The sequence below is a fragment of the Bombus fervidus genome, chromosome 7 (assembly GCF_041682495.2).
Source record: "Bombus fervidus isolate BK054 chromosome 7, iyBomFerv1, whole genome shotgun sequence".
Classification (NCBI taxonomy): Eukaryota; Metazoa; Arthropoda; class Insecta; order Hymenoptera; family Apidae; genus Bombus; species Bombus fervidus.
In genome coordinates, this window is record NC_091523.1 from 8,516,968 (window position 1) to 8,790,484 (window position 273,517).

The window sequence follows — 273,517 nt, forward strand, 5'->3', positions numbered from 1 at the left end:
TGTCGCGTTGAAACGCCGCGCGTCCTACATTTTCGTGTTCGTACAAGCCGAAGAGATGCATGCATACCCGGACACGATACATAGGTACACGGGGTAGGGGGTGGCCGGTTGTTAAGCTTTAATATGCATTTCCGCCAGGTGAATATCGTGAAAATCCGTGACAGCGTTTATTTTTAATAGGCAGCTTTGATGTTCGCCGGGTTCCTTTTAGGAAATTCATCGTCCGGCTATCGAGCACACTGACGACCACCTATACATACGATACATGGATATCAAATAACACTTGATTTGCAAAGAATTGCGTTTCATTGTCCTTTAAAAGGCTGTCTCGTTTCGGATTTTAGAAATATCGCTGCTATAGGTACGTATTGTTCCGTGTTTACAGGCAGAGTATCCTCTTAATCCTCTATAACCAGAATTTTAATTACTTACGAGAAAAAGAGATCGAAGCTAATTGCAGATTTTTGAATTTTAATCCGAGATCCAGGATTTTAGGAATTATTTTATAAATAAAATATTCTAACTCGCGGCTCCACGCGGGTATAACAACGTATCAATGAAGCGTGATATCGCAACAATCGATAGTTAAAATAAAAATATCAATATGTAATTTTGTACGTTACGTTACGGTTATAAATAAATCGTTTAACGTTGGCATGATATATCGATGAAATATTGGAACGTTCGAAAAGCTCGTTCCGATTTTACATTTCGATTCAATATATATTTATCACATTATACAAATTCCATTTTCGTCCACAGATTTCCTCTATCTGTCACGCAACTTGAATATGCCGTTCTTTTAAACCCTCTCAGGTTTTTCGACGAAAAACTTTTCAATATGACTTTTTATGTCGATCATATTCCTTAAAAATCGGGATCTCGAAAAATTGAGTCCTCCAGGCAACCCAATATAACGTTGCAATAATAAATAGATAAAATAACACATCGATAAATAATTTCTAAGTTTACTCTTTACAGGAGACCATTCTTCATACATTCACCCGTTTATACGTTTCAAGAATTACCTTGTATCATTCTCACCTCGCTACATGTTTCTTTCTATCCTTGTAATATCGATATTTTGTTAAATAATCCATTGATGACAATCGACGATTCTTAGTTCTTTCTTGTAAGAACGAAAAACTGTAATTAACAGCATCCTTTTTCTCGAAAGAAAAATTCGGTTATGGAAGGTCAAGGCAGATCGGTAGTCTTGATTTTTCGTTTCGTCGTTTTGCATCGAACACGAGAATTCAACGAAGCAATGTAAAAGGAAATACAAAGTACGAGCGAAGCGCGCGAGCAACGAAAACGTATCGTCCGTATCTGGTTCTTTTTTTCCTCCGCGGGTTTTTTTCACGAGAAGAGGAATCTTCGAGCACGCCTTCCAGACAATCGGAACACACCCTCGTTTGCCTTGAGTTAAAGCCTCGACCTTGGAACGGTCCGCGCTTATATCCCGGCCGTGTATACGTTATAAGCCTAAAGCCATCGCTTAAAACTCATTGGCGTCGGGACGCGTTGCATGAGTAGTAAGAAAGCAATTAAAACAAGAAAGACAAAAAAAAGAAGAGGAGGGAAAAAATAAAGGAAAGAAGAAGAGAAAACAACGTACGAAGAAGAACCTAGAGAGACCTAATCGCTTATCGTTATCGTATATCTATATAGGTATATCTCTCTCTTTCTTTCCAAAACAAAATAAAAATAAGAAGAAAAAAAAAAGAAGAAAAGCAGGATGTTCAACGAATTTCTCTGCGCAATCTTCTTCGAGATCAGTCAATAATGTAATGTATACACATGATTAATTTGAGCCGAAGTTTGCACCGACAACGAATATGGACAACGTTCTGATCACAGTAAAGCATAGTGAGTGATCGATTAAATTAAATTGTAGGTAAAAACTCGAGCGACCTACATCTCTGGTTAATATTATAAAACAAAACTTGAGTAAATGGTAAACGTTTCACCTGCGTCTATACAGTTGTCTTTTTCTTATCTTTTCTTTTTTTTTTTTTTTTTATACGAACTTTTTTCTTATACGAACCAGTGTGAAAATGCTAACTATTATTTATAATAATGACACACACGGCCCATAAGCATGTCCAGCGCGTTCATTACGATAATCCTTGTGCGAACACGACGACGACGAGGACACGCTATTGAAATTTTCACTGCAGGAGACTAGGATCGTAAATAATACATGCGATCACTTTTCTGTGTATCTACGAAAAAACGAGAGCCCGAACTTATGTAGGAAGGTATTGGCAGTGGTATTAACGATCGATCGTTGGATCACGCGCGGACGTTGCTTGCTAACGTAACGCGAAAAATCCAGGTGAAACTAAAATCCGACGCGACCACGAAAGATCGATTGGCGGATGCTTGTGTTTCCTCCGCGTTCCTCGACCGGCGGATGAACGAGCCTTTACATGCTATACACGCGTTACGAAAGAAAAAAGGATAAAAAAAAAAAGAAGAAAAAAGAGACAGGAGAGAAGAAAAGACGAGTGGACGTTCTCTCTCGGACAAAATTAATCGGCAACGGTACCGCGAACGCGGTGTACGTTCTACGAGAAGAAGGAAATAAAAAAAAAAGAGGGGGCTAACGAAGATTCGTAATCACAAAAGAAATTAGAAATAAAAAGGAAAAAAGGAATCTTGAAAGATGTCATTACATACGTACACATATAATAATCGTGCAACGTTCCACGAAACCGTTTTTTTCCTTTTTCTTTTTGTTCATTCTCACTCCTTGTAACGCGTTTCATTTTATTTTTTTTTTTTTTTAGCTGACTACTTCTCACTACGCGCGTATTTCTTTAATAATCGTAGCGATATTTTTTCCTTTTTTTCCTCTCTGAATCAGCGTTACAACGTATTATAATATATAATATATAGACGCATTTTATATATATATATATGTATATATATATATCTATATTTATCTATGTTCATCAACGTGAACCCCAGTACACCTAAATTCCATATCACAAGATATCTTGTTCAATATCACGATTTAATGACCTCCGTGTCTCGCTGATTATATCCCCCCACCCATCCCACCCTTCCCACAATTCGTTTCTTTTATCAAACACGCTTCTCGATTGACGTCTCTATCTTTTCGTAACTCGTCTCATCGTTGGCTAATTTATTGCCATCTTCTCTCTCGTCTCGTTCACCATCCCGATAACTCTCTCTCTCTCTCTCTCACACACACTCTCACTCTCTCTCTCCTTATCGTTTTCTATATGTTATCGTCGCGCTGTCTCCTCATTCCTTTTGATCGTCGTTCGTCCACATCTCGTGCACGTCCTTCCATTTAGGATGTTTTCGCCGATATCGTGAAACGCATCAAGCGTTCACCGAGCAAACTAAAATTACCACGAATTCGCTTTGTGCCAGGGTCGCGACCGATTTATACGAGCGGAATCTCCTTCGGCAGATTCGCGCACGTCGGTGCCCGCCATCGTTTCTCGTACCAATTTTCTTTGAAAATCTGCCGTTAGAACGAATCGGGCTATCTGCCGCTACGATATCGAATTGCAAAGCGCGTCTTTTCCACGAAAAGACGAGGGAAGAAAACCTCGAGCGGCGAGCTCGAAGCTCGCGAATCCGTTTCCGCATCCGCGTCCGAATCCTCGTTCGACGCGATTCCCCGCGATAAATGCATTTTCACGGTTTACGCTACGAAATGCAGGATTAAATGAACAGCTCTCGTTGCCACGAGCTACTGTTTTCGAGCCTTTCTTTGTTCGCTTTCGAGAAGAATTGGAATATAAATGCTGATAAACGACGAGAGAATAATGAATACGTAATGCGAGATTCGGGGCAGTTGTCGCGTATGGTGCGGGGAAAGTCGATCGCAAGAGTATTTCGCGGGAGTGAGGATTTGGTAGAAATTGAAAGAGACCGGTTTTAATGAGGAGAGCTGGAAAAGTTCGTCTTCGAATTGGAAGTTCACGCTTGCAGACAAAGGAGACGAAAGTTCAAAGGTGAAGCGCGGATGCGATTCTAAAATCCGTCTTCAAGGTATTATCATCAAAATACTGGTCTATTTCAAGCTCATTTTTCGTTCACGCGCAGTCTATTAATTTTTTTTTTTTTTTTTTTTTAGTAAGAAAAAGATAAAGGAACTTGCGATCAAGCTTGGCATTTTCGCTCAAAATAATTTAACGCGGCTAAAATGCTTACTTTGAATGTTACATTAAAAAGAAAGAAGAAAGAAAAAAAAAAGACGAAATTGAAATTACATTGAAAAAGGCAGAGGAAGAAAAACAAACGCGTAGCGAATGCTAATGCTTTTGTATCTTATGAATTTTTTTTGTCGATATCAACGACGGTTCCTTCATGTTCTTGGAAAAATAGCATCCATCATTTTCACGATCGTCGTGTCCCGTTTGATCGATGCTTCGGCTCGAGCCGAAGGAGACAAGCTTGATCTCCTTTAATCAACAATTACGCTGGCACACCCGAGGGAAAATCAACCTTCCTTTCTGCTCGATACCGATAGTATTACAGAGGAATTTTCTGACCTAAAAAGCTTCTCGGATCGATCTATTCAGCGAGGCACATGCCCTTTGATTATTAGATTTCTTAGTTGAACGTGAAAAGGTCCTCGTATTGCGGCGCCTTGGTAATGTCTAGATATCCACGTCCTAAATATCCACGAACGAACTTCGCCGAGCGACCCTCCTCCTCGGTATCATAGAGAACGGTCGCGCGTCAACTGAATAAACCTCTCGACTACCGTTTCTCACCTTCGGAGAATCGATTCATCGACGTAGCGCAAATCTTTGGTTCCTCTGCTTCCCTTGGCACAATAACCTCGGTGGTCGTCCTCCCTATTTTCACGATAATAGGACGCGAACGCGACGCAGAAGATACGAACGAACGAATACACGTAACGTGTTAACGCACACACAGCGGCAGATATCTTTGCGAATCGTATCGAGTGGTCGACCACAAAAGTGAACATCAAAAGCAATCGTCCTCGATTAAACGCGACCAGATCGTGCAACGCCACCTTTTCTCGAGCAAACGGCGACGAGAAATGGATCCTGGACAAGCAAATTGGAGAGCAACGCCAAGCTAGGTGAGGTACATGATTCGAGGTATCGCGATCGATTTTTCAGTTCCTTCACCCCTTTTCACCAGTTCTTTCGTTTCTTTCTTTTTTTTTCTTATTTTTCTTTTTTTTTTCTTTTTTTGCAGTAACATATCGCGTAGATCACAGTAGTATCCGGAGGTCGAAGACGAGGCCACTTTCTCTATTTCTCTCTCTTTCTCTCTCTCCTTTGACTCCGAGGAATCTTGTCTCGTCGAGCGAATATATTACCACAGGCAGGAACACCATTAGTACATTCCGGTATCGTTCGACAACGAGTTGTGACAACGCGTCGAAAGACGACCGTCGAGACAGACGATTATCCGACGAGTCAACGAGACACGAGGCCAATGATCACGGTATCGATCACACGGTAAACGTGTTAGAAAAAGGTAGTAAGGCTGACCTCGTATTTCTTATGAATCGTCTCGGTTCCTCGAGAATGTCCTTGCTAATCATTGTCCACCGTTTCCAGCCACTCGAGGAACGATATGCTCCATCCGTTGGATCCGTGCGATCCATGAGAACCATGGGATCCTTGAGAACCATGAGATCCGTGCGAGCCGTGCGAACCATTGTTATGCTGTTGTTTTCCTTGCAATTGGTGACTATGCTGCTGCTGTTGTTGTTGTTGCTGCTGCTGCTGCTGCTGTGGCTGTGCTTGCTGCTGTTGCTGCGGCTGTGGCTGTTGTTGTTGACCACCACTAGTACTACTGCTGCTACCGTCACCACCACCACCGCCACTACTACTAGCGTCACCACTAATAGAGTTCAAAGATGGATGACTGCTGACAGTTGCCGCCTGATGATTCGTTGCTGCCGGTTGGCCTTTTCCTCTTACTCTTCCACCGTCGTTACGTTGCAGCGCCGAATAAATGGTAGACATTGTGTGGAAGATGTCGTTCAACTGTTTCACCTTGTTCGTGTTCTCCGTATTGTTGGTCTGCAGGGTGTTCGACTTGGTCGAGCTCTTCCTACCGGACGCGGAAGTACGAAGGCCGGAAGCGGAGGTAGGCGGCGCAGAGGCTGCCGGCAACGCTGGCAGAGCGTCGTTCGTTTTCTCTGGAAGCTCTGGTAACCTGCGACGCAGCCATATGTGTTTCAACGCTTTGCCAGGTGTCAGTCGTTGTTCCGGGTCCCATTTAAGACAACGATGAATGAAATCCAGGAAATACGGGTCATCGCAATTTTTCAACACCTGTCTCAGATTCCTGGAACCCGGTGGGCCACGGTCTTTGCCTTTCCTGGAGAAACCGCCGTTCAATACGATCGATCCGTCGGACATCGTTATAACGGTGCAATAGCGCGGATAACCCTTCGAGCTGATGAACTGTCTGCGCCGTTTCGCCGATTCTAACAGCTGAGGCGGTGGCATGCCTAGCAACTCGATGATACAGGCTAGTTGGTCCGCCTCGTCTTCGCCTGGTAGCAATGGGAAACCGGTAACCAGCTCCACCAGGATACAACCGAGGCTCCACATGTCGATCGGCATACCGTACTTAGCGCCAAGGATCACCTCCGGAGCGCGATAGAAGCGACTTTGAATGTACGTGTAGACGCGTTGGTTCTCGTAGCAGCTCGAACCAAAGTCTATCACCTGGAACATAAAGAGAAACAGGTTTTAACCATCAACTAAGCGAGAGTATATTTTATACAATAATGCGTTTCGATTATGAGACTGGTTGTCAATGATCCGGTGATTATTACAGTTTACCGTTTTGAAGAGTACTACCGTTTCAAACATCAGCGTATCGGTTTAACTACTTCGAATAATTTGCTTTTTAATAACTGGTAATTGAACAACTGATTTTATTAAACGTCTTTTACAGAGTGTAACGTATCGCGTGTCAAATAATTACACGGAGTTGGGAGGAAAAGAGTGGTTAAATTATTACTTGTAAACGTTTGCAAACTTATAATAAAATTCTCTAGATAAGTACAGATATTACGTGTAGTTTTCTGTACACATTTCGTTTATAAAAAAACATACGTCTCTACTATTATTTCACTGAGCTCCCATTATTCCTGATGTTCTCAGAAGACTTATATTCTTATCGTATATTCTTTGAACGAGAACGATTAATCTCAATAATAGGCATTAGACGCGGATCGATAAATACTGTCATTGATAATACCAGGCAATCCCGTTTTAATGGTTCTAGAAGATCTTAAATAGTCAGTCACGCTGACGGAATACTATATCATTCGCAAACTCCAAGACGATATACGCTCCGAAATCCAACAGCCGTCTGAAGTGTATCATGAATACTCTACGTGGTCTGCATGAAATCAGAGCGGAGTATCGTTTACGGCACATTTGGCAACGGAACGTGACAAAATAACACGGTTCTCTAACGAAAGGACCAACCTTTGATAAAGGTCCGTCATTTTTCCTGCTGCCTAGATTGCATGCTTACGTAAATTCTTATTTTTATGAATAGAACGAATAGGAGGAACTCATATACGTATCAACATTTGATACCTATCCTAATCCAAATATTAGAACAAGTGCTCTACTTTGGACATTTTGTATATTTTTGCCTATTATACGTAGTAAATATTAATACAGTTGGTGTATATAGTCGATAAGTAAATATAATACCTGCGATATAGTAACGATATACGCTGATTAATCTTGCCTAATGAAATATGTTTTTCCAAATTTCATAGCCAAACTTGGTTTCTTACGTTCCATCTTAACTTCTCTGTTATTTTAGACTCCCAAGATATCTAGAAAACTTATGAGATACTTGTCGCTATACAACAACTTTTTACATCAAAAATTCAAATTTTCTTCATCTTTCTCGATAAAAGTTTGTAGGAAAGAAACGTAATAGCGAAGAAGTTTTGCTTGGATTGTTAACGAGCTATTTTGACTGAAAAGAACGAACATTCGCCTGATATTATTACAAACTATTAAGACATCGGCGAAGAATAAAGGCGTGGCTAAAGAAAATTGACCAAGGCAGCGGATAATTTTGTGCGATCATATCTGTTTTTGCTACCGGCCTACTTTAATATTTCGGGCAACATCGAGTGCTCACGTGTGCGGCCAACAGGAACGCCACGTTGGAATTTATCCAGGATTATAGCGGTACGCTCGGTTTATTGGCGAACCAGGCCCTATGCAAATTTCAATAAGCTGTAATATCGTTGTTCGATACCTAAACGATCATTCTACGAGCGTTCATCCCTGATTATAGCCACGAACACCGGATCTATTCTGTTGGATAAGCGTTAGATCATCCGAGTAAGAAAATGTCCAAGAATACAAGCTTTTGCGATCAGAGGAATTAAAAGTATCATATTTTGTTAACTGAACGCGCTTCTAACAATTCGGAAGCTTGCAAAGCTCTCGCTACCTTATTATAATTATAATTTAGAACTTTGGACGATTATAGTTCATCGACGTTTACGTAAATTTTTATGATCTTATCGATATTCATCTACGATTCAGTAGTTGCTTAAAGATTAATATGCGATCGTACAATTTATTTTATCATATTTATCGAAAAGAAACGTCAGTATCCGTTTAAATGAATTTCTACGAATTGGGTTCATGTATTTGAACACGTTCGGACGAGATTCCAAAGGTTGTAGTAGGACGAACTAATGAATTTCTATTATATAAACGCCAGTTGTATGCACGAACTGTTTGTCTCGCGATATATTCAGATAAATGGAGTTGTATAGTCGAAAGTCTGAGCTATTCTTAGGACCTTTGGTTCGAACTCAACGCACTCCAATGTACTACCGAGGAGCATAAAGATAGAAGATACGTGGGATCAGTGGGTAGAGCGAGTAAAATGTCTTTGTATGCTTGTACCGAGCTTCTCATTTGAATCTTTCGTAACTATCTCTTGCGCTACCTTGAACTATTCGAATCATTAGAAAGATATATCTTAGAGATACGCGATTTAATTTAAAACCGCTTCTACGATAATTTCAGTTACGTTTGCCACCCGCGCGATGATCATTTAATTATTCTCCCTTTCCAAATTGATATACGTACACTTTAAAAGATTTTAGACGCGTAACAACAATCTCACGCCTCACTATGCATTCCAACAACGTCTATGCATTTCCAATTACGTTCTTAGAAAACGCGTCTCAATCGCAACCAACATAAACGTTCGATGATATCTTCTTTCTCCACTCGGTCCTCTCAATCTTCTCTCGTCTACGCTGCACTCGCAAATCACCCACTCGACGCGATCTATGACTCAATCAGATCCACGCTTACCACATACCTACCATACGTATCGACTTATCCGCTTTGAAAACATACTTCCCATGAACGTGCCAGTTTTTTTCAACGAGAAACCGGCGTGTTGCCTTATTAAAGCGAAGCAGTACTGCCTGGGAGAAAGATATTGATTTTTCACGTGAAAACTATCATCCACTCGTTCCCCCTACGAAGACATATACGTCAATGTTCGCGTACAATGTGTAGCCGAAAGCAAAGCAAAACGATCCCAACGATCGGGTTCCCGCGCGTACAACGCGTCAACGTAAATAGAAAGTGACACACTTGATCGATTTCGATGGTTGCCGCGCCGGAAGCCCGCTGAAGGGTACGTTCTTTGACGGAAGTCGTCCCAGAGGGACGGACGTCGTCCTGGCCGCTCCCTAGAAAACATGCTCGTACGTGTGAGTCTGTCATCTAGTTTAATGATCGTACGTCGAACCCGTCCAAGCTTTTATCGTGAAATTACTTTACTTTAAGTTCGTATATACAGCTAACTCAAAACTCGTGAAATTCCACACATGAGACAGAGACTCCTAGGTATCGTTTTTGGTTCATAGAAATAGACATAGGTCATAGCTACAAAATTATATTAGATTTAGCGTGAACTTTGGATTTTATTTACGTTCATTTGTCCTAAGAGTATCAATGGGACCTATGGGACATATGGGAACCATCGTGATCCTCGAGTTTGTATCTCGGGAATTTATCTGACCTTTCAAACCCTCGATTCATCCAAGTCTAAGTCTTTAACCCTTTGAGGTTCACGGAGAGCGGTCGAATCTCTGAATTTTGAACATCGATACACGCTATGGTGTATCATCCATTCAAAACTGTTCCAGATCATCAAGTTTCTGTCTCAATAAAATTCAACGCTAACTTTGTCAAGAATGTCTACATATTATTTGGAGTCTCGCGAAGATACGACATCTGAAACCGATCATTTCGACTGGTTCGGTAGTTCTGGTGTTAAGGACGATTTGCAAGGTCTTCTCAGATATAGTCTGCATCGATCATAAGGGAATATATGGGTCTGTTGTCTCATTCAGTGATCGTACGTCGCACTCGCGCTTCTATCACGAAATTACTTTATGAAACAATGTAAACAAGCGCGAGCATCCGGCTACGCGCACATTTCACTAAACAGTCAACTACATTGCTAATTTATCGCGAGCACGGTGTTACCCGCAACTATACGTTACGGATTTACGACGTCTCTCCTATCCTTCTTCGTTCAATGAAATTTCCTCGCGGTTGAAAGCGTGCCACTGGATTGCAAAATATGTACGTTGTTCCCGGATGCCGTCGCTGAAAATCGATCTGCATCCATATCTTTTCTCTTCTTTTTTTCCTTACTGCGGAACAAACTGCACGAGTTAAAGAAGACCGCATATTTGTGGCAGAATATTTTACAGCGCTGAAACGTACATACAATGTATGCGCGATGTATGCGATCTTGCGCCGTTTGTTCGCAGCGACGCGAGAAATTTCCGCGAAGACTACGAATTCGTTGCGTTTTTCACCTGGCAGATTTATTTATTTTTCTAGGCTGCTTTAAATTAGAAAAACATACGCGGGTCGCACATGTTTATGCACGTTCATCTTTGTACAGAAAGTGAGCTTTACATTTTTGCTTATCCTTGTATCTATTCGAATATTTGCGATATAAATACCTATAGTTTAAACATGATAAACGTAGAGATGTTAATAAAAATTGTTAGAAATTATTCGACTTCTAATCACGTGGAAACTGGAGAATTTTGAAGGAGAACGACGCGTAGCTTAGAAAAGAATTGAAAAGTTCCAAATTACCTGACTTTTACTGTCGTTAGCTAATCTTGCAAGTTTATATTGCTTGATCCAACACCTGTTCATCTTGTTACCTCCTCTAAATCATTCTACCTAACTGTATTCTTTTAAACAGATTTTAAAAGATCTCTTAAATTCGAGAACATCTATTATCCGTGATTTTAATTTCATGATGAAAAACGTATAAAATAAAGTAATTTGGGAGATCGGAATATTCTTCGTTATTAATCGTGGCTTTTTTCAACACGAAGGATCACTGCTGCAGTCGTTCTCCTGTGGCCTGTAATTAGCAGGTCCGTTTCGCGAGTAATTAACAAAACTCAGCAGAATACACTGGATGTGTTTTCAAGAAAGGGGTCAGCAATTGTCCAACACTAAGAGACGCTTTATCGTAGACCCGTGAAACGAGATACGACGAGAAAAATGTTTATTCGCGGTTTCCCTTTCATTCCGTTGCGGGAACAGCGATAAAAAGAAGCTCGTTCCCCTAATTGGAGCGGCTGTTTAGCTTTCGAGGTAACAGGTGGTACCTGTGCGCGCTACTTATTCACGCGAAGCTACCAACCAGCCTCGGAAAAATCTGTCGCTCAACATCTACCGCTCTTGTCCTCTTCCTTCTGGCCAACGTCTATGCAACCGATGGAAAAGGAATTCATCGATCCAACGAACCAAACTTATTTCCAATATCTTTTACAACGTCTGCTCGATGCGTTTCTTCATCCAACTCGACGGAATTCTTTTCACGTGCGCGAGCAATGTTTTATAAGACAGATGTTACGGTAATTTTCAATTATTCATCATATTATCGTTGGACGACTTTTTAAATTTGTTGGATCAATGGTAAGTCGTGTAACAAATTCTTTTAAATCGACTAATTTTGTTGGATCATAAGCGACTATAACAATTTAAATTCAAAGATTCCATTAAGAATAGGTTGCTTCAACTTTGTCCAAACTTAAGATATCTTCTTAACTTTAATTCTGTGTCTTCTACATTTTCCGTGACAGATAATATTGACGTTCTTTATCGTGTGAAATTCAGATCTAGGATGAAGCGCTTTAAAATTAAATAATTGAACCTATAATCTATAACCTATGGCCTACAAAGATAACGCTGTCCCAAAATAATGTAACGGAGCCTAATCGTAGTGATAAATGCATTCTTGTTCGATGTCAATTACTTGACCCGTTATACGTGTCTATTTCCATTCGTACAGCGAAATATCAGGCTTAGTGTATACGAGAATTTGTCTGTGCATAAGTTGCAAGATTATTGTTCTATGTTGTAATATAAATGGAAATCAGCGCGAAGCCAGAGAGCAGGCGGAAATAAAGACTTCTATATGTAATGAAACATCATCGTGACAATAATTTATATTTTATCACGAGGCCGTTTGATAAATCGAATCTTTAAAAGGAAATGGAACTTTTATTGTTTCATGCTTATTTTTTTTCTTATTTCTCTCTTCTCGTCCAATGAATGAAGCAGAACTGTACCCAGAGGCAACGTGTCTCTCTGCCGAAGAAGGCGCAAAATGTTGGCACAGCGGTACACGTATTACCCCCGTGAACGTCGCCCCTTAAGGCGAGACAAAGAAAAATAAAAAGAAATAACGAGGAAACGGAAAGAAATAACGAAGAAATAAAAATTGAAGAAGCACAGGAATTGAAGTCTAATATTGTCTTCGAATCTAGAAATCTTTCTCAAGAGAACATCGTACTTCTCTACTTTCTTGTAACCTGGCTGAAAAGATTATTTGATAGAACGATAGAAAAAGGATGTCGTCCAGGGATACGCGCACGGTAAGAGTGTTTTTAAGGTACTTTAAAGAGACTTAAATTAAAGCACGTTGCGCCTTTGACATATCCGTAATCAACGATGTGTATGGTAACGCGACTACTATATCTTTGCCAGACGATTGATTTTTTTCATCGACCGATACCGAAGGTCTCCGATGAACCTTGAACTTTAAGTCTACTCGAAATTCTATTTCACCGTGGTCTTCATATTGTAACTACAGATTTACATTACAATTATTCTTATAGCATTCGCGATTATATTTGACGAATTATATCCAGAAATAGCTAAAAGATTTTAATTTATAACTCCTAACACTGATATATCGCGTGTATTCTAAAGTAGGAGCGCGCTAAAATTATAGATACAGGTGGCTCACGAAAGCACTTAAACACTCCTCACAGAACTATCACGATGCGTGATCATCTCCATAAAACTTAAATATACAGGATATAAAAATACAAGTACAAAAGCTACAAAACGTTTACCCTGAACGTACATATATTGAACTCGTTAGAAAAAGATAATCAACAACACTTTTCGGCAATTTTTTATTTCAGCGTACGAATAACGTGACTAGCGTTCACACTTGATTCACACATTCAAACGGTTACCATGCTATTAATTTATTTATTGCAAGAAGATGACATAAACAGTTATAAATTCTAAGGTAAATTTCAAAAACGTGTGTTCGTAATATCATCAGCTTTTTATACTTTTCAATTTACGGAATTAATGACTGGCTTCTGTACAGCTCGCGCGATAGATATCAAAAATGGTCCGACTGAATATCTAAATTTATCGATACCGTTTAAATCTCGTGATTTTTTTAATATATAATTCTACTAAATATCGCGTAATTCTCTTTACGTATTTTCAGATCTGTTTCAAACTTTACCAAAAATCTTGCTGACAATCGTGCTTCACCATAGCGCTAATGAAATAAAATAAACAAAATATTTCGTATAATGCACATAATATATTCGTACGAGGTTTCTACAAGTGTTCGAACACTTTCGCGAGCCACTGTAGCTAGCTATCAGTTGTAGCTTATTAATTTCTGCCATGGAGATGCACTTGACGTGCGAACCCGAGTGCAATGTCGAACGTTCGAAAACATAGATGTTAGATCGTCGAGAAAATCTCGAAAACAATCTGCAACGCCACAGAGTGCACGAAAAAAGGTCAAGGTTCAAGACGTCTCATTCTACGATGACAATTAAGGAATTCGACGCACACGGATATAGAAACAGAAAACGTTATAATAACTGCGTTAACCGCATCTACTTGATCTGCCTTGACATAGATAACGCGGAAAAACGTCGTACCAACGAAAACACATTGCGTAATTTCGATGGACGTTGAATCCGTGATTCGCACGTTAGTGCAATGTTACAATGGTACAACGTAACAGAAGATGTAAACTAGAATGTTGCTCGTAATGAGTCGTAACAGGAAGAGCAGGCAGATTGAATGTTTCCACAATGAACAAGCTCGTAGCACGAGCGTGTAGTTAATACGCATTGATCAAATGCATGCTAAGATGCACTTTTCTCGTTCCGATGGGAATTATCGATTTTGAACGATACATGTGTCCGTTGTTATTGGACAATGCAAACGTCGAGTCTTCTATTTATTCTGTATTTTTCCACTTTTCTTTTTATATAATCGAAAGCACGATTCCGTAACGATAGATTGTATTGAACCATTCAAGATGATACACGCGTATCTTTTTCACACGTAACTAGAAATTATTTAATTAGAATTGTTCGTCGAATCTAAGCTTGGGGATATTAATAGTCGGCAACTCATAGACACAGATGTGTTCTGTTATAGACTGATGGAAATCGAAATAGAGTAGCCCCGAACCAACGGAAGTTGATGCTCCCACGTACTTACAACACATTCAGATCGACATAGTTTGTCTGAAAACTATAGAAGTCTATATGGCTAATTCGAAAAGCATACAGGTCCACGCATGATAGTTCTTAAACATAGAACAAATCCTGGATTCGTAGATATTGACAGAGGTCGCACCGCAGTAATATGAACTCTGAATTATCTACCTTTAAGTTCGCTGGCTTAAAAGCTTACACAGAGGCTTTGAGTCTATCAGACCCATAGAAACCATCGATTCGGTATTCGACTTCACAGAGAGCAGACAAACCTCTGAACATCAAAAGACACGATTAGTATCACTCAAAGCTACGCAGCTTCGTGTATAGCCATGTAGTTTTATCCACGTATCCTCGACATTTGCAATATTGCTAGCTCATTGGTGTCCAAATTACGAGTTTATATATTTCTTCTATAAATTTCCAGACTATTTCTATCGTTCATTGCAAACAGTAAACGTATGGGTGATCCGTATAAAGCTTTAAGGAACTTGAATAATCCGTGCATGGTCTATTAATTTCGGATAATTTCTGCAAATTTTCGGCATGATTTGTATCGGCTCTAAGGGAAGCAGGGTGATCTAAATTAAGTCCCACTTAGTGTGTACGGTCTTCAATGACCCACATGTGTCCAAATCAAAGCCAATGAATCCGATATGACTTATATTGAGTGTAATGAACCCAGAGTTTCGCATTGAGTTCGACGAACCAACGGTCGCCTATATTGAATCTAATGCGTTCATATCGAGTCTAATAATCCTAATGCTATCCGCGTCATCTAATGCTTCCAAAATTATATGCATTGATTCTGATCTAATCTCGTCCACATTTATCTCAAAATACGATAATCGTTTGCGGATCGCGTTGTATACGTTTTCCTCAATATTCGGTGATTTTTCAACAATCATTCCGACGATTTATTATCAAATAGTTCTACGATTCCGCCTTTTGAAACTGTATACAGAAGTTGCAAAATATTTATTGGAAATATACCTACGTTTTGCAAATCTCATCAAGATATTTAAACAATTATTTATTCTTTTTATTTGCTATATCAATAGGTTACAATATAAAAGACTAATCTTGAACACCAGTTGCGCTTTTGACGCTACTATCCATACTGTAACATCAATTTTTCATTGAACGTATGTTTGCAATAAATATTTCGCAACATTTTCGAGTTGCTTGCAAATGTTCTATAATTATAACTTATAAGTTACAAGCAATATATCAATATGATAAGTAATTATATAGTTATAATTACAAAAAGTTTCATACGATGCACACGTAATATACTTATAAGAAAAATTCTTTGGTAAATGTGCGAATACTTCCGTGAGTTGCTCTGTAACAATTCCATAAAGTCATTTACGTAGAAATCATGGTGAAAATGAGATAACATCGCGAGCCACATTGTAACGAACGTTAGGATACCACGCAGTCGGGCGATCCACTTTATTGTTGAATCGTTGTCCCTCGAGACGATAACCACAGGGAGCTGTGAGTCACCGTTGACGACTGCAGGGAAAGCCAATGTGGCCAGCTCGTTACGTTTCTGGTTACTACTGCTTTTGAGTTCACGATCGATAGACGTGCTCCCACTACTCCGTACAAAAGAATACTATAACGATAAAATCGAGGATTTTTGCGTATCCCTGTTACCTCGTTAGACCACCGTGTTTCAATTCCGGAAATTGAACGAAAATGCTAACGACAATAGATGTTCTAAGCGCATTACCGCTTAATGCTTAGCACAGCGTAACCGTGGAATTAAGAAATTAGACTAATTGCTGGAAATAATTATAGCGCAATCTATTCCGCTAATTTTATCGTTCTATAATACATTTTGCTGTTGCAGAATGTTGGACATACTACGGTAGATATTCGATAGAAATACTAACTTTATTTTCACGTGTCGACTAGCCAAATGCGTTTTAAAACCGTGTTTTAGTTGGCATGCGTTTGTGCGTATGTGATGTACGTGTTTCTACAGACGATGAGCGCGTGATATCGCACATATGACAACATATTCCACGTACAAAATTTTATATACAAAAATATGGAAGCAGTGCTGGAAGTTTAGATGCTTGAAAGTCATACAAACGGAGCTACAAGTTCTTTTTATAACTGTTAATTAATTTCGTTGGATCATAGAACAGATCGTTGACATTTTGCTTAATCGGTAGCAAGGAAATTGTGCATTTCTGCAAATGTGTAAAAAATTCTGCAGACTATTGGATATCCGCATATTTTAAGCTATAAAAACACGTTAAAAATCGAAATGTAATAGTCGAAAGTTAAGTAATTCGATCTACAAGTATCTAAAATCCATCAGGATCTACCAATAACGATATACGTCGTAATATATTACATTTTTTCCTGGCAATTAAAATTACAAAATTGCTCGATTCCTTCCCAATACCTAATTATAATATTCTCTTTATTATAATATAATTTTATTATACAATAATATACACTTGATCAAAGTCTCCACAAAATTCTAAACATCGATTTTCTCTCAACGAAACTACCTTGTAACATTTCGTATTTTTACTCTCGTCCCTTGCCATAAAATGTAACGATACAGTAGAGTAAATATTCTGTAAACAAATTATACGCTAGCGTATAACAGAGATAATAAAAATCCGATCAACGATTGAACGGGTTAAATCGTACTGTTGTACGGCCGCATCGTTCTCATTGAAAAAGAAAATCGATGCCGCGATGCATGTTATGCGCAACCAGGTCGCGCGACGTTTGTTGTAACTCGCGTCCTTTAACGTTTATGAATAATAATTCAACGGTAACTTTGAGCCTGCTTGGCCATAAAAAAAAAAAAAAAATCGTACGATGCATCAGGTTGGTCGCGGTTGAAATAACAGAAAGTTATTGTCAAGGTCAGCCATTGCATTTGACCGGAAATGCTTTGGCTGCCTCGGTTCCTATGGTTCGCTGCTGTTGCATCTTCGAGGAACAATCGACACGCATATACGGTATATCATATTTACGCACCGTGCGTATTGTGGCATTTTAATTTACCCCCACCCCGCCTCCCTTTATTATATTCATATTAGATGTGTACGGTGTACGCGATTCAATTACGTGGAATTTGAATAAACAAAGGCTGCGCGGACGTAACTCGTAAATAAAACGATAACGTTTAATTAACACGAAACACGAAGCAAAAAAATACGTACGGAATAACGAGGTAGAGTCGGAAAATTGTTAGAAAATTATTTGAACAGTTAAGAATTTTTATTTCGTTTTATAATAGTATTATAACAATATAATAAATATAAAAATATATCATCTATATAGAAACTTACTGATCTCTTAACCAATTACTTGAACGATGTTTTCATTCGCTGATTTAATCAATTTTAACATTCGCGTTATTAAATTTTCAACCGTATTTGTTATCTTATATATATTGCGAATGATTCGACAAACAATAATTTTGAAAACCTTTCGAAGTTCTCGATCGAGTATATTCTCAATTTTTATTAATGGAGTGTAAGCAGAAACTGTGATATATAAATAAGAAATATAATCGCTAATTTATGATTTGTAATGAGGAAAAATTTTACAAATATTTATTCTACAAAAGCGTTCATTAACCTCTTATGATTTAATACAATTACCACATCCTCTGCGAAACCAGCCGATACTCTGATAATTACGAACAAACATATTTATACTCTATACATTTTGAGAAAATAATACAGTAGCACGTTCGAAACGCAATCAGAATTTTCGACTGCCCGCCGCAACCGGAAGAGCATTCTTCCGGTAACGAAAAGTTGGAAAAAAGCTCGTTACATTAACGAAGATAAATGTCGGGAGGTAAGTAGAACTCGCCGTTTCATTTGGTCTAACTATTATTTCCCCAACCTACTCCGTGGAAAACGATTGTATCGTTGGAGAACCGGACCCTTGAGAAACCAGGTCAATCGAACCTCTATTACTCGTTTCGCATTAAAATTATTAATTAAAACCGTTTACGCCGCTAGAACCTGTAACGAGTTACGTGAATCGTTGGAAACAAAGCGGAGAACAACAAGTATCCTTCCCCTAGTCTCGATATCGCAGTAGCCAGGAGATGAAAAACGGTGGAAATCGATGGAATATATCGGCGAAACGAACACGGTACGCGAGCGCAATAATAGACACAAAAATATGAACGATAAACGCGGAAACGATCGGGATACTGCGCTGTGCCGTATTGTTCTGTTTTTGAAATATTTTGCGTAACACGCCTCCACCATCGTAATAACGACGAAACGAAAACTACGTACGAAAAATACGTATTCGATATTTGCGTAAATATAAAATTGAAGTATCAATATTTAACGAACCATGACGGTGTTTCGAACGCCGTGTACGAATGCTCTTGACGTTACGTCGGCCAGCCGGATATTGTAGGATACACACGGCTTGTTTCCGTTGTCAGTTTGTACTATTCTTTCCTTTCCGGATTTGCCCGACGTTTCTCACAAAGCTCTCTTTTCCCGTCATCCGTCCCTTACCCTCTCAACGTTCGCTCGTAATCGATGCTTTAATATACGCGCAAATATGTTGGAACAACGGTTACGAGGAAATTGTGTTTTCAAAGAACAGCGGTGAACGGAAAAGAGAAGAAAACCGGAGGCAGGTCGTTCGATCGTAAAACGTCAATTGAAACGATACGACGAATATCAATTACAACGATATCGTTCATACTTAATTATTTAACCACGTTCACGCATCGTCTATTGGTTAATTAATGATCTGGCGAATAATCGACGACCTAAAAACACCGGAGCGAGAAATATTCAATCGCAGAAATGAGAGTCTCTCGTGGATTGTGTGCTCTGCGACAAATTGACGATAATGGAGCGTGATTCTGGCGTTGCGGTTCGTGCGGATTTGTCGCTTCCGCTGGCGCCTCGCACGTGATTATTAGAGGAGTTATAATTAATTGTTAAATAACATATGACGTAGGAAATCTACTTATTCTTTTATTTATTTAGTTTTCTTTTTGTTCGACAATTATATAGTTACCAAAACTTTTGAGATTTTGATTTGAACGTATCCAATACTATCGGATCTTGACATTTTATAAAAAAAAAATAGTGTAAGAATTTATTTCACTGCAACAAACTTATGTATATTGTATCGAGAGAAGGTAGCTTTAGACGTTCTTGAAATACATGAATATTAATGCACTTGCTGCAAACATGTGCATAATCAACACATGCTCGACTCTCACCTTAGCTGTTGCTTTTCACGCATTTAAACTGTGATATTTTGTACTAAAATATATATTATAAAAAATATATTCAATATGTGCAACGTATCGTGATAACGATAATGATTTCTTAATAGCAATCGCACTCCAATTTCACTAGCGCTTTCAAAGGACCGATATTCTTAGAAAATGTGAATCTTCGCGGAATTTCTTCAGCCCTGATATCTCATTTCCCCTCAATTACTACGATTCCTACGAGCGGCCGTGGAATAAGACGTCGGATTTTTCCTGGATTTCGCGATAAATCCCACCAGTTCGCTATGGCCTACTTCGCCGATTCAATCAAGGACCCGCGATTAGTTTAAAAATTCATCGCCCCGACCGGAAAAAAGGGATTCAGCGTTCGAACGAGGACACGACAAACCACCACGAATAGGGTTGCCGTGTGGAATTTATGTATCGACAAAGAGGCAGAGAATTAGCCGGGTCGATGAAATTGTCCTCGTTGTCGGCGAGGTGGTCACCGTCTTCGTGGTTCTTCTTCAACGCGTCCAGACGATAGGGCCGCTTCTTATTTTCTCATCTCGCGGAAAACACAAGCTGCAAGCCCCAATTAATTTTCAATTATACCCTCGACGTGATCTAGCCCTTCTATTTCCGTTAGTCACGCGACGTTGCACTTGACGCACGATCAACTTTTACATCATCGCAAGGGGGAGAGAGCCCATCGTGTAAGAAGAGATAGCGTGCAACATACATCTCTCTTATACTCCTCTCTCTCTCTCTCTCTTTCTCCCTCGTTTTGTTCTTCTTTACTTTGTCGGCCGCCCTGTCCTTCTATTTATCACGATAGAGGAATCTCGTTGCATAAATCGTTAACGATATTGCGTTTGTAGAGTAAACAGACCTCTCTGTACTGATTTACAGTATGGATCTTGCGTTTCGTTTCCTGTATTTGTATCAGTTTTGGAAAAATGTGCATTTGTATCCCCTGTAGGAATATTGAGATTCTCGACGTGAAGAGATACATCATAGATATTGTTAGCTCTTTTATCACTAAGAGTCAACTTCTAACGAAACACAGCATTATTACACGCTACGACGTAGCAATTTGAAGGTAACCGGTCAACAAACCAAGATGTTAGTTGGAATTGGACCTTTGTCCTCTTACAGAATCACGCCTCCAGCAAATTCCCTTGGAAACCGATCACGATAACTCGTCCGTACCTCGAGTGACACAAATCGGTTTAAACTTGTAAGTTTCTCATCAAGGTAACTACAATACCGACGATAGTCTAGAATTACTTCGAATCTCGAGTGAGATCCGGAACAGAACTAGAACGTTTCTAACAGTTTGTCAATGGAAAATTCGAAAGCTGATATTTGCAGTGCTAACGTGTGTATACAGGAAATAACAAGGAAGGAAAGATGAAATATCGAGCAAGCGAGTGTAAATGAACGCTTTGTTCGTAAAACAAAATTCTAGCTTGGCGTGAGAGCGCTATGTATATGTATATATTCTGCAGCTCTATGGTGCACAGTGCAGCAAAAGGACGAGCCAGTAATTCGTATCCAGCATGGAAAACCGGTCCAGTCCTCCGTGTCGCGGAAGTGCCACAGGCTGGTCTGCGGTAACGTTCTTAGTCTAACGTCCGTATACTCGATTAAAGTGAAACAATGAGAAAGCTCGATTCATTCACCGATTGACGCTGCATCCGTTAACGTGTAACGCCAACCATGCAGATAAGGCAAAAAGGAATGAAAAATTTCGAGATCGTTGATAAAAATCGTCATTGTGTCTTTTCCAGACGTTTGCGATGGCGAGATTACGCGATGGAATTTCCAAAGACAAAACAACGTGATTGAGTTATGATTCCTTACAGGAAGACAACTTTTAAATTTGATATTTTGAATATTTATATCATATACATTTGAATATCTAAGACATATGGATCGTTGTAGCGTTTGTTACCCATATACAGAATTGATTAACGTTTGAAGTAGTTAACAAATATACATAGTTGGTTCAATCCGTTAGAATTTAGCGCGCATTCATAGTTCAAAATTTGTAAAAATTTAGACAAAATATAGACGCTGTTTGTGATTGAGAGTTAGATCATTCGCGCTGGAATACTAAAACCAACAGATACGTACAAAGGTAGATTCATACTCCTAGTAGCTTTATTTAGCCTTACTCTCCTTCCTCTTCTTTTCTCCTTAATCTTTCTTTCATTCCTTGTGTTCTTCTTGTTCCTCTACCATCGTCTTTCTTTTCCGTTTTTTTTTTTTTTCTCTACCTTCCCACCACTTAGTGCACTTACAGCGTTTTTCCTGTGTGGTCTTCATTTAGCTACATGCCTCGAAAATGCTGATTACTCGAAAATAAAATACGCGCGATCGATCGAGGAATAAATTACACGTAAAAGATTTATGGGAGGAAGCGGCAGGAATCGAGTCGATTGCAAAACGACTCGACTTTATACAGCGTACGAAACACGACGAACGAGAAACGGTTGTGTACATTAATCGAGCAACGTGGTTCTCGTAAGTATGTACGAGACAAGCTGTTATACCGGTGTATTCCAATAATCTTCATTCTCCAACGAGAAAGTCCAACTCGAATAAAACAACCACTTTGCTCGATCACGGTTCACGAAAACAAACTTCCAGCTAATAAATTCCTTGAAACACACAGTAGGGAGATACGCGCGGTATATCTAGCAATCTTCAAACGAATAAGAAAAAAGAAATACGTTCGTGCGAAAGTGAGCATAATCGCGTGAACGACGAATAATACAGAAACGAGAGAATAAACGTTTACGCTAGTGTAACAATAGCGAATGATTGAAGATTTAATGTGCGAATTACGTACGAGATATGTGAAAATCCGACTACACGCTTGTGAGAATCATAAAAATGTGATATGATTATGAAACGAGAACTTTATGAGTCATAGGAGAGTTGAGAGTGAAAAAATCCAGGATTCGATAGAGTGAGAATCATTGCGGTGACCCACGAAAGTAATATTTGTTCCAACACTTACCACAGAAGACTCCTATCTGCGTGTTTCGTTATATAAAACATTTTGAAATTTTGTTAGCACCGTAATGAGACGCAACTGCCATGATTACGTTGGTAAAATTTAAATGCAAATCCGAAAATGTACCTTGACGTTACGACATGTTTACCGTAGATGTGCATATTTAATACAAAAATTAATTTATTTCGAATTTTATCAATACGATCGTGATAATCAACGCAATAATGAAATTTCAGAATGTTTCGTGTATCATATTCACGAAAGATCTGTACGAGTGTTCGAATAGCTCGGCGAACCACGGTATTTCGAGAAATTCCTCTGGCAGTATTTTTCATACGTAGGATCAAACGCTATTGTTCATAGGTCGGCAAAAAAACGGCGACCGTTTAACTGTAAAAATGAGTGTAAAACCTGAAACCGCATGGAACACCGTTTACGCGCGACCACTTTACGTTCTGATTTAAGTACCACGGAAGTGCTATCGCTCGTGTAACGACACTTCAAGTGGGCGCAGCTCAATTAGCCTTGGAACAATGAAGAGAGCCGGGTAGTTCATTCAGCGATGGAAACGCTAAACATGTGATACACGTGTGCGCTTATTGAATCTCAAGTCACATCTTATTTACAAGCCAGACATCTTAATAGCCTTTAAATTACATGTTGCACGAAACAATTAGGGGATCAGGTTCCTGATCGATCTTCAAATTCCTAACGCCAAGTATAGGAAAATTAAACGTTCAATTTAACCAATCTAGGGACAATCAGTTTGTATAGGAGATTTCTATAGCATTTTATCTGCTATCGAGCTTTGCTTCAAGTAATGGGAGTTCATGTTTAGATGCGGTAGAATCCTGTCTATTGGAAGAAAATTTTAATTACTACACGACTGAGTGAACTTACATAGATTGTGTCCATTTATCCGAACGTGAACTCCTATTAACCCTTAGCATACCAAGATGCGATTACTTAGAAACTCCAGTAAAATACATACAATAATACTGGGACATACATATATGCTATACGAATAACATTTATGACAAATAAAACTCACGATTGCCAATAGATAATACTTTTATCGGATTCAATGGGAACATTGTTATTCGATAAAATGAACTGATATAATGGCGAAAATTTCCTTTTAAGGAGAGAATTCTTTAAACTTCTTTCTAAAGGTTCAAACAAATAAAATTCTATTACAATAAGAATTCACCGATTATTCTTTGTTCAAATAATTCAATAAGTTTATCTAACATCAGAAACTAATTTAATCGAAGCTACTAAAAAATTTTCGCTCAAAAATGCGAATATTTCTGCAAAAATTAAGTCTGTATTTTATTTTATATTTATTGAAATAGAAACACGATTTTACATATCCAGTTATTTGTATCATAATACTGTAATAACAGTAAATAGTAATAGACTGATAATTACAGAGTTCCGTTTCAATAAATGAGATCAAACAAACATTTGCAATGCAGTTCTACCATGTTGAAAAGTAAAAAGGAAGTGTGTGGAAATGTGACACAAGTGTACAACTTCAACGAGTGTAACGTATCATGTATATGCCTGTTTTATCAAACGTTTAAGGCACTCGAGAAAAACTTCAAGAAACACCTTGAGTATCGATAAACCGATTCGAGCCTGGCGAGTCACTAATTATTTTGAGCGATGCATTAAAACGAGGCCGGTGAACTATTTTTACTGCAATTCCGTAAGTGCGCAACCCGTACGAACACACAGGTGAAATTCCCGATCCGAGGTAAAAAGAAAGAAAGAAAAGCCGAATGGTAATTAAGAAGTTTTTAATACGGGAAAAATTTCAACGAACCGGTTCTCGCCCGCTTGGCGCGTTAACGAATTTGTTCTTTTTCTTTCTTTCGCCGGAAGAAAAAAATATGTATACGTTGGAAACCGAGCCTGCCACGAGCCGAACCCAAGCTGTACTCTGCACGCGCTGCAATTTCATGTTCACGCTTTCGCCCATTTTTCCATTAACGACGCGAGTAAATATCCAGGCTGCTTCCGTGCCGGTCGTCACTCGAATAGAACGCTTTTTAACAAAACGCGAAACATATAGTAAAACTTGCTACATGTATAATGACTCATGAAAGTATTTGAATGCTTGTACGGATATTTTAATGGCTATATATTGTGTGTGTCATAGAAATTTGTTCATATTTCACTAGTGCTACAACGAGACACGACTATCACGGGTATCGAATATAAGTTACATTAGTAAAATTAAAAACAATCAGGAAGATTATCTAGATTATCTATATGAAGGTTGCAAGACGTTTGCTGGAAATATAAACTTATTAAAAAATTAACATATACAGTACGAGGGATTGTGTCGAACATAAATATGTTAAAAATTAAATATCTTGTGGTTCCTATATATATTTTTAGTTTCATTTCGAACTTGGCCAGTGTAATCAAGATTGTCGTATCTCGTTACAATATATGTACTCATAAAAATTTTCTCCGATAAGTCTTTAAATATTTCATCCAATACGTATATTCGAGCGCAACGGGAATTCGTTGAACATCAAGATAAAAGGAATGACACGTCCCGAAAAATCACCGAGTTGATTCCCCTTGCTTTCTTCCGCTATTTTTATCTATTAGAGTCCACTGACCTGCTCTCTGTGTACGCACGTGTTCGCATAGACTGTAACAAAACCGTAAGACAAAGTACCGGTATATGTGGTTGTTGTGGAAAACTCATTAACCCTTAACTACGGTCCTTCATATCTTTGCCATTACCACAAACTATATGGAGTCTCTTAAATTACTTGGTGATTGCATTTGTTAAATTACCGTGGCATACAGATTAATGTATGTAACTATTTTGTTTAGCGATATGTATACTCATCTGTTAAGGCTTTTTCTACTATTTTTCATTAAATTACACTTAAATTCTAGAGTTTCTAAATTTCTTTATCAAATCCCTAATGAAGTAAATTTTAAGATTGTGTAATTAAAATTCAGTTTAGTTTGTACGATATTTAAGAGTGAATATTGGTTTATGCAATTTATTGAGACAAACGTACTTGTTGTTTATATTATCAGTTATACTACCAGTCAATAGCTATTGTTTGATAATGTCTTCACATTTTTCTTTAAACGAACTATATTTCTGAAATAACGTTATTACTAGACGATAATAGGAAAAGGAAACTTCGTTATACTGTTCACAAACAGAAAAATTCTCGTAAAAGGTAGTAAATTCTGTTTGAGGAGCTAATGAATGAGAACAAGGTTTCTTAGTTCTTTCGATAAAAATAAGAAATTCTATTATAAAATAAATTTCAAATCCTGATTACGGATTAACAGGACATTGTTTGGACAGGCGTGTTTGTTCAAACATGTCCACATAACTTTGTTTTATCTTTATGATATTAGATGTTTTGACGTTGCCTGTATTATTTTCAATAATAAATGATTTTATAAATCTCATCTCTTCAAACAAACGAAACATTAATTTCAGAAAGTTTTACTACCAAAATATGTTGACATTGCCAGTCAAAAGTATCGTAAAATTTTCTGAATGAATAAAATTTTCACAATATCTGGATATATCAAACACACATCACGTACAAACAGTCACATTTAATTTTATGTCACAATGTTTCTTCGTCCGAATAAAATCGCGTTCCTATCGCTTCGCGTCTGAACATGATTATAAATCGATCTTTGAATATCCATTAATAAAACCTATAAATAAAATAATTCACGTTAAAATACACTTGTTCGAATTCGAGGAATAACGGTAAACATTTATTCAACTTAAGTATCTTTAAACTTCTCCAAGTATACTTGTATAGATGTAGAGAGGTAAGAGCAAATAAATAAGCAAACAATCGAGAAAAAGGAAGAATGATATGCAACTGTTATTCTAGAGACTGCAGCACGTCTAGGCGGTGACGTAAATTTCTGATAAACCAGAGTTCGTGGATTAAAGTCGTCGAGTATCGACGCACCACACTATTAATAGTGAACAGAGGAAACCTATTCGTTCCCTATTTTTATAACCGAGCCGCCGCTAGTTCGTGCATCTTCCTCATGCCTTTGAGCCACCTTCCTGTGCCTCCTCGCCAATTACATTTAGGCCGTCGTGCCTCGTTTAAGTATATTTATCCTGTTTTCCGCATAATTGCGGCCATCGCTATTTAAAACGTTTCGGAATAAAATGTAGAAACGCGACGCACGGGAAATCGACGGGACCGATTCCTTCCTTCCACTTTCACGTGATTTAACGCATGCTAACGTCACGATCGTGCAGCAAGATTATTTTCACATTTCGAGCCGACGAGTAAAAAGAACAACGTAGACGCTCGTCGATACTTTAAAAAAGAAATGGATTTTTTAAAAATAACTAATGCTCGTGCAGGCTATTTAGAACAATAGGAGGAAAATATTAAAAATATAAAACGAGACCTAAATGAAAAACAATACATTCGACTTTATAAAGCTGGAAACTCTACTTTAACAATTATCTTCCTTACGTGACGCGTTCATCATTCAGCGGAAAAAAGGCCAAAGTCAATTTCAATGAATTGCGTGTTTAACATTTCCTTATGTACGCTACGGTATATGCTCTTTATCACTGGCTATGTCGCATCGTGACTACAAATTTCTCGAGTTTCACAGTGGTTATTAAAGAAATTGAGGTGCACAGCGGAAAAAATGGTTTTCATGTTTCTAGAGTTTAACGCGTTATATATTACTTAAAATTACAAGTAAAAGTTGAGAGTGATGCAGAATAAAATGAAGAATGAAACGATGCCTTATTTTGATTTATATGAGAAAATATAAACTTGTGACATATATTGAAAAATATATTTTCGTCCTCTTAGAAATCCTAAAACACATTCCCCTTTTCTTTTCAATGGTAGACCTATCGTCACACATATCTTTCGACGATTATGTTCGAGTACCGTGTGAACCAATTGTCGTATCGAAAAGGCTATTGCAAAGATCATACACACGAAGATTATCCAGATATCGAATTAATCGTTATCTTGGAATAATATTTATTTGAATCTTCTATACGTGGATTAAGCTACATCTTGGTTGTTCCCATGGTGGCAACTTAAAGGCTCTCTACTTTCTGTTTAAGCATTACTCCCACATTGTACATCTTCACTTCCCAGCCTAAATATAAGTTACACGTTCGCTCCCCAACATCTATTTTTGAATTCGTTTCTACGACGGCCTTTCCCTTCTTCCGATAAACAGGACGAACGATCATCCTCTTTTCTACTGTTTTTTCGTTTCGCCTTTTTTGCCTCTCGACAGGGCCTTGCCGCTTTTTGTATTTCGTTGCGAAACTTTTCTCGACTCCCAACGCTCGTTCAACGAGAAGCTCATTCGCCGTGACAATGGAGAATGAAATAAAGGGTCGAAGGATGTTTTAAGCGACGTCAGGTACTCTTCGGAAACTCATTTCCGAACTTGAAGAAACGCCAGACAAACTACTGGGATAATGCTGTTCTCTGTCTGAGTTCGTTTTCGCTCCATAATTTATTCGTATTCTCTTCGTTCTTCATTAGTACTTAGTTTGTAGTAATTAATTTAATTCGCTCTTCTTCATTCTTGTTTTATAGCTTTCGTAAAATATATTTTATTTTTTCCATTGCTTCTTTTCGTATTTTGTATTTTTAGAAGGTTGAGTGATAAGTAATTCCTCTAATTTTATGAATATTGATATCCTTTAAAAATACAAAATATAATGAAATTAATGAGAGAGTTCGCTTATTTTTTGAAATCCCTAGTGTACATCTTTAATAAACAAGAGGCAATTGTAGAAGAGACTGTGTAGCTACGTGCAGTTCAGGAAACGAAAATGTACGACTACTATTCGTTGACTTGCATTTTGATCTTACTGCATGCCTCAGACATGATCCTAATATCTTTCCAATGAAAGAATCGACCACAACATGTTCAAATTCTTTCTTAAAGTTCCCTAAAACTTGCGTCTACGTTTAAACAGTCTTTGAAAAATGAGCATCATACGTCTTCGAAATGCCCATTCGATAATTCGCACGATGTACTAATGTCTTTACCTATCTAAGTAATCTTCGTGAACATGCAAATAGTCCCTTCGATAGGCAGCGTGCAAGCTGTTCCTCAATTACGGTTGTAACGTCCTAGTTGCTATTTAGGAAGGAAAAAGTTGCTTTCATATTTGCACAATCATTAATACATTGTACGTTTCCGGAATAAAAAATTCTCATTTTTCAGTTATTCTGGTTTGACCACCGCTCTCAAGCTTATTAGTCTAATTCCTTGCTTAACGAGTGTTTGATTAGGTTCTTAAAATTTGTAACACGCGCTTCTTCGCGCGGATTTACCGTTTTATATTCCCTCATAAAAACATAGGGAGAAAAAGTAACAACCAAAAATGTGCATCTAACGTGCACATTTAAGGATTCCTTTTACTCAAAGAACATCTGCTTCCTTTCCAAGCAACAGACGCCACCGCGTAACGACGGTTTGCGTCGTCCTGTTTTTACTTTTACCAGCCAGACGTCTAGTGATTACAGCCTGTATATTTGGGTGCGAGATAAGCCCGTGTACATACATTTAAACAACGATTGCTCTGACCTAATTGCGTGTTATCGTTCAACAAGTAAGTGTAGCGTAGTAATCATCGTTTAGTAGCGCGTTGCAACTCAAAGGAAAATGACAAATGGATCGAAGAGCATCGCCACTGTCGAAGGTTGTTGTTCCATCGAAATGTAATCACTAGAGTTTCATCGTGTAACACGAAAGCCAAAATTGAGTCGTCCAAACACGTGCGTGCGTCTCTATCGTCGTTTAATACGCCTATCATGTGCATCGACTACCAGCGAATAAACGTGGGTATATAAGGTGTTACAGAAAAAATGGGCTCTGAGATTTTGTGTGAATTTTTCTTTTGTTTTATCGCCACATTACTTTGTAGTCATTTCATCATTACCATATTCTACTACGCGTGACTGACACGATTTAATGAACTATTAATAAAAACATACAGTATGTTCGTTTTAGGTATATACACGCGATTATTGGTGTAACTATAGAGAATACGAAAAAACGTTTGAGACAAAAAGTTGCATGGTATCAAAGGGGATATAATCCGATGCATTTAATTTGTTTTTGTAGTTGGCCAAATAGACATCATATGAAGGTAACATACCTTCATATTCTTATAAACAAAATATTTTTATATACGTATTTTACATACATATTTTTATAAATAAAATATCTTCTAAACTAATGGTTTTTTGACATAAATAGGTTAATGACCGATTTTTGTAAAAAATTCCAGAGATGGGTGGGTTACTGCATTTGAAACTATGCGTTTTTTCACTTAGAAAAAAGGTACGACACTTTCATATCGCCTCTAATTAGCTATCTACAAAATAAGCTAATTACACCAGATTATGCCCCATTTATCGTCATACAACTTTTGTTTCAAACCATTTCTCATATCTTTGATAGAAATAATCGCGTATATATATTTAAAACGGACATGTGTATATACGTATATGCATATTGTTCCATTTTAAAATTATTTGAAAACAAAGCGGTGACCCTTCTCTTATCCCACATGCCCTGCGTTTATACTTTAGTAAGAGGAATGAAAAATGTGGAGAGAAGTACGTTCATTCTAAACGTAGAAGGAGAGCAAATAGTAAAAAATAAATTTCAAATAATAAATAAAATTCAGCGATCGAAGAGACTATTTGTTTGGTCCTCCTCGTGCTACGTTCATCTTTCACTGGAGTATTCCATTTAAATGTAACAATAGATAGATAAATGCAAAACTTGATATAACGTCCAAACAATTGATTTTAAATCCTATGTTCGTTGAACTTTTTTCACTTCTCTTGACAAATATCACATCTCACGAAGTTGTATTGAGAACGATGGAAAGAATGGAAAAGAAAGAAGAGGATAGAGCGAAAGTAGGAGAGTGTAACGCAGAGTAACAAGATACGAAGTGAATAGTACAATTAGATGTAGATATAGTTTGTGGTTGTTTAGTTTAAGCAGAGTCCTAATCCTAATTAATATATCCTAAAAAGGTAAACGTTATTGTAAATAAAAAAGAAAAAATCTCACCAAGTCTCGAGACTCCTTTTTTGCATCAACCTGTACACGTGTTGGTCGCGACGATAAACGCGTGGATTCGAGCATGTGTTGTACCCCACCGATATCGCAATATCCGTTGAGTAACTACGAGTAATGGGTACTTAAGGATTATATCGAATTCACGAACCCTTACCAAAAGTCGATTTAACAATATTACGATTAATTGGCCGTCAACTCGACACAAATTCTGCGCTCTTAATCTAATCGTGAGTACCGTTTTAATTATGTCTCGCGTACACCGATGCACCTTCTGTATTACATTTTTCTCTCCTTTTCACCAGACGCTAAACCCAAATTCAAGCAACCACGTTTTATATCCACCCTATATTCACATCACGATTTATAACTCCTATGTGGGCAAACAAAATGTTGCGGTTACCCAACAAGTGTATAAGATCGAAGCTTTAGTATTTTATCTTGCATAACATTTTAATATTTTATCTTGCATAACATTTTCATATTTTATCTTACACAACGTTTTAACATTTTATCGTACATAAACTTCGATGCTAAAATTTTCACCACGGCTCTCTTGCACACCGATTTACCAACTAGTAATATTAGTAAATCGGTTAATTACCAAACTTGTTGGTTACCAAACTATCATGTAAGAGCGTTTATTGATATTCATCGGTTGTAACTTATGCCTTATAAAATGTCGATAATATTAGTTTAATCGTACAAGGCAGACTAGAGAGTAAAACAATTGTTCAAAGAAATACAACAGTTGGTATCTGAGTACCTGGTTGTCTACACTAAGGTTAAACCATCTTTCGTTTCAAAATAACCGGTGAGCAACAAGAGTAACACAGCTGATAATTCGTTCGAGTGTCAGACAGCCGTTGTAGCATCAGAAAGCGGAGAAAAAGAGAAAAAAAAAAGAAGGAAAAGAGAGAAACGAGGGACCACTGAGAGGCTGAAAATACCTACTTTCGACGAGACTTCGACACCGCTGGTGCAATACCTGCCAATTCGTCGATGTGCGAACTACTCACGCGGCAATATCACGTTGATTTCGTTAATTACGAATAATAGACACCCGAACGAGTCTCGTGGATTTTATGTCGTCTCTAATATCACTTATCGAGCATTGTATCTAGAATGACATTCAGATTATTAATTGGCTTTCTCCAGTTCTATTAGAAAGGATCGGATCTACAGAAATTAATGTCGTCCCTGTGAAGGGTCAAACAGTCGTTACGAGTTTTTTTAGTCTTGATTTCTTGTCACTTTTCGAGATAAAACGTACGTCGAACAGATGTTAAGGTTAAAATCTCGGGAATCATTTTATATAAGATCTAAGGTCCCGTTAATGAACTCAGAAAATGATGGAAATGGCCTTAATAACAATCGTTTGGGGATAATATACTTTTTAGTATGTAATACCCTTGATAATAATCATGTTTTGGCCCGAGTATAGATATTATATAAACGAGCGTTATTGTTAAATGTTGTTTCATATTCAATAATATTTCTCATCCGTTTGGGAATCGGCTAACTGATTTTTTTTTTAATTTTTTATTTTATTGGAGCATCGAATATTCGATAAAAATATACAGACGGAATACGGAATGAAAAATCAAATCGTTTTATAGGTGTATAATTTTCAATGGTTGAAATAATAAAAGCGCTTTACTTCAAACGTTTTGCATATTAGACGAGCGATGAATTACCGATAATAATGATTTTAAACAGACATACAGAAAATATCCATCGAATAAAACTATAAATGTTCCATCAACTCTATAATTCATCGTATTTTATAGTTTTGCATGGCAAGTGGAAAGATTATGATTCGTGCGCTATGCATTAATTATAATTCATATCGCGCATGCAGTTCGAAAATGGAATAATTCAAAATGATTTAAACCAAGATGGGAAATTACAAAAATATTATTTCACCATTCACTGTTTCCTAAAATCTATTCTTTTCGGCAACACTACGCGTTTAGCAAATAATTTTATTCTAAGCTTGCAAGTTATTTTCCGCTTTGCCTGCAAAACTTGCTTCAAATATGTCGGTTTTCTAATACCTACATACACGTGCTACACCTTACGTTATTATTACAACTCATCGTATATCATTATTTCTTAAGACGTTAATTATATTAAATATATATTACAACAATAATACAAGAAAACCATTATATACGTAAGTCGTATACCAAAGTCCTAAGACTAAGAATACGAAAATAAGGAAGAAACGCGAAAAAACGGTCGTCATAATGACCACCTTCGAAGCTCTAGTAATAAATATTAAATTTCGTCAATGGATAGCGACAGTCGGACTGACGTCGAACCAGATCCATTTGCCCGTGATTACTATAGTAATGGATACCTCGGAGGTCTTTCTTTGTATCGATCTGACGGATATTCCAAAAGTACATTACGTACAGCGACCACTTCGAGTATATATCGGGGCCACCTTCCAGGAAAATCCACGACGGAAGGAAAGGAAAGGAAAGGAACGCTAGTAATATACGTATATAGGAGAGTGCGATTCTTCCTACGCTTTTATCGAATAGAAACGAATCGCGCGGAAAACTCTGGCCCGATCTTGTTACCGTCACGGGTTATGCGATCTGGAAAGTGAGATCATTCGTATTTCTCGCGCGAGGCGAATAACAGAGAGTCTCTCCTACACGCCGCGACAAGATATTCTCGTCTGAATGAGCGTAACGCGTAGGAAACCGTCTCTCGTTGCTGTTCGATCCACTGATTCGCGTTCAGCTCCAACAATGTTAAAAGAGGCGTTGTAAATCGTAACGTCTGAAGGTTTATGATACCATTGACATCGATGATTCGCACGAGCTACCGGAAGCCAGAGGACAGGCACGTGGCTAATGGAGCATATCAAATAAACAAGATATTTTACGTCAAATCGAATCGATAGAAATTTTGTCCGTTTCTGTTCTCTTCTTTTGTCTTCCTAAGACTACAAGGGAAGAAAGAATCAAATTTTGTAGCTTTTATGAGGGAGCAAGTATAATAGAATTCGATACGCTGTCAGTCGATCAAAAACCTGTCTTTTTATTTGATTTTCGAACTGAATATGTGTCTATCTTGTTGGTAATTTAAAAAATATTATCTGCCTGTTATAGTATTAAAATATCGGACAGCAGCTTTGGTTTTTACGCAACCTCGTTAACTTATGGGCGAGCTACTTTTAAGAGGCTTATATCTTTGAACCTAACGGTTCGGTCTAATCCAAAACAAATTATTTCCTTTCCAACTACCTTAGCCACTAACTGATATTAAAATCAAGAAATCAACGAATGGCCTATAAAATAAACTTATTAACTTACCGGTTCTCCTTCGTTTATTTCAATTTCTATATCATCGATATTTTCGTTCATTCATATCCAGATAATCATATCGCAAAAACCTATAACAGTTTACTTTTCACTGTTTACGATTCACTTACGTTTATATGTTACGATTAAGTTTTATAGTTTACTATAATACGTTTAGAGGAACAAAGTACCTACTTATTTTTGAATCACGATCGCTGAGTGAATGAGAAATAAAGAATTTAGTTAGCGAGGAGTTCGAAGCTTCGATGTCAAGCGTATAATTATTCAATATTAAGATAGATATACCATCGAACGAAATAAAACGATTCACCTGATCGGAATAATTATGACGTGATGTATAATATAAGAAAATGATCGTAATAAACCTGATTCATAGTACCCACATCATCATCGTGCGAGTACGCAACAAATTGCTTAGGATACTAGTTCTTAAATCGTGACCCTTTCCAGTAAATTGCTATAAACTTCAGCTTCCTGTTAACCACGAAGTATGTACATAAATCGTGTCGTCAGGTTTTCTTCTTTGGTTATAGATAGACTACGGATGTTTATGGAAATTCAGATGTTTATAAAAATAACCGAAGGAACTGACGCTCAATCAAAATTCGTCTCGTCCCCTGAATATTATAACGAGTATTTTACTTTGAATATTTTATACATTGGTGCAGATTGTATGAAGAAGAGGATGACCAGCACGAGTCGTTTTTATGACTAAAAAAAAACATAGTATCTTGGAACAATTAATAAAAAACAACTTGTTACGTTCAGAGATACAAAAAGCTCTTAAAAGTGGCTAGACAATTATTAAAAAATTATCGTAAAAACCGAAAGTATTGTCATTGAGACAAGAAACAGTTTAATGTTTTTCGATATTTTTAAAATGATGAAGAGAATTGAACAGTATGTATTGCTCTCCAGTAAAAAATAAAAAATGAAAAAAACACTTGTCATGTCGTTCCTCTGCAGCCTTCGTACGAACTCTATATATTTTTGTAGATTCTAATTTCTCATAAATTAGCAAACATCCGCAGTCTAGTTATGGCTTCCTTTGCCAAACATCGTGCGCCGTCTAATTTACGAGTTCGTCGCGACGCGTCCGACCGATTGCTCCTCCGTGTAACTTTATGAAAAGGGGAATAAATTCCTTTCAATCTGCCTCGCGTCTGCGGGGCAAGGCTCTAAAGAAAAAAGGAAAAGGAACGAGATAACGAACCATCGTATATACGGTCAAGAACAATGGAACATGGAAGAAGAAGGAATATAATTAAGCAAAATGTGATATTGTACGTGTCCTCGGGGAATTTTTTTCTTTGTGCTAGCTGAAATATCGATGAATATTCAAGCGCGATGAAACGATACTCCGAAACTCGACGCGTTAAATATTAGGACTTAAATATTAGAAAAGTCAAATTGAGAAAACAGAATTATCATCGAATAATACGTTATAAATTATTCATGGTTGTAATAACGTAGACTTGGCACGATGTTTGATAAAGGTACCTCGACGCACAACACTCTAAATTTAGTTTCGAAAGAATTCATTGTATACGAGAAAGAAACGAATTTATGAAAGAGAATTAATTTTAACCCTCTATAATCGTAATTCTGTTTCTGAGAAAAAATTGCAATCGAGCTTTAAAAAAAGCTCAACCTTGAATGTTAAGGTTCGAAACTTCCAACGCTCGTATATTATTTATTATTCGAGAATCGATAATATTTCTTAACTTGATACTATTAAATCTTAATATCGAATCACTGTGTGATATTTCTACGAAATTTTAAAAAAAATCTTGCTACTCGTTTTCGCTTTTATACCTAAGAAAAAGAACGAGGGAGCCTGATGCAAAGAATTCTCTCTCCTATAAGATGAATTCTTTTCTCTTATTTTTCTACTATCGAAAGCAGCAGAGAAACGAAGGATAGCAACAAGTTCAGCGCGAATACTCTATCTGCTAGAAATTTGACTTATTTTCTCCTATTCAGATACGATTCACACTCGGTTGATCGCGCCTGATACATCGCCACGCGCCATTCTTCGAAACCTTATTCAAAATATCCGATAATGCATCGAGATTTGTAATCCACGCGCTCGAGTGACTATACATCGCTCAACGACTGACGAATATCATTACCGGCAGGTAATGAAACTTAATCGCGATTTCGCGCCGATTCGACGCGCAACCACTTTCCCCAGTTCATTAGGCCGATTTAAGACCGATAATGACACGCATCAAGGAGAATGGAAAATAAAATTTTCAATTTACCAACAACGCGATGTTACGACGTTACGCTCGACAAATTCCACAGTTTAAGTAAAGTTTATAGTTTATCGAACGAAACCGAGCTTGGCTAATTATATTCGTAGCAACGGTTCTTTTCCAACTCCTCGAACAAATTATTCCAACGCTGTGAGCCATTCTTTCCAGGCACACTACTTCTGTTTCTCGGTAACTAAGATGCTACGCTCGTTCCTTATAGTACAGCCTATACCCGGAAGCTTCGGCGTATACAGCATTATCGTGCAAAAGCCTCAGAGATCATCTGTTAGAGGATCTTGTAGTTGCAAGTAAACGCATATTGGGTATAGTCTTAGAATGGCTACTAAACGTACGTACTTTTAAGGAATGTTTCCACATACTGTTACGTGGAAACGAATTTGAAACTAGTTCTTTAAAATAGTTCTCTGGAAGCAGCTTCTTATAGTAATTCTCGTTTATAGTTTCGATCGACTTACAAAATGACAATATGAAACGAATACAAGGACATAAATTTCGATAAACGATACGATTGTATACGTGTGTATGCATAGATAAAATATCGATTTAATTCTTGAACTTAATTCTTTTTGTATGATACAATGACACGGTTAAAGCAATGCCAAATATCTTTTTATTCGTCGGTGAAAACGAAACATTTCTGCTTAGTAACGAAGCTAAGATTTTTGCACCGTATAACAGCTACGTATGTCTATCTGTTTCGTGAATCTTTCGAACATTCTAAATCGACCTACGTAAAGTACGTCTTCTGCTGCGAATCATACGAGATAAGGACCGATCTTCTGTTCATTTCATTGGCAAAAGAATTCTCGACACGATTTTTATATCTGTCTATTGCTACCTATCACTCAGTCTTATAGCAGGGTCATCGCGTAGTTAATAATTCGAGAAAACTGCAGCGAAGTTCGTCGAGGAAAACGTCGATGCGAAAGCAAAGCATGTACACTTTTAACGTGCTCGGCCTAGCAAGGTCGGCGAAGAAAGCGACCAAGCAGTCGGAAAGTTCACGATATTGCGTGCGAATTCTATAGACCGTCACAGCGAGATAATAGCGACGCTACCTGGACGTGTACATGTTTCTCAAAGCTTATTACAGGAGACAAGGACACCTCGTCTGTCGTCCCTATACGTGGTATGTCTCTGCATACGCGTGCGTGATTGCATTTGTCAATACGATAATCTTTGCGTATTGTTGTGTAATCCCGTAGTTTACCATCTGTGTGCACGAAATCCATGTTTTCACGTGGTGTATAGGAATGTACTGACTGTAGAAGAAATACCGCATGTGGTAAAGCTGAGTAAGTAAGCTGAGTAGTAGGTATTAATTGAAAATTAATTTTGTGCGATCAATTAGTAAGAATTATATTATACGCAAGTAAAGGCAGCCTGGAAAAAGTGTTGTACGGGAGATACCGCGAAGGAACAGTGAATAGAAAAGAAAAAGGAAGATGGACAAGACGGTAATAAAGCAGAAATAGAGTAGAATAATCCATATTTCTAGATATTGTTGAAATTAAACAAATAATAACAATAATAATATTATGTGCAATTTTACTGCAAATTTATTACAATTTACAAGTGGTTGAGCGCTACAAATCTGAGAAAATGGTTTGAGATTAGGTGCTGAAAGAAGGATGCATGATCACCCAATGGTTCTAGGTGAACGTGATTAACGATGAATACACCCTACTTGATTAAGCGAAGATTAAAATTATAAAATAAAGAAACGGAGAATTTTTAAATGATCTTTGCGTTTGGTTCCAACTGCTTTGCATTATGCCGGATTGTGATTTATTTTTTGTTTTAAAGCTATTCATAATACATCTAATTGTAATCTTATTTGGAGTTAGCTGCTTTACACGCTATTTTTCACTCCTCCGAAAATAACAACATGAATCTTCGCAAAAATTAAATTAATTATAGTATTTTATTATATAGTACATTATATAGCTAAATATAAGATCGGCGATCAATTTAGAAATCAATCTAAAATAGAAACATCTTGAACGTCGAGTTGCAATCGTCATTTATAAATCAACATTTAAAACTTTTGTTTACAACCTTTCATTATAATCATACAATAGTAAACTCTTTGTTACCTTCCTATTCTTGTAATAATCATTATATACGAAGAACCGTTTTAATACCAAATTGATTTATGCTTCTAACGCTATTCGAGCACTATTTTCCCTCAGAACTTTTCGAATTTCAGTTTCGTTCAGGAAACACGTGTACCTTCAAGTCTGACTAATTTTACGATCACGCTATATCTCTTCCAACAACAGTACGTACTTGCGTACCTACGTATAGAGTATGGTATGTATAAAGCATATCTGAGCACGCGAGCCAGCTTGTCGCGCTTATTCCGCTTGTGCCTGCCGGTATTCACGCTAACGACGAGCTTGTGTTCCCTGTCTGTTGAGAGGAGACGCGCCGTTTAATCTCGGCGAACGAAGAGCGTAAAAATCCAACACGAAACGAACAATGTATTAGATACTGACACGAGAGGTAGCTGTTTATCCTGCCCGAATCGAAGCGTTTGGGCAAAAAATTGAAAAAAAGCCAGGGTGAAGACCAGATTTCTCACGAATACGAATTCTGTGAACTTTCACGAGGTTTTACCAATCTTGAGTAATATATGCATTCCTCGTTCGTTCAAAAGTCGAAATGGATTTACTGCGATTGAAGATTGTATCATATAATATGACCAAAAATTATGTAGAATATAATATGATTAAAAATGATCATTATAATATATATATATAATTTAGAAACTTTTCTTCTATCTATCAAGCATAAAAAAAACAATTTTGGACTGTGCTATTTCCTGTATATTTTTAGTACATTATCTGAAATATATATAAAAGTTTAAATGAATGTATAGGGAGAAAAAAAGAGCAGCATGCGCTTACCTTGATACCACTGCGTCCCTGCTGTTTCAAAAGAACATTCTCCGGCTTCATGTCGCAATGAATGATCCTGTTCTTGTAAAGAGCGTCGAGGCACTGTAGCAGCGAGTGCGCGAACTTCTTCACGAGCTGCATACTGAAGCCCAGGAACTTGTTCTTCTTGATCAGCTCGTACAGGTTAATACTGAGCAATTCGAAGGTGATGCACATGTGGTTACGGAACGTAAACGAATCGAACATGTGAATGATATTCATCGTGTCGTCCTTATCTTGTTCACGTAGCTTCCTCAATATCTTCACTTCTTCCTGTGCCTGACGATGGAACCTTTTCTCGTTCCTGACCATCTTCAAGGCAACATGTTCCTGTTTCTTGTGATCGTACGCTTTCACAACCTGACCGAACGACCCTTTACCGATCACCTTCAGCACCTCGTACCTGTAGGCCACGTGATCGTGAGTCACGTGGATATAGGAACCATGTTCGTTGTCGTAGCCGTTGTTATGAGGCCGACCGATTATCCCCGGCCTCTTCTTCGCGTTCGCCCCGATAAAGTATATATGCCGATAATTAAAGATCTCATGGTGCTCGTAAGGCGTCAGCTTATCCACGTAAATCTTCAGCACGACATCGGGCGTGGCGGTAATCGTCTTCGGCTTACGTATACCACTGCCGCAGGAACTTCCGTTCGAACATCCATTCTTCACCACCAACGCGGTGCTCGATTGACTGTTTGACTGCGTATGCTGAGACTCGTGAGCTGTAGTAGTGGTGGTGGTGGTGGTGGTGTGACTGAAATTATGACTGGAATTATGAGTGAAGTTATGACTGGAATTATTGTGACTCGAATTATGACTCGAATTGTGACTCGAATTGTGGCTCGAGTTGTGGCTTGTATGCGAGCTCAGGCTCAAGTTTAAATTTTCCGAGTTCCCGGTCAGGCTGAGCAGGCTGTTGTTAGCGCTGGAACTTAAGCTCGGCAGATGAGTACCAGCCATGTGATTGGCGCGGGTCAAGTAACTAGGCGACGATTCACTGGCAGACTGCTTCAAAGCTAACGTGTTACTCTTCAGGGGTGGTAGATGATTGCTTTCGCTCGTCGGAGCGGTGAAAGTCTGCGTGGAGATCGCGTTCGCGGGTACGAACAGTTTTGGTCTAGACCGGGGCATCTCGAACGTGCTCGAAGATAACGTTAAGCTAGTCATTTGTGTCCATTTGACGATGATGTTCGAGCGTGTGTTTCGTCCCGGGCAGACCAACGGGTCGTTTATCGAAGGAAATGAAACAAGCAATCATTGGATGATTACTCGTACCCCGATACGGATCGATAAGGTGTCTTCTTTCTCTAAGGTCTTCTTTCTCTCGTGATTTCGGCTATTATTATTTCTTCTAACGTGTCACGATGTATTGTCGTTTGGATAAAAAACATATTGGTTCGTTGAGATTGATACACTAGTTAAACGCGATTGTTATTGCTCACCTTACTTCGATCTTTCTTCCCGTTTTGCAAAGTTCGCAGATCTAAGTCAGTTTATTTTATATTTGTATACAATATATATGTATAATATAGGAGTAAATCTAGTCAATCTGCCGATCTCGTTAACTAGCTTTTTCGTGTAAGTTAATTCGCCTCGAATAAATTAATCGACTAAAGGATTTAATGCGATTTGAATTTCAGTCTCGTTCTCGGTGTCTGCTGAATTGCAACGTGCAAAATGCTTCTCCTTTTCTTTCTATACTTTGTCTCTTCGACGACTATTTAGTGAACCTTGAAATTATTAATTAACTCTCCTAAGACTTTACGAAGCATATTACGAACAAACTGCGATGCGTGCTCGATAAATGCGCATTAATTCTTTAGAAGAGCGTGTCGAATAAGATTCGATCCCTGATGCCGATGAAGCGGTCGCACGTGCGGCTTGAAATACAATCGATCGTCTAAAAATATTTCGTCGAGAAAGGAAAGAAGAAAAAAAAAAGACTTCTCGATGTAAATGCAGCGGACTAGAAATTGTGATGAATCTTCTTGTTGTAGCGAGCGCGAACGACGATCGTCGATCGTTAAAAAAGCTCGACGTGGTCGTCGACGGGTATATTCTTTCTTTCTTTCTTTATTTATTTATTTCGCGTGTTCGCCACTTTCGTTGTCACCCCTTCGTGCACGGCCTGTGTGCGCGGCTTCGAACGATGAAAATAAGAGGAACTATGAACCCAACACGACTGACGTCACTTCTGACTACCATGCACAGCTGTCTACCCCCCTCAGAATTATTCATCCGACTTGTATTAATTCCCTTCGTCGCTTGACCCTTCGCTCGTTATCACCAGCCAGTGTCTCCACCTTCTTTACCGCATTGGAACGACGCGATGCTCCTTTTACCTTCGTACGAAGTTTCGAACGTCTAATTTTATAATCTATCAAGCACGAGGGCAAACGCATCGTGCGAAAACTGTCTACCACCTCTCTGACTGGAGGTTATTGGCACCAGGCCGGCCAACACGAACGACTTCGCTCCATTGAATATTTTCTTTTTTCCTTTTCCTCTTTCTCCTTTTTTTTTTTCAAGTTTCTTCAACAGACAAACTTTCGAATAGAATGTACGTCAAGCTCTGTCAAAGTAACAACATTGTCGTTTTTCGTACAATGGATGTTCACTCTCGACGAGATTCACCTTTCTTGAAGCGTAATAACCGTTAATCAGAACAGCCATATACGATTCGATTCGAACGATTTGTCGCGAAGAGGATTCTAAGAGTAAATCGTCCTCGTCGAATGATCGTTGATAATCGATGGAAAGTCATTCGATGGTTATGAACGTCGTATACGATGAATATCTTTTCTAGCAGTAGAATTTTATTAACAGATTTTAATTAATAAAGTACAGCTTCTCAAGTCTTCTCGGGCAGTTAATTATTCGTATAATCACGGACGAACGTGTTCTATTTACATGCGTCGACATTCCCTGTGGTTCGTAGCTAAATCGTTCACATTATATCAATTCGAACGAAGATTCCTCGCGATAGCAATCCGGCGAACGTTCGTCGTCATCAAATCGTGCCGAATTTTTTCGATTGCAACATATCATATTATCACACCTACGACGACACTGCAAAATCGAAATCGAGCCGCACCGCGTTGCCAGACAATATGCTGAATTTCTCACACGCTCGGTCGTGGACCCCGTGCACGCATGAAAATCGAAGCAAACACCGCGAATACGATGAACGTGGCCGCACCTTGATAACTGTTTACAAGCGAAACGTCCTCTCTCAGCGTTAATCGTGAGAAACTTGTTACTTTCGTCTCTTTGTTCTCGTTTGTTAAGACGATAATAAATGAATAAATGCAAAAGTTGGGTGGATGTTCAGGAACGACAGATTATTTTTCATCGAAACAAAGGCAAGCACGAAACGAAGTTCGTCGCTTCTGGCACACTGACTGGCTGGCTGGCTAGCTAGCTGGCTGACTTCTCTTTCTTTCTCTCTCTCTCTCCCACCCTTCCTCTTTCTCCGTCCTTCTCCTTTCTCGCGATTCTCCTTATCTATCTCTCTCACGCCGCCACCATGTTTATTCTTTTTATACCCCCGTTAAACGTTGTGTCAGGACGGTTCAGAAGGGGTAGACGACCAGGCAAAAGGATGAACGGCCAGACTAACTGGCTGATGCACGATCTCTCGCGTATTTAGCTATCGGTTTTGAAAGAAGAATAAAAGCGATATCTCGCGGGAGAGATTTTTGCGAATCTTCGGCGGTTAGACGACGTAGCATGACGCTTCCCGTGGTAAAGATCCCTCTATCGTGATTTCTACGATTATCGAGATGCGATTGTCTATCATTTCTATGGTGGATTCTGTGTACCTTCTCTATCTATATATTTCGAATACAGATGTTTTTGTTATCCCTTTCCCTTGTACTGAACGTTCGGCGTGTACCAAGCAAGTTGTACAGTCAATTCCGAAGAACGATAGGTACGCTGCTGAGGCTGCATTTAATAGCACTAAATTCTTTTACTTAATTCCGGCACAACTTTTCACTGAGAAATCCACACTTGCTGATTCGCGAACCACTCAAAGCGGGAGCACCATTACTCTATTCATAAAGAAACGCCTGCTGTGACACCCACGCATGCACTCTCACGTATACAGACAGTTGGTGCTTGCCGCACGCACAGGTGTCCACAGTCCATACGTATTCCTATATCAAAGACAGAGGGAGGACATAGACTAGACTGTTACTTTAGATGATTCGGTATCTCTTCCACGTTTTAGTTCCCATTTCCTCCGTGAAGTGGCTCGCGATATTATTTCATTTAAGTTCGTCCAATGAGTCGAGTTAGAAGAAGTAAATAAAACCACGTATTCAAAATATAGGGGAAACAAAATCATAATCATCAAATATTAAAATAAAAAGATTCTAGCTATTAATCATATCGTTTCACTACGTGTATCAAGTTCAGCAGCTCAATTTAAACATTTTCTATAATGATACAAAAGTAACCCTAAAGATTATAATTTCAGAGTAACTACTAGCCAATAGCTGGGGCGCTACGTGCATTATATAAACGGAATTATTAATCTTTTCTGACTCAATCTGTTGAACAAATCAATTCCATTATTTGATTTTCTATTCAAATAAAGAGTCTTTTTACCATAGAAAGTTTTATATACTATAAATCCGTTATACATATTACAGTATTAAATTTCACTTGATGTATATCTTTGTATTGTGCAATTCATGACGGAAATTTGTTTTCAAAGGATAGGAAGAGAGAGAAGAAGTGGTCGAATACAAAAACCACTGAGAAGTAGCAAGAGGGCAGCATATACCAATGTGGACGTATATTAGCATTGTCTTCTTCAACCTAGCTTAAACTGAAAACAGTCTGAGATTGGCATCATTTTGGTCCGTTGAGAATACCTTTTTATGCTTACAGCTGATATCATTTTAAACGTCGTAATAACACATAGTGAATTCAAGATGAATTTAAATCCTAAATCATTTAAAGAAAAACGTTCGTTCGGTAAGCATACGTTTTCTTATATTAATTATAATATCTTTATAATTAAAATTACCAGACAAATCTAAATCTAAACAAACGGCACAGTATATCTGCGATGTTTTTGCTTACTTTATAGCTCGATATACTTTTATTTTATTGATAATATTGAATCATGTACCCTTCATAACAAATGAATAATATCTTGTACAGAGTAACATTCGTTTAAAGTTGCGTGTAAATATATCTTTAAATTAATTTTAATAAATTAAATAATATTAAAAATTACATCCAGAAATATTATATTATCTTTTGTGAAACATTAATAATCTTTAAGAATTCGTTCATAAAATTTAGCACAAAGGTCTGCTGATGTGGAATTAATTAGACGACAACATCCAAATAAGATACCCATTATTGTCGAAAGATACTATGGAGAGAAACAGTTACCTATATTGGACAGATCCAAATTTTTAGTACCCGATTTTTTGACAGTGGCGGAATTCGTTAAAATTATTAGGTATATTTTTAAATATTTTCTAAACTATTTACAGAACTAATATATAATTTATAAGTAGTAATATTTATTGACAATAACTAATAGACGCAGACTACAGCTACATCCGACACAGGCATTTTTCCTATTAGTAAACCAAAGAAGTATGGCAAGTGGTAGTATGACTATGGCACAACTTTATCAGAGAGAACAAGATGCGGATGGCTTCCTTTATGTAGTATTTGCCAGCCAAGAAGTATTTGGGCATTAAATTCCATCATTTTAGTTTACAAGTAAGTTTAAATTATTTAGTGTTAAAAATATTTAAGATTACTTTAATATCTTATAATTTTTAATTATAGGTAAAAATAATCTTTTTGTGGGATATGCTACATTCTAAATACTTTTAAGAACACTTAGGAAAAATTTTAGATCTATCCTGACTTATGTCTGCCATCAACTGGATATGCAGAATATATGTGTGATCAACTTGCAGTACCTGCTGTAATAATTAACGAAACAATCAAGATTGACATTTTTGTGTAAAACTATCATGGTGCTTTGATCTTTCAACATATATATTAGTTATATTTCACATAAGTTACAGTATAAGATTAAGTTTATTGCTAATAACAGGACACACTTTTAAAATTCTTTAATAGTTCCAGACAACAACTATAACAACCATCAGTCTTAATAGGTAAGAAGGTTACCTATATAATATTTGTATCTAGTATCATTAATCTGAATTTGTTTACTTCTATATTTGTCTTATGTATCTAATAGATTATAATGTATAAGGAGGGAGTAGTACTATATAAACAATATAGTAACAAGTAGTGGCCAGTTTATATATAACAAATTGTAAAGTATATTTACAAACAAAACTGGAATCAAATTATTCTATATATGTTTGACTTTTGCTACTATGCGAATTATGTAATAACTATTACTTATATTCATCATATGCCTGTTTATAGTTTACGTATGTATCAGACAAATTGTTAATAGGTATCTGAAATCCCTGAGAGTAAACAAAAAAATGATTTAAATTACTTAAGGTATCTATAAATGAAAATATCTTCTCCAGTTCATGTATTCTGTTCACGAAATATTGAAACAGTAAAGAAAGTGTTCATACATATGACTACACAATATACCATGTGTATTGATATGTGATAATGTTATTACACTCGTATCAGTTTTACTAAACATATTTGCATTATGAAATTCAATTGGATTATAATGGATTCTAACTGAAATATATATATGTATAAAATTATGCACTTAATAATACGATTATTATCTTCTACTGTTTGATACTAGTAACTTATGACAATTGTCTTGAATTATGTCTTAAATTTGAAAAGTTATAAGCGCACTTATCTTTGATCTTCAGAGAAGTAAATTAAATAAGAAACAAAAGTACCTGGCATCGTAACTAAGAGTGAAAATAACAATCATTGTATCAATGAGACAATTCTATAAGACTTAACAATTCAATACCATTTTCAGTTTTACTATTGTTATTACTATCAACATTTTACTACGAATCTTATTTACCAATACGAATAATAATTAAGATCTGATATCATGAATTGTAAGAAAAAAACCTGCTAACCTTACGTAATTATATAATATTATTTTTAGGCAATAAGACGTGATTAATATTAATTTGATACAAATTGAGTTGAAACTTACTTTGATTACATTAAATTTTTCATGTGTAATTAATTAAAAATGTGGCTTTCTACAAACATTTTTCAGTATCTATAAAAAATATAATAATGGTAAAAACAATAAAAATGAGCCCTTAATTCACAGATAGATGGATATTTCAATAAAGATGAAATTTTAGTAGTATATTAGTGATATTATTATAAATATTAGTGATATTAATGATACGCTTTATTAATACTTATATATATATATATATATATATATATATAAGTGTTAATACTTATATATAATGAATTTATGTATAACATGTATTACATGGAAAATTGTTTGCAATAAATAACGTTTTGCAATATATTGAATGCTTTCTTACCAAATTTGTATTAGATATTTTCAATCTGTTAACGCTAAAGGTTACGTTAGGAGCTTATATATGTATTCTGAAATTTAATCCTTTTATACGAGATAGGATAATAAAGAAATTTAAATATAAATTATGGTTATATGGCAACTTCCTTTACCATCATGGCGATACTTCCTGAAAACAGTTCTTAAACTTACCGAGGATATGGCGCGACGTACAAATTCTTCAACAAAGGTTCGAAATCGTGAATCTGTATACAACCGCGTATCGATGGCAGCAGATGTATTGTCGAGTGGCTATAAAGGTGAGCGGTGGGGTTAGGCACGGGGGGGAAGGAGGCAAAGGAAAGGTAAAGGTTAGAAGAGGTTATGAACTCTAACCCACGGATGGTTGACGAAGTCTAGCTGTTGCTATGAACTGTCCAAATGACACATAGTCAAATCTATCGTCGTTATTAATAACAAAGGTAAGTCCGTACAAAAATTACGTACTTTTTAGTATTTAGCTTTGTGTTATCCTTTCGTCGATAACGATGCATGAAATCCGAAACGTTGACTCGCCCACATCGAATCAATCTGTGCACGTTCCTTCATAAAATTAAATACTGTAAAATACATATTTGCAGGTTTCTCCGTAATTAGATTGTTAGTAAATAAAATACTATTCTTCCTTAAGGATAAAATAGTGATTGTATATTTTGACAATGTCATTATGAAATCTTGTAACTCTGTTGATAATAACATTACTTTTTCCGTTATGTTTTTTACATTCAAAAATTTTCAATTTAATATTTTACTTTTATTGTACAACTAATTCGAACGTTGAAATGTAAAATATTTTTTTATAAGGGAAATAATTTTTAAATTCTTTTCTCATATGCTCGTATATTGCGAAACTGAAAAATAATGAAAATACCTAAAAATTATAAGAGAATAATAAGTTTGCCTATCTTTTAAAAGTCAAGAATTTACGTCATTATAAATTCGCAGATAATAATACAAAAATTGATTATGATAAACAAAAGAGGAAAGAATAATGCGCGATTAGTAGTGCAATTTTAACGCAGCAAGTGGGATTACAAGATAAATCTGTGTCGATACGGTGATCAAGTAGGTAGGAGGTAACCTTCGGACCCACAAGCGACCTTTACCTGTGAAGTCCGGTCGTATAGATAGAAATAATTACTCTCCAATGACTATTCTTCTTCGCTGATGCTCTTCCAAGAAATCTTTAGCTAACTTGAAATGACCAATCGAAAGGTTATAAGTCAACATAATATATTTAAAAGATGCTAATTTAACCGACAAAAATAGAATCCATATTTTTAATAAATTAATATATCGTATTGCTCTGATTAAAATTATATAAGATTATTGCTATAATTATTTACAGTTCATCCAAAATTTGAGTCTATTTTTATTTTGAAATATAAGCTGTATACATTCGAAATAAAAATACATTCAAGATAATTTGTTCAGGTAAAGTCGTACATTTTTTCCTATGTTTCAGCTTCAAAATTTTCACATATTTAGAACGAAAAGATTTTTAAATATCGAAAATTTGAATTCAGTACCTGTCTTCTAGTCTCCAATTTATTTATAATGTACACAATATGTTTCTATAAGAAAGTTTCACACCGTTAATAGATATCAGATTGTAGTTTCGTTAGTTAAAAGAACATTATGTTGTACGTACACGTTAACGTAAATGATTCCCCTAATATTCATATCTGAAAGTAATGGTGCATAGGAATATTTGCTGGGTCATGATATGCATTTTTAATAGAAATTTTTGCCACTAACTGTTCGTGTTTGACCTATTCTCGTTCGACGTTGCGACCTCGAGCCTCAACCGATAAGTCATCGCGGGCGTGTATTACGTGACATAACCTGTAACGTTCGTCGAGAAGCCACTATGCGGTCCTTTACAGCGAATGCTCTCGCTCAGGTAGAAAAGCAGGCAAGCGGGGCGAGAATGCACCTGGCCGGTGTGTCTTGGCGGTATACAAGAGAGTGACCTGCCAACCTGCCAGTACAGCGAACGGCCTGGCTGCGTTCACCTGTGCAAGGTTGCCTTTAAACTTCAGACGTGGTGTTTTTGTGCCCGAGAGCGCTCATACCGAGTAAAAAGATTCCGCATATATACTGCGAATGTGTTAGTTTATCGTGTTCTCTCGTCGTTTGATTTATTAAAAATTTTGTTTTTTGAATATATATTCGAATAACGAATATATATATATATATATTTATTCCGCGCGTATTACCGCGTGGCTAGCTACGTTATATTTTCAGAACCGTGCGTGACCTGTGAGAGCGCCACCGCCGACACACGCAAATGCGGTGATACAGGTCGACCCAACAGGTAGTGTATTGTGCGTACCGTCCTCGAACTTTAATGTAAGACACGTCGCGTGTTTTCTAAGGTCGGTCAGGAAAACGCAATTCGTTTCATAAAATGTTTTAAAATGATATATTCATGTCTATATAAGATAAATAAAATTATAAGGAATTAATTTATTTTAAAAAATTATAGTTCTGGATTCTGGCTATACTTCTTGTACTTTCAATTAAGATTCACCTTTTATCCATTAATAATATATTTCCAATTGTTGTTTGGCGGACTGTTCATCATAGTGCATGAAATACTATCGAAGATAGGATCGTCGAAATGTAAACGATAAAGGCGGCCGCGATAAAATTTGTTAATAGTTTATAATGACACGTGTCTAAACGGGTCAATGGCTCAAGTTTGAAAAATAGAAAAGACGACAGGTGTCATATTACTATCGTGAAATTCTTGATCGCAAAATGGAATGACGTTGAATCTCACGCATGACACTTCCGTGAAATCAGATACATGTGTTATTATTAATCATAAAGATAAAGTAAGTATTGTGTGTATACAAGTTGATTGTTTGTATGAAAGAAATTTGATTCTAAATGTAAAAAATTTCTAAAAAGCACAAACGTATTTTCGTACGTTCGAAAGTAGCTGTGGTTATTCGGTTGAAAGCTTTATCGTGATTAGAAAGGTTGTGAGAGTACGCTTACAGAGAGAGTACGATGCATAACGAAACGTAAGGTCCAAGAATGTTAAGTATTTTGGAGCAACGGTACAGGCATCGTTTTCTCATGTTACTGCACTGACAGTGGTGACGAAGTCGGATCACGAGTGTATGGAAATGGACCATTCGCTCTATGACAGCCAGTGTAGCATGGCTATGGTATCGGCATGCGCTTAACCACGTAGCAACCTACGAACCGAACAACTCGGGACCATCTCTTTCACTTCTTAAAATGGTAGGGGGAAAGGGTTGCGGCAGGTAGGGGCGGACGGCAAATGCTCCAGTTTTCATTTTTATACCGCGTCGATGCTTAGGCCTTTAAACGATACCTTCTATCTGCCTAGATCAAATCGGATTGTACATGATCACGATTTATCCGATCCTACTCGATGTAATGCTACCAATATCTGTGGAGCATTTTGCAATCTTCATAGAAAAGATTTTTTTTATGTATTTTTTCAGTCACATTAAAGCTAGATCTTTCTTGTACAATTGAATAATGTTATTAGTAAATTATTTTATGTTACAAGCTTACAGGTTATATCGACACTAGTAAATTTTCTTGCATAACAGTAACAAGTTTGAAAATAAAACGAGCAAATTTCTATAAGTGAATTTCACAAGCAAACCAGCTGTTTGTGCTATTTACCGTAAAATTATAAAAATTGTTTAAAGTTTATAAGCTGCAATTTACCTCTGATAATTTGATATTATTTGTTGATAAATTATTTTGTAAGAGGGTCCTGATTATTGTGAAAGGAATAGTTAATTAATTGTCTATTTATTTGAATATAAATGTAAAATTATCATTGTTCTTTTAAAGATATGTATCAACAAAGCGGAAAGATATTAATTTATGAATTCTATACGCAATTTCTTTAAACAACAAGTGGTTTGCGAGTATTTGCGGTTGTTTAAGATATACGTAATATATATATATGTGTATAGTGACGTCACCATAGGAATATTTTATGTTTTACGAATCGTACAATTATGTAAGTATCTTTATTTGTTATTGTTGCAGAAAGAAATGGACAGGGATCATAGAGAACCACATGATCACGATAATTTAAATGAAAACGAGGAAGAACGAAAATTAGGAATGGACTTCCGTAATTTATCTCGTCACCATGGTATGGATCATGTAGCTGATGTTGAAACAGAGGTGCTTATTTCATTTTTTAATGATTTAAAAATTATTATCCTAACTTAAATGTTCAAATTACTTTCTTGAGATTATTTAATAACAACTTTTTATTTTTATTACAGCGTGATATGGAAATTGATCAAAACGATCGGGGTGAAAATTTACAAGACGATAAACTAGATCAAAATGTAGGAAGAAATTTTCACAGTTTAGCGCATCATCCCGCTGTGGTATAATTTCGGTGTATTAATTTTTGCAGAAATTAGAAACAGAACTTTTAAGATACTTTTTATTAATTGTATAATGAACTATATATTTTTAGAGAGATATGGAAAGGGATCGAAATAATCATGTAGACAATGTACATGATGATAAAGTTGATCACAAAATGGGACGAGATTTTCGTAATTTGAGTTCTCATGCAGGCATTGTTCATTTACACTCTGGAATTGAACATTTAAATAATGTTGATGTAGAGGTAGGATTTTCGTCTATTTGTTTTTTAATTTTTATATTGTTCGAATATGTGCTTCACATTTTATTACTTTTTAGGTAAAATTAGCAAGAGATGTCCGTGGTTCTTTAGGTTTGGGACTGTCATTAGAATTATGTGTGGTTTGTGGGGATAGGGCTAGTGGAAGACATTATGGGGCAATAAGTTGCGAAGGTTGTAAAGGGTTTTTTAAACGTAGCATTAGAAAACAATTGGGTTATCAATGTAGAGGAAGCAAAAGTTGTGAAGTTACCAAACACCATAGAAATCGGTGTCAGTATTGTAGGCTTCAAAAATGTCTTGCAATGGGAATGAGAAGTGATTGTAAGTTTATTTAAGATACAGAATGAAACATTCAGTTTTTTAATTTAATTTTAAACAGTTTTGTAATTGTTAACATATTGTACTATAATGTTACAGCTGTTCAGCATGAAAGAAAACCAGTGCTAGGCGAATCAGCAGGAACAAAAGTAGGAAATAGAAGTCCTAGGGTTAAACCAGAACCGCAGCAATCAGTATCTGAGACTCCTCCAACTTGGGAACAACCTGAAAGCCCCAGTATGGAAGACCAAAGCAGTGATAGTGATCTGAGTGATGCATTAACATTAGCAAGAGAACGTTTACTTATTTCGCATGCATTAGATAGCATGGCTAAACTTATTGGAGATGTATGTTTCATTTATATCAGGAAAATCTTTGCAAAATATCTTTAAATATTTTTGCGACTTTTATATAATTTTATTATAGAGTGTTAATGGTTCAAGTGAGCCAGAAGAAGAATGGACTGGCCAATTAATTTCCGAAAGACATACGTTATTCGAACTAAGGGCCCCAAGCCCAGCTCCTGCGTACTTATCAATACATTATATTTGCGAGAGTGCCGCTAGATTACTTTTTTTGTCAGTTCATTGGGCCCGAGGAATTCCAGCATTTCAAGCATTACCGTGCGTAAATAAAGAGCATGATATTAATCAAAATGTTACCTGTAAAGATTGGACATTGGACAAACTTATTAATTTTTACAGATCTGAAGTCCAAACAACGTTAGTGCGTAGTTCCTGGGGACAGCTTTTTACTTTAGGACTTGCACAATGTGCATATACTTTATCCCTTCCCAGTATTCTAACATCAATAATAAATCATTTACAAGCTAGTATTGCACAGGAAAAAATTACAGCTAGTAAAGTGAAGTCTGTCACAGAACATATATGTAGACTACAAGATTGTGTTAGTTCACTTCATAAATTACAAGTGGATTCCGTTGAATACGCGTACCTTAAAGCGTTGACTCTTTTCAGTGCCGGTAAGTAAAGAATACTCCATTTGTACAAAAGTTGTCTATTTTTAAATTGAAATTTTTATAGACAATGTCTTAGCCGGCGTGTGGCGTAAAAAGGTTGAAGTTTTACAAGAAGCTGCATGGACAGAACTACAACAACGCGTAGGATCCAACAGGTTACCTCGCCTTCTTTTAAGGCTTGCACCACTTCGTTCAATTAACCCTAGGGTCTTGGAAGATTTATTCTTTGCAGGTCTTATCGGTAGGGTAAGCGTAGCTAGTGTCGTGCCTTATATTCTTACTATGCAAGATTACAAAGCTGAACCTGAAAGTCATATGGGGTGACAATTACTAATTGTGCAATGTAAATCGTGACCTAAAAAAGTGATATCTATAAATACATACATATGTTATATATATATATATACACATATACGCGTTAGCGCTAAATGACTTGAATATTTTTATACATTGAGAAAGAAAAATGTAACGAGGCAATGTTGATTTTTATTTTTCATAAAAGAACTATAATTCTCTTTCTCCTTATATATATATATATACACACACACACACACATGTTTAAAAACATATATATATATATATATTTCTCACATGCCTCTTTTTAAAGTTGTTAAAACTCAGGGTAGATGTGTTTTAACTTGTTAATCAGATGTAATATTTAGCTTAAAATATTTCAACGTTTAACATTTTTTTATTTATTATAAATTGACTGCCTGTTGTACAAAACTTTCCGTCTTGCACAAAACGTTGTATTTGTAAAAAATGTTAATAGTAACATATTTATTATCGAAAATATTATTATCATTGCTATCAGTATAAACTCATCCTTTCATTAAAATTACAAACAATGTTACAATATCATACGTGACCAATTATCACTTGATCAAATATCAGAAAGAAGCTTTAATTTCGTGTTTTTTTAATAAAAATATATTCCTGGAAAGTTTTGTATTGGCATATATTATAAAAAAACATGTGGTTCAATATTATTATACTTATAATTTATTAGCAGTGAAGAAAGATAGCCCTTTGCTCGAATTAATAATCTTTTACTTCATCAATTCAACAGTTTTTTTATTATATATATATAATATTCTAACTATTTTTACGTAAAAATATTGAAAAATTGTAAAAATTTTCAGAAAAAATTTTTTTCTGTTACATATACATTAAAATCTTCACAGAAGTTTAAAACGGTAACTAAATTATTTCTTTATGATCACTGCATTTTTCCGTCCAAAAAATCACTAATGTCTTAGTTTTGATAAAAGAGAAGATAATTCAATATAACTATCAGTACAAACAAATCACATATTTCGTTGTAATTTTAATGACATAGTAATTTTGTTAGATATGAGTTGGCATATGCACACTTTTTACTTATTTTTCTAGAAAATAGTCATTGCAAATATGATATATTTCTAGACTGTGTTTTATTGTAGATTAAGTAAAAAAGATGCATCATATTTAAAATGCCCATAAAAAAAGAATACATTGTGCAATAATACTAATTTGTGCTACATTCAAGAAAAAAAAGTCAGGAATTTTCTTAAATATTAAGTTTATTCTGCATCAAGTATTATTTACTTCAAAACGGACAATAATAGTATATTTTTTATCAAAAACAAAAACACTTAGCAAGTTAAAAGAAATAAAGAAATAAATATGTATGCGTTTACTTAATAAATTGTACATTTTATATCTTACTGTTAATTATTGTAATTATATTCATATAATAGAATATAAATGTAAGCGCATATATTATTTGTATGTACTTGAAAATTAAGAAATATTAAATTAGCATTAGTAAGTTAGGATAAAAGTAATGCTATGTATTTAATGTTATTAATAATATTTAGAATATGGATATTTTTCCGAGTTATACTGTAACGAATGTACGAATCGTTAAATATTTTTAAACTGTTCTCAATTGTTAATGTTCATAAAAACGTTTTGCTGGTTGAGATTTCCATAAACATTTTTCTGATTAATAGGTATAAGTACTAAGTACAATATTTCTAGCAATGTTTAATATTTAGTTAAACATAAGTATTTTCTCTAATTCGATAATCCAAAGATTAAACCACAATACGTTTTCTTTTCAAGATGTTCTGTACATTATATCTGTTGATTAAAATCTGATGTAATTTTTAGTAACTATTAACAGTACATACTATGTACTTTAATAAAAGTACTAACGAATTTTTCATGAAACGATACTGTGGTACACTGTACCAATAATGATAATACTGATAGTAATTTAATTTTACAGTATCATAAGTGATATTGACTGTAATACATAGAAATTGTTACTTGTGTATCATGAAAGAACGTATTCATTGCATCACATGTCACGTACAATCTTCCAATGACAAATTGTATCGATGGAAATTATCTTTTAGGCTTTCGTATACTTTGTATGATACAGTTTTTATTTAATGAAATACTTAATGGACAATATGATTAGAAATGATAAGATGAAAGAGAAACCTATATGTAAATATAAAATGTGCCTGTACGAAAAGATATATTTATATTAAATGTAATAATTTTGTAATTATCTAAGTGATAAAAATGCAAGAGACCTGAAGATTGTTGCCCCCTTCAGTTTTATTACATCGAAAAATTGTGTATATACATGCATACATGTCTAATTGTAATGTAACATAAAATAACCCTATAATAATAATTGAAAAAAAAATTATTAGCTTGTAAAGCCGTATTTCATTTAATCACTCCGTCATCACTTTAATTTAATAGATTTTTTAAAAACTAAATTTCATAGAAGAAATTATAGAAGGGGCCCAAAATACTGACGTATGGACCTAAAAAATTATAGCGTAGAGTCGTCCCTGTGTAGTGAGTCACATCCTAAGATTGCTTGTAGGGGCGCTTCGCTTTGCCGCCATAGCCGTTTTATCTACTAGTGTTTGTGAATTGGCTTTTGGTATGAAAGTCCGAGTCGTTGAGTGGACTTGAGTTCAGTAGTCAGTAGTGGTCGGTCGAATGCACGGAAAGTATGGTTATGGAAAAAGTTGCGTTTGGTTAACTTTTTTCTTATTAGGTTTTTCACAGCGAGAAAAATCGGTTTCCAACGGCGTCATCGAATAATTTCATATTCGTGTTAAAACCGGCTATTTTACGACAGGTCAGGTAGACAAATATTCTGATCTTTTTGACCGTTTGGTATTCGCGTGACACACCTCTGAGAAATTTTTTCTTTTTTTCGTGTGAAACAAACGTATAGAAACATAGTTACATTCTGAATATTCGTGAACATTATTTTTTATACCTTCGTATCGAATTGTGATTCAGTGTTATGACGTATCGTGACAAGAATAATTCTTAAGAAATACTAATCGAGTGTTCTCATGACAGTGTGAAATATAAAATGTTGTAACAGTGGTATTCTTTCTTTCAAATATATCATTTTATGGCGGGAAATTGAACTTTGAAGAAGCGGACGTCACCAAGTACGTTAAATAACCAGCATAATTATCTTTTATAATCATGCCAGAGTTTTTCTTTTTTTTTTTTTTTTTGGTTTTTTTCCCCTGATTTTCAGTTTGCCTTATCTTTAATGCATTTTATTTTGTTTGCATACGTCATACGCTACCGCTATTTTAAGTAAATCACTCAGTGAATCTTGATAAGGTATAGATGGCGAATTTGGCGGTGGATATACGTTTATGCAAATAGATCTTCGACAAGTCATTTTGTGTTCTATTCCTCCCATTGTGTTTATATTGCCAAGTTCATGAATCTTTTGACTGTGTAATTTGCGTAACAGAAATGCGATTCATCTCATTAGAAGTGTTGAGATAGACACACTGCATCCCGTGTAATCCCTCTACACATATGTACATACGCACATGTAAAAACTTGCTTTCTGATAATTGCTTTTTTGCACGCTTCTTTCCATCGTCAATCACCAGTTTCATTATTGAGGATGAGTTATATTAGTTTTTTTATCTTCGGTTTTCAGCTGGCCTCTTCCCTCTCTGTGCGATTATTCTTTGGATATCGAGTTTTGAGTTACGATTAGAGACACATTCTTATTTTATTCGACGACGCGGAGCTCACACAGTTAATCCATAACTCACCGCTACCTGACTGTGTTACCTCTGAGAATTCTTTGGAATTTCGGCCCTCCCGGAAGGCGATGCTTTCTATCTTCGTTCAACGATTCGATTAGAAAGATTTCGAAACGTTAAAAAAAAGCTACACAAATGCCGAAATCGGCAGCCAAGTGGACATTCTGGAGGTCTCTGTCATATTATTAGACTGCAGATGTTCATGCATATTCATACTTTCATAAATGATTAACTAAAAAGAATGAAACTTAAATAAACACTTATATTATCCATTACATAATATAACATATAATTCACTTTGGATATCTTATGCAGTTTTGCATATTACGCGCGTTTTATATAATTTCCGCTTTTAAATTTCCCACACATAAATGCATAAACATCTGTAGAACGTATTATATTTTATTTCCTCGAAATCAATATATCAGATTGTTTTAAATACGATAACGTCAACTCGTCCTTTTGAATAATACGACGATAAACACTATTCCTCATCATTCTTTGTAGATTTTTGTTCGTTGCAATCATAACAATTGCACATTATTACTTAATCTCGTGCTGATTAAAACTTGCGACTGATTTTTTAACCCTGTTTTACGACGTTTTTGTCCTTTGTTTTTTGTTTCTTTGATCTATCGATCGATCATTTCTGTTGCTGTTTTATTGCGTGTATCGATCATCATTAAAGCAACACATAATCGACGCACCCGATTGGGATAGTCTTGATAATTTGAAAATGTTCCATTCACGTGCGTTGAGCTATGTAGTATAATTTTACTGCAATCGATTGAACTTAGTTGTGTAATACATAAAGGTGTGCGCGTATTTGAGTAAGTATATCGTGCTATATCGTGTATGTGTACTTACAATGTGATTATACAAACAAATATACAGTTTACCAAAATATTTCCTGTAAGTTACAAAGTAAATTAATTTGATCAATTAACTAATTACCATACGTGATACATTTAAGTGTAACCTTTTTATCAATTTTATTTCCTATAATTGGTTTAATAGCTTTTATAAATTTAAAGATTTACTAATTACGTAAAGATGTCAATTATATAAATTACATATGCATAATCAGATATTGATATTTTCTATCGCAATGTCAATTTGATAACAACACGCGAGTAACTGCTTGGCGTACCACGTCGCGATTAATCAGATGATAATGGACTTATCAGTTTAAGGTAATAAGAAATACTTGAAATCTGTAATGAGTAACTTCTTCATACTCGTGGCGAATAACAGGAAATACGATTTACTTTCAAATAGGATATAAATCGCGTTCCGTTGGTAACTCTTAAAGATAAAATAGGCGCCGATGCGAGTGATAAAATAGCTTTTCGTTGGCAAATAATTTTTTTATAGCTATACTACTGTCAGTACTGTCATTCGCGGTGGCGCGCTCACAAGTATCAGCACGAAATATGCTATCGTTCTAAGGTTTTTCTTATCAACGGTGCCAGTCAAATCGTCGTACTTCTTCGCATTTCTCATGAAGTGTCTCAATTTTCTTCGAATATTTATGGTGTCGGTACATTTGCGTTATTTTTATATATATATATATACACGTAGTACACACGTAGAAAAAGGAGAAAAATAAGAGTCGAGTCTCTTCTCCCCCATGGGATGAGAACGTGATTGACGATCGATTACCATTTTAGAAAGTGCAAGAGGCCCGTCGGCGAGGAGAACGAGGAGAATAAGAAAGGAAAACGGAAACGAGCAGCGGAAATAGAGATCGAGGTGTCGACGAAAGAGAAAGAGGTTTCGACCGTGGAAACCAAACGGAAAACCATGGAACACACGGTCACAAGATGCGACATCCGTTTACCAAAAGTCACACCGATCACCGATGACTATGAAATCAGTAATCACGTGCTTGGTCTTGGAATAAACGGAAAAGTTGTTCAGTGTTATGACAAAAATACCAGGGAAAAATATGCGCTCAAGGTGAGATAACGATCAATGATTTCTTCCGTGGAATCGGTCATTCTTTGTAATTAGTCTTCGTTGGTTATTCTGTGGAATCGGCCATTTTTGTTTTTAATCAGTCTCCGTTAGTTACCCTGTGAAAAATTACATATGTGTTTGTCTTTTGTATATACGTATACGAGAAAGTGGATTTAACCCTCCGCATGCAATGTGAGACATTTTAGCCTCCCAACGATTCTTGAGTCGTCAAATAATTTTGTTTAAATTTCGAATTTTTAACAACAAATTGTTTAATATTTCATCTTGACATCTATTAGGATATCGTAGTAGGTTAAAAGTAGCCATAAATTTTTCTAAATTTTTCAAAGCCTCGAACACGCTAGAAACATGATCTTAGATGCCTGCCCTACCGTGGTACGCTATGTTAGTAAAAAGTAGCTTGCACCCGGAAGGCTAATTTTGTGTTAATGGACTTAATTTTAATGGAACACAAATACGAAATGGACAAATATGAAAGCTTCAAAATACCAAAATAATCGGATTATTTCGTTCTTCCTTTGTTCAGAGATATGACGCTGTGTGCGTATTACGGTGCAAGCAAACCTGATCGAATTCTTTGGTTTCTTTATATTCTATTTTACTGTGCGAAACTACCCGGGAGCTGGGAGACTTGATTAAAATTTCACGCACGAGCAATAAAACGTTGTGTACAGGCATGTAATTACAAAAGCGGCATGTATGACGACACGTGTAGGTTGGAAACGTCAGACATATTATTTTTCATATTGCTACTCGATTATACCGACCGAGATAAACGTAACAAGATTTACGAACGTTTCGATTGTTATCAGTAGATATAAAAGCAATATATGTTTCATACATATAAGTGTAATATGACACATCTGGCCTTAGTTATTTTTGGAACATGCGGAACGATGCTCCAAGGATGAACCGGATACCTTATTTGATGCGTGTACATTTTTACGCATATGTAGATCTATCAGAGATGTACAATAATGTCACGTTAATAGTTCGCCATTTCACTTCTCTAGCTGGCTATCGCTATCCCCACCAACTCTTGATACTGATTTCGTGGTGTACCTCTGGCATTATGTTTCTAAAGTAAACAAAGGTATCATGTACTTGTATCTCACTCGCACTCGACATGGAAAAGAAATGTTTGAAATTTCCTAGAAATATACCTACCTCGATAACTGGCCAGATAAGGTTCCGGATCGTGGCCAGTTAACGAAGTACTGTTGTATCGATACCCACTTAGCGATGCTAAAGTATGATCATCGACTGACGGTGTCCAAGCGAGTCCAGACCGCGAGTCATCTTCTATTTATACTCGGTGATTTCCCATTCGACGATTCCGACCATGCGGTGTATCGCTCGAAGTCTGCTCATCTCTCTTATTTTCTCTATATCGCCTTGGAAAAATTTTGGGAATCCTTGCGTTTTCGCCTTTTCACGGTCGGTTTGTTGTTCTTGCAACTTTTCGCGCCGTCGTTCCCGCGCAGAATTCCACGGACAACTGAACAAACGCCAAATGTGAAATGTCATTGCAATCGTAAATATTATATGAATCATGAAATGAATCGCGTGTCGATAGTAAAAGTACCGGCGAAGGTAATAACGAATTCAGAGTCGTAATAACTTTGTCGTGATTTATTAAATATTTTAACACTGACATGTATGCAACTGTTAAGGATAGTTTTATCAGTTTTGAAATTTGAAAAATATTTTAGAATAGGTTTTAATAGAAGTATTGATTAAAGGTATACATACATACATAGAATGTCAACGACCGATTACGTGAATCATACGATGCCACACGCGCGACATACGCTTTGCTAATTTAGGAGCTGTTTCTTGATAGATTTTTCTCGTTATAAACGATATTTTAAAGAATTAAATTTGAAAAAAAAAAAAAAAGAAAAAAGATGAGTTTCGATATCTTTTCGTAGATCATACTTTGAATACATAAATCAGTTACAAATTATAATATATACGTATATGTACCATATATAGTAAATAACATATCTCCTATCACGCTTTAACATATCAAAGTATAATATATTTATATGCTATTGTCTACTTTTTGTTTTTATTTTTCTTTTATCAATTTAATACACCCTTTTCTAATAATAATCTAGTTTCTCTCTCTGTAAACAAGAAAGTAAACACGCAATGAGGATATGCAAGCATCTGATATGTATGCTGTATAATTGTGATTGTATAGACAAGAATAGCTTGATAAGTTTCGACGGTAATATGTCATTATTTATACTTATATATGTAGTATCGATGATCTCATGTTTGCTTATATAAAAATTATTAATGCTATCAAAGTTATCGACCCGTCAACTAATCCAACATCGAAGGATTAAAATACATTTCTTGTCATAAACCAACTATCAATAGATATTTTCTTTTTTTACGTAACATGGTAGCTTCGTAGCAACGTGTAAAAGTATAGGTTACTACGATTGTATGTGTTACAGATATTAGTCGATACCCTATCGACTGAGCGTGTATATCTTTTATCGATAAAGACGATATCTTAATGAAAGGAAAAAAGCAAAACTAAAAGAAGAGACGAAGAAAAAATTCAGCAAAGAAAAGAGAGAATTTAATTTGTATAAAGCAATTCGTTTCAAATTAACGGTTAGCAAGCAGAGCGGAATTTAAGGATAATTTATCACGTTGAATTATCGGGACCGAATGATTGGAAACGAGTCATATAAATCAGCAAAACAGTTTAAATTACGCAGCATGACCATGAAGAGATCCAACAGTAGTGGCGATAATTCTATTATTCCGACAGTCGCAAACTCTTAATTATCTCTTTAATTAACCTTCGAATACTTCCGATTCAATGCTAAATTGATTCGACGCCTTTGCTTCACAATAATTATAATTGTCATCAATATGAATCCATAATACGAATTTATTAATGCGAAATGTTTTTATGCGTGTCATTGAAATAATGATTTTTGTAGGACGTGGTGGTCGCTATACGGTGTAAGCTGATACCAATGTATAGATTCTGGTAATACAAGAAACAAGCACCTTGAGGCATACCCGAGGAGAAAGTCAGAGAATCATATTTCCATGCGTATCTTCATGTAGCTACAAAAAAAGATCAATATTTGCGGACTATGGCAGAGACCAATGTTGCAAGCAAGTGTTTCTGTTACGAATTTGGTTTCGTTGATTGATTACTTCTTGCCTCGGATACGATCAGTCGGACTGTTGTCACCATTGTTTCAGATTTCTTTACCTTGACTGTAGCATTCCGAGAATACTTGAATTTTTATTCGTTTCTTCGTTCTTGTACGAACGAACGGTTTCTGTATTTCTGCGATCCGTCAGTAGAATCTCAATAACAGGAAATCAGTGACGAAAATATCGTTGCGATTTCTTTTTATAAAAAGATTCTTTTCTCCTTTACACGTAAGCTTGATGAAAATATCGAAACGTTTTATACGTTTATTACGTTATTTATGAAATTGATTATATAAAAACGTTATATAATTTGTATAATTAAGGTGAGAAAAGGGGGAAAAAAAAAGAAGAACAAATGATCAGCTGTATTGCGCGTTTCTTTTTCTGCGTAAAATACGCTAGTGTAGGCTGCTGAGCATAATCTGATCGCAGTGCCTATTAATAATAATCCTACGAGTTCAGTTATGCGTCTGTTAGTCGTCGTAACAATGGACATGTCACTTTGTACTAACGCTAATTACATTACCGCGGAATAATGCAAAACGGTCGAATGCTCGTGAACACGTAACCAATGTATTTTCATTTATAAGGGGAGCATAACAATCGTGGAAAATCCTGCAAATCGAAGCACCTTGACGATTATACATTGTTCAGCAATATCGGAGAAATCCACTTGCTTAGGAAACAGTCGATTTTTCGTACTTCAAGGACAAAAGTTTGATTTTGAATTCAACGTTCTGTAAATTGAAAAATTTAAGAATTTAATGATTAAATTTCAGTGATCTTTTATTACAGTCTCACTTAACGTAAGGCAAGTTTTATGTGCAAATGAACGTATCTTCTTATGTAACGAGTTTTTCGCAGAGGTTTCATTTATATGTGAGAGTTGTCTATTTCATTATCACCATCAATACAGCAACTTCAAGTTGAAACCGGTTTCGACCTTTTCAAGCGCGTTCCGCAAGTTTTAATTGTATTTGAACATTTTTAGAACGTCCAATGTATTCGATGCTCTAAAAATACTGCTCAACCGTGAGACACTTTTTTCGCCCTTCTTTTATCTCGCAACTTTATATCAGCGCCATATTTTGCACGACGTGTATTTTTACGAACCGATGCATAAAATTACACACCACAGATATTGTAATCTTTGAGTTTATAAACATTCTATAGCTATTGAACGTGAAATAACAATATTTTAATTAAAAATAACGCTTACTTTATATTATAAAATATATAAAAGCAAAAGGAAGGAACAAACTAAGTGGAAACGAAATGAAGTATTATACTAGTCAAGAATTCGAGTTTAACATGGGTCTTGATCGATGTTACTTAAATAAAGGACATTTATACTGTGCCAATAGCGACTTTGTAGCGTTAGATAAAACCTTTGTTTGCTCTGCCAAGTAATTCTTTGAGCTGAACGTTACAAGCTGGTTATACATTACGACATGTTTCTAACAGTAATATTTTTTATTATTTTACGTATTCACAAACAAAGTGTTTTTTTATCGGTTGTACCATAAAGATGGAAGATATTTAAATTTTAAATAAATTATGCGTAATATATATACGCATAATATATTTTAATCCAACAGTATAAATTAAAAACAGTGTTAGTAAATTAGAATATTACAGTATTTTAAAACTACGTTGTACTCATCGATGCGGACTATCGTACATTAATTCAAGAATGTTAGGTCGCGAACCACTACATAATGCAATAAGTTTTATCGATTTAACGATGGAGTCAGCTGTTTTTAGGTCATTCACCAGCGGTTTTTAAAGCAAATATACGAGTATCATATGTGTGTATAAAATTCATACGCGTTCCATTGCGTATTCTTTTACCTATTAAATATTGTACAATGTTATACGATACTGCCAGTCATTACATTATCACTTCTAATGTCTATTCGTTTTTATCTTAGCAGATTACGTCACTTCATTTATTCAAGGTTTCGTGTAAATCCCCTATAGCCTCGAAATTTTTATAAACTGTATACAATTGCTATATTTTGGAATTGTTGAATTTAATATTGATTTTTGTTCAATTTTGTGCTTATAGGTACTGTACGATTGTGTAAAAGCACGAAGGGAAGTTGAATTGCATTGGAGAGCATCAAACTGCAGGCACATAGTGCAAGTCAAAGATGTATATGAAAATACATATAGTGGAAATAAATGTTTATTAGTTATTATGGAATGGTAAGCTTGTAAATATTTGGATTAAGTGATTTTATCGTATAAATGATATTAATGAGCAATATTAAATAATAAATTTCATCAACTTTTAGTATGGAAGGAGGAGAACTGTTTGAGAGAATACAAGATAGGCAAGATGGTGCTTTCACAGAGAGAGGTAAACTAAGTTAATGTATTATATTTTGATGATGCATTTAATGTAAATATAAGAAACATTTTCTGATTATCTTATGTTATTTTTGTATAGAAGCTGCACAAATAATGTATGAAATTTGTGTTGCTGTAAAGCACCTGCATGATATGAATATTGCGCACAGAGACCTTAAGCCGGAGAATCTTTTGTACTCTAAGCCTGGTATGTAAATAAGTATATTAAAGCTGAATGAATCATAGAAATGTTTAACATTCGTTGAATTGTACTGAATTGAACTTATAGATAGATTATGTATTCCGTTTTTAGATAGTACTGGAATATTGAAACTTACTGATTTCGGTTTTGCGAAAGAGACTCATATGAAAGATACACTACAAACCCCGTGTTATACGCCATACTATGTTGGTAAGTTGTTTTTCAAAATTCTAATTTTATTTTTAACCAACTTAATTGCATAGCTTAAAAAGCATATGGAAATAATAAAGCAGATATTTTTTCTGGTTTGCATAGCTCCTGAAGTTTTGGGACCAGAGAAATATGACAAAAGCTGTGATATTTGGTCACTTGGAGTTATAATGTATATACTGTATGTAACTATTATTTACGAATAAATATTTTAAATTTATGTATATATTCTAAAATATATTAATATTTTATAATATTTTAGATTGTGTGGTTTCCCACCTTTCTACAGTAATCATGGTTTAGCAATTTCACCAGGAATGAAAAAAAGAATTCGGTTAGGTCAATACGACTTTCCATCCCCTGAATGGTCTAATGTAAGCACAGAGGCAAAGAATCTCATCAAGGGTATGTTGTGTACAGATCCAGCTCAAAGACTTCAAATCGACGAAGTTATGCGCAACAAATGGATTGCTGTAAGAATTCTGTTTCATTATTGTCAATTCATGCGTTGTACGGTCGTAAATATAGATCATTGTCTGTTTTATATATAGCAATACACGGAAGTACCCCCCACGCCTTTACATACTGGTCGCGTACTCCGAGAAGGCGAAGAACTTTGGCCAGAAGTTCAAGAAGAAATGACACGGTCATTAGCTACCATGCGCGTAGACTACGATACGGCCAATTTGAAACAATTAGATCACACAAATAACGCGTTATTAAACAAACGTAGACGAGCGAAACAAAAAAACGCTGTACCACCGACTGCTAATCCTACGCCAGCATCCTAGGGAGACGTAATAAGAGCCAGTCAACACTGGCGTGTCTTTTTACGAAGATGTATAAGGTATAGTGTAATGATCATGAGAATTGTTTTTTGACAGTTACATAATGTAAAATATAAAAATTTCGTGCAGAATAGTCTTGAAAAGATCCTGCCTACGTCGAGATATTAGGCACATGAAATTGAATTTAACTATGCAATTACGACAATTTACGACATTTTAAATATTTTTAAAATACTATCGATCGTAATTGCTAAATTTGAATGACAGGAACACAGTTGACATAATAAGCAAAGGATATTTTACCAGTTATGGTGCATTTTTCGCTACTTAAAAGATTTAATAATACAGAAAGAAGTACCAGGATTAAAAACCAATCTGATACGACTAAATAATGTATATTACAATTTATATTTATTGATGAAACGTTGATAAGAAAAACGTTTTCTCATCAGTAACTGCATATGTAATAAATTCATATTGAAAAGAAATATAAAAATTATTTTTCAATTTTAAATGGAATGTTGGACTTCATAATGAAGGTCTGTTATTTAATATAAAAGAATGCGCCACCTAATTAGCAGCTTCTCATTGATTTACTTAAAATTTAAGTCTTAAATCATAAATTATAATGCTTGGCAATTTTTATGTGTATAGTGGTATTTCCTATATTATCTTTAAATTATTAAACTACTATTATTTATCGCAATTGACGTATAAGACAAAAATACATCATGCCAATTTTTATTAGTACGTTTTTTCAGTTGTTATCTGTGTACAGTTACAATTCATTCAAATTATGAAAATAACGTTTAATTAAAAAATAATGCAAACATGTGTAATGTACTTTTAAGTGATATTTTGACTGAGGCTGAATACATGTAAGAATCCTTATAATTGTTGCAAGGTGCTAACATATGTTGCTCTAATTATTTCGTAGGCATTAAAACAATACTACAGTTCCCTAATTTTTTAAATAAATAAAATTTATAGTAAAAGATGAAACTTAGGAACAAAGATGTACACATTACAATATAAATGTAGTAATTATATTTTTTTAGATGTATTATAAGACAAAAATTGAAATTTAGACTAAAGAAATGCCTTAACCAACATCAGATCAATTTTTAGTTTAATGTTTAATTATCATAATTAAATATTTCAAGTAGGTACAGATCCAATAACGTGTAAGGTGAGAGGTGATGAAATCTCATGAATGTATCATTGTTTCTTCTGAGGCAACGTCTATGTTATGAATGTAAATATTATATGTATGAAGTATTTTTAATAAGATACTTGTAGTTGAAGCTATGATTATTCATATTACCAATAGCTCTCCATGATAAGTATTAGAAATGTTTAATAGATGAAAATAGATCTTGTGACTGATAAATAATGAGAAAATTAGGCCCTAATTGTTTTCACAGTTCTATATCATTGATTTGTTTTCAGAATAATAGAATTCTAAACTAAGTACTATATTTAGTAATATACTTATTATTAAATAATAGATTATTTTAGAATCGTGGAAACAAGACTTCCTCAAAATAAACATTATGTAATGGTTTAGCTTCTAAACCTCATTAAAAATAATCAAACTGAAGGTCAACTAGTTGTATACGAAAACTGACGCAAACTTAAAGAAAGGACAACTCTACACTACATTTGTAAATTAAAATAATACGTTTAGTTTCAAATATCATATAAACGACTGTCGCATTATTGTACTTGATAATACTGAAATAGTACAAGTGTTGTTTACGATTTTATAGATTAACATTATTAGAAAACGAAAATAAGTATGAGTGCTTTGAGTTGGACTATACTATCGAAATATTTTTGTAATGGATTCAAGTATATTGATTTGCACTGCATTTATAAAACTTGACAATAAATGTAAAAAGTATCTTTAATTAATGCAATGTCAGTAAATCTATGTTTGGTACAGCCTTTGTTCACTGTATAAGTGTCACTTCATTGCTACAAGTAAGCGTAGCGCGAGATACCTTCATATAACACGTGTTTTATAATGAAGTATTATCAACGTGTATAATTTGCTTTCTATAAATAAAAGGAATAATTTTGAAAGTTCAATAAAAAGGTAAAAAATTGTATTATTGATATAACTGTGATAAATATATAAATAAACATGAACAAGTGAAAAATTAAATTTTCGGCATACCTTCGCGTTGTTTTCTTACTGTTCCGCATGAGTTTATAGTACAATTGTGCAAAAACTTGAATAGTGCGGGGCTTGAGAACCAATTATCAACAAACAATTGATGACCCTTTCCTAAATACTGTTGTAGCAAGTTTACCACAATATTGCCTGATCTACCGAATTTTACAGAAAATGTATCAACGTCAGAAATAGCGTCGGTATAAACAATAAAATCTAAAACATATCCTGTCTTACAATCGCACAACACAAACGTTTTTATTCCAAACTTACTCCTCTTAGGTTTGTATTGTTTAAATGACAATCGTCTTTTGTAAAGCATATGGTTCTCATCAATGCATAAATCCCTGAAGGGAAGAAATGATTTCTTGAATGTTTCGCGCAGTTTGTTGTAAGGTTCACGAATTTTTGTTAGTAGGTTTTTAGACGTTTCTAATCTTTTGTCGCTAAAATGAATCACCTTTTGTAATGCGAGGTATCTATCCCGCGTCATATGTTTACCAAAGACATCTTTTCTAATAATTTCATTGGTACTCCAATATTCATTGCATGATAATTTTTTTAAGCGCGACATTGTCAGCGTCAAAGCAATGAAACGATATAACTCGTTTATCGTAGCATCATGCCACTTTTTCAGTGAGGAAGGAATGTTTTCCAATTGTTCAACTGTATATCGATAAAAATTGTTAGTTGTGTTCGTTATATGTGTCATCAAATCCTCGGAAAAAAATATTCGGAAATAATCTATGATTTGAAATGAATAGGTAATATTCTCTGTTATAATTCCAGAATTTCTATCGTCGAACGTATGTATATAAGGTTTTAAATTCGCATGCAACCACTTTATATTTGAACTATGGCTCTTTTCTTTGGTTATTTCTGCTTCTGAATCAGACGAAATAAGAACTCCTCCCCGTTCGACATTTCCACTGTTGCGCTAGAAAACGATGTCGTTTTCGCTTGATGAATCAGAATACATTATGTACATTGTCTACAAATTATTTATAATTTGAAGTAGTCTGAACAATTAAACTTGCAAGCAATAACAACAAGTAGTTATATCATGTAGCGATCATATTCCGCCCAACTGTAATAGTTACTCATCTAAACCGAGAATTTGTACAATAATTAACTAAAGATGACAGTAGGTTGTACATATGTATGTTTTTGGTGATTATTGACTTTAGCCGACGGTCGACCGTGGGAATATATTCGGTGATTGTTGACTATAGTCGACGTTCGTACCAAAGAGGTTAATTATTCAATTGTACTCTGTATTTTAATTACTAATTTACTAATAGAATTATTATAAAAATTCGTTAAACTGTAGTTACAAAAAAATAAAAGAATATTAAAATCACTAATATTATTTCTTTCGTCTCTATCTCTAAAATAGATATAAGAATTTAAACTAATTTTTAGAGAATATATCAAACCTTGTTTTACAGTGCCTATTCTAATTAGATTTGCTCAATGTATAATTAATGCATTTATATTTTTTTTTTCTACATTATATTTTTAAATCTACTTAAAACTTTCCATGCAAGTAATTCTAAAAAAAAAAATGACATTGGTATTATTTATAGAATTTACTACCATATTAAATGTCAAGACTAATGTTCAAAATATATAAATATATATTTACATGTACAATATAAATAACTTACTTAAGCTACCTATGAGTAAAGTAAATCTTATACAATCATTCTATTACAACTCATTATTTGAATTATGCTACCATATTTCATACATTATTCAGTAAACATGGACATGTCATAACACAAGTATATTTTATTGCAGCAATAAAGATACTTTTTAATCCATGCTTAACTTTACAAAAATAGGAGCTAAAAGAGAATCCGAATATTATAGAAGACATGTAAATATTTCTTGTCTCATATTTCAACTTTATGATTAATTATAAACAATTTGTAAATAAATATTTTACAAATTTTTATGATAATATATCTCTTACAAGTTATGAAAAATATGTATAAAGAAAATTTCATCTCTCTACTAATAGATCATCACTTCATGTCAAATTTGGGGGATAAATTCATCTAAATATGATCAGTAGTAATTTTTGTTCCAATGTTATAAATAAAAATGAGTCACATATGTATAAAAAAATTTGTACGATTATATTTTTTTGTAACAGGAATACCATATACTTATAGTATTATGTACTTATTATATACTTATAGTATGAAACGACATACTTGTTAAAATGTATCAAATACAAGTAGTATTTGTAGTTTTTATGCTTTATAACATTTAAAAATTTATATACTAGATTTACTTGAATTTATTTTTTATTTAAAAGCATTTATTTTTTTTATGTAACTTACAAAACCAAACACTGTATATTTATCATTTATATGTTCGTTTCTTGTATACACTGTATACTTACACATTTAAAAGAACAATTACACACAATTGGCTTTGCACACCAAATTATAATTGTTCCTACACAAACTACACTTCATCTCTATAACATTAAATGCTACATCATACATGATCTTTATCATTAATTTCCAACATCTTCGCGATTTAAGTATAAACTTTTATTAGCAAGGCATAAAATAAAATTATACTAAATTATAACATCTTATGAGAAACAACATCCTTTTTATAAATTTGCTAAGAATTATTGGAATGCAAAGGAATGACAAATTTTGGTCCAAAAGGAGACCTATATGTTATACCAACGTCCGCATATACTTCGTTTGGCAATGCAAGATTACATAAATATAATTTGCCATTGTCAACACTATGAGATAATGGTAATCCACCAAGCAGGCTACATTTACTAAGAATACCAGGTGTTCCTGTAGCTGGTGGTTCAATGGCTAAAATAGGCGCCCTATTATTATTTGCCCATTTTGCTATAGGTGTAATTATCCTTGGTGAGTTCTCGTCGCAAAGTGCTACAAGTATCAAATCCACCACTGATGGCAAGTTCTTAAATTTAGTTTCTACCTTGTTCCCCGTTAACTTGTACAAAGACAATTCTTGTAGGAGGAAAACATCCTCAGAATTTTCTACAAACACTATTGTCTTAATGCCATGACTAGATAACTGTCTAGCACAATTAACACCTGCCGCACCAGAACGATGAGGTCCACAAAGTGCAATAATCGTTGGCCACTGGTGTGCATTATTTGGATTAAGTCGATGGCTCCCTCCTAACAGTTGCAATATAATTTCTGTACCAGCACGACCAAGAAGTTCCACCTAATTTTAAAATTAATTTCATTATACAAAAATATTGTAAATCTATTTTCTTATATTAATTAATTTGTACATACTCTACGCTCCCAACTAATACCCAATCTATCTGCTGCTCCTATTAATTGACGATGAAGGTTAAGTGTTATACTAGGAATTATTAAACCATTGTCTGTTACATATTCTATTTCACCAGCACTAGGTACCAGTATCTGTCTAATATCTGCACGTTCAGAAACAATAATATTTTCATCGTGCCTATAGTTTACTTGCTTTTGTTTCTTAGATTTCAAAGAATTTATTTTTTGCCACACAGCCTGTAAAAAGTGTTTTAATACTATGTTAATAATGTGCTATGTAATGAAATTATAAAAAGTAAGAAGCATACCTCTTTGTCAAATAGGGCTAAATTCTTTTCAAAATCAAAGTCTTGATTCAAGGATTGATCAATTGGAGTACCAAATGTGTGCTCATTTCTTTGTTTACTACTTAATTTTTTTTGTACTGGTTTATCAATAGATTCAGCTGAAAAAGCAAATTATCAAAAATGCTTTACATTTACTTATTATAAGAAAAGTTAAAATTCTTCACTATTATACCTAATGAAATTTTCCCATTTGCAGGTTGTTCTATTGTGGATTGAGAATTATTATTTGGCTTCTTAAAATTGGTTTGTGTTTGTGATGATGTGGATTGAACAGAAGATGAAACACTTTCGGAAAATGATCTACCAGCTCTTTTGGCAATAGGTCTCTTTACAGTTATATTATTCTGTGTTTGATTACTATCACTTGTATCACTACTATCGAATCCTATATTATTAATTGATATGAACTCTACATTCAGTATATCCTTTGCACTAAAAATTAAAAAACAATCTGTGCTTAATTCTATGTGCTTTATTTAATGTTCTTACTTATAAGGAAATTGATCAAATTCTCATCACTAAATGATACCATAATACAACTATAGGTGAGCTATGAGGAACTCCGTTACAAAAAGCTTTTGAAAGTATAATACAATCCTTATTTAAATCCACTATTTGTCCTTGATAAGTTCCAACTTCTTCGATACACTTTACAGAAACTGTACAACCCACAAATTGTTCTGACATCCTGATTATCAATCTAGCTGCACATAACAGACTTATAAAAATTATATATCCTCTACGAGGCCTTACTTGAATGAAACTAATTGTTTTATGTGAGTAATGATTATAGAAATATCTTAAAATTAGTAACAACAGTAAATATTTTATGAATTAGACGATCAAAAATTCAAGAAAATCGGAATTTTTACAAAAACAATTATGAAAACAAAAATTATACAAACCTAATATAGATGATTAAATCTAAATATATTTTTATTATTTGGCTAACAATGATTACGGTTAATTTAAAATTCTATTATTATTTTGATGTTTAAAAGTATTAAACATATGACGATACATTCATTAACGTGGAATACCGGACATAATTTCCGTATATTTTCATACCACTCTTAATCTAACCCCCACACCATTTGTAAGAATCTACAACGCGCTATATGAAAACGAAACATACCTCGATACTATTGGTTCGTTCCTCTTGTGATCGATTTTTCACTAAAAAAAATACTAGAGATTTTCAAATATTTAAACTACTGTTTACGCTACTACATAGCAAATATTTTATTAAAAAATAAGCATGAATTTTATTCAAATATAAAAAAGTTCACAGAAGATAATGTATGAAATAAAATGAAAAATTATTACTGAAAAATTTAAGTGTTACATTAAAGTTATTGGTTGTTGTTCTTTGACATTCTTTAACATCCAATAAAGATATTCGTAACATGCATTCTGATGTTCTTCATTATTTATTATGTAGATAATTACATACTAATATAACTTTGCATTTTTGTGATAGCATCAATCAAATTGTGATTGACACATTCTATCTTTGGTCTTTGTATCTTCATTTAAAATGTAGCACATATTCAACAGATAATTAAATTATTAAAAAGTGCGTAATGTTCATTTTATTATACATATAAATTAATATTTAATTCAAGATTAAATAAAAGTTTACAATACTAAACTTATCTATAATTATCAATACAAATACAGCATGTTTTATTTTTTATTTTATTATATTGTTTCATTTTAATATATTATAGTATAATATTTGCAGAATATAAATAAAGATTATGTTATATATGTATATAACACAATATTTAAAAAATGTTTTATTTTTTATCTTCCAAATATTTTATTTTGTTTTTAAAATAACTATGCATCGTTATATATGGTTTTTGCCTAAACATTTTATTTATATTTCTTGTGGTTAAAAATAATAAAAATTATTATTTTAGAGAAAAATCTCTAATATATAAGAGATACCAATATTTAATAATTTTACCACAATTATTTAATGAAATAAAAAATTATAATAGCACACTTTACTTTGTTCTGTTATATTCAATGGAACGTGGAATGATGTTGGTATAAATCTTTGTTAAGTGCCGAAGCGAGTATCTTTACTATAAAGTGCCACGGAATGTTTTAAGAGGAGAAGCGTTACGCTTTAGCGTACTTTAAAGTCTTTTCTACACGAATACATAGGGACTGAATATACGACTACCGGCAGGAAGGAAGAAGCTACGTTAAAACCGGGAATGCCAGTTTATACACGAACATGTAAGAATAAAAACCCACAGTGAACACAAAAAAGATTCCTGTCTCATAGTGCGTCATGACAGTCATGGCCATCGTGGGACTCTCATTGCTTATGTGAAACAAGCCTAACTGTGGGTTATTGGTTGGTATAGCATATTCCTTCTTCGTATGCTTAAGAAGGAGGGAGCCATTACCGTGTAAAGTGTAAGGCTATAAGGTGTAGGGTATAGGGTGTAGGTGTAAGTGACCTTACGCTGGAAGTGAAACGAATCAACGGCAGATTAATGAAACGGTGCACCTATAATTATTAAATTTTTCTGAATTTCTAATTATCTTGTATATTTTTGTTAACTGAAATTATTACGATATTGCACAAAATATTATGAAGAAAAGTTATATTTTTTATATTGCGACTTGCTAATTTTAAGTTATGCTTTATTCATTTATGACGTCTATTTTTTTTATCTAATTATGCTAATTCTTATTATATTATGTCTCCGTTATGTTCTGTATTCTCTTAGCTGCTAACAGATAATTCGAAATTTGTATCTTAGATTAAACGTAATAAATATATCAAATGAAAGTAATGTATGAAAGGTAAATACCTGTATTGTTCCAATACAAAAGAATCCAACATTTTTGGTAGATGTTTGTTCAAGTGCTGTGAATTCTTAATTTTATTACAGGACTAATTTTTTGATCCTCCTTCTTACAAACATTTTTATGTAATGGTATGATAGCTATATAATTAATTTAAAAAGTTATAAGTCTATTTATTTATAAAAATATTTTAAAAAGTACAAAATATACAAATATAAAATTTATAAAATATCAGTTTATCTACTTAAATATTATTTACATGATTTTGTTCTACATGAAACATCTAGGACAAATAATTAATTTTTATATTGTTACCATTACTTCAATTCACAAAGTACTTAAATTAAATTCTTTGCATTTAAGATTATCTACTGTGTTGTATTTTGTTTTTGTTGTAATTTGTGTTGTATTAAACAGACTTGCAGAAAATTGTTTATAATCTTCCAATAACTGATACATATTTTCATCTACGTCGGAGGATGTCAGATTTTCTACTACATTACACATCTTATTTACACTTTCTTCAGAAATTGGAAATTGGTCTAAAATCTGTAGCTCTTCTTCCAATATAGTATTCAAAATAGTAGCCTATAACGTTCATAGGAAGTTGGACTTTACTTATTATCTCTATAATAGCATAAAATTTATATTATATTAAAAAAATATTCGATACATACATTTTTTGCTCTTTGCTGTAAATCTTCTAATCTTTGATTTATATTTTCAAATTCTGTGTCACTATACTGTATCCTTTGGTACTTGTCCTCTTCCAATAAAACATTACTTGGAACAGCAACATATTTATTTACAATATTCTAAACAAAAGAATTATATGTGATTTATACATACTTTTTTACATGTACTAGAAATATTTTGTTGATATACCTCTGGTCAATGTAATTACCTCAATATTTTCTAAATATGGCATTGCTCCTTTAAAATATGCTGTCTCTAAATTCTTTTGATTTGTCTTAAGTACTGTTAGATTCTCAGAATTTAATTTGTATGTTTTTTCAATTGTTTGACACATCTTCTCAATTGTGCTAAGAATCCTTTCACTTACAATACTTTTCACTATAAAAAAAAAAGCAATTGAAAATACTTCTACATTTATACTCTATCAATCTTCTTATTGCATTACTAAATAATACTAGAAATCTATGAACAAACTTTAAAAATTACTTTTATCAGAAATAAATTAAAATATTTGTTAAATATATAATATAATTATTTGTATTAAATCATTTATTACATATATTTTTTACACTTTATTCAGACATTTGAATGAAATAAAATTAATACAAAGCAAAATTTAAAAAATGCAACTGGAATTTGATACGTATATCGGCTCAAGGTCAATTTTTATTTCTTTGCTCTCTGATTTTGAAGCGTGAGAGATGAGAAGGAGAAAGAAGCGAAAAGAACAAGAGAAGAAACGAGAGAAAAGAAAAAAGTGAAGCGTTAGTCGTCTTTATGATTAACTTCGTCCGTAGGGGCCGGTGAAAGTATTCCAAGCAATGGACGAGTGTGACTCTAGTCATGATCAAATCTACATGATACCAGAGTGCACCCGTCCAACGATTGGAACATGTGGTTGTACACAATCAGAATGCTGTAAAATCTGAAAAACATTCAAGAGAAACTGAAAACGGCGGCGCCTTACAAGTAGCGTATACGGCTCTTGAATGAAAGCTAAACAGCTGCATTTCGTATTCTTCCAGCTTGCGTTTTTGTAATTCCGAGGACGCCATATCGTTCTAAATACACGTTAACTTGTAATAATTATTCAGTGAAACCACTATTATACTATCTTGATACTTTTTCCTGAAGTAACTGTGCTTCTTTCCGATGATCACACCTTGACGTCCGTTGACAAATGAACATGGCGTCTATCTGCCTGCGTACGACAGCGTCCTTTGTCCCTTCGCGTTCGGCAACGCATCCGGATTTTTTAGCGGGACTTCAGTCCGTTTCAAAATCAACCAATCAGACACCATCCTTTGCCAATGAAAATCCACGGTTCCGGTTACACCGGAAAATGCTTATGATTACTCTTTTATATGTATTTTTCTATTTGCATTAACGTATCCACAACCACGACAAAAATATTTCCTTATTACGAGATGTTAAATTTGTTTTTTTTGTACACTTGACAACTCGTATCGTGGGTCATTATATAAATCTTCTATGTTCCAGCTTCGCAATACCATCGCGAGATGGCTACACTGGGAACTTGAGAAAACTAAAATATTGTTGTGGGATACCTTGTAGTTCGCATGAAGTAAACCAATATCTTTGATCACATGAATTTTGAAAGTTAGACAAATAAATGCTCTGTATAAATAACATTAGAAATAAAACTTAGGTATCAAAGTTATGATATAAGTTTACAGGTACGCTTCCATGAGGTATGTACCCAGAGAGATAGTTGTACGTGTGAGGTAAAATAAGGGCTTTGTTTATTATCACGGGAAAGGGAAATGAAACGTGTTAGGCGTCTAGTCAAGGGTAGTGGATATAAAGTTCAAATATTTCCTTTTTTTACAGTGTTATCAACAATTTAAAATTCAAATGTTTCTTCCCGTTGCCGAAGATCTCTTTAGAGTTCTACGTAAAATATATATGACTAAATCATGAAAATGAATATAGTCATGTGTAAAAATTATTATAATATTTACACTTTTGTTTTTAGGAATATCATTAATCCTTTAATAATTTCACGAAAAAAATATTAATCATTTCAAATTGTTCACTAATTTGTATTTAAAGGTAATTTGTATTTAAGCTTAAATCATACATATGTGTATGTAAATATATCTTACAAATGACATCATCGTAATTTTTTGCACAGGTATGAGTCATTTGGTTAATAATTCATGCAACATTATTCGGAATTATTTTTACGTTCTCTCTGGTAACCGCAATGACTACGGTCTTTCTACGAATCTACATGCAAGTTAGTTTCATTTCTATAAAGGGATTACTAAATTAGGTATAACGATACTTTTCTTTAAACTAGGTGAATCAACGTATAGAAGTAACTATATACACTGATATTATTTGATTAATGTATCGATCGATATAATATAATATTATAATTCGTTTAGAGATAAAAAAGGAATGCGAAGAAGTGAATGCTCTTTGCCATTCGTCTTATGCACAATGACAAAGTGAATGGATGAATCGAAAGAGGTAAGCGCTCGACGAAAGTAACGTGCAAATACATGCTTCTCACGCGCGTACATATACGTGCGTGTGAGCCGATACTTTATGCGTTCGGAACTCCGTACACAGATAAATTCGATATTCGATACGTATTCTTGCTTTTATCTGTCTGTGCACATTGATTTATGCTCAGTCGCGATTTCCTATAAAATATAGATGCGCTTCCTGTTCTCTCATCCTATATAACTTTTGGCATTTAAAATTCAAATTTAAATTTCAAATTGAAACATATCTGTGTTTCTTATCAACTGGTACGAAACCTTACACGCAATGTGACTTGAAATTCTTCTGAAAAATATCAGCAACGAGGAAGGAAGATAAAGAACGTACGTATACACGTATACACCTGGCGCCTTTTTAGTATTTTTAGATCGAGACAATTTCATCTTTCAATTTTCTTTGGGGAAATCATTCCTATCTGCTGTATATTCTATAGGTCGGTGGTGATATGCTGGTCAATTTCTTGATCGTACGCGTTATCGTTTGTTATAATAAAATAAAAAAAAAATTTACGCGCTGTTCACTCGACATTGCGCCATTGAATACATACTCAGTTTTGTATACGCGCGCGCTTCCACAAAGCCATCGGTACACGTACACAGATAAACATCGTAGGCGTGTAAGTTTATTCCTACAGGAGTTGAGGCGCGTGTCGAGTTTGTACGGCGGTGAGTGCGCAACCGGTCGGCGCAGGTCCCTGTAAAAAGCCGGGGGCCCGGTTCCGTCGCCGCTCTTCGGATACCACGCGCGCTCGTTCTCTCAGTTTGTATTCGGTATCCACCTCGTATCGGTGGATACGTTCGGTTCTTTATTCAGTTAAACGATCATCCTTGCGAAAATACCGTCCACTCGTATACGTACGTTTCTCAAGTCGAAAATTAAGTTTCAAGCCAAACGACGACTGTAGTGCCAATTGTGTCGTTTGTTGATAGTGTTTTTGAAACAAAGACGGGAAACATGTTACCACTGCGATTTGTTGGTCTATTGGTGATACTCTTTGCCGCGCAGGGTGAGTTTTCCTCTTCCTTTTTTATTTTTATTTCAGAAGAGCATCATTAACGAATGCGACCAACTTTTTAAGGATAAATTCATCCTGGTTGTTCCAATCATCGGGACGAATATTTAAATTTGATCAATGGCATACATTATGTACATATTCATAAAAAAGTTTTTTTACTTTAAAACTCGAGTGAAGTCATGCTCGTCCTTGTTGTTTCATGCGGCGAACACGCGTCCTCTGCGTCTATTCAAGGATGCCATTAAGTTAATTAAATCTAGATTTAACGCCTGGCGAACAGAGTGTGCGCGTTGGCGTGGGTGCTGAGTAGATCGTGCTAGGAGACCTTAAAGTTCTAGGGTTGAGACGACGCGCATGATAATTTCGCATGCATCACGGCTAACTAACAGTTACCTCACCGTCCGCTCCGTATAAGCAATTGCAACAATAGTTACCATTGCGGGGCAGCATGGACGAGCATCGGTCGAGTGATCGTTCGTTGCGGAAGGAACAATTACTGTATCTTAAAAAAGCTTAATTACTCTTCCTTGTGCGCCAATTTAGCCAGAAGCACGCCCGTTGCTCGATAAACCGGTAATTGCGTACGCTTTCAATTTGCGATGTTGACGATGTCGAGTACTTTGATACTCTGCGTCAGCCTGTTTGCTGTTTCATAATTCTATAATTCGATGGTCGAATGTATGAAACACGCGATAAGCAGACCTTTGCAATCTAATTTCGTCCATACGTTGCTCACCACGTGGTTCAATTTAATTCACTACCTACAACCAGCTGTCCAATATTGAAATAAATTGCCACGTGAGAAGAAATATCAACTGGAGACGTTTATATACTTAAGATACTTATGGCAGAATAATGATACGATTGGGTGTTTTGTAAAAAATGCATGTAATGTATGGTTATCGTAACAGACAATCTGCGATGATAATTGGTAGCCACTATTAAGCATACATTCTATGTGATAAGTTTAATTGTAAAGGTATATCATTTATTTCGTTCTAGGAGATAGAATATTAATTGAATATTATTATATAATATTAATGGAATATTGATAAAATGCACATTGTCACATAAGATGCCCAATCTTTCAACATTCAAACCAATTTGAAATATTTATCAATTGATAATTATTTTATACAAATAATTTAATTCAATAATATTAAACGCCAATTAAATTGAATTATATGTTATTGGAATACTAAATTTTCGAAAGGGCTTTCAATAACAAGTATCTTATTATAGATCACGTGTTACGGTACTGGTTAAAACGTCTCTTCAGATTAGACGCTCTCTCTTTTCTATTAAAATATACACGACCATTGCTATACAATGGTATAGTTGGCCACACGAGATGTTAGATTGTAAATGTTTTATATATTAACAACATCACGTATTCTATTCTATCGACGGGATGCAGCACGTTTGAAATAAGTTTCCTGAGTAGATAGAGCGTCTGACGAGTTCGAGTTTTTTCACTTAACGAATAGGCTCTTTATAGCGTTGGCAACCAAATGTCTATACGTATTCGGATTCTAAGGAACTAACGTTCAGAAGAGTAATAAATCTTCGTACGATAAATAGTCACAACGTGTTTTACTCTTTCAAACATCTGGGATTCGTAATGTTGAAATTATCCCTCGATTCCAGGGCCAAGCTTGCCAGCAAACGTTAGTTAATTGTTTCATTAACATTCTGCGTAAACTACATTCCTGTGCATATTCGAGCGTGTACATTTAACGCTCGATTGGCATGCATTTATTTACATGGCGAACGCGCGAGAAATAGAGTTTACTATAGGAACAGCATAGTTCACTTTGCGATGCCCGAGTATTGAATGCCATTAAAACAAGTAATGAACTTGTTAAAACGAACGATCTCGATTAATCGAGAAATAGTGGTACAAGCGACAGAATCAATAATTTTACAAAGTTATAATTAAAATTAAATTTCAATTAAAAAGACCATTTCAAACATTAAAATATATTGCTACCCAAACTGATAAAGTAAAAGCGCTTTTAGCGACAAAATTTCTCATTTGGGAAAGTTATACGTAAAATAAAATTTTTGTGGAAAAACTATAGCTGATACTTGATGCAGAGCGAATGCTTTCCGCTGCTTTTTATTTTCTGCTTATTTTACTGTAAATTCGCATCGCATGTTTCTTTCAATGTGGAATACCAAATAAAGTAAAATTTATTAGTTTCTTCGGTATATGTAACGAGTACGTGTTTTAATATTTACTTTATTATTTAATATTTATTAGTCAGTAGAGTGTCTCATTTTTAGATCTCAAAATTTACCATTTTTACATCGGTGCTCCAGATTATTTCACACAGTATATGTTTCTTACAGCGTTTTATATACATCTAGCGAACATCGAACTAGAGAAACCATTCAGATAAGAGTATCGCTGTGGTAACTTGTAATTAGGGATCGTTTCGCATAAGTCCACAAAGATCGACGAGCGTGGAGGTCTGTTTCTTGCGTGGAAGTGTCCAGCTGTTGGCAAATTCCATTGAGGAAAATATGCGGGAGAGGCTCCGGTATCATGCGAAGGCAGTAGCCTCTTTTGATCCCCAAAGAACCGGTGGTAGTAGTTGGCAGAGAGGTTGCTGAATGGTCCGAAAAATAAGATAAACGAAAGTATCACGGGGGGTAGGTGGGAGGGATGCCAGGTGAACACAAGTTTCAGGTAGGAGAATGACCGGAGGCAGATGGTCAGGATAGTGGGATGGCGGAGAGACGGTTGCCGGTTGCCCCGTGTCCAGCGTGGCATTCACAGATTTCTGGTAACTCGCTCACGGTCGAAAAGATGGTCTACCAATCTCCCGAAGGATGTTCCATTTATTCCTTAATAATAGGAGCGGCTTCTTCTTATCCCCAATAAGAAGAAGTTCTCAAACCAACTCGTTTTGTACGTGACGTAGATTTCAAACAGAAGGATAAGATACGGAGGTTCTACATGGAATGTCCGGTCAAGACATTGATATCAAATAATATAGGGTAATCCCGGGAGAAATGGAGTCTCCATTTTAATAACTTGAATATTTAAGTAATGAATTTAATTCATCATGAATCAAATAATCGTGTAGTGAGAAAATTTAAATGTATGATATCATAACGATAAATCTAATTTAAATATTTTAACAGATCGAATGTTATAGGTATTTGCACATTTGTACAGTCAATTATCTCTTTGAAAATGTGTAATTATTATAGTATAATATTCGTATAAATAACTACGAATGTACCTCTCAGTCTTATTATTGTAGGTAAGATGGATCACTTTAAAGAACATCATCGCGAGTTAGAATTGCAGTTATCTGCTATTCAAGCTTATTTTACGAAAACAGTCTGACGACAGGTTCTCAAACAATATTACTAAATTAAATACCACTAAACTGTTATAAAGAAAATACTTATATTCCATCAATGATGTTCTACTTTTTCTTTTCTTTCCTATCTTTTTTCTTTTTCTTCTTTTTTTCTATTACTCGTCGAAGCGAACGTAACACGTAGAAATCCTTTCTTGATAAAATCAGAGTTCAATGGTCTTCAAGATAAGCGTCGATAATGTTTGTTACAGTATTTTAAAATACCGTCCGGACATTGTCTGTATACACGACTGTGGAGAAATCTGACGATGGCGTTTGAGGTTTTCCCTTTTATCGTGTATCCACGAACCGAGCCAACAACAGCTAGAAATTGAAGAAACGCGTGTTTCTTCGCACGTGTACCATCAGCGATCGTGGTTAGATAACGATAGAAATTATCGTGGAAAATCGTGTACCAGTTGGTAGCTTGTGTCACGGTGAAATTACTCATTGTCAGTTATACTTCAGCAGTTTGCCATTATACGTGACCGTGTTAGTAATGCGTTGATTATAATGCAGCCGTTCTATATGTTTCTTGTTCGTTCCTACTGTATTATTTCAAGTTCTTAGTTTTTCTCTTCCGTTTTTTTTTATACCTAAGGAAAACATTTGTTTTCGTTGTGTAATTTCCGCATACTACGGAATACGATTTGCAATGCACAACCTACGAGATGCTGCAAGGATCATCGTTTCCTCGTATTTCCTTTTTTCTTAGCATGTGATAGAACTGAAAGCGTAGAATTAATACAAATCGTATAAGAGACGTGATAAGGTTGCTTGACGAAGTCCATCTCTTCTTCCTGATGCTAACGATCGTGTTTTGTAATTCTCGAATTCCAGACTGCGTATACCTCACGAAAGGTGTAATTTCGTAATTCAGCGAGAGAAAACCGTTGAGAATGGTTTGTAGTAGTCGGAGTTTATTTGCTTAGAACTGTAATAACCTATACGCAACGAAGGGGAAAAAACATTGACCAGCTACGTTCGTGTACATGGGTCAAGATATGCGTATGTACGTGTTATATCGGTCACTCGTGTGTAGTTTTCTTAAATCTTGTATACTACGCCGATTTAAATACGCGATCATTGGAAACTAACAGAGTCAGTGATGTTCGTGTAAGTGGCACATGAACTCTTATCAAAGATTGCGTCACGTTCATCCGGGTTTATCCGAGTAATTAACTAATTGAGCTTCATTGGACCGACGATGGGAGAGGTGCGATGCAAGAAAGGTCAACCCGCATGAGAAAACGCTTTTGGCCGACAAGTTTTTTGAGAAAAGACCTTCCAAGTTTCTCAGCAGTTTCTCAGAAGTTTCTCAGTAGTTTGTTAGGATTTTCCAAGATCTAACAAGAGAGGAAGCGAAAAAGACCAACACGTATTAATCGGTATACCTGCATCGCCCACTCACATAACCGAGAGGAACGCGATACCTTGACGCCAGATTGTCGTGCCTTTTTTCACGGAAAAGAAGGTTTCGTGATTTCAGCTGGTAGACCAAGGCGCAGACACGTTTCGAGCGAGGAATTTTTTACCTAGAAAACGCTCCCAATGTTATACGTTCTCACCTCTATCTTTCCATCTGCTTTCAATATTTTCTTTAACGTTTCACTAAGCTGGCGTATACGTACGTATTGGTAGAGACACCGATAGGCCTTACAAGTCGCTATAAAACCGAACGTTGGAATTATGCATTCAAGGTTTCGTTGTTTTCGTTTAAAATTAGATCGATTCCGTTTCGTGTTGCGCAACGAGAAATCGTCGGAAACGAGGCATCCGCCATGCTTTTTTCCCAGCTCTTGAATAAAGAGACACGATAACACTGTTCTTGCGCTACATATTTACATAAGAATCTTATCTTTCCGCTCGTTAAACGCGCTCTTAAGTACGACGTGGTTCAGCGGCAAAATTAGCGAATGATTAATCGTTGACTATAACCTCGTCGAGACAGATTTACCGGAACGAGGGAAAGCACATGGACAAATCGTTAAGGGAACATCCTGTTGCGACATCAGATAACCAGAATCTTGTCCCGTAATTGTCCTTGACTTCTTAACCAACCACAAGATAATCGAAATTTTACGAAATTTTCGTTATTGTTGTGCAACGTATCTTTCCTTCTACAAATTCAAACGTAGTCACGATATGATTTTATATTATTTCTGCGAAAATGTTTTCGTCTATTTCGAGCACGGATCGTTTAATTATTCCGAGTAACCACAGATTGTTCAGTTATTCTTGGTAATTATTGCAATGAAGCATCGACGATAAATCATCGGATATGTGAATTCCAAAGAAATATGATTATTTTAATACCTCTACGTCGTCGGATGTCGATGATCTCGCATTTATTTCAGAGCAGAAACGTAGTATAGTTCGAGGCACGATTTCGGCGTTCCCAATTCGTATTTAGAGCGAGCGACGGTGGATCTGTGCCTCGTAATTCTTCGGCTCGATCCGAGATCTAGAAGCCGGGCTCTTTTCAATCCTTCCGTTTTATTTATCGTCGAATGCCTCGCCTATGTTCCTACCTGCTACGGGAATTTAAACAGCTACAGTCAGAATTTTCGCAGACACGCCGGCTGTTTCGTCTACTTTTTGATCTATCAGGTCGATCGGAATGTTAGATGTTAAATTTTACTTTTTACTATATTCGCAACCTATAAATTACAATTTTTTTTGACAATTTTTACAAACTGCAGATTATAATATATATATATATATGTCTGTATTATAATTATATACAATATAATTCAATGATATATAATATAATTATTTTATAACTCTTTTATTTGAAATTGAAATTAAAAGTTTTGTAATTTATATTAACGTCTGAAAGTTTCGAATTAAAACCGGCAACTTTAAAACAATGTTCGCCTACAAATCTTGGCAAGTTTTCTCTTAAAAATTATTTATTAAGAATTATTAATGCAGTTAACAGGTGGTGATACAACCTTTTTTTCCATCGTGTTATTTCAATTATCGTGAATTGTTTTCGACCACACGTAAAATCTCACGAGAATAAGAACCGGGGGATGTTCCAAAGGGTTCTGAGTACGGGTCTCTGTTGGCCGGCTCACAAGCGACTGTATTTATTATCATTCTAAGTAGATTCGTTGAAACTGTAAAAGGGGATGAAACCGAGGTCCATTAACATCCTCTATTCAGCTGTTGTCCTGGAATTTTAATAGGCCGGGCCCGTTGAAGAGTAGTCCGTCTCGACAGAGGATTTACGAGCATCGGTTTATTTGCAAGCACTAAAGAGAGAAAGGTTGAATGATAAACGAGATCAAGATCGTTCAAATAAACTACGTTGCGAATATCGGAAAAACGTACGCCGTTGACGTTGCAAAATTACGTAAGAATAGATTTCGGATATACGATGACGTATTCCTGTTTTAATATCGCAAAGATATGTCTTTTTTATTTCTTTTTATCTACATTTTCTTGATAAAGTTTGCATGGCTTATTGATCGAGAAATTATGCAACGTACAAATGTTAAGGATCATTAAAAAGTGCAGAAATCTCATTGAAAAATGGTGCGATTATGGTTTCTTTTTATTTATAATGCTAAATATTGTATCTGCAGTTTTGTTGGCTAAGGATGAAATTAAGAATATCGTTGACTGGCAAGTTTCGTATACCTCACGAGGACTCTGAAAGGAAGAATAATATTTTAAGAAGACTCGAACCTCGTTAAGATACGTCATAAGTAGTTTAAGAAGTATAAGTGGTACTTTCAAGTACAATCAAACTCTGATTAAGTAGATTTGAATATTTTATAAGTACCTTAAGCAGAAGTTTCTTGTTCTGTGAATAGAAAAAAAATTTTTTCTTTTCAAGAGAATATTATCCTCTTTACAATTTACAAAGTTTTTGTATCATCGACACATGTAAAAGTAAAGGTTCCAATAAGAGCAACGCGATACGCTACAACAGAATGCGAATTTATCGGATGGAATTCAATCGCATATCTTACAATTAGCCTGATGCGAGCAGGCGTCGTCATGATGCATCTCGTTCGAACGTTTAATTATCGAATACTTTTGATTATCTATCATACGAATCATAATATATATATCCGTATCCATAAATTATTAATTTTGAAATTAGACGTTAACACAAAAAAACCTACAATTTTTGTCCTAACCGTGACAAAGTCACCAAATCCTTTGATCTACGATTTTGGTGATCAACCGCGTACACCCGCACAGGGCTTACGCCTACGGTAATTTTGATTTCTAGTAATCCGACTCCATTAATAAACCGCCCACCAGACGCCATCGGTTTTAGGACTTGGAACTTATCTCGACCGTTTCGGGTATTTTTAGTCGCTATACTTTCGTTCATGCGTTCCGTTTTAACCATCGACGTATGCTTTACGCGTGCTACGCATATGTGAACAACTATCTCTCTCTCTTTTTCTCTCTCTCTCTTCCTTCTTCATCATCTCTTTCATTCTAGCCTAGTTCATGATATACACACGTGTACATACTTGAGTGAACATAATATTTTATAAATAGGGATTAGCTAATGGTATGCGAAACAGTGATGCAGGTTTTATTTTGGTTTACCGGTCCCAGCTGCGATAACGTTCCTCTGTACTTTATCTTGCTTAGTCTACATTCTGCTTGTCTCATGTGAATATAACGCTAAAGAAGGATAATCATACGCGAGAATATAAAAAAAAAAAAAAACCGTTCTGCGTACTTCTCTAATCTATCAATGTTAAGTGGCAGTTTGTTAGTTTTTGATAATAACTGGTTGATCGTAACGTTGGAGGATGCGAACACGCCTCGATTTAAGAGGACTGGTTCTGCGCGAGTACAGGATTATTGCTTGAGCGAAAGTTGTTCAAATATTTTTCTCTATTGGTTTATGTAGCCGACTGTGATCGCTTATAATGAGTCACCAGACACTTTTAGCGTAGCAACTCGAACAAGAAGGATGATTTGTCGCGTTCGATGAATCGTAGAGCCTTCTTTATTTGATAATGTTTTAACACGCTTCGGCAGTAGAATTCGATTAAAACTCGGTGAGTAAAAAGAAAGAAAAAAAATACTCCGCAAGATATTGTACTACCTATTTTTTTTTTTTTTACAAAAGTTTTAAAATTTATAGTACGTCGTCAAAGATAAAGAGATATTCTGAGTTCGTCGTCATTTTATTACACAATCAAAGAGTTAAAATAACAAGAGATAATAGTTTGAAATAAGGTTGGGCAGGCAGTTGCTTTGGATAGTACAGATATAGTGATTCTAGTACCGTTATTCCGAGGCAAAGGTGAAACTTTTACCATCTGTGGATAGTCCAGTTGGATTCAGTAAATGTTTGCTCTACATGGTGAACTAGGCTCGAATGTATTCTTTTCGTGTATTGTTCGTTTAAGTGCAAGAAAGTAATGGACGAAAGGATTATTTGAAAGTAGTAGATCAAGTTCGATAGAGGGACTTATATAGACGAATGGATGGTCGAGACTTTGCAATTGATTGCAAGGAATTACGTACGAGTGCCTAAGGCGAAACAAAGGTTAAATCAGTTGTTCGTGATAATATTATATTTCTGGTTCTCCTATGCTTCGCACAATTTTGCAATACAATATGATATCGCGCCTTTTATGCAATTAATTGCAAATATTTCCTTCTGAATAATTCAAGGCTAACGACGAATGGGTGGCTGTGGCTTTGGATCAAAAAGATTTGGGACTGCGTGGGTCGATCATCCGATGCTAGCAATCTATATGATTAACGTAACTACGAAATAGATTTCGAAACTTGGGCTTTCTAAATTGAAAATTAAGAAACTTAAAATATTCGGATTTAGATATTCAAGTTTCGCAGTTTTTAAACTTCGATAAACAAGTGTCGAAACATTACAAGTTTGATAGGACTTAAATGGTAAATTAAACGCCAGAACAGTTTCTCCAGAAACTGCTGAAAAGCATGACAGGAAACACGATTTTAGATATTAATCGCTGTTAGAACTTCGTAAATTATATTAACGTTCACCGCTATCGGTCCGGAGCGTTACGTGAAAGCTTTACACGCTCGATAATCATCGAGATCAAGAATTCGATTGCACAATCTCGCGTTCTTGACACGCGCACCAAAAGCTATTACTCTTTATCACCGGAACCACCTAGAGCTTTCCATTTTCCTGCGCGTTATATTCCTTTGTCGGCCGAGAGTCTATTTGCATCAAAGGATTTCAAGGAAACGGACGTTGACAAATTCATTCTTCGACCGCTACAAAAGCTTCGTCGCGCTCAGACGTCGCGTCAGTTCGGATACCCTTCGAATCATCTATCTCCTTTTCTACACCCGAGACCAGTTCGATGGAGAGAGTGAGTTACTCGATCCCACTGTATAGCCTTTTTATCTTTTCCCTTTTGCTCTCGTGTAAACGAAAGAATGGCTCATTCGGGACTATAATCCGGTTCGAGACACACATAAGAATAAAGAAGAAGAAAAGGAGAAATAAAAATAAGAATAAAGGATAAATAAAAAGGAGCAGTAAACGCATCATAGGTCGTTCAGTTCTCCAGCATGATTTTCACTGGCGAGGAAAAGGTATGCCAGTCACCAGTGAAGTCGTTAGACTACTAATGATACGTCTCTCTGTCTCTTCCTCTTCTATTTCTGTCCCGTTTCTTCTTTCGCCAGAATACAAATGCCGTGTTTTTATTTTAATTACGAGACAGCTTGCGTTTAAGCCTCCCCATCGATATCGACCTTCCTCATCGCTGTTCCTTCTCTTCCTCGCTTTATATGCGCGTGTGGAGGCTGGGTCTTCGTTTGGCCGTTTGTTACCCAAGCGAACCTATGATTCAAACGCGTGTCTCTTTGAATGCAACGGATCCATTCAGAGTTAAACTCGGCTGGTTAGTTATCGAAGAAATCCACTGCCGTAGCCAGCGTTCGCGAGAACTCGCGTTCGCGGAACGCTCGTAATGATTTGTCCCGGTTCTGTCGTGTTCGTTACGAACGTCTGTTAACGATAAGACGGCGCGCGGCGTTATTACCAAGATATCGGTCGAACGGTTCGTGTAATTAGCGATATGTATATTACTCTGGCCGATAACCGGATTTATGCGTCATTTGAAATATTGAAAAGAAAAAGAAGAAAAATGAAAAAGAACAGGGATAATGACGATGAGTATATTTATATACAACGTTGACACGGATATTTTATCATTTTCGATAGGCTATTGGAGAAAAAAAGCGTGCAGGGAAAGTAATTACTCGTTCTTTCTGGCAACGTTAAAAATATCGCAGCGCGTGGACAGTTGTTATCGAGAGACGCGAAGATCGATGAAGGGAACACAATTACAATTAATTGGAGTGTCTTATTCGCCGGTCGGTCCTTTCTCGTTCTAACTATTTTGTCTCTTGTTCCACGTTTGTGACGGCAGATGAAAATAAATGAACCGATCTAACGGGGTTAACGGATGAAATTATCTGTGAATACCGTGTTTGCCTTATCGCTCGAGAGTCGCATGAACTCGTGTCAGCACCTAATACGTTGAAATCGTTTCAATCATATTTTATCCTGAATCTCGAAACGTAATACTTCCCGACCATTGTCGGGAAACGATATTTTCTTTTATCATTGTCCGTTAATCAGGATTTATAGTTATATCTGAATACACGTGTTTCGCATGATATAACTCTCGAGAGCAATCATATTTTATTCTTTTTTAATCTACTCCCGAAACGAGGTTGTAACGTTATTTTCGAACGAGATAAATTAATTCCAACAGTTTTAGACTACTCGTGCTCGAGACACTTCAACGAGTGCTTGGTATAGACAAGTGGTTCGAAATCGTCGTGCAACAACGAACTAACCATAAAGTTTCCTAACCATAGAACAGTATTCGTATATTGTCATGCACGAAATAACCTTTCACGTCCTTGACATTAACGTAACATTCGAGTAGCCTTATTCATACGTTAATTATTTCTGCATAAAGATTCGCATGCATATTAAAGAGCCGATTCGAATTCAATTCCCAGCTGCTATATTCAAAGTAAAATACATATATATATGTCAGTCTGTCTGTGTTGTAATTATACTTTCAAGCAACGTAGTATAATAACTCTCAAATAGCTTCGTTCGATTCGTATTAAAGATTACTATTATCGCAGGCGCCACCACGTTGAAATCCGATGATTCGAATTAAATTCCCACACACTACATTCAAAAGAAAATATTCGTCGTTTAACAATGTTAAAATTCCGGTTCCATTGCTTTTCGACAAGCTATAATAACTCTCGGGTATTTTCATTAAATTCTCTCTGAAAATGATTTCGATGGTTGGCGCCACTAGTTTGAAGTTATTAGTCACGAAGCTCAAAGTCATTTCCTCTAGAATCTCAAACGTTCCGCGAAAACTTTCATACTTACTATATCGTCGACCATAAAGATTCATTATCTCATCGGCGTAAATTAAAAAGTCATGCTCCAAATGTTAAAACACAAGCGGTCGAGCCGCTCTTGAGGCCACTGTGGTCTTAATTACATCGGATTAGAGTGGAGGGAACGCCGCCTCGACTGTTTCTCTTTCTTTGTAAAAAGTTTTCCTAGATGCTCATCTAGTCGGTGGACTTCTAACACCAGCCAAAGGATCTCGCATACATCAGGTTGGAAAGTGCAACGCTTGTCAGCTTTTATCCCATATGTTATTGGTTCATTGTGTCTGCCGGCGACCGTCCACGTCCCCAGGTATTAGAAGTTATCCACCGAGTTTACTTTGAATCAAGCGGTGGAATTTCAATCGTTTATCGTAAAACGAATACAGTGTATACACGCATTAAGTAAATGGTGGCAAGGAGGAGACCATCGCGTCGCGATGTCCATTGTTTTCTGGTTAGATCGGCAACGTTTAGAGGTTTATACGACGATTCCTGTGTTATACATATTCCTCGTTATCTCGACTAATGCGCTTGGTTACGACTCGGGACCTTGGGTTCGTTTACATAAAACGTTCCACTTTTTCCATGATGACAATGTCGGTGTCCTCGATTAAGCGCACTTGTTGAAGGCCGTATCTCTTAGGGACTTGCGAGCTTTCTAACTCGTTTCCTGGTAATTTCCCTTTCAAATCTTCAGTAGATACACGTCCGTCTACAAATATTACGATGGAATAAAAGCTATATCTGAAGAATTTTCAAGAACTGTTTACGAATAATTATTTGGTTCGGCATTTTGGATCGTGAAAAGTCTATACTATTATAGATATTATAGTAAAGTCTTTCTATTTTTTCGATACATTTGTTACATGCATTTAGCTATTTCTATTATTAAATTTTCTTCCGCATCTCTTCTTGTTATTCAATTCTATATCTGTCGCAAATCATTCTACGTGTCATATTTGAATTTCGAGTAGCTTCTTCGAGATTCGTTGCACATTTGTTCGACGATTTTAAATCGTCAGATTGTAGACATCGACGCATCACTTTCTGTTCGTAATTTCACGTCAAATAAATTTTAAAAATTTTTACATTGTACCTTGAATTATCTTACATAAATACAAATCTTGATCGACTTATAATCTATATCAATTATCACGTTTCATACAATATTATCGTATATTCTTTCATGTCGAAACATTGCACACACCAGAATTGTACGTCGATATCTTCTGGTAAAATTTTAGCGAGTGGCGAAATTGTATAGTCTGCTGCGTCTAAAAGGACTCGAGGGGCGTAGCTGGTTGCTCCGAAAATACGTGTGATTTCGTGGAAGCAGCGTGGTGTGGGTGCCGTTTAGAATTCGGCGTTGCCATCTAATAGAGAGTTGAATAGGTCAACTGGTAGAAACGTACGCGCAATTGCTGCACCGCAGTACCCTTTCATCTCGCCGTCTTCTCTCCCCTGTGCTCCCTCGACGCAGGCTTTCACGATTGCTACGCCACCAGGGTCTGTGCCTGCCTGTGCAGCCTTTGAAATCACGAAGCAACGCTAGACGCTGCTTTGACGCTAGAACCGTTATTAGGCGAGACGATGATACGGTTTTCTTGCTCGTCGGGTTGAGAGAGAGTAGTCTGGCTCTCGACCCGCGACTGGCTCTCTTCTCGGTGACGTCTAACAAACCGAACGCTACAACATGCACGCTTTCCAATATTCTTCGATCATCGTTTTTTATTTCACCCTACGACTTGATCGATACGATCGTTGTTATAGTCGTTCTTTTTTGGTTTTAAACGATGAATTACTCGACCAAGAGTGAATGAATCGAGCAATTAATTTCCAAACATTAACGGAACCATGTTTCGGTTTTCTGTAATTAATCACATCTCGAAAGATTGTTTGTATGGTTAAACGCGTGTAATCTCGAGACTGTCACGTTTTTGTTTGCAGCACGATTAATCATCGATCATGTGCGAGGCGATTGTTTCTCACGGAAGTAACCTCGAGCACGTTCGTGTCTTCGCGAGCAGAATAAAGACATATTTTCGTAGTCAACAGTCGCAGAAAAGAGATACGCGTTTCTTGTTCCGCGCCCACGTGGGTGGTTAAAAAATTCCATAGAAAATAGAGAGGGGTTTACTGGTGTTGTATTATCTCATGGCGTGGCAATTGAGAAAGGTTAGGTAGGGTCAAGTATGCTCGTCTCTCATCACGTTCCGAAATAATGAGGTACGCTAGAAGCGGTCGTTCGTTCACTCTTGTTTCGCGACCTGTTATATTCGTAATTGATATTAGACACTCGTTTGTAAAATTGTTTTTTTCCTTATGGGAAACCATGAGGCGTACGTACTGTGCTTTCTTTTTCTCGTACCATCTGTTCGTGACAAGTTAATTAACAAGAACGTTACAGCACCCGCTTCGACCTTTCCTATGATCTCTTTTTGTACGATTATTACTGCAAAACGGGCAAACTGTACGTACGGAAGATAGGAAAGAGAGAGCCAGGGAGGGTTTCGTAATTGAATCGATCGTGGTAAAAAGTTAGTGGCACGGTCGAACGTGAAGGCATGAGAACACGGGATAAAACCGGACGGGGATCGGCGAACACACGAGGCGAAACGGCGGAGAGAGAACGCGCCGAGCAGGATTTCGGGCAAAAAGAAGCGCAAGACGCAACGAAATACAGTGCCCTACAGATGGTGGGTAAATGACGTCATGTTATAAACTTGACGAGCCAGCCGTTTTCACGAGGGAATGTTATTTTCACCCGTGGACTGCTGCAATCGAGATCAACCCTGTGACGAAAATTTACAATTTCCGCTTAAACCATCATCGAAACGGTCACTACCATCATCGCTACCGTCATTCACCACCATCAGCTTCTTACCATCGTCTTCTACCCTGTCCTTGGTAGCATGTAGGTCGATTGTATTGTCGTAAACTACTAATACGAAACGGTTGGCTTCACTTCCGCTCTTTCGTACCGCGTCCCCGCACGTATTTATACGATATGTACCTTGGTTTTCACGTAACGATTCATCGCGATAAAAATGTCATCATCGAGTCGTCAAGCGTTACCATTGAGAATCAAGCGAGTGCCAAGACTACGATGCACCTATATACAGAAAATACCCGATTGCGTGGAGATAGCTGTTTTTTTCTCTAAACTTAGAAACACGGTCTATTGTCTTGCATGCAAACCGTGATTGGCGAACATTTGCCTGAATTATCAGATTTACCGACGGGCTTAAGTGTGAACATCCTCGTTCCGATGCTAAGCGTGAACATCCTCATTCACTTGTAACACTCGATCAAGTGGGTCAAGTATACTAGAATACGTACATAGGTATGACGCCGTTCAATGTTAAAAACATCATCGCTACGACAACAATCGAATCGCAGAGGAACAAGATTAAATTGTTTTCGGAGCAAGTCCTACTTTTCGAAACGTTTTGAACGGAGATGATTTCATCGATCGTTCAGCTACCTACGCTTTATGAAGACAATATTTATCGGTGTCGTGTTACCATCTTGCTGCGTCTAGAAAAGACGAATCTATTTTCGAAGGACATTTGCAATCATCGTTCAAACGGGGCCACACGAACCCTTCGCAGGCGATGATGTCACTGGAGCTCTTTCGTCCATGCGTCTCTCTGTATGTACACGTATGGATACATATACATGCATATACGTACGTAGAGTCGGAGCAGCGTAGCAAGTAATAACGAGTATCGGAATGATGATGTCACAAAGCATGGACAATGTGCCCTAAAATTACGAGCTGGTTTCGGTTCACTACCGCTCCGAGTGGCTAATTTTAAGTTCGTGTCCTTGGTTAATTAGACAGACCAAAGGCGTGTACGTGCAGCCTGTTATAGAGTAGATATCTCTGTAACTGTCATTGTCTCTATAATTGCCGTTTAACGTACTTTATTTAATGGTAAGGTAATGTAACGAGAGACGCGTACAGGAAAATTTCATTAGGAAATCAGGATTGCGAGTTAACATAAAGACGACGAAGCGGCATAGATCTGTTTGTCTTTGGTATCTAAAAGTTAATTTTTGAAAATGAAAGTGTAGCTGTGAACACCAAAAAAATTTATTATTATTAATAAAAAGCTTTAACGGTCACTTGGTTACGATTAACGAGACCGAGTGACAGACATAGAGACATTGGAATTTTTTGCAGACTTGAATTGATTAATAATTAACTTTTTTACATTGAAGGCATAAAAACATACTTGTCTCATAAAAAAGATGTCGAGTAATATTATAATTCAAAGTAAGACGATTTTTCGTCGAAACGACATCCAAGATGACGAAAGATGACGAAAGATAATGCTGTAGGTTACAAGTTTACAATGACATGTATAGGGACATTTACTCTATATCGAGTTATATAAGTGAAAGTTAGCATATAGTTGGAAACTAATAAATTTGTCCTTTTAATAGCGTGGCTGGTAATCGTTGCCAGAGTCGCAACGATCGAAATATCCTTGCACGAGAAGTAATTTCTCGATAGGCTGTTAATTATATTGGTTGAAAAGCGAACTCACCGTACGAAAGAATTCGATAAAAAGCAGAAATTGTGTTGCAGCCTTCATTCATACGCGTGCAAGACCGGTAATTGGATTCATTCCTTGGTAGCACGTAATCTTATATAGCCTTTGGAATAATTTTACGCCTGCTGTGATATAATTTTCTCGAAGCTTTATGAATCTTACGCTCTCTAATGGGAGGAAAATTCGATTTAGAATCTTCAGTTTAATAACGCGCTAGAAAGCGCGTCTTTTCACGGATGACGATAATCTGCCAAGTAAAGAAAGTATATTCTGTATATTAAGATGGAAAGCGGTGGTTATCTTTAGCGTCCATGAGCTAATCGGTCACTCGTAACCCGTTGTCACTAACAAATCAATATCGTTATAGACATAGGAATTATCCGAGGAGACAGGAGCAGTCAACCGTTCAATGCCCTGTGTAAAGCGTATGATGCAGTTTAATTAATATATAACGGTCAATAAATGTACGTTTGCATCTCGTTCCGAGCTGTTATCAGTCTCGATTGCGTTACGCTATTTCCACTTCTGCACGATAATATCCCATAATTAATCGTTTCTTTCCCTCTTTTCTCCTTTATTTCGTCGTGTCCCTCATAATCGAGGTGGACACTAGCTTTTCACGCGACAACGATGGAATCTGGGTCAAGTAGAAGATTCCTTGCAATAGAAACGTTTGATTGTCGAAAACTAGTAAATAGGAATTCGTATCCTAAATATTTTCAATGTTATTAATATGATTGTACGAAAGCAGGGAGAAGATGATAAAAATGACAAAATCTTTTCAATCAGAAAAAAAAAGAATATAGCTAGCTTATAACTCTAATAAGGTACAGAACTAATAAGGTATATCTAGGTTTTCGATTGGAATTGTAAATTTTTTTTATTCCCATATTAGAAAATCTTTTTAATTGCCGCCTGATGCATTTAAATTTAGATGATACGGTAGATTACAAGCTGTTCGGTTCGCAGGAGTCTAGCAACTGCGTTTAACCGCATCGAGGGTGGAACAACTGCTTAGGTATAGTTATATCTTTGAGGGTCGCAGCCTGGAAACCTTTGGGTTAGATAGATAAGTGAATAGGTTGTGAGTCACACATTATTAGAGACAAGCTTTTAGGTCGTTTTTTGTATGCTTCTCGGTCAACGATGTTAACAAAGTCGCTGGCTTTGAGCTAGTGCTAAGTGATTAAGTAAGCGTACAAAGCTAAACGTCAATGCGAAAATACTAATCTTGCTACCATATTAAACTACACGTATACACAACATATAGTATGTTTGAAAAATAGCAGGATTGGCAATACGTTGATTCAAATTAGCATCAGTTAAGTCATCAGTCGCACGAATAAAAATGACTCATTTCGTTCTTTTCATACTAATATTAGATAATCTATAGCAAGTAATGCAATTTTCTCATATATCTATAACTCACTATCTGCTATGTTTTTCTGTCATATTTTTACTAAGATTCCTATTCTTCTTTCATAAAACTTGTTTTTATTGCGATATTGTTTTAAATTTGGTTCACGGAAAAATTTGCTTATAGAATGATAATACCAAGACTTATGATACAATGTATAGATAGATTTTTGAAAATCGAAATAATCTCAAGTGTCCTTGTCACGGCTGCTTGTAAGCTTTTCGTTACTTTCTAGCGAGTTGCTATTCTTGAAACTTTTAGTCTTAGAAATAGGAAGGAATTACAAGGAGCCAAGTAGGGGAACATGGCGATTGCGCAAGCGCTCCTTTATTTTTGGCAAAAAATATACGCTTGTGCTATGAAAGGAACCAGATGTGCTATGATGATACTGTTGCTTCAATCGCTAGAACTCATACGATGATATATATTGTGCTAGATGTCCATGAAAAATTTACTATCAGCACATCCAAACATAACTTTTGAAAACGTCATTACGTTACGTACAAATTTAATATACTATACGTACACTAAACAAGATAATTACTAAACAATCTCATTATTTTTCAGATATATTGTACATTGTATATGACATTAATTTTATTTTATCGTTAATTTTCTAGCAGGATAGATTTGTTACCGAGTATCCTCTTTAATCGATTCGAAAATAAGCTTATCGTTCGACGTACCACTCAGATGAATCGTATGATCTAAAGAAAGTGCAATGTCGAACGATGAAGGTTACATGGCTGCAATGTCAATCCGTCTATCAAACTGTCGACGAGTCGAACGCGTCACTTTTCAAGATCTGCTGGGTGTGACGATAAAAACCGGATATCGAGCTATCGTCTGGCACGGCCTAATTGGACAATGTTCTCATCGTTCAGTAAATAGTAGGCCGTTCCAGAACGATGTCGCGAAGAATCATCTAAATTCGACGGAACGTTTGTGCAAACGGCATGTATCGTGCTTTACATGGAAACCGGCTTAACCATCTTACTCCAAGCTAAACTAACTCGTACGAATCGTATCTCAGCTGATCGTACTCGTATTTCAGCAAAGTCTAACCTGTTCTTGTTAGTAACTGTTTCACAGTATGAGGTACAACTCTGTTCATTGAGACAAAATTTTAATTAGTGGCAGATTAACTGGATTTCTAGTGGTTAAATCATCTTATCTGAATGCAAACTTCTATTATTTGAACGAGGAATCATAGATAATAGAGACAATTAGTCTTATTGGGGTACTACTGTTCTACTGTTATTACAGTAGAGTTCCATTTATCATCTAAAACCATCGGAGAACAAACACTTTATATAGCAAGAGTTCATCGATTCTTTCAATTTCAAATAATGGAAGTTAAGAGGAAGAATGGGAACAGATAAAGAGATTTAATTGGTAGAATTCATTCTAATAGATCAAGTTCTCTTGAATATAACAGTTACTATTATATGCAATTATTATATAATAGGATTATTTGTTCTACCTGGCTTTACAGTTCTATTATATTTACTATGAAATACCCTAATTTAGATTTTTACTAGAAAAGGAGGATTTCTATATCGTAATATAAAAGTTCTTCTCATCTCATCTATGACGTTATTGAAGTCAAAGAATTCAACGAATATGCCCTGAATAAATTAAAATACATAAGATGGAGTTCACGCAAGTAGCGAAGCTTTACTTTACCTAAATACGAAGTTGTATTATTTGAATAGGAGATTATCGATAAAGCGAAGAATCAATAAGTTCCAGTTGCATGAACTGTACCTGTCGACAGGTTCAGATAAACATAATTCGACCGTGAAAGAGATGCATCGCTCTTTAACTCTTGTAGCTTGAAGATCGTGAGATTCTAAGCAGCGAAACGTGTGTTTCTAAGAACGCCAAGATAGTTCGCCATCGTTGAATTTTTCCTCGGCCACGCAGTCGACGCGTTTCTGACTTGGCATACCGCAAAGGTCAAGGTTGTCAAGTTCAAGGCCGCTTTGACCATCGAAAAAGACGAATTCCCTTTATCAGTCTGTTGAGACACGTTGTTTGCAAAGAAAGGAAAAAAGAAGAAAGAAAAAACGAAGAAGGGACAAGAACGGGGGAGAGAAGTCTTTATCTTGGTTGTTACTCCATGTTTACCGATCCATTTGTTTGTTGCTAGTTCAAGGACCAATAAGCTCCAACAACTCTTTTGCATTCACGTGTTCGTTCACCTCGTGGCAACGCTGCGTCGTACCATCGTTGCCATGGTTGCCAAGCCCATCAAGGTCCATGGCTCTCTGCAGCACCCGCACATGGTGCCTACGATGCCGAAGAAAAAAAGCTTCAACCACGTCTCGCCATCAAGCTGACTGCATCGTCCAGATTTTTCTCTGTGGTTTCACGCGTCAGGATATGGACAGAAACAAACGACACCATGCAATCGTTCCAAGGGTCTTATCGGGGACCCAGGTGGCACGGTCGAACCGATCGTGGGACATTTTTTTTATTCCCATTCCATTAAAAGGAAACTCGACCGTCCCAATTTCGATGGCGATTTAAAGCGGCGTTAAAAAATTCCCAGTAGGTTTTCACAGTCGATATAACGCGTTCAAATCGCGTGGAACGGGAGTCAGATGGTTGATCCGATTCTAGCGGCAAAGTTTCAGTTTCAACGAGTTGCCTCTGCTTTTTGCTCCACATTTACGAGTTCTCCTTATTAATAGCATCTCACAAAGAGTCTGATTATTTTCGACTCGTCGACCTAACCGGGCTAAAGAAACGGATCAAAGAAAACAATGAATGAAGCAATCTCTAAACGAGTCACTGATCGTGCAGCTTCTCGTAGCGTGTATCTATCGACGCGTGTCCTTGACAGATTTGTAGAATGAAGAAGCTGCGGTGTATCCACCGACGATTATCAGCGCGTCGTCTCGCTTTCATTGGTTCCTCGACAGTTATTAATTCAGTCGAGTACGGGGAACACGGACCCTCTCTTCTCTCTGAGCCATTTTCTGTCTGACCGTCTATAAATACTGTTGAACGCTGGCTTCGCGTATACTCGGCGAAAATTGTGCACCACGGTTTCCCCTTGTTCCTATGTCTCGCCGTCGTGTTTCCAACTTGGACAAGCGCGTCGCCGCGTACAATTTCGCGTAATTGCGTTCATAGACACGTCCATTATTCCAATAGCGGAAGCCGTGGCTGCCTCGTAAAATATCGAGGCTGTGTTTTCCTCATTCGGCTAGGTTAACATTCCCATTTTCCACGCTCACGAGACGCACCGAGCTTTTAACCGTCGAGTTCACGTTTATGATGTTGTCGAACTCTCTTGCAGCGCCATGGGAGGTTCACCAGAGGCTTTTTGTTAACGAGGGTTAGCTGGAAAAACGTCGAGGTACGGGCAAAGGATAGAAGGGAGCATAGATGTTCGTGGAATTCATCGATCTAACGATGCTCGCTAGCTTTGATTAGAGAGATGCAAGTCGAGAGGCTCGGTCGAACCACGAGGATACGACAATGACGACGAAGCCGACGAGGATGGTGATGATGATGATGATGATGATGATGATGATGTGCATTCCTCGAAACGAAACGCAGGGTGGGGTAGCGAGGGAAAAGAAATATTATGGTGTCGAAACTAGTTGTGAGATATTTCATCGGTGTCTCGGATGGGGCGATTGATAAAATCAAGATCATCAGATAAAAACATGGCGTCTCGTACTGGGTTGCGTCACTGCTTCTCGTCTACGAATGCATCTGGCAGTAGCTTTTCACGGTAATACGTGAATCATTTAACATTGAAAGCGGCTTCATGAATGAAGTTTCGACCGTGGTTGATATCAGTATAAAATTCTATTTACGAGTGTACGCATTGTGAATCGATGTTACTTTTCGTCCTCCATTGTTCTTTATCGACGATACTGCGTTCGTAGTATTACGACACAGGAATGATTCATGCGTATATCAGAATGTCAATCGATGAGAGACAATAAGGCCAAGAGGTTACATGCTTGATGGTGTTAAATGGAATCGTTCGAGAAGTTTTCTTACGATTATCGCTTCTATTGCGTATTACTGAGATACTTCACGGTTCGATTATAATACGATTCTCTTTGCGTCCCAATTTCCTTGAAATGCAGCTTCTTAAAAAAACAAACGCTGTTATAACGGTTCTTTCATTGAATGGTGATTAACGTGCAAACACTTTCACGTAAGCTCCAACATTTGAAGCCAGATGTTCCGGTTTTTTCTTGGCTGCGGCATGGTCTCCGACACCTCCATCGAGAAAACATGTCTCATTCATGAACCGGTTGAGTAAAAGGATTCCACGGCTGGCACTTAATCAGACTGTGCCTTAACATGTGATTTGGCGCACATCACGCTTCGTGGTCGCTTCTGCGGCTCTGTTCTCCGAGCCTCGACGCGACCAACAACTGTGTAGCCACTGTGTGTGCCCTTATTGCCACTCTTGCTAATTAACTATAAATTGCTTCTTGCGGCTTCCTTACGGAGGGAAGAATATGCCGCTATAGTTATTATAGTTAAATCCGTGCATCTATACAGAGAAAATCCATCTTCTGCCATCTGCCATCGTCTACGATTCGTGCCACCTTCCCTTTTCTCTTAAACACGCGAACGGAGTTTCACTTTTTTCAGAATCGATACACGAGAATTGATTTCTACCGTGATTCACTTTAAACTCGTCGAGATGAATGATTGGACAGATATATTTAATGGCTGTGGGTGGTCGAAAGCTACCAGCACCAACGCAACGTTCTACAACCTTAATCTAGGTATTAAGAATCCGAGTTAGGAGTAGATGAGGGCAGTCACGGATGCAGTGAAGAATGAAGAACGAAGAGAGGGGGAGAGAGAGAGAGAGAGAGACAGAGAGAGAGAGACAGAGAGACAGAGAGAAGGAAAGTCGAGACCATTATGCATTCGCTGCATTTATTAACCTTCTTTCCTTTCTGTCAGTATGATTCTGCGCTGTAACATCATCAACGATGACTTTCACAAAGGCGTATACTGTTTCGAAAGTATTTCGTAAGATTCGAACAGAACACGGAGGAACTGGCGAGCGACGTTATCCAATGTTCGTGTGGACCAACACGTAACAGACCACCATTATAGGCCTATCATAGAATTTATTATCAAGGACAAGTGGCTCGCGAATAATTCATAAAAGTTAACAGGCAAATAACGTAAAATTGAGCTGCTAACGTGGACCGAGGTCGAGCGATCTTCGCCGTTCTAACCGGTGAATTCTTTCGTAATAAACGCGCGTCTTCATTCAACCTCAGCAGCGCTTGAAATTGAAACGATAAAACTTAAATTATCGAAGGATTGTCGTGGCCTTCTAGTTATTTAATGTATTGTTACGCGTTCGATGGTCCTCTTGTTGCATGGTTACTCATTTGCTATTATTACTTTACAGTAATTTTTTCAAGTATATACAACGTACAATACAAGGATACTCGTTTCGGTATACGCATTTACGACACGAGATTGCAGGATCGTTTGACCGTTCTGTTCTGCTTAATCGATATTCCCAATATCCGCAAAGATCGTATTTTTAATTCTCTGTTGCGATATTTCTTGCCTTTGACATTCCAAATACTATAGCTATCTAAGTGATATAGTATATAAGTAGATATAGCTATAGCTGCTAAACGAACCATTTAGTATTTGTTAAACAAGCTTAAGCAAGTAAGTTATTTGTTTCTCGAGAACTGAGGATATAACTTACGTAATGAAATTTAACAAGATGCTTCTAAGAGATACAAATTGTTTTAGCTGTCGATTATTCGAAAAAACAGTATCGTTAAGAGCGTATCTAGCGAATTTAGCAGACTCTACTTATATTCTTTCGAGGTGAACGCGACGACGGAAGGATCTCTCCTCTGTGTTCTCCTCGGTGTGGTCGCGAGCATCTCGCGGCCCGATCTCAAGGCGTATCTTACCGCTAAATTTACGACCGCGTAAAAAGTGCAACGTGCACCTTGAAAACACAGACAAGTGGCCACAGACGCCTGGCTGTAGGTTGGTCGAGGGAGGCGACGGTGTCGGAAAGGGCGAAGGGAGAGGTTTAGATATCACGAGATTTCACCTCGTCGCGCCGTTGTTTACCTTGATTATCATGAATCCAGGAAATGTCGAGTGTGTGATATTTACACAGTCAAGGCTCGGCTGGACGATAACACACCCTTGTGCACAACGGTGCATCGCATGCAACAAACGGAAGATTATATGCACCGTGAAATTTTATATATGCACCAAGGAGATTAATCGCGGTTGCTTAACGTTATCGAGCTTAGATTCCTGGAGAACGAGTCGTGGTTATAGAATTCCTCTGTTAATTTTCTTCTTACCCGTACGGATCGAGTTTGCGAGTTATCTTCTCTGTGGCGTGTTGTCTAACAGTTGCAGAGGTTTCTCTGTTGAAATTTAACTGAGCACGCTGATTAATTGCTACTATTTGTCCTGGACACCTGAGGAGGAAGCTGGTAAACCTTTCGGGTCATCCTCGTTACGATCTTCTCGCGATGAGATCGGAATCAAGATTAAAGCTCACCTTCGAGGGAAACGAGTGTACACGGCGTTTCAAAGGGTTAGGGATAAACTTCGGTAGCATGTAGTATTTGTCGGAAGAAGCAAAAATGTTTTGAGAAACACGGATGCAGGTATCGTTTCAGTTTTAAAGTTATAAAACATTTTCATCGCTGAAGTATTATCTACGATACTTAGGAGTGTTATACATACGATAAAAAAACAGTTTCTCAACTATTTGCAAAACTATCTTGTTGAAGTTGAAGGCGTGAAATGCTTTCGATCTTTTACGATTTTGAAAGTTACTCTTCGATGTGCCAGTCTCTCTCACCTGGTAATGTGTGACACAGAACGCGTTACTGGTCGAATGTTTGCAGCTTGGGAAAGCTTCTTCAGTAAGTATAATGCAAGATGACGAATACTTTTGCAGTAAAGCCTCCTAAACTGTTACAGACTCATAGTTCGAAACACTTTATAGCTCTGAAACTAGTGATATCTGGCTCTATGTCTATTAAGACTTTTGACTTCTTTTCGCAAGTATTTAGATTTAGCTCCAACTTTTTGAAACAATCTGTATAATGGCGTTTGCTGGAAAATCATTAGGGTGCATTACTTTACTCTTGGTGAACGATTACGTTTGATTGCAGGTAACTTAATAACTTTATTAGGATAATTGATCGTTGGTACGATGTTCGCAACGCGATATGGTTGGTCGTTTTGCCAGTGAGATATCTGCCAATATCCACGGTACGTACTATCTCCAGTCTCGTGGGAACTGAAAGTCGAGAGAATTCCACTTTGTAACTTTCTTCCATTTCTCGTGCAGGACGTGGATGTTACGTAATCGTGCTGAAACGGTGACTCGTGACAGTGGATGTTGGTATTCATGTCATAGAATCGCGAGCCAACCTCTGGTCACATGTTGCGAGCCACCAACAACAGAAATCGTTCCTTTGTCTTTTTCGTTATCCACCCGACAGCTATCGATAATGCTTCTGTCGACTGTCGAGACAATTTCGTAAACGTCGAATATTAAATCTGTTCGGTCATAGAGGTGGGTCAAGCAGAGGCAACGTTGACCCACATTTCGAAGAATCGTCCAATAGTAAGCCGATCTTTCATTGGTATTTCTGGCTCACGTGATTCATACACGGGAATACGTGGTATCGTGTACGCAACCTAGTAAAATTTCAAATATCCGACCCAACACAGTTTGGTAATTAGGCGACTTCCTAGCCAGCGAATGTTCGTGAGGTCACGCTAGGTTTCGTTGAACTTTGCCTCCAGTTAATAACACAGTTCAGGTTTCCAGATCGATGTTCTATCGAATTGATCGAGATAACGAGTACTCTGTGTGACTAATGCCATGATTACGTATAGCGCCGAGGGTACAAATAAGAGAATAGTTGTCCGGAAATTCAACGAATCGTAATATAAAAAATGTTATTCTATTTTTCTCTGTAATATAGAATTTGAAAATACATTTCTTATTTTTTGAAGTATTATAATTTACAACTCACAAACGTAGAAATTAAATAAAATTTGGTATAAAAATTTTCTCTATCTATACGGTCTTTGCTGTATGTGTAATGTTTGACGAAAAAATGGTCACAGAGTCGAATTATTTTTAAGTTATACATGCGTTATTATCATCGATTAATAGGAATAATTAAACGAATGACTCATGAGTTTCTTTCCTGTATTCAAATCATTATCTTCGTTGAAGCAGCTGTCAGCAATTTTCTTCGTAGAAAGTAAATGCTTAGTGTCCGATTAATAACACGCCTATAATATAAATAACACGTTATTATTAAAGAACGTGGATCTAACACTTCGTCAGACGAATTGTAGATATTGCGAAGAGTAAATAACATTTTAATTAATACGAGAGCTGCGATCATATTTTTCGGAGTCGAGTGCAGCGTAAATAACTCTTTGATCAATATATTAAATGAAAATGGAGTGACTGATTTGGAAATACTCTAAAATATGAAAGAAAATACATGTTGCAAAAAGATGCAAAATTATATTTTCCTTCAAAATTATCAATTTTGGGAATTATGTACATCGATTGACCATTGTTCTTTTCTCCTGGTGACTATTATAGTCCTCTATCTTTAGATTATCTCTAAACCTCTGTATAAGAAAATGCAATGGTTCTTGACAATTACAAATATTAAATTACAATAAAAATTACAAATATTAATAATTAAAATAATTACAAAATCAAACCTGCCTATTAATCAACAACTCTTTGACAAATATTCCCATGTTTAAATCATTGTATAAAGTCTTTCTTCCTTGTCTTCTTCCGTCTCGATGATATTTCCCGCTTTTCCTTTTTTCTCGATGCACCGACTGCGATGGCAGCAACGTTACGTCGCGTTAGTCGGTTGCATGTGCCGATTGCATGTGCAACGATCCAAAGATTCCACGGTCGGCGTGGCGTTAAAAAGTCAGAGAACGACAGGGCTAACCAGTCGACACCAGGAAATTACTATGATTACATGCGGGCGAGCTTCGACTTCTTGGTTGCCGCGCGGATACTTACTCAACCGAGCAATCGATTTAATTAATTTGTCCTCACTCGATCGCTTATCAGAGGAGATATAAAGAACCGATTAAAGTACGTTGGATTTTCTAATTGTTTATGAGTTAAACGACAGGACACTAATGCTAGAATAAATATAGAAAAAATTTATGGAAAGGAATTCCAAGAATGTTCAATGGTTTTGTCGTTATTATTTCTCCTTCTATTCAAATCCTACGATTTTATCAACTTCGAAGAAATTGAAGTATCTTGTACCGCGCTATGGTCGCTGCCAAGCTGTTTATTTTGATTGCTTGCAGTGTGTTTCCATAATACATTTCTCGATAAAACTTTTTTTCTAGTGATACCGCGTTTATGCAACTTCTACGCAAGTATACCGATGCTCTTTTGTGATTAAACTGTCACCAGCAGGTCAAAAGAAATTTGAACTGTGTTTGACGAGTTGAACTTTGACGATATATCGTCGCATGCTAGCGCTACAGCGAACGATCCGTTCCTTTTGAATTTCGTGGAAATCGAGTTTTTCCCAGTTTGCGAGCTCTATAGACCAATATCGCAAGCTGCACAGCGGTTGTTCGATCGATCGATTACAAACCGGGTGCATTACGGTGCAAATAAGTTAACCATCGAGGCGTTTAAAACGAGTCTGCGAGGAATTATTTCAGTGGTTATCGCGATACATTATTTTCTTAAGCCGACCACTCGAGCTGGTTCGTTTCTGCTCTGCGTGACGCTTGTAAGCCAGTTTGCAACGAAAGTGTTAGTATCCGGCTAGATCCTTTTCCGCGAACGTATCATTAAAATCAGGTTTAGTAACATAGAGTGATGCTAGATAAATAGGAAGAAAATAAATTTCCGCCGTTGTGTTTCTTAACCTTTATCTGTTTCTTATCCAATTCGTTTTAGATGACTAATTTAAACTTGAGGTATTGAAATATATCCAGTATCGTTTTATTGGGCTGTAACGTGTTAAACATTTGCTTTTTCGATTGAAAAGAATAATCGTTATCGATCAATCCTTCTGCTTTTTATTAAAACAAGTAGAGAAATTTCATGCGTTTATATCGCAAAAAAATACAAAAAGAATTTCCAATACAATTTCGCAGAAAAAAAAAGCAAAAAAAAAAAAGAGGAAAATATAAATCTCTAAATTCTATATAAATCATTCTCCAAGCATCTGATATATTTTTCAAATAGACACCGCGTGTTACCAATATATTTCTACACTGACAGAAAAACCTCTATGCATTTAAATGTACGTCAAACTGTTCGTACGAAACATGCCTGCACAAGTTAAATATCAGGTGTTTCATTTCCACGTTTTTCACTTGGCTAGCGGCAAAGGTTAAAACCTGACCCTGTACAAATGTACCTGTCGAAAAAGCGATAACTAACCAACACGGCGCGAAAGGTTTCACAATCCATGCGCCATCAACGGTCGGTCGTTCAGACAAAAACATTGTTAAAGGCTTGGCCGTAATCGTCGAAGAAGAGAAGAAGCCGCAGACAAACGAGGACTCCAACGTATTCGTACCGAATATCTTCCCAGACGTTTTTCTCTTTGTTCCATCGTTATTCTTCAACGTGTGCATTACATGCTCGTGTATTACAGGCCTTCTTCTGAAATGCTTTTACCGTCACGTGCTCTCGAGGATGAGGCATTATGAATATGCAGCCGTTTCAATCCTATTGGCGTCTCGAGATTACCGACACGAGGCGCGAGTCATGCATATGCGAGAGACGCGCACCTTCCAGACTTATCCAAACTTTTCCTGCATCGCAAACCGGCTGTCGTGTCGGAAATAGGAGCGATCTCTTTCACTTTCTCTTGGTCTCTTTCTCTCGTTGAGTCGTCGATGGCGATAAGCCGTTAAAGCACGAGCATCGACGCCACGGATCGATGGCTCGCGGATCCACGCGGATACAACGAAACCGCATTCTCGCGAGCGGGAATTTAAAAAGCGTGAATCTAAGAGACCTTCGGCCGGTGGAAAGGAATGCACGATTAAGGTTACTTTATTCAGACACCAAGTGATAGAGCAACACGGTTCCTTTCAAACCAACGTTATCGTACACAATTAATTCTAGTACGTTCTTTGCATCGTATTTGATGGAATTTTGATTTTCTATCGTTAACGGAATTCTCTAAGTCCGAGAAAGACAATAATACACAAAGGTCTATTTTCAGATATAAAAGGTGTTTTTGTTTGTTAAAACGAGAAAAAGACTGAGATATAAAAATTGTATTACTTCTATATACAATGTAACTACTGTCGCATATAAGCTGATACGTAGTATCTCAAATAATAAACATCTCGCTATCGTCCCACACTTCAACAGATAACATAAATCAGACTGAATCCTTTCGTATGATTATCTGTTAAATACAGTATTATAAATCCCATGTTTTAAATATTACCACAAGTAACACACTTATTGAAAAGTACTCGCCGGAAACAAAATATCTTTAGAAGAAATAAAGAAAGATAATCGTATATAAATCTCTCTCCTCTAAATCGTTCGTTTTAGATTTCTTATTTATTTTATCATACTGTGAAGGGATTAAAGTATATCGAGGGCGGCGGCATCGTACGTATGTACGTACATATGTATATACTTTCACTGGTCGAAACTCAAGACACGCACATAATACAACCATAATATATACAACCGTAGCTGTTCTCAACGGAATATATCGTTATCTAGATAACGATGTGAGATCGTAAGCGGACCAGAGGTTCTTTCGTGCCGCCCCCTCTGTGTCGTTATTCGCTGTTCCTTCCTCTGCCACATTGTAACGTTTAACAAATGACGCGACGCGACGCAACAATAGATGGACGGAATGCGACGGCTGATCTTATCGAATACGTGGCTGCAAGTGAAACGTTTCCAACGCTTTCGCGTCCTAAGTGCTCCTTTCCAATTTACCAAACTCTCTTTATATTTAGCATCATTTTTCGAATATCTCTCCTGGTATTCCAAGTGAAACGGACTTTCGCCGTCTGTATTTTCCCCTTATCGAGTCCCACTACCCTTTACCACCATTCGTTATCCTTACGAATTTTTATTTTTATTTTTTTTAAAGGAAAGTATACAGGCTGACAAAGTGCAGGAGAAGAGAATGCAAATAGATGGGACATCCTATCGACAAGCACATTAGTCAGAATCCATTCTTCCTCTTCTGAGATTCCTCGCTTGGGACCGTGCATCTTTTACATTTGATCTATCGGCCACATTTTCTATCTTCGGGTCATACCTCGCCACCTTCGTTTTATCTTTATGGCGAGAACAGTAGACAGTCGCCGGAAACTTTTGTAAACTAGCACTTTCAATTCGTGTCTGGGAATAGAACGTTCCATGAGACTCTCGCGGCGGCGAACCCTCTCTCTAAACCCGCGGCCAGGTCTGTTTGTGGACTTTTCACAGAGCACTGCCGTCTATGGGTGTTTTCGGTGCGGCCTGTAATCGTTAAAACAGACCCAAGCAAATGCCTACATCACCTACGTCCGTTGACAACCGAGTCTTTCGTTTACTCACATGCCATGGGATTTATTATCAGTGTCAGGGCGCCGGATAGGAAGAAGGAAAGGAGACTAATTATCTTTCGAGGGATGAATGCCAGCAGAGAGAAACGATTCTACCCGTTTACTAGACTATGCGATAGTTTCCTGCGTCTCGTGGCGGCGGAATCTTCTTTGTAGGGTTATAGGTCCATTTGAGTCGGTTACGCTTCGACGTCTTAAATTTTGATCCCGAACTTTTTGTAAGATAATCAAACACGTCGTACATTGTGAAGACACTGTTGGTATTTAACGAGAGAATAAAAAAAAAACTTTTTTTTCGAGTTCAGTGAATCGAAAAGTATATGAAAAATGACGAAATAAATCAGATAATCTATTTATTTGAGCTATTTGAGTCGGCTATTTGAGTCAGCGAGGTTGTACTTTAACGAAGAACGCGCGAGAAAAACATGACAAATCCATTCTTGCTAATTTCTTGATTTCAAACCTGTTAGTTCTACAAATTATAGGTTTTTTGAAGATAATCGCTCTTGCCCTGAGTTCCATAAGCGATGGCACGTGATTGGAATTCGATCAAGGCTACAACATTCGCTGGATTTTTGCAATAAACAATTTTAATTGCGTTACGATTTTAATATAAATGAGACCGCGACAACGGTAAAAGTACGTCTGTCATTTAGAGCAAAGTCGATCGTGCTCACTGTTGTCTCGTACTTGGCTTTTATTGTAATTACCATTACGCATTTTTTGTCAGTTAATTGCTTACGTGTATATATAATTTGTCCTATATCATCAGTTTTTTTTAGAAGAGTGATAAATCTAAAGCCCTGTTAATTTTTAATTGATTGTAGAAATTAAGTCTGCAAGTGAGCTATTTGCTTGGATGAAAGTATCATGATTAAACTGCCTAGAAAAATCTTTCTATTGCCTAGATGATTGAGTAATTGACAATCTTTTATTCTAAACCTTTTATTTTAATTTTCTTCTATTCTCTATTTTCTTTATTTTCTTCTATTTTCAATTTTACTTTCCTTACAATTAATCGTGTCCTATATAGGGCATGCATGTATATTCGAATAGCAAACATTCTGTACGATAAAAATATATCCTGAATAGAGATCTTGATGTTAGTGAATTCTCGATACGTCTCATATGTCCGTGGTAAGGCAAAAGTTATTCGAAAACTGCACCAGTTTCTCGTTCAAGATTTTCTAGAATTCGTTGATAAAGCAGTCGCGTGAGATTCTGGGTTAAACTCCCCGGATGACCGTTCTTCATTACGCGATAAACTCATAAGGGATTACAGTTTAATTTCTAGGGAATAGGGACTCTAAATTCTAGAATCTCAAGTTGCAGCTTATTAAAACGTCGTTTGATATTTACCATTCAAATAATCTGGAGTTTATCACGAAACATTCTCAATCTTCTGTGGCGTCACGTACGGGAAAGTTAGATAAGATTTTCTAAATCTTGATTCATTTTGCTTTTTATGGCTTTATTAGAAAAATAGATTCTTTTTACAGAAGTGCAACAAAATTTGATTTAAAATATTCCTCAATTTCTTCAAATTTCCCTAATACCAGGTAGAAAAGAAACAAATTATTACAAAGAAATATAATGGAGACAAAAACAACATTTAGCAAAGTAAATTGACCGAAAAAAAACTGACGAATAAAATAGTAGAATTTTAATACAACATTGGTTTGTTGCGTACAACGTTTAATATATTAAACTAACATCATATTCTCTTCCTTAAAACAAATTTTTACTGTAGAACCTTAATTGCTCGACGTTGAATAGTCATCGAATTTTCATCGTCAGTAAGTAGCGCCGACAGTGGTTTTAACCGAAAATCGTAGATAAGATTTATGTCATTTCGACCGAGAGATTTGTCGTGTCGTGTAATATCATAGAACACCAGGAGCATCGAAAGTGTTGTGATCGGTGAACAGCAATTAATTAGTCCAGGGGGTCTAACGGACCATTCTCTCGTTGGATACAGGTTCAGGTACGTTTAACCTGCTGGGACACCTGCTCGAAAGAATGCACGCTCGCTTGGGATTTTTAAAGCACCTGGCCACATTGTGTCATCAGACAGCACAGACGTATCTCACCTCGCCGTCTCGAGTTTACACTTTCGTAGCGGCATTCAATAATTCATCATCCTTCCCTCTTTTGTGGCTTTTAACAAGCCTCGGTATTAAATTTTTCTCAAATTGTACCTGGCCACGTAGATCGTAAACGCGATAAAGTTGAAAGACAGCTCACTCGTTGGTGTAAAGAATCTCTTTGTCCGGAAAATGTCTAGTTTCCGGATTTTACTTTAGCCTTCTGTGCTTGGGTCTATTTTTGGCCCATATTGTCACTGATCAAATTTTTGAATGTACAAATGTATATTGTAAATAAATGTACGTTGTAAAATATTTAGTACCTTTCGTTAGAATCGATTTTGTTGCGAAAATTAAATCGATTAGATGATTTATCGGAAGATTTATCGCAGCAGGTTTAACATTAAGATCTTATTTTTATGGATTGATTTTGTTAGTGGTTTGATATTGTATTACGACTCATAGAGCACACTGACTGATTTATAGCGACAATTGTTTATGTCAGTGCTCCATCGCGTTTCCCTTATACATTACGACGAAAAAACACATTTCTTAATATAAAAAATAACATAACAGTATTACACATCTGTTTATTATACGAACGTTTTCGTACAAATTAAATATTATTCCTCGTGCTTCGTCATTTGCCAGATAAAAATTACCAATCCGACTGGGAAAAATACAGGAAGATACGTACCTATACACGTGTCTATAGTGATTTACGTAATTGCTAGGGTTAACAAGCGTCAAGGTATACTTATCAGCGCGAAAGATCGAACAGGGATCGTTGTGAAGATCATTTCTAAAGTGTCATCATCATTTGAATTTCGTTATGTGCAAGCACGACATTGAATTGTAAATTCATGTGTTGGTATTGAAATTAGCACATCATAATCCGTCGCGAGACTGCGTCGCTTATTGTATAAGGACAACAACGTGCACATAGTTCCAACGAATTTATTGTTGATAATTATTCAAATTTTTACATCAGTATTCTTCGTCTCTCTCAAGCTTCGCGGTTCCGTTATATTTCACGGGTTTCGTATACGTGAGCACAAAATCGGTATTGAACTGCGCCGACGACCGTGAATAATTATTATGATGTACGCGCGCTTCTAACGGGCTATCGAATTGTCTCGTGAACAACGCTCTCGATTCATTAAACTTCGTCACGAATCGTAACAGGCGCCATTCCAAATCGGCATTGCCATTTCCAGGCACATTCGTTGTCTCGACTCGGAAGAAAAAGGCGTTCGTTCTTAGTCATCTAGAAATACATCGTTACCCGTGGAAAAAGGAAATTCAATTTTCCCTTCGTCCTTTAATAACGCGGTTGCCCTACGCGAGTTTCTGTTATATACGGTACAACTTCGTTTATTCGGATTCATGGAAGATAAAAAGTTTATGTAACTGAATTGTTCGTACAATAGGAGTTCACTGATTCTCGGCTCTATCTATTATGGTTTCTCGTTCAAATGAGAGTTCACAGTCAAATAAGTGGATTCAATTGGCAGGAGTTTGGGTTAGGTTTGGTTAATTGAGCGGTAACTAGTAAAATTTCGCTCCAATAAATGGACCTCTTTGTGTTTCTAAATCCTCGATGAGTTTTAACCCTTATATTATTATTAATCGTGATGTCTCGAGGGGACTTGGGAAAATTACTGAATTATAATTTTTTTTTAACACCATCGAGCCTTATTGGAACATAAGATCCCGCTATGAATGGAACTACATATGTATATCCAATTTGAAAAATTATGATTAATTGCGTTCATTGTTGAAAGAAAAATTCTCCTCGAAAGGGTTAATTCTTCGTTGTAAGTTGTCAAAAAACCTCAAGAAATTCTATTCTATCTATCGATGTATACGTTACACAATACTCGGATTTATCTTTCAATCAAAATAAACATAAGAGGGGAAAGATTCAGAGTGACAAAATTCCTAGAAAAATCCTAGATAATCAACGACATCAATTTTCCTGCGACAGATTAATCAAAAATTGATATCGTGTCACGAGAGTTCCGAATGAAAATTCATCAGGGAGCAACAATGGACTCGATAGGGTGTCAGCGCCGAGATACAGCTCCATAAATCATCAACGAGCACGCTCGCACTTGATATCGTTGTCCGCCTACTTGTTCCTTTCCATGTAGCTGGAGACTCGATGGCCCTGGCTGCTCGGGTTTGGCGACAGTACGGCCATTATTTCCAAGACGATGGTGTACTGCAACGGCAGAAGGATGCGGTGTATTGGGATCACGGGAAGACGAAGACACCCAGGGCGTTGAACTGGCCGCGGCATTCCGTCGTCGTATTGCTTCTTCTTCTTCTTCTTCTTCTTCGCCTTCCTTTGCTTTACCCCTCTCTTCTGACCTCGAGAACGCATAGATGAATTTTTAGGCGTAGACGATGGATCACCGAACGAATACAGAGCAGCCGTCTCTCTTCGTACGCGTGCACGTACATCGCGTGAAAGCACGTGTTGCTCATTGACCACGTGATACTAGGAAATGCTTCGAGATGTGCGTGTAAGTTTGGCACAAGCTCCGTCCAGGCTTTATAATTCGTGAGACGGCTGGTTGCAAGTGTGACTGCACGAGTAACGAGACCGTAAGATCTCGGGGATTTCTTTGATGTTCCTTGACATCGTGTTTTATCGGCTTGCTTTTATCTGACAGTTTTTCGACTGGTCGTAACGGGTCACTGATTTCTTTTTTTTTCTTCTTCTCTTTCAATCGTGAGATATATGCATGCAGGATTTTATCGCTGGAAGGGATTAACCGCGTGTTTAAAAAACGGGGGAGAGAAAAAAAAAGAACGACGGGGAGATTTATACGTCAACTGCAATTAAATATTTCAAGCATGCCTCGGAAAGGAACGCTTGGAAAATGGTGACATAGAGGCACGAAGAGGGTCGCCGACACATTGAATATTTTAGCTGTTTCTGGGTCAGGGAAAATTATGTCAGCGGTGAATTAAAGCCGCTTTCGTTGTCGTATACTCAATCGTGTCGAAGTTAAACAGTAAACACGCAACTGGCGTCGCCGAGTATTACTACAGATGCTTACGTGTATGTGCAAGACCATCTTTCCCCGTTGATTAATCTTACTAAAGATTAAAGCGCGAAAACGTTTGGTAGAAAATATCCTTTCATTTCTCGCGGAATATTGGCATTTATGGAAAATCGTTTCGTAAAGTGTTTCTACAGTTATTACAACAACTTTCACATTTCTTTTAACGTCGGAAAAATATATGCTATAGAGCGAAGTTATAACTTGGCTAACCATGAAACTAAATTATGCTATCTTAACGTTATTTATTACTCTCAAGAAAACAGATAATTATCTTCTTTCGACCTTAATAAAAATTCGTCTCCAAATAGGTTAATGTAGCTCTCCAAATTAATACCTTTTTAACACACAGATTGCTACTAACACGAGCCATAATAATCACGGTACTTCGTGTAGAACTCCAATCTCCCCGACAGTAATCACGCTAAACCCGTAGTCCGTAATTCAATTTAATCCTTCGCCACGAAATACGGAAATTAACTGTCGCTCGTGGGAGCCGTTATATCGAGTCAATTAGTTTCTCGATGGACACTCTTAACGAAGGACAAAAAGCCAAATAGAAAAAAAGTAACTACACGAAAGAAGAAAAAAGATAGTTGTCAAATCACTAGCTGGCTAATACGAAGATTGATCGATCCTTGGTACGTTCAGATTTGCTGATAAAATTTATCACGGACCAACGTTATCGCGATAACGCGGTTTCGTGGCCATCCTAAAAGAGTTCGGATGAAAATTGAAGCTCGCGTGTCACGTCGTCGATATAATAATTTACGCGTTAACAGCGTGTGCCTGTTATATACGTCCATGTTCTACATTCTACGTTCTAGAGACCATAGCGATCACGAATCAGGCCACAGCTGGACAAGGGCGATCTTTTCAAAGGAAGTATGGGTTCTAACCCGCTTTTCCGGGCACCTGCCCACATCACACACATCTCTACTTTAACGTCCTTTTCTTACCTGGAACATTTTTTCTGGTCGTTAAACTTCGAGTTAGGCGTGTACGCGTGCTTAAAATTTCAGGGCTCGTCCGTGTATTGTTGCACGAAACTTTTGTTAGGATTGCCAACGCGGATTCCCCGTTATACGATCTTTGACGGGTGTCTGCGTGCCTGTTCGAATAGTAGGAGCTCGTATAATGGAGATTCCGTGGTGGGTTTCATAAATATCATTGCGCGTTGCGTGCTGACAAGAGTACGGAGGTTAAATAGTAGCGCCTCTTTATCGAACGGTCATTCGTTGGTGAAAGGAATGTTGTAACGATAGCATGGTGAAAAGTATTTTATATGTTTTAAGATTAGCGTGATCAATATGATTGATAGATTGCGCCAAACGTGATAAAATACGCAGGTGTGGTAATTACAGTAGTCGTAGATGAGAGGGTAATTTTCTAGTAACATTTCCAGTAACGAAATAAAAAGTCCAACGGAAATGGGTTAACGTTATATCGTTACGTGTATCCAATACGGTAATGCTATGATCAAGAAATGTACGTAGATACAGGATCTGACTCAGGGATCGGCATGGATTTAGCCTCGAGGATGCATTCGAGATAATACGTGGAACTATTGCCGCTACTGAATTCCGGCATTGGCAGGGCAACGATGCTCTCATTTGCATTATCGCCAGAGGTCTAAGTGCGCGCATAATTTACATAGACGCACACGCAATAGCGAGCTACTTTTGCGGAGGAAAGTTCTTCTTCTTCTTGAGTGCCGCCTATGGAAAGAACGATTCTCAATTAAGAGGATATTGTCGATTTCAGCAAGCTAATTAACGATCTCGCCCAACCATTCCATACACAGTGGATTGTCAATCGCGAATTCCGATCGTGGGCGTTCTTCGTGAAAGCGCGCATCGGGTGGGCAAAAGTCATAAAAGATATACGAATATTCGAAAAAAAGAAGAAGGGAAAGCAATAAAGACAGTAAGATAAACTTAAAACGATGGAGAAGAATTTCCTCGTTGAGGAATTTCGAAGTAACATCGAACCGTGCGAACCTAATTAACGACCTCGACGTTCGGTACTTACCGTCTGTGCTCATCAATTTCGATCGGACTCCGTCGTGCGAATGATTCGCAAGAATTAATTGCAAACTCGACGCCACACAGACTATTCATGCAAGAAGCTTTAACGATTCGATACTGTCACTTGTTTTTATCACCGATTTCTTTTTTCTCTTTTATGTTATTATACGCTAAGCGAGTAAACTTCCCATTTGACGGAGGAGGAAACATTTACACGAACATAAACGAGTTCCCAGTTGTTTCACAGGAAATTTTCCCCAAACGAAATAACATCGAGCGCCGGAGGGGGTGGCTCCGCTTCCTTTGTTGTGAATTCTCTGCCGCTTCTAATAATAGGGCCTATTTCCACGAGTATACTCGCGTGGTGGCTGTTAAAAATGCAGCGAGTCTTCGACGATACACGGTTACACGCGTATATGCGTATACGCGTACGATATACGTGCAACGTAGAAAGAGATAGGAAATGAAAAAAGCGTAGCAGGGCGTCACGCACGACGAGTTTTTCGGTGTACGATAGACCTCGTGGGTGGAACACAGCCGCCACGTGAAAACAAGGAAATCAACGATGAAAGGGCCTCTTGTTCGAATCGTCCCATATCCGATTGTTGCGTCGGCATCGGTTTCATACTGGTGTGCACGGTCGTGTTTAACGGTTTTCTCCATGTGTGCTTCTATGTGGATCAATTAAGGCTACCGTGCGCTTCTATTGTACCCTTTGTTGTCCGAGGACGAGTTAGGTTTCGTCAAATTAATCGGGATCAGTCTGTTATATCGGCTTTTAATGTTGCTTTTAACGTCGTCTTTAAACGCGAACGCGCCGCAGTGACTCACTGATTGTCACTTAATTTTTATTTCGTTCGTTCATTTAAAATTTAATCTGTCTTAATCGTTCAAGGATATTTCTGCATTTATGGAAGAATTCTAATGTCGAAGAATGCAAATAATATGTAAAAATATAGAAAATGTATGAAGTAGATAGGTAGATAAATATTGTAATTTATTTCAGGCAAAGAATAAATGCTTCGTTATAAGTTGTTCTAAATATTTTACATTCCATTTGCATTATTTCAGTTTTCTTTACTCGTATTCATTTTCTTCCTCGTTCTTCCTCGTTTCCTTTCACTTCCTCTTTCTTTGTTCTTGCGTTCCCTCCTTTCTATTCCTACAACCTATTCTTCTCCTTTCACTACAAGATATTAATATGTACAGAATGAAATAAATCTCTATTCTGTTTTCATTTCTTTTCGGTCTCTAATGATCCGTAATTTAGTAATGGCTATGCTAAATTCCCGCGTTATAGAAAGTTTACAGGAATTTCATCTACATCTATATGACTTGCTTAGTTTAGCCACTTGTTTACGAGACATGTAAATTTAGTATTATCAAAATACACACGCGGCGCATCTGTTCTGTAAGTCTGGTTTACTCGTTTAAAACTCTGCATTTTATAGAGAAAGGGAAGGTAAATACGATATCGCGCGCTCCATGTTTCTTTTTTTCTAATTTTGCAGTAAAATTTTAAGTTTATTCGTGGACATTGTCAAAACAAAATTTTCGTTATTTTCCTTTTAAGTCCGGTTTACTTTTGTATGGAATACTGGGCTTCAAAAATTGTTGTAAAATTTAAATTAGAATCAAGTTGATTAAAAAGATTAAAAATCAGGTGGAACCAAGTTCGGAAAATACATGCGTGTAATGGAATTTTGCAACTAGGATTAAAAGTTACGCGTTCCGTAATCATCACGGCGAGATCACACGTTGTTCTAAAACAAACTCACCCCTTTTCGTTCCATCGCTTTTGTTCCAAACTCATCCCTTAAAGTACAAAGTTACTGTTACATTACACGCTTTACGAACAAAACCAAAATTTTAGTTACAAACGCACCGATTTAATTTACACAGCCAATAATTAGATCGATCGAGCCACGATACTGTTTAACTTCCTCCATTCGTATTTACTCAACAAGTTCGTACGAATTTGCCGACAACGAGGCTCGTTGATGAAAACGCTGAGACAGCGAACAAACTTGTTTAACAATCGGCGCAAAGTTCGGCGTTATTAAGAGAATAAACGAGGCTCGTTCGTTAGTTGCTCGGTTTTCGGGTCGATGGCCTGCGGAACAACGGGCCGGGCGCACTTACTATCGAAAATAACGTGCAAGCCCCCATATACCAGATATAGCCGGCGTTATTATGCGAGTCCTTTTACTCTCCAGTAAACGTGTTTCGTACGGTGCGCCATTTTATGCCGTGTGTTAGACGGAAGGAAGGACACACCGACAGTGGAAGACGCGTCAATTTGTGCCACGTTCTTTTGCTCCTCCATTTTCCTCCGCGTGCTGGTAGAACGGGGAAAGTTTCAGCACGTGTCGAGAGAGAAGTCACGGTGTATATAAGCGCGAAAGAGGGAACGCGTCATGAAAGTTGTCGGTGAACCACTCGAAAAGCTCACGCAGAACGACTTCCTCGAGCGCTGACAGGTTTAATTGGTGACTCATGCATTTGGTTAAGTAGTTTTGTCATAAATTCTTAGCGCCTCTGTGTCAATTAAACGATAGACGCGCTACCGAAGAGTAATCGTCGCAGGAACCAAAGAGTAACGAGACACGAGGGAACGTGAATCACAGAATAACCGCCAGATGAATATTTATAACGCGTTTGACAGGCCACGTTGTTCCATATCATGATTTGTATATCGATAACCCGTTGTCGCGTTTCATAAACCATCCGCAAGCTACGCTGTCGTGCAATGTCACTGACAAACATTGTCCGGGTGACATTCTCCTTGACATTCTTTCACACTGGCTAACTTAACCTCTCGCCTTCTAATATCGAGTCAAAAATCGTCGTATAGGATTATAATCGCTATTTCAATTTCTATTAATTTTAATATTTCTATTAAAGTATTCTAACCGTACTTTGAATTTGTCATTAAGGAATAAAACAAATTATTAAAAGAAATGTAAAATTGCGATATCTGGTTGTGTCCTCGCTGAAAATAACGACGAAGAAAACCGCGAAGCAAAGGATTATCGATTCTTTCATTATTTGATCTTACTGGCGAAAGAAAAATAATATTTTGTAGCGATATCGACGTAGCTCTATAAATATTTCGAGATTACGTATCATCAAGACGAAAGCGTATCATTTTCTAACTGTCGGCAGTGCAAGACGTAACTCCTGTTCTATATATCAAGTCTTCGCGGTTTTTACGTTCGTGAGCTTTATTGCCGGAGAGGCGTAGACGGTTTATCAATGGCTAACACAGGACCAATTAATCCCAACCTAAATCGGAGTAACAGGACGTAGTATGTATGTACTGCGGATGTCGTTTTTGCGGTATCGGATATCAGTATGACGCGACCCTCTATTCCAAGAGCGCATAACTTTCTCCCTGTGGTTTATGGATACCATACCAATGCTTACCAGCTATATATGTGTCTGTCGTCGTGTGTATGCCGGCATGGCATGCACGTTTCGCGCAGCTTTACGAGATGTCGTGCGTGGGATCGAAATAATTACGTCACCATTATAAACGGTGATCACGAAGCTGACGCGGTGCCTCGTCACAGGACGAAGAAAATGTTCATTTCAATGGGAAAAGTCGAAGGGTTTGCCTTTCTTCGGGAAGGCAAAACAATACTCTAGCAATTTTAACTAACCGAGAGAGCGAAAGAATATTCTAACGCCAAAAATATCGGCTTCTAATCGTGTATTTCAATTTTTTCAGACAAAATATTCATCGTATTACACGGTTCTTATAAATGGATAATTATAATGCAAATCAACTATATCTAATTTAATCATAAAGTTACGGACCTCGAGATAAGGGTTTTATAAAACCGATTAATATTCATTCGATAACGTGAATCAAGTTATAGGTCATTTTTTTGTAATACTTGACAAGGGTCGTCTTTGTTACGAGTCCCTCGATCTTTTCGAAATGATCGTTCTCGACGAATGACAATATTCGAGATTCTAAATAAGGTTCGAGCAAACGAAAGGCTCAACATCGTTGCGATCGTGCAATGGTGACACTACGATTCAGCAATTTTGAGCTTGTTGCAGAGGGGCGGTTCGATGTTGTGATTTTGCAGCGCTGACGCTGCGCGATTCAGCGATCGTGTTTCTAATACGACGATGTACATAGAAAGTGAAATGCTGCTATCGGAAATGTAAAGTTGCCGATTCGTACAATGTCAATATTCAAAAAATTGCATCGGGATTGCATCGTTCGTTAACAGAAAACTTTTCCAATAACGAGATCGTATGTTCGCATGCATTATAAATATAAATCGGCAAAATTGCACACTCTGAACGTTGCATGATAACGACAATGTTGTTACGTCGTATGCATCATATATTGGAAATATAAAACTATCAAGTCGCAACTATGTTTGTCTGCACTAGGTTTTAAAAATACGAAACTGCGAAATCGTGTGAAGTCGCTAATGCAAAATCGCTACGATGTCACAGCATCACTCGACTCCATCCTATTCTGAAACGATTCAAAATCATAAAGCTATAGGAAGACAAATGTCGCATTTCAAATTTCAGTGGACAGTTCGCCTTATACACCAAAGTTTCTTGATTTAACCGCGAGTTGTACAGCCAGCTCCGATCCAATGATGAATAACCAGAAGTGGCAAGAGCCATCGAGAATGTCTGTTTAACTTCGTGACTAGCTCCTTAGAATTCTGAAATCATTTCTTATTTACCCGTTCCTCTACCTGAACGGGTCAGGATGTTACGAGATACGACGATGAAGAGCACTTAAGGACGGCTGGCAAATATTTGCCCGCTTTTAATGGCAAACCTTATTCATCGGTCAACCAAATTTTCGAGAAGAGGCCAACCGAATATCAACGTTTCACATAGTGAAATTTCGAACGGTCTTGCGAGCAAAAACGGTCCTGAATCCTCGACGCGTTCAAAAATTATTTACAGACTGCTTCTCGCTCTCGGGAGGCTTTAGCTCAAAGAGAAACTTAAGAGACCTAACTACTATCAAGCTGCTGGTATATAAAAGACCATCAGAGCTTTCAAGCGGATGAATTAAAGGAGCTCGTTGAACGAATTATTTAAATGGAAGCGCGAGCGACTCGTACAAGATTTATCTCGTGTACACGATACAATAGGATAGAGTAGTTCTTTCATTTACAGATCGTGTCTTTCTTTCTCCAGTTCATTATACATTTCGATAAGTTTATCGAACCTGATATCTGGTAAATATTTATAGAATACTTTGAGATGTACAGGGGTAAGCAAATTGTTAAACTTGATATCACTTTTCCTCGTATTTGTCAATTTTCTGTAAAAATCCGACGGAATTATTTAATTATTCCCATTTTGGATCTATGTTAATTATAGTAGGTACAATAGAAATGCCTTTCTTCCATCGATTGTTTGATCTATTAATTATTATCGTTTACAATTCAAGACATATTTCCTTTTCCTGCTTCAACGTGATTTTTTCACCGTACATTTATACAATATTACATGAGTAGATCATCTTTGAATCTCATAGATTATTTTCCTTAATTTCAATCGAGATAATCTCAGTAATCAATTTCATTGAATTACGTAAGATTAGTATCTCTGAAAAGTTTGTTATCCATAAGAATTTTGATCAAGTGCCCTAAAACATGGAATTCGTTTAAAAATTATTTATTATTAAGTACCTACAGTGGTTGCAAAACGTATTTGCGCGTCATTGTATGTATTTATTACAACATTTACACACTAAATTAATTCAGTCCAATTACGTTAAATTTCTTATCATTTAGTAGTACTTTCATATGTCTACAATTTGATGCTGATAAAAGAATGCTTCATTGATGAACAAGAATATATGCAGATACTTTTTGTAATCATTGTATAATATCCTGTACACCTTTTTAAGATTCTCATTAAAAAGTTCGTATACGTAACTCGAATGGCAAATAGAATAAGTCTCGATTAACGGTGAACGAACTAACGCCGGACTCGTCATATTCGTTCCATAATTCAAGGACAGCATTACGTAAGTCGCGAGCATATTAGGAAAGTTCGATCCATGAATGCTGGTCGTTTTTGTCGTTGTGAATGAGCCAAAGAGTGCAGGACGAATTCTCAAGATGTAAATGTAAAAGACGGCACAATGGATCCGGCGCGTAAGCGCAACTGGTTGCATAAGCGGAAGCGCATTTGGCTGTTGCCGGATAATATATGCACTGGAGTACATCGGAGGTGATTTATAGCGGCGAGCTGAGTATCCCGGGGGAACAAAAGATGCTGCGGACCTTTTCGTTTCAAGGGTGGATGAAAAACTGAACAAGCCCCGCCGAGATTAAGATTTAAAGGAAGAAGAAAACAAAACAGCGTCCGCATTGAACCTGGCGCCTTCTTTCCTTTCGCGCAGCGAGCAGAGAATGGAAAGTGGTTGATACGTTACATGCCACGTGTACTGTTTTAGATAAGCCCCGAATTTTGCATTAAAATCTCATTAAAATATTATTTGAAAACAAGGAATATGATACAAAAGAAAGCGAAGATAAAAACTGGGGTCAAAACAGTGTTTCAACTTTGTGTTGTTAAAAGGATCTAACGTTGAAAGTAGCTAAAAAATGTCAATGAGAACGTGTTTGCGTTAGACTGACTCACTAAACTTCACTAAAAATTGCAGATTATTATTTTTGTTGGTTCGTACCGTACTTACTACTTTATCAGCCATCTGTCCTTGAAAAGATACGCCGCGGTGGTATTTATCATTGCAGTTATACTGTTTATGAAGTATAACTGTTTGAAACGTGCTATCAGTCTCGATAGACCTAGTCGAGTATAAGCATACCAACACTTTTTATCGCGAAAACTAACATGAAGATATATATCCCAGACAATCGCTATCTTCTGATGCAAAATTACGCATCGATGGCAATTTTCCAATCTTATGACTACTTTGTGCTGTTAACGAAACTAATATACATAGAATCGTCGTTTGGAAGTTACTCGAGCGCTGAAAATATTACAGTATGAGTAAGACATACCGAAAAACGTAAATATATAAAACGCAGATAGATAAAAAATGACACAGCTCAATAACTTTACTCATCGTATGGCATGAATAATACAGCAATGACATTTCAAAAGTATTACCCGATGTGTTTTCGTTGATTATTTGTCTTACGTCTGTGTAAAACCTTGTTCAAATTAGTCAAGTTACTTAAATTCAAGCCGCTTTATCGTTCAATTAAACTTATTAATCTAGGCTTTATTAATTCAACGTTTCTTTGATTAATCAATGCCCTCGACGTATTTCAAACTATAATTATTTAATATGCGATACTGTCGTTAACATATGAATATATGATATACATATCTAGACCAGAAAAATATTAATCAAAGAATGAAATACTTTAAGGTGTACAGACGATGCACGGGAAATAGCAATGAACGGATCAATAAAACCATCTCGATTCAACTACCCTAGAGACCCACGAGAAGATTCTTAGCGACGACGATGGCATAAAGGTCAATGTCGATGCGCGATCATAAATCGATAGAGACGCTGGCATTTCTTCGGGGACTGCTCGCTTGTACGATCTATAGAGAAACTTGTGCCATTTATGTAACCCGACTGACTAGTCAATTAATGTGGCCCGTACCCAGAACAAGTCGAACGGTTTGGCGCCGTAAAGAGTTAAATGGATCAATAAGATTCGCAAGTTATTCACAGTTGTTCGATAACAGGCGTTCCTCGTAGGAGCAAGTTCAATTCATTGTCCTGTGTGTTGGTTTGCACGGATCGGGAAAGGTCAATGAAACTCTTTGCGTTCACGGGCACGATCGGTATCAGGACATCTCTTTATTCTTCCTCTGAGGGAGCCCGGACTTCTCTCCAATAAGGCTTGCCTCTCCATATACGAAACTCGACAAACTGGTCGATTGAGTCTTTGTGGAGAAGTGTTCGTGTAACAGGCCAGCTACCTGAATTAAAAAAAGAATCTGTCACGCGGCTTTCGATAAGAATCCATCGAGATTTATGGAAACGGTAAAAGCTCGCATTCGCCGTTCTTCTTTATGTCGGAAACAGACGATTTGTTTAATGTCGGCATCCTGATCTTTAGTATTTTATTCGATCCAGAATATCATTGGTGACTGTTTTGACGGTATGTAATTTTCTTGACTTTATCCGTGTTTTTAGGAATCATTACTGTCAAATGTGACGTACTTGATCATGTTTTTCTCTAGTTTCTTAATCGATTAATCATTTCCGTTGAAACGTCGGATGCATCATGGAAATATAATGAACAATCAATCATTTTATACGTAATTCCCAAAGAATGAAATAACGTGTTTATACTGTACGCAGTATTGAATTAAGTGGAAATAATGATCTCAAATGACTATAAAGAGAATCCATCTTAATAAAACTGTGTATTGTATCATACGTCAAACAGTTTTGAATTTTTACAGATTCATTAAAACATCAAGAATTAGAATTAATGAAAAGGAGAAGCTCAAGAGAACCTTCCTTCAAGTATATAATTTTTTCATTATTTAATGATTTCAATTTAATTGCACCCAAGACGCATCAAAATATGAACTTTCGACGAGATCGTGAATAAACGGGAAAAGTCACGTAAAGAACAGGCAACCGAACAATTAATATAGTCCACGATCATCGATACGCCTAAGTGGCATGGAACAACATACGTCGATTCCACAGTGTCAAGGAACCGCAGCTGCTTATCTACACCAGTCACGGCTCGTCGGCTTCATTGAGGATTCACGGAAATCCACCGTGTTCTCCGTGGCGTGTGTTGTCTTGCTCATGATTTACCGAAGACACTCGTAAGTAGGTCAACCGTGACTAACTGTAGGTTTATTGAGTCGTGGTCGCCGCTTTTTTCCACGATTTACATCTCGTTTCTGTCACCATAAGTGAAAAGTCCGCGTCACACGGTATTACAAACGTATGTTGCTCTGCCATACTGGGTACCACTGGGTCATGGCATTTCCTTCTTTCTTGGAAATGCGATACGTACTCCAATATTCGTCTTTGAATTTATTAAAGGTGTTATCACTGATAACATCATTGATAGATATCGATATTGTTACAATTTTATTCATTCGATATTGACAAGCTGAATTTACTCTTAACTCTTTTGTTCAAATATTCTTAAAAATCTATGGATGAAAAACATTTTCGTAAAGAGAATTTAATTCGGAAAAAATATACGCATCAACTGTTAATTTTTATATAATTCTTACAAATGTAAGATTAGATTTGAATAGGAGGACTGTAAGCTTACTATCGCAGTACGGATCGTGTACTTCTCTCTCTTCTCCATAATGTTTGTGTAATTTTGTGTATTTCGTGTATAATAATTGTATATTTGTGTATTTTTGTAGTATACAAATAACTTCAAATCTGACTGATAAATTCATTCAGTTGTTTTTTTTTTTCAAAATCTTTAGAGAGTTGTATTTTTCTGTTTTATTCGTTGCGTCGATACATTGATAATGTTATCGACGTATTAATAAGTATCAGAAAATTATCGATAACTTATCGACAATTAATAGCTCTTTGAACGACACTGGCGCACCACAGAGTAACCTATTTCTTAGCTTAAATCGCTTATCTCGAGATTACTCTGTGAATTAAAACGAAGTGCTTTGGACGAAAAACATTTCTGATAACGTTATATCTTTAATTAGCAACGGAACGAGCTGCGATTAACTCTGTGAAGAAGCAACGTAAATCATGAATGAAGGATGGATAAAAAAGATGTACGAAGAAACGGTAGACTGCGGTACGCCTGCTGCCCTAATTGAGAGTAATTACGCGTTCGTTATACTTAAATGGGAATAGCTAAGCAGAGAAACGATGATTTCACGATGGCCATAATACAGCGTGTGGCACGTGGTCAAGATTCAGTGAGGTAGCGCAAATGAGTCTACCGCCGACTTGTCAATATTACGTAGGGGAAAGCACACTGACAACTATTATCGTTTACCGCCACTAATTTCTAGAGTAAAGGAATCTGCCCGCCCGTGTTTGTCTATAACGCAATTGTCAGATCGCTGTACCATAATGGTGGCATAATATCTCCATATTTACATATCACAAATATATGCTTTAAATCCTATTAATTTAAATACGATTTTCATATTTCCAAAAGGATTATTACATGATAATTCTATTAATTATTAAATATTCTCTAAAATTGCATACAACAACGATACAAAAACCTAACGAACATTAAAAATAGTTTTATATTGAAAAAAAATAATTCAAAAAATTTGAAAATATCCGGATCAAGTAATCTTGATAGATAGCAATGATAAATTTTATAAAAAACTGCACTACGTTTTTCGTCAAAATCACAAGGATATTGTAATATTGAAAATATTTACTAGTGTATGACTAAAGTAGAAAACTGGTACCGATAAAAATACACCGTCGTAAATGTATAAAATTTCTATACAAAATTACCGACTAATCTCGTTTTGACTACTCTCTTAAATGTAGCATAAAGTAGAGAGAAAAATTCTGACAGTAAGATTTGCAACGTTGTTAGCAAACAAGATTGCATAAATTCGTCTAATGCAAACTATTGAAAATTGGTTTGCAGAGTAGGTATAATTTTATCCTCACCTACGTGGTAGGTAGAAAGCAAGTACAGATACGCTTCACGGTAACCCGACATTCATACTACTTAAGGCTTTATCAATAGTAATGAACGAGATATAATGCCATTACACGGAACGTTAGACGTGTCAGCGGTGTACACACCATCCATCTATCCAGAACACTATCTGATACTTCATCTTCCCAACATACATTTACAGAAATATGTATGAAAGAACGCCCATATTTGACGATCGATTAATCGTATTTACGATTACGATACTCTAAAACTTTCTCTGTCCATCAGACACATTCGACTTTTCCTACAAACTTTGCATAACGCGATCACCTTCTAGCTTAGGATCGTGACTCACCGTTTAACGACTGTTTAACCGTGTCCACAGAGGAAGGATCCTCTGGTGCCCGAGAGACGTCTCGCACAATGCGTTGTCGGATGATCCACGACACGAAGATCGAGAATGGGGAACGCACAATGGCCCCTGTGGCTTCGTCCTCGTGTAATTGTCGGTATAAATCAAACGAACGGCGATTTTTATAGGTTCAGCCGATGCTTCGATGCTTCGCTACAAGAGATATTCTCTTTTTCTTAGTCTTTTTTTAAGATGCACGCGTGGGTTTCTCTCGAGGCGAAGACGATTCCCAGAAATATCGTTTCCAAACAAGGGAAAGTATTAGATCCTGCAACGAGGGAACGTGCGTAGGGTTAAATGTCTACGTGACCGGATTACACGATCGATTCCGTGGTTCAAGTTCGTCGTTCCGCGAGGGCGAATATCAGCGTTGAAAACCCTTGATTGGTTTCCCTCTCGTGTTTATACGTATCACGTTACCAAATCTCGCATCCATGACTTTTCCAAGTAAAAGGGTGAAGGGGGATCCTTCTCGAGTCGTGTTCCACGATGTTTATTTAATTCCATTGGTACGATACGAAGAATCATCGAAGAGTTGACGTGCTTGGTGATGTTGGTGGTGTCAGAGGTGAGGACTTTTAGCGTGAACGAAGAACCCGTGTTTGTTAATTTCGTTACGTGCATCGTGCGAGTTTAGCGCTAGCCTGGGATCGTTCTAAAGGGTAAAACAAATTATTTTGTCGCTTACAGTATAAGATTTATATCCTTCTATAGCGAAGAACTAATTCTTTGTTTGTTGCTTTCTTTCTATTTTATTTTTTAACTCCATGATTAAACTATCAATGCAACTATCTATTTAGACAGTTTGTATACAATTTTTATCTTACTACGATTGGTTATCTTTTATGTTTAATGTTAAAGTAGAGAAACTTGGAGGATATATATGGTACAAAAGATAAAATCTTTAATTTGATACAACTATTAAAATAAAATTAATAAAATCAAAAGCTATTAAATAATACTAAATACAATTAAAAGCTTCAACAGAAAAATCTCTATGATTTCAAGCTGTTAAAAATTTGTTATTATACAATTTCACGCAAGAAATATTGAGAAATATCGAGTAAATGCATTATATTTTAATTCCATTCTATCTGCATACGTTAAAACGCTAGCACTCGATCTCGCAAATATTTTTCAGCTACACGTCTTTAAATGTAAATTCCGCTCCAAGTTCGCTCATTCTCATTACGTTGTATGAGCAAAGGTAGTAGTCGTTTACACAATGAACGATAAACTGTTGACATTCGCCTACTAACGCAAGATGAGTACGCGGTCAACAAATAATAATTACCACATCCTGCTTGCCGCCATACTGAAGGTCTTGAGAACCGTGACCGTTTTAAGCTATTAAGAAACTTTTTACGTTTGATATTGCCGATTAACAGAGCTTCGCGCAAAATCTTCTTTTTTCGATCCGTGTCACATCTTTTTCTCATAATTTCTACGATCTGTGACTTTCGTACTCTAAAATAAAACATATATATTGAATGTAAAGATGGATGAAACTGAAATTTTTTAATATTTTGGTCATCGTTATTACATATTTATATCTGCTCAACATTTACAGACATTATATTATATTGAAAAACAATAAATGTATATTACATTGCGAAAATAGTAAATGTAAAATTACGCGAATGATTCTTGACTTATAGCGAAGTATAAACGCAAAATTACGTGAGAGCTATAACGACGTATAAACATACAAATACATAAATGGTCATGAAATAAATTTTTCGTAAATCCTTTACAGATACATATTATAATCGTAAAATATAGAAAGAGTTACGATGTGCAACTAATTAGAATTTATTAGCCTGTGTAATAACAAAGAAAACTGCAAGGTTATTACTCAGAATGATCACCATTCGTTTCAATGAAAGTTTGCCTGGCTATGACGGTGCGCGTGGTTTCTAAAAACATTCTCCTAGCTACTTTTGTAGAAAAGCTCTCTTTAAATTATTTAAAAGGGAAATATCTACTGTAGGCTATATCTTCTAATTATTTTCTATTCCTAAGATAGTTCACCGTGACTAGATCGTGGATGTTTAAGCAAATTTATATCTTTACGAACACAACTAAAGAAGCGGAAATTAAAGAAACATTTGTTACACCTACTAAATATTATATAAGGAGTACTTTCGATATTTTTAAAACATCAAAAATCTGACCTATCGTTCTAACGAATGGAACATTTGAAAAACGATGTCTCGCAAGAATTTAAATATTTGATTGTTCCGACGTATTTGTTAGTTAATATATCCACTGCAATAATAACATAAGCGTATAAACGAACATAAGAAAATATCCATCGAATCTCTATACAACCCAATTTACGCTAGACTGCTTCTCTCTCTACTGGATATCCACCCCGTGGAAATTATCTTTAGACGCTCGGTATAAATTATTTCCTATGCTATGCTATCCCCCAAAACTCCTTCTCTTCCTGTATCGTATAGAGGCGCGAGGCGAAATCGGAGCAGAGGAGGCTAAGCAACGCTGCGGAGGTTTCTGGAGAGAGTGAGAGACGCTTTCGTTCCTCCGTCAACGGAGCTGCGTCTAAATCAGGCGGCTTTGGGACTTGGTAAAAAATCCGGGCGTAGTCACGGTATCTTCTTCGTGGTTTCATTTTGCTGCGCTCCGTTCACGCTCTCCTCTCTTTCTCTCTTTCTCTCTTTCTCTCTGGTCACAGCAGTTTAGCTCGGTTCTTAGATCCCGAGCCAGGGGAAAGAGGGAGCATCTGCGATCCTATGTTATCTTCCCGTTTGGCAGCTCGCCATCCACACGATGTCTCGTCCTCCCTTTTGCCATTTCACCGCACGCGGGACGTTATATTCCTTGCAGCCGCACACGGTTATTTTCGCGTGGTGAGAACCAGCTGCAATCTACGGATTATTTCGAATCGCGTTCTCCGTTTCTCCACGCAGCGATGGCTCTTCTTCGTCGGCCAGGTTGCGCAATACATAGCTGGTTCCTCTAGAGTGGAAAAGATGACATCGTTGAGGGGCAAGTCAGTAGCGAGTCTTCTTCTCTGTTTCATTCGAAAAACCGTGACGCAATTCATTAGTCCGGAGAAAAGAGAAGAAGCGACGTTGCATTAGTTGAAATACGACGCTGTGAGAATTAGACCATTAGTCGTTAGTTCGAGCGAATTAAAACGTCGCCCTTTAGAACCTTCCAAGCTATTGTTAGACGGAATTGTATTAATTACCAAGGTGTCTTTATTTCCGGTTATGAAATTGTCACTAGCACGCTACTGGGAAAATTGTTCTACAGAAGTAATAAGTTGTATTTTATCAGAACTGACGAATTGGATTGAGTCATAAGTAGATATGCAATTAAATGCGCAGAAAAGTATAGTGAATGAATATAATATGCAAGAATTTACAAAGTATCTAAAATAAAGTACCGTGGTTATAATAATGTTTGGAACAAAATGAATCTATATTTGAATTTCGTTTCTTTTGTTACATTTACGCAAATCTGAATTTACATGAATATTTTACTAGGCACAAGTAATGTCATGTTTTGAGCAAATCCTAGAAGATATTTTTAAGTATTGTCTTTTATTAATTCTAATATACATACATTGTCGTGCATTGAATACAACACGTTTTCATCAAAGTCTCTTTTACATCAAGAAATAAGAGACTTCTATTCGAGATGTATAGATACCTATATATTCTAGGATAGCTTACATCAAGCAGAGCACGCAAAAAGGATCGAAATAACCTAACCTAACCTGTTAAAGTTACGTACTACTCGAAAATACCTCAATGCCATTGTTATCAACATGCTATATCAATTTTTCAAGTATAATACTTTACAAAAGCAAATTGCAAATAGCATTTGAAAGATTAAAAAAAAATGAGAGGAACAAATAACTTATGACTCAATCTAACGTCTTATCAAAGCTAACATGATACGGACGATTAATCATGAATCCATCCCCTTCGAAGAATCTTCGGAAAGCGTTGTTCTCGCCGCGTGCCAACGTTAATCGATGGCGACTGCAAACTTGTCGAACCGCTTTCGAATCGTTACGCCGTAATGTTTCGCTCAGATCCTCCATAGTTAACTCGTAGGAGAAGAGATTCGCATTCACCATATACGGCGATGCACGGAGAAGAAGAAGAAGAAGAAGAAGGAGGAGGAGACGAAGAAAGAGTAGGATGAAACTCTTCACCTCGAAAACATCGTCCTCGATATTTACGAAACGAACGATATCGTTGATTCTTTAGGAGACCAAAGACTTTTTCGGAGGTTCGGGCTATACGCCAGCGTTGTGTGCTAACATGGGTCAATTCGGCCAAATGGCACTCCCAGTTTTATTATCCATGTTCCAACACCAGTGTACAATGCACATCGTGTTGCACATTCCATGACACACGTACATTGTTGGTGTATACATACGTGGACACGCAACGACCCCTACCTCCTTTCGTGGTATTTTACGCGCACCCACGAATGCGAGGGCCGATGTTTACAGGCGCACACGTGTTTAACGCGGCATACGTGAAACGAGAGGTTCCCTCTTGGAATAAGAGTGCGTGCCTCTTAGCAATAATAACCATTAAGGCGTGAGGGAATGCGAGAGGTGACGTCAGCCCATTCAACATTCGTGATCCATCGAATACTGTCAACTTCAGCCTTCGCACGATAAATTCTGAATGTTAATATCTCGTCGATATTTTCGATCGTTTCCCAACACGGCATTCTCCATGGTAATTCTCTTGAGAATTTCTGCAAACCCGGACTTCCTCTTGGTTCCTCGTTAACCATGATATAAGACAGTAGTTGCGCAATAAATCAGAAAATTAACGGTCATACTTGAGATTTCCACGTTCAATCGTCATTACATTTGCGGTCGGTTTTAACATAAAATATATAGTATGTAAGTTGAATGTTGCTGCGAGTTTTCAAGGAAAACACGACTGGATGATTCAGACATCATGATGCATTATGATAATTGAAGAGGGCGATCATGTTTGCCTTACGAAGAAGCCAACCATCGATAACTGGGGAAAGCTATGGTGGCTTTTCTACCCTATGAGGCGACGACACTTCCGCGAGGAAAGGAAGGCTCGCCGAGGCAAACAGACGGAAGTTTCATGGGGGAGGAAAACGATCGATGAGGGAAAAACTCGAGATGGTTATACCGTCTCGTCTTCGTATTTCTTAACGAAATTTTGCGTTGGGTTAAGAATTTTTCATTTTCGCAATTGTTAATATTCAAGTCTTATACGAATTAAGTATTTACTTATCTTTAATGGATCTAGACTCTTAATGGATTCTTCGAGACTCAATCATACATTCTATCTTTTGATAATTCCAGAAGCTAAAAAAGATTATTATACCGCTCCTAACATTTTTTAACGCATGTCACATAGAATTTATATCGTTCTTACTAAAAAGGTAGCTTTTTACATTCTTTGACAATTTGTGATCCAAGCAGAATTTGGCATTTAATTCCAACTAATTTATAGCCAATAAGTTACTTGGAAAAGTTGTTTAAAATTCTACTACACTTTTATACTTTCGTAACTGATAATATATCGACATATTTCTGTAAAATTAATATACAATACGAAAGATAATTTCATAATTAAAACCTGAAAGAAAACCACAAAGGCTTAACATTTCAACTCCACGCTTAGTTTTACAACAGAGAGGAAAGATACGATTAAAGGGCAGCTCGTTGAAACGGATATATCATAGATCCGATGACCTTTCTTTTGTAAGTGAGGAGTAGTATCGATGAGAAATGGCCGATTGAGATTTATCGATGCAACTGGCATTCCTTGCACCTTGTAACTGCCGATGTACAAAGCGGAGAACAGTTGTAATTGCATTACGGTTTCTCGTCCATCATCGTTTTCTTCTCTCAAAATGTTTTCATCGGAATTAGCTACTGGTCTCTTCTTGTATCCACTATTACTATTATCCACTGTGTGTGACGCGTATGTGAGTTAGTTGAAGGGATATGGGTAGAGAAAGAAGAATACAGAGTGTAATTGCAAAAACGGCTCCGTTACGTTTCTGCAGATGGGAACAGTGTAATCGAGAATACTTTTGCTTCTACGAAAAAAAGCTGTAGGTCTGTGTATAGGAGGAACATGACGTCGATCTAAATTGGTAGTATGACCACCGAGAAATATTCGAAATGTCAATGCGTGGTCGGTCTTTATCCTCTGGTAATATTTCGTTTCTACAAAACCATGTTTTGTTGGCATAAATTAAGAATCAATGAATAATCGCGGAAAATCCGGCTGAATGCCTATGTTGTAAGAAACTTATATGCGGTTTAGTCATACATTTATATATGCGCAAAATCACGGACATTTTGCATTTCTGTCCATACGTGATGAGAGAAACGAAACGAATGAGATATAAAATCTTAGTTATTACTATTAATGCAAGCTACATTCAATAGGAAATATATCTCGAACGTAATATCCTTATTAATCTGACATCTATGCGTCATTTACGAGAGTTTGGATTTTGATCCTGATTACTTCCATAATGTTAGTCAGTATTACTCACACAGTCGTCACTTTGAAAAATTCTGCAAAATAGTATTCGATAATCTAATTTTATAAAGTTCTCAACTATTTGTTACTTCTTCTTCAGATCCACATTGATCATTCTAAGTGTTGAAAATATCACCTTCTCTTAAAACTATATCTCATAGATTTTAAAATCACAATGGAGTAAGAGACGTTGTGCTTTCAGATTCAATGGTAATGGAAAAGTGACCGATCATTTTATACGCTCGAAACATCATCGTTCTTTAAAAGAGTGTTCAGACGATCGATATTATTCGATGTATTCAGGGTTCTCCACATTGTACTGACGATATATATTGGTCATCTAAAGGTTCTCTTACGTACGATAGTACTGAGAATCCTGAGTACTGACAATAATATTGATCGTCTGTACGCTCCTTGACACTAATAACAATTATAAAATGGGGCATAAAAGGCGGGATGTTACGTTTACAAGTTGAATAAATTTCCTTCCAGTATGTGTCGGTAGGGCCGTGAACGTAATTGCAGCCTGCAACAACACCCTGACATTTCGCAGGCCGCATCGACCACTCGATGCAGTCCTAGCCGATCTCACCTGGTCGATTTACAGTTTCTATCCTTTTGATTTGTGGGGGTGGCGGCCGGCCACACAATACGGCGTAGACACGTAAGAAAACGTGATCACGTAAGGGCAAACGCATAAACAGGATGACGTGTACTGTTAGGATGAATCGCGAGCATGAGGCAGGTCCTTTTTTTGGACATGTCGCTGGAATGACATCATCGTTTGTTACGCGTGCGCCTAATGCAAAACGATTTTGCGGTTTTCAAGCACGTCCGTTATTCTTTCGTGTTTGTATCGAGTCACCGTTCGAATTCCAATAGAAAACAGAGAACAAAGGAAGGCGGTCGACGAAGAGGAAGAAACAAGGGGGAATTGGATTTCGTTGGATTTCTTTTCGATTTCGCAAGATCTCCGCGATGAACCAATGCATCGAGTTGTGCTTGCGTCTTACATTGCGTTTGCTCGAATGCCTGGTTTATGATGCATTGCGTATTGCAGTCTCTTTCACCTTGGACGCCGGATGTCCAGATCGTCGCCGAGATGTCCTTACCTTTGTCCCTGTCATTCTGCTGAAATTCGAGGGAGAAGATTTAGAATTCAATATAATCGTCAAGGACAGTCGTAAATTTTGCGAGAAAAGATTTAAAGTCGTCGCTTTATCGGATTTCTTGTAGTGACGTTTAATCGCAACACGTCGAGATAGAACAAATTTCCCTTTGTTCTTGCCAAATTCTCGACAGATACGAGTGACAAAATACTTAATTTCAGGGAACTACGAAAATACGCAGAAATCTAACGAATACTTTGACAATTTTATTATTTTTACGTATTATTTTTACCCAGTACATTGTTGCATATTCAATATTCTCATAAATATATAAGAAAATAGACTATTTATACAATTAATTGATAAAAGAATTTATAGAACTTTATGATATAAAACAATTATAAGAATTAAACGATGTTACTATTGATAAAACCTGAATTTCGATTTTCAAGGATGTCTGTTAAGCGAAACATATGTATTCGCTTCGATTGGTTATCGAAGGTCGACAAAAAGGGAAGAGTACATTAAACACCCCATGGTGAGTATAAATTAAGCAATGGGACACCGTGGCGACTTTTCTAGGCCGTTACCAAGGGATACCGACGCTGAGTCGGTAGCAAGGGGTTACAGGCTAAGTGGAAACAGAACTGGCTACCGTGGTGGTCAGTCATTAACCTAGATTTATAGGTCGTTCTTGATATAATCGCAGTTATTATTCCAAATAATTCAATCCTTTCATGTAATAATACTCGTATAAACGTTTTGCACCTCTTTCAACTTTCTTGCAGCAAATTACACGTAACATTCGTAAGAATTGCAAATTCCTATTTCAACCTCGAACATCTTTTATTAATATCACATCTTAATATCTTTAATCGTCCAAAAGTAATCAAGTTTCATCAGAATACAAAGACTTTAAAGGTTCTTTTGAAACTCGCAATGTAATCAAAGCTTATCAAAGAGGCGTTCACGGTGTCCTAAATCTGAAAGCTTTTCAGATCTAGACTAACTAGCTATTCTCGAATCAAGCATAAATTCACGAAGGCTGAAGTAAAGGATACCGCGAGATCTCGAGCGTATCGACAATGCGAAGCTCACGCGAGCGTAGTGGACCTTAAGTGGGGACCGGAAGTGGGTCAGTCGTCGACGCTTTTACCTGCTTCTCGAGTGTCCAATAACGAAATCAAAAGGTCTACAGGACATAGATCAATTATTCAAAATTCATCAAAATTATTTTCATTTTTATTTTATCCAGTAACCCATCTCGGCTATATCGTAATTCATCTTTCCATCGACAATGATGTGCTGTTTCTGGTCCAAAGAATCTAGTCTAAAATTATTCAACATTTATTAAAATTTAGTAGCATATTTTACTTTTATTTCATCTCAAATTTTCGCTATTATCTTCGTCTACCCATGGACAGAGGTGTGGTAGTTTTAGTTGACATCGAAAGCGATCGTAATTTGGATACGTAAACGATGACCATAAAACGAACGTGGCTGAAAATAGGGCAAAGTGAGCATAGACACGCAGCCAACGAGGGTGTGGACCTCTTATTTCATTCGTTCTACTGTTCACCCTGAAATTTTTTATCCTGTAAAACCGTGGCCTACCGATAGCCGCCGCCACACGCAAGTCACACGCAAACAAGCAGAAAAGAGCATTGTTGAGAAAGACAGACGAATATAGGGCCGTGTATTATTAGAAAACAGTGTGCTTACATACGCTGCCCTGAAATTAAGCGCATGTCGTGCACTAGAAATCTAATTCCAACTGGCGTGTCCTTCTTTTCGATCGTTGTTCGAGGCCTCTCCTGGATATAAATCTTAGGTGTTTCCTTTGAGAAAGAACTAGGTAACAGCTGTTAGCGATCGGTTTATAACAATAGATTCGTTCTTCTTTGTGTGGTACGCGAGGTCGGTGCCCAGATTTCGGATGATTAATCGTTCGAGCGAGAATTAAATTTTGAAGCAGTTACACATATGTAATTAATTTTTAATATTATTACGAATATCAGTTCGTATACTGTCGCTATTTCCAACGTCTCATTCTTCATTAATTACTTTTACTATACCGTCAGTTGCAAGAATTCGAACGATTAACCTTCCGAACAATGGATAATTTTGAAAAATTCGCATGATCGAGGCAATTCATTTTTAATATCGATATTGTTATCTTTATTGACGTCATTATCATAACGAGTCTAAATACTAACTATGTATGAACTATGTACTAACAAGAAGGTACTAAACCGAAAGTTTTAAGTATACAAATGGATTTCGCTCGGTAAATCATAAATAACATTTACATTACATCTACTATCGACCGATCGTGAACGCGAGATCACGATTTTTGCATTCGTGTTTGAATGATAAAAATTCTCTCCACTTCGTTAGCATTTTCTTTGCCATGTTAAATAAAGCTTACAAGAGTCACGGGAAGCGAAGAAAAAGATGTGAATTCAAAGAATTTTAAAACGAAATTCAGAAAGAAAATGCGTGTTACAGTAACGTATTCTTTTTGATTACAGCTTGGTGCAAACCAGCTAAAAGTTCCGAGAGTGTTGATTACATCGAAGACGATCCACCGTCTGATTACAACGACGATGATACCATCGATGACGAAGATGATACTGGAGCTCTTGAGGAACCACCACAAATCATATCTAAGCCACAGAGTATACACGTGAGAAATGGAAGCACCATATATCTACATTGTCTATTGAAAAATGCAGGTTGGTACGAAATCAGGATGTATAATTTTCTACATTTTTAATGTTTTTCTTAACCCCTTGCATCCGGAATACTGGCATCAGAATACAATGCATCAGAAAACCGTTCTGATACGATCATTTTAATGTATTTTATCGGTTCGTAAAATTGCTAAGCGTGAATATTTTGTTAAAAAGTATCTTCTTTTTTCATCAAAGATGTTCTTCGTAATCCATTATTACATACATATATATAATATAAATTTGTTTGCCTGCATTTAGAAATTAGAAATTAGAAATTAAATATAAAAATAGTAAACAATCAAATAATATTAATCAGTTATCTTGATTTTCTTAATAAGAAATTCACGAAATGCTTCATTTTATCAATTTTAATGATACTATAGTAAGATTCAGAGGATGATTTTTCCGGTTCTTTCGAGTAATTATCTGAACAGAAAATGTCACAGTTTAAAATATAAAATAATTATTTTATAACAAGATAAGTAATTGAACATTTTATCTCGTGATTTCAATTTTTAATTATCGAATTGATAGACGAAAATGTTAAAATGCTTCTCCAGTGCAAGGAGTTAAATCTAAATGTGTACAGAGATTTAATCAAATTGAAATATCTTAGAAAAATTCGCTGTCACATGGAAGAAAGACGATGAATTTCTCTACTACGACTCGAATCCAATGAACGCAGACAAGAAGAGGACAGTTCGACTATGGAATAATACATTAGTAATCTACAATGCAACGCTCAATGATACTTCCAACGATTACGAGTGCAGTATTCTGTACAAGCCGCCCATTACGATTAAGCATAGAGTGATAGTTTCTGACCAAGCACCGGCTCCATCACCATCGCCGCCAACGCAGCAGCATAAACCACCTCTGATACACGTCATCCCTGCGAAAAGGGTAGAAGTCAACGTCGGTCAAAACATTACCCTCGGTTGTGAAACAAGGATAGAACCGATAAGTGAGATAAAGTGGTATCACGAGGTAAGATAATATTTTTACTCGTATTCTGTACGCGAAGGAACATAAACTCTGGCAAAAATGTATTTATTTCATTTGCAATCTTTCTCTGAAGTCAGGACATCTTAACATTCTGATTATAAAAAAGACTCCAAAGAATTGTATCTTCTAAAGAAATATTTTTAAAATATTTTCCAGAATAATTGGATTTTCCCTTTATTTAGGATACAAATTAAATATTGCTCGATACTTTTCAAAAAGTAAGTTGTTAAAGAACTGGCTAAGAAATGGCTTGGTGAAAGATGTTGAGGAACTTGAATAATGTCCAAGATCAAAAAATAAAATGATGTATCTTAGATTATCCTTTTAGAAGAATGATATGATATATTTAGATTAATGCTTCTACCTAGAATGTAGTCTCTCATGAAGATTGGAAAAATTAACGCGATCATCTTCTTACTTTTTACTTTCCCTGATTTGTATAGTGGATTTTTATAAAGTATTCACTATTTCAATACGTTTGTTCTACTTCCAGAAAACAGCACATAAATTACTTTATTTTCATTTCCAATAATATTGCGTTTACATAACTTTTACGTATCATTTCATTGCTTAGTCTTTAATGGGTTAAAGATACATGAAAAAGTTTCATTGGAATGTTTAATTAAGGAAAAGTAATGATTGCAAGAAGTCGCGATTCTTATTTATAGAACGTATTAAAGATATTTAATACGATTAAAGTATAGAAAACATGATTCATACATTTCTCATTTTTTTCTTTATTTTTTATTACAGAACGAAAGAGTCCATAATAACGTAATCGTCACTGGCAACCGTATAACTATTATAAATATTAACAAACACGATGGTGGACGTTATCAGTGTTTGATCGAGAACGGAATGGAGAATCCACCTGTAGAAGCCATTAACGTCGTTGTTAACTGTAAGAATTTGTGGTACACGGTCTCGTTGTTACAGTGACCTACTATTCTATATTTAAATGTTGCCTCAATGGAATAAATCAAACATAAAAGAACGTGTACAATTTGTTTTCGTAGACGCTCCCGAAATAGAGACAAAGGGGAAATGGGTGCATACCGGTCTCGGTGTTGAATCACAGTTGATGTGCAACGTGCACGCTCATCCGCATGCTAAAGTGACGTGGATGAAAGATGAAAAGGAAGTGATGCCGAAAAAAGGAAGCATAGAGATCAAGGGGAACAAAACACGGCATATCCTCGAGATTCTGCATACCGAAAAGGAACACTTGGGAAATTATACGTGCATCGCGCAAAATAAATTAGGACGAGCAGAGAAAACTATTTCCCTTACCGGTATGAGTTTCTTCTTTTTTTTTTTTCAATTAGAAGGAAAAATTTGAAAAATAAAATAAAACGCGTTACAGAGTGACTAAAATGTATCGAAGTTTGGAAATTTTTAACGTACAAAAGTTTGAAAATGATAAAGATTCTAAAATTTGAATATTCGAAAATTTGATAGCTCGAGGATTTAAGAGTCACAAAGTTTGGAAATTTAAAGATCTGAAAATTCGAAAATTTGTAAAGCCAAAATTTCGAGAATTTGGATATTTTATACTGGAAAATAATGTACTACAGTGAAATCCCCATTAATTCGCTTTACAGGTCTTCCCTCTCAAGCGATGATTTTCGGTGGTGAGATGACAAAGACCGATTCGGGATTGATTTTAAAATGGCAATTGGAGAGTTATTCACCAATTACCGAATACAAGGTAATTAAATACATATTACCATACTCTACTATCTTCGTATCTATTAATATCTTTTTTCATATGATAATATAAATGTATTAATTGCATAATATAGCTACAATATCGTTGCAAAGGAGACGATAATTGGACAGTTCTGAAGCCGACAGTAACGAATGGTAAAGGAAATCAATTTACTGTCGAATATAAATTCGAAGGGCTTGAGCCTGGATCGTATGAAGCGATCCTCATGGCCAGAAACGATTTCGGATGGTCCCCGCCATCAAAACCACATATGTTTGTAGGAGGTAAGAAGATGGAAAGATGACTTTTGTAATCGTTCGTTGTATAATGAAGTTGTTGGTTTACTGAAGTTTCTTTTCCATTGCTTTACAGTATACGCGGATGAGCAAGCTGAGAATGGTAAATATCGCAATATATACATTGAGTAATAGCATCTCTTTGTAAATGAACATGATTCTTATGAATATTTAATGCGTTTTCAGTTAAAGGATCGTCATCAAGCGCATATCGATTCGCGTTAGACATTACAACCTTATTCCTAGTCGTTTCGTCCTATGCTCTAAGTCTGTAATTTACTGAACTCCTTAAACTATAATAGGTACGTATGCAATTCACAAACAGAAATATTATTTTACAAAAATATATGTATCTCTCACGAACATAAAATAATGGATCCAAGAATTTCAAAACTGACAATTTTGGAAATGTTTTCTTTAAAAATCTATAGAAATATTTATTATTCTTTTACTAAAGAAAATACATATTTTGTCTCACTGTGTAATAATCTTCCGTATAAATATTTACAATCTGATCTTTCTACGTTAAAAGATATTTATAGACTTTAATTAAAAATTCATTTCATAAAAAATTTTGTATGTACAGGTAATTTGCTGCAGCCAAAGCGTACACCAGCAAATGCAATGGTGGGTTTAGTGAAACAAGAATGTCTAGGAGAACTGTAAATTGCTGGTGTAATATATTTTTTAAAATAATGTATTAATTAATGTTTTAAGCAAGCGCTAAACGATCGATGTGTTCCCTGTAGGAAAATGGTATTTGCGATAGCACGTTATCTACGATTTCTATCCCTGCTTATTGCTGGAGTAAAATTTCACGATGGTACAAAGAAAAGAATTATATCGTCATTTCTATGCAAGTACAACGAACACGGATACTTGTTTTATATCAGTATGCCGCATTCTTTCTTTTTTTTTTTTTTTTTTTTTTACAAAAATTTATCAAAATTTAATTGTGGGCATTCCTTGTGTATAAAAAAGTAGTTTCCGATTATTTGACATGCATTAGGTAATTCTCCTAGATGTTCTGGTACGTATTATTAAAAAAAAAGAGCATTTTCGTTGTATTCTAAATCAAGAATAATTATAAGGGATACTGTACTTTAAAATATATTTATATATCTATATATATTATATATATACGTACACATAATATAGTATTCATTGTACATGTATAAGTTCAAAGATACATGATTATTATTATAATTTATTTTTGTATGCTTAAGATTACTAGATCCGTGTTCTACAATGTTGTTTAGTGCCATGTACGCAAGTTTATTTTAACTATCGATCGTGTACAGAAACTGGCACTGATAAGCCATCCTTCTATCGCGAACGAAGGACATGTAGGTACCTAATGTGTAATAGCAAAGAAATAATGTTATTAAGGAACGCCGTAGTTAGTTGACGAAAACACGCGAGTTGGAAGCACATATACCGCACTGGCACCTTTTAAAAATCTATAATATTAAAAATTTTCTATATGTGCTTTCAATTCAAACTTCAATGTATAATGTTATGAGTGGAAATGAATGCCTGATGGAGAATGCAAGAAGTGATGTATCGTTTTCCAAAATAGCTTCGTAGCTTCTAGTACAGAGACATGTCGTTGCATTGATTTATAACAACCGTTACAATTAATAGATTAACAAATAAATATTGTACAAAAATACAGTCGGTTCCAACAAATGGTGCACATTATGTAAACGTTTACGTGTAGGAATTTCAGTCACGCTTAACTTGACGCTCTGTATATGACAACTACATGTTACTTTTGTATAGCGTTCGTTGCATTTATTCATTTGATAATAAATTCGTTGCGTAATTTTAAACACATTATACGGATACTTCTTCGACATTTTTAAAAGAAATTCATTACTACCTTTGGATGATCTAAATAAATTTATTAGTTCCGATTTTGATAACTCGATTTTATGTCCTTATCATGTTTTATTTGCATAAGATTTTATTATCACAGATGAATTACAGAATAGACTTAATATGTAACTACTTTTTTTATTCCATATGATTTGGACAGTTGCCTAATTCTTTTATCGAACTTATTGTAAAGCAAGGTTGTTAAATATGATAGAAGATATTTTGACCAATAAAATCATTTAATTAAAATGAACCATTACTGTGTTACACTCTATACCCAAAAACTTCCTATGGGATCTGATAACCGATTAAGTGAATGCTACACGATAAATGGAAGAAAGCTACAATAGCTACGAAAAGGATTTGAACATATCCTTATCTTCCAATGAAGCGTTTTTTTCTATCTGGTCCTACATATTTTATTTGCATAGTATCAAATTTTTTTAGTCATATAGAGATACTAATAAATAAAATGAAACTTAATATACTTGGACCTAATAATTAGTAATACTTTATAAGGTGCTAATTCATTGAAAATATATTAAAACTATATGTTTCTGTTTCTCCTTCCATAATTTCGTCATTTATATCGTATTCAATTTTTTAACAGTATCTAATTAACGATGAAACATCTCTTCTTTTCACCAGCCGGTATTTCAGAACATGTGACATGAGATCCCCAAGCTATTAGTAGTGATTAAATACAAGATACCGACAGTGTATGGGATTTTGTGTCTGATGTCCTGAAATACCGACTTCCAAAAATCAGAGTGTTTCTTACGCCCTCTACGATTTGCTACGGCATAAATAAGAATTATATTCAATTTAAATCTAACGCGGTAACGCAGGAGCCGTTATCTAATTTTGAATTGATGAACTTTTAATCGTCCATAGAAGAAAATTACAACACTAGTCATGGTTTGAGATAAAATTAATTTTACTATGAAATTATAAACGATATACAGGGAATGATATCTTAAAATTGCAATATGAATGTCACCACGATACTTATTCGTCCTAACACAAAATTAAATATAGAATCTAATATATTGTAAACTAAACCTAAAACTAAAGTAACTAAAACTTAAAAAAAATCTTTACTCATATAGAAAGCAATGAAACTATTTAATAGAGCTAATTACAATCGCGAGCAAAGCCAATCAGTTCGTATTATTTCTTATATAATTAATAATTGTATCACGTATCGTAATGCGATTAGTAATTATATATGAAATAATGATTGCCCGGGTCTCACCGGCATGGAGATCCTCCCTATCCACGATCCTATTCACCCTCCTTTTACGCACGACAGTTTATTCATTCAAAATATCTATTTGTAAAAAAAAACTTCTCCTCTTAATGTGCGTTTGCAAAACGATCAATTCCTTGGTTGATATACAAAAGAAACAACAAAAGGAGTTTTAAGGAAATCTGAAGCGAAAAGCTAATCCTGAAAATAGAAGTAAATTAAATCTTAAACCAGCTATGTAATTCGATATGAGACGCTATTTCGTGATTATATTAATATTATACATTTTTATGATAATGAAAATTTCATTGACTCTCATTGTCATGAAAATATAGAATAATTAATAATTAAAATAAAAAATAAAATATATCGCATGAAGAATTACATCATTTATATATTAATTACCCATCTATCTTTCTACCTATTCACCTTACTACCTTTAATCCTCAATTGGTATCGTTGAGTTAGAAATGACTCAGAATAGGTTAGAATAAAATTGTTTGATTTCAGAAAATTTTATTTCAACTTATATTGTACATTTTACGTGATAAGGATGTTTCATAATGTAAAATATGCAATACAAATGAATGGTCAATATGTTAAATCATTAGCAGTTAAATATGATTTTCACCAATTGAGGATTAATAATATATGCATTAAATACTAAAACACGCTTACATAAGCAAGCACTAACAATATTAGGAAACAGTACTTTCTACTATTAGTTTTCTACTGACTTCCTACTATCTATAATCATAAACCTGGCTTGACTGAATAGCCTAAGTTTCTAATCATCGTAATCATAAATCTTTTTCAATTTAAAGACATGTGTTGCCTGATTGTAAATTTAAGTTAATCTGTCTATATAAGAATTTAAAGATTTATGGATTCTACCTAAATAAAAATCTAACAATTTGTTTATGGATCCTAACTATCTGAAGATTTAATTAGTATAATAAAGGAAAAGGAATGGAACATTAAATGGAATATAAGTCTTCTTTTGGATGTTTCATGATGATTTCATAATGATTTTGAAACAAACTCAAAATATAAAAGATGTAATAAAATTCTTGATATAAACAATCCCAGTAAACAAGGCTCAAAATGCAGATAAATATTTCGTAATACGTATTTCATTTCATTATCCTTTCATTCATCCATTTTATTTAATTAAGCCTCTGTGCATATATGAATCTTAATGATATTTCTTACAACTCAAGAAATCTGTAATTTAATAAATTAGTACGTAAAGGAAATTGATGACAGGAAAAAACACATTCTACAAAAAAAGATCAAATTATCAAAATATTGTTCTAAATCCAAAACAATTTGAAATTGAATTTTTATCAAAAATTGAAATTTTGATTTGGATACCAAGATGAAAAGAGAACTGATTAAAATCACATAGCTGTAAAAAATAAAAAACAGCATCACTTCAAATTAAGCTTTTAACTAACTAAGCTGTGACTCTACACAATTTTAAGTATTCTCAGGTAATTTGGATTAATAAAATTATTTAAAAATTATACCAATAGTACTACAACAAATTAAAAAATATTTAGTAATATCGAATAGATAAGTTTATCAGCAGTATATTACAGTACGGTATAATCCAAAAGCAAACGCTCTGGGATTAGGGAGTGCTGAAAAAAAATCGTTGGCCAGAAGGGCCATCCACTCGATGTTGACCCGAACAACCCGTGAGTGGAACAACATCTCTATTTCGCAACACTAATTTATTAAATTCAGCTATAAAATAGAAAATTCGCAAAATAAATCGCGAAGAGTGCTTTGTCATTCTAGCAATAACAATTAATTTATCATTGACACAAAAAAAAAGAAAAATAAATAGAAAATAAATAGAAAGAAAATTCAAAATTCCCGAAGGGCTGTATTCTTTCCGGCAACGCTAATAAATACTAATCTACGCACTCGTATTTAAATATACGCAACACTAACGACGAAAAGTCCCAGTGCAACCATATGGGAGGTTGCTGATGTACTATCACAACTATCAGTTGCATCAGGTGATCCAGGAACCAGGAACATACTTCCACACTCACAGTGGAAGAGGCTTGGGCATCGCGTTTTATTAACACAACACTAATTAAAGAAACGCGACTATTCATCAACGCAACGCTAATTGTAAAAGTAAGCAAGATAGCCGCGATTGAATAATATCGTAACACTAATTCTTAAACTGAATCAAATAAAAATTACTATTTCTGATTGAACTATTATAAAAGCTACTTTAATTATTTGCAATAATTAAAAATCGCAATAGTAAAAAATTAATTAACATTTAAATAGAAGAGATGTAACACTCTAAGAAATTCTAATAATTGATAATAAAAAATTCTAAGAACAATAATATTGCGGATTATTATAGTTCGCAATACTACAGCAAACACGATGGATATTTCGTCGCAACGCTAATTCAAACCGTAGTCATCATTTTCTCGCAACTCTGATTCAAAACACGAAATTCACATTTTTTCGCAACACTAATTTGCAACGCCAAATTTCAACTACTTCGCAACTCTGATTCAAACCGGTATTAATCATTCACAACACTAAAAAAAAAAACGATTTGCCCAATGTAACAATGGACCGACATTGTAAATCGGCCAGAAGAGAAGTACCTAGTACTATTACAAATACTAAAGACAAGCATAGTGACAAAGTGATAATACAACTGACTTTCCATGCTCTGGATGATCCAGATACCTACTTATAATTAACAAACACACCAGAAAGTATACTACCTATCCTATCTAGCCCTATATTTAAAAAGCGACAAAACAAGTACACCAACACACTCACTCCACGGTTCTCATACATAACACCCGGGCGCAAGAGCCTACACTAGAGAGAACGTCCCGGGACGCCTCCGACACCCGAGTTTGACATTCAACTTTCACACTCTAATTTACGTACCATTTCTCTGAAATCGACTGACGATAGCTAGCGACCATTGTGCGATACAAATACATACACATTTTAGTTTTAATTAAAAATAAATTTACAATTGAAGATATATATGCATTGCATTTTCTAAAGAAGTGACGACTTTTAAAACAAATGATACAAAAATTTGGTACCATTATACTTTGTTATTTGAATGTTATTGTAGGATAAAGCATATTATTATCTATATTTGTGAATTTCTTGAATATTAATAAAAATTGGAACGGCGACGCAATTCCACAGCCTAACCACACACACACACACACATAATGTGGAAATTACGTCGTTTACGATACACCAATTATCGTCAGTCGCTAATAAATTATTAAGTTTATGGTCATCGTACCCATTGCCTTTCCTTCACCCGCGTAGCACCTGGGCACGCGAGTGAGATCCTGGAAAAGGGTACGGAAAGGGTTAAACCTCAAAATCCTGATCTAAAAGATGATTAGTATATCTGCTTTGCATGTATCTAACGGACTACTGTTCCTTCATTTTTCATTTATTCATTATATTTGAAATTATTGTGAATCTACATTAATTTACTGAATTTAATAACGTAAGAAATTATTGAAATTCTAGTATTGTAAAAAAAGTGGGCAAAGAACTTATTTATGAGAAAGAATTTATTTATGAAAGAGAACATTAAAACTCAATGCAATGTAATAATAGACTGCAGTTTAAACATTGATGTTAAATAATTTAAGGTGACCTCTTCGTCAAAGCATATTTTCAAAATCATAAGAAAATATTCAAAATTGTTGCTTTGATTCCAAAATCTGCCTACCGCGAAGTTTGTTCTTGCACATAGAAAATACATTTTTGTCCGGAAGGAAGTGGATTTTAATACTTTTACAAACAAGTTATGTATAATATGTATTGTCACTCATTGCCCTAAAGAACCACGAGCCCGTCGGCACTTTCATTGTTTTCTATCCGTAGTTCATTGGGATTTTCGAAATGATTTTTCCACGATACTACAATATTTAACTTCTCCGTCGCAAAATAATCAATTCAGTAAGTAATTTCAACATTTATCACTTATCCAAACATTCATATTTTATTCATACACGTACTTACATCCGTATAAATCCACTCATAATTAATTAATCAATTACTAACATTACATAATATTATTTATGCTAATAAAAAATGCAATATGCAAGAAGACCTATCCTGAACTAATAAATAAAACACATACAGTAAAAATATGTATTATCACTCACGGGTATATTAGATACCCGCGGTCACTATGCTTGTAAAAAATTCTACGTAATACAACCAGTCTCCCGTGTCGATTCGGATCTTTCATCCTACGACATGAGTGAGTGACTGGAGGAACAAAAAAGCATGCGACTCATAGTTACATATGAAGAACGATGTGGATAATGTCGATGTAGCTCAGAAGAAACCATCATGAACACCGTCATCTCAGAAGAATCATCAAACCTTATGGTAGAAGTACTGGTTGTGAAATATCTGTAACAAAAGATAAAATGGTGTGTCTGTGTGTGTGTGTGTAAATATATATATAATTTATTGTTGAGGACAAAATTTTATTGTTTATTAATGTAGTAGGAAAAAATAAGGATTTTCAGCAAATATTATTTATTGATTAATTATGATTAAGAAAAAAATGAAAGAAATACAGTTAATTGCAGTACAATACTTACATTCTTGGCTTTTAAAGCACCATAAGATCCTATCCAGAGAACAGGAGGTAATAGAGATTGTGAAAAAGCTGTAACAAAATATGTAACATTCTAATTTATTTTTAAAATCACAGTGTTGATTGTTTCAAAAGTTCAAGATAATGAACCATGAAATTCTATTAAATTTAGAACTTTGATTATAATCAAAATTGAAATTCTAATAAACTGTAATTACTATAAGAATTGAAACTTTAATAGAACAATTTGAAATTTAGATATCATAATCCAATATTGAAACTTTAAGACTTAATTCCAATAGATATTCAAATAATTCAAACAATACACAAAGAATAAACTAAATTCATGAATAATGTGCAAAAATATTTACGTTGCTAAGCTCCAAGAGAGGCTTTATCCTCTTGAGCACCGACTCGAATACCGAAAACGAATATTTAAAAAAGATATATATATATACAAAAAAAAAAATTGCCAACGCGTCTGATATATAAATCGGCGAACAAACACTGACTCTAATTTCGCGTGTAACTATTATAATTAATACTAATAAGAGCTATTTTGCTCTCAGAAATATTGAACTTACAATTACGAAACACACACTGACTTTACTAATCGCATTGCACGCGATCATAAAACCATTCTCTAAAAGTAAAACTGTGTTGGGGGGAGGGGAACTGTAGGGAAAGAAATAAAACATGTTTAAAGTTACATATTAAAACGATGTCTACAGAAGGGTAAAGTTTCATTTGCTAATTTTATAAAAATGTATCTCTGCACTGAACACTAACGAATACTCTAAATGCAATATAACTAATTTTAGAGATTATATTGTGTTACCGAAGACTGAGATATAGCTTCTAGCAATAAACTGTATCGCATTTTATAAATACTCGAAAATCTTCGCAACAAATTAAGAATTCCTTGGCGAAACAGTTGTTTGAAGAGCACGATAATATTACGCGCCAAAGGCTGAACTTGTAATGGCGTCTTCTTCAGAAACAATAAAAATTATTGATAAAAGTCGTGAGATGGCGGTGCTATAGAAAATTCACGCGGGAAATGTAACGAAGTATAACTAACTGCAATCTCTTAAAGGAGATTACATATATACAATAAAATCAAGTCAATCGACTTTAAATTAAATTAAATTAAAAAAGTTCGAAAGAAATAGAAACGTCTATCAAGAACATTCATTCTAACTGTTCAGGAACAGGAACTATTCATTCTAACTGTTCAGGTGTAATTTTTTCGAAACGGAGGAATAACTTAATATATTCGAATTAACAAGGTGCATTCTGTAATCTTTTCCAATTTCATTTTAGTATTCTCAAATATGATATCATTTGTTAATTCAACTATATTACATATCAATTATATAATGCAAAGATATGTATTAAATGTGTACTATAAAATAAATACAATAATCGACTTCAAACACACGATCTAGAAAAAAGGACGAAAAAGAATTTTAAAAACTATTTAATTTTTTTATAATAATGTGTAATAAATTAATAAACGAACTACTGTTAATAACACAAACGTAATAATAATAATAATAGTGTACGAAGGCAGCGGAATAACAATGAAAATACTACGCAATTAATTAATACGTTGCGAACAACGAAACTTGACAGATTACAATACTATGACTTCCAGCACCTGAATGATGCTCCACGCGACGCGGTCGCCTCGTAAATATCCTACAGGAAAGGACTTTTCTTATCTGATTCTTCTTTCAGAAAGAAAAACTTTATTAGTGGGTGGAGAGTAGAGAAAAGAAATAAAATACTCCTTTTTCTTTTTTACTAAATACTATTTTTCTTATTTTTTCTGTCTAGTATTTATTTACGAAAATAAAGTATTTTCTAGTATTGTCAAATATATATGAATATTTCATAACACGATCGATTTGTAATAATTATCCGTCAAATTGAATGTCCGCCATTACAGATTCAACTACTTCGCGTATTACGTGACTTTGTTTTAATAAAACATGGCGCGTTTTCTCTACAGTTAAACAATGCTGCGCAATACAAAAAAAAAACGCGATGCGCAGAACCCGTTCAAACCTGTCTGTAACAAGATACTTTCTCGAACGTAATAAAAGCTATTGAGGAAGTCCAAATAACAGTGTTATCATAAACAATTTACTTTAGAAGAATAATGAAGCAAAACGAAAAAGTTATTTGAATTTCTTATTCAAATAGAGCAAAATCGATAGAATTTATGTCAAAGTAATGTTAAACAATTTCTTCGAAATAAAAAAAGTAATTTCTTTAATCTTGCCTTTTTCATCTTGATATTCTTAATAAACCATGAATTTAGAATTTGTTATACTATGTATTAATTACATTAATATCAAGAAACGTTTTCCTTCCTTAGAATAAATAAAATATTACCACGTCTCAACTAATAGTTGTCAGATTTATCATTGTTCACTATGATGGTATCGTTTTGACTTTCATCTCGTCCTTTCGAATTTCGCAGCATCCCTCTAATACTTCAAAGTTCCCTCGCAATCAAACAACGATCTGCACAAAAGAAAAAAAGAAATATTAAAATAAATGTGTAAAAAAAGCAAATTATACGAAAAACAATCAAACTAAATTGCATCTTGAAAGCTTAATATACGAGCTACTGGAACAGAATAAACAGCAAAAAGATAATCAAATATTAGATTACAAAAGATTTTAATAGATTATGGAATAAAAATATATCTTTCAGTGGTGAAAGAATGATTATAAAATATTTACTACGCAAATCGACACCTGTTACGGAGTGATACTAAAAGGTGTCCAATCGCTTCGACTTTCGGCACTAGACTGACCCCCCGCGTCTCTATTTACATAGGCAATTTCAGTTAGTAAGAAGTAGGGTGCCCTCTGGCAAGTCGAATATATACATACATATACCTACGCGACAAGAGTCGTTAAATTCCTGGAAAGGATATATTTTCGATAGGAGGGTATTATGTTTCGAATAAAGAAATAATACGTTAAACTGATTGTAAGCATAAGCTAATATAATCTGTATGAACAAAATTTATGAATTCGAAACCTGGATATCTGTGTTTAAAAATTTAGCACGCATGTCATAATGTAATTTGATTACTAGAAGCATTCCGTGTAAAAGACACTCTTATCTAGCTTAGAACAAAGAAAAAAGAATATTATGATATTGACACTATTCTCAACTTTTTAACTTGTAAAGGAATATTTGGTTCGGTATACTAAACTATACATATAACTTTACTTCCGCAACACTGATTTCTTTAATTTCGAAAGAAATATATAATAACCATAAAATGTTCAACTTCCTTTAAAAAATAGATTCAAAAATACAAATATTAAATAAAAATCGCGGCGTCCTTGAAACGAACTTCTATTACTATCGAATTTTCTATTTTTCTGCGGATAACGCCCCGATAAATGGCTACATGTTATAAAAAAAATTGATTTCTGCCACCACGGGCCCCTTTTGATTTTGCATACCGCATTAAATGTATTAAAGTATTCACAATTTGAATTTTACATAAATATTTCTATTTTTGACAACCCACGTATGTTCAATTTTTTTAATTCACAAGGTCCGTATATAGACTTTTCCGCGCAAACGTGCAATGGTGCGGGCGTATTATCCGAAGACGGTGGATCAGCAGAACCGAATTAAAGTTTTCGAGGCCCAGAACTATTGGTTCAGAAACGACGCTTTTCATAAAACAATGAAAGAGGGAATTAAAATGAAATAAATTTACGTAAAAACAAAATAAAATTTATTTTGTAATAAGTTATATTCAATATTTCTTAGTATACATTTTTAAAATATAGTTGTTTTCTTTTTGTGTCGTTGATGCTTGAAATTACTCATGAAGTTGATCAAAGGCACATGTCAAAATGCTACTGTAACAGTTGCATGTACCATATTTGGTTTACAGATAATGACATGTGTAAATGAAATTCAGTAGTTGATGATACATCTGATTTATGATTATAAGTTACTACAATAAATTGAAATCCATTTTGATAAAACCAAAATATTAAATCTATCTCTCTATCACGTTTGTACACGAAGATAAATATATCACACAAATATCTTTCAAACAAACTAAAGGAAGATTGTCAAAATTTGTTTATCTTGTGCACGATTGTCATAAAAGTCATGACAATCGAGCTCACGTTTAAAATCAAATAATCATATTCAAATTAACATAAGAATATTCAATACTTATTAATAATCAGGTAATAAAATACTTGGAATAAAGAGGCAAATAAAATGGACAGAGACCGTCAATTAGGTAAGAGCCCTAATTAATAGTCCTTGTTCATCCTATTTACATTCTACAACTATGCTAATTAATTTTGTAATTTACTACATACAACGTTTGTGTAGCAAATAAATTCCTGTCACAATTTCTGACACTGCTTATATAAATTGCAACGAATATTTTCGGAAGTTCATATATACAGAAATAGATAACTGTTACCAAGTTACCATTGTCATAGTCAATGACTTTCCTATTATAATTATCTACTTATAATTCATTAATTCTTATGTTTTTTAGAGGTCAAAACTACATTCATATTTCCATAATGCTAATTACCATAGTAATTCCACAGTAAGCATAAATAAATCTACAACTAACCTATTTACTTGTTTAACACTATAATCTATAGACAATATGAAATATAATATAGGATGCGTGTTCTCTCCCCTGAGATATATATATCTGTATCTACATTTTCTACCCGAGTCAACTATAGATGCTTCGTTATCTTCCTTTACCTGAGAACATATAGCTGTATTGGCAGTGACACATCGATCACTGCGATTGGTCCATTTGAGGAATAACGTTTCACATGAGTATATCTACGAATTCTATATAGTTGTGGGGGTAAGCAGAAGAAAGAAGGGGATAAGGAAAAAAACTTAGGAGGATCAGTTAGTTGTTGACAGTCTGCTTATTTAGATCGTTCTTTTCGTTGTGCATAAATTTATGATAAAAGTTCTTTATTTTACCTCATAATGGATATAACTAAGAACACGCGGGAGAATGCTGTAGGGGAGTGCCAGTTAACGATCAGATTGCTGGAAATGTTGCAAAGAACGAAATACGAATTGGTGCAAGAAAATGGACAACGCCGTTTAACTGCTCCAGAAATCATTCGTGGCGAGAAGCAACGCGTGAAAGGTGCTGAAATTTTTCTTGGCCGTCTTCCGCGAGATTGTTACGAGGACGAATTAATGCCAATGCTGGAAACGGTCGGTCGTTTGATCGAATTACGATTGATGCTCGATTTTTCTGGATCAACTCGTGGATATGCATTCGCCTTGTTTGAAAATTCAAAAATAGCAAGAAGCGCGTGCGCAAAACTTGACGGTTATGAAATCAGACATGGACATCGTATCGGCGTCGTTAAATCGGTTGATAATTGTCGATTGTTCTTCGGTGGTGTGCCCAAAAACAAATGCAAGGAAGAATTTATGCAAGAGTTGAATAAAATTCTTGAGGGCATCACTGATATCTATCTGTATCCAAGTGCACATGACAAGACGCTGAATCGTGGTTTCATATTCGTCGAATTCAAAGATCATAGAGCAGCCGCGATGGCAAGACGAAAGTTAATACCTGGAAGAGTCATGTTATGGGACCATGAAATCGCGGTTGATTGGGCCGACCCTGAACCTGGCGATCCTATCGACGAAGAAGTTATGGAAAATGTAAGCTATTTTAAGCTGTGTGAAAAATAAAAAAAAGTAGAATCTTATGTTATTAGAAAAATACATATAAATTTTCTATATTAATGATATAAGATAAAAGGTATTTATAGCATTTGCTATTATTTATAGGTTACTGCTTTATTTGTACGAAATCTATCTTTGAACATGTCACAACAAAAAATTCGAGATATCTTTCAGAAAAATACAAAAATTCCTGTCTTAAAATTAAAGAAAATTAATCATTTTGCGTTCGTACATTATGAAAATCGTAAAGCAGCACAAAGTGTAATGGATATTATGACAAGTATGCTTATTATTTCATGTCATGTTTCATTTCATCTTTAATCGTTATACACACTTTATTAAAATAAGAATAAAATAGGACATAATGGCGTCGCTGAGGCTGAAGGATGGGAAATACGTTGGGCAAAACCAATCGGAGCCACGAAAGTCTTAGAAAGACAACGATGTATCAACGAAGCTCTAGCAAATGCAAACTCACATAAACTAGAACAAAGTTACGTTAAACGTACATCAATGAAAAAGTCTAATCTTAAGAATATTGTGGACATGAACGCCAACAATATACTCGATATAACCTCAATGCACACAACTGCTTTACAAAACTTCATTAGAGAAAAGTTTGGCGGTACTTGTTACTTTAACTGTTTGCGCATAGCGAATGGGTCCACTTTTATGTGTAAAGTAAGTGTATATGATTATATTCATTTATATTTGTTTTTATTTTCTCAATATATTGTTTTTAGTTTCTGATTATTTATTGTCTGTTTCCTTTTCTTTCATTTTCTTAGATAACTATTGTTAGACAAGCTCTTATTCTGTTCGAATATCACGGAGAATCAATGCCAACGAAGCAAAACGCTATTGTTGCTGCGTGCACAAAGATGTATCAACTCATAGCTTCTACGTTCCAGGATCTCGGTGAGTATATGAAATAAAAATATTTTCTAAAATTAACATATATATCCAGCTAATTTTCGTGTTCAAATTCATGGGGAGACGAATGAACGTAATTCAATACATGATACGTTCTCCACGAACGTAATTGATACCAATTTCACGTTTCATATAATTCTTTATTTTGATGTCTTCATTCGTCTCGAAGTTTTGGATGTATGAAAATTTATTTCTGTATTTCTTTGTTTCGTAACTCGACTTAGAAACAAGTAACATGGATATTGGCATCAATAATTAATTAACGATAATCTAACGAATTTTATTTAACGGATATTTTGGAAACTTGTAAAACATTAGTGAAAGAGAGATGGTGGTAAGTATGTAGCTGTGATTTATGAATATTTTTTTGTCTGTTTTCAAACAGTGCTACAGGAAAATGAGTACTATTGCATGGAACAAAAGCTAGGCATTAATCCTGTGGTTGGGTCGCCAGTCAGCTGGAATAGGGAAATATATTATAATTAAACAAATTACTTTCGTTGAATGATTTTTATAGTTAAACATGCAAAGATCATTGATATTATTTATAACGTAGAGATCCGAAAGCATGATGACAAAAGTATTAAGGAAATATTCCAAATGTAAATTAACTTTTGCATTTCTTACACAAAATTGAGATTTTAACGGTAAATTTTTACAATTGAAATGAATTTTAACCAAATTTTCAAAATATATTTGTACAAAAAGACGATCGGAGTATGTTTACAGTTTTATTCAATTATGATATAAAGCGCATTTGTAATGATCGTTTAAAATACCATGAAATGTTGTAAAAATTTTAATTGTAATATCTATCACAAATGAAGTTGAACAATAAGCATATTTTTTAAAAGTAATCTACTAGAAGATTGAATTTAGAAAATCTAGCAACTGCAGGTTCTCTACGTTAAATATATAGTTTAAATACATATTAAATTAATTTTATTCTGCAGGTACGTACTGCTATATATACGTACTATACTATATAGGTACGTATATAACTATATACGTACTGCTCGTTAAAAGGTTAATCGAATATGTGATAATAATCTGTGAAAATCAGTAAAATTATATATTAATTGGTTCGATTTTCAGATTTAACGTAATAATTTTTTTACTTTTACAATTGTACAGAAGCATTAGTAATAATAATGATGTATTATGTTTAGTTGTTTCCACAATCAGTTCACAAAATTGTATCTACATAAACGTTCAAATAAACGGACACATTTAATCGTCTGTTTACGATCCTTTTCCTTAAACATATTAAAAAGCGAAAAACCATGAACGCGTTTACCTTGCTCAAAAATTTATATTAACGATTATTAAGAAGTAACATTATTCGATCTTTAGAACTTAATTTATAATCAGAAATCATATGATTATCCTCCATATAAAGTCCTCGAAGCCATAACCTCATTCTCTCCGGTTTCCAATTTTGATCTCTCTCATCCAAAAGTTTAGATATCATTTGCTTTAAATATCCAACCGTTTCTGAATGTGAAATTGGAATTTCCAATCGTGGTCCTTCTAGCCTATGTATTGTTATAATTGGATGACACCTGCATGCTAATTAAATATTTCTTACATAAAAAGAATGCATTTTTTTATCATTCGAAAATAGGTTTACATATTATTACCGTGTTTATGAGACATTATGCTACGCAATTTTAATTGTATCCATTTAACTACAATTTTAGTAACAAAAAATCTTGAATCACAAGCAGCTTACAGTAATTCACGTAAACTACAATTTTGAATAATTTTATTAGGGTTAAAATACACAAGAAATTAGGTACATCGCGCACTCAAATAGATTTTCTACTCGTACCTAACTTCCCATTACTTTGATATAACTTACATATACGTTTAGAAGAAACATATAGATATATGTGTTTTGAGATTTAATTAAGTGCTTCATAGATTTAAGGAATTCTAACTTGCGGTGGTACAAATAAAACATTTGATCTGAACATTGTCGGTAAAATCGCTGTGTAATCTTCAAGTATTCTTCTCGTAGTCTCGTTGTCCGTATTCCCAGTAATATTTTTAGGTCTCATACAGCGTACTAACTGTTGGGCTTCCCTGATACATTTGGTGTCTTGCTGTTCTGTAGAAAACAGTTCGTACGTGTAATTCAGTAAGTTTTCAACGATGCAATCGAGAACTGTATCTTGCGGTATTACTCCGTAGCCATTTTGGGAACACTCCTTGATGGCTGCGTTCATCCATTCCCATTCGTCCCAATCTTTACCATAATTCACTTTCATAGTCTCAAACTTCCATGTTAAATGTGCACGATATCTATAAATTATAAAACAAATTAATTACTTTAAAATAATTTATTCCTTATAGATATACGTTGGAATGTAGTAAGTCTCATATGTAAAATACCAATATTTTCACATGTATATATACATTATAAAAAAAATAGTTTTACAATATTACGAAAGAGTTCTAGCATAGCATTTGTACGGAAATCTTGAAATGGAAAACCACAAATTTCTATTATTGAAGTACAGATAAAAATTTAAAGAATTTGCTTTTAAATATCACATTTTGTATCACGTCAATTAATTATTCATTAATTATTTTAAGAACGTAGTTGTATCTACATAAGTAACACAGCTTTTAAGAATACGCTTGACAGTGAGATCGAAGAAGAGACGACTGCCTCTTATATAATTCCGTAACTCATTTAAACTAGAAACCGCAAACGATAAAGTTCCAGAATTACTTACCCCCAGAACCACGGGTTCTTCTCAAACTTTACATTTTTAAGGTTTCTCAAGTAGTCGAACATTTGAAAGTTGATGACTTCTATTTTATTGTAATCGAAATAGAAGTTCTCCAAGTTGGGAAGCATTGTAAATACCATATTATTGATCATAAAGATATTGTTGAACGACACGTCTAGGGTTTTTAAACTATATACATTCATGTTTAGGAACCATTCATACTCTACAGTGGTCAACTTGTTACCCTATAGTAGCAAGTTCTCTAGTTTGGCGAGTTTTCCGAACGCAGAAGGACTTATAGTCTGTATGTCTGACCCGTGTAGATCCAAAGTTATGAGGCTCGCACCAAATCTTTCAAAACTGTATCTATAAACAAACGACCCGTTTCATCAGAGTTTCCAACTTAATTTTAGTTTATTTTTGTCGTTATTATCTTCTGTCTGATTTTCATGTTATCAAATACGTACAAAGCTAGCATCATAACGACTCTAATGTTCAATAGTTTCAACACAATTCGATATCAACTAGTTACAAATTTCATACTCATATTTTCAATGGAATATTAGGTCATCTCATAAATAATGTCGTTTTTTGACTCTCTTAACCGACATTTTTTCAATGAAAAAAATTAATATTTACTTTTATTTTTAATCATCAATTATCATCCTGATTTTTTGGAAGTACATTTTACTAATGTTTCTAGCAGTATGTTTAACTGTACTGCCTTTTTAAATTTGTATAGCATACAAGGCCGCAAATTGTTTTCGCTGACACTCATTTTATAACTTCTTTTAATATGAAAAAACCGATCTAATTGCTCCGGGCTTGTATCAAAATCCATCAAGAGGATATTGTTTAAGAAACACAGGGAGAAGTTCTTACAAACATATCAACGAAACATGGTACGCACATTTATCTGAAGAAAAATAAGAAACGGCATTTGTTATGAAATGACCTAATAACATCAGGATACAATCATGTAGAAAAACCTATCGTTGTAAAATCTTATATCTATACTGTCCAACTATAAAGAAGAATAGCATCTATTGAATAAACAATTTGTAATAAATTGACCTAAACTTTTGCAATTTTTAAAGCGATTGTAACTACATATATTTATAGATTCAATCTGAGTCCAGAATATCTCTGTTTCGATAAAATAGAAATATACATTTTTCAGATTATTAAATGTCTAAAACTCGAACAATTTCGACTCAAATATGACTTTTGTAGTTCTGAAGTATGACCTCTTCTTACCCTGGTATATTAGGTATTTTCGAATCTGAAATCATGATGCCCGTACTGTTGCTATACCCTTTGTTCAATACCGTTAAGTTCGTGAGTCCCGTGCAGATCAACGTGACTGTCTTATCTTGCCATTTGTTGATGATTCGACAATTGGCCCGCTCCGTTACGACGTTTGCCAATAGATTAAAAATGAAAAGTGCATGTAGCAGACGTTTCATGATTCACGCGAGACAGGAACCGACGTTGAACACGAGCGTTTAATTAACTGTACGTTTCTGACATCTCGGGCGATGAGCAACTGAATCGTGTGGGCGGTGCGGCGTATCCTTCGACTCTTGTTACGTTTTCCTCTTTTGATAAGAGAATCGGACTCTTTGTAACCGATCGAAAAAGTCGTTTCATACTCCATGAAAAATAAAAGAACACGCTATCGTGCCTATTTATTTTCGTTTTAAAGTTAGTCGATAATTAAAAAAATTCGAGCGTAACTTCTTTGCGTCTGCGGATGAGATATCTCACGATGCAATGTAGTTCATTCGATGAGAAATCTCGGTGTTTCAATATCCATATAAAAGAAAAATTAAAAAATTTTGTATCTAAAAATATAGCACATTTTTTACGTAGTATTACTTTAGGAATATTCCTTGCAAGATGCCTCGCAAATTGATTTTTAGTTAAATCTCACGTCACTAAATAATAAATATTAATGATAAGATACGCGAGATATTAAGTTGTATATTAATTTACTGGTTCGATAATATTCCTAAGACAACCGTGTTCTATTTCTTTCAAAGTACAACATTTAGAGACACGGTTTTCGAATAAATTCATACATTTGCGAAGAATGTATTGATTCTTACTTTAATTTAAAAGTTTTCTTATTAAGACAAATTGCATTGTTTGAAAGGATCACTGATATTCACTAGAAGGGATAATGAAAAAAGCCATTGGTAAAAACAACGTTTATTGTCGTACATACATACACAGATACACAACTCAGACGTTAACATCGATAAACAATACATTCATTTGTTACTAATGAGAACGTTCATGAACCGATGATCGGGTGTGCAAAAGTAGATCTCGTTCCGTTCGTTCGATCACATTCATGCCTGAGCAACCGATTTTTCGAAATAAAATTTGTGGAAAGCGGCGAATAACGGTTCCCCCAACATGCACACGCACAAAATATGTATAAACAATTAACATCTACGTTCGCGTCCGAACGTATATTCGAAAATAACTGTACATCATATCTGTGTTCGGCAGTGTGACACGAGAGATTGGTCTAAAAATGAACATCCATCGATTCGGTAAATTCACATACACGCTTTCTACACGTGTATCTGGCAACGACAACAGTCCGCGAGCGTTTTATCGGTGATGGATGATTGTTCTACCGATTTACCGTATACAACTACAGTTATTGTCATAAAAAACCGTTCGTTATTTTTTTTTTTTTTTTTTCACCACAAAACGATGTATATCGATGCGTTTGACATAATCACACATGTGTGAACGATGACATCTATAATCCTAAAGGTTGTGCGTGTACTTTTCTACACGATAGAAGCGTCGCTGACCATTTCTCGCATTGGAGATAAAAAAGAATATAAAAACATTGTCTATGAATCGAAAATATGAATATTTAACGTAAAACATAACGAACGTTAGTTAGGATAAAATGGACTCTTGTTTTCAAAGATATTTTTTCTTCCTGCCTTTTCCTCATTTTTTTTCTTTTAGCCCCTTTTCTTTAATCCCTGTTCTCGTTTAATCCCCGTGAAAGGTGATTTGTACTCTTCCGTACATACGAAACAGCCGATTGTTTACGAGTTACAGATCACTATCACTAGGAAAGCGAACATTAATCCTACGCAGTTTAATCGCGAGTGTTGTCGCAGCGATGTGACGCTATTCTGAACGCTCAGTTGAGTCGGTGTTGAATGCGCTGGCGCAGGTGCAGGTGCCGGATATGATGAAACTTTCGATTTTTTCATTGTGACATCCGTCAACGTGTTCGAACTGTTTCTCCTTAACATCGGCTTTGTGTGACCCATATTTCCATTTTTCGACAATGAACCACCTTCCCGTCCAAATCCATGGTTCCCTGTTCTGTCCATTTGCTTCTTCGAGCCGTACTTGTCTAAGAAGTCCGTGTTGTGGCGAATAGGTATCGTCGTGGTTCGCGTCAAATGCAACTCTGTAACCATTTTATTTTCATATCATTTGTCAACGATGTATAGAATTCGATTTACGAAACAGTATATTTATTTATGAAAGAGCAACGAATATAAAGTGAAAAGAAAATATAATAATTTAGGTATCGCGTCTGCACATTTCCATCAAACATGTGTTGTATGTGTTCGATTGAACGAGTTACCGAAAAAAAGAAAAAAAAACAACGTGTTTACATCGATCTTCTAACGGGAGGAATTAAATTTTCGATCACATTCCGATGATATAAACGAAGAATACTTTGAAGAATATACGGTTATGATCTTTTAAAATCTTTAAGCTTCTGCAAGCTTTTGCCTTTACAACTCCCTTACTCTAGCACATGGAGGCGAACCGATATCGGTTTATATATGAGGAACATATATCAACGAATATAATTGCTTTCCGTGGGTACGTGTCAGAGAAAGCCGCGGTAAAGTTTTTCAAGCGTGAACGGCGCAAAGCTAACTATATATATTTCTTCTTCTTAATAAGTTAAATAAATAGTATTATTTTTTTAATGCTAGATGTAGCTACCAATGTATCGTTCGATTCTATTAAATATGTTTTTCTTATACCTCTGAAACAATCGTGGAAAAGATCTTTATCTGATGAAAATTATTAGCTATTATTTTAAACGAAGAAGAATCCTCTAGCGTTAAATATGTATATATGTAGAATTAACACAAAATTTCGAAAAGATTGATCGAACTACTGTATTTTCATCAAAATATTTCAAATTTATGAACTGCGTATACTTTGATAACATTTGATAACTGACTGTATGTATGAAGCGATATAGTAATCGGATGTGAAAAGATTACCTTGTAGTCTTATCGTTCCTTCGGCCTTGCCAAGCAAATTTTCCGCCGAGCAGCTGTAACTACCGAAGTCGTCCCTATTCAGTCTTCTGATGGTCAAGTTCAACTGATACGCATAATCGTTCAACGGAATCTCCGTTAGATCATGTTTCTCGTCCGACAGTAATTTCATACCTATAACAATCGTCTGTCGTAAGATTGGTTTAATATTATCCGTTCAAACACAAAACGGTAACGATCCCATTCGGATCAATATCTTTAGTGTTTATATTATCAGTCTATGTCTGATAGATATAAGAGCAATATCTTTCCTTATAGTAACTATCGTTTGACAATATTTTCACGTTTATTATTAAAAGATTTTTTGTTAAACGATGATAAAATTATCAAACAACGAAAAAAAGATAGAAATAGGAATAAAAAAGAGAAAAAGGAGAAGAAAACTTGAAGCACATACTAATTTTCACTCCTGATTTCCAAAGTTCAAACATGAATAACTTAAAGCTTGTCTAACTAAAACTTCTGAATCCTGGCTCTCTAGTACCCGACTGTAGTTCTGGTTTATCTCGAATCGATCGAATCTGAGCTATTTGAATTTGCTGAGAATGATGGTCAGCGTAACATATCTGAAAAAGCCAGTATATTATGTATATATATATCTGTCTGAATGGAACCATGTTGTTACTGCTCTGAGTCTGAATAGATAATACGAACCAACCTATATAACCATTAATATTGATTGGAGGATAGACGATAGAATTCACATAACAAGACGCGCGATAATGGTCACACTGAGAACGATGTTGAGAAATAACACGTGAGATTCAATATTATAATGCTCACCATCCTCCCTATACCATGTATTCAGTGCTTTCGGCCAGGACTCGACGTAGCAATGAAGAACGACGTCGCTGTTAACAGGTGCCGCTACTAATTGGTTCGAGACTTTAATCAGCGGTTTAACTGCATCGGAGAAAACTATAATTAATCACTGAAAGTTTCTTCGTCGAGGTGCCCGCCAATTTAACGGACCCGCCACTTCACTTACATCGTACGTTCACGTAATATCGTTTGCTGACCGTTGGCGGCACGCCGTTCGAGGCGATGCAAAGGTAAGAGCCCATCTCCTGCCGCAGAATGCTCGTCAGATGAAGTTGCTCCCCTTCGTACGACTTTACTGCGTCAAGCATTATCAACGGGTCATATGAAACGTCGGGTCAGACTCTCTAGACACATATATGTTATATCGATATTCCTATTCTATTTTACTGCCGTCGTTTAGACGGTAATTTTACCCTATTCCGACGATTGTAAAGTCTCCTTCAGGAATCCTATTGATATTTCTATTCTAAATCCTTAGAAGCCTAGAAGGATATTTGAAAGATATTGTACTTCACATGTAATTTTCATGTTTCTACTTTATGTCGAAATGGATTGGATGCAATTTTCTGAACATTATTTGACTGTTTACGGCAATTCATATTCTTGTAAATACGATTACAGAAATAGGATTTAAGAAATTTGTTTTATTTCTTTAATATTATAAAAAAACTATATTATAGATATTTTATGCTTTTCTACGTATTATGTGTATTTTTGCATCATCAAATTTTTTTATGTTATATTTAAATATCTATTTATAACGTTAGCTATGATAAACAAATCGAAATATAAATAAAATTCTTTACATGTTTCTACAAGCATAACGTCTTTCTATGATATACATACAGTATAAGGATGAATATTACTCTTTCGCTAAATTAACCTCATTATGAAGTTAATTCCATTCTTTCTCAATAACTTCAAAGTATTTCGTTTATAGACTATTTTGAAAATTTCCCAACAGGTTATATTATGTACCTGTTGTATACGAATCGTATCCCGTTTTAATATTCCGTATAACATTTTTATTGCGGTTTCCGGAGAACGTAACGTATGGGGAACGACGGTGGATCCGAATTGAGCTCATTAAGGAAGCCGAAACAACGAGAATACTCCCCTACGATGCGTTTTACGGAAAGATCGTCGAAGCGCCGGCATGATATAGATTCTGAGTGGTAGACACTTTTGCGGCGCAATGTACACAGCGAATATTGCAATCGGGTATGCGAATCGATGGGGTCGGCGAAGAGGAAATATATGTAAAGTCAACATCCATCACTCACTGTTAGAAAGGCTAATCGGCTGGTTGATTTTCTGCGGAACGCGATGGACCAGACAGGATCGCGCTTTCACGTTGATACGTTCAACGAATATCTCGTTGCGCGGAACGGAACTGTATTGAAATACTAGAGGCACATTATACTTATGTACTTATTCATGTATGCATCTTTTTTATAAGCACCAGGAACAAGATTTAATTCATGCAAATCAGACGCTCTTAACTGTTTAATAATAAAAATACATATTGAATACATATTGAAAATTGAATTATATACATATTGAAAAGTTTGCCGTGTTTCCTAATATTCATGATTTATAAAGGAAATAACAAATAGTATTGTTCACTTTTAACAGGGTTATTAAAAGCTTCATTTATTCTGCTGTCGGTTTTGCAAACAGTAAACTTTAAATAAATTTCCGGCATTATAGAACATTTCAATTCGAAATTATTTTAATACAGCGTAAGAAGTTTTTTAATCGCAACTAGAATAATAGAAATATGCGAAAGTATCTTCTTCTAAAAATGTATATCTATAATATCAAATATTCATCCGTTTTCAATGAAAAATCCAAGTTTTTAATAATCTACGCGATTAAAGATAAAAATCATCGGTGATGTCGGACCTAAAGCTTGCTTGAATCACTGATTGATCAAGATCATTCAAATTGGTAGTATCGTCGGTATAAACTATCAGAAATCATAATAATTCTGGAAAATGTTACCTCGTTGAACACCATGCTCCGTTCGAAGAGTAATATTTCGTCCATCTTCTCGTCGCCAGGTGACCACAGGTTTCGGTGTTCCTGTGGCGCGACACCGCAGTCGCAGATCACTGTTCTCTTTCGCCGTTAGGAGATCGGCCGAATCGTCCAAATCCATGATATCGGGCGGTATCACTACCTTCATGTGACCAATCTACGCAAAGATCGTTACAGACTATCGTATACCACCATTTGTCCGCATGTGGAGAAGCATAGTCTGACCCATACTGTTCCAACCTACTCTTCTACGTTTCTCCCTCGAAACATTTAAATCAAGCTTAACTCGCGGATTCAAACCTCAACAAATACGGCTGTTCCAACATTGAGACTTTCCTTTAATCTAGGTTTATCATCGGAAAAAATATATACGATATATACCAGTTGACCAATCGTAACGATAACACTGAAAAACACAATGAAACGAATCGTCTCATATTTTATATCTGCTTCGTTTTATTTCGCGTATTTTCGTTCGCCCTTTCGCGACGAAATTTTATATTCAATTTTGTCGATTTTATCAACGGCTATCCCTTCGATAGTAATATTTTCAACGTGTCAACCGTGTTAGCTCCAATCGACGGTAATGCAACAAACGTTATTTATTAACTCGTCTCCCTTCGTCCGTATTGTATCGTATATACGATATCGAGACGATTTAATAAAAGCAACATACAAAAATAATAATTATCATGTATATAGATACATATATCTACTTTTAGGTAGAACCAAAATATGGAACCAAGTAAGCTGGTTTAATAATAATCAGATGAACGTACGAAGATGAACGTACGTACTAACCTGACTCCTCATAGGATCTGTATTAACTTGACACATGTACGTGCCAGAGTCGTTCGGTTGGACGTTGGTCACGTGCAGTTTCCACGTGTTATGTCCATTGTGAGTGACAGACAACCGTGGGTTTTGAGCGACCATGTGCGTATGAATGGCCAGGATAGCTTTCGAGTCGGACTTCATCCAAGCGACCTGCATAATACAATCACGGAGCATGAATGTTCTCGCAGTTTCAGCAACCGATTATAAACCGCAACTCGCTGCCCGCATTACTTACACTGCTCACCCCCTTATAATACCGTCGTTTTAGAATTAGTTTGTTATGAATGATGTATCTTGTTCTGCCTAGTCAGTAAATAACGAATGGCGTGCATATGTATATGTATATGTATATATATATATATGTACATTCCCGCTTGTAATACATTCTCCGGTTCAATAAGGTTCACGTGGGCGAACCCTGCAATAAGAATAATGCGTTCCTCGCTCGAATGTACCAAGACTGATTACTGGAGTTGTAAATGCTGCCGCTTTACTGTCTATTGAACGTTCCTAGGTATTACCTTGGTTACTTTCTTGATTAGGCAGTTAAACCTACCCGGTTAGAGCGGCCAAGGCATTCTTCGTTTCAAGGTATTCTTCTTATTACGCTCTTTTCTTTGCCTTTCTTTCGGACCTTGCACTCGTTTACGAGGTATGAATAATAAATTTCGAAAGGAACGTTCCTCGTTGGACGAGTGTTCCAGTGAGTCGAAGGCAGGAAATACGGAATACGAATGGATAGAATTCTGTTTAACATACCTTTTTTCTGTTGGTGTTGTCCTTGTTATAGTCACACGTGAACAAAAAAATAAACATGAAAAAGGGGGGAAATTATGGTAGGAAAAAAATGCAGATAATTTACCTTTCGCAAGCTGTTACGTTAAGATAAAAGAATATTATTTACACGCACGCGAATTATATATTTCAAGCGATATATGAGAACAAGTTTCTCCCTGCGCGAACGTAAAATGTTCTCTCCGATTTCCTTCTGCATTCATGAATTCCGACATAAATGCGCCCGTTAAGACTCGGAACGTAAATATTATACCGCAATAAGAAAGGAACTGGAGAAAAAAGAGTCGTATTACGGCGTAATTCAACTCTTATTTTCCATTTGTTGCTCCCTGGAAACGAACAATGTCGAAATTAAAGGAACGTATTCCGCGGTTGTCTCGTAAAGGAAAAAAGGAAAATAAAACAATGGGGTAACGTTAGACGAATTTCGCCAACTAAACGAGCATCAATCGCGATCTGCTCGTTGTATGAGTTTGAAATTTCGTTTGTACGTTCACCACCCCCTCCCACTCCCCAATGAAGCGTAATTATTTACTAGAGTATCCTGACGCGAGTGAATGAACACTGTTATTGGATTCCAGGATTCAAATTCCGATCGGTGATCGTACTTCCCCGTTTGGTCCCGTTTGTACGAACATACGTCCTGCGTGCTCGATCTGTCGTATTTCAAACGACGGTTCTATTGAACGGGTGAAAGGGATTTTAAATCGGTAGAACAAAAGCGGCGTTTTGATCGAGCGCCAATGGAATTTAAGGTGTGCATAAATAACGCTGATGGACCGTTCTGCCCGACAGAATAATTCTACGTGTTGGCGGGAAAAAATTTTTTTTCTCTCTACGCAAACAATAAGCGATCGAATGGTGGCTTTACGCGTATGGCATCTGTTATATCTCACGCGTTTAGAATGACATTGAATCGTCGAATACATCTCGCGTTTTCGATGGTACTCTAAAACGTATACCGATCGATGCCCCGATCGTTTAGAGTAATTACTTTTGACGCATCGTTCCTCCGCTGAATTTAAACAAATCTTGATCTCGATACGTTTGTGACACGCTGTCAAATATTATGGTATACGCAGAATCTGTAAAATAGAAGCTTTCGTAATCAAAATTACCTTTATCGATTTTTATTCTTTTTTCAGCAGGGAAAAAGATATACCGTAGCATGTTTATTTTTTGTTTAATGGATTTCCATTTTATTTTAACAGAATATTCATCATGTTACGTATAACCATCGTGACTGTTTTCTTTAATGTTTTACCGAAAAAATTGTATCTAGTCAAATTATGAAGTTGGAAATTAAATTGAAATAAAAGTGTTATTAACAAGAACAGAAGAAATAGATCCGCTCGCTTAGTGAGAAACAGTTCAAAAAAAAAATTTATTTCTGTAAAACCGATCAATTTTCATTTTGCAATAAATCAGAGCACAGATCGTTTTCAACGATATCGGTTTCATCATGTTGCGAGTCTGACTACTAGAATTTATCTAAAAAATCAACAAAATTCGCCAAGAGTTGTTTTCGTTATGGCCTCTTCAAACATGTTTTTTCCATTTTTGATATTCGACGCGATAAATTGTTTTGCATCGCGATATTTCGCTTTCCCTACAAAAAATCTCATATAGAGTTATTGCACTTTTAAAAACAGAAGCAAATGCTGCGAAGGGAAGAGAAAGGGAAAGGATACGGTGCTCTTGGACTGGTAGAAATCAGACCCATTCACGTTGTACGGTATATTAGCGACTCTGATTTATGTCTCTTCTTTCGAGCTTCCTTTCTTTTCTCCGGATACTCGCCTGCTCGCTGTAACATTCGAATTCCCTATGCTTCCACTTCTTCTACTTCTTTTTCTTCTTCTTCTTTCTCTGCTTCTCCTTTTTCTTTTCCTCCACTCTCTTGTGTCCTTTTCTATCCCTCGAATCCGACAGAACGAAATCCTCTGAACACCCGCCAAGAGCGTTTCATCTCGCGATAGAAGCGATTGTCGATTCGAGCGCGCAATCAAACTTGGACTTCTTCTCGAAAGTGAATTACTCGGCAGGTCTGTCCCGCGTGGGGCTCTGGACAGAAGTCTGGATGTGGACTGACGAAAGTGCAAACCTACGTGCTTTACCATAATCGACATCATACGTGTCTATTTCAACTGTATGTCGCCACTTACATATGTCCCATTGATTTCTTTTACGCACAAGCATGTATAACGTAGAAATATCAGGGAACGTTTGCAAATATTATACTCTGTTAACCAGCTTGGTTATGCAACGATAACTGCATTGTTCGATTTGACACGATCGCGTTTCAAGTCGTGGCCAAACATTTACGGAAATACGATTTAAGTCATTACTTACGATTTCGAAGCGTTGCTCCTAATCGACTTACTAATTACACCGACACGTGAATGCAATTACCTTGTAAGATTGAAGATGATTAACGACGCAGGTGAAGGAGACGTCACGACCTTGAATGACCGTATGGTTCTCCAGAAGTGCTAGAAATTCTGGCTGGATCTCGGACTTTGGCATCGCTTGACCTAGGCCAAGGGGAATTATACAGGGTATAATTAACGATCGTGGGATTAATGATCCAGCAACGTTACATCTAATTAATTTTAAGCGTTACGCTCCTCGAACGAAAACAATGTGCTTCAACGGGAGAATGCATCGTAGCGTTCGGATGACAGTTACGAATTCTACAATTTCATTGGACGTTTGCCTTTCTCCATATATTCTACCGGGCTCGATATTGATTTCTTTAATCTTTTACATCTCTCTTAACACGACCAGCTTAATCTAGCTCGTCATGCATATCGCTCCTCTATAGATTCATAGCGAGAGTGTACGAGGCAAAGTTATGGGGCAATAATTCTTTTTCCACTGAGCTATTCAGATTTAGTTTCTCTTCTTCGTTCAATGAGCTTTTTGTCCGTAGAGGTACGCGTGTGACGCGTGTCGTCTGAATATCGCATCGGCGAGAAATGAAAGAAACGAAAGAAAAAAAGGCAAGGAAGACCAGGGTGTCGCGTAGAGAAATGTTTATTAACTATATCAGAGTAAATTATATCAGAGCGTCGCACCCTCTGACACCTTATTAAATAATAAACGTTCCCTGCGGTGAGACGCGCGGGAAAGATGAATTTGAAGAGAGCGTTATGCCTTTGTCACGCGTTACCGGACGATGAAACGAGAAATTAGATATTAAACGAATATTTCGGGAGAAACTAGAGGACGGAGTAACGTTTAGCCGAGCTTCGCTCTTGTAATTTCTGCTTCGCGTTCACCTTGCGAACGGGAATGCTTTTACGGAAGCTCTGGAGACTTCCGATAGTGCTTTTAGGAGCATTTTATTTGATTCTTACCGAAAAGTGGAGCAAAGAAACACGGAGAGAAGGAAAAGTAGCTACGGCACGATGCTATTACGATACAAGAGATTCGTTCGTATCATTTTGTACGGATTAAAAAACTTGTAACTTTTGCGCCCCGTGTTCCGACCAATTCAAACTTGTTCTTCTACGCCTCTTCTCGCCGCTACGATTGGATGAAGAGTGCTACTTCTGATTCTAAGGAGAGAGAGAATATCTCATTTGATTCTTACCGAAACTCGAATACAGGAAGGCAGCAAGGAAGAAGCAGAGAACAATGTCCCGCGATGCCATACCATAGAGCAAGGCCATACGCCATACGTACTGCAACAAAAATGATTTATTCGTTTTTTTGACGAAAGGCAATCTTTCAGAATTAGTATATTTATCTTACGAACGTAAAAATCTTCTTCTATCCTGTTTTTGGTGATATAAAAAGTACAAGAACGCCAAAAAGTTTTAATGAACCTATTAACCGAGAAAGGGGGAGCGAATTAACTCGTTATTCAGATCCCAGTCTCTTGAAAATATGACGAGTTCTTTATTTATAAATATCCTATTGTTTAATACGTTTTAATACTATCGTTTAATCGTTTAATAATATCATTTTTGTTGAATATAAATTATATCATATTTACATTTGCAAAGATTAAAATTAAACTAATTAGAATTAACTTGTTTTGATCGATTTTTAATTATAGAAATTTTTGATTAAGAAATGATCTGATTGAAATATCAACCATCGATCGGTTCATAAACAATTATAATGGAATTTGATATGAATTTAATTTAGGTTACCTAATTTTACATAATTTTTAGACTACAGTAGATTCTATTAACCGAACATAATATTTCTCAGTAACGGATGTTCCTTTCCATTTCAAATATATACATATTTTATTGTATCAGTATTCAAGTATTCTTTCCTTTTAGCGTTTAATGAGCGTTAAATAACGAGCGTTAATGAGCGAAATAAAATACGACATAATTAAAAAACTTTAAGATGGTATAAATGCAACAGAATTAGCAAAAATACATGGTGTTGGGAAAGCCAAAATCGCAGGAATTATAAATCAAAAACATGATATTGAGAATCATCCAAAGCTCGTACATTCCTCTGACGTTGACAACAATAGAACAACCTTAAATATACCGATGTAACGAAATGGTTTCGTTGAAATAAGGATAATAATAACGACGATTTTACACAAGTGGAAATGGTATTTCTCAAGCCGAAGCATCCGCGATATTCGAAAAAGCGCTCGGATGATTCAAAGTACAAGAAAATTATGGCTCTATACGTTTACTTACGTTGAAATGATTATGTGACTTAGTAGCTGAAAAAGATATGGAATGCATCAGTATTTAAAGAAACTATCGATTAATCTTAATCTTTATTTGAATAAATGTAATTTCATATGAGAAAAGTGATTTTATTCTATGATTCGAAAATTCCATTATCCGAACAGTTTTGTTTCCCTATAGCTCGGATAAGAGCTCTGCTGGATTTAAATACAGTTTGTATTCGTCATTAATGGCATTTACCTAAATAAATATAAATAATAATAAACATAAAACATAAATATAAATAGAGACATAGTACTTCAGAATTACGCCCGATTTAACTATATCGATCTATTCGGTTAACAAACACAATAGCTTATTACGAGAATCTATCGAATTCTCTGACTCGGCCATAGTCTACCGCGATTACCATAACTTCCTGGTCCCTCGTGAGAAAGCATACAGGAACATACAATATACCAATATACGGCAATCGGTCGGGAAAGAGCCAGTGAAGGAAAGACGCATAATGCTTTGGTCGCTAAGGCGAAGTGAAGAATTTCGCATGGTCGTTCATGGGCGCGGGTTTGACGGGGTGGCACGGGGTCAAGCTGAATCGCGTGAATATTAACTCGACAGTTGGTCGCCACATAAACGCCAACCGTTGATATATCCCATCCTCACCCTCCTGCAGCCAGCACCGCAATAATACTCGAATAGTGGGTGACTGCCGCCTCTGCTCTTCCCTTTTCAGCCGCTACCCTTCGCCGAGTATCCTCCGCGACCCCACTACGAGCCGAGGCGAAGCGAGACCCGCGCGAAATACGCACACTCGCGCGACTAGAGGCCGGTCAAATGAAAATTTCGCTCGTGCCGAAGCCTGGCCTTTATGACTTCGGGCCACGTTCTCTTTGCATCGCCGAAAATTACGCCGCGACTGCGGTATTTAACTTAAATAACCATCCCCCTATCCCCTCTTTTAACCGACAATTTCAAGAGACAAAGACAGACAAAGGGTGAGTTTGGCAGGGATGGAGACCACCGGGAAAGTACGATACGCGTTTAATATCTTTCAAGGTTCGATGACCGATCCAGTTGTCCGGAAAGAAAGGCTACTGAGCTACATATCCGGAAGTTATATAGAGAGGATAAAAAGTTCGCTAAGTGGCTAGCATTATGATATAGGTACCTACATGAATGTATAATTGATCGTTTATAGAGCGAGTGTTATTAACACCCCCAAGATGGATATTATCGCAGACTTTAACACGCCTGGTACCGTGCCGTTTTCGCGAATGTTTCATTTCAAGCTTTATCTACCAATAATAGCGCACGTAGGTTTTTATTATATATGGATAGGTAAGGAATTGCTATTTTATTATTAACTCTAAAATTCGGTTTGTTATTTATGGAATTACGCGTTTCGTATTTAGCGTAGCAGAGTAAGATACTGATCCTCAAAAAATCCCACGCATCGAGGGTGTTAATATTATCTGAAACATTAAAAGGAATTTTTTCATGCATATCGGAAACATAGGACAGATGGGGTCAAGGAGCGGGTGCGTCAATGTCAAATGCAGCGGCACGCGTATATTTGACGAAATCATGGAGAGAAGCAAACGAATGTGCGCGAGCTAGAAAGTATGAAGTTAAACCTCTAAAAATTCGCCCGCGCTTTTCCTCGTACGTAACTCGGACCGACGAAAATTACGGCAGTGCCGACGCTGTGAACCACGACGGCCGACATGCATACATATTCCCGTTAAACAGTCCTGCGAAAGTGCATCGCGTTTCACTGGACTGCTGCTTTTTAGGCGGATATACGAGGCAGTCGAGTGGTGGCCATCAGCCGGCGACCGCTTTTTGTTGCCTCTTTTTCGTTGTTTTTACAATATTTACATGGAGACAACATCGTAACCATGACAGGAGAAAAAAGCTTTTAGCGATTACATTGTCGCATGTTGATTCCGAGAAGGCGAATCGTTGCGAAGAAGGATGGTTCTGTGAGGTACTAAGCGCAATTAGCGATCGTCTCGCGGTTTCCAATGGAAGAAAGCGAAAGACGGGAAGAATTTCAGAGCTACAAAACTGAGCAATTAATCGAACTGAAAATTACGATGGTCGATCGGTTAATAAATACGAATGTAATCGCAGTGTAGTCTGTGTAAACTTCAAACTTCTACGCTTGTGTAAATATTATTCTGTCTCTCTTTTTAATTAGTTTGCATAAATCTTTTCATCGTTGCTTTTATGCGAACGCGTATAATATTGTACAAACCGACTCGATTTTTATTATAATCAGACTGGACAATTGTTTCGATTATTTGATAGAGGATTTCTGAGCATCTCGAGCTGGTATCGCAGTCGAGAATATGGAATCTAGGTGTTTTGAACGTTGCTATTTATCTGGAACGTGAATATAATTAAATGCAAAACAGTATCACGCGATCTTTTGAATGTCCGTCATTAGCTGTACCATAGCAAATTAAACATCGAAACACCAATTTCCGCGCAGAGCATACATTTGCACATCTATCCAAAGTGTATGCACAGAGTATTATAAACGCGCGCACGAGAATTGCATGCTGTATTACCGAGAGAATGAATAACAGGCAACGAGTGCCTCTCTGAGAGGTCCAATAAGCTGTTCTGTTGGTCACTTTTGACTCGAAGGAAACTGGACGTGGTTTGGCTAACCAAAAGCGTCTTTGATTCTCCATATAAAGTCCATCTCTCTCTCTCTCCCTCCCTCCCACTCCTCAGTCTGTCTCTTCCTCTCGCTCTCTCTTTCTTCGTCTGAATATCACGGAAAATTTCTCCATGCACAATTACTAGCCGTATATCAATACCTTAATGTATTTTCCAACAGATACAAGCACATCAGAAGAGTTTAATACACCAAACGATACACGTACGCGCTTCATTGCATTCAAAATATCTTTGGACATAGAGAACAACGTTTGTTCAAAATTCGTTCTGGCCCTTTCATATGTAGTACGAAAATTAGGGCGAAAGGAGTCTCTAGAAGAGTTTGATTAATTTCGTCTTCATTAATTTCGAATGGTATTTAAACTGGACAACGTCCCCTAGATACGGTAAAAAATGTCTCACGCATGAGAACGACTGGGAGTTCCCTGAACGTAAAGTGCGTCCGGAAAGCTTCGAAGTCTGTTTGGGAGGTCTTAAACGTTAGAGTTTAACCGACACCCACAGCAGTACAAGAAGAACGCCTCGGTAAGAGAGTACCAAGATGTGTAGGCAAAAAGAAAGTAAGACGAGGGAAAGGGAAGAGAAAGGTAACTTCGGTTCTTCCACACACAGCAGCGGCCACGACTCGTCTTTTCTTTCGTTTCTTTCCGCCTCTTTGTCTAATACCCGTTCCTCTTACTCTTCTACTGGCTTTTCGCTGTTCTTCTCTGTCTTTTTTTTTTTCTTTTCTTTCCCTCGCTATCCTGACTTCTGAAGCGCGAAAGGAAATAAGAGTCGCTCCATGGCATCGTCTATCCGTTCATTTTACCAGGTTTGCTGTCGGAGCTATTACTTACGAGTTTCCACTTTCTTCCCGTTTTCTCCTCTTTCCCTTATTCCTGGGCTCTTTCTCTTGTTCGTTCAGGTATCGTTCTACCGTACAGTTAAAAACCGTACACAGTTTTCGAGCACTCTCATCGAATTCCGTCGGCCGAAGCTCCTTAGGTTCGTCGAGCGCCGGTTCCTTTGCATTCAGCTAATCTTCTCACCGGATTTACTTCGTCGAGTTTCTCGTTTTTGCCAGCAAGAACAAGCAACCTCCGTCCTAACTAAGTGCCACGAATCTTTCCGCGGTGGAAAACCGGGAGAAAAGAAGAAAAACAAAACAGTGTCTCCTTTTACGGGTTCCTGAAGGATCGATTTTTGCGGTCGCCTTTTACTTGGAGAACAACCGTAGTTGAATTAGCAAGGGTCAAAAGGTCGGGCGGAGGATGGAGAGCCAGGGGTATCTGCAAAACCCGTCACAAAGTGTTACAAACTCGTAATTCAATTCGGCTCGCAATTCGAGCAACTCCCGATAGATAATTCCTGCACTTTTGCACGACCAGCAGCGTGCCTCCATTAGGCCAGTTTACATGGTACACTTGCTAGAGCTCCAGCTAAATACCACACTCAGACTATCCTGTGAATCAGGCATTTGGCTAATACGACTTAAGTAGGCATCTCGATCGATTTTAACGCCATCTGGGCATACCCATATATGTAACGCTCGATCGATGTGAAAGCTGTTGTTTAAGGCCAAGCAGGTGCGTTATAATCAAGCATTCGGATGATTATGAAATTTGCATAGAATACGGTGAAGCGGTTGTTACGTGCATAACCGATCCTTCTGATAAAAACGAAAATCGATTACATCCCTCCATCGCAACCAAGTGTACAAAAGATCTTAACGATTTGCCTTCTTTAAGTCGACCTATAATCCTTAATTGAGGAAATTTTTATTCCTTAAAAAGCCCCCGTACCCGGAATACGAGCAACAAAAGTTCTCTAGCATATTCATTTTCCCCTCTTCCCCAGTGATCTGGGAAAGTGCAACTGTGTAGTCCTCTCGAACGTGTTCCTTCCCATCTCCTAGGCTTGCCTTTTCGCTTCCTTTCTCCTTCCTTTTATCCCTCCATTTTCTCTACGCTCCCGGCTTTCTCCCTCTTCAACACTCAGTGCTCGTTAATGTACCGAAAAGGTACAGGGAAATGGCGATTGACTATCGATGAGAGTCCGACCATTGCCGAAGGATGCAAACAACTTTTCGGAGTTTCGACCGAACTCGATACGTATTTACATACACGTTGGTTTAACGTTACTTGGAACCTGATTGTTCGCGATAAAAGGTACACGTGGGATCCTTATATTTAATTTACCGTGGCGGCCGGAGACAGCCGCTTTTGTCTTCGCGTATATTCACTAGTAATCGTCCATCGAATTCGACTGGATCAGAAACGATCGATATCGCCGCGAAATATGGATTCCAATTTGCATTGGAATTCCGATAGAACGTTTACTAAGCGTTTTAGCAAGCGATCAGTCTATTCGAACGATATGGATACTTGGGATTCTTTTCTCGAAAAAGTCAGCCAGTCTCGACTTTATTATCGATTAGCGCGAGTTCATCCGCGATAAAAGTTCGGTGTCACTTAAGAGAACGTTTGAAATTCCTTGTATACGAGGGCGGAGGACGGAGGATAACCGTGAAAGTTTCTATAAGCCATTAAACGGCACGGTCAATGGAAATCAGGAAAGTTCGATTCGATGATGTAGAGTCGTTCGACGAAAGCAGCGTCACACGTCCGAAAAGAAGAAAGACCTCGAACGTCCTCGAATCCTATATACCCTTTAATCTGTGCTAACACGAGTCACTACTGCGTAACATATGTGTCCAGAAATAACATTTTTTTTACCTGACTCGGAGGAGGGTGACACACAGCGGTACACCGGGAGAGGCACCCTTCATCGGCGAACTTCGATACTTCAAACTCTCGTCGGATTTCTGGGCAAACGTAATCGTGCTCCGATGGAGGCCGAGAGATCCATCAACTTCCTTTGTTAACGAAACAGGGTGCGATGATGTGAATCGTTAAAATTTTGCACGCGTGCATCGTCTCACGCGAGAAGTAATAATTAGCACTAGCAGGTAGCGTTAAAAAAAAAAAAGGGAACGCGTAGAGTCAGGCCTTCCTAACTTTCGCACAGAGAAAATTCTCGCTTTATTAAATTTTCCTGGCAACCCGTTGATCCGAACGGATACTCAAAAGCAATTTTATCTTCATCCTCGTTACCATGCACGCGTTCGCACGCTCCTGCTAATAGCTAATAGCCAGACCGGTAATATTTCATTTTTGATGAGATATCGCGGGATTGTGGGTACGCGAACGGTGGCATCCGCGTTCCAGAAAACCATTCAATTGCCATCGTTTTCCTTCCGCGGAGGCATCTTTCCTTAATCATTTTCTTCTTCCCGTCTACGTCCGTCGAAATCGAACGGGAAAGAAAGAAATGAAAAATGATTTCCCCCCGCGTGAAATCGGATCTTCGAATAGGTCTTACGTAGCCTAGGTATATATCGGGGCTTATCGATCGAACGTCTTCGAACTGGCTCCCACGGTATCCACGTAGCACCGCGGATCGTTCAACGAAACGCGGCAGAAGCACACGTAACGTACCACGAAATGGCAAATTGACTATCGATGAGCAGAGACTGCCACCAGAGTAATAGCCGCAGTTAGGTTTGCACGAGAATTCGAGTTTCTCCGCGTGCTGCTTTCTGTGCTGCTGCTGCTGCTGCTGGGTTACCCTCTCCTATCCTATTCTCTGTCTCTTCTCTTCTCCCTCGAGTAGAACGACAGAACTTAAGGATTGTGGTTTAAACTGTCTGTAAAGTTGGCTGCACCTTGACTTCGCTTCCTATGGCTTTCTGAAGCAACGACAGGCCATAGTTCGAGACCCGCGTATGTACCCGCGATACTCGCTCCCCAAGACTTTCACGAACGACTCCACCCGGTTGCATATACCATGCCACTGTCATGGATATCAGCGGAACGTGGCGCGAAAATATTACAGCAGCTTCGGCTAGACGGGGACGAAAATTCACTTATGCACTTCCGTCATGCCGTAAATTGAATCGAGGGAAATGAGGCACACGACCACTGGACGGCAACGATATGGAAGAGTCTTGCCGATGCACTAGACGCGAATCCACCGATCGAGGCCGATAGAAAAGTAAGTCAAACAAGATTGATAGAATTACGAACGAGCCAGGGATTTAAAGTCGTATAAGCCGCCCCTAGGTCTGGCTGCCATGCGTCGCTGCCGATCTCTCCTTCCGGCGGTCGTGACTGTCCGTGGAATTTCGACCAGGAATTTCCAACATCATGACATTGGGCTCCATAGCTCGGATGCACGAACTAGCATGGAAAATATCGGATGAATAGAGTTTAAGAATTGATGCTTCAATCTCGCCGAGAGAAGAGAGAACGGCGCTCGCTTGATGTAATGACACGTGTTGGTAAACCAGTCGTGTATTTGCGGTTTTCTAACGAGGGTCGTAATATCCATTGTGTCTGTATGTTTATTCTTTCTTGATGAATTCGTGAATAAATAAGCTCTCAGTGACGAAAATGCGTTTTAAGCACGAAATATTCATACTGTTTGTTATTCACGGTCTAACTTCGGTACAGCCCAACGTTAACATCACTTTTTGTTCTATACTGTACACCGTTTTGTTCCGGTACATTTTGCCTTGGAAAGTCGAAGCCTCGCTTCGTATTTTGTCATGGCGCCAAATGTTAGGTCTGACGCGTTCATTAATCACTCGAGATGAAGATGTCAATACGCAGGACGCGTTTCGTGTCAGTTGTATGCGTTCTTCCTGCTTTCCACGCTGAAATACTTGTACGTGTAGTGCTCTCTGACTGATCCCTGATGTTTATCAAGGAACAGTTTCCGAACTGCTGCGTAGGGGAGCGTCGAACAATGACAATGTGTAAACACGCGAACCGGTCAAGATGTACCAGAAACATCGTAGAGCTTCTAATCTCACTCGCACTGTGTTTCTCATAGATTCAATTATGACACTGGTTAGATTACTGTGCATGCATAGCGCTGTAAATTCTCTGAGAGTTCGAAGATCCTCCGACTCTCCGACTCTCCGTGGAGCCAAGTTATCTCCATGGGGAGAATCTTGCGGTCATTGTATCAAAGGATCGCTTACGGAAGAAAATGTTTACCCGCATCTTGTATTCTCTGTAGATCGATGGTAAATTATATTTTAATAATCGAGATAGCATTCGTCGTAGAAAAATAAATTTAAAACATAACTAACTAGATAATACTGACCAGATCTAAATAACTGAAAGCACAATCGGCACTGTTTGCAATTAAATGAATTATTTAACGTTCAATATTATTCATTTTGATTGATTCGATCAATTTGTACGGCGTATTAAAATGCGAGGAGATAATATTTACTAAATAACAATTTATCTGACGCTGCACGTTACGTCGTACATTATGTAGAAACGTGCCAATTCGACGTGTAGAAATGACTTAACAAAAATCGTATTGGTAGCAGAATTCTTGCGGTTAACACTGGCTGTTCTTCGTCATCAAATATTTGTTACGCGCGTCATTTCAATGCCAGAATAATGGCTAAATCAATTCGGTTGTAACAAGTAATTAAGCAAGGTTATATTAATATCAGACTGAATTGAGTGAATTATTGAAACATGTGAAATTTATTCAGTCGCGTCATTGACACGTACGATAGAGAATTCCAATTTCTATGATCGAATTCCAAACTAGCTTCAGTTTAAAATAAAAACATGCAACAGCATGTATTCCCTGTCGTTTACGACTATCCTTAATTATATGTAAATTTGCTAGAGATTACAGCGATCAGAGATACAAGTCGGCGAATCAGGTCAGCTTCCTGAAGAGTAACGAAACAGGGTTTAGAGTAAATTAGCAAGGAAAAAAGGCACATACGTAAAGAGGCTTAGAAGCGATAAACTTGGCACATAGCGCATCGTAGCACTTTGCAAGACCGCAAAATCCTTGTTTTCCTGCTTGCCATAAGTGGAGCCTAGGGATTTATCTAACATTTGAGCATCAAGTATGCTTCTACTCATGCGCTCCACCGATCCCCCGTGGTAATAAGACTCGATGGATTCGTAACAGGTTGCGGTTAGAGAGAAACTTATAGAAGATACGATGATTTCAGGGATTTTCATGCGGTAACTTGGCAACATTCGGGCATCAATTCGCATAGAGTCGATCGATCGAATTTTCATACATACAATGCGGTAAATTGATTTTAGCGAACATCAACCGTGGAAATAGGCCATTATGAATTCTAATACAATAATATATCAAGTGCCGACCAAATTATTGGAGAAGCGGCTCCGCGCGAACGTAATGCAGTGCCGAAACAGCCACGAGTCATACTGACAGAATCCACCGATAATTGCTAGGGAAGCGAAATGAGCGAGAGTAAGAGACCCTTTGATGAAAAATTTCTAATAAAAAGGTGCTAGGCGAATTCACAGAAACAAAGACTATCTTCCAAAGAAGGATGGGGCGGGCTGATTGTATTTTAATAAGCATTACGCGCGAATTGCTTTCAATCATAAACGTCTGCATCCTAAACAACAACTTAGCACTCGGATTTCGAAAGGATCAGACACGGAACCGAGCCCGAGGGATAAAGGAGCAATGGTGGAAAACGCGAAAGACGAAAACGAAAGAGTGAGAGACGCGAGTTATGCGCTACAAGCGGAACCAACACAGGAAGCTCATTAAGTTGCACCCCGCGGCTGAGCCGTGCACAGAGAGATACACCAGGTGCCCCTTTTACCCCCTTCAGTACGCTCGAAGAATCCCCACCTGTTTCGCCTGGTCTGTTGTTTGCCTGGATGCGCGACGCACGCCTTCTACGCATTCAGTGTCACCTTCGTTAGGCGACATTGAGAAAAAATTATGATAATGACGATCGTGCCCGAGGGAATTTCCGCACTGCGTTTTCTCCGAGATTCGAGTGCTTTCCTCTTCTCTCTCTCCCTCTCTTTCTCTTTCTTTCTCTTTCTCTCTCTCTCTCTCTTTCTTTCTCTCTCTCTCTCTCTCTCTCTCTCTCTCTCTCTCTCTCTCTCTCTCTCTCTCTCTCTCTCTCTCTCTCTCTGTGTTTTCCCTCGAATACCGGGCGAGACGACTCTATTCTGGCCTAGCGGCGAAGCCCCGCCAAAGCATTCAACCGTTCTCTCCGGCTAAATAAAAAATTTCGAACAGCCACGATATAAATTCGTATCGCCAGCCACGGATTTCTATCTCTAGATAAATAACCTCTAAATGATTCGATTGGCAGAGCTGAGCGTAAAAAACATAAACGCGTAGAGATTTTTCTTTTTCTCTTTCACTTTCCCAGTTCTTTGTATTTTTATTTTCTCCGCTTTTTTCGGTACGAGAACATAGTCGCTCGAGTTTCCCGCGCCACATAGGAAGCTTGATATCAAGAAAAATTGTATTTCTCGTTGGTTAGAACCTAATTATACGTGCTTGTCGTTCTTACTCAATCAGACGCGATACGACTCTGTAATGCGAAATTTCACTATTTTCTTTCCCTTTCGTGGAGCGAAATTGAATTCGACTAGTTGCTCTCGCGTCTCAACTTCCGGCCAACTATCGTCACTTTACCCATGGAACCAGCTGCCTCGCTGAACCTCTACTTCCGTTGACTTCAATCTTTTCTTTTTTTATCTTCTCTCCAAGCCCACTCGACGAGCAACGCTTACAACTACGGGCAAGTATACGTGTCTCGAAGATAAATCTGTACAGCTGACTAAGGGTGGGAAGAAGAAGAAGAAGAGGTGTGACTATAATAATTACCGACATCCGTCGATATATTGAATAGCAGTCGATGGTGAAAGGTAATAGGGGCATACCAATAACATCTAACGGAGAACGGTATCATCAGTCAATCTACTGGCACGGCATGTTTATTACGGGCACGAGTTACTGTCGGTGGAACAAATGCCTCTACCGAACGGAAAGCCACTCTAGCCAAACCTGTCCATTATTCCTGTCGTTCACTTTCGTCACTTTCCCCATATAACATCCCTCGTCACGATGCAACGTGTGCCACGATGAAAGGGTGCAGAAACAAGCGCGCCACTGTTGAAATTAGAAGTGGATTGCAATAAGGCAGTTCGATTTTTACGGTGCACTGGGGAAAACCTCGTTGATTAAGCGTGGATTATCGTACAGATTTGTTTCATTTTCTCTTCTCCTTCTTCTTCTTTTCCTTCTTCTTTTTTCGGTCATTTCCTTTTTCAAAATCCTTTCTTCGCTACAGTTTCGCTTATCCCTGCGATATTCGTTTCTTGAATTTCTTTTATCGAGTACCCGAATCGGAACTTTTGAAGGACTTTATGTTTACACCAATGAACGTGATCGAATCGGAACAAACATCGTAGCGAAGCTCGATGAAACTAAAGCTCCCTTTAATTGGAGAATAACCATGAGCGTAGCTGATTTGAAAATAGGAAACAAAAGTAAAAAAGCGGTTTATCTTTTTATAACAGCTTTCAAAGCTTTTCACGTCATACGTTTTACGTTCTTCCTGTTTATAACTGTTGTTGGATCTTTTTTCTAATGGTCAGAAATTTTCCGCCCACCCGTGTAATATCTACTCACCCCTGTGCAAATGCAATATCCCTGTAGTCACATTCTTATTCAATCCCCCTGGACTATGTCTAGTTTTTAATATATCTTCTGGACGTTTTCTTTTGTTCAAAGATACAGCGAACGGTGAAATGTTAATAAAATGAGTTCAGTTTACAGAATGTATAACAACACCGGTTTACATACAAAAGCTATTACTGGCGAGAAGACTGGTTAGAAAAAAGGATAAGCATAGACGTGGATCAGAATACGTTAATGGACCTGTTGTGAACTGAAGCTCACATTAAACTACTACGTTTCATCTACTTTCACCCTTTAAGAAACGAAAAATTAACAATCGATACAAAAAAGTGTTAAAGTCGAAATCTATAAGATTCATTCATAGTATATTTAAAATCTGTTTACGAATTATCTCTACGTACAACTAGTGTAAAACAAAAGAATTACATTCATGGTATTGCATATGTCGATTGAGAAATATCTAGGAATCCTCTATTTTGATTGCAGGGATAGGAATAAGATATCTGTTTCGCGTACACATACGAACGAAGGAAATGAGATTTGCTATGCATAGAAAAATAAACTGAACCTTGTTTCCATTTCCTGTTACAACTATATAAAATCCAATAGGCGTTCAACAGGGTACATAACGGTATTCGAATGGTAGGGATTTATCCGTTTCCATAGAAATATCAAATTCTTCTCAATCCTGTTCCAATCTTCGCAATTAAATGAAAAATGTGGTAAAAAGAGGGAGAATGGATAAAACAAAATACGACACGATCATTAGCACCGTTAATGTTAATTCCTGAATTTCATAAATTTTCGAATTCCCTGTGCTAATTATTTCGAAAGTCGTTCCATTGTAACGCTACTTGATAGAGAGCGATAAAAAAGGCGGGCGAAGAGAAACAGGATAACGGAAACATCGTAGCAGTTTTATTTAATTCAATCTTGAAAACTTTTAACTAAGGAAGACTTCGTAGACATCGCTTACTGCCACCCTTCCTTTCTCTCTCTATCCTTCTCCACCCTATACCATCATCGTCCCTTCTATTTCCCTATTCTCATTCTATCCCCCTTCCACATTCTCGGCCTCGCACTTCCACTATCATCGCGACATTGCCCGAATTTTGAACATTAGTTTGCGAACCATTTAGCACAACTACTCGGTGCTTGCGAGTGTAGTTCGAATCACAGCACATGCATCGGCGTGCAACTTAAACCGCAATACTTAGTACCGTAGTGCTCGCCGGTACAGTTATTGTACATTATGCTTGGCGAGTCTTCATCACTGTGGCAAAGCGTATAATAGCATTCGCGGGACATGCGCGAAGATAATTGGAAAAAGAATCGAGTACCATACACATACAGCGAGGACGATAAGAGTAAAAACTGTAAAAGCTATGATGATGCTCATGGTACTCAACATGCATAATTAGAAGATTGACTAGTTGAATAAGGTATGATCGATATTCTGTGACAGCTAATTTTATTGGAAAACTTCGCTCAACGAAACTTTTGTGATAATAAATACGTGTTGTATATTTAATAAAATACGCTCTTATCTTTAAGGGATTTGTAATTATTCAACAGTACAGATACTTGGAAATTAAGATCTTTCTTTTATCTTTAATTAATGATATTCTGTATGATGACACGCGTGTATATGACTTTTGTAATTTTTTAAGAAGGTATAAAAGTGAGCCAGCTTCGAATAAACCACGCAGTTCTTTTGATATAGGAAAAGAGCGCAATTTCACGTTACGCGTAATCCCTTAAAAGCAACTCTTATGTTAGTTAATTACCGTAAATGTACGAGTTAGTACGTCTTTCTAGAAATATTAATTACCCCTCGCTACCGGTATATTAATTTTACCTAGCGAAAATAATATATTCTTGGGGTTTCCTGATATTAAATATCATTGTAGAACTTTAAGAAGTTATCGGGTAATTAATAAGAAGACGTAAATTATTATAAGAAATAAAATTTCAATTCTTCCTCCTTCGCGCTTTTTTAAACCTATTATTTAATTGATTTGAATTCGATATAAATTATCAAGTCATATTTGGATTTCTATATGCTTCTTCTCACAGCATCTAATTTATTAAGGTACTAGCTATATTATAAAAATAAAATTTAAAAAGTGTGTAATATTATCATGGTTGTTACGATAAAATAACGTCTTTTTAATAAAAATTGCACTTTCTCCTATAACAATTCGTAGTTTATAGTTCGCACAAAAAGTTGTATACTATCCGCCAAAATTTAACTATCAAACTTTTTTTTCGTATAAGTAGGAAAAAACGGTTTAAAATTGAAAAGAAAAATCACATTACTCACCGCGCTTAAACGCGTGACGAAATTTAATATTGGACGTTGTCAGCCAATGACACAATGATCTGAGAGCATAACTGTTGCTCTTCTCGAAATGATGCTCGAATCAAGCGTAGCACAAATGTCAAGATGTGGCGCGTACCGTACTAACGGGCAGACGGTGCACGACTGTGCGCTGAACACCCTCGCAATCTCCCTTTCATGGGCTTTCTCACGGCGCGTCCACTCGTACATCGACTATCGCTGCTCCTCTACTCGGTCCTTTACCTCTCATCGAATCATAGCTTTTGCAACTTTGTACTTTATTATTTAATATAATTATTTTTATCTAACTCAACGCCATGTGTGCTACAAAAACAAATCCAACTTTTACAAAGAATAAGACATTTTTTTATAAGGGGATAATTAAAAACGAAACACTATGATAATTTTAATAAAAGTAAAACAATTTTTTATTCTACATGCTGTGTATGCACAATGTTGTATAATAAGAAATACACGATCACATTGTTATGGTAATTTTCTTTTAGCTGGCTCTTCGTGTACCCTGACTTGAAGCGTAGAACGCGGTCCGCATTTCCACACATTGCCATCCTTGTCAAGTATACTCGCGCTTGCCGTGACTTGATATTGTCCACCACTACTGTTTACGTTATTGTTGACATTAGTGGTATTACCTACACACGCTGTTGTAGTTGTACCCGGACTTCCTAATGAAAGTAAGAATTCGCAAGCGAAGAAATCGCGATGTGGCGTAACGGTTTGCTGTAGTTCGTTGGTATTAGAATCCTGCTAGTAAACATTATTTTTATGGATTCGGTATCAATATAAATATGTATAAAAAAAATTTACCGTAATGAATATATTTATTCATACCTTCTGATCCGAATTAATCTTAGATGGAGGCGAAGTAGAAATGGAAATACAAACAGCAGCAACAGACCGATAAAGAGAAGCGCGTCGACCATGTCGTAACACTCCTTCAACTTTTAACGCTAATTGACTTCCTTGAGGAACGGATACTGGTTCACCAAGAACACGAGGTTGCGGTGAGACAGACAACTTGACACTAGTTGCTTGCAAAGCTTGGAAATAATATCGAGGTATAGGTAATCTCATTTTTGGTCCAGCTAATAACATCACCTGTGAGACTAAGCAGTTTATTCTTGAATGACTAAGTGCAGCTGCCTTATTTTCACCTATATAGCTTGGCGCTAAACGACGTAACTCGGTGCAACAACGAGCCAGTTGACGCATTTCTACGGTATCGCCAAAATTAAAATTGACTTCGTTTTGTTGATACGTTTGAATTCCTGTACCGCCGCAAACACGCTCGACGCTGTTCGCTAACAAACGACAAATTTCTTGTAATCTGTATATGGTAAGTCAAGTCAAAAACCATACTAAAGTTAATTATAAATTAGAAATCAAATACGTATTGGAAAGGATACGCTCGTATGTTTATTAATGATCCAGGATCAGCATCAAAAGCTGATTGATAAAGTTTCTGGTAGTTCTCCGCACAGTTTTTAAGTTCTTGAGCTGATTTCCTCAACTTTTGAAAATACATCATTTTATAAGTATTACATCCAATAATGGGACTGAAAATGTAAGATAGAATAAGGTACCTGATTAGTAACACGTCCATATCGCTGTAGGTCATCTTTTGTAGTTAAAACTACTGTACATGTAATAGCAGGTGGTGGAGCTGTGCAAAGAGATCTAAAACATATTTATATTTATGTGATTTTTAAAAATTAGGAGTAACAGTAATTTTATGATATTTATTCAAAGTACCTGCATGAATGTAAAAGTTGCACAATGGCTTGAAGAAATTCACACCGTAATTTCGAATATTCGCTAGCAAATTGTAAACTTCGTAATGGCGTACTAGCAGCTTTTAATGAAGCGCATGCACTCGCGTAACGCGCAATAGCTCTGTTTAACTTTCCCACGGTATGAATTCTTTCTCTGCCCTCTATTTCTCCTGTTTTTTCACTGTAATTATTTGAGGAATAAGAATATATTTCCATAAAATGAGTTATAGACAACAAATAGATACTAACATGAGAAAACTTTCAGCTTTCGTAACTAATTCCAAACCACATAACCAAAAGTGTAATTGTTCAGACGCAACTGTTTCCTTTAAACTCCTAAATATTTGAGTTGCTATCGTATGATGACCATATCTTGCGGCACTACGTGCAATTCGATATTTGGCCCAACCATCTACATTTTTAATAACCTCTTCTACTGCTTCCAAACATTCTGAATTCCATTCATATCCTCCCGTTATCATTTGAAAAAGTAGCGTGCATAACATTACCTTTGAGAAAACTTGTTTTATTTTATTTACCTTTTATGCATATATGTATATATATTTCGCTTAACTTTACCTTCGTATGTACATGCACAGTTTGTTCAAGTTTTATTAATATGTCTGGTAAAAGTGGGAGTAATGTATTTTCACCTAAACTTCCAATAGCACCCAATGCTTCACATAAAGCAAGTGCTTGTTTCTCACTTTGTCCACCTTCTGCATGAGTATTGAAAAGTGTACTACCTATAGCATCGACAAATATTGAACAATGGCTAGGTTGAGCTTGACATAGTTTTACTGTCGAACGTAAACAAGCTTTTAACTGATATAAATACTTGTCATCCAATGCTAATAGTACAATCAAAGATTCCAAACAAGATACAACATCTTGTATACCATAAGCTGGCAAATTTTCTTCATAGCTATGAGTAAAAAGTTAAGATTTTGGTTAAAAATTCAGTTATACACAATTCAAGCTATTCTATATTCTAACATCACAGATAAAAAAGTTATTAATTACATACCAATAACATGCAACTCTAGCTAAAATAGTAATTGCTTTCACTGCAATGAAAGGATCAGGAGAATAGCAAGCATTTACACATAATGATAGTAGGGGATTTCCCTCTTCCCTGTTTGCATCACATGTTACTGCACTCTGACTAAGTACCTAAATTAAATAATATCAAAAGTTTATTTGTAAATCCTAATATTTAAAAAATTTTCTTCCTTCATCACTATTTTATGAATAAGTAATAACCTCGATTACGTCTAACGTTCGTATAAGAAGGTCTTTATTCCCAGCACCATCTTGTAGAAGTGTTGTAGTACTTTCTAAAATATAAAATTCATTAAATACCTATTTTTATGTATCATATAAAATTACCTATTTATTATATTTACCTATCAAATTATTAAGTGCACCCTGTGGCCATAAATGTGCTCCTCTTCTTGCTAACGAATGCAGTAGATGTAAGGCATGGCGTTTGATAGTCAATCTTGGATCATCTTGCAGGTAACGTAATAAAAGAGCAACTTGTTGTGGAACATCAATTAATGTTGCAGAAGCTAGCGTACTTAAAGCACTTAATGTAACTCTCACAAATTCAACAGCTGGATAGCTACCAAGGAGTTCCATACAAAGCTCATTCACCTTTAACAAATTTATTATTAAAAAAATATTTGAATACTATTTAAAAGTTTAAAGTTTATATTTACATACCATTGAAGCTGTGAAAGTATCATGATGCATATATTGTAAAATAGGTATAAGTTGTAATTTCATTGATGCTGGCGTTGCTTGACCTCTAATCATGTCAGATATTTTGCTACACATGGAAACAGCAAATAATTTTGATTGTGCAGCAAACATTTGGGCAGCATATATTGCAGCTCCAACTTCAACTGAATCATGAGAGTCTAATGATCTTCTTATACTATGATGAACCTTATAAATTAAATGATGTTTCAGATTTAAAGTTTATAAGATACAAATTAAGGTATAAAAGTTAATAAAATTATACCTGTTGTCTTTCTGGTATAATACCAGCCACACTGCCTAATGTTCGCAGAGTCAAAGCTCTAGCAACAGGATCATTAGAATGTATAACACTATAAATACGTCTCACAAATTCATCAACATTTAAAATTTTATCTAAATGCTTCTCACTTTGTTGGCACACTCTAAGGACCCAAACACGTAAAAAATTGCTGCCAGTACGAAAAACTTCTGCCAATTTTAATAAAGAAGAATTTATTAATATAGGAAAAGGATATTTCTCGAATAATCGAGGAAATCGCACTATGGCTTCACATTGTTCGCCAATCTTTGTTGATCGTAAACCTAAAAAATATCTTTTACTTTTTAATAAGAACTGTAGAAAAATTAATTCGAGGTTAACTTGAAGACTATAAACATACCTTTATCTAATTCTATAAGTGCGGTATTTGCATCTTGTTCTGGTTCACCAAGTCCTGTATCATTAAACGCGTTCATTCGCATACCAATCATTATTTTCAAGGTATAAAATTCAGTGAATAAGAAAGAATTAAATAAAACGTTTTCATTGAAGATCAACAAATCTAGAGTGCCTGTGTATAACCCCAAATTCAGCGTATTTGGAGTACACGTGCTTATGTCTAATCTATACGTATATTATACGTAGAAAACAAAACCACATCTTTAAATGAAGGATTACAATCAATAAAATTTAAATAATGCTAGCATACGATTAATGCATATATACGGCTCATAATAATGATAGCATACGGCTATTGTATAAACTTCTACAGTATTTAATCATGCATTTTTGAATTAAACTATCGTATACTGTTTTAATAAGTTGCATTTTCTGTGGTAAAGAGGTATACAAATATTTTTTATTATCACTAATGTCGTGAAATTTATATTATTAATATTATTAATAAATGTTAATTACGTATATCGCATATGTTTATTAAATCCGTACGAATCAATTTAAATAATTGAGAGTTACTGGTATGATACATCGAACGATTATCTCGTGCGAATATGTTCTATGTTCACACCAATGTAGTTGACAATTAAACTTCGACAAGTAAGGGCGTCGTATTTCTGCTTTTACAAAAATAAGAAGATAAAAGGAGAACTTTATACACAAGTCATATTTATAAAATAGTCAGTTCCATAAGGATACATTATTGAATAGAAAGCACATTTAACCGACTGAACAATGGTTGATTATAGCAAATGGAAAGATATTGAGGTAGGAACCTTAGTTTTAGTCCAGTATACTTATGGAATATTCTAGAGTAATAGTAGAAATTCCGGAGCTATTTTTTATTTGTATACTTGACAAAAATATAAAATAATTATGAAATTTAGAAGCTGTCTGGAAGAAAATTTTTTCATCTGGGTATTTATTGTTTATAAATTGAGAAAAAATGGAGTATATTTTTCAGTACAAGTTTATTATACTAAATCTAATATCATTTTTTTTTTTAAATATTTATCTTTTTTTCTATTTTTCTCATTGATTGTACTTGTTTATAATTAATATATTTATGTACCTAAAATAATTTATGAAGTATATTATATGTATAAGCAATGATATGTATGTATGATACTAAAATTTATACTTGTAGATTTCAGACGATGAGGATGATACTCACCCAAACATTGATACACCATCATTATTTAGATGGCGTCATCAAGCAAGGGTTGAAAGAATGGAAGAAAGGAGACGTGAGCAAGAGGAGCATCAGAGGAAAAAGACAGAGTATGTTAATTTCTGAGTATAAAGTTACATACATAAATTATCCACAATAGTAATATGTATATTTTACCATCATTAATTTAAAAATTTATATTATTTATAGAACTCGACAAAAAATGAAAGAAACAGAGGAAAAAATTAAAAAATTAGAAAATGAACAAAAAGAAGCAGATTTAACCGAACTAAAAAAAATTTTGCAAGATCTTGAAAAAGAAGATTTAAAGATTAAAGAAAGGGAAGAGGAAATAAAGAAAAAAGAGAAATTAACACCTTGGAATGTTGATACTATTGGACAAGACGGTTTTACAAAAACAGTGATTAATAAGAGATCACCACGTAAGGGAGATGACAATGGGTTGTCAGATGAAGAGAAAGAAAAAAAAATGAAAGAATTTGCAAAAGAAAACGAAAAAAAGTTGAAAGAATTTGGTATGCTCGGAAGGTATGAAGATAGTAAGAAATTTTTACAAGATAATCCTCAGTTAGTGTGCGAAAATACTGCAAATTACTTGGTTATCTGGTGTATTAACCTAGAAATAGAAGAAGTAAGTATATATACATTTGAATGTTTGTAATAGATAATAGATGATGAAATGAATTTGTTTTATTAATACGTTGTTAATTTCAGAAACATGATTTAATGGAACACGTTGCACATCAATGTATATGTATGCAATATATTTTGGAATTATCAAAACAACTAGATGTTGATCCAAGAGCATGTGTAGGTTCCTTCTTTAGTCGTATTCAGAATGCTGAGTTAGAACATAGAAATTCTTTCGAAGATGAATTGAGAGCATTTAAAGAAAGAATACGCAAGAGAGCTGTTGAAAAAGTAGCAGATGCTCTTAAAGAAGCTGAGGAAGAGGAGAAAAAAGCGCGTCGAGGTCCAGGTGGTCTTGACCCACTTGAAGTATTTGAAAGTCTACCAGAGGTACAAGCAAATTTATTGTAAATATTTCTGCTTATTATTTTAATATAGCATGTGTTTACTGCAATGTATTACTTTTAGCCTCTACAAAAATGCTTTGAAACCCAAGATCATGCTTTACTGCAAGAAACGTTAGCAGTGATGCCACGAAAAGAAGCATTCTATCACATGAAACGATGTGTTGATAGTGGTCTTTGGTTACCAGATGCAATAGCTAAAGAATTGATAGAGGCAGGAGTAACTGCGGATGATGCAGAGGCTAAAGAATTGATAGAGGGAGGAGTAGCTGCAGCCAATGCAGAAGCTAAAGATTTGATAGAGGAAGGAGTAACTGCGGACGATGTAGAAGAAACCTCGGCGGTCAATCCTGAATAACGCGTGTCTGTAAATTACATATGTTGACTTTCATGACTCATTTATGCAAGTATATATATATATATACTTGCATAAATTCTTTAGTATCGTGAATATGTTATAATAAAATATTGTCATTAGACAATGAATACAACATTCTTATCTTCGTTGTCTTTTTCTTATTATAATAATATTATACTATGGTTATGCCTTGAATTACTTTAAGACTGAATTGTCACATAATTTCGAGTTATTATAGGAGGTGTGAATATTACAATTTGTTAATTAAACATGATAATTATTTAGTAAAACATGATGCACTTTACCTTATATTTAGATTGAATAATTAAAAGTTATTTCTGATATGAATATTTACAAATATTAATATGTGTGTGTGTATATATATAAATCATAATTTGTTGCGTTACTTAAATATTTTTTATCTTTTTTTTGGAATTATGTCATATGTACATTGAAAACTGTAAACAACTTAAAGTTGTAATGTAAATAAAGAAAATACATTTCACTGGCTCTTTTACGAATTTTAGAAATAACCTATACACTCCCGCGAAAATTGATCCATTTTGTATTTTAGTTTTAATTTCTTTCTCACAATAAAGATAAGTGTATAGAACTATAAATATATAGCATATTTACGTTATTAATAATATACATAGATCAAGTACAATGAAGAATTAATTTTTTAAGTTTAAGAATTTACTTTGAATATATGTATATATTACTTTTATTAATTTTTAATATTGTGCTAACCTGTAGCAGTTTCATATAATTATTTTACGCGCCCATCGCCAAACGAGATATCGATATGTGGAATGGAATGATACGGCAAGAAATCGACTTTCAACCGGAAATCGTAAATAATCGTATATCGAACCTGCTGGCTTTTCTTCCTTTTCCGATATGACGTGCCACGAGTGTCTGGGTAATATTTTTCGTCTTTCATTCTCGTCATAATACGTTAGTTACAACGCCTGCGAAAATGCAAGCTGGTTTTCATTGGACCGGGTAAAACTGTTTGTTTTATTAAAAATATTTTTTTTGTATTTAATGTACCTAATATTTTTATAGTTTCAATTCGATCAAATTTGTCTTTTGTCTCTACCCAATCTGATGTAAAACGACAGCTTTTACATATTATGTTGCTTTATAAAATTGCTTATTCACTTTGCATGGTAACATCATTAACTTTCATATAATACGCAAGATATCATACATAGTTTCATAATAACATCCTAAGAAATAAGATTAAGTCTCTGAGCTCGAAAATAATATTATGTATTCATGGTTTCTATGTGTACATAAAAACATATTTCTGTATTTTTAAAGCCAAATTTTCCCTATATAATGTCTTTATTTTTAAAGTAGATTAAGTCAACATTGCATTTTATTACTAGAACTGAATAATTACATTTTCTTCTACATTTTAAAGGATATTTTCTATAAAATGAGAAAAAATTGTTATAGCAAATTATATAAGTAAACGGATTTTATTGCATGATTACTCAATCACCGTAATTGCGCATATACAGAGCAATAGAAAAACTCACTAGGCATTCTGGGTAAAATTTCTGTGAGTAATCAAAATGGCTGGTACACAACGATTTCCGTTTTCTGACTACGTTTTAATGTAATTCATTAAAACGATATTTCTTTAAAAAATTGGGGGATAAAATTGTAGAATGTAAATATTTATTTTTGTAAAGGACCGTCTTTTTACAGATTTCGAAATTATGTTGATAAAATTTTTATCAGATTTACAGGGCGTTCATTTTACTAAGGGACATAGATAAAAGAAGGGGTCGGGAGGAGTGTGCGCGCGCTGCATGGTGGAAGGATAGACGGCGGACGGTCGGGGAGGGCGAAAAAACGAGACTAGTTCATAAAATGGCGGCCAAGCTCAGGCCTGTGAACATATAGTACGCGGAAATTCGATCATTTTGTATAATGTCGCGAATTTGTGTATCAATAATCGTTTAATACAACGGATACGTGTATACGCGACAGTTTAATTATTAAATTAACGTGATATTGTGCATGCTGTGTGTAATATTGAGATATCGGTGCGACGCGCAGACGGAACGATGCAGGTGAGTGGTCGGGTTCGAAAATTGTTTAAGTTTCAGCTTTTCGTCAATTTTTTTTTAGCAATAATTGTTTGTTTCCGTTGCCAATATGAGCGTCAATGTTGTTTTAAAGAACAATTTGCGTGATATAGTCGCGGTGTTGTTTGGAATAGAGAAAAATTGCGTTGTCACATGAGTTTCATTGATCTACAAGGAGAAAAATCCTCGTAAAAACGAAAAAAACCACTGGAAATTTGTTTAAAAGATTTTTGCGTATAGGGCGGGGTCTTACTGACCTTATGAGCTCAGGGACTTGTCTTCACTAAATCACAATTTTCTGCAATTTTACATAGTTTCCAGCTTCTTAATAACCTATAAAGTTTGTTTACATTCATTCATTTTGACATTTATCACTTAAAATATCATTGTTCCACCCTAATTTTCGTTAAAAATGATTCCTTGTATTCTCCTTTACCTTGGGTCCATGCTTATTCAAAAATATTAAATAGACCCATTTTTGCAAATTAAGCTCAAAGATTGATACACATTCTCTGTATTATAGTTGAGACTGTGTAGCACAATCACCTGCAAAAGCTCTAACAATTACATGCTTTTCACATGGAAAATATTTCATACATTCTGAGCTTTTTCCTTTAGGAGGAATCATTTCTCTGTATTTCAAGAATTTTCATATATTACGAATAATATCTGATTCTTTATTTATGATATGCTTTCCATAAAATTTGAATTTGTATGGACACAAGTACATCATATATTAATTTTCTGTTTACAAATAACCGCAAGATAATACATTTGTAACTTTGAATGTCATTTTTACTAGAATTGTATACAAATAAGGTATAAAATTAAAGAGGACAATGATTCTTATAAATGCAGGCCTTACATTTGTCCCATGTTAGATATATTTTTATAGTTATATAATATTTAATATATAATACTGGATAATACATTTTACCAAGATCTATATAACAAAACATAATATTGAAACATTCAAGAACAAGGATTGATTATATAAATATCATAAACAAACTTATATCCTCTTGTGTTACTTAAATCTAAAGAAGTAAAATATAAAACTTCCTATGCAATGGGTATTTAAAATTTATTGTTTCTTAAGTTCGTAAGATATGATATAATTTTTACATACATATTATATACTGAAGTATATCTTTATTATATATAAGTTATTCATTGATGTTTATATCATTGTTAATGAATTAAGTATGGTATGATATTTTAAGTAACTGTGTTTTGGCTTTCATATTGCTACATAGTAGCAAAATACACATAATTGTAATATTTAAAACATTTTTTAATCTTATAGACAGTTTTGAAAAAAGTAAAGTTGGAACCCATTGAAGAAACAAAACTTAGTCAAAATAACAGTACTTTTCATCTACAAAAGTTTTGTTTCTGTTATATAGAAGCACACGGTGTTGCTATATAACTGTAGATATAGATTGTTTTCATAAGATGTAATGTAATATAGGGTTTGTTTCAACACAATATTGTGTTTCACATGACAGAGTTGCATTTTGTATTTTGTGTTATCTCCAACATAAATTTGTTATTATTTATCTTTGTCAATCTTTTACTGCTAAAAGTATTTAACTGCAGATGCAGATTACAAATACTATTTTGATATTGAAATTGATGATGGCTAATATAGAATTAATGTGTGAAATAAGTGTAAACAGTTTCTTTCTTCACTCATATGTTGTTCAAGAAACAGATGTAAGTTTATTCAAGTGTTGTGCATAATGTATTTGCTGAAATGTTCAATAAATCTGTATAGTACTTAAAATGTTGAATTACATTATTCTGAAATACCCATTATACCACCTTACATTAGTTATTTACAGGAAATTATATGTTCCTTAGATTAATCATTTACAGGAAATTCTGCAGCACTCTTCTATCGATTCATGGTTTAAGATAGTTACATGCAACGCATAGCAAATGTTGAAAGAATACTTCATTTGTTCAAAACTTGTGAACCTTCTTCCGGTTGAAGAATATTTTTCTTAAAGAATAGAATTTTCAATACATGTATGTAACTATCTTTCTGTTTGACATTTAGTAGTAGTTTAATCTATATTAATATAGATAACTAATTATATGTTTTCATTACTAATATATAATTGAATGTAATCCAAAGATGCAAGATCAAATATGCTAAGTTCCTAATATTTTATTAAAGTATACTTAGAAAGCATTTTAAAGACTCTGAAAATTAAGCATTTCTTAACTACAAAATGGTGGTCAAGAATTATAAAATGGAGGAAAGATCTTCTTGATAGATGGCACTGTTAATTTATCTGCGAGCTATGTTCTGAACATTAAAAGTATGCCAAGATATGGGAAAGATGTTGTTTTATTATCCTAAAAATATGCTAAAATAAATTTAAAGAACTGTTACATTAAAAGACATAAATAATACATTCAGAAAATTACTTATATTAGCATTAATGAGTAAAAACTATTCCAAACAACGCTGCGATTTATATATTTTTAAAGATAGGATAATGTTAGATTTGTCTGATTAAATTACAGAAAACGTTAGAGTCTGAGTCTGGTAAAGAATCTGGATCTGATTCTGAAAATGAAAGCAAAAGTGATAGCTCTTCTTCAGGAAGCAATACAGGATCTGGTTCTGGATCAGAAAGGTTGGTATTGGAACTACTATTATCTAATCTCTTCCTTTCAGAAAGTCCAAGACATAAGACAATGTGTTTATATAGTATTGCACAATTGTTACCAATATAATATGCTAATAATAGTAATCAATGCTTGATCATTAATGATGCCATATGATATTATTCCTTTATATAATGCGTGTTTGGCTTTCTGATATGTAAGGGATTATTTGACATGAATTACTTAACTTTGTGTATTGCTATAGCTTTATATAGCATTAACATTGCTTTGACAATCATGCTAATTTAATGTATCCCTTGAATTTTATATAAGCACAATCTTCAAGTTTCTGTTACTCATGCAATGTTTTCTTGTATATTGAAACAATTTAAACACTAGGTGAGCTAGTATCCTACTGCTTCTACTCATTTTACTTCTTATGATAATTTGTCCTAATAATATACATAGTGTATGTTAATTTAGATTGTACAGAAAGGTAAAAAACAGGAATATTTTCACAAATACATATATTGAAATATAAATGCTCAAGAACAAAATTACTAATATTAAAATATCTAAAGTTATTTCAAATTATCTAAAGTTATTGCAGTTAATTAGTATTGACAAATAAACATCTACTTTATTAAATATATAACGCCTTTGAGTTTATTATCTACATTTTTCATTCCAGACCATTCTATAACGAAAGATTACAAAATTATAGTTCAATATTCGATTAACATCATCAATGAAATCACCAATAAAATTTGGGTTTTGCAATCAATCGTTGTTTTAAGTTAACATTCGATATTTTATATTTAAAAAATTTGATGTTTGAATACTTTATGGATTATAAAGAATGATAGTTAAATAAAACATTGCCCGACTGCAAATGCAGTGACTCTAGCTCCTCAAGTGGTACCGGGTCTGGATCAGGTTCTGATTCTGATAAATCAGAGAAGTCGGATGCACCTGCACAAAGTGATAGCTTCCAGAGCAAAAGTTCAAATCACAGCACAGAAACAAAAGTTAGGCTTAAGAATGAGTCTAGTCGCGAGTGGGATGAGAATCCTGACATTTATGGAATCAGAAGATCTAGCCGTTCTAGGAAAGAGCCTGAAAGGCTTGCTACACAACGTGAAAGCGATAGCGATAGTCGCAAGAAATTTAAGAAAAGGGGGTAAGTAATATGAAAAAATTCAAATAATTATCGGAAATTGAAATTATAAACTCTATAATCCTTTCAGTTCCTTATGAATTGAATTAATATAACTACATATAATAAATAAATGCAGTTTTATTATTTAGACAATGGTAATTCAGAATTTGCATTTTTTAAAAGATGGTATTTTATAAATTTATGATATATTTACTTGAGCAAATATAAAAAATGAAGCTCTTCTTTATTTTTTAACATTCAAATATATTTCAAAAATAATGATCATAAAATCGAAAATATTATAAGTCTTAATTTTTATAATTTAGAAAAGTGATATTTATTGGAAAAATGAATTTGGATAATATAATATACAAGTAGCTGTTATGTAGTACGTTTTTACCTTACAACTTCAGCTGTGATAATAATTCTATGAAGCTTTTATGTTAATTATGTATGCACTTTTCTGTATTGCATATATTGTGTATCAATGTGCTTTTATATTTTTCATTCTTGATGTTTATATTTGTGTTTAATAAGCTTAGTGCTTCAAATAAATTTTTCCACTATAGCACTATTGTTTGTTTTCTATCTTATCTACAATTTTGTTTTGTTGAGTAAACTATTGCATTGTATTAAATAATTTTATTATTTATTGCACCTTTAGTTTGTGCTACATATCTATTCATATGCACTTACGTAATTTACAAAAAGAACTATTTAATAAGTATGGAATCTTTCACTTGAATTTGTGTTAGATTACCTGCATGTATATATATAAAATCTTATCAATATGCTATAGCAAAATACCACTTAGAAATCTTATGTTCTTATTACTAAAAGTAAGTAAAAATTATTACACCAGAAAAAGAACATTTTTTCCTTGTTATATATTACAGTCTTAATAAATTAAACAGCAAATTGCTGTATTAATTATTAGGTAATTATTCATTAATATTTTATCGAAGAGAACATTTTTATATCAAGCATGTGAATTAATCTGTATTTATTATTGAAAAGTAGAAGCAAGATTTTAATAAGTATAATTTAAATATATCATTGAAATAATAAACTTATATGATAAAAGTATCAAACAATGAAGTTTATAAACGTATTTCATTTTTTCATTATTATAATATTTCTTATATTGTTAAATATACATGTGCTAGCATTGTTTTTTTTTTTGCAGTTCACATAATTCATGGAACTCAGACAGTTCCGATTCTGAATCTGATGATGTCGAAAGCAGGAGACCACCACCTAGTAAATCGTTGAATAGACGCGCGGCACAAAAAGCCAAAGAAAAGGCAAGGACACGGAAGAAACGAATTTCAGAATCGTCTGAAAATTCTTCTTTTGATAGTGATGATAACAGGAGGTATTTTATTTTATTTTTCAAAAATAAAATACCATAAAATACTTTAATACCATATAATACTAATTAATTAATATTAACTCAAATCTGTTAGACAAGTTACAAGAAGAACTGGAACTGCTATTAGTTACAAAGAGGAAAGTGAAGAGAGGACTGATAGTGAAGATCTTGTAGAAATTGAAGAAGGTAGTACTGCAAATGCAGAACCAGATAATGCAGAAACAATTGAACGGATTTTGGGACAAAGAGTTGGTAAAAAAGGAGGTTAGTCTATCAAATAATTGTAAACTGTAAATTGTAAAATAATCACAAATTAATTATATCCTTATTTTCTCATATATTCTTCTATAGCATATCCTCCTTTAGTTACAGGAAATGTTACAACAATTTATGCTGTAGAAGAAAATGGCAATCCAAATCCAGAAGATTTGTCTAATGAAGAAACTGAACTGCAATATTCAATAAAATGGAAGGGATGGTCTCATATACATAACACATGGGAATCAGAAGAGTCATTGAAAGCACAAAAAGTAAAAGGATTAAAAAAATTAGATAATTTTATTAAACGAGAACGGGAAATCAAACAGTGGAGGGATTATGCTGGACCCGAAGATATAGATTACTTTGAATGCCAATTAGAACTTCAACAAGATCTCCTAAAAAGTTATAATAATGTTGAAAGAATTATTGCTGAATATAACAAACCTGATTCAGATCATCCAGATTATTATTGTAAATGGGAAAGTTTACCTTATGCTGAGGCCACATGGGAAGATGGAGCATTGATTGTTAAAAAATGGCCAGAGAAAATAAAAGAATTTCGTGAAAGAGAAGAGTCAAAAAGAACACCAAGCAAACATTGTAAAGTTCTTAAATCCAGACCCAAATTCCATCAGTTAAAAGGACAACCAGACTATATGGGAAAAGGTCGGGATTTGACTCTTAGAGACTATCAAATGGATGGATTGAACTGGATGATCCATTCTTGGTGCAAAGAGAATAGGTAGATTATATTTCACTATATTATATAATATCTCAGTATATTAACTAATCTCTCAATATATATATTATATTATAATGAATTTTATTCGTTTACAGTGTTATTTTAGCAGACGAAATGGGTCTTGGTAAAACTATACAAACAATATGCTTCCTTTATTATTTATTCCACACACATCAGCTTTATGGGCCATTTTTATTAGTGGTGCCCCTTTCGACAATGACTTCCTGGCAAAGAGAAATGTCACAATGGGCACCAGATATGAATTTTGTTACATATCTGGGTGACGTTACTTCCCGTAATGTTGTACGTAGTATTTTCTTATTCTTATAAATTCTAATTTCTTTTGCAATATTTAAAAGAATTGCATATTATAAATATATTTATCACATATTAAGAATATATTTTTTGTATACGTGTAGATTAGAGAGTATGAGTGGTGTTATAGCTCAAAGAGATTAAAATTTAACGCCATACTCACGACATATGAAATAGTACTTAAGGATAAAGCGTTTCTGGGTGCCTTAAATTGGGCCGTGTTGTTAGTAGATGAAGCTCATCGATTAAAGAACGATGATTCGCTCTTGTATAAAGCTCTCGCTGAATTTCATACGAATCACCGGCTCTTAATAACTGGTACTCCATTACAAAACAGCTTAAAAGAATTATGGGCCTTACTACATTTCATAATGCCTGCCAAGTTAGTAACTTTTTATGATTTTACAAATCTTTTCTTAGTCATAATAATTTTCTATAACCGTCTTTTTTGTTTACATAGATTTAGTTCATGGGAAGAATTTGAAAAAGAGCACGATAATGCAGCTCAAAAGGGATATTCCAAATTACATAAACAATTAGAACCATTTATTTTGCGACGTGTTAAGAAAGATGTAGAAAAATCTCTGCCTGCTAAAGTTGAACAAATATTACGAGTAGAAATGACATCTTTGCAAAAACAATATTATAAATGGATATTAACCAAGAATTACAATGCATTACGGAAAGGTGTTAAAGGTTCTACAATGACTTTCTTAAATATCGTTATTGAATTAAAGAAGTGCTGTAACCATGCTTTTCTTACAAAACCTACTGAAAGTGAAAGAAAGGACAATAATGAAGATTATTTACAACAACTAATTCGCGGTTCTGGAAAATTAGTTCTTCTTGATAAATTATTGGTGAGATTACGAGAAACAGGTCATAGGGTCTTAATATTTAGTCAAATGGTCAGGATGTTAGATATTCTTGGGGAATATCTACAAAAAAAACATTTTCCATTCCAAAGATTAGATGGAAGTATAAAAGGAGAACTACGAAAACAAGCATTAGATCATTTTAATGCTGAAGGATCGCAAGATTTTTGCTTTTTATTATCAACAAGAGCAGGTGGTCTTGGTATCAACCTTGCTACCGCTGACACCGTCATTATTTTTGATTCAGATTGGAATCCACAAAATGATTTACAAGCACAAGCTAGAGCACATCGTATTGGACAAAAAAATCAGGTATTTCGATATTTTGTATCGACATTATAATCATAAATAACAAACATTTTATTAAAAAGAATGTTTCATTTTATATAGGTAAATATTTACCGCTTAGTAACAAAAAATTCTGTAGAGGAGGAAATAGTAGAAAGAGCAAAGCAAAAAATGGTTCTGGATCATCTTGTAATTCAACGGATGGATACAACTGGTCGAACAGTATTAGATAAAAAAAGTGCAGGGACCAATAACAATCCATTTAATAAAGAAGATTTAAATGCTATTTTAAAATTTGGTGCTGAAGATTTATTTAAGGATGAGGAGGATGGAGATGAAGAACCTACTGTAATTATTCTAAAGAATTTAAATTATTCTAATTTAAGACTATATGTACAGATGAAAAGATTAGTTCTTATTATTTTTATTTAATTAGTGCGATATTGATGAAATTCTGAGAAGAGCGGAAACGAGAGATGAAGGTCCTTCAACAGTTGGAGATGAACTATTATCAGCATTCAAAGTTGCTAGTTTTGCTGCATTCGAAGAAGAATCCGAACCAGTTAATCAACCTAATGATAATGATGACGAGAGTAAAGATTGGGTGAATATAATTTTTTGGTATCAAATATACTTTATAATATTTCTATGTATAAAGAAATAAAAACATTTTTATTCTGATTGATTTTAGGCCGAAATTATTCCTGAAAATTTCAGAAAAAAAGTTGAAGAAGAAGAAAAATCAAAAGAAATGGAGGATTTATACTTACCTCCAAGAAGTCGAAAAACATTGCAGCAAATTAATCAAAGTGGAGAAGGTAAATAACGCGTTAAAGATAATATTATATATTGCTAAATGTTTGTTTCATTATCAAGGAAGAGGAAGAAAACGGAAGAAGCTCTCTGCTGATGATAGTGAAGAAGGAGAGGATTCTGGAAGTGAGGTTGAAGGTAGTGATGATGAGCGTCCTAAAAAAAGAGGTAGACCAAGGGTTACGCCACGAGAAAACATTAAAAGTTTCACTGATGCAGAGGTATGTACTTAGTTTAGAGGTTCGTACTTTATAATAATTTACATGTGTTCGAGTAAATTTAAACTCTTTTATTACACAGATACGAAGGTTTGTTAAAAGCTATAAGAAATTCCCTGCACCATTGAAACGATTAGATGATATTGCGGCGGATGCAGAATTGCAAGAAAAGCCAATGTCAGAATTACGCTTCTTAGGAGATCAACTAAAATCTAGATGCGAAGCTTGTTTATCTGAGTTTGAAAGTACTGCGAAAGAGAATAAAGGTGAAGAAGAGGGTAAAGGTCCTGGTCGTAAGAGAGGTAGAGGTCCTACATTTAAAATTGGGGGAGTTATGGTCAATGCAAAATCTTTCTCTGCCGCGGTAAAAGAATTAGAGCCTCTAGAACAAGCTTTACCATCGGATTCGGAACAACGATCTAATTGGCATATTGATATCAAGTGAGTATATTTTTTATCGAATTTTTGCATTAAAATATATTTATATACATACATACGTATTTATTTTATTATAAATGCTACTACACAGATTGAAACCGGCAAATTTTGATTGTGATTGGAGCTCTGAAGATGATTCTAGGCTTTTAAGAGGTATATACCAACATGGCATGGGTTCATGGGAAGCCATAAAAATGGATAATAATTTGAAACTGGGTGATAAACTTCTCCCAAATGGTAGCAAACTTCAATTAAAAAAAATAAACACTCGAGCCGAATATCTACTAAAAGTACTCAAAAAACAAATTGACTCCAAATTAGGAGTGGTAAGATATATTATTTTACTTTTATTGTATTCCCATATAAATCCCTTTTATCGTTGTAATCTCTCCCGATAGGGTTATGTCCTTATCCCGCATCCCGAATATCAATTTAAGGTAATTTCTAAATTCTTGATGGCTTAGATTTATAATTTATAGATTATTCATTTCATATTTGTATTTTAATATATATAAATATTAATTTTAGACTAAAGCAAGAAAACCGAGAAAACCGAAAGAAACAAAAACAGCAATTACAAAAGAAATTATAGAGGAAAATGATAGTTCAGGCGAAGAAAGTAATAAATCTAAATTCAAAGTCGAAAAGGTAAATTTATATACAATTAAATGTATATTTGTGTTATATATTTACATTTAACTCTAAGAAATATTCTATACATAAATGTATTCATGCTTATTTTACTTAAAGCCATCCACAAAGAAAGAAGAAGAGGTTGTTGTAAAGAAAGAAACTAAAGAAGAAGTAGAAGAGATAATAGAAGAAAAGAAAAAGGAGAAGAAAACTAAAAAGGAGAAAAAAGAAAATAAGAAAGCTAAGAAAGCAAAACAAGCAGCGGGTCCGATGCATTTTACTGCTAATAATGAACCAAGAGCTCTTGATGTTCTTGGCGATTTGGATCCTTCTATATTTAACGAGGTTATTAATTTAATTTATTTTAAAAATTTAATGTTACTTTTATATATCAAATATGCATAATAGTTTGAATATTGTATTTTCTACTATGTAGTGCAAAGAAAAAATGAGACCAGTAAAAAAGGCGCTTAAGGCTTTGGATAGACCAGACCAGTCTTTAAGCGAAGCGGAACAAGTCGCTCACACGAGACAGTGTCTTGTACAAATTGGAAACCAAATTAACACTTGTCTAGAAGAATATAGAGATCCTGAACAAATCAAAGAATGGAGAAGTAATTTATGGTATTTTGTATCTAAATTTACAGAATTCGATGCGAAGAAACTTTATAAATTGTATAAACATGCGACAAAAAAAGGAGGTGAAAGTAATACGAGTGCTACGTCTAGCCCAGAAAAGAAAGAAGAACCAACTAATGTAAAGGTATAATAATAAGAGATTTGTTCTTATTTTAATATTATTACAATGTAAGAAATATAATCAATGTAATTTATTTTATAGAAGCACTCCGAAAAACATATCGATAAACAACTAGAAAGTATTAAAGAAAGTAGATCACAAAAACGGAAAATCGAAGATATGGAAGAAAATTCAAATAGTAGCAGCACACCGAGTAAGAAACATCTCTCGATTATATCTGCTGTAAACAGTATCAGCAATACATCTGCGGTTACTATTGGTGTTACAACTATTACTCCCATTACATCGACTCCAAATTCTACTTCGAGTACCACTAATAGTGTAGACACGCCACGACATAAAGAAAAGGAATCCAAACATAAAGACATGAAGAGAGATCGAGACCGTGATAGGGATAGGGATAGAGCACATGGTGATAGAAATATGGACAGGATGAGTGGAAGTAAAGATGAGCGAATTAGGAGAGATAGCGGCGGTTATAGTATAAGTGGACACTATAGTGGAAGCAGAGAGGATGACCATTGGTTATCCCGTGACGGAAGAGATATGCGAGATGGAAGGTATGTATAATCAGTGTGATAGAAACAGTATAAATTCGTTTTTGTATAATACAATATATAATTTAGATTATCAATACCTAGATTTGGAGATCATAAACGTGACCGGTTTGATTCTTATGGACGAATGTCTAGTGGATATCATCGTGACAGAGATCGAGATCGCGATCGTAATATCCATATGAATGACAAACGGAGGTAAGTTATAAATTTAAAAGAATGAAAGAAGATTTTAACTAAAAATAATCATAAAATTCGTGTTCAGTGATTATTATAGATATCCATCAGGACCACCCAGTTATGGATACGGTCCAGGATATGGAGGTGGAGGTGGTGGTGGTTATCCTCCATCTGATATTCCTCCGAGCCATTTTAGAGGTCGAGGTTACCCTGGAGATAATTATTCTAACGAATGGCGACCAAACAAAGATTATAGACGAGACTATGATAGAAGACCACCTCCACCAAATGCTAACTCCTAGTGCTCCTTCCTTATTACCATCCTTGAATGCGTTGTTGAGCGGCTGTAATTTCGATGGAGTCTTGTGTTGTTTTACCTGACTGAGCATTTTATATTATGCTCCTTTAAACGTGGTTATTGTTTAAACGCGAAATTCTTTACACAGTTTATTCTGTGATTTAGTACTACTTGTGACTTGTACCTATGTATAAAGTTTATTCCACTGCTTATTTAATATGCAAGAATTCTACCAGGATTGAATGATCTTTTTAAGATTTTTGAGGAGAGTTGTGAAGATAATGAGTTTATAAATATTCTTAGTACATAATTGATAATTTTTTTAAATATATCGGGCCTCTTGAAAAGAGTGATGCTGAAATTTTAAGTTTCTATTCGTTAATATTTTCCGATATGTAAGAAATTATGTTTATGTATCTGAATCCGTTTTATTACAGTGCAATTATTGTAAGATTTGATAACGAACTAAGATCAAATTAATGTGTTTGTAGTGTATATTATTAAGTACAATGTTAAAATATGTACTTTAAAATGTATGCCTTCCCAAATCGCATATAACATATTTTGCATTTTCGATACTGATCATTAATATTCAATGGATGTATAGCTTATATACAGTTATTCACCACTTCAAACTATACTATGTTTTAACACAAATCTTCAAACTTTCATGATTGATTTATCGTTTAATAATTAATCTTACATTAACCGATATTTTATTGCACTGCGATAGGTATTAAAGTAATGATGTCTTATTTTATATGATGTCTGCAAAAATTGTACAAATTAGTCAACATTATATAAATTTTCTATTAACTGAAAACCCAAAAAAATTTTACATCAAAAGAAATATATAGAATGACATCATTTTGTGGTGATACGCAACGTAAGTGAGCTATATTATCATACTACGCATGTATTTATTGTAAAATTAGGAACAAACTACAAATATGATATTTGCTAACAGATGATTACATTCTTAAAAGAGAAAACAAATATTAACTTTCTCCTCTTTTATAGAATTTATACTTTCGCAATTGAATAGGTAGATAAGAATTCTATTTTTTCGTTCATTCTTTTAAAGTACTATAGTTTTGTACTTCATCAAAAACAATGTGAAATATTGTAAATATTAGAATAAGGAGATAGTTATATTCGATGTATATTTAACTCTGGAATTAATGGAATAGTATTCTGCTTTCTTGTAGAAAGAATAAACAAAAGGCTAGACCCCTCAGTCTTGCATCAGTTAAAAGTTATTGAATATAACTATAGTATTGTGATTAAAAGGAAAGGATATGAGTTTTTAATTATTCAACGATCAATATCTCTAATAGGGTATAAACATGTTTCTTGATCTTAAGTTGTGATAACGATTTGTAAAGTACGTAAGTTTTTGCGAAAACTTTGTATTTTATCACTTTTTCCATTAGAACATTATCAAAAATATTAATTGCGCTCCATTTTCGTAAGAAATATTTACGAATTTTATATTCATAAAAAAAATGAAAGTCATAAGCTTTTTGTATGTATGCATTAATTATTTTTCAACCTAAAAATCACGTAAACGCTAAATATTTTTTTTTCATCATCTGAGATTGCTTGGATCGCCTTTATTGGGCTATAAAATAACAAAAATTATTTTATAGATTATTTTATTCATATAAGGTGAATTTCTTAGCAGTAAAAATTTATAATTTTAGCGTGCATTTCTGTAAATAATAGTATATACATGTGATGATATATAACAAAGAGAAAGCAAAATTGTACACACGTTAACGATACTTCGTGTCTTACGTATACATAAAACAAAGTACATTGAAATTAAATCACAATAGAAATTTGCTAGTTTAAGTTTAAGTTTTTAATTGCAAAGTGATATTCTAAACAGTGAGCTATTTACATATAATTTATTATTAGCCGAATACAGACTACAAGTAATAAAACAAAAGATTGTTGTAAATATAAATTAAGAAAAATAAATGATGTAGTAGAATAATTTAATATTGTATAATTGAAATAGGACAATTACGATAATGCATTTTATTACTTTTTAGAAACATAAATGAAAGTTTTTGATGACATACAAGTCATTCTGAGAATTAATTCGTTTGACTATTTGCTAGAATTATTTTTTAACATATTTATTAGTATAAACGAGGGAGATCCTTTAAATATGTATTTAAATAATGGAAATATAACAACGGTTGGTTGTTAATATTTTATTCATTTTATTCATAATATAATAATAACAATATTTTGTAATTACAAATATTTTCTAAATTACAATGATTAATAATAAAATATAAATATTAATGCATAAAATATGAAATTATAATAGTTTATAATTGCCGGTTTTGACATGTAAATTCATAGATATATGTACATACATATATAAAATACAATACGTATTATACTAATAAAACACATTATCAAATGCAAATGCATCGAAGTAAGTATCTCTGTACAAGATAATATTATATTTTCAATTTTTGAAAATAATTTTTATAGTTAAAAGTTTGTATTTGATGTATAAAAACAGCAGACCATTGAACATTATGTAATAAAATCCCCTCTCTATTGGTATTCGGTATATATATGTATGTATATGTATGTACTCTGGTCAGGCTCAATTCGATTCTATCAACATACGAATAGAAAGACGTAATTGTGAAGAAAAGTGTAACATTACTAAAGTTAGCACGGAAAAAGGTGATCCTGTTTATCAACGTTTATACAAGGTATGTATTTTATCGACAAGATATAAAAATTTTATAATTTTGCTAAAAATATAATAAACTCTTGAGAATTATAATTGCCGGCGAAATGACATTTCAGTCTACAGTAATATTCAAGATAGTATACTAAAAGGCGTGTCTTTTGTTTTTATTTAATATTTCCCAATGCACATCTTAAAGAAGTATATTTAAGAATTATTATTTTTCGTATCTTATTTCTTATATGTAATTCGCATATATATATATATAAATAATTCATATTTATTAATTAAAGAACTGCGAACCAGATCTAGTTCATAATAATTTAAATACTGGTGACGTTTAAATAAAAACATGTATTCTATTTAAATTCATTATATAATTGTAAAATTATTACATGCAGTAATACAACATAATAAATTATAAAATAATTTTCTACCTGGGCATATTTAATTTTTTTATATTCATAAAAGTATAAATTTGCATATGTGTATATAAATAGTTTGACCATGAAGTATTAGTCTTTTACCTTTGAATATTTAAAAGTTAAATCATTCATACAGTAATTATAGTCCTAATAAGAGACTGACTCATAATCATATACATGTCTGTGGCTTGATGTAAGAAGTACCACTCTCGGTATTTATTAAATTCAAATATTAGCACTTAAAGATATGTTAAAAAAATTTATGTTCAAATAATTTCTGACAGATATTTCTGTTGTTCCAAATTTCTTTTTTGATAGAAAGAGACAATAACATTTATGTTATTTTCGTTTTTTATGTTGACTTTGGTATTTTCTACAGAAGATTTATTTTAACACTTTAACATTGGTATATACAAATGTTATTATAGTCATTTCTACATAGAATTTGAAATTGTCTTTTGTTATATATAATATACAATTGTTTACAAACTCAATATCGGATTTAACTCATTTTTGCAAAAATATGACATTGGCATTTCTTATACCAAATCAGAGATATATTTTATTATTTTTAGGTATCATCATTATGACAGACCAACGATTAGACTTCGTGATATTTGGAGCTACTGGATATACTGGAAAATATGCTGTAAAAGTAGCAGCACAATTAGCTAAAGAAAAACAAATGAAATTTGGAGTATCTGGACGCAGAAAGCAAGCTTTACAAGCAGTTGTTAAAGAATTTGCTTCTGATATTGGTAACATTAGATCATTAGGTTGTTGCATAATATTGCTTATATTATAATAATATAATTAATTACTTTAGAAGATGTACCTATATTGATTGCTGATTTGAAAGATGAAGAGTCTTTAAAAAAAATGACAGCACAAGCTAAAGTGCTTGTTAATTGTTGTGGCCCATATAGATTTTATGGAGAACCAGTAATTAAAGCATGTATTGCTACACATACTCATCAAGTTGATGTCAGTGGTGAACCACAGGTAATTTTTTAAATATGTTTCAAAATTATTAAAGTTAATAACTTGATATTAATTTTACTTGTTACTTGTGTTATATATTTTTAAATTATTTATCTTTTTATTTTTGTATTACAGTATATAGAAAGTATTCAATTGAAATATAATAAGGCAGCAGAAGAAGCTGGTATCTATATCATAAGTGCATGTGGATTTGATAGCATACCATGTGATCTTGGTATCATTTTTACACAACAAAAATTTAATGGTGAAGTCAATTCTATTGAAACCTATCTAAATACATGGGTAACTACAAAAGTTAGCGGTGCTCTTATTCATTATGGAACGTATGAATCAGCAATTTATGGTATTGCAAATTTCCATGAATTACGCGAGCTACGCTCCAAACTTTATCCTGAGAGATTACCTCAATTCTGGCCAAAGCTTAAATCAAGGTTAACAATAAAATAAACATAACATAATTATATAAATTATTTATAAATATATTAAATACATTTCTGCATTGTTTATGTTTCCTAATCTTAATAATCTTAATAACCTTTTAGGGGTTTCCTCCACAAATCTTCTATATCAGAAGGTTGGTCTATGGTATTTCCAGGATCAGACCGTTCTGTAGCTCTGCGTACCCAGCGATTTTTGTATGAAAAATATAAACAACGGCCAGCTCAAGTTCAAACTTATTTTACACTCAAGTAAGATTTATATTTATGTTATTATTAAGCTACTTAAAGTCAATCATAAGAATTATATTAAAAATTTCATATTAAATATTTTTGTTCTTTTTTAATGATAGGTCTTTGTTCTCTGTGTTGACAACCGCTATTTTCGGTTTAATATTTGTAATGTTATCTAAATATGAATTTGGTCGTAATTTGTTACTAAAGGTATGTCCTATTTTTTTAATTATAAAATACATATTTCATATTAGTTTGATACTTGAAACAAAAAGTAATGCAAGTTTTGCAAAATTTATTTGATTCTGTTTAGTATCCTACATTCTTTTCCGGTGGATATATAAGCCGTGAAGGCCCTAAGCCAGAGGTACTGGATAACACTCGTTTCTCCATAACCTTTAAAGCAGATGGATGGACTGAAGGATTAGTTGAACCTACTGATAAACATGACAAGTTACCAAACAAAGTAATGATTACTAAAGTTAGTGGAACCGATCCTGCATATGGTGCTACATGCGTTATGTTACTACTTTCTGCTATAACAATACTTAAGGAATCCGATAAAATACCTGTAACGTACGTTTATAGCTTTTACTTGAATGTATATTATTCCATATAAATATTATTTTATAATTTTTATTATATTGTTTTAGTGGTGGTGTTTTATCTGCTGGTGCTGCATTTAATAAAACATCATTGATCGATGAGTTGATAAAGAAGGATATAAAATTCGAAGTTGTTTCTTCCATTGAAACATAAAGACTTTCATATACTTACAGGTTACAGGTACAACTTTGCTCTATTATAGTGAAAACAAAAATATAGGAATGGGGAACATTGCATTTTTTGTTTTGTAGTTATATTTAAATTTGATACTAATATTTTCAATTTTCCAACTAATTAACACTCCACAAATAACTATTTTTTATAGAAATATTTTTATCTACATAATCGCATTTAAAACAATTTGCAGACGGTAAAATATTTTTCAAGTATTTTTGAATACTAAATAATAAGCTTGAGTTTGCAAAGATTATTTGAAACGTGCTTTGAATATACGTATAAAAATATATTGATATATATAACTAAATATATATATATATCGAAGGAAAAAAACGCAAAACATACTTATCTATGATAACACTGTATTTCTTTTGTATTTAGTTGACAAAATTAATTTTTTTATGAGTGTTCGTAATTGTCGTAATTTAATATATGATAATAATACTGATATAATAAAATAACTACTTGTTTTGATAAAAACAATAATACGTGATATATATATATATAACCCATTTACATTTTCTATAAATGTATCATTATATGAAGTATAACATAAAGAAAATATATTTATTGGTTACTGAAACTATGTATATGTGCTCGATTAACGCACATCATATAAATCTTTATATTTTTAATTGATGAATGAGTTAATGTTAATGCTTTATATTTTATTTCTTATACTTTAATAGATGTTAATCACTTGTATTATCTTCTTAATAAAACTGCTTTTCATTACAAATAAATTTACGTTTACATTTAAACCAAACCATTATATGATGAAAATTGACTTTGTTTAGACAACTATTTATCGTCCGCAATAGACATATTCAGTCACTTCATTTTTTAAATGGAGATGCCATTTTGATGCAATTGCTTTATATAACTGTACTGTTAAGTATTTATTCAGTATTGCACAAGATTTTAATTATTGTTTTGATTTTCCATAAAATTCAAATGAATGTATGTCATTCATTTATATAACTTACCGCTAAAAAAACTAAATTAATTTTCTATTTTTATTAATGATCATAATTTAGAGTGTTATCTCGATACTATGCAATAAACGATTTTCACAATTCTAATATCATCTATCTACGATTTCATTACTGTTCATTTTTACAAAATTAAAAAGAGATAATTCGCCTTTGCATTATAGTGAAAATATCTTTGTTACAACTTACTTTATTCTTAGTTTCGAAAAGAAGTGCTCGCATTTCCTGCTGTAATACCAAAGTGGGAAGAGATGGAAGGGGAATCAGCTTGACAAAGGTTTTTCGATCTGAGTAGAGATATATAAATCTGTAGTTGGAAAGAGAGTCGTTAGTGAACGATTCATACTACAGTCTTAACCGTCGCGTTTTTCCTCATCATTGCTTGAGACGTCATTGTACAGTTATCATATATATATATAATACATTATATTATATATATATAATAGAAATTGTACAGAGAAAACATTAATCTTTCTTTTATTTTTTAAAGAATGTAAGTCCTGCATAAGTAATCCTCGATTTTGATGAAGAAATACATCGAAGATCATCTTAGAGATAAAATGAATTGCATAGCAAAGAGCGGTAAGTCTCATGTTAATATCGTAATTTTTATATTTCTGCCAATTCACTGAACTCTTTATATCTTTATATAAAGTTGTAAACCTTATATTTACTGTTACAGAGTTTATTAACATTTTAAGTTCAGTTATTCTTTTGTTTAATATTTTAATGATAAAAAATTTATTGAACATGGAATCATAAAACATAAAATACTTGTAACTACAAGCATTTTATAAATTAACTATAAATTAATAGTCATTTGTACACATATACATATAGATATGTTAGTTAGAATTTCTCATGACTTTTTAATTTCATCGCGACTTCCTCAATTATTAGACTAGAACGAGTACTATGAGGGATTATATCTTCTCATATTCATTGCATTTCTTTTCAGCATGCGGCTCGATGTCATGTTACAATAGATTTATATTTGCTAATCATATTAAATAACGATAAAACGATATCGTCGATATCGACATGAGACTATATAATCATATCAAGTATCTGTATACTCTATACTTTGTATTAGCGTAAAGCATGCGGTATTAGAATAGAGCAAAGAACTTGGATATAGAGTTTCTAGTTCACGATATCACAAAATATAGGTCCTTACTGTTTATTATTTATTTAAAAATTATCATTTGTAGAAATGAAATCTTACTATCTCCGAGATCGATTTTTAAATAATTAAAACAATTATTAAAAGAAAGATATTACATTGATTATCTGTTATCTATTGCTATTACATACAGAAGTAAATTATGACGAGACAGTGATTTTTGCTAGAGAGCTCTCGCTTTTATGACTCTATGCTTAAATGATTCGGGGTAGATCCATTCTTCGCGTGCCTATCATCGTACATTCCTCTGGCATTGATTCGCCGTTGTTGTTACATGAGAATGACCTCGAATTCTTCACCGATACACTTTAGTTTTCTACACGTCGCCTTTCCTTTAGTTTTTCCCCCTTTATAACGCAACCGCTAAACCGGTGCAAAAAGCTTCACGCTCGTTAAGTCGTTAGACGAACGTTAATAAAATCCGCACAATGGAACGTCGAGAGTATTTTCCTTCTTCATGGATTTCAAGTAGACTCTTGTAAAAAGGCAAAATTTTATCGTTTCGTTGAACATATTCAGCAAGGTTTTTGGTATGTCAGATACTTCGCGATGTACCAACAGCAGCTTTGTATTGATTGCAAGTAGTGAAGGTCAGTTAAACTCACAATCAGACGAGTTTCAGTAGTGCAACTATGAATACGGACGAGAAATGTAACTTCGTGTTTTTGTACAGTTCGATAGATACGCCATCGTGGTACAGAAAATAATATGAGCCAACGCATTATTTTTTCGCGTAGATCGTTCAGATAAAACAAAGATTTATGCTTTATTCATTCAGTAATGCAAAGTGCAAAGACTCGTTTAAAGTATATTTTTCGATACATATATATATAAGTACAATGTCATTCCAGCTTGAATTGATCAACTTATTAATCATAATTTATTTTTGTTATATTTCTTTATTTTAAAAAAGCGTAGTTCGAAAGGGAGTCCTGTAAAAGTATCGTATAATTAACAGAAATAGTAGGAGAATAGAACGAGTAATGAGTAGAAAGCAATAAGTAAGTATAAGTCATATGTAACTTGCTAGTCAGTTAACGGATTCTAATGTATTATCACAAACTATAATAGACGTATAGTAACTTTACTCATTCCACCTTCAGGTCCCCTTGTAGACTAATAGCCTAGCAGGAATATCATGATAACCTCATCGACGTTGAAACTTAATTACTGAAACAGGGAATGGCCAGTTGCATGCGACCACCATCGCTTTTATCATTGTCGCTATTAATTACCAACAGTACTTATAGGGCTATTGAGATCTTGTTATGTCGCTGTTTTCAAGGTCATCGTTTGCATCTGAGAATGACGATTATACATGTGTTTTCATAATAACTCTACTATATTCCCGTAGCGTTTTAGGAATGTCTTGATAAATAGGAATTAAAAATATATAAGTTTCTTCGAGTCGTGCATCTTTCATGATGCTTACGTAGAGAAGATAGAATGTATAAAAATCAAAATTAAGTATGGTCTCGCGAAATTGATGTTTGACGTACGCGTAAAACGTGTACTAAGAAAGATCTATGTGCATTAAACACGTTTACACGGTCTTAAGGAGTCCTGCGAATAAAAGGAAAAAGATCAGTGCCGAGGAACCGGTCTCTTGGAAATCACAATGACGTAAATTCTGACTCGCGTTCTAAAAACCCATAAAGGATAGTCCTTCTGTACTTTCCTGTTGCTCCATCATAAATTTTCCTTGTAATTAATCTGTGGTCACTCCGATATTAGATGAGTATAATATATATACCTATGTAGCGTGCAATCATAAATTAAACCATAGAAAAATCAAAATGCTTGTAGCAATGGATTTTACTTTTCTTCTTTATCTTGCAATAACTAAGAACATTATATAAGCAAATTAGTGTTGATTTTTATTAAGATCGGAAAATATACCTACTTTATCTTCACTATAGTAGCTGGTTATTTTAGAGTTAAGAAGCTATACATATTAATGGAAGTTATTTAATAAATTCATATTCCTGTAGTATTAAGTCCCTTCTGCCCAAACAATAATTAGTAAAAGTAGACCTGTAATTGTTAAAGATTAGAATTCGTACTTTCGAAAGAAATACATAATTCCAAATTGATATTGATGGCGCTGAAAATGGCTCGAGGTTCTTAATCTCTGCAAAAATATCTTGGAAAATTATATGCTTGACAATGGAAAGGGTTACCTTTACTATTTCACTAGTATCATTGCAGCTCCATATCATTTTCATCTAGTATATTTCATTGTGAATCTTAATTATATGTATCTAGAAACAATAATTCTCACGGTATTTTTGCACGCTAAAAGCATAACCGTGTGCCATGTCGACCTCGCAATCGCAAGTTACGGATATCTCGACACTTTCCTATGGCGAGGCGCTACTTGTCACTCGACACTGCACATCTCGCAGTGTGTAGTCCGAGCAAAGTTGGGTATTTCCCTCTCGAACGCTGTAGCGGGAGGATCTCGTTCGCCTGGAGGGAGGTATTTTCACTTCTATGTCACTCTCACCGTGTAGTACTTGCATTCTCCCGATATATACTGAACGTGACGCGAGATTTTGCTCATCAGTCGCGAGAATTTGCTTTTTGGGGGTCGAGTAGTGACACCACGCTTTAACGGCTACAGTCACTACAGTTTTTTACATAAAACAAAATAGAGGTTAAAAAAAAACGAGAGGGAAAAAGGTACTTGTTAGGAAAAAGAGAGACGGAGACACGGTGCGATTAGGGCGGAACAAAGACAGAGGGGGAAAGAGATAGAGACGGAAGAACCATAGGGAACATTCGTACTCTCCACAGTTCCGTCGGTTCAGTCACACTGCGTCACTTAACCGAGCGAGTTCGCGGTCGTTTCTCTTTCCTTTCGGACTCGTTGACCACTCTCTTTTTTATTTTCTTATTTCTGTCTTCTCCCGTGTCTCAAACCTGTCTCATTCCTTTATTTCCCCTTTCGTTTTCGTTCATTTTGTCTAAAAAATATAATAATATTCGCGATTGTTCTCTCATGAGTACGAACGTTTAATCTTGGAAAAGCGACGTCGGACGTTTTTAACGACGTTTCACTTTTTTCGTACCGGTGCTCGACGAACATTCAAGGGGTGCACGTGAACCGACAGAGTCAATCCGACTGCGAGTAAGTTTCATCAGTTTGATGGTAGAACCCGATTCGCTGAAACTTGCCGAGTACTATACACATAACACGCGTATTGTTCGTGAATCACGTGGTAGAGGATGTGCTGAAACACTTCGAATCGCTTTGAATATGATTTGATATTTAAAGCTTTTGTGAAACTTGATAAATCTTGAAAGTCTCAGTACTTATATAAATCTTAATACATCTTAATATATATTATATTTTATCTGTACAGTGTGTTCTATCTTCGATATTTTATATGAGTCACGAAAATTTAAAACAGACTCGAGCTCAATCAAGACATAAGATTCAAAAATCATCGGGACTAAAAAATTTTAAACATAACATCATATTTGATATTTTAGAAGTTTCAAATTGCTTCGAAATTCATATTCAAATATCTAGAGGCATCAAGAGTAAATCGCGCGTCATTTGTTACGTGATTCCACAATCCTTAAAGAAGGATTTTCTTGTCAAACGACAGAACAATATTTTCTCGTCGACAAATGTTTCCCTATAATAAAAAGTGGTAATACTAATTCTCCGTCGTATTAATTATTTATTCTACATACGTAATATCAGAAGCTCTTTCAAGTCAGTTCCAAGAACTGGTGGGGATAACGGTGGCCAATTAACGAAGTATTAATTATCAACATTCCAGAATTAAAAATGGAACAGATTCTCTTTTTACCACGATTCGACGAATATAAATCACTATTGCGGCGATGTGTATATATATTAATAAATAACTTAATAATACAGTTACTATTATAAACTCGGCATGTTTAGCGTCAATCGCTTCGATTCTCTACCGTTTATTACGTTTACTTTCTGCTTGCCGTGTGCCGTCCGTTTGTAAAACGCCTTCAACCAATTTTGATAGAGCGTTTGTGTTCCTCATTGATTGATCATCTGTCGGATTGAGAAGAGGCTGTGTTACTATTGCTACTATAGTTCAAGTGGCGAACAGGATCGGAAGACGCAGTCATGAACGGGATTTCCAATCAATGCGCGAAAATCAAGGACCTAAGCATATACGATGACGAGGACGACCACAAAATGAAGATAAAAAAGCCGGGACCAATAAGAACTGTTTCCTGGTCGGAGAGCGTCGAGGAGAGCAATTTGGATGTACCGGGGACGCCCAGAACTCCACGAACTTCCACCACACCAGGTATCGTTTCCACGTATGATTAGCAGTCCTCTGATTAGGGATTTTGCTACGTTCGCGTCACATGAAATTTCCGAGATTAATAACAGGTAACGAACAGGTGAAATGTTACCGTCGTTCGTGATTAGTCGATTACCAAGTTCATTTGAATTTGCAAATTTTCGAGTTAAATAATATGATAATTAAGTGTTACATTATTACATAGCGAAATTTATTAGCTGAAAGGCAGTTCTCGTGCTGGTATTTTGCGTAATAGATGGAATGGGAGTGTTCATACGATAAATAATTCAAGTGTGGTAATATGGATGTATCGTTTGAAAGTTGTATAAATTAGATAGATACACAAAATCGTTTCTTCTGTTCTCCAGGGCCACCTTGCATTATAGTTTACTTACATTATAGTTAACTGATAGGCTATAGATTTCTCTTTTTCGACATTAGATACATTTTTATGTCGTGTAGGGTTTGTGATTTATAAAAGTTCTACTTTATTGTCAATAAAACCTGTTACTGTTTAACACTGCTTTAGTAGCAAGAATCTGTAACACCTGATTCATTAAATTTGACTCATGATGTTGATTATGCAGAAGGTCTCAGATACGAGACTTTACAACTTTGCCGGATCAGACGTTTTTGAGTGGAAAATTTGAGGAGAGGAAATTGATACGTCGAAATATTCGCGAATCGTTATTAGAATGCTTCTTTTTCTATCGAGCTATTAGATATACTTGTTACAACAACTGGCAGCTAATTTGTTAACTTGGACATTTGTGATAATTGAACAATTTCCATTCAGGTTTTAATGTTATCTACGCTCCGTAAATTGCAGTAACGCGCCATTAAATTTTTCTGTAACATTGATCGTTGTTAACTCTGTTATGCGCTTTATCTGCAAATTCGAAGAACAATTATTTCAATTTTCTCAAAATGACGGAATCTTCTGCCGTTAAATCCGTGCCTAATCGATTGCACGAACATAAGTAACCGTAGCCTGTTGCACTTTCCGTAAAAAGAAGAAGGAAGAAGAAAAAGGGGGAATTACGTTACGGTATCATTTACGTATTAAGGACCGCGATAAAACATTCATACACTTAATGCTCGTTTTATTCTCCACTCTCCATTGTTCTTAGTTTAAATTCGGTCATTTCACCGACTTTTAATTTTATTTCGGACAGCGTTGCCATCATTGATCAAACCGTGACAAAGATTTGGAGAGTACTGTGGTCATAGTTCCCGTTTCCAGGTCAATTGCAACCTGCTGATCGTAAAATGATAAAAGACCCTGGGAACTGTTGGGGTACAGTTATGATGGAACGTAACTCATAACTGTAATGTTACAAATGTACGATCCCTCGTAACGCGACTATCAACTTTCTGAAGGAACAGAGAGTATCTTTTATTTTTTGGTGAAGAAGGTTGACAAAATTTCGTACACTTTCACTCGCCACGAATTTGCAACTTTAAAATCGAGAATGATTTCATCGTTTTGAATAAAACGTGCGTCGATGATCTTTCAATCGTTGCTTTCGTGTATTTGCTTTTCTGCGTACATAGCTTCTTCGATATCTTCCAAATATAATATCTTTGCTCACTAAAATAGATTACGAAGAATCAGTGGGTTTTTGCACGTGCAATCTTTCCATATAATTGTAAATATTGAAAAAATCAATATTTACATGATAACGAAGTGCCGTACGCGCTGTAGAACAGGAATGGCCAACAAGTGGACCACGATCGGCCGGTCGACTTGTTAATAAATGTTAATATTAATAAAATACCATGTTGGTTTAATACCTCCTCTCTCTTTGTCATTTATTGTCATTTATTAGTACACAAGGCACATGTTTGAATGTGTTAAATGTGAAGATTTTAGTAGGTAAATTGCGAACACATTTTTAAGAAATAGTCGATATGAATTATATAAGGAAGTTGGCCACCTCTGCTGTAGAGTGCAGAGCAACGTGTGCTATGTTTCGTAATAATATCTCTTTCTTATTAAACCTTCTTTAATTTCATTTCTCGGGAGAAGATCTTAAGATTACGAAAAATTTTGATCAAATCAAATAGAATCAAAGCGTTAATAATTAACTCAATTTACCGAATTTGGAAACATTAACATTCGTCTATTTACAGGAGTGGATTGAAAAGTTTGCGGCATCCGCGCTAAGATTTGCTTTATTTGTCTTACTGTCATTGTCATTCTGGAAACTTTTCAGTGTGTCTTCGTAATTCAGCGTATAGTTATCAAATCGACATGTAACCTTTTATAAAAGAAAATTCATGCATTTCAAGATATAATATCACGTAATTATATCACGTACATATAATAAAGTTGAACCTGGCTACCAATTTCCAGGAATGCGTACAATATGCGTGCATATTGATACAACGTATTGGAGCAGTGCCGTTACTCGATTGAATTACGCGATACCGTTCATTAGCAAGAGCATGGTTTAACTTAGTTTTCCATCTTGAATACGTCAATTCCAGTGTTAGATTCTATCTACCGCGCTTGCAAGAACAAATCTATGCCGAGAGAAGTCCCGAGAACTGATTCTCTTTAATTTAATACGTTCTAGATTGCTCGCGAATGAAGCGTTATACAAGTGATAAATTATGGCTATCGATAGAAATCTCGCCTTCTGGTTGATGTAACGCCATCGTTAATCGTTATGCAATAAGTTCGGCAATGCATGCAAGACGACCGTCAACGACAAACTTCGTCGTGGATCAGAACACTTCGGAATATTACAGGCATCGTTCGAAGAGTAGCATGGGACCCTCGCCGAACGATCGATCCATCGATCGATCCACATTTGCGAATGTGAATTAAAGCGTTATGCTAATCGTGAATGGAAACATTTAACGTTTATGAATATACAATCGTTCGTACTCGTTAAAGGAAGCGAGGAATAAGAAAAAGAGAACTGGTCCAAAGTAATAAACACGTATTAAGGTTGCCTTGCATTACGTTTCATTATTACGTTATTAATTCCTTTTATGTTGTTCCTTTGATTTGTTCGACTTGTCAATTAAAATCGTGTCACTTTGTTAGACATCTACTTTTGTCAAACTTATACCCGTGAAACTTGTGATTCAACTTTGTTTGTCGATCGATCGTGTCTTTGTCTAGAAATCTTATTGTGCACCTTCTTCTATACTTTGCAAAGAGTATCAAGAGACAAAAGACGCATCACGAAAATCTTTGTTCGTCAAAATTTGCGAACAGGTGTTTGCTGGCAGGTATCGTAGCATGTATTACAAATATCAAATACGTACTCGTACCTCTTATCAATATCGAATATGTGCTTCTCATAGGAAGACAATAAATTTGTTTCTCGTTACTACACGCAAGCAAATCTATCGAATCGTGAGTCTTCCGTCAGCGCGGGTCATTGCCAATGATAACGATGATGTTTAAAAAAATGAAATCAGGTTTCACAATCGCCAAGAACAGGATCTAGTAAACATTGACGTTTACATATATGCGAGATAAATTTAAATTTAAATAGGGTTCAGTGAATTTAATAAATATTGAAAAGTATGATGAACAATTGATAGAGATACTTCAAAGTGTTTGCTTTACCAGGACATGAAAAATGTACTTTTCATCACGATTTGGAGCTAGACCATAGGCCACCCACGCGCGAGGCTCTACTTCCGGAAATGTCACGGAGTTACAAGCTACTTTTGAGCTCACTTGGTGAGGATCCTGATCGACCGGGTCTTTTAAAGACTCCGGAACGTGCTGCGAAAGCCATGCTGTTTTTCACCAAAGGTTACGATCAAAGCATCGATGGTAAGTTACTTATCATTACCTATCACGTTTTTATTACCTTGTATAACAAATGTATAAAGAAATAAGTCGAACGAAAATAGTTAAAAAATTAAGAATAAAAAGATATCGTACAATGGGAACCAAAAATAAGATAGAATATAATGTAACGTGATTTGTTATAAATCAGATAAGAAATCGCCCGATTTTCTAATCATAAAAGATCTTTTATTTAACTGGAAATAATACGGGCATTTAATCATGATTCTCTTAAGGTATAGGGTCGATAGAACAGATAAAACCATGAATATACCCACTCGAGGAAAGTGCCGTCCATTTCTTTCTTCCCTCCTTCGAGTTACTCGAGATCCGTCACAGGGGAAAAGAGAGGAAGTCTTAAGTACGATACGAAAAAAAGAAGGCGTAAAGCTCATGATATAAATGGGTCTCAGGAACGTACAGCGACTCGAAGAGAATACCTTTCATCTTTCTCTTCCATTTGTCGTGTACCGCGTAGAAATGCTACTGTTCCCCGGTAATTATGATTCCACGAATAGCTAAATAAAGTAAAACCGACATGGCCATTAAGGATGCCCTGATATACCGCTTTAATTCGATATCTAAATTTCAATTTATTTCCTCGACATAATATTGTGTTCGGATATACGTATATAACTTATAATTTATATTAGAATCTTAATTAAGAAACAATTTGTCAATCATATTGAAAATTGATTTAATTGATACGCTATGTAGCCCGTTTGATATTCTACTGTATAAAATGGCTCTCGATAAATAGTACGATCTAGCACAACGTTGATGTAGGTGAAACAGTAGCTACAGGTGGTGGTGTCCCTTTAATTCATTTCGACTTAACTCTCCATCCACCTAGAGTGCAACTGCCCTCGAGATAAGCCTGGTTAACGGCAGTTCTGTTCGCCCCAGTGAATTTGAAACGAGTCCAGAGCACTTTCCTACGAAAGCTCAACCCACGCTCTCTTTTAGTCACCCACCACCAACTCCTACGGAATCGTTCCCCTATAACAAGTTTCCTTTACCTTTCATTCTTATCGATAATGCATCAGGACATACGGTGGTATATCTATAGTATACATTCCATGAAACCATTAATCCTCTGTTCTTTGTTAATTTATTCTTGTAGAATCGTGAGCAACAATCAGGTCAAAATCATGTTTAAGTGCTACTACCTGTTTTAATACCTTTAATTAACGATAATTAACGTGATAGTTAATTCTAGATTATACTACACAAAAGATATTGCATATAACACACTGTTCTACAAATACAATGTCAAAATCGATATAGCCTGTGGTCTGACGTTTCTGTGCCATATGTTTGCGATTGCACTTTCCCTTTTACATCCCTTTTTCGATGATTCCACTGTTGTCACAGTAACGTAAAGGTTACCAATAAAAAAATATATAAAAACTATTAGATCGATGATGCCCCATTTAGTTAATATTATTCTACATTGTTGTTTTGGACGATAACATTAATCTCGGTCGAAGGTTGATCGCGTCAGATCACGAAGTGGAAAAATTAAACTGTACGCTTTCAGCATCTCCTTCAAAGGTAGTTCGTATAGAAGAGAGGAAATTGCTCGAGTTTAGTCTAGTATAGAAATGGAGGTGTGCACGTAAAAGCTCGTTGAAATGAATTTCCACCGTCAAAGCGTTTGAAATTTATATATCATTGTTTCGTCACGTTAAAAGGTTTCGAGGGCTCATTTATTTACAACGGGTAGGAGCATCTTATTACGTATGGAAAAATACACTTGGTTAACCGGAACGCGAATTCGTTTCATCATTGCCGGTCATTGTGAAGGTGTTTCTTGTTAAGGTTGCCGTGGAAACCGTGGAGAGCACCCTCCATTTCCCACCGACACCTACCAACCACCGATTCATACCTATACACCATCACTAGTATGAATGTTGTAGTAAGTAGGTCAATATCGAGTAAATCACAGCTAGGATCGCGAGGACCTTAACCCACGTGCAAGATGTTCTTTCGCAGAACAATTTAAACGACAACCATTTTCCCACCTTTGTACAAGGTTGGTTGTTTTTTGCGCCAACGGAGTCATTAAAATTGTGTAACGATTGCGCGATCTTAGTAAACGAAACAGCGTCTATTTTTTTCAAGCAATACCTTTCTACTTTCTGCTTTTTTTATTTACATACATACGAAGACTGCGGGAGGATAAGTCAATGCAATAAGTCACGAAAGAACAGGTTTGCAATCGATTGCGTTATCAATCAATCGCGTGTTATCAAAGCTATCCTTTTATTTGGTTTTTGAAACTAAACACAAAAACATCATTCGTCGTAGTATTATCATCCAGTTTCACGAAACTTATCACTGGTCAACTGTTTTTAAAGGATTTACACCTTTGCAATCAACAGGTTATTTTAATATTCAATTATATAATGTTATAATTCTTCTGCTTAATCGTAAAATAATGTTGTAATTACTTAACCCAAGTGCTACAGAATATATATTTATCATGTTTTTTTTCCTGTGATCTTTTTATAATATTTACGTATTTATTCCAGACGTTATAAATGACGCAATATACGATGAAGATCACGACGAAATGGTTGTAGTGAAGGATATCGAGATGTTCTCTATGTGCGAGCATCACTTGGTACCGTTCTACGGAAAAGTCTCGATTGGCTACCTACCATGCAAGAAGATCCTTGGGCTGAGCAAATTGGCCAGGTAATGAGGAATTTTCTTTATTAAAAGGCAACGTTTATCGTAAATTGAATTAACACGAGACATCGTGTCGGCGCAATTGAATCCCGTGAGAGCAGCTGAATCGTTCGTCAGATTAAGACAGCTAATATCTTGTCTCGTGGAAATGGAGATTAATTGGTGCTAGATTATTTGTACCGGCGATCAATTAGATCGCGTTGATTGAACTGTCATCATCGCGCGACGTTTTATTAACGATATTAACCGATACGTACTGATCTATTTTTGATGTAATTAAAGCGAGCCTCCTACAGAGATTAACGAACTTAACCATAGTCGCAACATAATTAACTTGATATAGGAATTATTACATGCTGCATTCTACGATCTGTTTCGTTTAAGTGAAGACAATGGAATATCTCATAAGGGGTTGAAGTTATTAAAAAACTGTTTTAACAAAAGTCGATCGATTCGAAGGATGATATATTATGACGCAAATCATTTTTTTACAGGGCAGATTTTAAGCTCAACTCCACTTTTTTAAATAGAACCATATATTTTTTAATATATTAATCGATATCCATCTCGGCATTCCCTACACGTTTACGTTGTAACGTATGATACGTCAAGACAACGTAGACACAAGAATACCGCTTCGGGTCTTTCTTTGTTTTTTGTTACGTACAGCTATCTTGCACGTTTTATCATATATAGAATTTTAGATACCAAGTCAGAATTTCTCCTTATGCTCATACTATATTCAGAATTTATATTTTTATTCTTCTACTCATTTATAGTTTCTAACGTTTATATCTTCATACATCTATATGCCTGTACACATTTATGTTTATAAGTCTAAGAAATTCCGACTTTCCTAGCATCAATGGCTTATGAAGCCATGAAGCACTTACCTCATCGTTAGTAGCTGCCTGTCAGTAAGCAGAGATTCAAGACTTTTCCCTCAAATGATAGTCCGATAGTCTGATATGATCCACTGCGATAACGCGGAGGTATTGATGTACACTAAATCTAAACTATTCGAGATGAGGTTCTCATAGTCCCTCATACGAGGGTTGTTGACGGGGGAGGAACACACGAATCGGTTGTTTATTCATTTGAGTTTGCAAGAATGGTCAGATCAATATGATTTGTAAAAATTCTTCTACAACTGATCACCCCTACTGGCACTTGAGAGTACGGAGCGACCTTTGGGTGCCTGCACGGAAATTCTGCGGGTTATTCACAACAATCATAGCACGCAACAAACCCCATGAAATAAAAGGAGGGAAAGGTCCTGAGTTTTTCAATAACTTCAAGCCCTTATGAGATACTCCACTGTTCTCACTTAAACGTGATTAGACGGATTCGCTCTTGGATGGATTCTCGTAGATCATTAAAATAACTAAGAAGAATAATAAAAATTATCTTATTCAGTATAAACAGTTTCATTATCGAATTTAATTCGATATTTTTACGTTGTCATGGTCATGGTGAAAAAAGATTCGTTAAAATGTTGATAGATAAAACTTAATTAAAATAATAAGCAATACTGTGATATTGTATTTCACAATTTCGCGATAACAAATTGCATCGGCAGTAATAGTCGGCAATAGTTATCGGCCTTGATTAGAGGAATATTAAAGCGAGAAGAAAAGAATACGCCAATCGTTGGCACGTCGACCACTTTCACGCATTGCTAGACTTAATCGACCGGTGTCCACTTACCTGTTAAATGTTATGAACTTAACATTAGCCTTCAAACGGTAAGCAACTAGTGGATTTTCAGACATTCGAGCCAGGGTCGTAGCAGGAACTTTCATTTTTCGCTACCTATCGTTTATTCCATATTACGTTCTATGTAAAGTCGTCTTCTTTATATTTTTATTCTTTCTTTTTCCGTTTTTAATACCCAAATCTTTTCTGCTATATTCATCTCTGTTTTCCTATCTGATGTATTACAGAATCGTAGAGGTCTTCAGCCGACGTCTTCAGGTTCAAGAACGTCTTACCAAACAAATTGCATTAGCTGTAACGAAAGCAGTGCAACCAGCGGGAGTGGCTGTGGTCGTCGAAGGAGTGTACGTATTTTTTAATTTAACGAAAAAAATTCATCTACTATTCTTATAATAAACTTATAATTGTACAGGGCAAAGAAATATGATAGACGTAGCTTGGCAAGATATTTTCTTCATATTTTTATATTTCCTTCGGTTTCATTCCAATACACTCGGATCTTGAGCAATAGTTTTCGCAAGGATTAATCGTATATAGGAATACGACCTTGTACTAACAAGGTGCTATCACTCAATAGAAAACGCTTCATTCCAGACTTAAGAACGTATACATAAAGACGTTTAATAATTATGTATAAATCGTTCACGTAACGATTCGATCGTGTACTAGCTGCGAACAAATCAATTAAGATTCTTGTGAACAGGATGTATCTATAATATCAAATAAGGAGTTGCAATCATTAGTGGTCATCTAAATTATGTATACCGAATGTTCAATACTTCAAATATCATAATTTGTGTTATATATAATCAACGTAATCATAAATTGCGAACGAATTACCTAACTTGCGTGCAATAAAAGAGGAAAAACAGGTTCAGTGGGAGGAAAAAAGAGAGCAATGGTGTTTCAATAATTGGTAATTAAAAAACTGCGTCGATTAAATATTAAGCGTCGCCTTGAGAACTTACAAAAGTGAGGAAACTAATAAAAAGATTAACAATCGGTTTTAGTACCAATATCTTTTTCGCAACTCTGAGATTAAGTATCATGTACATTACGAACGAACGTAGATTGTATTTAAAATATACAACGTAACGTATCTTGATTATAGTATTTATTTTATTTCTTGCCCATTAGATAACAGTACCCTTGTTAACATAGATTGTAGTTAAATCTCAAACTCCGTTTAATATATACATGGTGAATTAATTACTGTCAATTTTAACCGTGAGATATGAGTAATTATTCAATATATACAGCATTCCTGAATAACTTAAAAATACTTTGTTTACGTTACAGGCACATGTGCATGGTAATGAGAGGAGTGCAGAAAATAAACAGCAAGACGGTTACGTCAACGATGCTCGGCGTGTTCCGGGACGATCCAAAGACTCGCGAGGAATTCCTTAATTTGATCCACAACAAATAAACTTCTTTCATCGGACCGTTGAAGTATATATCTTTTTCGTTATTGGCCAAGGGACCAGTCTAGAATGGCCCCGATACGATTCTTGTTCAAACGTTTTCATGATGCTGCTACCTCACTACAGAAGTCGTCTTGAAAAGAAAAGACAATTGTTGATTTGACGGCAAGCTTCTTTGTAACATTCCTTTTACTTCTTTAAGGAAAACATTATTTTGTATGCGCCAACGTTATAAAAAATTAACAGGATTAACTGTCGACCATAGTTATCGTAACAGAACGACTAATAACACAGATTGGACGATGTTGTCTAAGAAGTCTTTGAACAAGACGTTCTTAAACTGCTGATCGAATGACACAGAGACAATATGATAGTTACATACCGGAACTTTACGTAAGTTCTACAAACTGCTGGTAACACTTCTAGTACGTGAAAGAAAAAAAGAACTTACTGATCGTTTCGCAAAACGACAACGCATATGCTTGAGAAAGCGTGTGATATTTTCCTTAAGGAAACCCGAAACTTCACTAAAAACATATTAATAACATTACCATGCTGCTGGATCAGCTGTAATTATCCGTTCGATTAATATTATACTTTGCAAATATTTTTGTAATGTTATTGATGTATTCAGGAAATGGGCGAATAACATTCGATTCGACGTCCTTCGGTAAAACAACTGCGTCAGATATGAAAATGAACTTAAGAAACACCGAAATCGAGGCTTCTCGATTGGCATGAACTGAACGATTGCCAGGACACTTTCAACCAATGGCCTCGTGACTCGTGACAATACGTATTTTAGATTCTATACTAGCGATTCTATGTAAAAAAAATGTTCGCATCGTGATACAGCATGCTGATCGAGAAACATAGATAAGCCCTATTATATCTTGAAAGCAAGTGCTCACGGCGGACAAATAATAAATTCTTCCGATTTCGTTTTCGTTTCCAGCTTGTAAAACGTTAACAGCCATACGTCTTACAACACGAAACGTTTTAAAAAGTTTCGTACTGTCTTTACATTCTGTCATCGTGATTCCTTCTACTATTTTTGAGTCTCTTATCAAAGAAGTGCAACTACTCGTTACTTAATGAATTTTAATACTCAATTGACATTTATATCTCTGTAATCTTTATTAATAATGTATAAAAAAATTTCGTAAAAGAAAGCAGTGGTTTCGGCACACAATTTTTCAGCCATACAATGTGTGCCGAAAAACGTTTAAGAATCTAAAAGAATCGATAGAAAAAATTGCGAAATTTTTTCAATGAATTATGTATGATTATTATTAATGCACGACTTCGAAATGTTTTGACACATTCACTTGTGTCGTCGTTTGATATAGTTTCGTCTTATCGAATTAATTGCTTTAAGTATTCAAACTAACTTCGTATTTAAATCATTGGAATTGGATTGCGATGTGTCGATGATGTTTGAGGTTCGATACGATATCACGCAACCTTTGGTATGTCCTCCAATTCTATCTTACATTGAATAATGGAAAATATCTTAATGTTATTTATGAGAATGGATGTTTAATATTTATAATATTTTTCTGACGATGTTATATAAAGTTATATTTATACTTTCAATATCATGTTTCTTTATTATTTCCATATCATAAAATGAAAAATCATCAATAACTTTAAATTTAAGTGGTTCTTTTATCACGAAACAAGTGCTTATTACTATTATATACTGTGAACGTTATTATATAATGAATCTAGGACACGGTGGTATTTCAATCTTTTTCATGACCGGTGAACCGCAAACTCGAGACATTGGCGTGTTATTCGGGGCACAAATATTCTCTGTGTCTCCCTGATGAAGAAGAAAAACCATGCTATTGTTTGATGCAGACTTTCGACTTTTTCCAGCAGAACAACAAGGACTGGCACAAGGTCGTTTTACAGTATAACAACCTTGTTCGCGAACAGCCGTTTTTCCACAAGTGCCACTACGTTGAGTGACGCAACCTTTAGCGATCGCAGCCGACGCGCCTTCCTTCTTACAAGACACAATCGGTTCCCTGAGAGTGAAACTTGAATGAGTCAAGATTGACCTTGCTTAGATATAGATCAATAAATGTTTTTTCTTTATTTCGAAGTGAAAGGATCGCAAGTGTTTAAAAAGTATTCAAGCGTGGCATACAGATTATCATCGTAGAACATTTTTTGCTTAATGCTTTTAAAATTAATTTTCTCATTTGTATCCTTCAATTCCCAATTATTAATTTAATTGTAGAATATGAAATTTAAAATCTTACATAGTAGAAACAGGACAAGGTGCACAAGGAGTACAACATGGAATTGGTGGACAACGCATAACTCTCAATGCTTCGACATTCAATGAGGAAACACCTCGTAGCAATGCTCGTTGTATCGCATTCTCATATTCGGCACGTTCTTTTATTATACGCTCATTTTCTTTGCGAAGCCTTGCTATCTCAGCTTCGAGCTATTACAATTGAATTTTCACATTTTAATAAAAGAATATATTTCGTTCAAACTCGAGGATAAATGTAAAAGATTATTAATTTACTTCAATTTCTCGTCTCATCCTGTCTTTGTCTTTCAAAATTGATTGAATAGCTGCGTCGGTACAAATAATTTCGATGTTTTCAGGTTCTTTCATTATGACAGACTCCTTTTCTACGGTAGGCTCTCTTTCAGGATTTCCTGCTGGTATTTCCTGAGTAACAGATTCATAGACTGGAGTTTCTACTTCTGGAACTGGAACTTCAGGTGATCCGAGATTTATTCTAGGTGGTTCAACCGTTTGAGTAGTTGCCACTGATTTCTATAATAATATTATTATGTTAAAAATTACAGAGAAGTAAAGATTTTAATTAATAAACTTGCCTCTCGTTCCTCGCAATCTGCCAATAATCTCCTCAGATTGTCGATTTCACAAGCTCGCGCTATCAATTCTTTACGCAATGATTCGATCTCGTTCTTACAAATGTCCAATTTATTTTGAACCAAACCAATCCATTGTTGTATTCGACCAAATATGTCAGCGAACATTAACTTTTGTAAAAATAAATTCAATTTGCGTGTATTACCTTATATATATTTATGTTTTATAATATTACAGGACTAAATTTTCTTTAAATAACGGATTACGAGTTTATTCGTATTACGAAATTGGGAGTTTTAAAGGACAGTCTAGTTCATTCATTTTTATTTATTCGTATATTCAATCTTATAAAAAAACTTTATTTATTTATTGTACCCCCATTTTCCCAATTTCATGACGGTTCTACTTGCGTACAGGGCTCAACCTTTGAATCGTGCTCAAAGTTCTCGCCTAAGGTAGCCAGTGCTTTACCCGCTTCTTGTAAATTTTGATGCACATAGTCGATCATTTCATCCACCTTCTTATCTCTGCATTTACAAGACAATATTTTTTATAAACAAGATTTTTTAACGTTTCAATTCGTCTAAACATTCCTCCAATATAAATTCACTCTCTCTTAAAAATCGGATGGAAAAACTAATATTTATACCCGGTTGATCCTGGTACTTGTGACATACAAGTACAGCATGGTCCAGCTGTACGAATAACCTTTCCATCTTCAGTTTTCACACTAGATGTTGATTCCACTACAACAGTTTGCTCTACAGTTTCTTCCGATGGTTTCGATACATCTCCACTTTCTTCGGGAACATCTGCTCCTCCTACTAAACGATCTAGAGTTTTCACAGTTGAATTAAATTTACGGCTTGCTGTAGTTATCGACTTTTTAAATTTGAGCGCCCTATTTGATGGTCTACGATTTTCATCGATAGCATTTCCTAAAAATAATTTTCTACCGTTATTTATGGTTATAATTATTCATGAAAGCATCTTACCGCTTTTGGATGTATTTAATGGTGGACGAGTCATTTTTGTTTAGTTCATGTGTAACATAATGAAATTTGAGAGTATAATACGAACTAATTTAATTAATTTTTACATAAATTGAAAAATTTAGTTTTGAAGGGTTTATCTGAATAAAGGAATTTATAAGATGTAATTGTAATTTTCATTTGTTTTTGCAGTACTAAAAACATATAAAGTATATCTCTTAAAGTTGGGTAACATTTAAAATAAAAATAAATACTGTATACAATTAAATATACTATATGGCTTTTAAAATTCGTTTATTTGTATGAAAGTATAAGTGAACTGATCATATGATATTTAAAATATAAATTTTGCATTATTCATTCGTACGTGTACGTCTTTTTCTGTATACAAAATGCACAGGTACAATAATGAAATGAATTCTGTTTGTAGAAAATGTTTGAATCACGAATCACCTAACTGTCTACTTTACATTATATTACAGATTATTTTCATATCTTCATTCGTAATTAAAATTTATCGCATATATTTGTAGTCATTATAATGTAATCTTAACAATTAAATAAAACATATATATACATATGCATAATTTTAGGTAACATTTTTAGGTGGCGGCCTATAAACTCCAACTACAACAGCATGATCTCTTTCATATGGTTCTAATGTGATTTGCTCCTGTGGTTTCAGTTTATCAGCGATTAATTTTTTTACTTCTGAGGCAAATACTGCTTCAGGTTGAGCTGTAGAATCTATACAGCTCGCCTAAATCAAAATAATGTTTGTATAAACTTAAATGCATAAATAAAAAGTAATACAATACTTGAAATCTATTAAAATACTAATTAATATACTTGCCTTGATAGAAATAACAAAATGACCTCCATTCTTCAGGAAATATTGCGCATTCAAAGCTACTATCCTAGCTTGATCAGGTTGCGCCACGTCAGCAAATACTGTATCTACCATTCCAACAAGCATTCTATACTTGTGAGGATGCCTCGCATCTTCAATTATGGGAATAATATTTGTTCGTTTTTTAGCAACATTTATAAGGTCTCTACCAGATCTGTGAGAAAATTCTACAGCATATACTAATCCTTCCTAAAACAAGGAGAAGGAATAAATTTATCATCGTGTATTACAAATGATTTGTAGGCATAGTGTAGGTCTAATTACAATTCATAGATTAAATAATAAAAAGGTAAACTGTTAATTTTGTACAAACGTCTTTTTGGAGCAAGATATAACTTATCTTACTCAATCAAAAAAACGGCAATGTGATTTCTGTAGCATAACTCCGACACCAAATTAGCAATAAAATACTAAAGTGGCTCTAATGTATGCAATTTATACATATTAAACAAAATATTTATATAAACTCACTGGACCAACAACATCTGCTACATGTGATACTGTAGTCCCAGATGCAGCACCTAAATATAAAACTTTGCTTCCAGGAGCCATGTGAATTTGATCTACTCCTCCAAGTATAGCTGCAGCTAACTTTGATCTAAACGGGTTCCAAACTCTATATTCAATTTTTTCACCATTCTGTCCCTGTAATACCCATATATGAATAATTATATTTTCCATATTAACATAACAAATTTTAGTAACTTGCTTATGTACCTCCACGCTTATCCTCTTTTCACCATATACTTCTGAACCTGGTACCAAATTTAAAGTAACTAATGCATCCTCTTTTCCTCTTGCTATAAAGACACCTTCATGACGATGTGGTTCTATGACTACGGTTTTGCCACCTTTAAAACTACCTCCACCACGTCCTCCTCCTCTTCCACCTCTACCTCCACGTCCCCGTGGAGTACCTCCACCTCTTCCACCACCTCGACCACCACCTCCTCCTCCTCTACCTCCACCACGTCCACCACCTCCTACTCGTCCACCTCCACCTCCTCCTCCTCGTCCACCTCCTCGACCTCCTCTAAATCCACCACCACCTGGTGAAAATCCTGTAATGAAATAAATTTTGTAACAACAGTAGATACAGTAGTATTGATATAAAATATTGATACGATACATGATATTAGATAATATATATATATACGAGAGTATTGTTATAAAAACTTATATTGGTTTAATTGTTTCAGTACATAAACCATTTGAAGCAAAAAATAAATTCAAAAACATCTTAAATATACAAATATAGGTTAATGTAACATACTATCACACAAATACAAAAATTATAGTTTATCTAACTGAATGTTCAACATATTCATACAAAAAATGATTAATTATGTTCAAATAGATCCATATATATATTATATAATTAAATAATCTTATACTCTATGAGTATAAAATAAGTTATTATTTACGCGCTATATTATAGAAATCGTGTTGTAGTCAAAAAACCTTCATTTTGTAAGATATTAAATATAAGAATAATATTTTTAGCGATTACTATTTACCTGGCTTTCCCATTTTAAAAGTTAGATATATAAATTTACGTGCCTAATTTATTTTAAGTTATGACTGTCCATACACGTGTGGCACTATGGACGCTAAATGCTCACGGAAACGACATTAAGTTTCGAACATCTTCCGGTTTAGATCAGTATATCGATTTAAATATATATCGATACGTAAAGATTGATTGATACTTCGAAATTATAATATAAGAATTTACGAATAATTTAGTATAAAAATTTCAAATATTATTGAAATTTAAAATTATTTACATATTATGATTACAATATGATTATAATTATTTCAAATATTGATTATTTTTAGAGTACATAAAAAGATTTATATATTTTTTTCTATCTGACGCATAATATAAATTATGTTTGCATGTACTTATATTATTTATTATACTAAATTCAATGTGTTTCAATGTAATTTTTGTAACTTATATATTAAGTCTTACATTACTATATTATAATAATACAATATCAATTATACAGCATATTGAATGCATGAAATGAAATTATTTCAATTGAAATAATTATTGAAATAAATTAAACAATTATTCCTTTAGAACATTAAAAATTTCTTGTTACATATTAAAAAAAAATATTGTTTTACGAACACAAAATTCGTAGTTGATCTATGAAGCGTATAAACGTAATGTATTCGCTTTCATGCGCAAAGACCAGTTCAAATAACGTTATATATATAACCTTATCCGTTGTTTGAAACTTAATGATTTTTATATTAATAAATAAATGATATTTATTGTGTGTAAAATTGTTATTTATTTAATAACAAATACAAAAATATGAAGTAATCATAAATTTTCATTTAACAAAATTCTTAGTTATTTGAAATATAAAGTTTAACTATATGTTTACATTTACAGAATCAGCGTTGACGGCTTACTTGTATATTTTCCTTACGATTACATTTATCCAGAACAATATGCATATATGCTCGAGCTCAAACGTGGTCTGGATGCTAAAGTATGTATTTTCAACACTTTTATGTCATATGATTACTAATTAACATTTAAATTTTATTTATAATTTTAGGGGCACTGTTTATTGGAAATGCCATCAGGCACTGGCAAAACTATAACTTTGTTATCATTAATTGTAGCATATATGTTGGAAAATCCATTGGATGTGACAAAATTAATTTATTGTTCCCGTACTGTACCAGAAATAGAGAAAGTCATAGAAGAATTAAAAAAGCTTATGGATTATTATGAAAAAGAAACAGAAAGTAAACCTAAAATTGTTGGCCTAGTTCTTAGTTCGCGAAAAAATATGTGTATTCATCCAGAGGTAATTAATTTCAAACTTAATTGCTTTTAATAAATGTACCTTATATGAATGAGTGTATTAACAATAGATTTAAATTAGGTAAGCAGAGAACGTGAAGGCAAAATTGTTGATGGTCGTTGTCATTCTCTCACAGCATCATATGTTCGTGAGAGACATAACTATGATGAATCAACACCAATTTGTAATTTTTATGAAGGATTTGATATGGAAGGTAAAGAACAATTTATGCCATCAGGCATATATTCTATTGATGATTTGAAAGAATATGGAAGAGACCGCAATTGGTGTCCATATTTTCTTGCAAGGTTTACAGTAAGCATTTCAGAAAGCAGGTTGTTTATTTTAAGACAATATAAAGTACTAATGTTTTTTGTCATATAATTCTAGATTTTACATGCCCAGATTGTAGTGTACAGTTATCATTATTTATTAGATCCCAAGATTGCAGAAACTGTGTCAAAAGAATTAAGCAAAAGTTCTGTAGTAGTATTTGATGAAGCTCATAATATAGGTACAATGCAGCTAATACATTAGTTACGTGGCAAAAATTAAATAAAGTTTAACTACTTAATTAATTTTAGATAATGTATGCATTGATTCAATGAGTGTAAAAATTAATAGAAGAACTTTAGAAAAAAGTTCAGCCAATATACAACTTCTTGAAAAAACAGTGACTGAGTAAGTTATGTTTTAAATGTTATATTGACTAATATATGATATTGAGGAATAGCCATTATAAATATTTGTGATTTAGGATGAGAGAGGATGATGTAAATAAATTAAAAGAAGAATATGAGAGATTAGTAGAAGGGTTAAAGGATGCACATGTTGCAAGAGAAACAGATATTATTTTAGCTAATCCTGTCCTACCAGATGAAATTTTGCAAGGTAAATTCTTAATTCTACATCTGTTTAAAATAATTATGGATTTAATTTATATATATTTGTTATAGAGGTGGTCCCTGGTAATATTAGGAATGCAGAACATTTTGTCGGTTTTTTAAGACGATTTGTAGAATATTTAAAAACGCGTCTACGTGTGCAACACGTAGTTCAAGAATCACCTGCTGCATTTCTGAGAGATGTTCAAACAAAAGTTTCAATAGAACGTAAACCATTAAGATTTTGTGCAGAACGACTAGCTTCTCTTTTACGTACTATGGAGATAACCGATTTAACCGATTTTTCACCAGTTATATTAGTAACACATCTGGCAACATTAGTATCTACATATACAAAAGGATTTACAATTATTGTAGAGCCATTTGATGACAAAACACCTAATGTTTTAAATCCAATTCTTCATTTCGTTTGTTTAGATTCGTCCATTGCAATAAAACCTATATTTGATAGATTTCAGTCAGTAGTAATTACTTCAGGAACATTGTCTCCATTAGACATGTATCCTAAAATTTTAAATTTTCATCCAGTCATAATGTCATCCTTTACTATGACATTAGCCAGACCTTGTCTCTTACCGATGGTAAGTGTGATATTGTTTAGAATATTAATTACTAAAAAATTAATTAAAAAATAATGCCAGATTGTAGCAAAAGGTAACGACCAAGTTGCAATTTCGTCAAAGTATGAAACAAGAGAAGATGTTGCTGTTATAAGAAATTATGGTCAATTATTAGTTGAATTCGCAGCTACTGTTCCCGATGGTTTAGTCTGCTTTTTTACCTCCTACTTATACATGGAATCTGTTGTTGCTGCATGGTTTGTATCAATTAATTTATATTGATAATATCATATAATAGTTTATTTTTATAGGTATGACCAAGGTGTGGTAGATCAACTTCAAAGACACAAATTATTATTTATTGAAACTCAGGATTCCGCAGAAACGAGTTTAGCTCTTATAAATTACATACGAGCATGTGAAAATGGAAGAGGTGCTGTTCTCCTTTCTGTGGCACGTGGTAAAGTATCAGAAGGAGTTGATTTTGATCATCATTTAGGAAGAGCTGTTTTGATGTTTGGAATTCCTTATGTGTATACACAATCGCGTATTTTAAAAGCACGACTAGAATATCTTCGTGATCAATTTCAAGTAGGTTATTAAACAAAATTATAGATTTATAAATATTTATATTAATAGTATCAATAATATAAGCATTTCTTTCTTCTCACAGATCAGAGAAAATGATTTTTTAACTTTTGATGCAATGAGACACGCAGCACAATGCGTTGGAAGAGCAATTAGAGGAAAAACTGATTACGGTATAATGGTATTTGCAGACAAGGTAACAAAAATTATGACAATTCTAATTTTTAACAATCATTTTTTGACGATATTTATTTTTTTAGAGGTTTTCGAGAATGGATAAACGAAGTAAGTTACCAAAATGGATACAAGAACATTTAACTGATAGTTTATGTAATTTATCAACCGAGGAAGCTGTGCAGGTAAAGTTCAAAATTTAGAACGCCTAAAATAAATATTAGTAATTATTAATTGTAACTTTTAGATAAGTAAACGTTGGTTACGACAAATGGCCCAACCATTTACACGTGAAAATCAGTTGGGATTATCCCTATTGACACGAGAACAACTTGAAAAAGAAGAATATGGCAAAATTGAACAGAAGGCGCAACAAAATTAGATATTTAATATGAGATTTATAACAAAGTTTGTGCCATTTTTAACAAATATGATAACGTATAGTGTATAAAAACATACTGCAACTTGTGTTTTGTATAGTATTTATATTATAGTACATATAAAATGTATTAATTTTTGCAATGAAAAATATTTTTTCCAATAATATACGATTTTTATAAATTAATAGAATTAATATTTAAAAATTTAACCACAACTAACAGTAAAAATTAACAAAGTACAGCAAATCATTAAGGGTACAGAAAATATATCTATGCAATTAAAAAAGTTTAATAACAAAGTATGGTGATGAAATCTTAACAGTGTACAAAATACAATTACATCTATGAAATTCATTTAATATCACCATCTTACAATAACTTGGTCTCCATCTTGTATTGAATAGTATCGGAGTTCCTGAAGCGGTTTATCAAGAAGTATTTCATCTTTCGAAAGCTAAAAAATTACATAAAAGTAGTACAAAAAATACATAATAAATCCAAATATATATTGAGGGTGTACGAGTCCCGTAAGCTTATGATCACGTAAATACATTTAGCTACACGATATGAGTTCCCGACGCTATCCTGTCGCACCCGACGGCGGCCGTAATAAGTAAATATTCCACACTACTCCGTCTTCCCTCCCCGAGTAGGGTGTCTTTAAAAGATTTCTTCCACGTAAAAAGTACACGATAACGCAAACTTGTTATTTCACTCAAGTATACCCCAATATACATATATAAATTGTAAAATGTTATAATTACATTTTGTTGTATAAATGAAAGTCTTGGAATTTTTCCTCCAGTTCTAAAAAGTCGTTGTGCAAGTCCAATAACTTTTTGAACTTCCATATCTTTTAATAGTTTTCTTTTAATTCCTCTAGGTTGATTTGGATGATCTGGGCATACAAACTCTACTGTTATGACGTTAGAAATCATTTCCACTTTCACTTTAGGTGATGGAATATCAGAAATTCCACATTCTAAAAATTTTAAATAATATATCATGATTAAAAGTTAAAGAAGTACTAACTTTTAAACGTATTCATTGTATTTTTTATTTACTTGCAACTAATGTTGGATATCGAGGATGTTCAATTATGAACTTATTTCTTTTGTCAACATCATTTTCCGTTTCGGTCCACTTCGATAGAAATAATTTCAAATAATCATACTCAGCACCACGTCTTTCATCTTGTAAGATTTCAGTGCCATTTAATGATTTTAATTTTGAAATTCTCGCTATGATTAACTGACGTGCAGTTTCTAAATTTTCATTTTTCAAAATAGGATTTTCTCTAAATTTCAAATCTTCCAAATTATTTAGCTTTTCTAATTCTGATACAGATTGCCACTATAAATTATATTATCGAATTATTTTACTTTATAATTTACCTATATCATATAAATATTTATTTTACCTCTGATATGTTGTTTTGCGATATATGTAATTGCCGCAGATTAAAAAAGGCTGTGGTTTTTGCTGTTGGTTCAACAGTTAGGAACCTTATTTTGTCTATCTTATTGGAATTTAAATTAAGGTACTCTAAACTGTAAAAAATCTTCAATATAAATATCTTACTAATAAATAATATATTATTACAAATTATAATCAATGGTACACACACACACACACACACACACACACACACACACACAAAATCAAAGTTATTAACTTGCCGTGGAAGCGATCCCAATTTAAGAATATCATCCCAATTAGATATCAAATTTCCTTCAAGAGTTAATTTACATATTTTCATTAAATTTTCATCTTTTATTGGCTTGTGTATGATGTTAACAATGTTAAAAGAAACTGAAAGTTCTTGCAAAGATGGAAACATACTCATACATCGTTGAATGTCAAACCAATTATAGTTCATTCTTGCTATAGTTAAATATTTAAGCATAAAAAATGAATCTTTTAATATTTCCATATTTTCTTCAGTTGGTAAATAATTTTCACTAAATAATTCATAAAAATAGATATTAACAATGGTAATTACTTATTATTAACATATTTAATAAGATTTTGATAATCTACCTCAGATTAAGTCGAACAAGACAGTCAAGTTGACAACAGATATCTGCTATAATTTGCCAACTATTTATTAAATTTTTAGATAGATCTAATTCTTCCAAATTTGGACATAATTCTTTTAATTCTCCAGGATTACCAGTAGTACTAACACATTGTTCTCTTAACCACACAATTTTTAATTGATCAAATTTGCTTTGCTTCTTATTTACTTTGGAAAAACCAACAACTTCCAAAAAAGGTGCATTAATTTCTTTCTGTAAGCTTGTTAAGGTGTCTCTGTCAATGCCAGCTAATTCATCATTGATAAGGCCATAACGAATTTTAATAGCTTCAGGACAAGAAATCCCAAATTTTGCTTTACCTGGTCGTATAAATGAACCTGATGTAGGATGCCTATTATAAAACAAAAATATTTTATTCATATATAACTAAATTAATTGTATAATTATATTTTTGTATAGTTTTACCTAGCTTTAAAGTATTTTACTCCTTCATATGTACCATTGTGTTTTCCACGTGTTGGATCATCCCAATCTATACCAAGCCACAAACCTTTAGTTTTACCAACAGGACCAACGTACTTTAATGTACCTTGATGTCCATCACACTCAATTCGGCTGTCAATTTCATATTTTTTATCTTCTACCATACTAAAAGAGAAAAATTTGAATGATATTAATCATAAAATATATTTGAATTGTACATCCTTTTTATTTCAAAGACACAATTCGAAAAATATCATTCTAATTTCTTTACGGTATAATTTTTAATAATAAATACTAGATGTGTACTAAATGTATATCATGTTGCGGTTCGAAACCTAACCTCAATGTAATAGATGATCATTGAAAATTATGAGACTAACAAAATATTAATGATATAAACGTGAAAAGATTATCACAGGATACTATTGCAAATAATACTTAGGTTAAATATAAGTGGCTATACAGACATGATTTAATCAAAATTAAAAGTCATATACGGTAATATGACATTTCTCTGTTGTATACAGCTAAGATACCTAGGACTAGGAACTCTGTAGCGTAAGATACTCCACTCAAATAGTATTACCTTTATACATGTGTGTATATGACATGTTACTATACATAGATGAACCAATAGTAATTTTCTATACTTTCCATTCACTCGATTTCATGCATGAACGATAGTCATATAGAATGAAATCATATTTAAAACTATATATACTTATATATAAAACGGGGGAAAATTTATATGAATCGATTTTCACAAAAAGTTGATTGTTTAAAAATAAATATTTTGATTTTATTTACTAAAGAATAATTAGATGTTACATTATACATAAATTATACATATAACACAATGTAATATAATAATGTACAGGTGCTATAAAATATACATAAATATGAATAATTACAATCTTACAATTTTACTATGCACATGTACATGTACATATAAAATTAAATATACATATGCATAAAAATGATTTGGTTTAGTTCTGATTGTTTTGTTTGATGAAATTTATACATTTGTGAGTATTCAAAAGAATTACATTATGCCAAATCCTTTATTGATTTGGTACTAAATTTGCAATATTTACTGGATTTAAAATTTCAATCCAATAACCATCTGGATCTTTGATAAAAGCAATTCCTTTCATGTTACCATCATTAGGCTTCTTTACAAATTCCACATTTAACTTTTCAAATCTTTTACATGCTTTTTCTACATCAGGTACTGTGATTCCAATGTGACCTACAAATTAAGGGAATATGTTGTACATGTATATAATAAATTTTTGTTTTATATCTCAAAAATTATATAATAGCTAAAGAGTATATTACCAAATCCTCTAGGTTCCGTATTCCCATTATGGTACTTGGGATCAGGATCAGTTTCTGTACCCCAATTACTACAAACAAGCAGCCAAAATTAATTCTAGTAAATTTAAGTTAATATGTTAGACTAATATATTTTTAAACATACTGAGTAAGTTCTAAAGTAGCTTTACGACTAAATGTCCATTCAATACTTTCTCTCTTATCAGTAGGTATGTCTTTTGGATCTTCATATCCCAAAAAGTACAGAGAGAATTTCATTTCAGGAAAGTCAAGTTTCTGTAATAACTGCATACCGAGTACTTCAGTATAAAAAGGTAATGATTTTCTTGGATCTTTAATACGATACATTGTTTGTTGCATTATATAACCATTTGTTGCTGGGTCAGGCTTTCTGCAAAGTTCCCGAGCCTCACAGTTTGTTAAGCCTGTGTGTTCACCCATCTAAAGAAGAAAAATAATAACAGATTTATTTAAGTATTACATCATGATTAATGATAATAATAAATTTATATAGAAGAAACTCTGCCATTACATTTCTTTGTGATATCTCTCAATTTTATCAGCCTGTAGATAAAATATCATTAGATTTCAAGGACATCACATATTTTAAGAATATTTTTACGAAATACAAAGAGATCGAAAAGCTGATAAGAAAATTAAAATATAACTAATTTAAAAACGAGAAAAACTATTCTAATAAATAAAAATTTGATATCTTTATTAATATAGGTTTTTGCAAAAGTCAATCTTTTTTTATGATTTACCGCATTGATATATGACTTCTTTCGCGGTATTCTGCCATGAAAATCATTGTTTCGTAAAATTCGTCGACATAATTCCGGATAAACTTTTTTATGAAACATATCAGCTACTATACTTTCGAGTTTTAGTAGGACTTTTTTTTAATTCGCGAATGATAACTTTCTCCTTTCTTCCAGTTAATTTCTTTGGTCGACCTGATCGAGCTTTGCAAGTGTTCCCTCATTCTTTGATTTTTTTATTATATAATGTATTGTGGACTTACTTCTGTTCACAATTCCGGCAATCTCGTTATATGATTTGCCGTTCTCATGTAATCGGAATATTATTTCTCTTTCACACTTTTTTGTTTCAGACTTTTTGGTATTCATTTTAAATTCTATTGTGTACACTTCTACGTTACTGTTACTGAAACGATATCCTAACATCAAGTGAACGTACCAATATTTTCATTCAGCAATAATGTTTATATTCGGTGCAAAGGAAGATGAAAAATTATCAACAGTGTTACAGCGTTCAAATACTTTTGTGAGACATTTATCATGAATGTTTCTAACAAATCTATCATAATTCTTCTCTATATTGTTGAATCGTTTTCAAATTTTACTGATGTAATCTTTTGAGACTTTTCCGTCACTATAGATATCAAATTGTTTTAACAAATTAATTTAGTACCTCATTTTATTAATTGAAATTTGTAAGTGTAAACGTTCGAATACTTTCGCGAGTCACTGTATATGTTATGTATTTCACCGAAATTGTATAGGTTAAATAACAAATGTGTGAATTTTGTTAAGACACAATTATCATACCAACAATGAGATACGACATATTATTATGTATCTAGAATATTATCTACTGCTATATATACATTGTTTTTTTGATATATTTTTTACCTTTTTAGAAAATAAATATGACGGCCGACTCTCGGTTACACGCTGACACACAGAGCGGAAGTGTGCGAAGATTTGCGCAAAAAGTGGAATATCTTTCATTGAGTATAACGTTTATGTAGTTGTGTTGTGCTGTCTGCTTTACGTCGATTTCCTTTATCTGTCAAATCGAAGAGATTGGTTATACGTACTCTGATAATATCAAAGAGAACACGTTAATTTAAATTGTTAGCAAAATGGCACATTGGTTTCATCGTAACGTACTAAAAGCCACGACAAATCAAAAATTCGAATTAAAAATAACTGATCCTACTGATGCTACAAGAAAACTATGCAGGTTAGCTATATTTATGAAGAAATTAAATTAAACGCATTTAATTCTACATATGCTTGATAAACATTTCAAATATTTTCGTTATATATTATTACAAAATATTTTCATTATATTATAAAAAATTTATTTCAAATAATATATAATATTATCAATGTTATATTCTATTATATTGTTCATTATAGTGATCTAAGATTATCAAGAAGTCGTCTTTTGGAGTTAATAAAAAATGCAAATAATTCAAGTGATACTATAGAACCAGCCTTTCATAGCTATTTAAGCTTAGTGTATGGATTTATATGGGAAATAAATTCTGCTGCAGAACAATCTGAACATGTTGGCAGACCTAATCCTAGCAAACTTAGAAATGTTATCGTATATAAGTGGACACACACTTTATTGGGATCAAGTACCTAGTAATATATTCTTTTACATTTATTTAATCCAAAATATAGTTTTACCATATAATTTAAAATATCTATTATAGTTCTAGTGCTGATTCTGTTTATGAAGCAGCTAATATGAGCATGAATGTGGGACTTTGGTTCATGAAACATGCTGCAATGATTGCTGCCAAGGATGAGTAAGTATAAGCAATAAGATATAAAATAACCAGAAATGTAAAGTAAGTAATATTACAAGAAGTACCATCACTACAATTTAGTATAAATATGAATGAAGCAAAAGATGTACATACTATGCTAAGACGGGCTGCAGGAATATTTACTTTTGTACAAACAGAATTTTTACCACAATTGGCAAATCCTCCACCATTAGGAAGTGATCTAGATCCAAGAATAATAAATGCATATGTGAATCAATGTACAGCGGAAGCACAGGAAGGTTGAACAATGAATAAATTCATAATATTATGCAACATCATTTATCATTATTCAGATATTAATGAATGTATATTTTTCTACTCACATTATGTTATAGTGACAGTAGCCAGAGCAGTGGAACTAAAACATAATGCTAATTTAATATCAGCACTAGCTAATGAAACAAGTAAATTATTTCTGGATGCTGCTAATACTTTACGTCCATTTAAAGCAGAGATATCAGCACAGTGGATTAAATATCTGGAACTCAAAGCAGCATTTTATCAATCCTATGTAAATAAATTATTAAAAAATATAAATATAAAAAGATACAAATTTCTTACACAATTAAACTTTATAGGCTTATAATTATTGTGGTGAAAATTTATTATCTATGGATAAGTGTGGAGAAGCAATTAAAGCCTTACAGGAAAGTGAAGCATGTTTAAAGAAAGCAAAGACATTATGTCAGGAGTATGGAAAAATAAATGGACCAGCACCTAGAGTAAAGCCAGATCAACATGCTGTATTTAAACGCCTAACGCCTATAGTAAAACTTACTCTTGATAAATGTAACCGTGAAAATGGTTTAATGTAAGTATCATATCTCTCTCTCACACACACTCACTGTCTTTCTCTCTTTCTCTCTCACTCTCTCAGATTAAAGGAAGCAACTTCTGAATAAAATTTAATTTTAATAATTTGTACTTTAAAAGTTATCATCATACAATACCAGGGGAAGTTCCAATATTGGATACAAAAGCTACTTTTGGTTTAGTGAGTCCAATTGATTTTCAAATGCAATCGCATCATCCTATATGGAACTTGGATGTATATAGAACATTGTCTGGATTAAAACCTGCTAAACTAGAAAAAGAACAAAATTTACCTCCTGTTAAAGAAGATTCAATTCATCAAACTACCAAAGATCCAAAGAATACAAGTGGATGTTTATTGCAATAAATTGTTTAATGCAGAAATACAGGTGGTAAACTAAGTTTAGCACTTTTTTTATCACTGAAACATACAATATTATCATAAAGTTAATCTATTAATTTATTTTTAAAAATTCGCTTATGCATTTAGTAAAGTACAAGCTGACAATATAGTATTCAACTACCATTTAAAACTTAATTGGTTTTGCTTATGCATTGAATATTACATATATATAACTAGTCTTAATTAAAAATTCCTGCACGAACTAAGTTACATATTAACATAAGCAAAAATATTTTCACATCCATGAAAAGAAATACATCTTTATATATTTCTAATATTTTATTTTACTAATATTAATTAATTATAATTTACATTTGTGCAATTTAAAATACGAAAATATTATACATGTAATATAATTGTTCCATTTATTTTTTATATTGAATACATAAGATATTCTTATCATTTTATTTGTATAAAAAATTAGATATATTAGAGATAAAATTTTTTTTTAATTCTTATATCGCTATACAAGCTAGTCAATGTTCGGCAGGTTAGAGCATAATAATATAATAACAAAAACTACGTTTCATGGAAATATAATTAATAAAAAAATATAGCTGTTTTTCATAAAATATTTTTTATGAAATCTATTTTTCCAAAAAAATATCTTATGTATCTACAATATAGTATTAATATTGTATATAAGGAAAAATACTTTGTGAAATTATGTTTTATATTTATTAAAACTATATAGAAAAGTGCAATTATGTTATATATAAAATATTTATTTCTAATTTTTATATATATTTATGTATATGATTATATATATACATATATATTATATATTTATATTATATTACATAGATATTATATATATATCATTAATTAAAATTTTATCAATGTACCTAATTATGTATATATGTTTGTTTTTACATGTAAACTAAATTTATTTTTTAAATATTATGAATTAAAATTCGTAAAATATATGATGCTATTTACCAAAGCAGTGTTGTGATTTCCGTTTAATCTTTCATAAATACATGTCAGAAATAAAAATGTAAATTAAAAATATTTTTATTTAAAAGTCAAAATATTTAATTTTATGAAATAAACTTTTCAAATATTGCGCTGTCTTTATCCAATGTTATATTTGTTATACGCATTAAGAAGCATTCCACTTCACGATTATACACTACTATTGATAAGTGGATTCCACTTCCACACTTAACCCGAACCTAACCCGAACCTAACCCGAACCTAACTCGTAGCTGGTAACACTGCTTCCACTCATTGTTAGTCGTCGGTCGTGTATCGTCGCTTCTACTCAAGTCATATTATTCACATTCTGTAGTGTCTTTATGTAGTAGAAGTATGACGTGCATAAGTATGTAGTTTCTTCCGTATATATATTTTTAATTATATTCACCTTCTGCTGCAGTGTCAGTAACTGTGAAGTAAACTCCAAACTTTTATGTAATAGCCATGAGAATTCCGAAATATACGACTTTTTCTTTTAAATATTGAATTTGCTGTGTGTTCGCGTCAGATATTACTTGCAAGTATAGTGAAAGTTGTTCGTGTCTTTGACCTAATTCAATTCCTTATATTTCTTGGGCACAAATGTACATTTGCAACATTCCAAAATAAGATAAGCTTGTTATATAATAATTATTGTTGATAATATTATATGGTAATTAACGTACGAAAAGAATAGAAATTTGAGTTGCCATAATGACTAGTACGGACGCACGTGACGTAATCCGAGTTGGATCTCGGAAAAGCGAGGTAAATGTACAAATACTTTAATTTTTTATAAGAAAAGAGAAAGTATGATTTTGTTATATTCTTATAGCTTGCCATTAATTATTGCTGTAATTTGCAAAATTTTATATGGTTGGAAATAATAATAATAATAATTAGATAAATACGCTCTGTGATTATTCTTCAGAATTTAAAAAAGGATAAAAAACAATATTCTTTCCATAGCTTTATCTTAAAATAGCTCTTTTCATCCATTTTAAAGAGTTATAAATTATATTTGACACGCAAATGACATAATATATGATTTATAAAATATCATAAGATAATTATTGTTCTTGAATGTACATTAGTCAGCAATTTTTACTATTGTATCCTGATGCTTTATGTATTGGAAAATATTTAGTATTTATTTCATACTATGTATTTTGAATCTGTAGTATGCAGTATGCCTTAGCAAATATATACAGTACAAATATAACTGCATATTTTATACTAAATTTTAAATATCATTATAATTATTTCAGTTGGCTTTGAAACAAACAAAATATGTAATAGAATGTTTAAAAGAGTATCATCCAACAAAAGAATTTCAAATAAGTAAGTAAAATTATATATACAAATTTTTATTTATTTAAAATTCTAAAATTTGTTTATTAATAATTTATTAAACATTGATTTATTATAATATACGTAGCATATATATATATGCTTTAAAATTTTTTTATATTGTCATTGTTAATAAATAATCATTACACACATGCACAGACATACACATATGCACATTAAAATTAAAATTCTTATATAATATATAAATCATAGTAGACATTATATACAAACTTATATAAGAAATACCTATATGACTTCTTGTATATGTATTTATCTGTAGATAATTTGTTTCTATGGAAATCTTTAATGAACTTTGAATGATAAATTATGAATCTAATTTGCAGTTACAATGGTGACCAAAGGAGATAAAATCTTAGATAAATCTTTACCTAAAATTGGGGAAAAATCTTTATTTACAGAGGAATTGGAACTTGCCCTTGAAAATGGTCGTGTTGATTTTGTGGTACATTCATTAAAAGATTTACCAACATCATTACCAGAAGGAATGGCATTAGGTGCGATATTAAAGTAAGTATAAAATAAAGTTAGTGATATTGTAAGCAAATGTAATATTCTATTCATGTTTTGCAACTTCAAAATGGTGGTTTATTTGGAATTTAAATTTGTAATAAAATTATCATATTCATGAAAGGAACGTACTACATATGTAAAATATGTCTACAGTCTATGTAGATCATTCTGGTTAAATTTTATTAAGTACGGCACTTTCATATATATTATTTAATTTTAATATCTCTTTCTTGTGTTTATATTTAATGGCAAAAAATGTTACTATAATATCTGACAATATAATATAATATGTTTTCAAAATATTCTTATAATTTTACTGTGCATATTTTGTACATTTCATTAAGTTTAAGTAAATATTTTTATAGACGTGAAGATCCACGTGATGCAGTTGTTATGTCTAAGAAATACAAAAATGAAACATTATCTACCCTACCAAAAGGTAGTGTGATTGGTACTAGTTCATTGCGTAGAACAGCCCAGTTAGCTAGAAATATGCCACACTTAAAAGTGGAAAATATTCGTGGCAATTTAAATACTAGATTAAGAAAACTAGATGATGAAAATGGACCTTTTGCAGCAATTATTTTGGCAGCTGCTGGTTTAAAAAGATTGAATTGGGAGAATAGAATAAATCAGGTGACTTTACTACAGTTTTGTATGAAATTATAATAATTTTATTTTTTATTATATATTGAAATTATAATAATTTCATAATAAAAATTTCTGCATTTTTTATTATATTTTATTCTGATAGATACTGGAACCAGAAGAAGCATTATATGCTGTTGGACAAGGTGCATTAGGGGTTGAATGTCGAGAGACAGATTGGAAAATATTGTCTCTTTTAGAGCCATTATATGATGTGGAAACAACTTTAAGATGTGTATGTGAACGCTCTTTTCTAAAGACATTAGGTGGTGGATGTTCAGCACCAGTTGCTGTTTCTTCAGATTTAAAAAACAAAACTCTTACGCTTACTGGTGCTGTATGGTCTTTAGATGGGCAGAAAATTGTCAAATGTACTTCTGAAAGTAAGCTTTATATACCTGATGATGATGGAGAACCTCCAAAGTAAGCAAATAAGTTAAATAGATTATATTATAATGAATATATTATGTTATTCATAAAATTTTCATTTGTTGCATGATAGAAAATGTCCATATCGAGAACCACAACTGTACTGTAGTATTGCACCTGGCAAAGTAAGCAATTTAAGTCTTTTGGGTGCTGAAGAGCTCGGTAAAGATCTTGGGAAAATTCTTATACAAAAAAACGCTCTGGATGTTATGGCGGAAGCAAGGAATGAAATTTTAAACTCAAAATAGAGCTCATAAACTGCGATATATAAATTAGTTTTTCTTGATGATGAAAACAAATTAAAAAAATACGGAATTCAAAAATTTTAATTCTGATATTCCATTAATTTAGAAAGATATAAAACCTAACTTATAAAAGTTTCATAATATATTATTGCACACTTTACCATAATTTAAAATGATTAAGAAGGTTTATCATATATCATATATTTCACAATGTTCATTGTGATAACTATATTTAATTGCTCAAATTATATTTCGTTTGTTGCTTTGTAAATATAAAAAGAATTGTACAGAACTGACTATAATATTAAATACAATTTAAGTAAAAGCTATACACTGCCGTATTATAATTTTCAAGTTATGCAAAATGTTACTGCATTATTTATAATAATTTGCACCATTTAACACGTTGAAATAAAGTTATAAATACAAAGGAGCTATATTTGGAAACTTTATATATACATGTAAATATTGTCTATTTTTTTAATACAAATGTCATTATCAAGAAAACTAATTATATTAACATAGGTATTAGGATGAAATATGTTTACAGAATATTATATCATGAAAAATATACAAAATCTAGTGTTCACATTTTAATTTGTTAAATGATTTTAACGATGATAACGAGTTAATTTATCATAGCAAAGTATTTTAAGACGATTTACCTCGATTCAAACATTTGATCATTATACCTATACATATATATTTCTCGTTTTTTATTCTTACTGTGGGCACTTTTTTGATATTTTTTTTGCTTCCTTTTACTTTTATCCATTATATCAAGGATATGTGTTCATTCATTTTGCTATCTGAAGAAACGAAATTGTACATTTGTACATTGATTGGGAGCTACCTGTATAGTGGTAGTGACTGATCAGATAACTCTGTAGTTAATAGAAATAATATTTGTAAAACATTGTATAATGTTGTTATGTTGAGGGGGAATTAAAGGACGTAACATATTATATTATATTTTGTTTTATTAAAAGAAAATATGTTTGATAATTTCTTTATAAAAAATACTTTCAAATCTTAATTTTGATATTGCATTTCTTTTTTTAAATAATTACATAAATTACATTATATTCATTAAAACCTTTTAATACAGAAGGTATTACTGAACGTATTCCTTTTTTTATTAATAACATTTATTTAATTTCGTCATGATACAGTTTTATAAGAAAAACAGTTTTTGCTAAATACTAAGATATAAACAGATACTTTCTTATTGCCTTTACTTTATAAGAATAGAACATTCTTTTATACAAAAAATAATTATAAAGTGTTTAGTATGCTAGTGAGTACCGTTGAAAATAATGTCATGTACATATGCTTATAATGATACATCTATTACAAGGATATTAATTTTATATTCACAAGGTAGAATATATATTTGCATAAATTTGTGCAAATTTTATAAAATATATTCATTATGAATATATAGTCATAATAGTATTCTTTTAGCCATTTGTAAATGCTTCTAGGAAATAACATGTTATTTAGGATCACATTTCACATGAATTCCTTTTAAGGGAGTATAATATTTCAACATGTTACAACAACCAATACATAAAATTATTCTGAAACTTCTATAGCACTAATTATATTAGCTTTTATAATAAGATCAATGCACTCCTTAATTACTTTTATACTTCTGCTCACTCTTAAAATTGTGAAATATTTAACAAATATGAACAATTTATTATATTCATATAAAGAAAATCTTGTGTGACTAGAGGATCTTTCTAGAGTTTATGTGTTATATATATGTATCTTCTGCCATTTTAATTAACACATACTTAGTCTGCACACTATAACTCATTATTGTGGCAGTTACAATTTTAAAAATAGCTAATGAAAATTTTTAAATAGAGATTGTATTTAGAAATGAATACAAGAATTTCTTCCATTTATAATTTAAATGCATATAAGTAATCACGTTTTTACTTAATAATACATAATTAAGGAATATGGAAGTTTAGTCAAGGAGAACAAGACATATAATTAAAAAGCTTGACCAGATTAAAGACACAGAAATGTCTACACCATCAAAAAAAAAACATACATTTTCTACTAATGCTTTGATTTTATTTTTTGGAATATTCAACGCAATTTGTATAGTATTTTACTCAACATCTTCCTCAGCCATTGCAATTTGAGTTGAGAGTTTCTGTAACAATAAGTGAGAAACCAAATTTTCCCTTTTCATTGTCCCTATTAAAAGATTAGTTTTGTTACATACCTGGCTAATAGGTTGTAATCGTTGTAATAAAAGGTGAAAAATTTGTGGTGGCAGTGTCTTTTGAAGAACTTGTAACAACTGTGCAGGTTGTCCACAAACTGCAACTGCATTTCCTAAATGTTCAATTCCTCCTTCTACATCACCACATGTAAGCATTTCTTCTCCTAGTTGGACCTTTAAAACATATTATGGTAACATAATAAAAGAAAACTAATTGACTACTATTTAATAAATAGTTAACAAATACAATATTACCTCTTGTAAGAAAAATCTTTGTACTACTTCATGATCTTTCAAATCTTGGATTTTTGAAGTAGAACTCTGGGCTTGTTTCTTTGCTTTTCTACCTACAAGCATGAAATAATAACATTAAGCTTTATATATCTAGTATCTATAATATCAATATACTAAGTAATTTATATATTGAAATACTATTTTCAAATCTTAAAGTATATTGATAAGAGACTCTAAAATATTAACAATGATATGAAATTTAATAAAATAAAAAAAATATAATTTTCTGAAAATAATGAATCATCTTTATGAATAGTTTGTTATTAAAATAATTGACAAATATTACAAGTGTTTTTTTATACAGAATCATAAATAGCATGGATAAGCTATGTATCACATGGTTTGGAAAAACTATCTAATAGCTTGACTTACGTTCACGCAATTTCTTTTTGAAATCTGGATCACTACGACGCTTTTGATCGAAATAAAAGCAATATCCAACAAAAATTCCAGCTATGCCAACAGCAATACCCACTGCAGCCTTTGAAATCATGGTCATCCTAATAGAGAAATTTATATCTTACAATGACGAAATTTACAAACTCCTTGCTGAACATAGGCCAGTCTAGAAAAGGCTGCGTCTGCTATCAAACGAATAGAATTTAGCTGCAGAAACAGCATTTCAATATAGGTTCCAAACTGATGCATTAACATAAAAAAATTCCCTAGGTTCATAAATACTTCCTATGAAAACCTTCACCAGCCTTTATTCTATCTTTACATATTATTTTGTATATATATTAAATTAAATTAAGTAAATTAATATTAGTGTAAGGTTAATGTAAATGATTAATGTAAATAATATTTAAATTTACATTTGTAAAATTTCTAATCAAAAGGGTACAATGTGTACAGTTGGAGATGCGCGCCAAAATACGGGTGTAGAGGATCACAATTTTCTGATGAAAGATTTTAGAAAGCTAGTTAATATATTATATTCAACTATATGTAAAGTTATTAATTAATCTATTGAAAAATGCCATTAATAAAAAAACCTATGCGTTATGCACATCCAGAGGGACACACAGATGTTTGTTATTTTACTGGTGAAAAGTAAGTAAAGATATAAATACTAGTCAACATTTTTTCATACACTTTATGATATTTTTTGTTAATACTTTTAATATAAATATATCTTATTACTTAAGTATTTTTGTAACTATTTCTTTTGTTTACAACTTTTTAGTGATATAAAAAGAAACATTAGAGGAAACCTCAACGCATTCAAAGCAATCTTTTAAGAATACAAAAAAGCATGTAATTAGAAAGATAATATCTATATTTTTAGGGGAGGGCTTGTTACTTGTGGATCTGATGGAGATGTTCGATCCTGGTTAAATCTAATGGATGATGATCCAAGTGCATGTTGCGTCTCAGAACAAGCTATATCAGTTGTATCAAAGGTATAAATATTAAACGAAAATGTTAATTATGAAATCTATTTTTATATACTTACCGATATTCATAATTATTTACAAATCTTTCAATGATTTCAGAATGGAAAAATATTTGTTGGCAATGATAATAATACAATTCAAGTTCTTAGTTATCCAGATCTTGAAAAAGAAGGAATAGTTACTAGATTTTCAGCACCTGTTTCAGCATTAGCAACAACAAAAAATAGTAACATTATAGTCTCAGGAGGCTGGTATGTAAAATATGCATAAAGCATTTTAATAATTTTTAATTAATATATATTTAATACATATTACATTTTAGTGATATGAGAATACAAGTTACGGATATTAATACATCAGATAACATAGAACTAATAGGTCATGAAGCTCCTATACTAGGTTTGTCTTTGGATCCAAAAGAAGAATTTGTGGTAAAATATATACTTTATGTGTTTTCTGTTTTTATGTAATGATACTTTTTATAATATTTGATTTATGTAGGCATCATCAAGTGCAGATGGTACAATACGAGTATGGAATATTAAAGAAAAACGTGTTGCAAATATTTGGGCCAATGCTGTGCCCAAATGTAATTCATTTTTTACAGCTAAAATGTATAATGTACCTTCATTTCATCCTAAGGATGGAAGTTACCTTGCATATCCTAGTGCAAAAGATGTAGTTATAGTTGAAAGATCTTCTTGGAAGGAATTGTTCCGTTTAAAATGTATTAATATGAAAACTGTATGCTGTCTTTTATCTAAATATTTTACTTGATATAATATGTATTCTACTATATTATTATCTTCATTTAAGGAAATTAATATATGTAAGTTTTCCGAATGTGGCACATTATTAGCTGCTAGTTCAGTACAAGGAGAAATAGTTGTTTGGGACGTAAAAAGTAAAGAATTAATTGGCTATATTGGGCATCAACAGAATGCTAAAATTACTGCATTATCTTGGAATATTGATAAATCAGATGAAATTGCATTCTGTGATTCTTTGGGCCAATTAGGATGTATTGATGTTGTAAGTACATATATGTAAAACATATATATTATTTTTAAAACTTTAAAAATAAATGTATCATTTTTATATGTTTAGATAATTCCCAATAAGACAACAAATAATGAATTACCTTTAGAAACAAATGGAGATGTCAAAGATAGTAATGTTGGTATTCCAGAAGATGACGATGATGATGATGGTGGAAATGTTATATCTTTAAACAAAATTAAAGCATCAATAGAATTTGAAGATGATCAAAAAAGTCATTCTGATATAGTGTCTGAAAAATCACAACGTGATGCAAATGTTTTTATACCTGAAATTCATTTACAACCGCCATTTCAACCTGGTTCATCACCAGTACATTTGTTATCTCGATTTATGGTAACATTTTTTTGTAATATGGTATCATTATATATGTACAAATATATACATACATATAGTAAAATGTTAATTTTCATAATATAAAGGTGTGGAATGATACGGGTATGGTAAGATGCTTTACATCTGAAGATGGAGACGAATCTAGTATTGAAGTAGAATTTCATGATGCGGCAGTACATCGTAGTATGCATATCAATAATTACTTAAGACACACAATAGCTGCTTTATCACCAGAAGCATTTGCATTAAATTGTCCATCAAGTAGTGATACACGAAGCAAACTTGTTGTAATAGCATTACAAGGTTAATACTATACATAATTATCGCTTGAACCAGATTTATTCAATTTATTTAAAAAGTAATTACATAATTGAATGAAAAATAGGTTGGGGTTCTGGAAATAAGGAATGGTCATTAGATCTTCCTGAAGATGAAGAAGGACATTGTATTGCAGCTGGTAATAATTTTGTAGCGCTTGCAACGTCCAGGAGACATTTAAGAATTTTTACTGTAGGAGGCACACAGCGTGAAATTGTAGCTCTGCCGGGTCCTGTAGTAGCAATGAATGGACTGAAAAATAATTTAGTACTTGCTTATCATACTGGAACAGGTATTTTGATCATTTTCATTTTTTATTTTTTAACAAGTTCTTGCTAAAAAATGAGATATTTAAATAGGGGTGTCAGGAGATCAGTGTATGAATTTACTGTCAATTCAAATTCGGGGAGTAAATTTGATTAGTCGAACACTATGTCTTCCTTTGTCATCATCATCAGAATTAATGTGGTTAGGAATTACCGATTTTGGATCCCCTGTAACAATGGATGCTGATGATGTTATAAGAGTATATAATAAAAAGTCTTCTTTATGGAAAGTGGCCAGTGATATGAGTGAACAAGTAAGAAATATATTTCACTACATTACATCCGTTATATTACATTAATAAATTTGGAACAGTCTAAGGGTAAAGCAGATCATTATTTTATAATTGGGATAAACGAACAACAAAGTATCGCTCGTTGCATTTTATGCAAGGGAAGTCATTATCCGCCAACTACACCTCGTCCAGTAATAACAGAAGTATCGTTATGTCTGCCGCTTTGTGAACCTGAAACTGAGAAAACGGAAAAAGAATTAAAATTATGGAAGTTAGGAACCAGTCCTCCAGAAGAGAATGAAGCAGTGCTGTCTCTTATTGCGGTAAATTTAATATTTGTGGTTTATTAAATTTATAAATTATTGATGTATCTTTCTAAGTATTTATTAATTTTATTTAATTAGCTTGCTTGCCGAAGTAATTTGGAGTATCGAGCGGTAGAGTTATGCGAACAAATTGCTTCAGAAAAAGTTATAGAATTGGCAATTAAATATGCACGAAGAATAAATCGAATAGCTTTATCCAATAAATTGGAGTCGATTGTTGATATAAAGGTAGAAGAAAAGAAGGACATAGAAAATAAGGACAACAATGATGAACATATTAATAAAAGTGACGATGAAGAACTGAATAATGATATTGAAGAGCCCACACCTTCATTAACTATTACGAAAAAGCCAGATATAGAAATTAAACCATTATCTATGACTGAATCATTATCAATAAGAAGAAGTAATCCTTTTTTAAAAAGTGGAAATTCTCCGGCGACGAAAGGTATTATTACTAGAATGGGGGGTGAAATGGGTAGAGTTATCTTAGTTTAATTATATTTTCAAATTTTATTTTTTATGTAAAATAGGATTAGCTGGGTTAGAAATAGCTCCAGAAAAACCACAGAAGTTAACAGCACTAACACCTATACCTTTAAAGTCTAAAACAAAAGAGGTAAAAGATGGGCCAAAGAAAGAAACGTTTGTCAGTTGGTACGCTAGAAACAAAAAAAGTTTGCAGGAGGAATTTCCCGAGTTAAGTGCTGCAGATTTAACAAAAACTGCCTTGGCAAGATACAAAGAAGAGAGTACAGTTTCACAAAATACTCCGGAGATCTCGGAATCGAAAAAAAGAAAATTAAGTCTGGAGAATGAACAAAATAACGAACCAAAACGTTCCTCAAGTAAAATGCTTAGCTTATTTGCATTTGACAAATGAATACCTATTTAAAATGTAAAAAAAATACAATTTTATAATTTTATACAATTAATATTTATTATCTTCCATCAATAGTTTTTATTATGTTATACAAAATAGATGTAAAAATATCCTGTTTTAAAAAGAGCTTATTTATTGTACTAATGTTTGTAGTACAATATTAGATTAACCTAACCCCAATCATTGTAGTAATTATTATAATTATTACTTACTGTTAAATACAATACAGAGATATGGTGATAACATACATGATCAAAAGTATCGATAAGGTAGATATTTATTAACTTGATAGCTTCGCTTGTGATGTAGATCGATAAAACAGATAAAGAACAGGGTCGGGGCTCTTTCAGTTTGCCTCAGTCGCTCAACAAAAATTGAGGCTTTTAAAGATTTAGACACGCGTGGTATTTTATAAATAGTAGTTGCATAAATTGAAATAGAATTTTAACACAAAATTGACAGAAATTTTAAAATACAATGCTTGAAAAGGCGATAAAAGGTAAGGCAATATATATATATGGCATAGTTACATCTACTATATTTATTTCTGTTAACATTTGAAACACAACATGAGTCTAAATATACATTCAATTTTGTGGTATAATCCGCGTGTCTTCAATTGCATCATCGAAATGTGTACGTGAAAAAATAATCGAAATTTATTATTTATGCTGAATCTACAAAGATAAAAAATCAGTAATCAGAGAAACAATTTTTGGAAATAGGTTTTATTCATGTAATCTGATATCGTAATATAGAAAAATATAGAGATTTACTTACTTAATTCCAAAAAGCGAATATCTTTTTCCATTTTACACTTTCCATTTAGGAATAGCAATTAATAATGAAATATATGGGTTTTATTAAAATTAAATTTAAATTAATTAAATTTCAACATTCTGCATTTTAATATTTTTTGTATGGAAATTTAGAAGCATAATTTATAAATTATAGGAATACAGTTAATATAAAAATTCTGTTTGTTTTCAAATGCTTTATCTATGATCTATTAATAAATGACCTATGTTACTGGTTATATATTCTTTATTTATTAAACAGATTTCTAAATTTTCAAACTGATCAAAATGTATTAGAATAGAAAAAATACGTATTTATTAACAGATAGAATTTTATTTCTTAATGACACGAATTACTTTTATGTAAAGACTTACTTGACTAATTTACAAATAATACATACATAGTTCGAAATACATTAGAATCGATGTGACTAGGAAATAAGAATATTTGAATTACAAATATCTAAAAATATATTCATAAAATTTGTTGTTATTTTCCTTCTATCTATTCATACATGCTTTTCAAATACTTTTGAATTTTATTTTAGTAATTTGCGTCCTAGAAATTTAAATGTACATATACATATTTCTGTCATGATTTTCTACAGATTATAACGTTTTAATATTACTGTATAATAATAATATTTACTTATGATATAATTAAACACTGTACTTATATACGTACATACTTCAATAAACATGTTATTAAGTCAGATAAATTTTTCTCGGATTTCAAAATTATGTTACAGTAATCTGAGTAATATATATATGTCATATAAATATCGTTATTACACTTGGAAAGTTGTATGTTGCAATTATTCAGTTATAAATACGTTTAATAATGATAAGTTACGATAGCTTTTCTGTGGTTTTATAATATGTTTGCAAGTTGTTTTACCTTGTTAGTAACTTTTACATGTAGTAACGCTTTTAACATTATTAATAATATTAGTTTTTCATTAGTATTATTGAGTTTCGTAGTAAGAATTAATGAATATGTATATACGTGAGATAAAAAAAAATTCTAGTTTTATCACAGACATTATCTATAATGCAAAAGTATTGATATTTTCCATCCGTCGATAATGTAGAAATGATTGGCGGCAATTATAATTTAAATTATACGTATGCACTTACATATGTATGATAGTAGCGTTTCTTTTATTTCAATCTAATTTAATTGTTATCATTGTAATTTTAATTTTATTATTATGGTATTATGTACTAAGATGTAGAATTATTTACATGTAATAATTGATAATTAAGAATGCTCTGTTTCAGAACATGCACCATTAGATGTTATACAAAATGCTATGGGTGTGATGGGCCCATGGCACATTGTTATTGCTGTGGCATTGTCTCTTGTAAAATTTCCGGTTGCTTGGCATCAACTTTCCATTGTATTTCTTGCACCGCCAACTAATTTTACATGTGCTGCTCCAATCTCAACCACTAATGTGTCTACAATAATGAAATGTTATATAGATGTAGGGAATGGTACAATGGAGAAGTGTACAAGTTTTAAATATGATAGGCGTATATTTAAAGAGAGTATAATAACTCAAGTAAATTGAACTTTCAATTTATTATCCTACTTCCAAGAAATGAATTTATAAATTACTGCACATAATTATTTTCAGTGGGACTTGGTCTGTGATAGAGAACAATTAGCAAATTTTGTACAATCTTGTATAATGTTTGGAGTTCTTATTGGTAACTTAGTGTTCAGTATAATGGCCGATCGGTATGTTAAATATTATTACGATGTAATAAAAAGCATAAATAATAAAAATAATTTTTGTTCCTTTTTCAGAATTGGTAGAAAAAAGCCTTTGATGATTGCCATAGGATTACAGTCATTAACTGGATTTATAAGTGCGTTTGTTCCATGGTTTGAATTATTTGTGATATTTAAATTTATTTCTGCTGTAGCTACAGGTGGCACTATGCTTGTTAGTTTTGTTTTATGTAAGTATAATTGATAAATTATATAAGTAACATAATATATAGATTTATGAAAGTATATAATTTAATATGTAATAAATTATAGTTATGGAGATTATAGGAGTAGAATGGCGTTCAATTATGTCAGTCCTTTTCCATGTGCCATTCTTACTGGGTCACCTAATGAATCCTTTAATTTCATATTTAACACATACATGGGATGGTTTTCAAATGGCAGTTTCCATACCATCCCTTTTCTTATTATCATATTATTGGTACGTAATATTAATCATTTAATACTAATAATATTAATTTAGGGACATTATTAATACTAAACATTTCTGTGCCATTAAGTTGGAGTAGAGTTTAAACATATTTTTATACATTGTAGGATTATACCTGAATCACCAAGGTGGTTACTTGCTGTTGGCAAGCTATCAAAAGCAGAACAAATTCTAGTCAAAGCAGCTGGCAGAAATAAAATACCAATAGAAAATGTTAAAATAGCAATTGAAACATATGAAAGCAATATTGGACTTCGTCATAAGCAAAGCAAAGAAAAATATAATATAACACACTTGTTTAGAACTCCCAATTTAAGATTAAAAACTATTTGTGTATGTTTTAATTGGTTTGTGTGTGGTACTTGCTTTTTTGGATTAGCACAATATATGGGTTACATTGATGGTAACATTTTTGTAAATGTTGCTGTATCAGGTAAGTCTATATAATACCTATTTTCATCTAATAAAGATACATATTTAAAATTTGATATAATATTTTCAGCTGCTGTTGAATTGCCTGGAACTATAGTAGTTTTATTTTTAATATCACGTGTATCGCGTTTAAGAATTCTAATAAGTGGAAATCTTCTATCTGCTGCAAGTTTGTTATTACTAACTGTGATATCAAATTCAAATTTCACAGTACTTTTGGCTACATTAGGTCTTGCAGGAATGTCACTTAGTTTTCCAACAATGTATCTGTATAGCAGTGAGGTATTTCCAACTGTAATTAGAAATGTTGGTGTTGGTTTAGGAAGTGTTTGTGCAAGGGTTGGAAGTATGATTGCTCCATATATTGCAACAATGGTAATATTTTTTTTCTTATTATATGCTTAATTCATATGTATTTTATGACAGTAGTATAATAACGTTATATTGAATTGTACGTATATTTAGGGAAAAGTTGCACCGTGGTTACCACCATTAATATTTGGAACTGGACCATTACTTGGTGCTTTATTATGTTTCCTACTACCAGAAACAATGAACTGTGAATTACCAGAAACTATTGAAGATGGTGAAAATTTTGGGAAGTAAGTATATACAGAGAGGAAATTTGCTGCTCTAAAGTAAAATGATTTTAAATAATATGTATTAATTTATTTATTTTTAAATAGCTTATTATAAATTCTGATCGTTATTACAGAAAACAGACTAAAAAAGGCGCAACAAAATAATATTTGTTTAAAATTAACAATAAGAGGGAAGCCCACAATAAAATAATGAAATAGATTCTGCCTCTTAAAAAAATAAATTTACAAATTTTATATTAAAAACTGTAATTGTATATATATATATATATATACCTTTTTTTATTATAATAAATATATAATGCTTTATAATTAACAATTTAATTTATTCTTTGCATTCTATTAAATTATTTCAGTATATATATAAATATTTTATCAAAAATAATTTTAACAATTATTAATATAGTATTTAATGTAAAGTGAATGTCTGAATATATCTTTTTATACTAGCTTTATAATATACTCTTATTTATCTGATTATTTATCTGTCTAAAAAGACAGACTTTTCATGTTATCTAATACTATATTTAAAATTTATGTATATACATGTATATTTACGTTATTAAATGAAAAAGATATGTATACATGTTTATTAAAAAAGTGATAAAATTTTTTACTTAAAACTATCTTGTTTATAAAATGTAAATAATATTAGACAAAACATGTTAAAATAAATCAGCCTTTTTTACATTTGTTGATATGGACAGTCATTAAGATAAAGAGGTTCATTTGAGTTGTTCTGTAGTAATTAAACTATAGTATATACATAACGCTATAGTTAAGCTATAAAAATATTTAATTATTATATATATGGCAACATATTTTGTAGTCTTTTCTGTTTTGTGATGAAAAGTAACTAGATATTTTCTGTTGCTCTGATAGCCTAAAACTTAAATAAAGAAAGTAGAAAAATTCAGGCTCTGATAGGTCCTATATTTTAATATAGATAAAAATATAATTCAATTTGTAGTTTGACCTAAATAAAATACTTTACTGGGTAAAGCACTAACTACTCCACTAGTCTTTTTATGGACAGCATCAAACATATGGTTACCATACTTGACAGTATTACCAAGAGATCCAAACCATGAAGACATAATGTTTTTAGATGATGGTTTTTCTATATGATTTATCGCGCCTAGAACACAATTTATTTATTGTATAACGTAGTATTTGTAAAACTTTATAAAATGACTTACCCATAAAAAACTTCAAGATTGCTTCATTTACTGTATCTGGTTTTTGTTGGTGTGGAAAATGTTGAGCTTCAGAGATTACTTTCACATTAAATTTCTCAACATATTCAGAACTTTGTACAACACTTTCTATTGTTACAATTGGATCCATATTTCCGATTATAAGCAAGGTTCGAGTAGAAATTTGATCACGAGTATCTGTATTAAGTCTTATTAAAGGAAGATTTCTGTAATAATTGATTGCACCTGTCCAGTCCTCTGTAATTAACCATTTCAATTTTGTCATCTTTTATATTAAATAGGCATTATTTAAATTTTTTTTAATTTATTTACCTTTCCTACTAAATGCATATTTATATGCTTCTACATAATCCTTCTCATTGTTTGTATTATTTAGTTGAAGATGTTGAAATGCATCATTTATTATTGATAAGTCTTCTTTAAGAGCATCAATTTCAGGCAAAAATGGTAATCTACTAAAATGTATCCATCTAAACATTAACGTAAATAAATAAATGAACATATATATCTTAGAAATAAAATATGTTAGAAAACTTATAGATATAGTAGATTTACTTTAAATCAAAAATAGAATCTCCAGGTCTCCCGTTCCAATACAAATTAGGATGTGGGCATGAAATTGCAACAAATTTATGAATCATATCCCCATATAGGGCTACCATATACCATCCTAAAAGTCCTCCTAAATCATGACCGATTATACTGCATTGCTTTACTCCAAGAGTTAAAATAAATTGTTTCAGTTCCTCAATTAGAATTTGTATCTTGTAACAACTTTTAGCTGCTGGTTTATCACTATCTCCAAACCCCTTCAAATCTATTGCTATTACTCTGGATGAATAAAGATATAATTAACATTAAAAAAGTAGTCTCATGATTTTATTAAAATATTAAAAAGAATGAATTTTAAACCTATAATGTTGAGTAAGACATGGTATTTGTTTTCTCCAAGATAACCAACAATCAGGAAATCCATGTAAAAGTAATATAAGTGGATCATTTTTATTTCCAGCTTCTACATAATGGAACTTTACACCCTGTAAGAGAAATAAAAATTTTCCTCTTAGAACAAATTCTTGTTTTTATTGTTTCCTATCTTTCTATTATTTTATTATTCAATCAGTTATTATTATTTAAAGATATTTTAGTATTATTAAATTAAAAATAGATGCATTTTGTTTGTTAAGAAGAAGTTTTAAGTTTTCATGTATAGATGTGAGCAATAACAAATTAATGATAAATAAAAACAAACAGCGATAAGAAAAAGATTGACACGAGATAAATTGGATTGTGCTTTAAAAGAAATTGACACAGCTGTTTTCGACATCCGTTAAAAATATATGTATTATAATCGTATCTATCAATCAAAATCGAATGTGCATCAGACTATTAGATTGTCAAGAGTTATCAGAGGTCGACCATAATACATTTTTTGAACGCTTACAATCGAAATTCGATTTTACGTTATGTACTTACTCTATTAAACTATAACAGACTTTGTAATTATATACATACTTACCTTAATTTTTACGTAAGAATGAGTTCCTAAATTATTGTCCACAAGACAAGGTGGAGGTTTATCTCGCTGTTGCATCATAAAAAACTTCTTAGGATCCCAGACCCACTTAGGAAATCTTTTCACTATTAAATACAATCCATACACAAAAGAAAGAAAATGTAATTTAACTATCTCCAAAACTGATAGATAAACGATTTTATCATTTGTAATCATGATTATTAATAATAATGATTAATAATATACGTAGAAAATTTTTTTTTAATTTGTACGTGTATTTTATTTCAATTATGCACTAAAACAGATTTGACTTTTAAGTTTTTGTATATATGTGTGTATACATATTTATGTACAAATGTACGTTTCGAAATATACGTGTTGTGTTAGTCAAATCGAAGGAGGTAATCAAATAATTCTTAAGTTTAATCCAAAGATATAAATCGATATCGTTTATGACGTTAGTCATACATAAAATTCCGCGCTTTCAGTGAAGTTGACAATGTATTACTGACTAAAGTTTTCATCTCCATATAGATGAGAGTAGAGGTCATCATGAGAAGCGAAGTATAGCTCCTTATCGAATCTGTGTTCAACGTCAAAATGAATTTTACTAAAGCCTACAATCAAATGTTCCTAGAAATTATGTTTTCTAAAAATGCTTACGTGACATATTTACGAAAAGCTATGAGTTCGCACTTTGATGTTTTGTCAGATATTACAGTAATGCAATGTGTAAAATACGCGATTGTACAAAATTATCTTATAATATTAAATATATTTCTCTAAAATATTATTTATTAAAATTTTCCCAAACAAAATTTTTTTCAAACAATTATTTTAAGTCTGATTTTAAATACATATGTACATATTAGGTTTACTTTCATTGATTTAATTTTCTTTTATAATACATAATGAAATCTATGAACATCTTTATATTGATCTTGTTAAAACAAAAGTATATCCAAAGAAATTAATCATATGTTTCACAAGATAGCTAATATTAACTAATATATGTATATATATATGTATTGTTTAGAATTAGTAGGATCAGAAGTGATTTCTATTTTTTTAATATTCAACTGTTATACTTTTCCTTATCTAAGATAAATAAAGTTTTAGATACATGTTTCATAATGGCAAAATATCTGTAAGGAAACATTTATTTCATTTTTGAACGAATGATTTAGATGAACCATTGACTAAGAATAGAATGGTCATTTCTATATAAAAATAATATGTATATTACATAAATGACTGTGAATTATAAATAAATATATAGTATATAAATGTTATAACTCACTTTTATATTTTAGATCTTCGACCATTTTTTTTACAATAACAATTTCTGTAAAATGAAATTTATATTTCAATATCAGTACTTACCATCTCATTTAATTTAATCAAATATATCTTGAAGTTCTTTGTACAGAGTTTGCATTTGAGTAAACAGAGTCCCTTGCTTTTTTCTACACAAAAATAGCACAGAACATAAAATCAGCAAATACTTGTGTTTCCCATCTACTTTACTTCATTAACCTTTGCCTTTGGTTGCTTCTATTATCTTTTATGCTAATTTAAAAGACCTGCTAAATTTTTCATAGCTATTTTGAAATCGATTTCAACTGATTTTGAACACACTGTTAGTAGTTACAGAATTACTTTTTTTATGAAAATGGACCTTTTTGGACTCTTCAGATTGTTTAAAACATAAAGAAAATTTTTTAGAGTTAATTTGTAAAATATTTTGATCATAAAGTGTAGAAATTGACATTACCATCTTATTTGAACACAAAAAATAAAATTTTAGTAACATATAATTATATAGATGAAGTTATAAAAATATAATTTAAATTACTTTAGTTTCTTTTCAGATTCATATTTTTTTTACAAAATATCAGAATTCAGCTGAAATTAATTACATAACAATATTAGATCACAAAATAATTCTATGTGATAATTCTTCAGAATTAATAATACAATGCTTAATTTCTATGAACTATAAAATTGAATGAAAAATGAATTACATTAAAAGCACGTTATTTCCTTCAGTGATTCGTACATTGGATGGGATACTGACCCAGAAGGTGAAGAATTTGAGGTGAAACTGAATGATTTATGTAAAACATAGATCGATTCCGATTGTAATTAGAGGGAAAATTTCCTCTCTACTGTAATTATATCGACCATTAATTTAATTGTAATTCCTACTGTTCCAATAGCGCTGTTATCTTATCTTATATTGAATCGATAATGTCGTATGTGACAGTAAAATGGCATAAGCAGCTACGTAGCCTCCGGGTCGTGTGACACATTTTTACATTACATGAGAAGTCTACCCTATTCTTGGTCAATGGCTGTATATCTGTCTGTAATTTAGCAGTTCAGTAAATGCTATTACAGATTGCGTCCTTATTGATGCTAGATAGTATCTATACATATATCGATAAAGTAGAATCTCTATTATTATTTCTATTATTTTGAGCCATATTATTATCTCTATTATTTTATTTATATATGTACATAGTAATTCTACGTTATTTGTATAATAAATAAATAAATATAAAAATAAATATAAAATAAATTTGTATAATAAATATACAATTATTCTAGTACTTTCACTATTAATACTAAAGTTATTTTTAACATATTTACTTAGAATGAGTCAATTAATTACTATGATTATTATTTTATTTTCATTTCAATTATATTAATTTTATAATATGTATATTTTCTATTGGCAATTAAAAAATATTTTACATTAGACATATAAAAAAATTTGGCAGCGGTGGGATTCGAACCCACGCCCCATATGAGACTGGTGCCTTAAACCAGCGCCTTAGACCGCTCGGCCACGCTACCACATGCCGAGTAATTTTTTACAACTAATAATTTTGTTCAACTTATAAAATTAAATAGCTATAAGCAGTTAATATGTACATTTTTCATATATTTCTATATTTATTAAAAGTAAAATAATGCGAGTGTAAATTTATCTAAATTTATGTTTGAGTCTTCTAAAACCTTATGCTTCGTTTCAATCTAGCTTCGTGATATATACATAATTATAACATATTTACTAATCTTTGTAATTACAATTTCTTATTACCTTTTCATTTAATGTACATTCTCATCATTATATATATTCTTTATCATTAAAAAAAGAACAACAACGCAATCATAAACGCCTGTACAACATGTAAATAAAACATTATTATCTAACCTTAATTGAGGTTAGTACGACAAAAAATGTCCTCAGCTTACTGGCATATTTCGCGCCATCGAATTCCCACTCACGTCATGCTTTTTAGCATCTGTGGCGTATTGCAATCCAAGATTAGGATCCCGTCGAGAGACAAATTCGTAGTTTGTTGGCCACATGTCGTGGGCGTAGGTACCATGGATTAAACAAAGGCAGTCACCGGGCGGAGCTTTCGATCCGTGTAGTTGACGCATGCGCGTCACGTCTTTCGTCCCCCACGCGCATTGCATTCTGTGAACCAGCATGTGGTACACAGAAGCGAGAGGAGCTAACGCATCCCTATTTTTTTCCACACTTCGCGACGGCCATTTTGTATGCCGACTTAATATTCGCCTCTCATTTTCTCCCTTCGCATCTGTAACTTTATATCAGCGCGATGAAGCTCAATTGTCACGTTGGTGGTCCTTTGTTCTCGCGGGTCCCGAACCATAATCGAGTCAGTTAGCGCCCTTACGTAGCGAATACTAACGATTCCAGAGCGGATTAGTCATCGATCGGTAACAATAACTGATCCCCCGTCTTCCTTCGCAACAGATAAGTTATGGAAATTGAAAGTTAATCCAGTCAGATCGCAACGATCGAACATTGTTTTGACAAAGTATAAACAGTTGTAATAAGGTTTCTTTATGTACATACTGTTCTTCTTACCAATTCAAAACTGGAGACAACTGAAGTTTTATGATTGTGCCATTCTAGTTCTCCTTCAATCTATTTGAAACACCGATGTTATTTCATAATAAATAGCATGTATAATATAGCTCTAGCTACTTGAAAAATAAAAAGCACGAAGGATCTACAAATATTTTGACGTACACTAGCTCAATAATGAAAGCGTCAGTCATGAAGGTATTTGTATACATGCCATAGAAAATTTTTATGGCCATATTGTATTACATACTACATCTATGTTATATGAAATATTATGAAATTTCATTAGCACTGTAACGAGACATGATTGTCATGATTGTATGCGTTGATATCTACTATTTAGTGCTAATCCGGCACACATAACAAGGTAGATGTATTCATAAGAGCTGTTTACAAGTGTTCGAACACTTTCATGAACCAGTGTATCACAAAAAGTAAAGCAATGAAATGATTGTTTGAAACCGAGTTGAGGAACCACCACGCGATAAAATACCGTAAATATTACTCCGATGGTACGTACCACGTACATATTTTCATCTTTTAGATCTTAGATGTAATATACAAATTTATAAATATATTTTTCTAACCGATCCAAATCAAAAGGACATTTTATAATTTGAAACGTTTTTCGCACAAAGGACATGTATACGATGTTATTTTTATCTCTATTCTAAATATAATACGTATGACGCGTTTATATCAAACGAGTGTCATCGTGAACGATGTTTAATTAAATATTCGACGGTATTTATAGTAACGATAAGGCAGTTGATTAATCGAGATGGGAATCATAATGGAAAGTCGGAGTGTAGCAGTGGTAGCGCAAGCCCGACCGCGTGTACGGGTCTGAATAAGGCGTAGGAACATCCTCGTGGTGAATTAATCATTTCAACAGCTGCTGTCGCATTAGCGAGAGCGGATAAGACAAATGAACGTCGTGGAGCTTGTTAAGACGTAATCCGAGAGATGCGTCTGCGTCGCCTCCCGCTACCACCTTCGTCACCGTCATCCTTTGCTGCCACCGTCACATCCGTCGTCTCATCCGGGATTAGACGCTTGTGTATCAAGTCGCCATTTTACTCGATGATCCTCTTTTGTTTATAGATCTTACCTTTTGTTTACTTTACTTTACTTTACCTTATCTTACCCTATCCTACTAAACTTTATTAATCCACGTAACAAGAGAGAAAAATTCTACAGTCAGTAAATATAGTTAGCAGTGTATACATACAGCAATATTCGATTATAGTCTGACTTCGAGTGAAATGCAAGAGTGATATCCCCTCAGACTATATGTTTTAATGTTCTCAATTACAAGAATCAATATGTATTTTTAATACGATATTGTCAATATTCAATATTATACAATGATGTTGAAAACCTTGAAATATCGACGATATTATACATTACCTGAGGATATCCTAAGGCTGCAAGTTGTAAGTTGATTTAGGGCCGTACATTGATAAATTGTCGCGTATTATTAGATACGAATGTGTCGCTCTATTAAATTGTAGCATTATGTAAAATTTATCGACACTTCGATATTATTTATGCATTCACTTATTTTATTCTCAAACTCTATTTTTCTTCATATCGTATATCGTACGTAATCAGATTAAGTGTCGTATTGGAATCATTGGAAGTCTATCAGACTTAGATTACAAAAAGATAGTCTGCCATTCAGCAGGAACCGCGAAGATACGATCTTCGGGTTCCTTTTTCAGGTTGAACATCGTTAAATGCGATGTTCTGTCGTGGGTACGCATGGGTTGAATGGTCTCCGATGACAGATAGCGTCAATGCGGGCGCTATTATTGAACGACGTTAACGCAAATCGCGTGGACATGACGCGATCGTAATTCTGTTTCCCTTTGTCGTGAAAAGAAACTGGTTGCGCTAGTAAAATATATATCGCATTTAATTTCTATAGAGTTTAATAAGTTGTACAACGATCATTAGAATATATCTTTGTACGATATATTTGTAATTTTATAAATTTGGAACATATGTAGAATTCCATTTATCTGCACCTGTTCATATTAATTGAAATTCATATAATAGAAAGTCACGTTCAAGTAAGTGCATTGAATCGGCAGTTCGCTAATTAAAATTTCATTTATATAAATGGTGTTCACGCTAGCAAAGTTCTATTGTAGTCGTTAAACTATTACTTATGGTTTAAACTATTGGGCATATTAGACTGTTAATAATTATCGTCGATACTTTCGTAAAGGTATTGACCATTTCTGCCCGTACCAAGAGATGTTTTCCTTTTTGGAATTCGTTTAAAAGAATTTTAATCATCGGGCGGATGCATTAGCGCGAAACTTTGCGAGTTTGCTTATTTGCTTTTATATAGATTTCGACTTTTCAGGTACAAGTTACACGTAGCCGAAGAACTTCTTCGATTCTACTTCGCTTTTGTCAGACCGAGTATTGCGCCTCTCCATTTTGTCATCCCCTAGCGGGGTTTCAATGTTGTAACCATGGAGACGTCGCGTTTCCGCAAGGGGAACGTATAAAGGGTGTCGGGCGTACGTAGGCAAGTATGGTGAGGCTACCATTGTTAAAATTCGTGGCTGTACTACGTGTCCAATTTGATGATAATGAAAATACGATACAGTTGTGAACATAGCGTGAGCATGTGTCTTATCTTCATGTACATACCCAACTCTAATACGTATATTTTTCATTTCTATTATCTTCTATACACATCTATTATTTATCTATATTTCGTGATGCATTTAATACGTTCTTCTCTTAAATGTTACAGTTGCTCCTTTCCTACGATTATTCGTAAAACAGAAGAAACCACGGATTAAACTAGCTCCTGGATTCGTAATTATAATCTTTTCGCGTAATTTGCGAGTTTGCGAGTAGAAAATGTCGCAAAGGAGAAGAGAATGATTGACGAGAAAATTCGCACTCGAGCTCGTCAATCTTTCAGCGTTTATCGGCGCGTCCTCGCCGTTAAATGGCCAATGAGTTTCATAGGAGCCATTAAGGGGTCCTTGATTCGTAATGAGACTCTCAAGGAGAATCTTATGATTATCCCCCATTAGGACAATAGAGAGAATAATAGTAAGCCAGTCTAGCGGGCGTTTCATTCGAAAAGTAACGTAATTTTACTTCCAAAATCGAATTCCAAAACATCAACTTCTCTCCTCTCTATATTAACAGATTTCGTACGATTAATAATATTTAACGTTCACTCAATTTTTTGCATTTTCCGCTTTTTTTTCACAAAGTTTCGCAACATCCGCGTGCAATTCACGGATGTGTATACGGCTGGAAAAATACGGTGAAAGAGATTGCAAAAAAAAAAAAAGAAAAAATAGTCGACACTTTCCAAGCGAAGAAACCATTTGTTAGTTCTGGGCCATGTCACGAACGCAATTAGTGAGTGATTCGTCAAGCACTGCGAAGTCCTCCACAGTAATAGCGAAGGGCTCTTCAACTGCTCGAGTACTCTTCCGGTAGCGACTGCATTTTGATTTGTGCTTCACTGTGCTTCCTTAAAGTGCAAGTTCACACAAACCAACGAACATTACTACAACGGTCACTCTTTTATCTTTCTCGGACTGACTTGTCCCTTTCTTCCTCGTGCAACGAACTGCACGCCACTTTGTAATAATACGGTAGATTTCACATTTGAGAAGCATTAAGTTAATTGATCGGAGAAACGAAACGAATTTTCGTAATTAAACTGGCGAAGAGAGACGAGCGCTCGTTAATGTTTTACGCCCGTAGTTATCCAATAGCACAAGCGCTTATCCGACGGAAAGAAAAATGTATCGCCAAACTAACGCGTAGCTTCTGTTTCAATCCGAATTTCCTCCTTTTACTTATAATTACAATCTGTATTTTTCGTAGCCAGATCGCGAGTCCTTTTATCTACAATTACAATCTGCGTCTCTGGTAGCCAAGTCAAGTTCTTTTACCTACAATTACAACATTCATTTTTGGTAGCCAGGTAAAGACATGGATTGTGTTTGTCAAACTTTCACGAGATTTTGTAAAAAGGAGCTATCCGAGATTTTTTTCGCGTAATTTTATTCCACTTACTCTAACTCTGCTACGTTCTTTCAGTCATCTTTGATCAAATTATATGTTTCTAACGTTAAAAAAACGTAGCCAGTTTCAACAAAATTCTGTGTTTAAACAGCTTAAAATATTCAGAATCCTTCGTGTTTGTTTAAAACGATTGAAATATAAATATTCGAAGATCGTAGCAGGCTTAAGTACTTGGCAGATGCGTGTTTAGACTCGAGGATGAATAGTTGCTGGTAAAAACTGTTCAGAAATATCGGAAACCGTCATTAATTCGTAACGATCAATTATAATTCACATTCTTCGTAACCGACACTGAGATACGAATCGTGTTTTTCATATTCTTACGAGGTCCCCAAGGAACCACCTATCTTAGATTTTTCTTGTGTAATCTTATTCCACTTTAAGTAGCCGGAGCATACTTGGAAATCGGCGCAGATAAAGACGATACAGAAATATCGAAAACCGTCGTTTTACCCTGTAGGATCGAATATCATATTCTCGACCTAACTGGGAAAAATGTGTTTTCCAGGGGAAAAGATTCGATCAGTGGTCGGTGTGACTGTTTACACGCGCGGGAAAAGCAGCGACGTTGGTTAAAAGGTTTCGGTGTAACCAGATTCCCATTAAAGCAACACCTTTTGTAGCCAGAAATGGCATTGTGAAGATATTATTGTGCGCGACACGGAGTGCATTATAATTCATTGTGTTCTTACAGTGTGGACCGTTCTTTGGCGCCTAGCACAACACCTGGTAGGTGTAACGTTGCCGCCATTTTCTATTATAAGGATAATTTGATACATATCGCGAACAGGGTGTCACAATGGTCCCTCCGGGATTCTCCTAAGTTTCCGGTGGTAAATTCGTGGCGATACGTCTTTGGTATACGATAGTTGCGGTATACGGTAATCTTGATCGGATGCTGTGGTTCTTAAAAAAGATTTACTTACAATATGCATTCATTGACGTATACCTTTATTGGGTTAAATTCTATTAATGCTACATCGTAGGTACATTTTATTACTAAACTGTGGATGTTTAGTAATCCTTTAAAAATATGCTTTCTTGCAAATTCATGTTTTTATGATTACGACCAAAGAAATGAGATCTAAGCAGAAATTTGTTTCATCCACTAAAAATCATAACGTGTTATTTGGATATTTTATATCTTTGTGCGTATTATGTGTGTTCTGTGTAATTTAATGTAACCCAGTGTAACATATTAAAATCGATAACTTTGAGATAGCAAGCGTATGTCCCTTTCATTTATATGTTTCTCTCTTGTTTATCTTCAAAAAGAAGCGAAGTTAAGGAATACATTATCCGATACTTCTGGCAATGTACATTTTTGTAGCGCGTATCGTACGCTAGTTCCATATCCAGCCGGATTTTGGTCACGTAGAAACCCCATAACGAAGTTAGTCTAGAAGCTCCTTCTACGGGCGGACCATCGTATAACGTGTCTCGATTCCAAGAGCCCTGTATACTCGAGAGCCCATAGAACCAAACTCAATATGGCGGAGTCAATTGGACGTTCCGTACTTTGGGGTTCTTCCTTTCTCTCTCTCTCTCTCTCTCTCTCTCTCTCTCTCCTTTCTCTCCCCCATCCAGTTTCTGCTTCTCGAGCACCCGGCTCTTCTACTTTCTCTCGCTTTCTTCCTCTCTCGGTTGCCAACATAATGGAAACACAATCGACTTTGAAACACAATCGATAGTTACAGAGACCACCGAGAGAAAAATTCATGGCTCATCTATTCGTCGACTTTGAATGGCACACACGGAGCCACCCCCATGGTTGAAGCAATTCCCCCTACGGTTGCGCTAGAATTGCAATAGAAGCATTATCGTTGCGCGGGTAGCTTTGTCCTGTTCACCATTTTGTTTTCGATACGAAAGCATCGT

At 34.4% G+C, this 273,517-nt stretch overlaps 27 protein-coding genes, 3 long non-coding RNA genes and 1 other non-coding gene across 59 annotated transcripts; 14 read left to right on the plus strand and 17 right to left on the minus strand.

Annotated features, from left to right (window-relative positions):
* Positions 1-5,165: 5,165 nt before the first annotated feature.
* On the minus strand, positions 5,166-43,983 carry LOC139988938 (dual specificity tyrosine-phosphorylation-regulated kinase 2). The gene is made up of 2 exons (XM_072006748.1): positions 39,763-43,983; positions 5,166-6,704 (listed from the first exon to the last, which is right to left on the minus strand). The coding sequence occupies exons 1-2, from the start codon at positions 40,960-40,962 to the stop codon at positions 5,559-5,561; spliced, it is 2,346 nt and encodes a 781-aa protein (XP_071862849.1). The 5' UTR covers positions 40,963-43,983; the 3' UTR covers positions 5,166-5,558.
* Positions 43,984-44,612: 629 nt separating this feature from the next.
* LOC139989228 (microtubule-associated protein 1 light chain 3 alpha) lies at positions 44,613-47,009 on the plus strand. 2 transcript variants are annotated; one of them, XR_011800292.1, is made up of 5 exons: positions 44,613-44,778; positions 45,112-45,274; positions 45,359-45,543; positions 45,613-45,950; positions 46,037-47,009. XR_011800292.1 is itself a non-coding variant. In XM_072007383.1 (4 exons), exons 1-3 carry the CDS (start codon positions 44,682-44,684, stop codon positions 45,519-45,521), a joined length of 423 nt encoding a protein of 140 aa, XP_071863484.1. In that variant the 5' UTR covers positions 44,613-44,681; the 3' UTR covers positions 45,522-45,543; positions 45,613-47,009. The 2 variants fall into 2 exon arrangements, 1 of the variants encoding a protein (XP_071863484.1); XM_072007383.1 differs by having other exon boundaries at positions 45,613-47,009.
* Positions 47,010-47,581: 572 nt separating this feature from the next.
* On the plus strand, positions 47,582-56,011 carry Mapk-ak2 (MAP kinase-activated protein kinase 2). Of its 7 annotated transcripts, none has more exons than XM_072007366.1 (9): positions 47,582-47,757; positions 51,380-51,520; positions 51,625-51,732; positions 51,825-51,980; positions 52,055-52,319; positions 52,416-52,663; positions 52,743-52,939; positions 53,021-53,298; positions 53,360-56,011. In XM_072007366.1, the coding sequence occupies exons 2-9, from the start codon at positions 51,386-51,388 to the stop codon at positions 53,617-53,619; spliced, it is 1,647 nt and encodes a 548-aa protein (XP_071863467.1). In that variant the 5' UTR covers positions 47,582-47,757; positions 51,380-51,385; the 3' UTR covers positions 53,620-56,011. The 7 variants fall into 7 exon arrangements, with proteins under 7 accessions (XP_071863467.1, XP_071863469.1, XP_071863470.1 ...); XM_072007368.1 differs by lacking the exon at positions 47,582-47,757 and adding an exon at positions 49,509-49,652; XM_072007369.1 differs by lacking the exon at positions 47,582-47,757 and adding an exon at positions 49,525-49,662.
* On the minus strand, positions 47,757-49,233 carry LOC139989230 (uncharacterized). The gene is made up of 3 exons (XR_011800294.1): positions 49,094-49,233; positions 48,865-49,020; positions 47,757-48,529 (listed from the first exon to the last, which is right to left on the minus strand). It is a non-coding gene; the product is annotated as an uncharacterized lncRNA (long non-coding RNA).
* A 147-nt stretch (positions 56,012-56,158) lies between the features above and the next one.
* Positions 56,159-68,283, plus strand: LOC139989227 (MAP kinase-activated protein kinase 2-like). 9 transcript variants are annotated; one of them, XM_072007377.1, is made up of 11 exons: positions 56,159-56,443; positions 56,753-56,768; positions 57,281-57,559; positions 59,060-59,348; positions 64,630-64,769; positions 64,859-64,923; positions 65,014-65,121; positions 65,227-65,325; positions 65,431-65,506; positions 65,588-65,798; positions 65,877-68,283. In XM_072007377.1, the coding sequence occupies exons 3-11, from the start codon at positions 57,525-57,527 to the stop codon at positions 66,114-66,116; spliced, it is 1,263 nt and encodes a 420-aa protein (XP_071863478.1). In that variant the 5' UTR covers positions 56,159-56,443; positions 56,753-56,768; positions 57,281-57,524; the 3' UTR covers positions 66,117-68,283. The 9 variants fall into 9 exon arrangements, 8 of the variants coding, with proteins under 8 accessions (XP_071863478.1, XP_071863476.1, XP_071863483.1 ...); XM_072007375.1 differs by having other exon boundaries at positions 56,159-56,768; XM_072007382.1 differs by lacking the exon at positions 57,281-57,559 and having other exon boundaries at positions 56,163-56,443.
* Positions 60,199-61,212, minus strand: LOC139989229 (uncharacterized). Its single transcript, XR_011800293.1, has 3 exons — positions 61,126-61,212; positions 60,537-60,867; positions 60,199-60,447 (listed from the first exon to the last, which is right to left on the minus strand). It is a non-coding gene; the product is annotated as an uncharacterized lncRNA (long non-coding RNA).
* Positions 68,280-73,062, minus strand: Edc3 (enhancer of mRNA-decapping protein 3). Of its 2 annotated transcripts, none has more exons than XM_072007373.1 (6): positions 72,850-73,062; positions 72,474-72,644; positions 72,117-72,376; positions 71,906-72,042; positions 71,598-71,834; positions 68,280-71,523 (listed from the first exon to the last, which is right to left on the minus strand). In XM_072007373.1, the coding sequence occupies exons 2-6, from the start codon at positions 72,629-72,631 to the stop codon at positions 70,930-70,932; spliced, it is 1,386 nt and encodes a 461-aa protein (XP_071863474.1). In that variant the 5' UTR covers positions 72,632-72,644; positions 72,850-73,062; the 3' UTR covers positions 68,280-70,929. The 2 variants fall into 2 exon arrangements, with proteins under 2 accessions (XP_071863474.1, XP_071863473.1); XM_072007372.1 differs by having other exon boundaries at positions 72,474-72,648; positions 72,850-73,061.
* Positions 73,063-74,988: 1,926 nt separating this feature from the next.
* LOC139988811 (uncharacterized) lies at positions 74,989-76,678 on the minus strand. The gene is made up of 4 exons (XM_072006571.1): positions 76,437-76,678; positions 75,678-75,847; positions 75,451-75,588; positions 74,989-75,361 (listed from the first exon to the last, which is right to left on the minus strand). The coding sequence occupies exons 1-4, from the start codon at positions 76,522-76,524 to the stop codon at positions 75,101-75,103; spliced, it is 657 nt and encodes a 218-aa protein (XP_071862672.1). The 5' UTR covers positions 76,525-76,678; the 3' UTR covers positions 74,989-75,100.
* A 2,041-nt stretch (positions 76,679-78,719) lies between these two features.
* On the plus strand, positions 78,720-141,929 carry LOC139988940 (neurotrimin). The gene is made up of 10 exons (XM_072006750.1): positions 78,720-79,007; positions 137,795-137,998; positions 138,615-138,985; positions 139,757-139,904; positions 140,020-140,295; positions 140,605-140,711; positions 140,806-140,995; positions 141,084-141,110; positions 141,194-141,309; positions 141,594-141,929. The coding sequence occupies exons 1-9, from the start codon at positions 78,956-78,958 to the stop codon at positions 141,280-141,282; spliced, it is 1,464 nt and encodes a 487-aa protein (XP_071862851.1). The 5' UTR covers positions 78,720-78,955; the 3' UTR covers positions 141,283-141,309; positions 141,594-141,929.
* An 11,613-nt stretch (positions 141,930-153,542) lies between these two features.
* On the plus strand, positions 153,543-156,416 carry LOC139988724 (APOBEC1 complementation factor). The gene is made up of 5 exons (XM_072006417.1): positions 153,543-154,489; positions 154,619-154,793; positions 154,872-155,194; positions 155,302-155,431; positions 155,832-156,416. The coding sequence occupies exons 1-5, from the start codon at positions 153,794-153,796 to the stop codon at positions 155,930-155,932; spliced, it is 1,425 nt and encodes a 474-aa protein (XP_071862518.1). The 5' UTR covers positions 153,543-153,793; the 3' UTR covers positions 155,933-156,416.
* A 778-nt stretch (positions 156,417-157,194) lies between these two features.
* On the minus strand, positions 157,195-159,734 carry LOC139988726 (uncharacterized). The gene is given in 3 exon segments (XM_072006419.1): positions 157,195-157,750; positions 158,188-158,550; positions 159,442-159,734. Coding segments are annotated over 3 exon segments (951 nt in total). The 5' UTR covers positions 159,651-159,734; the 3' UTR covers positions 157,195-157,371.
* A 645-nt stretch (positions 159,735-160,379) lies between these two features.
* Positions 160,380-185,457, minus strand: LOC139988725 (lachesin). The gene is made up of 9 exons (XM_072006418.1): positions 185,208-185,457; positions 170,620-170,710; positions 169,437-169,558; positions 166,194-166,379; positions 165,357-165,549; positions 163,519-163,647; positions 163,314-163,433; positions 162,474-162,644; positions 160,380-161,635 (listed from the first exon to the last, which is right to left on the minus strand). Exons 2-9 carry the CDS (start codon positions 170,696-170,698, stop codon positions 161,262-161,264), a joined length of 1,374 nt encoding a protein of 457 aa, XP_071862519.1. The 5' UTR covers positions 170,699-170,710; positions 185,208-185,457; the 3' UTR covers positions 160,380-161,261.
* A 172-nt stretch (positions 185,458-185,629) lies between these two features.
* Positions 185,630-189,746, minus strand: Ints7 (Integrator complex subunit 7). Its single transcript, XM_072006747.1, has 13 exons — positions 189,442-189,746; positions 189,045-189,364; positions 188,744-188,968; positions 188,425-188,674; positions 188,282-188,355; positions 188,046-188,191; positions 187,598-187,943; positions 187,268-187,527; positions 186,999-187,199; positions 186,830-186,923; positions 186,653-186,756; positions 186,078-186,573; positions 185,630-185,990 (listed from the first exon to the last, which is right to left on the minus strand). The coding sequence occupies exons 1-13, from the start codon at positions 189,530-189,532 to the stop codon at positions 185,712-185,714; spliced, it is 2,886 nt and encodes a 961-aa protein (XP_071862848.1). The 5' UTR covers positions 189,533-189,746; the 3' UTR covers positions 185,630-185,711.
* Positions 189,747-189,873: 127 nt separating this feature from the next.
* On the plus strand, positions 189,874-192,586 carry Cdc37 (cell division cycle protein 37). Its single transcript, XM_072006757.1, has 5 exons — positions 189,874-190,265; positions 190,645-190,778; positions 190,879-191,320; positions 191,404-191,709; positions 191,788-192,586. The coding sequence occupies exons 1-5, from the start codon at positions 190,233-190,235 to the stop codon at positions 192,079-192,081; spliced, it is 1,209 nt and encodes a 402-aa protein (XP_071862858.1). The 5' UTR covers positions 189,874-190,232; the 3' UTR covers positions 192,082-192,586.
* A 376-nt stretch (positions 192,587-192,962) lies between these two features.
* On the plus strand, positions 192,963-207,710 carry Chd1 (chromodomain-helicase-DNA-binding protein 1). Its single transcript, XM_072006745.1, has 21 exons — positions 192,963-194,168; positions 196,719-196,831; positions 197,701-197,982; positions 199,148-199,336; positions 199,428-199,597; positions 199,700-200,336; positions 200,432-200,639; positions 200,756-201,033; positions 201,112-201,838; positions 201,917-202,162; positions 202,251-202,418; positions 202,506-202,632; positions 202,691-202,848; positions 202,928-203,286; positions 203,375-203,609; positions 203,812-203,931; positions 204,034-204,261; positions 204,353-204,679; positions 204,758-205,236; positions 205,318-205,431; positions 205,499-207,710. The coding sequence occupies exons 1-21, from the start codon at positions 194,163-194,165 to the stop codon at positions 205,713-205,715; spliced, it is 5,388 nt and encodes a 1,795-aa protein (XP_071862846.1). The 5' UTR covers positions 192,963-194,162; the 3' UTR covers positions 205,716-207,710.
* A 592-nt stretch (positions 207,711-208,302) lies between these two features.
* On the plus strand, positions 208,303-212,054 carry LOC139988943 (saccharopine dehydrogenase-like oxidoreductase). Of its 2 annotated transcripts, none has more exons than XM_072006753.1 (8): positions 208,303-208,452; positions 209,431-209,613; positions 209,682-209,857; positions 209,972-210,288; positions 210,400-210,546; positions 210,648-210,738; positions 210,842-211,104; positions 211,182-212,054. In XM_072006753.1, the coding sequence occupies exons 2-8, from the start codon at positions 209,442-209,444 to the stop codon at positions 211,285-211,287; spliced, it is 1,272 nt and encodes a 423-aa protein (XP_071862854.1). In that variant the 5' UTR covers positions 208,303-208,452; positions 209,431-209,441; the 3' UTR covers positions 211,288-212,054. The 2 variants fall into 2 exon arrangements, with proteins under 2 accessions (XP_071862854.1, XP_071862857.1); XM_072006756.1 differs by having other exon boundaries at positions 209,685-209,857.
* Positions 212,055-212,669: 615 nt separating this feature from the next.
* On the plus strand, positions 212,670-229,031 carry LOC139988947 (GTP cyclohydrolase 1-like). Of its 3 annotated transcripts, none has more exons than XM_072006761.1 (6): positions 216,242-216,616; positions 217,545-217,790; positions 221,377-221,586; positions 224,136-224,301; positions 226,239-226,355; positions 227,311-229,031. In XM_072006761.1, the coding sequence occupies exons 2-6, from the start codon at positions 217,604-217,606 to the stop codon at positions 227,438-227,440; spliced, it is 810 nt and encodes a 269-aa protein (XP_071862862.1). In that variant the 5' UTR covers positions 216,242-216,616; positions 217,545-217,603; the 3' UTR covers positions 227,441-229,031. The 3 variants fall into 3 exon arrangements, with proteins under 3 accessions (XP_071862863.1, XP_071862862.1, XP_071862861.1); XM_072006760.1 differs by having other exon boundaries at positions 216,254-216,616; positions 217,500-217,790; XM_072006762.1 differs by lacking the exons at positions 216,242-216,616; positions 217,545-217,790 and adding an exon at positions 212,670-212,885.
* On the minus strand, positions 213,460-216,048 carry LOC139988949 (uncharacterized). Of its 4 annotated transcripts, none has more exons than XR_011800235.1 (4): positions 215,667-216,048; positions 215,390-215,520; positions 214,584-214,785; positions 213,460-214,418 (listed from the first exon to the last, which is right to left on the minus strand). It is a non-coding gene; the product is annotated as an uncharacterized lncRNA (long non-coding RNA). The 4 variants fall into 4 exon arrangements; XR_011800234.1 differs by having other exon boundaries at positions 214,575-214,785; XR_011800232.1 differs by having other exon boundaries at positions 213,460-214,785.
* Positions 229,032-229,127: 96 nt separating the features above from the next.
* On the minus strand, positions 229,128-230,157 carry LOC141445718 (uncharacterized). Its single transcript, XM_074111836.1, has 3 exons — positions 229,981-230,157; positions 229,706-229,896; positions 229,128-229,468 (listed from the first exon to the last, which is right to left on the minus strand). Exons 1-3 carry the CDS (start codon positions 230,071-230,073, stop codon positions 229,150-229,152), a joined length of 603 nt encoding a protein of 200 aa, XP_073967937.1. The 5' UTR covers positions 230,074-230,157; the 3' UTR covers positions 229,128-229,149.
* Positions 230,158-230,219: 62 nt separating this feature from the next.
* LOC139988948 (uncharacterized) lies at positions 230,220-231,425 on the minus strand. Of its 2 annotated transcripts, XM_072006766.2 has the most exons (4): positions 231,294-231,425; positions 230,948-231,236; positions 230,713-230,825; positions 230,220-230,468 (listed from the first exon to the last, which is right to left on the minus strand). In XM_072006766.2, the coding sequence occupies exons 1-4, from the start codon at positions 231,325-231,327 to the stop codon at positions 230,455-230,457; spliced, it is 450 nt and encodes a 149-aa protein (XP_071862867.1). In that variant the 5' UTR covers positions 231,328-231,425; the 3' UTR covers positions 230,220-230,454. The 2 variants fall into 2 exon arrangements, with proteins under 2 accessions (XP_071862867.1, XP_071862866.1); XM_072006765.2 differs by having other exon boundaries at positions 230,220-230,825.
* A 142-nt stretch (positions 231,426-231,567) lies between these two features.
* Fib (rRNA 2'-O-methyltransferase fibrillarin) lies at positions 231,568-233,864 on the minus strand. Its single transcript, XM_072006759.1, has 5 exons — positions 233,718-233,864; positions 232,918-233,261; positions 232,672-232,845; positions 232,144-232,389; positions 231,568-232,050 (listed from the first exon to the last, which is right to left on the minus strand). Exons 1-5 carry the CDS (start codon positions 233,728-233,730, stop codon positions 231,880-231,882), a joined length of 948 nt encoding a protein of 315 aa, XP_071862860.1. The 5' UTR covers positions 233,731-233,864; the 3' UTR covers positions 231,568-231,879.
* Positions 233,865-234,372: 508 nt separating this feature from the next.
* Positions 234,373-237,799, plus strand: Xpd (general transcription and DNA repair factor IIH helicase subunit XPD). The gene is made up of 13 exons (XM_072006354.1): positions 234,373-234,531; positions 234,608-234,707; positions 234,777-235,031; positions 235,110-235,343; positions 235,419-235,542; positions 235,613-235,709; positions 235,786-235,919; positions 235,985-236,514; positions 236,575-236,750; positions 236,805-237,084; positions 237,167-237,277; positions 237,342-237,440; positions 237,503-237,799. The coding sequence occupies exons 1-13, from the start codon at positions 234,527-234,529 to the stop codon at positions 237,635-237,637; spliced, it is 2,280 nt and encodes a 759-aa protein (XP_071862455.1). The 5' UTR covers positions 234,373-234,526; the 3' UTR covers positions 237,638-237,799.
* A 109-nt stretch (positions 237,800-237,908) lies between these two features.
* Glo1 (Glyoxalase 1) lies at positions 237,909-240,719 on the minus strand. 3 transcript variants are annotated; one of them, XM_072006355.1, is made up of 8 exons: positions 240,625-240,719; positions 240,140-240,322; positions 239,676-240,065; positions 239,315-239,596; positions 239,056-239,185; positions 238,700-238,988; positions 238,400-238,617; positions 237,909-238,089 (listed from the first exon to the last, which is right to left on the minus strand). In XM_072006355.1, the coding sequence occupies exons 2-8, from the start codon at positions 240,319-240,321 to the stop codon at positions 237,997-237,999; spliced, it is 1,584 nt and encodes a 527-aa protein (XP_071862456.1). In that variant the 5' UTR covers position 240,322; positions 240,625-240,719; the 3' UTR covers positions 237,909-237,996. The 3 variants fall into 3 exon arrangements, with proteins under 3 accessions (XP_071862456.1, XP_071862458.1, XP_071862457.1); XM_072006357.1 differs by having other exon boundaries at positions 240,694-240,712; XM_072006356.1 differs by having other exon boundaries at positions 240,498-240,700.
* Positions 240,720-240,927: 208 nt separating this feature from the next.
* Positions 240,928-243,289, minus strand: LOC139989345 (lactoylglutathione lyase-like). Of its 3 annotated transcripts, none has more exons than XM_072007602.1 (4): positions 243,148-243,289; positions 241,638-241,933; positions 241,496-241,563; positions 240,928-241,406 (listed from the first exon to the last, which is right to left on the minus strand). In XM_072007602.1, the coding sequence occupies exons 1-4, from the start codon at positions 243,244-243,246 to the stop codon at positions 241,219-241,221; spliced, it is 651 nt and encodes a 216-aa protein (XP_071863703.1). In that variant the 5' UTR covers positions 243,247-243,289; the 3' UTR covers positions 240,928-241,218. The 3 variants fall into 3 exon arrangements, with proteins under 3 accessions (XP_071863703.1, XP_071863706.1, XP_071863705.1); XM_072007605.1 differs by lacking the exon at positions 243,148-243,289 and adding an exon at positions 242,517-242,860; XM_072007604.1 differs by lacking the exon at positions 243,148-243,289 and adding an exon at positions 242,257-242,388.
* A 50-nt stretch (positions 243,290-243,339) lies between these two features.
* Positions 243,340-245,999, plus strand: LOC139989341 (BRO1 domain-containing protein BROX). Its single transcript, XM_072007599.1, has 7 exons — positions 243,340-243,481; positions 243,661-243,891; positions 243,963-244,058; positions 244,140-244,318; positions 244,415-244,590; positions 244,658-244,890; positions 245,013-245,999. The coding sequence occupies exons 1-7, from the start codon at positions 243,381-243,383 to the stop codon at positions 245,257-245,259; spliced, it is 1,263 nt and encodes a 420-aa protein (XP_071863700.1). The 5' UTR covers positions 243,340-243,380; the 3' UTR covers positions 245,260-245,999.
* Positions 246,000-246,460: 461 nt separating this feature from the next.
* L(3)02640 (porphobilinogen deaminase-like protein l(3)02640) lies at positions 246,461-250,420 on the plus strand. The gene is made up of 6 exons (XM_072007601.1): positions 246,461-247,020; positions 247,521-247,593; positions 247,947-248,130; positions 248,499-248,769; positions 248,888-249,204; positions 249,284-250,420. Exons 1-6 carry the CDS (start codon positions 246,967-246,969, stop codon positions 249,456-249,458), a joined length of 1,074 nt encoding a protein of 357 aa, XP_071863702.1. The 5' UTR covers positions 246,461-246,966; the 3' UTR covers positions 249,459-250,420.
* Positions 250,421-251,521: 1,101 nt separating this feature from the next.
* Tom20 (translocase of outer membrane 20) lies at positions 251,522-252,584 on the minus strand. The gene is made up of 4 exons (XM_072007606.1): positions 252,364-252,584; positions 251,953-252,044; positions 251,698-251,871; positions 251,522-251,625 (listed from the first exon to the last, which is right to left on the minus strand). Exons 1-4 carry the CDS (start codon positions 252,488-252,490, stop codon positions 251,581-251,583), a joined length of 438 nt encoding a protein of 145 aa, XP_071863707.1. The 5' UTR covers positions 252,491-252,584; the 3' UTR covers positions 251,522-251,580.
* A 145-nt stretch (positions 252,585-252,729) lies between these two features.
* LOC139989339 (WD repeat and HMG-box DNA-binding protein 1) lies at positions 252,730-256,993 on the plus strand. Its single transcript, XM_072007596.1, has 13 exons — positions 252,730-253,044; positions 253,280-253,394; positions 253,488-253,639; positions 253,711-253,819; positions 253,890-254,132; positions 254,205-254,420; positions 254,496-254,783; positions 254,870-255,086; positions 255,169-255,393; positions 255,461-255,681; positions 255,741-255,983; positions 256,065-256,434; positions 256,520-256,993. The coding sequence occupies exons 1-13, from the start codon at positions 252,968-252,970 to the stop codon at positions 256,867-256,869; spliced, it is 2,826 nt and encodes a 941-aa protein (XP_071863697.1). The 5' UTR covers positions 252,730-252,967; the 3' UTR covers positions 256,870-256,993.
* Positions 256,994-257,201: 208 nt separating this feature from the next.
* Positions 257,202-261,237, plus strand: LOC139989340 (organic cation transporter protein-like). 2 transcript variants are annotated; one of them, XM_072007597.1, is made up of 9 exons: positions 257,202-257,368; positions 258,933-259,231; positions 259,307-259,410; positions 259,480-259,634; positions 259,717-259,885; positions 260,002-260,327; positions 260,397-260,701; positions 260,792-260,928; positions 261,042-261,237. In XM_072007597.1, exons 1-9 carry the CDS (start codon positions 257,347-257,349, stop codon positions 261,070-261,072), a joined length of 1,548 nt encoding a protein of 515 aa, XP_071863698.1. In that variant the 5' UTR covers positions 257,202-257,346; the 3' UTR covers positions 261,073-261,237. The 2 variants fall into 2 exon arrangements, with proteins under 2 accessions (XP_071863698.1, XP_071863699.1); XM_072007598.1 differs by having other exon boundaries at positions 258,948-259,231.
* On the minus strand, positions 260,983-264,259 carry LOC139989343 (epoxide hydrolase 4). The gene is made up of 6 exons (XM_072007600.1): positions 263,662-264,259; positions 263,055-263,179; positions 262,698-262,973; positions 262,455-262,612; positions 262,125-262,379; positions 260,983-262,063 (listed from the first exon to the last, which is right to left on the minus strand). The coding sequence occupies exons 1-6, from the start codon at positions 263,872-263,874 to the stop codon at positions 261,885-261,887; spliced, it is 1,206 nt and encodes a 401-aa protein (XP_071863701.1). The 5' UTR covers positions 263,875-264,259; the 3' UTR covers positions 260,983-261,884.
* A 2,176-nt stretch (positions 264,260-266,435) lies between these two features.
* Positions 266,436-266,517, minus strand: Trnal-aag (transfer RNA leucine (anticodon AAG)). The gene has a single exon. It is a non-coding gene; the product is annotated as a tRNA-Leu (tRNA).
* Positions 266,518-273,517: the final 7,000 nt, after the last annotated feature.

What these genes read in the sequence shown, in the direction of transcription:
- LOC139988938 (XM_072006748.1), bottom strand. Translation starts at nt 40,962, where the DNA reads ATGACTAGCTTAACGTTATCTTCGAGCACGTTCGAGATGCCCCGGTCT. An exon ending in AGGGACGCAGTGGTATCAAG is followed by an intron (nt 6,705 to 39,762) that starts GTAAGCGCATGC and finishes TTTATGTTCCAG; the next exon opens with GTGATAGACTTTGGTTCGAG.
- LOC139989228 (XM_072007383.1), top strand. Translation starts at nt 44,682, where the DNA reads ATGCTTACAGCTGATATCATTTTAAACGTCGTAATAACACATAGTGAA. An exon ending in TAAAGAAAAACGTTCGTTCG is followed by an intron (nt 44,779 to 45,111) that starts GTAAGCATACGT and finishes CATAAAATTTAG; the next exon opens with CACAAAGGTCTGCTGATGTG. An exon ending in GAATTCGTTAAAATTATTAG is followed by an intron (nt 45,275 to 45,358) that starts GTATATTTTTAA and finishes AATAACTAATAG; the next exon opens with ACGCAGACTACAGCTACATC.
- Mapk-ak2 (XM_072007364.1), top strand. Translation starts at nt 50,489, where the DNA reads ATGACAGCCAGTGTAGCATGGCTATGGTATCGGCATGCGCTTAACCAC. An exon ending in AATGGGAATGAGAAGTGATT is followed by an intron (nt 52,320 to 52,415) that starts GTAAGTTTATTT and finishes ATAATGTTACAG; the next exon opens with CTGTTCAGCATGAAAGAAAA. An exon ending in GTTGACTCTTTTCAGTGCCG is followed by an intron (nt 53,299 to 53,359) that starts GTAAGTAAAGAA and finishes AAATTTTTATAG; the next exon opens with ACAATGTCTTAGCCGGCGTG.
- LOC139989227 (XM_072007374.1), top strand. Translation starts at nt 60,612, where the DNA reads ATGCTAAAGTATGATCATCGACTGACGGTGTCCAAGCGAGTCCAGACC. An exon ending in TGGTGCTTTCACAGAGAGAG is followed by an intron (nt 64,924 to 65,013) that starts GTAAACTAAGTT and finishes ATTTTTGTATAG; the next exon opens with AAGCTGCACAAATAATGTAT. An exon ending in TCTTTTGTACTCTAAGCCTG is followed by an intron (nt 65,122 to 65,226) that starts GTATGTAAATAA and finishes TTCCGTTTTTAG; the next exon opens with ATAGTACTGGAATATTGAAA.
- Edc3 (XM_072007373.1), bottom strand. Translation starts at nt 72,631, where the DNA reads ATGTCAGAACAATTTGTGGGTTGTACAGTTTCTGTAAAGTGTATCGAA. An exon ending in TCACCTATAGTTGTATTATG is followed by an intron (nt 72,377 to 72,473) that starts GTATCATTTAGT and finishes TTTAATTTTTAG; the next exon opens with TGCAAAGGATATACTGAATG. An exon ending in TAGCCCTATTTGACAAAGAG is followed by an intron (nt 71,835 to 71,905) that starts GTATGCTTCTTA and finishes CACTTTTTACAG; the next exon opens with GCTGTGTGGCAAAAAATAAA.
- LOC139988811 (XM_072006571.1), bottom strand. Translation starts at nt 76,524, where the DNA reads ATGGCGTCCTCGGAATTACAAAAACGCAAGCTGGAAGAATACGAAATG. An exon ending in CATATTTAGAAAATATTGAG is followed by an intron (nt 75,589 to 75,677) that starts GTAATTACATTG and finishes TCTTTTGTTTAG; the next exon opens with AATATTGTAAATAAATATGT. An exon ending in TACAGCAAAGAGCAAAAAAT is followed by an intron (nt 75,362 to 75,450) that starts GTATGTATCGAA and finishes TGAACGTTATAG; the next exon opens with GCTACTATTTTGAATACTAT.
- LOC139988940 (XM_072006750.1), top strand. Translation starts at nt 78,956, where the DNA reads ATGTTACCACTGCGATTTGTTGGTCTATTGGTGATACTCTTTGCCGCG. An exon ending in GATACTCTTTGCCGCGCAGG is followed by an intron (nt 79,008 to 137,794) that starts GTGAGTTTTCCT and finishes TTTTGATTACAG; the next exon opens with CTTGGTGCAAACCAGCTAAA. An exon ending in CACCAATTACCGAATACAAG is followed by an intron (nt 140,712 to 140,805) that starts GTAATTAAATAC and finishes TGCATAATATAG; the next exon opens with CTACAATATCGTTGCAAAGG.
- LOC139988724 (XM_072006417.1), top strand. Translation starts at nt 153,794, where the DNA reads ATGGATATAACTAAGAACACGCGGGAGAATGCTGTAGGGGAGTGCCAG. An exon ending in TGTAATGGATATTATGACAA is followed by an intron (nt 154,794 to 154,871) that starts GTATGCTTATTA and finishes AGAATAAAATAG; the next exon opens with GACATAATGGCGTCGCTGAG. An exon ending in TTCTACGTTCCAGGATCTCG is followed by an intron (nt 155,432 to 155,831) that starts GTGAGTATATGA and finishes GTTTTCAAACAG; the next exon opens with TGCTACAGGAAAATGAGTAC.
- LOC139988725 (XM_072006418.1), bottom strand. Translation starts at nt 170,698, where the DNA reads ATGGCCTTGCTCTATGGTATGGCATCGCGGGACATTGTTCTCTGCTTC. An exon ending in ATCATCTTCAATCTTACAAG is followed by an intron (nt 166,380 to 169,436) that starts GTAATTGCATTC and finishes TGTATTATGCAG; the next exon opens with GTCGCTTGGATGAAGTCCGA. An exon ending in ATATTACGTGAACGTACGAT is followed by an intron (nt 163,434 to 163,518) that starts GTAAGTGAAGTG and finishes TCTCCGATGCAG; the next exon opens with TTAAACCGCTGATTAAAGTC.
- Ints7 (XM_072006747.1), bottom strand. Translation starts at nt 189,532, where the DNA reads ATGATTGGTATGCGAATGAACGCGTTTAATGATACAGGACTTGGTGAA. An exon ending in TGCACTTAATAATTTGATAG is followed by an intron (nt 188,356 to 188,424) that starts GTAAATATAATA and finishes TTTATATTTTAG; the next exon opens with AAAGTACTACAACACTTCTA. An exon ending in CTGTGCATGTACATACGAAG is followed by an intron (nt 187,528 to 187,597) that starts GTAAAGTTAAGC and finishes GTTTTCTCAAAG; the next exon opens with GTAATGTTATGCACGCTACT.
- Cdc37 (XM_072006757.1), top strand. Translation starts at nt 190,233, where the DNA reads ATGGTTGATTATAGCAAATGGAAAGATATTGAG. An exon ending in TTAACCTAGAAATAGAAGAA is followed by an intron (nt 191,321 to 191,403) that starts GTAAGTATATAT and finishes TGTTAATTTCAG; the next exon opens with AAACATGATTTAATGGAACA. An exon ending in TATTTGAAAGTCTACCAGAG is followed by an intron (nt 191,710 to 191,787) that starts GTACAAGCAAAT and finishes TATTACTTTTAG; the next exon opens with CCTCTACAAAAATGCTTTGA.
- Chd1 (XM_072006745.1), top strand. An exon ending in CATTTCATAATGCCTGCCAA is followed by an intron (nt 201,034 to 201,111) that starts GTTAGTAACTTT and finishes TTGTTTACATAG; the next exon opens with ATTTAGTTCATGGGAAGAAT. An exon ending in AGAGATATGCGAGATGGAAG is followed by an intron (nt 205,237 to 205,317) that starts GTATGTATAATC and finishes ATCAATACCTAG; the next exon opens with ATTTGGAGATCATAAACGTG.
- LOC139988943 (XM_072006753.1), top strand. Translation starts at nt 209,442, where the DNA reads ATGACAGACCAACGATTAGACTTCGTGATATTTGGAGCTACTGGATAT. An exon ending in TGGCCAAAGCTTAAATCAAG is followed by an intron (nt 210,289 to 210,399) that starts GTTAACAATAAA and finishes ATAACCTTTTAG; the next exon opens with GGGTTTCCTCCACAAATCTT. An exon ending in GTCGTAATTTGTTACTAAAG is followed by an intron (nt 210,739 to 210,841) that starts GTATGTCCTATT and finishes GATTCTGTTTAG; the next exon opens with TATCCTACATTCTTTTCCGG.
- LOC139988947 (XM_072006761.1), top strand. Translation starts at nt 217,604, where the DNA reads ATGAACGGGATTTCCAATCAATGCGCGAAAATCAAGGACCTAAGCATA. An exon ending in GGGCTGAGCAAATTGGCCAG is followed by an intron (nt 224,302 to 226,238) that starts GTAATGAGGAAT and finishes GATGTATTACAG; the next exon opens with AATCGTAGAGGTCTTCAGCC. An exon ending in GCTGTGGTCGTCGAAGGAGT is followed by an intron (nt 226,356 to 227,310) that starts GTACGTATTTTT and finishes TTTACGTTACAG; the next exon opens with GCACATGTGCATGGTAATGA.
- LOC141445718 (XM_074111836.1), bottom strand. Translation starts at nt 230,073, where the DNA reads ATGAAAGAACCTGAAAACATCGAAATTATTTGTACCGACGCAGCTATT. An exon ending in GGATGAGACGAGAAATTGAA is followed by an intron (nt 229,897 to 229,980) that starts GTAAATTAATAA and finishes CAATTGTAATAG; the next exon opens with CTCGAAGCTGAGATAGCAAG. An exon ending in CCTTGTCCTGTTTCTACTAT is followed by an intron (nt 229,469 to 229,705) that starts GTAAGATTTTAA and finishes TTTCACTCTCAG; the next exon opens with GGAACCGATTGTGTCTTGTA.
- LOC139988948 (XM_072006765.2), bottom strand. Translation starts at nt 231,327, where the DNA reads ATGACTCGTCCACCATTAAATACATCCAAAAGCG. An exon ending in ATTAAATACATCCAAAAGCG is followed by an intron (nt 231,237 to 231,293) that starts GTAAGATGCTTT and finishes AATTATTTTTAG; the next exon opens with GAAATGCTATCGATGAAAAT. An exon ending in CAAGTACCAGGATCAACCGG is followed by an intron (nt 230,826 to 230,947) that starts GTATAAATATTA and finishes TTGTAAATGCAG; the next exon opens with AGATAAGAAGGTGGATGAAA.
- Fib (XM_072006759.1), bottom strand. An exon ending in AAAAGAGGATAAGCGTGGAG is followed by an intron (nt 232,846 to 232,917) that starts GTACATAAGCAA and finishes TGGGTATTACAG; the next exon opens with GGACAGAATGGTGAAAAAAT. An exon ending in ATTTTGTTATTTCTATCAAG is followed by an intron (nt 232,051 to 232,143) that starts GCAAGTATATTA and finishes ATTTTGATTTAG; the next exon opens with GCGAGCTGTATAGATTCTAC.
- Xpd (XM_072006354.1), top strand. An exon ending in TGATGAAGCTCATAATATAG is followed by an intron (nt 235,543 to 235,612) that starts GTACAATGCAGC and finishes AATTAATTTTAG; the next exon opens with ATAATGTATGCATTGATTCA. An exon ending in CAACCGAGGAAGCTGTGCAG is followed by an intron (nt 237,441 to 237,502) that starts GTAAAGTTCAAA and finishes TGTAACTTTTAG; the next exon opens with ATAAGTAAACGTTGGTTACG.
- Glo1 (XM_072006355.1), bottom strand. Translation starts at nt 240,321, where the DNA reads ATGGTAGAAGATAAAAAATATGAAATTGACAGCCGAATTGAGTGTGAT. An exon ending in AAATTGGGATCGCTTCCACG is followed by an intron (nt 239,186 to 239,314) that starts GCAAGTTAATAA and finishes GATTTTTTACAG; the next exon opens with TTTAGAGTACCTTAATTTAA. An exon ending in ATATCCAACATTAGTTGCAA is followed by an intron (nt 238,618 to 238,699) that starts GTAAATAAAAAA and finishes TAAAATTTTTAG; the next exon opens with AATGTGGAATTTCTGATATT.
- LOC139989345 (XM_072007602.1), bottom strand. Translation starts at nt 243,246, where the DNA reads ATGAAAGATATTCCACTTTTTGCGCAAATCTTCGCACACTTCCGCTCT. An exon ending in CATATTTATTTTCTAAAAAG is followed by an intron (nt 241,934 to 243,147) that starts GTAAAAAATATA and finishes TTTCTTCTTTAG; the next exon opens with ATGGGTGAACACACAGGCTT. An exon ending in TACGGAACCTAGAGGATTTG is followed by an intron (nt 241,407 to 241,495) that starts GTAATATACTCT and finishes CTTAATTTGTAG; the next exon opens with GTCACATTGGAATCACAGTA.
- LOC139989341 (XM_072007599.1), top strand. Translation starts at nt 243,381, where the DNA reads ATGGCACATTGGTTTCATCGTAACGTACTAAAAGCCACGACAAATCAA. An exon ending in TTATTGGGATCAAGTACCTA is followed by an intron (nt 243,892 to 243,962) that starts GTAATATATTCT and finishes TATCTATTATAG; the next exon opens with TTCTAGTGCTGATTCTGTTT. An exon ending in TACAGCGGAAGCACAGGAAG is followed by an intron (nt 244,319 to 244,414) that starts GTTGAACAATGA and finishes ATTATGTTATAG; the next exon opens with TGACAGTAGCCAGAGCAGTG.
- Tom20 (XM_072007606.1), bottom strand. Translation starts at nt 252,490, where the DNA reads ATGACCATGATTTCAAAGGCTGCAGTGGGTATTGCTGTTGGCATAGCT. An exon ending in AAAGATTTTTCTTACAAGAG is followed by an intron (nt 251,872 to 251,952) that starts GTAATATTGTAT and finishes TATGTTTTAAAG; the next exon opens with GTCCAACTAGGAGAAGAAAT. An exon ending in GATTACAACCTATTAGCCAG is followed by an intron (nt 251,626 to 251,697) that starts GTATGTAACAAA and finishes TTATTGTTACAG; the next exon opens with AAACTCTCAACTCAAATTGC.
- LOC139989339 (XM_072007596.1), top strand. Translation starts at nt 252,968, where the DNA reads ATGCCATTAATAAAAAAACCTATGCGTTATGCACATCCAGAGGGACAC. An exon ending in TGTTATTTTACTGGTGAAAA is followed by an intron (nt 253,045 to 253,279) that starts GTAAGTAAAGAT and finishes CTATATTTTTAG; the next exon opens with GGGAGGGCTTGTTACTTGTG. An exon ending in ATCCAAAAGAAGAATTTGTG is followed by an intron (nt 253,820 to 253,889) that starts GTAAAATATATA and finishes TGATTTATGTAG; the next exon opens with GCATCATCAAGTGCAGATGG.
- LOC139989340 (XM_072007597.1), top strand. Translation starts at nt 257,347, where the DNA reads ATGCTTGAAAAGGCGATAAAAG. An exon ending in GCTTGTTAGTTTTGTTTTAT is followed by an intron (nt 259,635 to 259,716) that starts GTAAGTATAATT and finishes AATAAATTATAG; the next exon opens with TTATGGAGATTATAGGAGTA. An exon ending in GATGGTGAAAATTTTGGGAA is followed by an intron (nt 260,929 to 261,041) that starts GTAAGTATATAC and finishes TCGTTATTACAG; the next exon opens with AAAACAGACTAAAAAAGGCG.
- LOC139989343 (XM_072007600.1), bottom strand. Translation starts at nt 263,874, where the DNA reads ATGATTACAAATGATAAAATCGTTTATCTATCAGTTTTGGAGATAGTT. An exon ending in ATATGCATTTAGTAGGAAAG is followed by an intron (nt 262,380 to 262,454) that starts GTAAATAAATTA and finishes GGTTAATTACAG; the next exon opens with AGGACTGGACAGGTGCAATC. An exon ending in AATCTTGAAGTTTTTTATGG is followed by an intron (nt 262,064 to 262,124) that starts GTAAGTCATTTT and finishes ATTGTGTTCTAG; the next exon opens with GCGCGATAAATCATATAGAA.